General features: G+C 45.1%; 1 protein-coding gene across 3 annotated transcripts; it reads left to right on the forward strand.

The window, feature by feature from the left end:
* Nucleotides 1-31,645: 31,645 nt before the first annotated feature.
* Nucleotides 31,646-176,971, forward strand: MAMLD1 (mastermind like domain containing 1). Of its 3 annotated transcripts, XM_053580314.1 has the most exons (7): nucleotides 31,646-31,893; nucleotides 109,480-109,638; nucleotides 131,902-133,635; nucleotides 135,763-135,885; nucleotides 167,115-167,358; nucleotides 172,926-173,010; nucleotides 174,737-174,874. In XM_053580314.1, exons 2-6 carry the CDS (start codon nucleotides 109,543-109,545, stop codon nucleotides 172,964-172,966), a joined length of 2,238 nt encoding a protein of 745 aa, XP_053436289.1. In that variant the 5' UTR covers nucleotides 31,646-31,893; nucleotides 109,480-109,542; the 3' UTR covers nucleotides 172,967-173,010; nucleotides 174,737-174,874. The 3 variants fall into 3 exon arrangements, with proteins under 3 accessions (XP_053436289.1, XP_053436290.1, XP_053436288.1); XM_053580315.1 differs by lacking the exon at nucleotides 135,763-135,885; XM_053580313.1 differs by lacking the exons at nucleotides 135,763-135,885; nucleotides 167,115-167,358 and having other exon boundaries at nucleotides 174,737-176,971.
* The last annotated feature ends 48,713 nt before the right edge of the window (nucleotides 176,972-225,684 follow it).

Here is a 225,684-nt window from a genome sequence, read left to right on the forward strand (position 1 = left end):
TTGATAATATCCAGCATCCCTTCATGATCAGAGCACTTAAGAAAATTGGTATAGAAGGGACATTTCTTAAACTAATAGAGGCCATCTATAGCAAACCCACAGCCAATATCGTATTGAATGGAGTTAAATTGAAATCATTTCCACTTAGATCAGGAACCAGGCAAGGTCGCCCATTGTCTCCATTGCTCTTTAACATTGTAATGGAAGTTTTAGCCATTGCAATTAGGGAAGAAAAGGCAATCAAGGGTATCCACATAGGGTCAGAAGAGATCAAACTTTCACTCTTCACAGATGATATGATCGTATATCTGGAAAACACTAGGGATTCTACTACAAAACTTTTAGAAGTGATCAAGGAATATAGCAATGTCTCAGGCTACAAAATCAACACCCATAAATCTGAAGCCTTTATATATACCAACAATAACCAAGCCGAACAAACAGTCAAGGACTCTATTCCTTTCAAAGTAGTGCCAAAGAAGATGAAATATTTGGGAGTATACCTAACAAAGGATGTGAAAGATCTCTACAAAGAGAACTATGAAGCTCTAAGAAAAGAAATAGCTGAAAATGTTAACAGATGGAAAAACATACCATGCTCATGGCTGGGAAGAATCAACATTGTTAAAATGTCTATATTACCCAAAGCAATATATAACTTTAATGCAATTCCTATTAAAGCTCCATTGTCATACTTTAAAGATCTTGAAAAAATAATACTTCCTTTTATATGGAATCATAAAAAACCTCGAATAGCCAAAACATTACTGAGCAATAAAAACAAAGCAGGAGGAATCACACTACCAGACCTGAGACTATACTATAAATCCATAGTGATCAAAACAGCATGGTACTGGCACAAAAACTGGCACATCTACAGAAGTAGATGTCTGGAACAGAATAGAGAACCAAGAGATGGATCCAGCTACTTACCGTTATTTGATCTTTGACAAGCCAATTAAAAACATTCAGTGGGGAAAATATTCCCTATTTAACAAATGGTGCTGGGTAAACTGGCTGGCAACCTGTAGAAGATTGAAACTGGACCCACACCTTTCACCATTAACTAAGATAGACTCTCACTGGATAAAAGATTTAAACTTAAGACATGAAACTATAAAAATACTTGAAGAAAGTGCAGGGAAAACTCTTGAAGGAATCGGCCTGGGTGACTATTTTATGAGGAGGACTCCCCAGGCAATTGAAGCAGCTTCAAAAATACACTACTGGGACCTGATCAAACTAAAAAAGCTTCTGCACAGCCAAGAACATAGTGAGTAAAGCAAGCAGACAGCCCTCAGAATTGGAGAAAATATTTGCAGGTTATACCTCCGATAAAGGTCTAATAACCAGAATCCACAGAGAACGCAAACATATTAACAAGAAAAGAACACGTGACCCCATCTCAGGGTGGGCAAGGGACTTGAAGAGAAACTTCTCTAAAGAAGACTGACACAAGATCTACAAACACATGAAAAAAAGCTCATCATCCTTAATCATCAGAGAAATGCAAATCAAAACTACTCTGAGATATCACCTAACCCCAGTAAGAGTAGCCCACATAACAAAATCCCAAAACCAGAAATGTTGGCGTGGATGTGGAGGAAAGGGCACACTTCTACACTGCTGCTGGGAATGCCCACTAATACGCTGCTTCTGGAAGGATGTTTGGAGAATACTTAGAGACCTAAAAATAGACCTGCCATTCAATCCTATAATTCCTTTACTAGGTTTATACCCAGAAGACCAAAAGTCACAATATAGCAAAGACATCTGTACCAGAATGTTTATTGCAGCCCAATTCATAATCACTAAGTCATGGAAGAAGCCCAAGTGCCCATCGACCCACGAATGGACTAGCAAATTGTGGTACATGTAGGAATACTATGCAGCCTTAAAGAAAGATGGAGACTTTACCTCTTTCATGTTTACATGGATGGAGCTGGAACATATTCTTCTTAGCAAAGTATCTCAGGAATGGAAGAAAAAGCATCCAATGTACTCAGCCCTACTATGAAGCTAAATTATAGCTTTCACATGAAGACTATAACCCAACTGTAGCACGAGACTATGGGGAAAGGGCCAAGGAAGGGGAAGGGAGGGGGGAGGTTTTGGTGGAGGGAGGGTAATGGGTGGGGCCACATCTATGGTGCATCTTAGAATGGGCACAGGCGATTGCACTAATGTACACAGCTATGATTTAACAATTAAAAAAAATTAAAAAAAAGATTGAGCCATGGATGGCAAGACAGGTCAGCAAAGTTTTTGCTGTGGTTTATCTCTCACGTTCCCCATCCCCCGACCCCCAGCAAACACAAGCTGTGGAGACAATCTGAGCTGGGGCTAGGGGTGGGCACCCTCCACAGAAGAGGCACATGGCTCCGTGTCCTCCCAAGCAGGGCCCCTCCCCACCCTGGCCAGGAGGCCTTCATCTCTCAGCACTGGGGAGGCCCCACCAGGAAGGCCTCATAGACCCCAAAAGACTGCCTGTCAGTCCTTGGACTGATGGGGACACCAAATCCCAGAGGGACAGGACCTGACCAGAGTTTCCTAGCAGTGACAAAGCTAGGTTCACTCAGTCCTCTGTGGGGCATAAGAAAGGTCATGCCCCAAGCCCTGCCCTGCTGCCAAGGAAGCGGAAGATCCAGACTCTTCCTTTCGGAAGCCAGCCGCGAGACAGCTCAGAGCACTGAAGCCTGCTAAAAGAGGTGCGGCCAGGGCACGGGGCTGGCCACAGCCCCCGACTTCTCTGAATGGAATTGCAAAGAATGGGGCCACACTGTCACTGTGACCTCTTAGCAAGCTGCATGCCGTCCTGCCAGCACCAGGAAGTAACATCTCCACTCATTATTAGCCCTGTGCCCTACGTGAGGAGCCTTGAAAGGCCCACTTAAATGAACACAGGCATTTCCATAATCCCCACTGCTACAAAGGGGATAAATCCCAAAGGATCCCAGCTAAACTCAGGGACAAGAGACGGGATGAGGCAGGGCCCGACCCAAAACGGTGGGCCTCGGGAGTGGGCAGTCTTGAGGTCTCATTGCTTCTTGCTTCGTGATGACTGGCTCTGAATCTACACATTTGTTGAATACATAATAGGAAGGTGAGAGAAGCTGCAGAAATAAATTTTATTAGCACACAATCACTGCAGCCCCAGATAGCACCTGCTTACACCAGGTCGGGTCAATTAGCAGAATAATGCAGGGCAGGTTTACGTTTTAAAGGGTTTAATTAAAGTTTGGGTACAATGAACATGTAAGCCACCCATCTGTCTTTCAAGGCATGTATTATCTGAAATTGATTGTAACTTATGCTTATTTCTAGAAGTGTAATTCCATGGGAGACATTGAAGACACCCCACCCAACCTCGCTCCACACTTCCCTATCCCTGCCCACCCCTCCCACCTCTCTCCACCCCTGCCCACCCTTCCCTATCTCTGCCAGCTGCTCTTCACCCAACCAGACCTTCCCCACCCCTCCTGCCTTAACATAGCCAAGGTTTCACACGTGGTTCAGTGGGGACCAGGGCTCCTCTGGGGAGGGAGCCCAGCCTTCAGGGTCTACTGAATTTGTGCTGATGCTGGGAGCCCACTGAGCCTTTGCCCTGGCAGAGCTGGAGACCATCCAGTCAGCTTTCTTTGAACTGCGGGGTCAGAGGGTGATCCTCAAATAAGCCCCTTCTGCCTGGGGCGACAGGCTTGGTGGTTGGGGAGGTACCGAGATAGCAAAGAAAAACCCCTTTGCAGAACGGGCGTCCCTCAACACAGGCTCCATGGCTCAGGACAGACTGGGACAGGGTGCCATTCCCATCTAGGTGCACAGTTCTTTTGGGCAGATAATGATTCGAAAGATGCCAACTTGACATCACATTTTTGCCTGGCATAGCACTGGACATTAGGCGGCAGGGGGATCCTAAAGCATAGCCAGGAGGCAGCAGGAGGCAGTGTGGGGGCTCTGAGGTCAGTCAAGCCTGGGCCAGAACACCAGCTCCTGGAGCCACTCCTGCAGGGCACTGCATGGCCTTGGGCCACCGTCTTCTCATCCTACAATGAAGAGATAAAGAGAACCTGCCACACGGGGCTGTCGTGAGGATTCCCAGGGGTGATGACCCGACCTCAGCCTGAGCCTAGAAAGTCCTTTGGCTCTTGTCTCTGCACTTTATCCACACCCGCAGCTTACGCTCATCACCCCCATCACCATGCTGGTTGTCCTATGAGGAGCTGATGTAAGAAGAACTGGGTCCTGGAGGAGCCAGCAGCCCCGTCCACGATCATCAGAAGTCACCAGTTTAGTGTTAGGGGCAGAGTAGGAGATTTCCCCTCGGAGACCCTGTTGGCCTGGTCTGGGTGACTCTGAGTCTTCCCCCAAAGATCTCCTGGTGAAGGTGACCCCTGCCCAGCACACAGTCCCCAGGATGCATCTCAGAAGCAGGTGTCATGGCCCTGAGCTGGCCCTGATGGTGGCAGGCCAGCCTTCCCCAGCAGGTGCCCGGGGAAGCCCTGGGCCTCCTTCCCTCTGTTCTTCCCTTCTCCTCCCTCTCCCAGGCTGTGAGGGAGATGCAGGGACAGGGCCTTGGCTTTGGGTCCCCTTCAGCCTCCTGCCTGGACACCTGTGAGTCTCCCTTAGCCCTTCTCAGGAGTGAGCTCCACCCCACAAGCAGGAGGGCACTGTCATATGCAGGCTGGTGGCCTCTCAGCTGCCCCTGCTCTGGGTCACTCTGCAAACGAGAGCAGGGGAGAGAGCAGTCACTGGCCCACAGCCAGGCCCCCGGTCCGGCTGAAGTAAGCACAGGGCTGACGTGACACGTGGCTCTGGTGGCAGAACCCCGCCCTGCCATGACACAAATGTGGGTGGCTCTGTGTCCCCAACACAGTGAAGGACTCAATGTGGAGACTCAGCATGAGGTTCAGTCAGGCTCCTCTCACCGTCAAGATCTCAGTTGAAGGTCCATGCAGGGCCCACGTGGGGCAGGCGCCACAGGAGAGGTGGAGGTCGGCTGGGGCTGTGGGCAGGCCTTGGAGAGTGACAGCTCCTCACGAGCAAGACAGGGCCAGAGCAGGAAGGCACAAGGAAGACAGAGGCCAGCCTAGAGGGGACCCTAGTCCTCACTAGGGGCAGGCCTAAGGGTCCCCAGAGAAGCCCCTGGGAGAGTAGAGGTACCTAAAAGCCCTCACCATAGGGCTCCAGGGATGGATAGAGGTTTGGCTAAACAGGAAACTACTGCGGGGTCCTGGTGGCCCTGGTGCCAAAGGAGGGGCTGGGTGGGGAGGGGACCATCAGTCCCTTGGGTTCTGACTGCTGCCCCTTGGTCAGCTCCAGAGTTGAGACTGAGGATACAATTTCATAGATTCCGCCCCTTCTTCTCCTGACCCCAAAATAAAAATGTAGAATCTGAGTGCCTAAGGAATTCCTAGGATTCTTCCCCTGCCAAATTTAGCCCTGGAATTTTCTGGACAACTCATGCTGGAGCTGCTGAGATTTCCAGGGTTATGACAATGGGCTATCACTTCCTGGATGGGCTGGCCTCCTGGCCCTAAACCATTGGCCTGAGTTCCAGGGGTCTAGGGACTGCCTTCACCACACCCTGAGGGGGGAACAAGGCTGATGGGTCTAGTAGACTTCCTGTCCCTGGCAGAGGGTGGACAATAGGCCAAGCTCTTGGAGAATTGAGTTCTTGTACCAGCAAAGGGAACCAGTGTCTTCAGGCAAGAGAGCTGTCCAGAGTTGTAGATTCTGGGAACATGGCTCAGCAGCCATGAGCTAAACCCCTACTCCACAGAAAGGCACAGGCAGAGACAACTGAATACAGGACAGAGATTGATGAGAATGTGGCTGGGAGCTAGGTGGCCTCAGGCATGTCTCTCCCACTCTGGGCCTCCAGGTTTTCTATTGTGAAGTGGGACTGCCATCCAGATGCCCCCAGGGGGCTGGCATGGGGATTACCTGAGATGATCTGGCAAGTGCTTAGCACAGAGCTGGACAGGGTCAAGACTAGCTCTTGAAGAGCCTTGGCTGCCATCGCAAAAGGTCAAGAGGAATGTGCAGCAAGGGCAAAGCAAGAGAAGTGGGCATAGGTGTGGCATGCCGCCTTTGAGCCCTGCAGGCACCAGTAGCCTTGGCAGTCTCAGGAGCACCCTCCAGGGAAGCCCTCAGGGCACAGTCCCCTAAAGCAGGGCTGGAAGGCTGCCCAGGCAGTCTTTCCCTCCTTGCTCCTTTCTGACACTTTTCCATGCTCTCTGGACTCCCTCATGCTGGGAATAGTCAACACTACGTCCTCTCCCCTTCAAAAGATATTGGATAAGTCACATTCCTGCATGTTCTAAGCCTCAGTTTCCTTACCTATAAAATGCAGACTTATTGCACAGCAGAAGGGGCCCAAAGTTGGTTGATTGCTGTGGGTATGAACATATTCACACCCACAGCATTCCCCTTCAGGGCAGGTAACTCCCCCAAACCCTAACCTGACAGCACTCACCCCTTCAGGTCTCTCTAATCTGGTCTCCCTCCTGGGTATTGGGAGCCCTGGGGTGGAACTTTACCCTGCCAGCAAGAGCGGGAGTCCAAAAGAGGTCACTGAGCTGTCCTGCTTGCCCATGACTTGGCCTTCTCTCCAGACTGCCAAAGGCCTCGATTTTGTCATCTGATTTAGCTAGAGGAAGCCAGCACAGGGTCTTGTCACTGGCCAAACTCATTGGGTGATTGACAGTGAATGACAATGCAGTTGGCAGCAGCTGGGGGTTAGGTGGAAGAAGTAACAGGAGGGCATTGGGGGAGAGGCTGAGAAAGCCCTGAGGGAGGAGGTAGGACACCTGGGATCAGATGACCACACTCTCCTTTTCTACCACTTACCCTTGAGTATGTCACTCCTTGCCCCCATTTGCTGCAGTAAAGTCTCATAGGCTTTGAAACATGCACTCTTCTTGGAACTCTTTGTTCCTTGTCTATCTTCTGTGCAAGATGGCAAACATCAGGAGAGAACAATGAGCTTGATCTTGATCACCACTCCACCTGCAGTGCCAAGCACACAACAGGCACTTGATAGATACCTGGTGGACATAAGAGCCAGCAGATAAATAGGTAAACGGAATGAACAGAAGCACATTTGGTAATCTGTAGAGGAGCAGGCACATCCAAAGGAGCCCTCAGATGGAAGCTCAGTGGGTCAAAGACAGAACAAGAACTTAGGCTTCTAGGCTTTTCTTCCTGAGACAGTTAAGCAGAGGGAGTCTCCCCAGAGTGCCATGGCCAGGCCAGCCCTTCTCTGTAAACTTAATGTTTGTCAGGGATATCTTTCAGGGTGTTGCCCTATCTCCTGTGATCAGAGTTGAGGCTCAAGGGTCAGCCACCTTGAGACTCAGAAGAAGAGACTGAAGCCTGTGGTACATCCTTCTGTGGTCATCTGCTTTGAGGGCAAGCTGCCACTATGGGTCTAGGGCTTCAAGGTCATTGCACATTTTTATTGCTTCCTGGAATCTTGGCATTTTTCTTTCAGAATAATAGGGGAGCGTGTGTGACATGTGAGGGGGAGGCAGGGAATAATGCTGCCATTCAGCTCCCTCCCCGGATGGGCCAAGAGAGCATGCCTACTGTCCTCGTTCAGTGGTTTGAGCTGACCTGTGCATCGCATGAGATGACAGTCGGCAAGTAAGGAGGGGAGTCAAGGAGAGAGAGAGAGAGAAAAGTGGAAGAAGGAAGGAAGGAGAGAAAGAAGGAAAGAAAAAATCAGAAGGAATGAAGGGAGAGAGGAAGGAGGGGGAGAGAGAGAAAGTGGAAGAAAGAAAAGAAGGAAGGGAGGAAGGGAGGGAGGGAATCTCAGAGGCGGCCTCTTCTAAATTCCCTAGTTCCTCCCAAGATTTATCTCTTGCCCTTAGAATGCTGTGCTCTACTAGAGGCTTCTGCTGCTGGTTTGTTTTACACAAGCACGGAAACAATCAGTGCCTAGACATTAGGTGCCTCCACAGTCAGCTCCTGACACTCAGCTCCAGAAAGAGTCCTCAGCGGAGCCCTCTGAAATGTCTCTCTTGGTGCTCCAAGAAAGTGGGGGAAGTGGCTTCAAACTCCGCTGCTGAGGACCAGTTCTGAGATGGAGGGCGTCCTAGTCTATCTTTCTCATTATAAAGATGACACCGCTGAGGCCAGAGAGGGGTCCAGGCCTGTCCTGAGATTTCCATGTCAGTCTCCACCACGACAGCCACTTCATCAGCCCCTAGCTCCGCCTCATGTATGTTCAGACCCCCACAAGAGCATAAGGCCCACGTGGAAGGCACTTCTGAGCATCACCAAAGCATCCTCATGGGAAATTTGTAATCCCGGCTTAGGCATGCACTGGGACACTGCCTGGACTTCCAGACTTTGGGATGGCTCCTGGGCAGTGCTAGAAACTCCTTACCATAACCAGGCAATGAGTCTGCATCCCCCACAGGCCTGAGCACACATGCCAAGGAAACCTAACCCGGAGACACTTTCAAACATGCAGGCAAATAAAGCCCCACAGGCCTGGCCCAGACAGGTGCCAAGTTTCTGCTGCCTTTGAGGGAGCATCTCCTGTCAGTGGAAAACCTTGGGGTGGTGTTGTGTAACAGGCCCCGAAGCCAGACCTAGAAGCCACGGAGCAGCCACGCTGAGACTTGTAGCTTTCTGTGGACAGGCTGCCCTGAGGGGTAAAAGCTGGGCTCCCAGCGTGCAGACCCTGCCCCTGCCACCAGTGGACAAGCTGCCTTTGATGTGTTACTTATCTTCTCAGCACCTCAATTTCCTCAACAACAAAATGGAGGATTGTTGTAAAGCCAAAGTGATTGTGATGGGTGGGTTCCATTGACACCTGGGCCACCCCTAGTCTCCAGCAACTCCATTGAACCCGAGGTGTGGCTGTGGAGGTTTCTGGCAACTAGAGTGGCATCTACAGTCAGTGGACTTTAAGTAAAGATCACTCATCCTAGATAACGTGGCCGGGCCTCAGCCAATCAGTCTAGAACCCTTGAGAGCAAAGACCAAGGGTTCCCAGAGAAGAAGAAATTCTGCCTCAGGACAGTGGCATCAGAATATGCCTGAGTCTTCAGCCTGCTGGCCTACCTGTGGACCACAGACTTGTCAGCCCCATGATCACATGAGACAGTTCCTTTAAATAGATATGTACAGTTAACCTGTGAACAACACGGGTTTGAACTGCTTCTGTGTGGATTTTCTTCTGTATCTGCAATCCCCGAGACAGCAAGACCAGCCCCTCCTCTTCCTCCTCCTCAGCACACTCGATGGGCTGGCAGCAAGGATGCAGACCCTTATGAGACCCACTCCCACTTAATGAGTAGTCAATATATTTCCTCTTCCTTATGATTTTCTTAATAACATTTTCTTTTCTCTAGCTCACTTTAAGAATACAGTACATAATACATATACAAAAAATTGTTAATCAACTTTACCTTATTGGTAAGGCTACTAGTCAATAATAGGCTATTAATAGTAAGTTTTTGGGGGAGTCAAAGTTATTTGCATGTTTTTGACTGAATGGGGGTTGGTGCCCCAACCTTCATGTTATGCAATGGTCCACTATACATATTTTCTATTGGCTTAGTTTCCCTAGAGAACTCTGCCTGATACAGTGAACAAGTGTCAAGTGTACCAGGCATCTTAGTAAGCACTGCACAAGTGACAGTGGAATAAATGTCCAGAGGGCTGGAGAGAGTGACAGCATTGCCATCCTCCACCAGTCAGCAAGGATGCTCCTATATCCAGCCAAGTTCTCCACTTAGGTAGGAGAACAGAACTTCCTGAATCTCAGGAAGTATTTGCTAACCCAAACTTAGCCAACAGAGAAGACTAGAAATAAATGACACACAGGGCCCCCTTCTCTCACATGAATGTGCCACTGACTCCTCAGAGTCAAGTGCGGATTCTGAGTCGGTAGATTAGGACAAGAACCTGCCATTCTGAGTTTCTAACAAGCATCCGGGGAATGCCTATGAGGCTAGTCCCAGACGGCATCCTGCTGAGGCACACTTGGTCCTTGCGCAATCCTCCAGAGGCGGACAGGGAGCTCATTACCAACTAAAGCAGCCTGTTTGTGCCTTGGTCTGCACCTTATGGCTGCCTTTAATAACTGAATAATCTTTTAGATGACCTTGGACAAGATCGTTTACTTCTCTAGGCCTCCATTTCTTCCTTTGTAAAGTGAGGGGGTTGGATTAGACCTGTGGATTAGACAACTCGGCAAAGGGAATTTGTATTCCTTTAAATATAGTTGGGAAACACCTTTCATGTTTCTCTATCTCCTGCAAATTCAAAACTGTGTTAGTAATTAAAGCTCTGAGAAGTACTGCTAGAAAAAGAACTTTTTAATATTGTTTAGCCCCATATTGCCTAAATTATTATTATTATTGCCTCTGAATCCTTTTTTCTTGGAACAGCTATTCACATCTGGCAATACTCATGTTCCACACAACACATTGCTGGAAATGAACTTTAAAAGGTCTTCCAGATCCAACAAGTTATGATTTTATTAATTTGCACAAGACTCATATACCTGTATGGCTCTCTATTAATTCTCATCCATTCACTGAGATGTTGAACGATACTATGGCTCACAGACTGGATTCTGGCTGCATAAATAGTTGTAGCCACAATACCCTTGACAGTGGCCCAGGGTCTTGGGTGTAGCAACCATGCAACCACAGAGGAGCTGTGCAGTAATCTGTGATTCCCCACAGTTCTGCACATGGAATAGGGAGTGTAGGCCAACCGCAGGCTGGTGTCCCCCAAGAAAGGTTTCCAGTAATGGATCTGGGCTATTTGGGGATTATAGATATTTTGAGGAGCTAAGAAAAGTTATGGAACTTTCACCCAGAAAAAGCATACAGAAACATCCCACATGCATACATATTCACATACAACCTTCTGCACGCAAAGTCAAGGATCACATAGATAAACAGATGCTCTCCCTAGACTTCCTAGGAGTATCTGAACTTGACTTAAGAATCATACAGCTCCTTGATGGGTCTTACCTCTGACCACCTTGGATCCGCAAGGAAGTCTGGAGACTTCCTATTGTCTAGTGTGAGGTGGCAGGGGCAGGAATGCCCTTCAGAGCTGCCCTGAGACAGGCACTGGGTGTCTCCCAGCCCTGGCTAAATTCAGAAGCAGCAGGAATTATAGGAGCACATTGAACAAGAAGACCAGTGTGGGGCCTCTGCTGAGGGGCTGGAGAATGGTTGGCATTAATCACAAAGATAGCTTCCTCGAGGTGGGGCTTTGAGCTGCGATTTAAAGAATGTGGGTTGTGGCTTGGGGGGATCTGAGACCAGTTGTTGCTTTCAGAGAGAAGCAAAAGTTTGGGGGTGGGAAAGTGGGGTGTGTTTGACAGAACTGGGGAGGCAATAAGAAGGAAAGCCAAGTTTGTGTCCAGTGATGGGTAAGCATGAACTCACAGCAACTCAGGTGCAAATGGCAAAGCAGCTCTGCCTGGAGCAAACAGCCCCAGGCTCTCCTGCCAGCAAAGCCAGTCTGGCCAGCAGGCAAGCAGGGGAGCTCACCAGCCAACTCAGTCCCTCTGGAATTCCCCAGGCAGCTGTCCTGAGCCTTCCCCACCAGCCTGCAGCCTGAGGCTGCAGCCCCAGCTCCACCCTGACTCTGCCAGCAGCAGGCTCAGCTCAGGCTTTGCGGAGAAGACAGAACAACTTCAGGCTTTTGTCATCCTCCCCACCCAAAATCCTGCACACCTCCCTTCCTTATTTCCCTTCAGTCTCAGAGGAAGGACTACTCCTTACTCAGCGAAGGCTGACCTACTCCTCTAGGCCCAGACCTCATCTTGTCCCATCTCCTGAAGGACCTCACTTCTAGATAGAAAGAGTGCTCTGATCTGGCTCCCTCTACTTCTCTGCACCCCCAAACCACCCCAGCACCTGCTTCCAACACTGAAACATCCTGTGCTATTCCCCCACATCCCCTTCTATCACCCCTGCCAAAATAATTCCCCCACAAAATTGCTGGCCAGCGCCCCTTTCTCCTGACTAACCTTCTACCTATGTTTCATATTGCAGCTCAACCCTCACAATGTAAGGGCCTCTTGCAGTCCTGGGTGGTACATAAATGGTGGTACGTAAATGCCCTGTGTTTATCTCCCCAAGCAGACTGGGAACTCCATGAGGGAAGGCTTGGTGTCTGCTCTCTTAGCCTGCCATAAATGCTATCCACTGTCTCCCTCTGCCACCCTCTATTCTAAAAATGTCCTTCCTTGTGCCAGTACTTTGATACGTGTTTACTTGCCTGTTAAGGTGGCTCAGGCCTGTATCCCCAAGGAAATTAAGCTCTTGGTTGCCTTGGTTCCTCCAATTGCCATTCACCTTTATCAGTGGACACAGAAGCACCAAGACACTGCCCCACATTGAGTTTCCTGGGCTCTAAATATATCCCTCCCTGCCCCCATTGTAAGACAATAATCCTAGCCCCTCATCCTTTTCTTGTTGGTTTACTAGCATGAGAAACCCAAAGTAACCAATCACTGCAGCTTGAAGTTCAGTGGAATCCTGACTGTGATCCCTGGTGGGAGCATTCTCACCCATCAAACCAGAACCTCCAGTCTAGCAGAGACTAAGGCTTCAAGGACAGGAAGCACAAATTTCACAAGTGGGTCACTGAGAGTGATGGTGTGAAGTCCCACTCCTATATCCACACCCTGTCACTAGATCCATGGGTTCTAGTTATTGAGGATACAGCACCATATGTCAGCCATTGGAGCCATGTACACAACGCGTCTTAGAAGACAGCAATTCAACTTATCATAGATAAGCCTTCATTTATTTTTTTTTTATAGATAAACCTTTAATGGAGTATTCTACTAAGTCTGCTGCTACCAAGTGATTGGGTTCAAGGTGATATCAGCAACTCCTGTGCCCATTTTTGCATCTCTTTTGCAAAACAAAATGTGTGCCCTGGTCAGGAGCAATGCTGTGTGGGATGCAATGTTGCTAGATGAGACATTCTGTAAGCCCTCAGAGTATGGTGCTGGTGGAGACATTTGGGGACAGGGAAGGCAAACTCATAACCAGAGTAGGGATCAACTCCAGTAAAGATAGAGTCCTTCCCCTTCCTGAGTGAAAGGGGCCCAATGTAATCAACCTCCCACCAGGTGGCTAGCTGGTCTTCTTGAGCAATGCTGTCAGATTATGAAACTCAGCATCCTGCTCTGCTGCTGGCAGGTTGGACATTCAGTGTTGACTTCATTAGATCAGTCTTAGAAAGAAAAATGCAATATTTTTGACTCCACACTAGCCTCTGTCCCTGTCACATTGCCTCCATTTATGGGCCTATTGCACTAGCACTGGAAGAAGCTCATCAAGAAAAGGGGCTAATTGGGACCCACTGAATGGCTCATCCTGTCTGCTGGAATCGAATGTGCCCTCTGTGGTGGATGTTCTCTGGTAGACATTCATGTGAGGCACAAAGAGACACAGGCTTTATGCCCATTCCCATAGGTTCATCCACCTGCTCTTCTCCAGACCTCCCGATCTCTGATTTTCCAAGCATTTGCTCTGGCTGCCATAACAAAGTAACATGAACAGAGTGGCTTCAACAACATAAAGGTATTGTTTCACTGTTGTGGAAGCTAGAAGTCTGAAATCAAGGTGTCAGCAGGTTTTTCTGAAGGCTGTTCTAGACCTCTCTCTTTGATGTGTCAATGGCCATCTTCTCCTGTGTCTCTTCACATCGTCTTTCCTCTATGTGTGTCTCTGTGTACAAATGTCCCCTTTTCACAGGATGCTAGTCATACTGAATTAGGGCTGCCCTACTCCAATAGGACCTCATTGTAACTAAACTACATCTATGATGACCCTATTTCCGAGTAAGGTCACTTGTGAGGTACTTGGGTTTAGAACTTGGATATATGAATTCATTGCCAAGGAACATGTTCAACCCATGACCACTGACTAGGCCAGTTGTCACTTCCCAGTAGTTTATCCTTTTGCAGGCCACTTCTCCCTTCACACCAAATCGATCACCAACCCTACTGCTTGCAACTGCACCCCAGGAGTATTTCTCTTTATCACTGTCCTTTAGGCCATTATTGAGTGGAGTGGAATGTAGCAAGAGTCCAGTTAAAGTTTGATTTTTCTTTAACTTTCATCGATAAATTGTGCCAACCCATTTGAGAACTAGGCCCAAATTACGTTATTTCAGCCTCCATCAATTGATTACATTGAAACCCCATAAGGACATAGGTGTGAGCTGAGGAAAAGATATGGCCATGCCACAGATGTAGGTGATATGCATATCTGGGCCATCTGTCTGGGGACTTTTTTGGATCCAAAGCCAATTATCCTTTTCACCATACAATGGATTTCCAGTGTGCTTGCCTGACCTTATAACTTGATGGGTGTAATGAGACCTAGCTAATGATGGGCATCTGCAGTCTTATAGTTCATAGTAGTTTCATCATCAAGCACCAATCTTCTGCCAAGGCCTAGCACAGTGATTTTCAATGTGTGTGCTGCAAAAATTTTTAAATATCATTAATTAAATTATTTTCAAAAGAAGTTCAAAGCATAGTAAGTATCTTATTTTTTCTACTCTTTGTTTTTTATCAACGTAATTTAAGTGTACCACAGAAGTTTAAGTACAGGTTCAAATGTGCTGTGAGATAAAAAGAAAAGGTTGAAAAACACTGGCCTAGCAGCCCAGGAGCTGTTTTACAAAAGGAGAGCAATTCTCTACCATAGAAGACATGACTTTGCTCCAAAATTCTTGGAGTCTTCACTTTGACTCTCCTATTGGAGGGTGCCAAAGACTCCACACAGCCTTGGCTGGCACCACTGGGTCTGATGAGTCATTAGGTTCAAGTGATAGAATACCTTCTACTTCCGCTGAACCCACTGCAGAGCACTGTCTGTAACTCTCACTCAAAACTGGCAACTTTATGAATAACCCAGTAAGTATGTTGTAGTAAAATTCCCAACTGAAGTCTATGCTGCCTTCAAAATCCAAAAGACCCAGCAAGTGTTCTCATTTAGTGGGGTGATCAAGGTAAACATAATTTGTCCTTTTTCTTAGAGGGAATGTCATGCATGTTTTAGACCACTAGACCCCTAAAAATTCCACTGACATAATAGGCCCCTGCATCTTCCTGGGGGGGTCTATCTCCCATCCTTTGGTTTGTATATGTCTTACCAGAGCATCTAGGGCACTTGTCATCTGATGCTCACCAGGTCCCCTTAGTGTAATGTCCACAGTTTCATCACTACAATGGACTAGTGTGATGTTCTGTGAAATTTCAAGAAGACCGATGTCCCTACAGACTACATTGTGACAAAGAACAGAGAGCAGAGAGTCACCTAGCCCCAGGGTAAGATAGTGAATATGTACTGCTGCCCTTCTCATGAGAAGGCAAAGTGCTTTTAATCCCATTTGTTGATGGGGATTAAAATAATGCACCAGACCAAAAACCACATATTAAGTGTGAAAGGATATATTGGTCTGTTTTAGCGAAGACAGCACATCCAGCAGGAAAGTCACAACTAGGGCCACTGCCTGGCTAAGTTTACTGTAAGTAATTCACCATCATCTACCATGATTCGTCTGGTTTGTTCGGGGCTACCTACATAGGTAAATGGAACAAGGCTATGATAGGGGCCACTACCCTTGCATCCTATAATTCTTTGATAGTGGAAAAAAAATCTGCAATTCTTGTTACTATTGTATTTTATTGCTTCCTATATACTATCTTGACTGGGGGGACACACAGTTTCAGGATTTTCTACTTTTTATTCTTCTTATCAAAATCGTTTTTACTCCACAAGTCAGGATACCAGTGTTAGGGTTATATTAGCAGCAAAAACATATCTATATCAATTATACAGAGAGGAAGCACAGGATAATTTCACAGACCCATAACATTAGGCCAGAACTCCATTTATCACCAGACTTCATTAAGTTTCCAATTGAACAAGAAAACCATGATGTCATGAGGGTTTCCTGATATTAGTGTAAGTTCAGATCCTACATCCAACAGTTAGTGACAAGTAGGAGTAGTTCCCTTTCCCTAGCATGGTAACCTTCATGACTGATCTCAGGTCATTTTGTGGAAGGATTTAGAGAATATTTGTCATAGGTAACTGTGGTGACACTATAGAGTTCTTCCATAAGGAGATCAGTCTCCCCTTCAATCAATGGGTCCTGAGTTTGGGAAATGACTCAGATCTAGAAACTGGGTAAGGAGCTGAGTTCTTTCATTGTGAGGAGTTTTTTTGTTTGTTTGTTTTTTCATTTTTCATTAGCTTTGTGCATATGAACTTTAGATTTTTGTTTTGTATTATACTAATCAAGTAAGACACTAGTTAACTCTCTTATCCATCCTAAGGACACAATGGCCTGTGGGTCATTGCACAGATCTCTGCAGGTATGGCATCCCTGTTACTAATCTGACCTTGCTTCCTGTATAATAATGGTTAAGTATTGCCACTTGGCCTCTGCCATTCCAGAACCCCACCATTGCCACTGATACCAGGGAGGCCAGTCCCACAGTGATGTCTCCCACCGTCAAATTTAACCTAGAGAGAACACTTACCTAAACAGGCTTCGCCAATATGCTAGTGGCCCTCTCACCTATTGCTTTTGTAAAGAGAGTGTTCTCTGGCCCACCAGGGAGCACAATCAAGTGGTAGGCTTTCTCATAATAAATATATTCTAACATCTCTCTGATCATTACAATCCCTTCCTCAATACTATATCAAGAAAATTACAGCATCGCCATCTCATTTATTAAAGACTATTGTCATGTACAAGTTTTAATGAGCCATCCAAGCAGAGTATTAGACCCATTTCAGAGGTCTTTGTCTGAGTATTAAATCCCAATGTCAATAAATTTCCCCCTCACTACTCCCTGAGTCCAACACCATCAATATCCAGTCACATGAGAGTTCTGATTATTCCAGTTTCTGAAATTTTTTTGTTTTTATTTTTGACATACAAGCTTTTTTATTCCAGAATAGACAACCTATATCCAAGATTGAGCTATGCTGAAATATGACCTCGATTATCAACCTACAGGCAATAAGGGGGAGTGGTGGCCAGTTTTCAGGAGGAAAAGCATCATCTTATAGATATCTGCCTCAGATGAGATTACTGAGAGGTTTCCACATGAGCACAGGGTGCTTTTCTCTGTCCAAAAAAGAGGCTGCCAGCATGGAAGGTCCCAGAAAATACAGGTGTTCAACTTCTCAGGCTTATACACTCAAATAGCCCCATCACAGGTGTCAAGGTCTTACTGTTTTCCCAAGAGAATCTTCAAATAGAAAACCATCAAGGGTACCATTCAATCTTCTCTGTATCACTCTGGTCTTGCATTTTGGTGTTGAGTCCGATTTTCAGCATGGGGTGCCTGCCTGTGCACGAGCTAAAGATCCCTTTATATCCTGCCACAGAGGCCCTTCAGCTTTCACAGGGGGGTTTGAATTGATGGCTGACTAACCCAAGACTGTCATTTTCTTTATTGCAAGCTTCCCAAAGTAACAAAAGCCAACCAACTCCCAAATCCTTATGATTATGATTGCCCCCATGCTATTAAAGTGTCACAACTGCCACATAACCACATGCTTCACAGGTGACAGTGAATAACTATGATACCACTGCATGCCAGGGCCTATCACAGTACCTTCTTTTAACCAGAAATTTGGCTCTTATTTTCATCTGACTGGTAAGAGATTTGGCTGTGGCCAAAATTTCACTCCAAATTAAGGGAACTTAACTCCCCTGCACATACACAAACCAAACAAGTTCTGGTGACATTCCATGAGAACACGAAAAGGGAAGGTCAGGGATAGAGTCATGTGGTGTAAGGCTGAAGCAAGGTGCTGACGAGCGATACCTGCATGAAGCCTGTTGGAGCCCACACAGAAAGAACTGGTTGCCCCAGAGGTGACTGGAATAAGAGACAGATGAGACTCAGCATATGGGATAGCATATACTAGCAATTTCTGGTAGTCTTTCCTTTTTTTTTTTATAGATCTTTCTTCCATGACTAGAGTGGACCTGTAACAAAGTGCTTAGGAGATACTTAGGAAAGAATGTGTTAGTGCCTATTCTTTCCCAGACTGGAGGCTGGAGCTGGGAGTCATGGACAAGATTAAGGAACAAGTTAAACCACCTAGTATTAAGATTCCTAGGAACCTGGTGGCAGGAAGTCCCAAGGACACAAGGAACACAGACAACAGGGTGAGAGGCTCCTATTTCCTTCTGGGTAAGGAGGCGGTAGTTTTCCAAGCTGAGGTTCAATGCAACAAGGGAGTCCTAGCAGGTGGAAACAGGATCTAGTCAGGGCCATGGAAAAATAATCATGAAAGCAACCAAAGTTCTGTCTGCTCCCTCCTCTAGCTGGGGCTGTGTGGAAAATGAGTGGGCTCTTCAGGGGCCAGTGAGTGGACAACTAGCAGCAGGAAGTAGCCCTGCTCCCTCTCCCAGCACTTTCAGCAATGAATGAGCTACTTGTGTCTGAGCCCATGGCCTCAAGTAAATGGCTGGAGATCCACAAGCAGAATGCCTTCGATTTGCTCCATCCCACAGCCCCAGAAAACCACAATTGAAAATCAATAATTGCTAATAAATCACTAAGTAATGTTATACTGGCAGAATGGCCATTTCATTAGCAGGAACAAGCCCTGAGCAGAGAGCGAAAGGAGTTGGCATGGAGTTTGGCAAGGGACAGCTAATTCTGGCCTCCATCAAGGGTAGGAAATGTTCTGCTTGCTGTTTATCTGACCATAGAGAAACATGGCCCCTGGTGGCCACAGCTGCTGAGGGTTATAGAAGGTTCTCAAGGCTTCCGCTCTGATTCTCCCAATCCCACTGAGCCCATGAAGTAGCAGAGTGGTGCCTGTAAGGTGGCACACTGCCACATTTGCTCTTCAGGAACAAGAAACCAGTATAGGGCTGTGGCTTCACAAATAGGCCAGGGGCTGAAATGAGCAGCGAAGTGTTCTGGGAAGGAAGGATTCTTTGGGGCAAGGCTAGGAACAGGAACAGGACAGGGAAGAAACTCAGCTCTGCATGGCTACCTGTGGGCATCTTCAAGATTCCCACTGCAAGGGTCAGTGTTGTACCATGCCTAGCTTACTTGGAGCTCCATAGCTAGAAAGCTGTACATTATAGCCCTCCTAGCTAGCTAGGTATCTGCCATCAGGTCCAGGGAATTTGATTACTAAAGCCATTTATTTTGCTACTATTGCAACGTGACACTAGCCTATGTGATCCAGTTTGGGGATCACGTTTCCGGCACACAGCAATGAGATGGAAATTTGGCTGCTGCAAAAGCATCGATTTTGTCTTCTTCTCTGAATCTCCTTTCCCTGAACAGCAGGGACATTTCAGTCCCAAGTAAAGCACACACTCTCTTCCTCCTGGCAAGTGCCCAGTACCGTAATTCCCCATATAGCACCTCCTTGGAAGAGCCTTGGGCAGCACTTCAGGGGCAAGAAGGTCACTCGGCAGCCCAGATCCTGAGGCGCTGAGGAAGTAATGAGGTACCCAGAGAGGATGCACTTGGAAAGGAAAGCATCTTCTGGCCTCACTTGCCTCTGAGCTCAGGAGAAAGGGCGGTGGAGATAAACATCCCAGCTCACAGGGAAAAGCAGCAAGCCACTTCCTTGCCCTTTGGTTTTGTTACTCAAGTAGCAGAGTACCGTCTGCACTCGGTCCCCTGGGCAGCAGGCTTTCCCTGCTGGCAGACTTGCTATGCGGCTGTGAGGCAAGGTGGTAAAGGCATAGCCAGAGCTCCAGCACAACCGACAGCCACTCACAGCCCAAGATCAGTCTGTTGGCCTCCAGAGTAGATGGGAGAGGGTCCCTGAAAAATGCTAGAGACGAGCGGTCCAAGTCTGCGAGAGCCAAAAATTCAAACCTGGAAAGAAAGCAGTTTGCCTCACATCCCACAGTGGGCCACTTGCAGGATGGAGCCAAGAACCCAGGGTCTTGCTTTCCAGGCCAGAAATCTTAATATTTCACTAGGTTGCCACCACCAGATGCCTGATATCCATATCTCTTTAGGGTCATGCCCCCTACCCCCACACACACGTCACTACAAAACTTTTGAGACAGACTGTGTTATGTTCCATTATTTCACTTCCAAGAAACACAGTCGACAGTGTCCTTTCTGATTCACCTGTGCAAGTTTCAATTTGCTCGGCTTCTCAGTGTTGCTGGGAGGACTTCGTTTGTTTCTGCCCATGAGATTTTACATTTCTTGATTTTTGTGTATCTCAAAACTTTTGTAATGATCCACGTATTTAAAGATATGTTGCTTGCTGGCACACTGAAGTCATTGCATGTACAAAGGTACCTCACTTGAGAGCTAAGCTTTGCCCAGGTCCGTCACTGGGCAGATAGGAGAGTTCGGCCTTTAACAAGCATTTCTCATCAGCATCAGGTCTAGGAGACCTAGTTAGGCACTAGTCCTACCTGAACGACAGCTATTAACTCACTAAATTCTCACACCAATCCTGTGAAGTAGGTACTGCTATGAGTCCCATTTTATAGATGAGGAAACAGAAGCACAGAGAGGGTAGGTAAGTTACCCAAGGTCACACAGCCAGTAAGTGGCAAAGCCTGGCTTGAAACCAGGCTGGCTCCTGATTGCTTGCTTTTATGCTATACTACGTTGTCTCTCAGAGGGTCGGTGTGATGCTCCGATCAAGGAGTTAATAACTGTCAGGGATCAACACCTGATGCTAAGGGTCCCTCCAGTTCTCTAACGATGAATGTGAGATGGTTCGTCCTGGTTCTCCCCTCCACGACAGTGTCTGATCCTCAGCACATAGTAGGTATCCAGAAGAGGCTCCTTTGTGCATTTGATAACACAGGCAACAGGCATTTAGATACTGTGTGCTGCCTCTGAACCCAATCCTGTTCTGCGGAGACACGATAGATGAGAGCTGGTGCCTGAAATCAAGTGGAACATGCTCCACCCAGGAAGCAGGTCAGGCCACAGGGACAAGCTAGGGCGCCAAAGGCTGAGCTGGAGTCAGCTCAAGTGCCAGAGGCACTTTTTAAAAATGGGGCAGCTCCTTCTTCTGGCCCTTAAGAAAGAGGGGAGCCAAAGAAGTTCTCACAGCAAGGAGCCAAGGCTTTAGCTGAGGCTTAATGGCTGCAGAGGAATGCCCCAAGTGATCAGGGAAAGAAAGGCCTCCTGCTGCCTGGAGGGAACAATGTGTACACAGCATGGAGGTGTGAAAGAACAGGGTGTTTCAGAACAGTGACTTGTCTGCCATGTCCACCACATGAGATATCTGTGTGGGGGCTGGTGGGGCAAACCCAGAGGACAAAGTTATCAAGCCAAAGAGAATGATTCGTTTGTACTCTTTTTAATAAGTTTTTGTTTGTTCCTTTGCTTGCTTGTGGAGTTGAGCTCCTTGTAGATTATGGATATTAGTCTTTCATCGAATGCACAGTTTGTGAAGCTTTCTCCTATTCTGTAGCTTGTGTATTTATCCTGTTGATTCTTTTGCTATGCAGTTTTTTAGTTTAAACTAAGTCTCATTTATTTATTTTTGTTCATGTTACATTTGCTTTTGGGGTTTTAGTCATAAATTCCTTGCAGAGGCTAACGTCCAGAGTTTTCCTAAGTTTTCTTCTAGAACTTTTATGGTGTCAGCTCTTACATGTAAGTCTTTAATCCATCTTGAGTTAGTTTTTGTATATGGTGAGAGATAGGGATCCAGTTTCGTTCTTCTGCATGTGGCTCTCCTATTCTCCTAGCACCATTTATTGAATAGGGAGTCCTTTCCCCACTGTACATTTTTGTCTGCTTCATTGAAGATCAGTTGTAGGTTTATGGCTATATTTCTGGGTTCTCGATTCTGTTCCCTCCATCGATCTTTGTGTCTATTTTTATGCCAGTACAATGCTATTTTGGTTACTATAGCCTTGTAGTATAATTTGAGGTCATATAATATAATGCCTCCAGCTTTGTTCTTTTTGCTTAGGATTTCTTTGGCTCTTTGGGTTCATTTTTGGTTTCATATGAATTTTAGGATTGTCTTCTTCTAATTCCATGAAAGATGTTATACAAAAGAAGACATACAAATGGCAAACAAACAGGAAAAAAATCTTCAACATCACTACTCATTCGAGATGTGCACATTAAAACCACAATGAGATGCCATCTTACTCTAGTCAGAATGCCCGTTATTAAAAAGTCAACAATAGATATTGGTGAGGATGCACAAAAAAGGGGGAACGCTTATACACTGTTGGTGGGAATATAAAATTAGTTCAACCAAATAGATCTACCATTTCATATAGGGTAGCTACCCAAATGAAAATAATAATTGTATCAAAAGGTACCTGCATGCATATGTTTGTTGCAGCACTGTTCACAATAGCAAAGATATGGAATCAACCCACGTGTCTAACAACCAATGATTGCATAAATAAAGTGTGCGTGTGTGTATGTATACACACACATAAACACCATGAAGTACTATTCATCCATTAAAAAAAAAAGAATAAAATCATGTCTTTTTCAACAAAATGGATGGAACTGGAGGCCATTATCCTGAATGAAATAACTCAGAAACAGAAAAACCAAATCCTCTGAGCTATGGTTACACATGATCATACAGAATGGAACAGCAGACAGTGAAGAATCCAAAGGTGCGAGGGTGGGAGGAGAGATGAAGGATGAAAAATCACCTAATGGGTACAATAGACAAAATTTTGGTGATGGCTGCACTAAATGCCCAGACTTCACAACTACATAATATTTCCATGTAATAAAACTGCACTTGTACTCCCTAAATTTATTCAAAGCAAAAAGAATGATTTTTTTTTTCCAGTCCTCAAATCTAATGGAATTTGCTCTGCTGTTTCAGAGTTTCTCAGGATCCATAATCTTTTTTTGTCCTCCCAATTCCTCTCTTTTGGAATGGGAATGTCCATCTTACACCTGTCCTACCATGACATTCTGGGAGCAGATGACTTGTTGCCTGCTTTCACAGGTTCACAGATGGAGAGGTATGTTGCCCCAGGAGGAAATATAACCCCAATCTCACTCATACCTTATTTAGATGACATTTGAATAAGATTATGGACTGAGAGTCAGTACTGGAATGAATTAAGACTTTTGAAGATGTTAAGATAGAGTGACTGTACTTTGCACATCACTCTTAGGAAGACAGGAACTTTGTGGGGGCAGAAGGTGGACTGTTACAGGTTGAATTGTATACCCCCCACCAAATTCTTACTGTGAAGCTCTACCCCCTGCTACCTCAGAATGTGACTTTATTTGGAAATAGGGTAAAGTCACTATAGACATAATTAGCTAAGATGAGGTTATACTGGGGTAGGGTGGTGTCCTAATTCAACATGACTTGTGTCCTTTATAAAAGGGAGAAATTACTACTCTAACCTGGACAATAGTAGGTATGCCCTGAAGCTTTCAAGATCCTGTCTCGAAAAAAAAGGAGCAATTAGGACACAAAGACATATACAGATAATGTGAATAGACACAGGGAGAAATGGACATCTATAAGCCAAGAGAGAAGCCTAAAACATATCCTTCCCACAGAGCTCTCACAACCAAGCCTGCTGACACCTTGATCTCGGACACCCAGCCTCTACAACTGGGAGACAATACATTTCTGTTATTTAAGCTGTTCAGTTCGTGGTACTTTATTATGGCAGCCCTAACAAACTAGGACGGATTTTGGCATTTTAGAGGAGGGCCAGGTCAGGTGAATCGTATATGCTAGGCAAAGGAGATGGGACTTTAGCCCTGAGTGTAATCGGGAGCCATGGAAATGTTTTAAGCAAGGGAGGGTCTAGAAATGTATCCTAGTGGCTGGGAGAAGGATATACATTGGCGAAGAGAAGGTTGGAGGGAGGGAGACTAGTCAGGACATGGTCACCTAAATATATAAGAAGTAGTATTAATAGCTGATGGAGTATAGTTACTTTTCCAAGTAACACTAATTATTTATACTGTGCTAGATGATTTACATGGATTAATTAATTATTGAAACAACCTCAAGATGTGGGCACTATTATCTTCACTTTACAAACTAGGAAGCATGCTTCAAGCTGCATGATTCATAAGGGGTGGGGCTAGAATTTGAACAAGGCAGTCTGGCTCTAACACCTGCATACAATGGTATATTGGTAAATGTTTAACAAACCAGCCCTGATTTGTAGTGATTGCCCATTTCTGTGGTGTAACTACCCCCACCATGGCCAATGTCAAGCTACCAACCTGCCATCAAGAGGCTGATAAAATTTCTGAAAATGTAGCAGCTCTTTCTGGCAAGCTGATGCAAGCCAGCCAGCTGGACAGGCATCACTAGGTGCAGTGCTAGCCATTGTGCACTGTGCATAGTTCTTCTGTCCTCCCTGGTCAGCTTTATGGAAATGGAGTTAGAACTGACGGAGGCCAGTCAGTTCCAGACTGCCTAGGACACTAAAACCTTGGTTTCCACAGTGAGTAACTATGTGATCTCAGAGAAGTTGCTTAACCTCTCTAAGCCTCAGTATGCTTAGCTCTAAAATTAGTTTTTACAAGGCTTCGTTGAGCTCACAGCTGTGAAGCACAGCGCCTGGCACATAGTAGGTATGCCCTGAAGCTTTATGTGCTTTAATTGTTAATATGACCACCTAGAGGGCATTGTCTGTTTCTTGTCCAGACATCCTGGACAATGTGCCTGCCTGATGCTGGGCCCCTGCAGGTTTCCTGGTGTTAGGTCATATTAACCTTCTGAATGGTTGTGGTAATGGTGCAGCAGCAGCCTAGCTGGTTGCTAGGAAAGCCACTGGCCAGGGTTTTGTTGTTTTGTCTTTTTATTACAAAATTGCAAATGGTCTGAAGGGTCCTAGAATAGTGGATAGAGCCTCTTCCCACGTGGAGCCTGAATCATGTCTGTGATGTCAGAAAAAAATATCATTGCATGAATAGTAGTAATTAGCATGCCATCTGCATACTTTTTTCTATATAAGAGCTTTGACAATGTCTTTCAGTCCCATGTATGGGGCAAGAGGAAAGCTGGCAGTAGTCTGGATTTACATTAATTCCCTAAATTGTTTATCCATCTCTGTTTTAACGACCATTTCCCATCCTTATCTAGGCTTTGGTGGCATTACCTATTGCTTTCAGGAAGCTGTATTTGTGGTAAGAAATCTGTGGTGGGGGGAATTAACTTGAAGCCACAGTTTTCTGGTTTCATGGTGAAATCGATGCAAGCCATTCTACTACCCCTTAATTAACTGCTCGCTCTCTAATGAGGGCTTTTTTTTTTTTTTTTAAGGTTCCTGTTTTTTAAATCAGTTAAGTCGCCAGGAAATTACAATCAATATTTTAACAATTTCTCACTTGTTTCTATTGTGCTTCTTTAACATTTCCAAGAATATTAAAAATTTTTAAGACCACAGCAAAGAGAATTGAGTCAACTTGTTTTGCAGTGACTCTCTGCCCCACCATAGCACACTGTCATTTGTCCTCTGTAAGTGCCCAGATCTGGCTCCTCACCTGGCACCGACTCATATTCTTACAAGGTGTTTAAACCTACCTGCAGGACCCGAGCTCCCACCTGAGATCTTTATCTAGTCAAGTTGATTCAGCATTTGCCTCCTGTCTTTGGGAGAATTTGGGACAATTGTCAGAACAACATCCTCTTCTTTGAGGGCTGATGACCGATGGGGCAGGCAACTTGCTAGGGGTGGTCTTGTGCATGGAGGAACTTCAACACTCACTACACCCCAAGAAGGCAGGTGCTACCATGACTCCGTTTAGCAAATGAGAGCTGCGAGGCCCCAGAGGTCGCACAGCTGGGAGGGCCAGAACCTGCGTGTGCACCAGCACCTGCTGCCTCCCACATCAAGTTCCGTGTGCTTCTCCCACATGCGGCAATTTCTGTCCTCAGTCCCAGGTTCCTGTAAGGTCATGGCATCCAGTCTACTGTGGTCAGAGAACTTAGGTCCCCAGGGCCAGGGCTCCATGCAAATGAGGAGTCCACAGCCCTGGGCCGTTGCCCCAGAAGCCTGGAGCACCAGAGCCTGGGGGCTCAGTCTTTACTGATGGGCTCTGGGGAGGTGGCCTCTGCCTGTGTGAGGCGTGGCTGCAGGGGGCTGGAAGCCAAGGGAGCAGGTGGAGGTGGTGATGCCCCATGGGCACAAGAATGTCCTCTGAGCATGCATGGGGTGGGGTTGCCAGATCCCATGCTGGGCCCGGCCATATCCATCACCTCACTTCCTATCTCTGAGTCTAGATTCTGCCATCCAGAGGACACCAGAAGGCCCCCTCCCCACAGCCAAGAAATCCATCAATGGAGTCTTTTGGGAAAGACTGTGCACTAACAAACTGTGGTATATGTATACCATGGAATACTATTCAGCTATTTAAAAAAATGGAGACTTTACATCCTTCGTATTAACCTGGATGGAAGTGGAAGACATTATTCTTAGTAAAGCATCACAAGAATGGAGAAGCATGAATCCTATGTACTCAATTTTGATATGAGGACAATTAATGAAAATTAAGGTTATGGGGGGGAACAGAAAGAGGGAAGGAGGGAGGTGGGTGGGGCCTTGGTGTGTGTTACACTTTATGGGGGCAAGACATGATTGCAGGAGGGACTTTGCCTAACAATTGCAATCAATGTAACCTGGCTTATTGTACCCTCAATGAATCCCCAACAATAAAAAAAAAAAAAAAAAACAACTATGGAACAAGGAAAAGCTTAGGACAAAAGCCCGAGGAGTCTGAAAAAGCCAGCCTGGGCCAGGGATAACCAAGAGAGGGTGGGTACCCATGCTGTGATGGGACTCAGGACAGGCTTTATTGAGGAGGAGGACTTTGAGATGAGGCCCAAGGGCCAGGCAGGATTTTGACAGCAGAACCAACATGGGAAACACATGAGCAAAGGCACAGAAGCCCAGGGCTTGTGTGAAGCAACAAGAGAATAGTCTAGAAATAGAAGCTAGTGCCCACCTATGGAGGACCTTGAATTTGAGGAGTTAGGACTTAGCACCATCAGCAGCAGAAAGCCAGGCTTTAGAGCAAGGGGACAATGATGAAAATAGCAACTCTGTGTGTGGTTTCTTGTTTCCATTCTTCATGGGCCCTACCTGCACAGGTCCAGGCCAGCACAAAATTCAAGAGGCTGCCCCATTTAAGCCCCCAGCATATGTCATGTGAACTTGGAAAAACTTGGCATGTTTTCACAGGAAAATGACCATGAATAAAAGGTGGCTGGTGATTGTTTTCAAATCTATTGAGCTCTAGGTTTGGGTAAGACTAAAGGCAGAGTGCATATTGGCCTTGGCAAGGTGTCCCTGGACCCCAATAGCCCAAGCCTAGCCTTTTGTGTGGCAGCTACTTAACAGCAGGGCCAGGAGTTCCCCAAAGAGAAGGGCAGCTCCTTGAAACTCCTATGGGAGTCCTTACCTTACCTGGACCTGCACTAAATTTGGGTGGCCATGCAGCATATGAAAATGGTCCAAGCTTACTCTCTGACACTCTTGAACTGTGTTCCCCTGAACACGTGCCTCTACCTCTGTAAGCCTCCCATTTACACATCTAGAACACAAAGATGATGATTGCTTATACCTCACAGGGTATGTGGCCTCCTGATGGTAAAGCAAGTCTAGGCCTAGGTTAATGGAGAAAGATATGCTGCTAGGTCAAGACTTGGTCTTGCACTTTGAATGACAAAAGAGCCTTGGCTATCATAGGCAGTCTACTCAGTGAGGAGAAGCCTCACATGGCCTGTCTCCCATTTTTCCATTAACCTTGGGGTACCCAGGTGGCACCTGTGGCTCAGTGGGTAGGGTGCTGGCCCCATATACCGAGGGTGGTGGGTTCAAACTCGGCCTCAGCCAGCTAAAACAGCAGTGGCAACTGCAACAAAAAAATAGCCGTGGCAGGTGCCTGTAGTCCCAGCTACTCAGGAGGCTGAGGCAAGAGAATCACTTAAGCCCAAGAGTTTGAGGTTTCTGTGAGCTGTGATGCCACAGCACCCTACTGAGGGCAACAGAGTGAGACTCTGTCTCAAAACAAACAAACAAACAAAACCTTGGGGTACCCTAGATGATAACCAAAAAGGAACTTCTCTTTCCAACAGTAACCAAAGAAATTACTTTCCGTACCTCTGTGGCCACCAACATATCTGGGCCACAGTACCCCTTAGTGACATGACTTGAGGCTGGCTTCATGTTGCTAACACAAAGCTCTTTGCTGCTCTCCATCCTTCTTAACCTTCATTTACTTACACATGAACTTACTTTCACATATGATGATGATATCTATAGGCCCCTTTCTTAGTGTATATGTATAAGCCCTAGAGTTTTCCTGAAAAGTTCCAGGAAAACGGACTCTACTAACATTCATTGAACAGATGCTCCGTGCCAGGCACTGAGCACTGCCCTTTTGGGATCAGCCTGTGGAGGAGGCCAGCTAGTGGTGAGGGCTAAAGAGAAAACAAAGCAGGGAGGAGAGAGGAAGTGCCAGAGGTGGGTGTGGGGCTTTGAAATGTTACATAGGGTGGCCAGGTGACATTGGTGTCAAGACTAAAGGAAATGAGGAGCAGGGCCCCGTGGATATCTGGGGGAAGTGAATTCCAGCCCAAAGGAACAGCTAATGCAAAGGCCCTAGTAGGCAGGAATGTAGCCAGTGTGTTGGGAAGAGTCAGGAGTGCAAGAGGGGAGATGATGTCATGGAGATGGGGGAGGGGGCATTTCAGGCAGTGCACTTCAGTTGCATTCTGAGTGAACTGGGGAGCCACCACTGGGTTTGGCAAGATCAGGGAATAGACTTAGAAGGAAGGGGAGAGAGGAGGAAAGAATCAATCCAGCAGTCTGTGAGGCTGCTATGTAGGTAATGGGGGGGGGGGAACCTGCTGGCTGGCACCCCTAGGTGGCAATGGAGGAGCAGAGAAGGCTGAGCTTGTGGATTTATTTTGAAGATGAAGACAACAGAATTGTGGGGTGTGAGCAAAAGAGAATCAAGGAAGAGTCTGGGCATACAGCCTGGGCAGCTTGAAGGATGGAGCTGCCTCTGAGCCTCCTATTTCCTCATCTACAATATGAAGATGATGAAAAAAAAGGTGGGTTTGCGGAATGATCAGGAGCTCAGCGAGGTGGGGTCAGGAGGAATTTAAGTGTCATATGGTCATCCAGGTGATGGTGCCAAGCAGGCAGTTAGCCAACTCACAGACGTGTGGCTGTGATCTCACAGCCTTCTCAGGACATTCTGGGGGAAGAAGCACGACCTGTCCCAATGGGGAGGCAGAGAGCAGCTGATGTGAAGGTTGAGTGGAGGTACTGGGAACAGAGTCCCATCTTCCATCTCCTTGGCTAGGGAGTTTTGAGAGAGACAGTGGAGTTTTTTAAGTGTCCTGTCTGGGATCTGTGGTAGCCACCAACAATCCCCCAGTCAGCTTTGTTTAATGGGATTCCCTTCAAGAGACTCGAGCTCTCTCAGCTCTAGGTAGGCACTGGTAGCTCTGAGATGACTTTCCTTCCCAGAGGGGACTTGAAGGTAAGGAGTGGGATGGGTTCAGCCACCAGAGAGCAATGACCTCCTGTCTCTGGCCCTCTTCCAAAACAGACAGGGCTGGGCCCAGTCAAGGTGGATTCCTTCCCAACAGCCCTGCTGAGCTGTGCGTCCCCCCTCGCCCCATTGGACGGTGAGCCCTGGCGCCAGGGCTGAGGAGCCAGAGTCCTCAGCCACCTGAGCCTCGCGGTTGGGCCTTGGCTGCCGCTCCTCCATCAAGAAACTTCATGAAACGCCCAGCTCCGTTACGCAAACGCAGCCCACGGAGAGATTTCTCTTGGTTCTCAGAGGGGCCCCAGTGTGTGTTGAGGGCCGAGGGCGTGGGCGTAGAGGGAAGGAGGGGCTGAGTGGGCGGCGGGCCCACCCCTTTATTCGTGGCCTGCGGCTGGGCCGAGCGTGACCAGGAGTGTTGGTAACAGGTCGCTACTCTGAGGTGCAGGCAGGAGACAAGCGCTGCAGCTGTCGGAGCAGAAACGGCGTCCCCCGGGCTATGCTCAGCCCCTGAAGCCGCCGCCGCCCGGGGGAAGTCCAGGTTAGCAAACGCACCTCGGGCGGGGACCCTGGTGAAGGGCTGCAGCCAGCCGAGGGGAAGGAGAGTCGCCGGCCGAGCGCAAGGAGAGGGGAAGGAGAGTCGCCGGCCGTGGCGCCTGGGCAGAGGGCTGACAGGGCACGCTGGCCCGCCAGGCAGTTCGCAGAGAATCCATGTTCCTGCAGGAGCCGCAGGTGTCAGCTCGGGATAACTCTGCGGAGAGGGCCAGTCCAGCCCAGTTTGGGAAGGGGCTTTGCCTGGCTTGGGCCAGTGGGGTGGGAGGCTGTGGCCGGTGAGCCTGGACTCCGGGTTAAGCGCGCTGGTGGGCGACACAGACAGCGTCCGCGCTTGGTGGGTGGGGAGGAGTCGGAGGAGTGAGAAGAGAGGAGTAGGGAGGCGGGCGCTCGGCCAGAGAGGTGGCGGGGGGCAGTTCAGTAGCAGCCACCTGAGAGCCCAGGTCTAGGCTGCCGCGCCACAGCAGGTATGTTTGGCCTTCTGGGCGCCAACGGGCTGGCGGATGTGTGGGCGGGGGACCTGCGTTACCCACCCAGCAGCCACCCACTGCAGGTGAGTGCCCTCCCGGGGAGAAGAAGGAGGAGGGTTGCCCTAGCTCTGGAATCAGGCTCGGATGAAAATGGGAAGAGGGATGGAGGAATAGGGGTTGAACAGGCTACTTCATGATGAGCCTTTGGTCCCTATGAGGCTTCGGGGTTCTCTTTTCTCTGAAGCTCGCTCTCTCGCCCTCTCTCTCTCCTCCCTCCCATCCCTGCCTCTCTCTACCTCTCTATCTCTGACATATTTCTTTAGGTATCTATCTGTCAGTGTCTCTCTCGGTATTTCTCCCTCGCTCTCTGCTCTCTGCGTCTCTCCCGAGCTCCTTCCGACTCTCTTGGTCTCTGTCAGTCTTGAGCGCTCTCTCGCCCTGTCACTGGTGAGTACTGGCTTTCCCACTCTCGCTGCTTGCTCTCAGCCTGTCCCGGGGCCCATGGCTCACCAACTCGCTCTCCCCAGACGCGAGAAGTATACCTTCAGGGTGCAGGTTGCCCAAGCGTGCAGTGTCCGCCTGCGGCCCTTGGGCGAGCAGTGTCTGCTCGTGGCCGGAGGCACTCCGTAACCCTGCTGTCGCCTCTACCCGTCAGCGCACCGTCTAGGAGAGCCACCTGACGCCAAGCAAACAGGCCACCCTTCACTTGGTGCGGAGCCGCCGAGGTGAGTGCACCCAAGCCCGGTCTGCCCCTCTGATCCCGCCCCTGCTGCCCTGGTTCCAGTCGACTGGCGAATTCAGGCGGCCACAGCGAAGCCAGCCTGAGGCTGCTTTCCCCTCTGAAAAGCGGCAGGAGGGTCTGGGAGGCCCCTTGGGCTGCTGTTGTGCTTTGGATGGCCTCTGCCGCATCCTGGCCTGGAACCCCCGCGTTTCGATGCCTGGGGTCGACAGGGTCGTGGGCAGGGCAGCGTGGCTTCCCCTTTAAGGCCGGAGCCGCTCATCGGCGTGAGTGTGAGGGTGTGTGAGTGTGCGGCGTGCGTGTCTCCTCCTCCCCGAGTGACACAGCAGTGAGAAATGCCTATCAGTAACTTAAACCCCCGAAACTCCACCTTCCGGGCGCTCGGCGCGGAGCCGGGCGGTGGGAATGGAGCGAGCATATTGAGGCCGCCACTGCAGCGCCGCCAGCATGAACTTGGCCGCGAGCTGAAGCGGCCGGCGGCGGGCGGGCGCGGGGGCACCGGCCGCTAGCCAAGGAAGGATCTGCAGCCGGGCCGGGCCACTCGGCGGGCGCCTGAGGCCAGGCTGCCCGCGCCGGCGGCCGCCCGCCTTCGGACACTGTTCCCGCCGCCTCCGGAGCTCCGCAGCGCGGTAAGGCTGAGGGAGGGCGAGGGAGGTCCGACTGCTCTGAGGGCGCCGGGGTGCACTTGTAGCTCCCACTTATGGTCCCCATAGCTGAAAATCAGGGCCCCGGGGTGCTTCAAACCTGGAGACCCTAAAGTTTGTTCTGAACACACGGCCCACCTGGCGCGGCAAAAGGACGTCCCCCTCTCGGACCACTCTGGCCAGGCTGAGCGACGCTCACAACGCCAAGGGCCTTGGCCTGTGCTTGCTCCTTGGCGCCCATCGGGTATCTGAAATCCGGCGGGGACAGCCACGTACCGGAGAGGGAAGGTAGAGGGTCGCAAGCCGCGTTGGGCTACGAGAAGGCTCCCACTCGGTCCCAGAGCCCCTCGGCAGCTTGCAGTGGGGTGCCACCGGCGACATTGCCTTTGCAGGTCGGCAGTCGGCGCTGGGTGAAGGATTCCCCCCACCCCAACCTTGTTTGCCGCCTCCGAACCGGAGTGTGGAAGTGCGTGAGCCAAGCCCGCTCTCCTGCGCTCCCTCCTCCGCCAACTCCTCGGGAGAGCAGCCTTGAGCGGAGCTGGGGCTTGAGGTAGCCCGGACTGGGCTCCTACCCCGCGCTCCTAATGCTCCCGCGCCAGATTCTGCGCTCTGGGTTCCTGGGCATCGGTGTGGCAGCAGAGCCGGGAGCCCGGCGCCGGCGAGGGCGGGCGGGAAGCCCCCCGGAGCGCCGCCAAATACTTTTCTCGGCCAGTTGGCTTGGCCAGGTTCCGTCCCGATGCAGTGTGTCCGAAGCCTCCTGGAAAGCTGGCGATGCCGTCTGATTCTGATCTGTGATTAAATTCGGACTGAGCACACATTAATAGGATTAGACTGCCAGAAAACTCGGCCCTGAAGCCGTCGGAACCTGGGCAAACAGACGCGCCTCGGGCTGGAGCATTCACTCCCGCCACGCTCCTGCAGCTGGGTGCGGCTGAGCTGGACACCCCGAGTGTGCGTGTGTGTGAGCGGGCGGGAGCACAGGGTGGCTAGTGGACGTGGGGAGAAGGGATTCCCCTTGCTGGGTGGCTTGCCCTTGTTGTTTGGCCCAGAAGGAACCCCGGGGAGGAGGGGGGGCGGAACCTAACGCAAACGTGTTGTTTGCGGGTAGCAGACCCAGGCCGGCTCCCGGACTTTGTCTGCGAGCCGAGCTTACGAGAGGCGGCTGTGCTGGAACAAAGACGCAAAGTCTTTCCCAGCCTGAGCAATTTCGAAAGAGTTGGCTAGGGAAAGAGCCTGGGTCTCCTGGGGGAGACCCTCGCAGGAATCACGCCATCCCCATCAGCCCCAGCCTACTAGCTGGGGCATCATGTTCCCTGGCTATGGTGAACCCGCCCGCAGCATCACAGCCGCGCGGCCCAGCTCTTGGCAGGCGTGGGCCGCCTCCAGGGTGCCCACCGGCCGGGCGGGGTCTACAGCGTACCCGCCGGGGCTTCCCGGCCGCTACCGCAGCTCCGGGCCCCTGGAGGCCGCGCAGCTTCTTTCCTTTCCTCCCTCCCACCTCTTCTTGTCTTTATAGATTCCCCCTCCTTCCCACCCCCGCCGCCGCCGCCGCCAACAATCCGCTTTATAAAAAGCCCCTTTGTTTCCCAGGAGGCTGGAGAGAGGGAAGGGGAAAGGGACGCAGAGGCAGGGGGCGGGGGTGGCTGCCTCCAAGTGGCTTGGAGCCGCTTGGGACCGAAGGCAAGTGTAGGCGATGGGGGAAGGGGCCGTGCTTCGAGGACCCTTCACGGGAATCCTGCAAGGTGCGGGGTACCCTAGTCGCCGACCCCAGCTGTGCGCCCAGCGGGCCATGGTGGACTCCCTAAATCCCGGCGGCCCAGATGGCCGCACTCACTGCACCGAGAGCGAGCTGGCGGGTGCAGAGGCCGGAGGAGGCAAACGCTCAGCCGGATGAGCAGACGCGACTAAAACTGATGTGCCTGCAGGGCTCGGGCATAGGGGGCGCCCTTTCCTCGGTTTCGCTTTGCGGCGGGCGCCCGTCGCAGCCTGGGTTCAGTGTGGCTGTCGCACCCGCCGGTGGGTGAGACCACGCAGCTACTCTGAGGCTTTAGCCGCCCGGTGTCTGGCTGCACTGGTAAAGCCTTCCGGCACCCTCCTGTCACACCCCCTCACTACCCTCTACACACACTGAGGGCCTCAAACTCTCCGCTTGTGCACTTTGTTTGGAGGCGCAGAGATAGCCGCCACCTCCAGGATTCGTGCAGCTTGGGCGGGCAGTGAGGACAAGCGAGCTTCTCTGGCCGATGCGCCGGCCTGCTGCCGCTATACCCACCCAGACTCTGGCGCCTAGGGGTGTTCAACACGCTTAGGCTGCTGGCTTTGCTTGAAGACTTAGTGGGTCCCGGTCCCTTGCACCTGTCCCTCTCCAAAACTTATGGGAAGTGGGCTTGCACTGAGAAATGTTAAATATAATGTTAGAAGTAACTTTGGCCAGTCTGTTGACCTGCATCGTTCCTGTCCCCCAGAGTGGTCAGCCTCTCTCGTGAAGTTTATTCGGAGACGGAACACTGGTAATTAGAAAAAGTGACAAATGAGGAGAAGTGGGCGGGGCCCAAACTCAGGCTAGTTGGTCTCCGGAGCGAGTTGGATTCCACCCGATCTCTCGCCGCCTACACCCCTCCTATTGCAATTTAATCTGATGTGTACGTTTTATTTGTGCCTTTTTGCATCTTTTTACATCTTTCTCCTTCTGGACTCCCTTCCCATCTCTGGAGGTTGTTAATGAGTGCTGGTCAAACATTTTTTCTCTGGTCTTTGGAGAAGGTAAAGCATTAATACCTCCCCCCACCCACCCCCACACACCCAACTGCATCTAAAACCACAAGAAAGTAATCAAAGGGTAAACTACTGGTTCTACCTTATCCCCCCCCCCTTTGTGCTTCTCTTCTGGAGCAAGATCATTGGAAAATCAAGCTGCTGATGTGCGAGATGGAACATATGGTGCCTCCATAAGAGAGAAGCTGAAATGGCCTTGAACCTGCCGGACAGACCAGCTGTTTGCTGCCAGCCAGAGCAGCTAATCAGCTTCTTTCCCTTAAAGTAACAGCCCTCTTTTCTCTTGATGACCAGTTTGCATGTTAAATAGGATATTCTCCAGAGGGAAAGAGTGATGGCCCCTATATTGTTTTGTGCTTTGGTGGTTCTCCAATGCCTGTTCCCTGCTCTGGAGCCCCTCCTTGCCCTTTCTGGGTGCCTGCCTCCAGTGTTTGAGTGTTTCCTTCAATACTGATGCCAGAATGCTGCTCAAAGTGGAATTTGGGAAAAGGGAGGCAGGAAAATCAATCGAAAGAAAGAAATGGGGCTGAGAGATTTCCAGATGACTGGGAGGAAATCTCTCCGTTGTGTTCCTGCTGGCTTTGGAAAAACTAGCAGCCCTCCCCCTTTAAAAATATCACAAAGAGCTGAAGCTCTTCCTTACAAGATCTCCTTAAAAATCATCCTCTTCCGGCCATTTTCAGTTTTCCTTCAGTACAATGTGTTTAAGTGGGGAAGACAGTTTGGCGTTGGAAAAAGAAAGCCTTTAGGAGATACAAGGAAATTCCATGTTAGGAAATCATTAGCAAAGGGTGACTTTGTCTGTTTTCCTGCCACTGACGCTGACAGTGACACAGATGTGTGGGTTGAAACAGGAACGTCACTGAATTTTTTAACTCAACTAGGAAATAGCCTGTTGCTGGGGTGGGGGTGGGGCTACACATTCACTTCAGCTTAAGGTAGATTTACTGTTATCAACTCTTTTCACTAAGAAAAGGGATTTTTTAAACTTGACCAGCATGTTTAATACCTTTTTTTCCCTTTTAAATTGATCACCTAAAGTCTTAACATGCACCTGTTAATGGACCATCCCTAGGGAACTCAATTACTACTTGGAATTATGAAATGAGAAGAAACTGATCTTAGACAAGTGGTTCTTCTGAAAATACTCAGAATACTTGTCATAAAGGGACTTCACATAAGCAGCCAATGCTTTTTATAAAGATTCTGTTTTTTTCTGCAACAGTGCATTGCACAGATCATTAGCCTAGGAGCTGGGAAAGTTGTGTTCTAAAAGGCTCTCCCCATTAATTGGCACAGTGATCTTGGGCAAGTCCATCCTCCCTTCTTGCCTCCCACTATGACCTCTGAGTCTGAGTCCCTTCCAGCTCTAAAATACTATGATTTGTGAACCAAATAGTCATTTTCTGGGGAAGTGAAACACCAAATTTCACCTTGTCATTGGGAAAAACGGCTAGATAAATAATGAAATGGGGTCCGAAGGGCAGGGATAAGAGAGAGGAGTAAGAAATGGCAGAAGGCCAATCAAAACATTGTAAAAGGGGGAAGTGTTCCCTCTCTTGTGTCTTTTACAAGTGTGCACTTCTAACCCAGAATCATAGACAGTGGAGGTCGGGAGGTAGCCCAGAGAGGAACTCTTCTCCAGCCCTCCTACTGCACCAGTGATCTGAGGACCTATTGATGGCAGGCCTCTTAATCAGTGGTTTGGTGTACAAATAACAGGATCTAAACTCTTTGAAGTTAGACTGACGTATTTCACAAAAACTCATGTAATGTAGAGCATATTTGCTGCTTTCTAGTTATTTAGCAAAGGTTTCAAGGACAAAAAGGCCCTCCATCTACACACGTGTGCACCAGCGGGGTGTGGATTCTAAACTCACTCTTGAACCTCTTCTTTTCTTTCTAGTCCAGCTGGGTGTTTTTAAAAAATCAGATTTCTAACTTTGAGGCTGCAGCAGCCATGTAAGAATCTGCCACTGTCCTGCTTGATGTTAGTATTGATTTTTTAAACGGGTGGGGGTGAACGTTATGAAGAAGGACCTTTTATCCTCTGAGCTCTTTGGCAATTATCTTGCTGCCATAAGTGTTGATACACATATAATGGATGTAACTAAAAAATCTCCTTATCCAAGCAGAAAAGGCTGAGTGTTTGTTGGAGCAGATAGAATGCTGAGAGTGTGAATAGACCAACCCAGATGTCCCTGGGGAGGGAGATAAATGATGGAGGAACCAGAGCTGGTTACTATGGATCAGCACAATAAACCAATTCCCATCATACACCTCTCACAACGCCACGAGGAGTAACCTAGGCAGCACCAGTCAACTGTACGGCAGGAGAGAGGCATTGCAAAGCTTGGTTGCAACTGCTCTGATTTTTTAGGCATTAAGTTTTTAAACATCTTCAGGACTTTGAGGCGAGAAACTTTGGAAATCAGAAAGAATCTGATGGGATTTGTTGCAAATGCTTATTTCTTGTTATTTTTGTTGTGTCGTTGTTGTTTAGTCTATAACGGTATCAAAGGAAAATGAAAAGGCCTCATGGAGCTGTCCCAAGCTGTCCCAGCAGTTGGGGGAGGGGGTTCCCCATGGAGGTGAGATGTTTACATGCCAGATTGTAGAAAGTTGTCAGGGTGGGGTCCTGCTCCCAAATTACCAGCCCAGGGCTGCTGAAGCCCCAGGAAAGTTTTCTCCAAGGGGGGAGGGGCTGGACACAAATGACCTGGGTTCTCTCCTCCCCTCCTCCCCTCTGCCTCCCCACTCCAGTTGCTTTCTTTTTTTCTCCTCTTTCACAAAGCATTCCTGGTTTCCTCTGAGCCTCAAGTTTCCTCCTAAAATTTCATTTCACCATAATTTACAAAGCAATCAGATATGAAACAGTCTGATGAGATTCTCCCAGGGGAAGAGATAGCAAGGGGCATCCCTAGCTGTAGGCACTGAGCTCCACAGAGAAAGGCTGGCAGAGACAGGCCCTAAAGGAGGGCACACAAGAAGGAAAAGGCTCCTTGCAAAGTCTGTAAGAACTTTTCTTTGCCCAGATAGGCTCTCTTGGGCCTCTCTGGGACATCAGCTTCAAACTCCTCCATCCCTTCCTTGGTCTTTCCATCCCCAGAGAAGGCACCCACCCAGGGCAACCAAGTGCTGTCCTGGCTGCCCTCTGACCCCAGGACAGCCAATGCCCCTTTCTGCACAGCTCAGTTAGAGCCTCCTAGGCCCTCATTTTCTTGGCAGCTGCCTTGCCCTCTCCGTGTACCCTGCTGCTTGCTTTGCCCAGTAAATAACATTTAGTGGGGTTTGGGAAATGCCATTTTCTTAAGGCAGAGAGGCCCGGAGAAGGATGGGGTAGACTAGGGGATTTCATCTGGTTGGAAGGGGACCTGACTAGCTGGCCATGTGTTTTCCCCTTTCTTCCACCTATGGGAGTACTTGGATACTAGGCCACAGGGACACATTTCTGCTGATTCTTTAAGAGATGACTGGAGGCCACAGGGTCTGAGCTAATGAATGAGTGAATGACATCTGGGTCAAAAAGGCCTGGTGGCCCTGGCTCATGCCTTTCACCTTTGGAGGAGATATATGGGCCTTCAGGGACTAAAGGCAAGATAAAAACAAAGTCAAATCATCCTGAATGCTTTGGGGAATCCCAAATCTTCTGTCCAGTTGTCCTAGCCTCACCCCCATCCATGAGTCATATTTTGCCGGAGTTTGTACCTGAAACCCCATCCTCAGCCTCTTTAAGGCACATGCTGTCACAGAGGGGAGGGAGAGGAGGAAGTGGCTGCACTACCTGGTTGAGCTCCGCTCCTGTACACTTCACCTGTAAACTTGTATGCTGAGAGATGGAGAATTTTAGACTTGGAAGAATAAATCTCCATGATTGTACAGAAGAGGAAACTGAGGCCCAGATAAGTGCCTGACTTCCTTGAGTGCCCATAGTAAAGTGATCCCAGAGTAAACAGAACCCTGTCTCCAATTCTCAGTCAAGTGCAGAACACCCATTTTGCACCCACACGTGAGCACACAGGCTTTCCTTCGGAGGCAGCGCAAACATGGTGAGAGGCACCGCAGCCCATGAGGAGGAACATTTGTAACTGGTGTAATATAATCTGCCTGATGTCAATGTGTACTTGGCTCAGCACCATTTAGGAGAGCAGAGGGGCATATTGGAATCTGAACTCAAATTCTGAAAGTGGCTGGAGAATGGATTGGAAGGGAGTGTGTCTCCTCTTGTATTGAAGTTGTTGCTGGAGAGTGGGGCGGCCAGCCCCATGGATGGCTTGACTGGGGAGGGGGGGCTCCATTGGCAGTGGTGGCAGGTGGTTTGGGTTTTGTTCTTAATGAGATCTCAGTGTTAATATCTGCCTCTGGAAGTTCCAGTGCCGACCTTGGAATTTTAAGTGGGACAGTAGTTTTGGTGCAGTTGCCAACGTCACATGCTTGGCGTGTCTAATTCTGAAAGACTGGCATGCATTATGCTAGGCTTGGGGAGGAGGGCACAGCGTTTCTAAGCTGCTTGTCTGTCAAGGATTAATTTAACCTCTAATTACTACATTTTCTTCGCAGTTTGCTGCACGAACATGTTGTAACAAAGCTCAAAGAAGTATGCCATTTTATTTCCCTGCCACTCTAAAATTAATTTCCGGGATATAGAGTCAAATCTGACACACTTGGTTTTAAAATAATTGTGCTGACATTCGAATTAAAGTGAACAATCCAGTTGGTTCTAGTGATCCCCCGGCTATGGGGTAAAGACCATTCTCATGGTCTTTGCCATCACAGCCTACAAAATGAGCCCTGAAAGTATCAAGGAGCATCACTGCACTAATCCCACTGGGGCAAACCAGTGCAGCTGGACACTGCCCAGCACATGGCCTGGGTGTTACCTTTGGAGCAAAGCTGATGCCCTGCACAGCAGACCAGCCGGGGAGTCCTTCCCTGCCTGTTAAGACCTATAGCAAGCCGGGCGTTGTGGCGGGCGCCTGTAGTCCCAGCTACTCGGGAGGCTGAGGCAAGTGAATCGCTTAAGCCCAGGAGTTGGAGGTTGCTGTGAGCTGTGTGAGGCCACGGCACTCTACCGAGGGCCATAAAGTGAGACTCCGTCTCTACAAAAAAAAAAAAAAAAAGACCTATAGCAAAGGGTGAGGCCATTATCATACTGGGGCCTCCCAAGAGGCTGGTCCCGATTCCCAACCTGTTCTGAGTGGCTGCAACAGTGAAATCTCAAGATTCTCTCCTCCTCTTCATAGCCCCGAGAATAAGGGCTCCTTGATGGTCCTACAAATTCCTTTTACCCCCATTTTCCCAAATAGCAGCAGTGGACCCCCAGAGTAGCAGGCTGATTCACTACCCTGGGTGGTTGGGAAGTCTGCTTTCTCAGATCCAGGGTGGGGATCCTTAGCAATCACATTAATTTCCTATTTTGAGTCCATAAAACCTGATTTATGGGGTGTGAGAGGTGGCCAGGTGAGCCAGTCGTCACCTCCTTGCCCAGCAGTGATAAAGAGCAGCCTCAGGCCTCACACACTCCCCTATCTTGGGAGGAGAATTTTGCCTTTTCCAGAACATTTCATCTCAGGAGGTGAGAACTTAAAGCTGACATTGTCTCTAGTATCCTCACAACATCCTTTCTGGAAGGTGGTACCTACATAGGAAGGGCTGGGTCTAAAGCCCTGTTCCTCGTGTGGCTGGGGACAGGCTGTCTGGACTTTTCAGCCATGCCTGTGGTTTGGTCCTTGGCCAAATCCTGAGCAAACCAGTTTGGGTTCAGTCTCCTTACCTTCCCCTTGCTGGATCTTTGATGGCCTGTATCCTGCTCTTCTCCATCCCCTCCCCATTACCTGAAAAAGTACTGTCATCAGCCCTCTGTGCCTTAGCGGGACTCCCGTCCTTGGGAGAATTTGGAGCCTCTAACTTGAATTATGGGATGCAAGAGCTGCCATGCCTTGAAGAGAATCTGCCCTTTAAGGCACAGGTAGGGAGGTGTTCAGGGCTTAGGAAGGCCCTCTTACGGCCCGCCCCCCACCCCAAATGCTGCCATACTGGATATAAAGCTGCTCCTGTTCATAAGTTACAGAATGGCCAAGACTACAAGACTGCCAAGGCTCTTCTGAGATTGCCCCTGGGGATACCAACTCCAACTGGACTTTTGAACCTCAAATTATACAAAAATGATTCCTGACTCTCTGGAGGCTCTTCCCTTCTTTAAGAATCTGATGAAGGCTCTGGGTCTTCTTACACCACCACAAAGTAATATGCAATGTTGCATCTAATTTAAGGGGCCCTATAGATCCTTTGGTGTTGCAGGAAAATGGGAAATTAAAAAAGACAAACATTTACACCAACAATATAGAGGAAGAAACCTTTAATTGCTAGTGAAAACTCAACGTGCCTCAAGGTGTGAAATGCTGAGTTCCAGGGAACACTTTTTTTTTTCAAACTCTATACCTTTTTGTTTTTTCTTCAGTTCACTATTAATTACACAGTTATGGCTACAGATCTTAGAAACCAGGGTATTGTTATTCGTTACAGAGTTTCTTTTGTTTTTCAAGGTTATTTGAGCTCAGTGTAAAGTTTGTTCTTATCTTTGGAGGAGGAGTTCTGTAGATGCCTGCTGCATTCTCAGGATCACTAAGAAGTATAAGATTTATTACTCCTTCCTCATTGGAAGCCTATTCTTGGTTCCTTAAGGATCCTTTGACACAAGTTGAGAATGCCTCAATATAGCACCCTGGCCATGCCAGATTGGATGGTCATCTCTGCTCACACATGGGCACAGAAACATCATGATGTGGTGGGAAGAGCACAAGCTTGGTCTGGGCTGGGAGACTGACCAACTATGAAATTTTAAGCAAGTCTCTGCCCAAGCCACAGTGCTCTTAGTTGTCAGGGATATCAGAATGCCGTTACCACCCAGTTTACAGTATTGTGGGAGGTCCAGAAGAGATGATGTTGGTGAGATGGTCTTGTAAATACCAGGCTCAAGGATGCCACTGGTCACTTTTTATTTTGACTTCCCATTTGACCTGAGAAATTTAACAGAAGCAAGCCAGGTTTTTTATTTTTATTTTTTTGACATGGAAAGTCCTTTTGTCTCTTCCTTTGACATTGTATAAATGACACCCAGGCAAACTAGTATGAAAGTCTCTGACTTGGGAGGGACTTCAAAGACCATGCAGTGTGTCCCAGATCTAGGCAGTTCCAGGGTATCCTGATTGCCTGGCTTTCAGTGGCTCTGGAGTGGGGTCCTTATAAAAATTGGAAGGTGGACTTGCCCCAGGATCTGTATAGGGCACTGTCCTGAAGGAGGAGGGGTTGTCTGTTTTTGGAGAGAAGCCTCAGGAGAAGTCTGTAGAAACTCAGGAGTTCTTCTCAGGAGGGAAAGGCTGGCTGGACTGAATTCAAACAGCCCTCCGCCACCTCCCACTCCCAACCCTGAAGTGTAGAAGACTCCCCATGGTGAGGCCAGCAGGGCTCATATATCATAGATGGGGAAACTGAAGCACAGAGAGGAACTGGTACTGGCCCAAGGTCACATGACAGTCATGAAAAGGTGTCCTTGGCCCTTGTTGGTGTGTACACACTCCAACCTCTGTCTAGCTCTTCCCAATAATGTTTTTTCACTTCTCTTAAAAACACAAACCTGTTATCATATTAACCAGCCCCTAATGAACGCTGATGTCTTCAAAGACTGCCCTAGAAAGTAAATAGCAGGTTTAGAAAGCCCTTTGAACCCTCAGAGGAAGATCACGGCCTTGCTGAGCCTGTTGCTATGCAGTTCCAGAGACAAGGCAGCCACGCGTTTGTAGAGCTGTTTAGTCCCTTCCCCCTCCCCCACGTGAATTTTAGGAACCTTTTTGGAAAGGAATGTGTTGCTAGGAGCTTGGGCGTGCTCTCTCCTTTATGAAGAGAGGAGCACTGTTTTGCTTTGAATTGGCTTGGAGGCAGATTGAGGTGTCCCCCTAGCCATTCTTTCTTTTGTTAAACCAACCTGATTTGCCAGGGGTAGTTAAGTGGAGATCATGTTGAAAATGAGTGCTTAGGACAGGGTGGCTATGCAGAGTGGCTTCAATTCTCATCCTTGGCCTAAGCATCTAGCCCTGAATTTCATTATTAATCTGGAAGGGGCGGACTCTGCAAGTCACTTGAAAGCAGATGCCACTCAGCAATTTTAGGCACCATCACATAATCAAGCAAAATGATAGTAGTTTGTAAATGGGAGAGTTTGGTGTTTGGCATCTGTGCTTTGGAAGATTCACTGTTTGAGATCAGCTTTCTGAGCTTGGGGTACAGGGTGGTCCTTGGTGGGACAGTGGGAAGAATATCCACCTGGGGGCTGGCAGCGTGTGCGCTAGGTCCAACTCTGATACCAACTAGCACTCTGGGCAAGTCGCTTCCCTTTTCTGGGCCTCAGTTTCCCAATCTGTACAAGGAAGGAATGGATTTGGGGAATATGAAGGATCTGATATTCCACGATTCTCTAGTAGCAAGTTAAAGTCTAAGTTACCTAAAATATTTGAAAAGGATAAGTATATTTGAAAAGGACTGATTTGTCCTTTTTGAAATTATCAGACTTGAAAGCATGGAGGTTTTATTTTTGTTTGGGCAGGTGGGCAACTGTTGTTATATAAATGATAACAATTCTAGAACTTTTGGCCAAAGACTAAGGGTTATGTATTTATCTAGGACCAAAGGATAGAAAAAAAATGGAAATTCTCTTAGAATCTTTTCATTTTACACATGAGAATGCTGTGGCCTGAGGAAAAAAACTAGACTTACTCAGGCTTCCCTAGCAAGCTGCCAGGAGTTGGGCTGGTCCAGGCCCCAGGAGGCCCAGCTTGCAGCCTGCTCCTTGCACCACCCATACTTCCTAGGCCCTAGCAGAAGAAGCATCCAGGCCCCAGCATTGTACGGACCTGCAGTCAGCAGAACATACAACTGGGTGGTTTTGATTTCTAGCTATCAAATAGAGCTTATCAGAAAGGAATTTTTGTCCCCCAGCCCTGCTCTCAACATCCAAGGGTTGTTCTCTGCTAACAGTAAATATTTAATTTTGTTGGTCTTATACCAATACCCAATTTTAAAAAAAACAGATTTTTTTGAATAATGGGGGGGTGGTCCTTATGGGCCTGTTATTTGAAATTATTTTCTTTTAAACAGATGGGCTGTTTTAGGTTTAACTTCATATTTGTTCATTTTCATTATGGAAAAGAAAAAATAAACCCACCCCACCCTTATTTTTGTAATGAGTAACAATTTCTCTTGTCTAAAAGAAGCTTTTAGTTTCTCAGCTGGTTGCACTGAGAGCACTCAGCATTATTTTGGTTCTTTAATCACATAAATGTGTTAGTGACCTATAGTTCATGGGACGCTTACAAAATGCACCCAGCTCATCCTTGTGGTTCCAGCCCAGCTACCTCTTATCTCGTGCCCAGCCACCCTCTCCTCTGTCCTAAAACTGGACCATATGGGGAGACAGAGACAGGGAGACGATGGTCTGGAAGGGAGACAGCCTGGGTGCCAAGCTCAGCTCTATTGCCTCACTGTGAGATCTTGAGCAGACCCTGCCCGTCTTTGGGCCGCATGGTTCCCATTGCTACAAAGAGGGGGCTGGCCTTAAGGGGCTCTCTGGGGTTTTCTCTTATTTGTTGGATTGTTATATTTGCAAGATATGACTTGACCAGTGGGGTATGTGACCTTTAAATCCTTTCTAGAGGCAGTGTTCAGTGGTGTCTCTGACAAAGGTAGGTAGACATATAGACCAAGAAAAATGAAATAGACGAACACTTTTAGCACGTGTGCTTCTCTGCCCACATGTCCTGATGGCTGCCACCTTTTGCAAAAAATGTGTATTTCCTCCCCTCACTTATATTTGCTAAGAGCTTTGGCTTTGAAATCAAGGCAAGAAGGAAGGTGGACAAAGAGGGAGTTGCCCGTGACCCTTCTCTATGGGAAGGAACCCTCTAAAACAGGGAAGGGATGGACAATGGGAAAGGGGTCAGGATGAAACTGGAGCCAGACATAATCCAAAACCGGGACTTGGGTAATGGTCAGTTCAGGAGTTGGTCAAAAGTTATTTTGAAAAATAGATTCCACAAAGAATTTATGGGTGTCCACTATGTGCCAGTTGTTGGGGGGCCTAACACAACAACACAGGAACCCCCTCCCCTCTTCCTCCTCTCCTCCTAAAACAAAGACACAAAGGATCTGACTATCCCACCCCCTGAAAAATTTGGGCCAAAAGACCCTAACCTGACAGGCAAGCTGTGGAATTTTCCCCTCCCCTTCCCATGGCCCCACATAAAAGTGGTCTCTAACTGCCCCTGGGAGCAGACATCACCTTTGCACTATCCAGGCCAGGTGTCTCGTATCCCCTTTTAATAAACCTGGGCTGAACATCTCCTCCGTGGCCTTGTCTCTGGGTGCCATCATTTACGCTTTCACCAGGCCCTATTGGAGAATGGGTGGATGGTTGAGTGGATAAAAGGAAGGGCAAGTAGATGCCTGAGTTAGGGTGTGACTGCTAAATACTCAAAGTGGGAAAATCTTGTGCACATTGATGATGTGTCAGGCATATAAAAGTGAGCAAAACAGAGAAGAAACCCTCACAAAAGGTTGTCTAGTGAGGGACATCAATAATAGACAAGTGGAATAGGTAAAACATATAGTATGTCTGAGGTGACAAGTGTCTTGAAGCAAAATAAATCAAGGAAGGGACTTGGGGAGTGCCAGGGTGAAGGGAGTACTATTAAATAGGACGGACAGCAAAGACTTCGCCAACAAGGTAAGATTTGAGCAAAAACTTGGAAAGCCATTTATCAGCTAGGCTGTAGCCTCTTACAAACTCACCCATCAACTCTGAGCATTTTCTGTCCATTAAAAATAGAAAGTGAGCCACAAATATGAGGCACATGTGTCATTTTAATTTTATAGTGGCCACATTTAAAAAGAAGCAGATGAAACTGATTGAATAATATACTTTAACCCAACATACCTAAAATATTTCAATGTGTAATTAACAAAAATTAATGTTTGATACCTCATGTGTATTTTACTTTAGAGCACATCACAGTTTGGACAAGCCACATTTCAAGAGCTCAATAGCCACATGTAGCTAGTAGCTACCATATTGGACAGCATATTAAGTAGACTTCTCACGTTAAATGTTGTAATTTTAGTATGCTCCTGATAAACTCTACTTTATAGGGTGTTTTTGCTTGAGTGAGCTGATTTGTTAAAAATAAATAATGATGCATCATTCATTTGCATAATTTCTTTCCCCATGGGTATTTAGTAGCTCTTACATCTGAACTCTCATGTATATGCCCGTCTGTCCATACATTCAACCATACATCCACCTGCCAAAGTGTCCACCTGAAAGAAGTTGTCCAGTTCTCAGCTTTTCTTCTTTGTGGGCTGGGTTCTGAGCGTGGATCTAGAGGGAGTTCAATGGACCAGCTGCTGTCTGTCACTCTGAGCCGAGATTTGAGAAGCATTAGCATTGGGTCCTTTGTCAAACTTGAAGTTTATCAAAATAAAAGAAATCATTTCTTGAATGCCTGTATGTGCTTGGAGGTTCAGAAATCTACACATCCACTGTGAGCATTTCCTGAGGGTCGACCCCTCCGGCTTTTACTCTCTGTTGTCTATACTTTTCTCCCTAGAAAGTTAATCACTTCTATTATGTCACTTCACATAAATTTTGACTGTCAGAATAGTTGCAAAAATAATACTAATAATGTCTGAATACCTTTCACTTCAACTCCCCAAATGTTACCATTTTACTACATTCTCTACATCCCCCTACAACCACCACACACACACACAATATTTTTTTTTTTTATTGTTGGGGATTCATTGAGGGTACAATAAGCCAGGTTACACTGATTGCAATTGTTAGGTAAAGTCCCTCTTGCAATCATGTCTTGCCCCCATAAAATGTGACACACACCAAGGCCCCACCTTCCTCCCTCCATCCCTCTTTCTGCTTCCCCTCCATAACCTTAATTGTCATTAATTGTCCTCATATCAAAATTGAGTACATAGGATTCATGCTTCTCCATTCTTGTGAAGCTTTACTAAGAAAAATGTCTTCACTTCCATCCAGGTTAACACGAAAGATGTAAAGTCTCCATTTTTTTTAATGGCTGAATAGTATTCCATGGTATACATATACTACAGCTTGTTAATCCATTCCTGGGTTGGTGGGCATTTAGGCTGTTTCCACATTTTGGCGTTTGTAAATTGAGCTGCAATAAACAATCTAGTACAAGTGTCCCTATGATAAAAGGATTTTTTTCCTTCTGGGTAGATGCCCAGTAATGGGATTGCAGGATCAAATGGGAGGTCTAGCTTGAGTGCTTTGAGGTTTCTCTATACTTCCTTCCAGAAAGGTTGTACTAGTTTGCAGTCCCACCAGCAGTGTAAAAGTGTTCCCTTCACTCCACATCCACGCCAGCATCTGCAGTTTTGAGATTTTGTGATGTGGGCCATTCTCACTGGGGTTAGATGATATCTCAGGGTTGTTTTCATTTGCATTTCTCTAATATATAGAGATGATGAACATTTTTTTCATGTGTTTGTTAGCCATTCATCTGTCATCTTTAGAGAAGGTTCTATTCATATCTCTTGCCCATTGATATATGGAATTATTGGCTTTTTTCATGTGGATTAATTTGAGTTCGCTATAGATCCTAGTTATCAAGCTTTTGTCTGATCGAAAATATGCAAATATCCTTTCCCATTGTGTAGGTTGTCTCTTTGCTTTGGTTGTTGTCTCCTTAGCTGTACAGGAGCTTTTCAGTTTAATGAAGTCCCATTTGTTTATTTTTGTTGTTGTCGCAATTGCCATGGCAGTCTTCTTCATGAAGTCTTTCCCAAGGCCAATATCTTCCAGTGTTTTTCCTATGCTTTCTTTGAGGAATTTTATTGTTTCCTGCCTTAAATTTAAGTCCTTTATCCATCTTGAATCAATTTTTGTGAGTGGGGAAAGGTGTGGGTCCAGTTTCAGTCTTTTACATGTAGACATTCAGTTCTCCCAACACCATTTATTGAATAGGGAGTCTTTCCCCCAAGGTATGTTCTTGTTTGGTTTATCGAACCAAGATAAACTAAGATGTTAGTTTCATTTCTTGGTTTTCAATTCGATTCCAAGTGTCTATGTCTCTGTTTTTGTGCCAGTTTTTGTACCATGCTGTCTTGACCACTATGGCTTTGTAGTACAGACTAAAATCTGGTATGCTGATGCCCCCAGCTTTATTTTTGTTACTAAGAACTGCCTTAGCTATACGGGGTTTTTTCCAGTTCCATACAAAACGCAGAATCATTTTTTCCAAATCTTGAAAGTACGATGTTGATATTTTGATAGGAATGGCATTGAATAGGTAGATTGCTTTGGAAAGTATAGACATTTTAACAATGTTGATTCTTCCAAGCCATGAGCATGGTATGTTCTTCCATTTGTTAATATCCTCTGCTATTTCCTTTCTGAGGATTTCATAGTTTTCTTTATAGAGGTCCTTCACCTCCTTCGTTAGGTATATTCCTAGGTATTTCATTTTCTTTGAAACTATGGTGAAGGGAGTTGTGTCCTTAATTAGCTTCTCATCTTGACTGTTATTGGTGTACACAAAGGCTACTGACTTGTGGACATTGATCTTATATCCTGAAACATTACTGTATTTTTTGATGACTTCTAGGAGTCTTGTGGTTGAGTCTTTGGGGTTCTCTAAGTATAAGATCATGTCATCAGCAAAGAGGGAGAGTTTGACCTCCTCTGCTCCCATTTGGATTCCCTTGATTTCCTTGTCTTGCCTAATTGTATTGGCTAGAACTTCCAGCACTATGTTGAATAGTAAAGATGACAGAGGACAACCTTGTCTGGTTCCAGTTCTAAGAGGAAAAGCTTTCAGTTTTACTCCATTCAGTAAAATATTGGCTGTGGGTTTGTCATAGATAGCTTCAGTCAGTTTTAGAAATATGCCACCTATGCCTATACTCTTCAGTGTTCTAATTAGAAAAGGATGCTGGGTTTTATCAAATGCTTTTTCTGCATCTATTGAGAGGATCATGTGATCTTTATTTTTGCCTCTGCTAATATGGTGGATAACATTTATGGACTTGCGTATGTTAAAACAGCCTTGCATCCCTGGGATGAAGCCTACTTGATCATGATGAATGACTTTTCGGATGATAAGCTGTAATCTATTGGCTAGGATTTTGTTGAGAATTTTGGCATCTATATTCATGAGTGAGATTGGTCTGAAATTCTCCTTTTTGTTTGGGTCTTTTCCTGGTTTTGGTATTAGGTTGACATTTGCTTCATAGAATGTGTTGGGGAAGATTCCTTCTTCCTCAATTTTTTGGAATAATTTCTGCAGTACAGGAATAAGCTCTTCCTTGAAGGTTTGATAGAATTCTGGAGTGAAGCCATCTGGACCAGGGCATTTTTTGTTTGGAAGATTTTTTATTGTTTCTTTGATCTCAGTGCTTGCAATTGGTCTGTTCAGGAGCTCTATTTCTTCCTGGCTGAGTCTAGGGAGAGGGTGTGATTCCAAATATTGATCCATTTCCTTCACATTGTCTAATTTCTGGGCATAGAGTTTCTGGTAGTATTCAGAGATGTTCTCTTGTATCTCTGTGGGATCAGTTGTTATTTCCCTGTTATCATTTCTGATTGAGGTTACTAGAGATTTTACTTTTCTATTCCTCGTTAGTCTGGCCAATGGTTTATCTATTTTATTTATTTTTTCAAAAAACCAACTCCTTGTTTCGTTAATTTTCTGAATGATTCTTTTGTTTTCAATTTCATTGATCTCTGATTTGATTTTGGATATTTCTTGTCTTCTACTGAGTTTAGGCTTAGATTGTTCTTCTTTTTCCGATGCAATAAGATCTCTTGTGAGATTGTTGATGCGCTCTCTTTCTTTTTTTCAAATGTAGGCATCTAAAGCGATGAATTTTCCTCTCAAAACTGCTTTTGCAGTATCCCACAGGTTTTGGTAGCTTGTGTCTTCATTGTTGTTATGCTCAAGGAAGTTAATGATTTCCTGTTTTATTTCTTCCTGCACCCATCTGTTATTCAACAGAAGATTGTTTAATTTCCATGCCTTTGGGTGGGGTCAAGCATTTTTGTTAGAGTTGAGTTCCACCTTTAGTGCCTTATGCTCTGAGAAGATACAAGGTAAAATTTCAATTCTTTTGATTCTGTTGATATTTGTTTTGTGTCCCAGGATATGATCAATTTTGGAGAATGTTCCATGGGGTGATGAGAAGAATGTATATTCTTTATCTTTGGGATGGAGTGTTCTATATGCGTCTATCAAGCACAGTTTTTCTAGAGTCTCATTTAAATCTCTTATATCTTTGTTTAATTTCTGTTTAGAGCATCTGTCCAGCTCTGTAAGAGGAGTGTCAAAGTCCCCTGTTATTATGGTATTATCAGATATCATATTGCTCAGACTGAGTAAGGTCTGTTTCAAGAATCTGGGAGCATTTAAATTGGGTGCATAGATATTTAGAATTGAAATGTCTTCTTGTTGTATTTTTCCCTTGACCAATATAAAGTGACCATCTTTGTCTTTTTTGACTTTAGTTGCTTTAAATCCACATGTATCTGAAAATAAGATTGCAACGCCTCTTTTCTTCTGAATTCCACTTGCCAGAAAAATTGTCTTCCAACCCTTGACTCGGAGCTTTAATTTGTCTTTTGAAGCCAGGTGTGTTTCTTGCAGACAGCAAATGGATGGCTTGTGTTTTTTAATCCAGTCAGCCAATTTAAGTCTCTTCAGTGGGGAATTCAAGCCATTAACATTTATTGAGATAATTGGTAAGTGTGGTAGTATTCTATTCATCTTATTTTGTGAGAGTCCATTGGTTAGTTTTATCTTTTGCATCAGTGTGGAGGTTAGGTTCTGTCCTTTTAATTTCTGTGTTCTTACTTTGCTGCTGATCCATCGTGGTGGTCAGTGTGCAGAACAGGTTGAAGTATTTCCTGTAGAGCTGGTCTTGTTGTGGTGAATTTCCTCAATGTTTGTATATCCGTAAATGATTTGATTTCTCTGTCAATTTTGAAGCTTAGCTTAGCAGGGTACAGAATTCTGGGCTGGAAATTGTTCTGTTTAAGTAGATTAAATGTAGATGACCATTGCCTTCTTGCTTGGAAATTTTCATTAGAGAAGTCTGCGGTCACTCTGATGGATTTGCCCCTGTAGGTTAACTGGCGCTTACTCCTGGCAGCTTGCAGAATCTTTTCTTTTGTCTTGACTTTGGACAGGTTCATCACAATGTGTCTTGGAGAAGCTCGGTTAGAGTTGAGGCGACCTGGGGTCCGATAGCCCTCTGAAAGCAGTGTGTCAGAATCTTTGGTGATATTTGGGAAATTTTGTTTTATAATATTCTCTAGTATGGCTTCCATTCCTCTGGGGCATTCTTCTTCCCCTTCTGGGATTCCTATAATTCATATGTTGGAACGCTTCATAAAGTCCCATAATTCTGACAGTGAATGTTCTGCTTTCTCTCTCTTCTTTTCTGCCTCTTTTACTATCTGAGTTATCTCAAGAGCTTTGTCTTCTACCTCTGAAATTCTTTATTCTTATGTGTATTCTAAATTCCCTTTCTGTCATTCCTAACTTATCTTTGTAGGTGGAATCCTGTGCAGTAGCTACCTCATGGTCCCTTGGCGGGGTTGTTCTGGACTGGTTCTTCATGTTGACTGGAGTTTTCTGCTGATTCTTCCTCATGAGTGATTTCTTTTATCTGTTTCCTTGCCCTAATTTTCCTTTCACTTCCTCTTGCTCTTTAAGTTCTCATGCCTGTGGACTAAGAGTTACAGGACCAGAAGGGTGAGAAGGCTGAGGAGCAAAAAAGGGATGAAAGAAATGAGGACCGAGTGAAAAGAAAAAAAAAATAGAGAAAGGAGAGCGTGTGGGTAAAAGGAATATCGACAAAAAGAAGAGAGGCACAGAAACAGGGAGACAGAGCAATATAGGTGTACAGTAGGGTACTTTGACACACCTTAAAAAAAACCCACCTTCTGGGGGTGCCCAGTTGTGTGGTTCCCTTGAGGTGAGCAGCTCTTTGCTAACCTGATCAGACACAGTACCCCACCTCCACCAAGTAGAGAGGAAAGACAAAAATGCTATAAATCAAACCAAAACAAGCAAACAGAAAACTTTACGGGATAAAATTGGGTGAAAAACCAAATTATAGTGGTAGAAACACTAGCAAAAATGAAGTTCTAGTTATTGAAAAAGGCAGCAATGGAAAATTATAATTAAACTAGAAAAAATGAGAAAGAAAAAGGATCTGTATGTAAAAGGTTGAAATTAAAAAACAAAACAACATCAACAACATCAAAATAAACAAAAAAAAAAAAACAACTAAACCAAAAAAAAAAACCAAAAAACACACAACCAAAAACAAAGCATTATGTATATGTTATTGAATATTGTCTGGGCAACATGTGGTCTTCTGAGGTATGAGATGTTAATCACAGTTCTGATATGACTGGAGGCTGCTGATTTCTCAAACCCCAGCAGGTAGACACCCTAAATCTCTCTTCAGTCCACTTAAAAGGCACTTTGAACTTGTAAACTTGCTGAGCAGAAGCTTTCCCAGGAAATTGCTTGTCAGTGGAATCACTGCTGAAGTGGCTATCCACTTACCCAGTGTGCCAAAACTGGTCTCACTCTGCCCCTGAGGGTTAGGGCTGCAAGGCGGCTCAGACCCCACCCTTAGGCTACTTGGTGGCTGGGTTAACAGCTCATACCCGATTCTAGCTCTGCGACCCTGAGGGCGGAGCTTGCCGGGGCAGATCGCTCACAATGGCTCCCTGTGACCCACAGCCAAACACTATTAACTCCGTCTGGCTCAGCGGCTCAGACTGGGGCCCCAGACAATGGCCAAAGTTCTCCGCACTCCCGCTCAGGCTCTCCCCAAGGCAGTTCAACTGAGTGCCAAGTCCAAAGACACCAAAACAGTTCACAGGTAAGGCCTTTCTGGTTTGCAGTCTCGCTGCTACTGAACTTACAGTTGCGCGCCGGTTTAGACGGATTGAACACACGTGACCACTTGCCGTTTTTCCACTGTTTTAGTCCTCCTCTTGGGGTCCAGAAGTCTCTCGCTGACTCCCTGTATCCTCACAGGGGTGATGATAGGCAGATCCCACCAGCCAGAGATGCCTGGAGTCCTATCTCCCCAGACTCACGGTGCCCAGATGCAAGGAAGCTGTTACTCGGCCGCCATCTTGCTCCGCCTCCAGTTAAATGATGCGCGTCTTCGCAAAAGTTGCAGTTGGGGGGATTTTGATGTGGGAGGTTTGAGGATCACAATACAGCACGTGCCTAAACCGGAACCCCACACACAATATTTTTTTCCAAAAAATATTATGCTGTCCAATATGGTAGCTGCTAGCCAGATGTGGCTATTGAGCTCTTGAAATGTAGCTTGTCCAAATATTAATCCAAATGTTATTGTGTGAGAACAAATTGCAGAAATTATGCTCTTTTATCCCTAAATACTTCAGTGCATATTTCCAAACAAACACAAGCTTCCTAAAACATTCTCCTGCATAAACCCAGGATGTTGAGGAAAGCCAGGAAGCTAACATTGGTACAATCTATCTAAAGACCTTAATCTAAAGACATTCAGATTTTGCTGATTGTCCTAATAATGTCCATCATAGCAAAAGAAAGTCCAGGATCATGCAGTGCATTCAGTTGTTACGTCGCTTTATGCTCTGTCTATCTGCAAGGATCACTCAGTTGTGTTTTGTAGCAATGGCACTGCTGAGGTGTACATGCCAGTTATTGTGCATAACGTCCCTCATTTTGGATTTGTCTGATGTTTGCTCATGGTATATCTAAGGTATGTACTATTGGCAGAAATACCAAAGAGGTGGTATTGTGTTCCCCTTAGTGCATCGTACCAGGAGGCTCATTATGTCTCATTACTGCTGATGGTCACTTTGATCACTTGATCAAGGTGGCATCTTCCAGGTTTCTCCACTGTCAAGTTCCTGTATTTCTTCTTTTTGTAATGAATGAGTATCTTGGGGGAATAAATATATTTTAAAGCTATGTTAATATCCTGTTACTTCCCCAAGGGCGGGGAACCTGTGACTTTAAAGCCACATCCAAATGTTATAGGACAAGATTTGGGTTCTGTCACAAGGCCACACTTAAGGATCTAGAAGGCCTCAAGTTTCCTACCCTTGCCCCAAACTTTCACCCACTCATTTAGCATCTGTTGATGATCCTTGCCTGAGGCAAGTTTATTATTCTGATTGCCAAATAATGAATTTCTGATTCCATAATCTTTTCTGTATTTTTAATTGACTTGCTACAGTAAGAAAGAACTTCTCCCTCTATTTATTTACTTGTTTATTTATTATTGGTATTAGATGGGCTTGTGAATTCTTATTTTATTCAATGAATTATTGTCCTTGACTATAATTATTTATCTTGATGCTCAAATTGTTCGGCCAGTGGCTCCCATGTCTTTCCGATGTGCTCTTAATCATTTCCTTTCCTTTATTTCTTTTCTTTTATTATTATTTATTATTTATTGTTTTTGAGAGAGAGGGGACCTCGCTCTGTCACCCTGAGTAGAATTCCGTGGTCTCATCATATCTCACAGCAACCTCAGACTCTTGGGCTCAAGCCATCCTTCTGCCTTAGCTTCCTAAGTAGCTGGGACTACAGTCACCCACCATGATATCCGGTTAATTTTTCCTATTTTTAGTAGAGCTGGGGTCTCACTCTGGCTCAGGCTTATCTCAAACTCCTCAGCTCAAGAACTCCACCCACCTCGGCCTCCCAGAGGGAGAGGATTACAGGCATGAGCCACTGTGCCTGGCCTCCCTTAATCATTTTCTCAGCATGGCCTTATTTTCTGGAATGAGATGCTCTAGACTTATCTTGTACTTTCCCTCCCTCCACCCTAAAATCAGCAGTTTTTCTAAGGAACCCTGATTTCTTTTAGTAGACAATGGTATTTAGAAACAAGATCTGATCTCAGGTATATGCTTATTTCTCCAGGGTGTTGTTGCTGCTAGGCCCCCTCAGACCTCAAAGCTAGGAAACAAATTAATTAATTTACGTCTAGGTTTGTTTCTTTTTCTTTTTATTATTTTTATAATGTCTATTTCTCTATCATCTATATTTGTCTATAAACTGTGAGTTCTTACTGATACCTCCAAATTCCAGTCCAACATCAGAGCTCATTTTAATCTTTCTCCTTTCCGTATTTGCAAGGCAGTGAGAAGTGTCTCCGTGGCTATCCGCAATGCCTTTCCTCACTCCAATCCTGGAATGTACAGCAAGTAGTTTCAGAATTGCTAATTTATGAGTGGAGAAGAAGCCTAGTAACTGGAGTGCGGTGTTTATTTAGTAAGACTGTATCATCCAAACACTGTTAAAATGTTGACTGGGCTACTTCTCTGCTCCTGTCCCCAAGGTGAGCGTCACCTATGCGGTCTGATTTGGTTCACTTGTTTCTGTTTAGTTTCCTTTTGTTTTGTGAGCATCATTTACCCATGGTTTGGTTCACTTGTTTCTATTTGGTTTCCTTTTGTTTTCCTCCCTTCCTATCTTGGTTAATTTTCCTTCTTGTTTTAACATATGAAATAGTAACCAAGTTCCAAAAGTTAGAACTGGGCAGGAAGGAAAAGTGGCACAAGCTGTTACTCCGGTCCTTCCATCTCATTCCACTCACCTGTCATTAGCTTTTCTGTGTTTCTTTTTGCACAAATGAACAGGTATCTGTGTCTTGTCCTACACGCAATTCTTTCTTACATGCAGGGAAGCATGCCAGACATACTCTTTGGGCTTTGCTTGTTTACCTGGCAGATGTCCTAACAACTATTCCACTCCAGTTCATGGAAATCATTCTGGTTCTTCCATCATGGCTGCTTAGTACTGCGTTGTGTGGATGTATCGCAGATTATTCAGCCACCCTGCCAGGAATAGGCTGTTAGGTTGTTTCGGATATTTTGCAATTGCATACAATTCTTAAATGAACAGCCCACTATATATGTATTTTCATACTGTTAGAGATGTATCTTCAAGGTAAATTCCTGGAAGTGAGATTGGTGTGTCAACAAATGAACACAAATGTAAGGCTGGTTATAGTGGCTCATTCCTTAATAATCCCAATACTTTGGGAGGCTGAAGCAAAAGGATCACTGAGGCCAGGAGTTCAAGACCAGCCTGGGCAACATAGCAAGATCCTTTCTCTACAAAAAATAAAATTAAAAAAATTAGCCAGGCACAGTGGTATGTGCCTATAGTCCCAGCTACACAGGAGGCTGAGATAGAGGGCTTTCTTGAGCCCAGAACTTGGAAGTTGCAATGAGTTATGATGGTCCTGCTGCATTCTAGCTTGGGTGACAGAGTAAAACTCTGTCTCAAAAAAAAAAAAAGGTAAACACAAATGTAGTTTTGTTAGATATTGCCAAATTGCCCTTCAGAAAGCTTATACCAATTTGCATTCCCATCAGCAATGTATGAGAGTGTCTTTTCCCCCAAAGCCTCACCAACAAAGTGTTTACTTTACTTTTTAATTTTTGCAAATCTGATAGGTGAGAAATGGTATCTCAGTGTAGTTTAATTAGCATTTTTATAATTATGAATGACTTGGAACATCTTTTCATATGCTTAAGAGTCTTTTTGACTCTGTGTGTGTGTGTGTGTATGTCCATGTCCTTTCTCTCTTTTCCATTGGGTTTTGGGTCTTTTATCCTCAATTTAAATAGTTTTCCTTTTATATTAAGAATATTAGTTTTTATTTGTGATATATGTTGCCAGTAATTTCTCTTAATCGGTTTGTTGATTTTTTGACATTTTTCTTTGCCATGCAACAGGGTTTTTGTGCAATCAAATATCAATCTTTCCTTCTATCACAGATGGATTGTGAATCACAGAAAGCCTTTTCTCATACCCAGGTTAGAGAGAAATTTACCCAGTTTTCTTCCGGTATTTGTATAGTTTCATGTTTTACATTTAAATTCTTAATTCATTTGGAGTTTATTCTTATGTGTAGTATATGGTATGAGCCTTACTTTATCTCTTTACAAATAACTATCCAGTTATCACAACCTCATTTTTTTAAATGTTCGTTTATGCCTCAGTGATTTGAAAGGTTACTTTTATCATTTATTCAATTTTCACATATACTAAGGTCTATTATGGATGTATATTTTATTTCACTAGTCTATTTGTCTATTCTTTTATTCACTCTTTGAATTAAACAGGCTTTCTAGTCATATTTTAAAAACTTTTATTTTGAGCTAATTATAGATCCACATACAATTTTAGGATGTAATCAAAGAGAGATCCCATACCCCTTCACTCAGTTTCCCCCAATGGTAACAACTTGTATAACCATGTCACAATATCGCAACCAGGACGTTAACATTGGTATAATGCAGCCACCTATTCAGATTTTACCAATTTTGCAGACTTCACATTCAAAGCAGTTTTAGCAAATGTGTAGATTCATGTGGCGACAGTCAAGGTAAAAGATAGTGTGATCACCACCCAGATCCACAATCCTCTGTGTTGGTCTTTTATACTGAACCCACTTCCCTTTTGCTCTTCCCTAGCCCAAGTTCCAAACTCATGGCAACCGCTAATCTGTCCTCTATCCCTATAATTTTGTCATTTCAAAATGTTATATAAATTAAGTCCTACAGCACATGAGATCACTTTTTACTGTAGTAGCAATTTACTGCAGAGATGAACTGCTCACGGGGTGATCATTAGCATCACATGGCTTTTTAAGCAAATGCAACACTTGGACTCACCACAATAGCAACAGGAGGTGGCTATGAAATTATTACAGCAGTACAGTATGTACTACAGTGAATTTTATGTGGTTATGATTTAATACCGTGTTTTTACATCTGTTAACATTTCTCTCCACTGTGAATGGTGCCATATACAGTTTGTGTTGTGTGTACGTTTTGATAAATCTGAACTTTTTATACTAGATTTCTGTGTATTTTATGGTAGCAAATGATAAGCCAGGCTATTATCTACCTATGAAGTCAGACAATTAAGTTTACAAACTCACCCTAGAGAAAATGCTACTTACCTCATTGCTGAATATTACTATGGTCACCTTCAAGGTACTCCCCTTGGGAAGCTGTGCAATGACACCAGCACCGAGGTCACCCTTCAGAGCACTTTTGAAACTCTTTTTCTGGAATGGCCACCAGAGCTATCATTATCTGACAATTAAGTTTGCGAACTCACCCAAGAAAAAACACTCCATACCTCATTGCTGAATATCACTATGGTCACCAGATGGCCAAGGGGGTACTTTGAAGGTGAACATGGTGATATTTAGCAATGAGGTATGGAGCACTTTTTCTAGGATGAGTTCATAAACCTAATTGTCAGGCCTCAGGATGATGGCAGCTCTGATGGCTGTCAAAAGAGTTCCAAAATTGCTTTGAAGGGTAGACTAGGCACTGGCATCAGTGCAGAGCTTCTCAAGGGGAGTGCTTCAAAGGCGACTATAGTGCTATTCAGCACTGAGGCGTGTAGCACTTTCTCTAGGATGAGTTTGAGAATTTAATCCTCAGACCTTGTATATGTTTTATACATGACATGCCTTTTTCTCAATTTTTTGATCTTTCTAGGCTGCACGGGTCATCTGTGAGTTTTTTCAAATTGTTGCAAATCTCTGGAAAATTTTCTAACATAGTTATTGAAAAGAATTATGTATAAGTGGGCCCGTGTGGTTCAGACCCATATATTGTTCAAGGGTCAACATATTTCTCTCGCTCTCTTGCTCTCTCTGTCTCACACATTTTCTTTATCCATTCATCTGTCAGTGAACTGAGGTTGTTTCCCTCTTTTAGCAATTATGAATAATGAATGTGGGAGTACAGATATCTCTTCAAGATACTGATACCAATTTCTTTTGGCTAGATAACCTGAAGCGGGACTACTGGATGATATGGTGCTTCTACATTTAACTTTTTTAGGAACCTTCTTCATACTGTTTTCCATAGTGACTATCCCAATTAACACTTGTCCCTTTATAACAGCCACCCTAACTGATGTGAGGTGATATCTCATTGTGGTTTTGACTTGCATTTGCCTGAGCATTAGGGATGTTAAGCATCTTTTCACATATCTGTTGGACATGTGTGTGTATTCTTTAGAAAAATGTCCATTCAGATCATTTGCCCATTTTTGTGTATAGTGAAAAAATGGGATCCAACTTCGCTCTTTTGCAGGTGGATATTCACTTGTCCCAGCACCATTTGTTGAAAAGACTATTATTTCACATTGAATTGTCTAGGCACTCTTGCTGAAAATCAGTTGACCATAAATGTAAGATTTATTTCTTGGCTCTGAATTCTCTGCTTTTGATCTACACATTTATTTTCATGCCAGGATGGTATTGTGTTTTTAATTTCAGTTTCCCAATGTTCATTCATTGTTCGTGTGTAAAAATGTGATCAATTTTTATGTGTTGGTTTTATATCCTGCAGCTTTGCTGAACTCACTTAGTAGTTATAGGAGTTGTTTTGTTGACTATTTTGAATTGTCCGTGTAGACTATCATGTTATTTGTAAACAGGAATAGATGTATTGCATCCTTTTTGATCTGTATATCTTTTACTTCATTTTCTTGTCTTATTATGCCAGCTAAAAGTATAAGTACTTTATTGCATAGCATGGATGACAGCAGACCATCATTGCCTTGTTGCTTAGTTCTATGGTGAAAGCACTCAGTCTTACACCATTAAGTGCAGTTGACCTTTGAAAAACTTGGGTTTCAATTTTTTAGATCCGCTTCTATGCAGATTTTTCTCAACCAAAGGCAGATTAAAAATATTCATTGGATTTGAAACCAATGTATATGGAGAGCCAACTTTTCATGTACATGAGTTTTGCATGGCTTGAATATGCACAGATTTAGGCAGATGTGAGGGGTTCTGGAACTATTCTCCCCCCCCCATACCCACAGATGACTGTACAATGTTATCTGTAGGACTTTTGTAGATGCTATTTATCAACTTGAAGAAGTTCTTTTTTATTCCTAGTTTTCTGAGAGTTTTTTATTATGAATGGATGTTGAATTTGTCAAATGCTTTTTGTGCATCAATTGATATGATCATGTGATTTTTCTTTTGTAACCTGTTAATCTTGGGGATAATATAGACTAACATCCAAATGGTGAACAAGCCTTGCTATCCTGGGATAAACTGCACTTGGTTATGGTGTATTTTAAAATACATTCCAAGATTGGATTTACTAATATTTTGTAGATTTTTAAAAATTTAAGTTAATGAAATATACTTATTTTAATTTTCTTTTTCTGTACTATCTTTGCATGATTTTGGTATCAGAGTCATAAAACGAGTTGAAAAATCTTCCTGTCTCTTCTTCTTTCTGGAAGTAATTGTGTGTAAAAGTAGTACTAATTCCTCTTAACATCTGGTAAAATTTTCCCCTGAAACCACCTAGGTCTAGGTATTTTTTTTTTTAAGTGTTTAACTACAAGTTCATTTCCTTAAGAGTTGTAGGGGCAATTTGGGTTATATATTCCATACTGTGTAAGTTGTAGTAGTTTGCAAATGATTTCTAAAGAATTTTAACATGTATATTCATGAGGATGTTTCATCTATAGTTTTCTTTTTTTTGTACTGCGTTTGTCTGATTTTCAAATAGGGTAATATTATTTTCATAAAATGGATTGAGGAGTGTTCACTCTTCTTCTATGTTCTGGAAGAGAATGTGTAGAATTGGTATCAATTTTTCTATAATGTTTGGTAGGATTCCCCAATGAAACCATCTAGGTCTATGGATTGGGGGAAGAATTTTTAAATTATGAATTCAACTTCCTTATATATTCAAAAGATTGGTAGTTTGTGCTGTGCAAGTAACTGGTCCATTTTATCTAAGTGGCCCAATTCTCTCAGATCAAATTTACATGTGTAAAGTTTGGGGTAATATTCTCTGATTATTATTTTGATGTCTATCTGATCTGTAAATGATATTCCCTGCGTCATTCCTGATATTGGTAAATTGTGTCTTTTCTATTTTCAGTCTTACTAGAGGTCATTTTTATTGATCTTTTCAAATAATTAGTTTTTGTTTTATTGATTTTCTCTATTTTCAGTTTTCAACTCCATTATTAATTTTACTGGTCTATCTTGGTACATGTTCTATGGACACTTGAAACAAAAGTGTAATGTGCTATTGGGTGGAGCGTTCTGTAAATGTCATCTAGATCCTGTTTGTCTGTGGAGTTCTTAATCTTTGCTCATTCTATCTAGTAGTTGTATCTATATTTGAAAGTGGGGTGCCGACACTTCCAACTGTAATTGTGGATTTGTCTATTTCTCCTTTTAGCTTAACTCTCAGTTTTTGCTTCATGTGTTTTGAGACTCTATCGATTGGTGCCTACACATTTAGGATTATTATGTCTTCCTAGTGGATTGCTTATTTTCTCATTATTTAATGTCTAATAGATTTTTTGTGTGTGCTAAGTCTTTTTCTGATACTAATAATATAGCCACTATGGCTTTCTTGAAATTAATATTTGCATGGTATATCCTTTCACATCTTTTTACTTTCAACTTATGTATACTGCTGCATTTGGAGTATTTTATAAATGATATGTTTAGACTATATAAATATAAGGTAATTGTGGATATATTGTGGCTTAAGTCTCTCTTTTATTATTTGTTTACTCTTTGCTTCCTCTGGCTCTATTCCTCTATTTCCTCTGTTCCTCTATTTCTTTTTTCTTGCATTCTCAGCTTTATTTAACGATATTTTAGGATTCCATCTGTGTTTATATTTTATGTCTTTTAGTATATCACTTATATAGTCTTCTTAGTCGTTACTCAAGGTATTACAGTATACATAAGTAATTTATCACAGTCTACATTTTATCAGTTTGATTTAAGTGTAGAAATTTTATTACCACTTACGTCCCTTTACCCAACCTACTTTTAAAATGTAATTATCACAAGTATTTCCTCTATACACCTTGGATATCAGATGAGATGCCGTTATAATTTTTGCTTCATATGAAACTCATGAAAAGAATAGAAGTTTATCATACTTGTCACTATTTTTTTACTTATTTTGAATTTCTTCTTTATAAAGTTTCAGTCTTTTTCTGTTGTCATTTCCTTTCTCTTTAGCTAACTTACATCAGGCATTCTTTAAGGGTAGGATTATTAGCAATAACATCTTGTAGTTTTCCTTCATCTGAGAATATCTTGATTTCTCCTTCATTACTGAAGGATATTTTTGCCAGATATAATTTGGACTTGACAGTTCTTTTCTTTTAGTACTTGAAAAATATAGTGCCACTTCCTTCTGTACTCCATGATTCCTGAAGACGAATCTCTTGTCATTTGAATTGGTGTTCTTCTTTAAGTATTGTTTCATTATTGTGTGATTGCTCTCAAGATTTTTTTCTATGTCTTTAATTTATGGAAGTTTAATTATAATGTATCTTGGTATAGATTTCTTTGGATTCGTCCTGTTTGGATCTCTCAAATTCTTCAATCTGTAGGTTTATGATTTTCACAATTTTTTGGACTAATTTTTCTTACATCCCTTGGATCTTTTGTTATTGGCTCATAGGCCTCAGAGCCTACTGTTCTTCCTTTTTTAAAAAAATTACTTTCTTTCTGTTGTTCACATTGGATAAATTCTATTGATGTGTCCTTAAAGTTCCTTAATTCTATATTCTCTCATCTCCACTCAACTAATAATTAGCCCATTCAATGAGATAATTTTTGTGATTTTTTTTATTAAATCATAACTGTATACATTGATATGATCATGGGGCATCATGCACTCGCTTCATAGACCATTTCTATACTTGATCATAGCCAAAAGGCCAAGCATCAATATTTTTCAGTGCTATAATTTCCATTTGGTTCTCTTTTAAATAACATATTTCTCTGCTGAAATTTTATATTTTGTTAATTTAAGTATATTTGTAATTGCATATATATGATGAGTGTTTAAAATTTTCACCAAACAATTCCAATATCTGAAAGATCTTGGTGTTGGAGTCTGTTGATCATCTTTACTCACTCATGTGAGTGGTTTTCTTAGTTTTTGATATGATGAGTGATTTTTTTTATCATACTCTAGACATTTTGCATTATATTGCAGGACTTTGGGTGGTATTTAGCCTTACTTTTTAGCAGGCAGGCTCTGTGTTAACAAATAATGTGAAGGCCGTGTGGGTAGATATGGTTCATTTTCTTTTTTCTTTTCTTTTCTTTTTTTTTTTTTGCAGTTTTTGGCTGGGGCTGGGTTTGAACCCCCCACCTCCAGTATATGGGGTCAACGCCCTACGCCTTTGAGCCACATGTGCCGCCCGATAGGTTTCATTTTCTTACTCAGCCCTACTAGCACTACTCTGGCAGAAAGAGAGAACAGTTGTAGTGCTGCTAAATGGAGTGGGGGTTTGGCTTTCCCCTTGGCTTTGCTGAGACCCTCTCAGGGAAATGGGGGATTAACTTGCCCTGCCTTGTTGCCCTATGAGGCATATAAGCTCAACTCCCCAGTAGACTGCTGGGGAAGAGTGAAACAGAAGGCTAATCCACATTGCCATTTGCTGTTGCTACAAGATGAAGGGGAAATCTTGTATCCCTGCTGGGTCCAACTGAGGGCAGGTAGCAAGGAAGGAACAAGAGTACAGTCTAGCCCTACCTTACTCTTCCTTATTCAGTCTTATTGCTACTAGGTGAGAGTATGAAGATGCAGCCCCCCACTTGTCTTGGCTGATGCCAGTGGTTGAGTGGAAAGTAGAGTGCTGACCATCTCCAACTTGTATAACTGGGCAGCTGGGAAGTAAAGCTTTCCAATCAATGTGATTAATACTTGGGGAGAGGGGTACTTGGTGAGATCTAGTGCTAATTAGCCCCATCTTGCACTACCTCATAAAGTCTGCCAGACATAGGTGAATGCTCAGCTCCCCGCCTGACCTTGCTGACACTACTCTGATGGTGAGCATGGTGACAATGGGAGCATACTTAGCCCCTGCAACCTGTGGGCGGGGAAATCAGAGTGCTGCCATCTGCTTATGTGAGGCTGGGAGATGAGGTGAGGTGGACTGTCAGCTTCCCACTTTGTAAGGCTGAAACCTCAGGAAGGGGATGGTTTTTCTCTTGGTATTGACTAAAGTAGGGTGGGTATTTTCAGAAAAGTTTTCTGTTATTTAGGCCACCTTTTTCACAGTCCTTTGACTAAGGGGAAAGTCTTTCCCTGGAGGGTTTTTTATTTTTTTTTAATGCTTTATTTTTTAGAGCAGTTTTAACTTCACAGCAAAATTGAAAGAAAGATACAAAGTTCCTGTATACCCCTACCCGCACATGTGCACAGCCTCCTTAAGTACCCACATCCTCCACTAGAATGATACATTTGTTACCACCGACGAACCTACACTGATACATCATTATCACCCGAAGTCCATATTTACATTAGGGTTCACTCTTGGTGTCCTACATTCTATAGGTTTGGCCAAAGGTATAATGGTGTGTATCCACCACTATAGTATCACACAGAGTAGTTTCACTGCCCTAAAAATCCTCTGTGCTCTGTCTATTCATCCTTCTAGGCCCCAACCACTGGAAACCACTGATCTTTTAACTGTCTCCAAAGTTTTGCCTTTTCCAGAATGTCATATAGTGAGAGTCACATAGTGTGTAGCCTTTTCAGATTGGCTTCTTTCGTTTACTTATATGCATTTAAGGTTCCTCTTTGTCTTGTAATGGTTTGATAGTTCATTTCTTTTTAGTACCGGTTAATATCCCATTGTCTGGATGCATTGCAGTTTATTTATTCATTCACCTACTGAAGGATATCTTGGTTGCTTCCAAGTTTTGGCAATTATGAATAAAACGGCTATAAACATCCATGTGTAGGTTTTTGCGTGCATGTAAGTTTTCAGCTCCTTTGGGTAAATACTAAAGAGCACAATTGCTGCATCCTATGGAAAGAGTATGTTAAGTTTTGTAAGAACCTGTCAACATGTCTTCTAAGTGGTACCATTTTGCGTTCTCACCAGCAATGAATTAGAATTCCTGTTGCTGCACATCCTCACCAGTATCGGTGTTGTGAGTGTTCCCGATTTTGGTTATTCTAATAAGGTTCATAGTGGTACGTCATTGTTTCAATCTGTATTTACCCCAGGACATATCATGTGGAGCATCTTCTCATATGCTTATTTTCTTCCATGAGTTGTCTGTTCAGGCCTTGGCCCATTTCTTTAATAGGATTGATTATTTTCTTATTGTTGCATTTTAAGAGTTTTTTGTCTGTTTTGGATAGCAGTCCCTTATCTGATGTGTCTTTTGTAAACATTTTCTCCAACTCTGGGGCTGGTCTTTTCATTCTTTTGATGTTGCCTTTTGTAGAGTTGAAATTTTTAATTTTTATGAAGTTCAGCTTATCAATTCTTTGTTTCATGGTTTATGACTTTAATGTTGTACCTAAAAAGTCATTGCCATACTCAAGGTTGTCTAGGTTTTTTTCTGTGTTATCTTCCAGGGGTTTTATAATTTTGTGTTTTACATTTATGTCTGTAGTTCTTTTTGAGTTAATTTATGTGAAGGGTATAAGATATGCCTCTAGTTTTATTTTTTACATGTGGAAATCTGGTTGTTTCAGCACTAATTGTATTGGCTTTGCTCCTTTGCCAAAGAATAGTTAACTGTGTTCCTGTGGGTGTATTTCTGGGCTATCTATTCTGTTCCACTGATCTATTTGTCTATTCTTTCAGCAATGGCACATTGTCTTAATTACTGTATCTTTATACTTAAGTCTTGAGGTCAGATAGTGGCAGCCTTCCAACTCTGCTCTTCTCTTTCAATATTATGTTGACTATTCTGGGTCCTTTACCTTCTCCACATGAACTTTAGAATCAGTTTTTGATATCCAAAGAACTTGCTGGGATTTTGATTGGGATTGCTTTGAATCTTTAGATCAAGCTGGAAAGAACTGACATCTTGACAATATTGAGCCTTCCTTTTAAGGCATGTGGAATACTATGTATCTCTCCATTTATTTAGTTCTTCTTTGTTTTTCATCAGAGTTTTATGGTTTCATATAGATTGTGTACATATTTTCTTAGATTTATGCCTAAGTATTTCATTTTGGGGTGCTAATACATTAGCACATAATATTGTGGTTTTTTTCTTTTTTTAACCTCAAACTCCACTGGTTGATTACCAGTATATAAGAAAGTGATTGGCTTTTATATATTAACCATGTATCCTGCAATCTTGCTGTAATCAATCATTTATTAGTTCTGAGAGTTTATTGTTTAAACTGCCATCAATAAACTTCCAGGCTAATGGAGGGGACAGACCAATAAATATAATGTAATATGATGCTAATGACTATAAAAACAAAGCACACTATAGATCACCACCTCCTTAGTGAACTCCCATAAGATATTTCTGTTTTCTGAAGATACAGATTGCTTGTAGCGTTGTAATATCATTATTTACAGAAGGCTAGTTCCTTCAGGGTAATTCCTTTTCATCTACATCTCCCATTCTGGCTTCTTCCCTTATCAGAATCCCATTCAGTCTTTAGCGTCCCACTCAGATGTTACTTTTCCTGGGATGTGTTCTTGGGTTTCCTTAGTCAGAATTCATTCCACAAGCATTTCCTGAGCACCTGCTCTATTCCAGGTACTGTGCTAAGCCCTGAGTATAAAATGCTAGTGAGTCTTTGGAACTTTTCCTGGAGGGAGTAGGGAGCCACCATATTTTTGAGCAGGGAAAATGATCAGATCAATGTTTTGGAAGGATTGCTCTGAATGCAGTATGGAGGACTAATAGGAAAGCAGAGACTGGAGGCAAGCGAGGGTCCCCTGGGAGGAGGCTGTGGCAGGAGTCCAGGGAAAATATGATGAGCATAAACCAGGGAAGTGGAAAGAGACAGACCTGACAGACGGTTGAGAGCCAGAATCAACAGATGGCTATTACTCCAAAGGCAGACTTGACTGATGTTTCAGTTGTACAGAGATGTGGGCTAGAATCCATGATAGAAATACAGTTATCAACAACTGTGGATGGTGTTCAACTCAGAGCCTTGAGTGGTGTGATGGGTCGAATTGTGTACCCCCCAAAAATATGTTGGAAGTCCTTACCCCCAGAACCTATAAATGTGACTTTACTGGGAAGCAGGGTCTTTGCAGAAGTGATCCAGTTGCGATGAGGTCATTAGGTTGAGTTCTTCCAGTATGACTAGTGTCTTTATAAGAAATTAGACACGAGACACACTAAGAGAAGAAGGCCATGTATAGACAGAGGCAGGTTTGGAGTGATATATTGACAAGACACAGAATGCCAAGAATTCCTAGAAGCCACCAGAAGCTACAAAAGAGCTGTAAAACCATGGAGGCCTCAGATCCTTTAGAAGGAACCAGCCCTGCTAACACATGAACTTCAAACTTCTGGCTTCCAGGACTATGAGAGAATGAATTGCTATTGTTTTGAGCCCCTAGTTTGTGGTCATTTGTTATGGCATCCCCAGCAAATGCTTACTAATGGTATGGAAGAATAATTGAATGGGTTTTCAGGGGCTACTGAGGGGTGTTGCTGAGGGGATATTCACCACGTTAAATTCTAACAACAGCTAGTTTTGACCATCTTATATTAGGACCAGCTTGCCCCATTTCTCTCTCAAAAGAGGCTCATTAGAAAAAAAAAAAAATAGTTGTCACATGCTGTTGTTGGAGAAACAAAAAGGTGGCCAAAGAGAGCTACAAATTGACTCTGCCCTGTGGCTGAAGTGGTTCCCTCCTGGTCACAGACAGGGAGGACCCAGCCCTGTCTTGGCAATTCCCTTGGGAGGTGAGAAGCATAACTCCCAGGGAATTGTTCTTACTGCTCCACCTCGGTGCCCTCATCTCACCCTTTACTTGTGACAGTTAATAATACATGGACTTCTAATAGGATGGGTTCTAGCCAGAAGGATTTCATTTAGAAAGTGGAGAAAAGGCAAAGATGTTAAAAGTCATAAAGTCCCTACACCAAAATATGATGTAGCCACAAAAAGAAATTAAGACCTGCCCCGTGCTATAATGTGGAGGAATCTCAGAAACATGATGCTGAGTGAAATGTGTGGTTCCATTTACATGAAATGTCCCAAGCTGATAAATCCATAGGACTAGAGAACAAGGTAGCAATTGTCAGCGGCTGGGATAAGGAGTTGGGGATGGACAGTAACTGTTAGTGGGTATGATCTTTCCTTTTGGGGTGAGGGAAATGTTTTGAACAGCACTGTGATTTTACTAAACACCACTTGTGTACATTAAAATGGTTAATTCTATGTTATGTGAATTATATCTCAATTTCAAAAAGTTATTGCAGGCTTGAAACCATTTTTTTTACTCAATTTATGAAAATTTGAAGGTCAAATTTTATCTAGCCCTGAACAGGGCAGGGCCATCTCCTCACTGTCAGCTAAGCAGCGGATCGTGCAAAGAGCCCAAGTGAGCAGACATTAGTCCTCATTTGCCACCACGGCACACTGCTTAAGGCCAGCTGGCCCTCCCAACAGTAGCACCAGGCTGCCCATGTCGTGAGACATTTCCAACTCCCACCTTACTTCTGAATGGATCAACCGCACCCTATCATGGAAAAAAGGCAAAAATTAAAGTGTAAGGAGGCAAGGTCCACTGTTAATTTCTGCTAAACATTTCATAAATAATTGTTACCTTAAAGAGCATTTTCCTTCACAAACAACTTCTGTCTGAGAGATGGCTTCCTGGGAGCCCTCCAGGAAGTACAAGTGAAAATATATTGGAGACTCTCATTCAGAAAGCTAAGAAAACACAGGAGCTTGAGAATAGTGAACCAAGCATTTATAGGGGGTCGAAAATTGCACATATCTCTGTAGTTTGAAGCTCAAGGACATGACCCAAAACTGGAAATATGAGCTTCCGGTGTGATTATTCTACACTTTGTTGAGGTATAATTAACGTACAATGACCTGCAGGTATTTGAAGTATAATTTAATCAGCTTTGTACATGTGTATACCATCACTGTGGTCAAGATCATGAATACATCCATTGGCCCCAGAAGTTTCTTTGCTGCCCTTTGTATCCCTCCTTCTTGCCCCTCTCCATGATCCACAGGAAACCAAAGATCTGGAATGTGCATTTTTTAGAGTTTTGTATAAATGGAATCATAGAATAGGGCCATTTGTCATGCCTGGCATTTTTAATTCAGTATAATGACTGAGACCCACTCCTGTCATTACATGCAGGTCAATTGTTCACTACATTCCAGTGGCAAGTGATATTCTATTGTATGGATTATACTATGATTTATTTATGTACTCACCTGTTGATGGGCATTTGGGATGTTTTTAGGTTTTTGCCGACTATAAATACAGCTTCTATCAACACAGATGTACAAGTGTCCATGTGGACAATACACTTCCATTTCTCTTAGGTAAATACCCAGCAGTGGATGCTTGGGTTATAGGCGTATGTTTAACTTTGCAAGAAATTCCCAAACTGTTTTTTCAAAGTATTTGTACAATATTACATTCCAACACTGGTGCAATTTTTTTAAGTTCCCTGGCTCTCTATGGGGTTGGCAGAGGCTCGTGGTTTTTCACACATATTCTACAGCAAATTAGACATTGGGCTGGATCCAGAAACGACCTATAACCCGGCTCTGGAGGCTATGTGATTGAACACGATTGAGAGGGGGGAGTGATGAAGAGAAAACTGGATGTGGGGAATGGAGATGCAGTGAGGACAGGGTGCGGAAGGCTTAGAGCTGCTGGCGGCTGAGGGAAGGGAGGGGACAGCCACATGTCCAGAGTCCCTGGCTCCCTGCCAGAGGAGTTAGAACTCCCTGAAGACTGAATGGACAGTTTTTCTGGGCACTCACTTCTAGGTCCTGCAGCTCCCCTGGGCGGCCATGTTACTGCCTGGTCTGGAAACCCACCACGATGGGACATGATACACCTTGTCTATAACTTGGAATAAACCAGAAAGAGAAGGTGGTTGTGCTGTTACCTGTTTTCCACCCTTTGAGCCCTTACTGTTTTTACGGGCTTTCTTCTCTTCCTTATCTCCTTAAAGGCTGACTGGAGAGAAACAAGGTGGGGAGGACAGTTTGCTGCTATCTGTCATGCCTGGTCAGAGACTCCCTCACCTCACAGAGACCTTTGTGCTGGGCACCCTCTGAGGGTGTCAACAGGTGTATTCAAAAGATGCCCGGTGACTGTCAGCAACGGGGACCAGAAGAATGCCAGCTGCTCACGCCTGGAGTTGGGGGAGCTCTGTTGTGGGTTCAGCAACCCAGCCCTGCCCAGCCATTCCGTCCCCTCATCTCCTGAGCATACATGGCCATGTTCTCCTCTGACCATCCTTGGCTTTAAAACAATAGTATGAGAGGGTGGGAGAAAAGGAGGAAAAAGATCTTGAACATTTATTGAGCCTTCCCTCTTCACCAAGCATATGTGCCAGGCGCCTTTCATGTCATACTAAGATGAGCTATGACAACAGCTGACCCTTATCGAGTTCTCCCTCTGGCTCGGACAGGGTGCCCAGGACTTAACACAGTGTCTCTTTTTAACCCTCACAGCCACTGATTGGTAGATTCTATTTTTATTGCCTCCATTTTACAAAGGAGGACATGTAGGAGGTGTGGAAAGGGGAAAGTCCTCGCTCCTATCACACAGCCAGGGAACGGCAGAGCTGGGAGGAAGAAAAGGAATTCTTCCCTAGCAAAATGTGATCTCAAAGCACAAGTCAGAAAGGAAAGGCACATGCCCTCAGACCCCGCCACCTCCAAGAGCCTTCAGTCTGAGGTAGAAGTGACCACCTGCAGATTCAGAGCCCTTGGTGCCAGTGGGCTCAGGACCCCTTCATGCTCCAGCCAAGAGGAGATGGGGCCTGTCATCCTTGGAAGACCTACAGTTAGTATTCTCCCATCAAGATTGCAAGACCCCTGTTATACAGTTTCTCTGTGATGGCCACTGGCAGGATCTTAGGCCCTTCATTTTGGCCTAAAGTGAAGGCCTGGAGCCCCACCAAGGGAGACACAGGCAGAGGCAGAGAAGCAGACCCACCCTGGCATGGTTCAGCCCCAGGAGGTTGAAACGGTGCCCCTCTTCCATAGGCTCGGCCTCCAGGATGTCCTAGAAGGTGGTCAGGGGTCTGACTCGGCCTCTCCCCCATCCCTCCTTCATTCACCCTTTCTGCTTCATTTTCGTCTCTAAAAGCTTCTTCTCAGCCATTTCCCAGGAAGGACTGACTCATGAATCCCAAGCTGTCTCACTGAAAAAATGTCAGAGTGCCCGTCAGCAATTACAGACAATTACATTCTCTGCCCAAATGGGCCCAGGCATCCTATGTAAACAATCATGCCTGCTTTCTGGAAACCAGATAGAAAGCTTTCAGAAGAACCTCTTTAACTGGCTATCAAAAGTTTCATTATATCTGGAGAGGGAGCAAGGAGGCTGTGGATACATGGATGTCCTTGGCTTTCTAGTAAAACTTATGGACCCCTTTTCAGGAAAAAGAAAAGGTTTTTAAATACATAAAATAAAACAATGGGAGCGCAAAGAACATCAGTTAGAGTGAAATAGTTATCAACAAATTAACAAAAGAAATTTGTGATGTATTCGTTTATATGCTTCCAAACACATTAAGTAAGATCTAGCAGTAGGTCTCATAATTACTGTAATTTCCAGGTAGTGATATTCAGAGAATCCTGCTCAGATGGTAATGGGAAATACGAATATCTATAATTTCTCTTTGCAACGAAGTCACAAGTTCAATACTACTGCGATGTGTTGCCCACATTCATAACTGAGAAAAAAGCAAATTTCAGTTAGAGGTTGGTGAAAATAAAAATGTAGGTTTTTTCCCACCTAAATTCACATCCTCCTTCAATTCTATCCGTGAATTCTAGGATAAGAGCACCTGCTAAGGCTAATTAGTTGATTGATCAGAATTTTACAACTTTTTCTTATAGAAGGTGCCCATAAAGTTGCACTATACTTTTTTCTCGCTGCTGGAGCACAACCAGAGGATGTGCTAGTTCTAATCTTAGCTTATCCACGTAAAAGCTGTGACTTTATTTGAACATCAGTTTTCCCCTCTGGGAAATGGGGATAATAATAAAACCTACCTCCTAGTGTGATTTGAGGAGTAAATGAGATGATGCTTGTAAAACATCTTGGCACTGTGTCAGCACTTAATAAAGGTTAGCTATAATGATTGTTATTAGAGAAAGAGTGTATAAACCAAAAGGCAGCTTGCATGTGCTGACCATTATGGCAATCTGCCTAACCGTGTGGTGATTCGTCTCTTTGCCACCTCTAATCCCAGAGTGGAAGGCAAAGGAAATGCACAGACAGGGGAGAGGGCAGTGGTGAGCCAGAGCTGGCTCATAACAAAAGCTGACTGATACATTTTCAGGAGTTTTACAATCTGTTTGACATGTTGGTAGCTTGAAATTAACAGTACTTACAACACAGAAATAAAAAGCTAAAACAGCACCATAGTCAGAGCTTTTCCCACAGATAAAGCTTGTTACACCATCCACCAGCACACCACTATGAGAGAGCAGCTAGAGGCGCTGCTCTTCTCAAAATGACAGTGCGACAACCTGCTCTGTATCTGGGGAAAATGAAGAAACAGATGGGTTTTGGGGGGGGAAGTAAATGTTCTTGGCTAGTGCGGTGCCTCACACATGTAATCCTAGCACTCTGGGAGGCCAAGGTGGGAGGATTGCTTGTGCTCAGGAGCTTGAGACCAGCCTTAGCAAGAGTGAGACCCCCCCCTCCCACCATGTCTACTAAAAACAGAAAAATGAGCCAGGCCTTGTGGCGGGTGCTAGGAGTCCCAGCTACCTGGGAGACTGACACAGGAGGACCGCTTAAACCCAGGAGTTTGAGGTTGCTGTGAGCTAAACTGATACCACTGCGCTCTAGTCTGGGCAACAGAGTGAAACTCTGTCTCAAAACATAAAAAGAAACAAAATCAAAAACTAAATGTTCCTTGTGGTCCAAGTTAATCTCATCTGCTTTATATTGTTTTTTTCATCTACAAAGTTTCAGATCAAGGGAAAAACAGGTTTTTCTTGATTAATGCTTTCAGTTCTTGTTAATTACTTCTATTTCAGCAATTCTGCAAAAGGATCTGTTTTCAGATAAGGGAAAAATATCTCTGTTCTCTTTATCTGCAGAGTATAAAATATGTTTTACTTAAACCCCACTATTTCTGTGTACTAGTAACTTACTTCCACGTCAACTTTTATCTGTAAGACTCTAGTGCATTCTTCACAGAGAGCATTGCAAAGATGTGGAGCAGAAAAGTGAGCTTACTGATTATGCAGCCCTGTTAGCGTTCCTTGAGTTCAAATGTTGGCTTAGATGGTGTTTTCAGAACTCATAAGTGGTTGTTTATGTCTGCAAATGGAAGTGCTGAGTAGCTAGATTTGCAGGGCCAAATGTGGAGGAGTCAGTCCTGGGTGGCAGTTTGCTCCATCACCGGCATTTGGTTGCATGAGCTGTTTGCAAACGCATGTCTGCCAATCTATAAGCCACTGGTACATGCTGCTGTCCCTGTGAAGTATACTACCATGGGATGGGAAAAAGAATATGACGCGGAGTGGAAGGTGAGAGAACACACACCCATGGGAAAGTAGCACTGGGCAGAGGCCATGGTTGTAGAGTTGCGAGCTCCCATCATTCATTAAAGGGACAGGACAACCTCTTTTGCGAGGCTGCTGTAGGGGTGACCCAACAGGGAAGACATGCTGTAAAACCCACATTGGCCTTGAGGTGTCATGGAGACTTTGAGTGAGCTCCTGGGCTATTGGTTCAATGATTTCCCCACCGAGATTAAGTTTCTTGTGGATTGTGTTGGTTTTTTTGAAATGGGGGTACAATGGGTGTGGTACTTCAAAGTGTCTCAAGTCATCCCTTGCCAGGTAGTCAGCATTATTGTACTCCATGCACCAGTTCCTGTCTCTCACTTTTCCTCTTGTAAAGACCCCATTCAGTTGGATAAGCCTCTGGAAAACTGCCTGGCCTCACCATCCCACACTGTTGGAGCTGAACTGGGGAGAAGTGAAGGCTGGAAGCGTAAAGCCCAGCTGGAGGTGTCAGACCTGCCTATCTGGTCAGTTCTGGTACTTCACATCTGCAGAAGGTTCCAAACAAGGATGCCTAGTCTGGGCAACAGAGTAAAACTCTGTCTCAAAACAGTTTTGGGACACTGGGACATAAATATCATGATCACAATGAAACAGTAAGGAGCCAGGGATGTGGACCACTGCTGCCAAGATAGGATCTGGGTTCTGGAAGCAATGGTGGTAAAATCAGCATCCAGCCATGTGACTGGGCCAGGCTCATCCTTTTACCCAATACAGCATGGCTGGTGCACTTAGATAAGGTAGCTGGCTCAGCCACCTCTCTGCAAGATGAATGCATGGCTCTCAGAGGCAAACCAAACAGTATCCATTCGTGTATGTTTATGCCTGTGGCAATTTCAGATTGTTCCCATCAGAATGTACCTGTTTTCTAAAGTGTCTTTGTAAATGCTAGTTGCACATTTAGGAGTGGGCAGAGTAACAAACATTTTATAAAGTAGGCTGCTAGAGAAGTCGGCTCCTATAAGACATAGAAATAACATGTGGATATTGCTGTCAGAAATTAGGCCTGACCTTCAACTTAATAGTAGTGAGCCCAAGCATTGGAACTGGGTGTTTCCCTTTTCTCCCTTGTTTGTTCTGGACCCTGATGGGAAAGGAACACCCTGGAGAGAGTAGAGCACAGTCCCATATTATATGGCATATCTTCCAAAGAGGACACCGAAGTCCAGAAGAGAGCAGAGATAGGTCCAAGGCCAGCAAAGAGCCTCTCAAAAGCCAGCCTGTTGACTTTTAGGCCAGCTCTTTTATTTATTTATTTATTTTTTAATTTTTATTGTTAAATCATAGCTGTATACATTAGTGCAATCAAGGGGTACAATGTGGTGGTTTCATATACAATCTGAAATATTCTCATCAAACTGTTCAACGTAGCCTTCTTGGCATTTTCTTAGTTATTGTATGTACACATTTGTATTCTAGGCCAGCTCTTAACTCCACCCCAGCAGAATGTCTGATATCGGTTCAGGTCTCTTTTGCTCTCTGTCACCTGCCTGTGTTTGCACTGAGGTTAGTAATTTTTGAATGTTGGCACTCTTTCCAGAGCCATCTACCACAAGCAAGCTCTTCCTGAACCCACTCATTCATTTGTCACTCTGCACCTGCCACATGTCAGGCTCTCTTCCAGGGCCTTAGTATCAGTGCAGGGCTCTTATTCTAGAGGAAAGAGACTGGGCAGAAAGACAACCTTGTGCACCACAAGTATGCACAACCTTGTGCATACTTCACTCCATCCAACAGCTATTGTCATGGCGGCCCGGTTTCCCCTGCTAGGACTGGGATAAAGGTCTGGAAGATGGCAATGCCACTAGCTAACATTTGATAGAGCTTACCACATGTCAACAACCACTCTAAGCACATAGCAGATGTACTTTTTATTTCAAAGCATTAAGGGGGTACAAATGTTTCGGTTACAAGGATAGCTTTTATAATGCTTAGACTGATTTCTAATGACTTTTACTTCTCTCTGTGCCCACATGTACCTTTGATTCGCACCCCAGCCTTACTGGGTAGATGCTGTTATTATCATCTCTCAATCACTGATGAGGAAACAGAGACATAGACCAGTTAAGTAACTCCCCCAAGGCCACACAGCTAACCCGTGGTAGTGGTAAGATTTAAACCCAGAACACTGGCTTCCCAAGTCCATGCTTTACCTGCTAAGCTGAAGTGGCTTTCAGGACAGCACTGAGTCTAAAGCCCCTTCTGCCTACCCAGACTCCACCAAGTTCAAGAAAAGCCCACCAGACAGGCCGGGGTCCTCACTACCAAAGGGTGAGTAACTTCATCCCGGAAGGGAATCAGAGGCAGCCACAGCTGTGTGCTGGATGTCACCAGGCCTGGCCAGTGCCCCTTCTCCTTCTTTAGACCCATGTGCTTCAGCCCCGTATGAGGCTGCCAGGAGCCAGCTCTGATCATACCAGCCTCTGCCCCACAAGGTTGTCAGTGCTGACAACTTTGTGTTCTGAGTGGGGACACTGGGTTTTGCAGAGAATGACAGATCATTTCCTTGCTGAGTGAGTTCTTTGCCTTCACTGCCTGTGCCTTGGCATGGCCTTGCCATCTGCAAGGCCAGTTCAGCCTTTGGCATGCCTGGTGCCTCTTGGATTTGGCCTGCAAACCAGCTCCAGCACTTTAATGAGCAGAAGAGACACATACTACTTCACCAGAGGCTGCTTAGAGTCTGTCTGTCATGTCTGGGATGCCATCACCATATGTGACACTGTCCACATCTCAAGGTTGCCCTACAAATCTGCCCTTTACTGCCAAGGCTATTTTCTCTGGCCCATTTCCTTCCTTCCCGGGTCCCAGCAAGCCAGCTGTTGGATGCTGTGAGAGACCCAGGAGCAGAAACTGAACTTATTGACCAGAAGAGCAAGGCAGGCTGCAGTGCATTGAATTCACTTTATTGAACTGTCCTGTTTGCTTTGCAGATGACATGACTTTTAGCTGAATTTAGGGAGTAAAAATTTAGTAATTAAAACCATATGATCTGGAACCAAATTTAAAAAGTCAAAGATTTAAAAGCTCCCCACAAAATGTTCTGAACTAAAGTGGTGTTAGTGTGTGATACAGATTTTCATAAAATGAAACTTTTCATCAGGAAAAGTTCACGTGGCAGCATATTGACAATATAGGGGTTCTGAAGCTCTGAGACCCCTCACCCAACATCAGAACACATGCAAACAACCGTGGGTGTGAGACGGGAAGGTTTTGGTTCTCCCCACAGCCATGTTATTAATTGGGGAATAGCATGTGAAGCGTTCTCCAATCCTCCTGGAACTGTACCGTCACCCAGCAGCACCCCTAGCCTCCCAGGCTTCCCCAACCCCCAACCATGAACACAGATGGAGGAGCCACCTGCCACTCACTACAAATCCACCTTCAGGCTCTTCCCCTATTGCATCCCTCAAGAAGGACCCCCCTTCTCTGCAGACTGCAACTTCTCGGCCCACCTGCAGCCTTGTGTGTTCTTCAGGCCAGTTCTTCAACTTGGCCTCTCAAGCGCAACACAATGGACTCCACATGGACTGATGGACCTTGTGTCAAGCCTGTGTGGAGTTATGACAACTTTCCTCACTAATTTGATTTTCTCTCACTCCTTTCCAATAGATAGCTTTATGAGTATTTTTGTTTTTGTTTTTTTTTTTTTTACCTTCAAGTGAGTGCACACTATGAATTTTCTTTCAGTGGCAACACTCCTGAAGCTATCTGAGACATCACAAACTGGCCTTTGAAATTTTTGAGGTGTTCATTTGATGGTACCTATATTTGTAGTTACTGTTGGTGGTCAGATGGCCTCTCCTACCTGCTCAGGGATCTTCAGAGATCTGAGATGTCTTTCTGCTCACTGACCACCCACTTGACTTCCCTTCCCTAGGATTTCTTGAATTCCTCCTTTCTGTGTAGGCATCATATGGTTGCTATTCCAGAAACACAGGGATGGAAGCTCAGCCACTGGAAGACTGTAAGCCCAGGGAAATTTATAATATGCCTGGACATTTCCAGGTTAATTCTAGACATGCAGCTCCCCCTCCCCATGTTAGCCAGGAACACTGAGGGGAGAGCACTGAGTCGGGAATGTGAAGAGAAGCAGGAGACAGGGAAGAAGAGAATAATCCTGCTCCACTAGCAAGAAACAATCACTTTAAGGCTCATCACACCGAGAGGAGGAACGGGGAGTTTCAGGAGAGGCAGCAGCATCTGAGGGGAGCAGCTGAGAGGTATCACAGCCAGAATCACAGGTAGAGAGCTAGAAGATGTGCCCCTGAAACAGATAAGAGGACAAACAGATGCCACACCCCCAGCGTCCCCAGATAGTGAAGAGACCCATGCCACAAAAGAAACAGGACTCTTGGAGAAAAATTTCAGGGTTCTTCATAGAAGAGAATGATCTTTAACCTTCAAGTGATAAAGTGATAGAGGATGCTGCTTGGCTGGACTCAGAGACTGTGATGAATGAAAGAATCGTGAAAGGGCTGCCTGGTCAGTGACTGCCAGGAGGAATGACTGACAGGCCATTCAGGGAGTACTTGCCAACAAGACTGTGAACATTTATCATGGAATGTTAAGGAATTATGCAGAACTGCCAGAAAGAACCCCAGACCACTAGATGTACATGCATTTCCAAATTTCCTGAGAAGAAACTCCTTAAACTGGATATATTAGGTTGGTATCCTTTGCTTAATGTGGTTCCCTGGAAAAAAATATAGAACATGCTACTACAGAAATGGTGAGTGAATGGTTAGAAAAGGAAACTAGTAAAAAAATGGGTCTAAAACAAAACCAGAATGGTTCATTAGAAGTATCCTGTTGTGCTAGAATAGGCTTCTTTTTTGTTAGAGGGGTTCACTAGACAGGTAGATAAAAGAAAGCAAGCAAGCGTTTTTTGACACTCCTCAGCAAAGCTTTGGGCAGCCTCTGTTGTAAAGTCCTCATTTACATCCCAGTTATGTGATTGTGTAACCGATCAAAGGATTGAATCTAAAGGCCATGGGCAATGGATTAATGTCTTCCCTTAGAGACAGAGGCCTTGAGGCAAGGCCCAGGGCTTCTTCCTGTCTGACTTCTCTTTTTCTCAATGATCTGAGTGAAAACTGAGAAATCACTCTTATCAGAATTTCCCCTGATTTAGGGCCACAAGGTGATGAATTCTCTCTAGCATGAAATCAAGATCCAAAGAGATCTTGATGAGCTTGAGAAATTTAACAGGCATAAATGGCAAGGCCTATGTTTGGGTCCTGAATGTGGTTGCCCAAGTGTAGTGTGGAGAAAATTCAGCTTAAGGGAATAAACCCTAGGGCCTGTTAATTGACATTCATCTCAGTGTGATTAGGCAGTGAACTGGGCCTGCTGGCAACATTACCATCATCTCAAGCTGCAAGCTGTGCCCTGTTGGGCTTGAGGGTGAAGGTGCTACTCTTGCTGCCCCTGAAGCATTAGTTATTTAGACCAGTGGGGGTTTCCAGGAGAGCAAGCAACCAGGGTGATAAGTCTCATAATTACACACATGTAGCCAGTGTCCTCCCTGAGCTCGAACTTGAACTTGAGACTCCTAATTCCAACTTTAGAGCTTTTTGGTAAGTGCCTACACAAAACCCTGTAGGTGGTAGCATTTCTGATGCATTCTGAATCCCAGCCTTGGAGTCACTTCATTCTGATTCTTCTGGGAATATTAACAAATGCTATGGAGTTGGAAAACATTTTAATACAAAGCAGAGACCCTATTGGCCTTTATGCATGACCCGGCTACCCTCCCTAACTTCTAATTTCTCTCATAAAAAGCAAATTCTTAAATAAATATGAAATGAATTTCAGAAACCACCAGAGGCTACTTAACCATTTTAAAAGTTGAGCATTATTAAAACAATACCTTTTAGATGCATCAAGGTTACACAACTAACAGGACCTTACTATACCTTAACTTTGAAAACAGATTCCAATATAACACAGAATGAGAAGTTTGCCTCTGGGCAGCACCTGTGGCTCAGTGGGTAGGGTGCAAGCCCCGTATACTGAGGGTGGCAGGTTCAAATCCGGCCCCAGCCAAACTGCAACAAAAGAATAGCTGGGCATTGTGGTGGGCGCCTGTAGTCCCAGGTACTCAGGAGGCCGAGGCAAGAGAATCGCCTAAGCCCAGGAGTTAGAGGTTGCTGTGAGCTGTGTGATGCCACGGCACTCTACCGAGGGCGATAAAGTGAGACAGTAAATAAATAAATAAATAAAAGAGAAGCTTGCCCCTATTCTTATACCCTTTCTACAGCTCTTTCATACTCCATGCCAGAATCAGGGTGGCACAGGCAGCTTGATTGAATGAATAATAAGCAAATGGCTGGTTGGATGAATGAACTGCAAAGTCTTGGCACAGAAGTGTTTATTTGGATCCTGTCCAAATAAATGCTACAGTCGAGGGTTGAAAATGGATGATACTCCACGGGAGACCTGTAGCTCTGGGGTCATAAAGCTGTTGGGGTTAATACGCCTTTCAAGCTCTCTCTGTCTGAATCTTCAGAAATGTACGTTTGTTTTGACCCCTATTGAAGTTGTGGAGGTAAAACTGATTTGGATTTTGAAGAAATCAGTCAAGAAGAAATAAGGATGTCTCTCTCCTCAGGTGAATGGAGCTAACTGAGGTTCCCTGACCAGGATAGAACAAGCCGGAAATGGGATTTTGGTCATTTTTCTTAGAACTTCGTCCTTTTAATTAACCAGCACACTAACCACATTATAAACTCTAGCCAACGGCATGCTTATCTGCTGACTCAGAAAAGAGAATTTTGATCAAGGAAAGATGTCTTGTTCACTGGGGCATTAACATTTGGGCCTATGGGAAGTAGTAGTTTTGAGTTGTGGTCAAATGACTTGAATCTAAGATCTGCTGGCACTCAATGTGTTCTTTGCTCATGGTAGATCACAGCAATGGAATTTTGTGTGTGATAAATAGATGAACTTGGCATAGTGCAGGCGATAGTTTTAATGCAGCAGTCATCTCTTGCTGTCAACCAAGGTAACCTATTGAAAGTGTTCGTGTCAGTTTTCCCTTCCAGCTCCTTTAGGAGCCCAAAGCTGGCTTGCTGCAAAACATTGGTCTTGCCTATTTATCTTGCCCTGCAGCCGATGGGCTGCCTATGCAATTGCATTTGTCTTTAATGCCCGCTTGTATGTGTTTTGTTGATTGTGTTCTTGAAGGGAAGTGTCTGGGAACCATTTCCGAAGTACACAGTAATTTTCCCGCTTTCTTTGGAAACCAGAGCCATTGTTGCCAACTCACAATAGATAAATATCTTGAAAATTAGATTGTTTCCTCCAAAGCTGATGGTAGCAGCCTTGACTGTTTTCTTTCATTCGTGAAATAAAATCTAAAATATTTGCTAAGAAGTATTTCCAAGAATGGAGAGAATTTATTTCATCCTAAGTACTGAAAGCATATTTTCCTCCCATCAGATGGGATTTCACGAGAAGTGTCTAAGTGCAATGCTAGAGATTTTTCCTGTTATTCCAAATCCATCTAAAGAGTGGAATGGATTAAGGAAGACAACTTAAATGTGAAGTCTTCACAAATCTTTTCTTGCCCAGTAATAGAGTTTTTATTTTATTTTATTTTTAAATGGGTATTCTGGTTCTTCTTTTAACTCACTGCTACTTTTGGCCACTAGTTAAGTACACCCTCCCACGCACACCGACCTTCTTTGGCCCCAAAGGCACGCACATGCAAACAAAATAGTTTTCTCTGTTGGACCTGACCCAGTTTAACTGGAGAGAGAAGGCTAGTCATAGGTGCAAACCTATGGGGATGCTTCTTACGATGCCCAGTGACAATTGCCCACATCTCTCTCTCTTAGCTTTGGCCTTGTTTCTTCCCTCTCTTTTTTTTGAGGATGTGGGAGGTTGCTGAATAATTTTTGAGTATTGTCCTAGTTAATGATCCAGGGCCCTATTCTCCCAATTGCTTTGCTTAGAATGGGAAGGGGCAGTTCTCATTAATCTTTGGTTTAATGTGGAAAGCAGGTACCTCAAATCTCACCAGCCTTACTGTGAATCTTGACCCAGTCCAGGTTCTTTCCAGCAGCTACTGGAAGGACGTCTGTTTGTGCACTTTGGCTGGGGAATCCTAATAGGTGGGTAACCATAGAGGAAAGCTTGTCACTAACATAGAAATGGCGCCAGCTGGCAAGCCTTGTAGGTTCCTCTAGGCCAAGCTCCTTAGTATATTGAGAGAAAGTGAAACTCAGAGAGGTGAAGCAACACACTCGTCAGCCTTGGCAGGAAGATGTTGAAACCTCAGTGATGCCGGCACTTCTTTAAGGAGAGCTGGTCACTGCACAGCCCAGGAACTGCCTTGCAGATTTATGAGGCTTCTTCTGTCCAGTACCCCTCAGAATGTGGACCCATGGAAATGCTGCATCGAGTTTCTGTTTTCAAGTCCAGCCAGCTGTGCTAATGCCCTGGCCTGGGATTCAGTGAACCTGACTTCTAGAGTCAGCTCTCCATTACTAGGATGTGCTCCTGGACCAGCTTCTGCCTTGGTTTCTCTATCTGTACAGGAAGCAGGTTGGACCTTATAACCTCTAGTTTTCCATCCTGATACTAAAGTTCTAGGATTCTAACAAAGCTTTACTGTAAAAATAGGAGATGGACAAAAAGGGATTGCTTCCATTTGGCTCAGCTACAGGCCGCCCTCACCCTGCACCTCCCATGCACATGGCACTACTCTGTCCAAGGACTTCCAGGTTCAAGTTCTCGTTTGATCCTTACATGCACTGTGTGACAGGAGAAGAGTAAAGAAGATCAACCCCATTTTGCAGATGAGAAACCCGAAGCTCAAAGAGGTCAAGTGACTTGCAGATGGAAGTAGAAGCCAGGTCTCCTGGTCCCCAGCCTCGTGTTCAGTGTACTACTTCTCCTAGACCACCAGCTAAACACTCTTTGCAGACCTTTATTGACCTGCTTCAGCCAGCTCTTCTGACTGACACCTGGGCCTAAGGGTAACACGTTTACAGACTGTTTCTACATTCTGATGTGATTGCCTGCTGAAATTGGTACAAAACCCAACAATTTACAACATTTTCCTCCTTCCTAGTGGAGCATTGCCGGTTGTTCCTGTATAGTGAGTCTGGAGACACATTGTTTTAACATCATTTCTGGGAAAAGAATATATCATTGGTATATTCTTACATATGTGTATGCCTTTGTAGCCAAAGTTGAGTAATAAGTGAGGGAAGAAAAGAAGAAGACAGCTGCTGTTCCCATGTCCTTGGCTGGGCAACTATGGAATCATCAGAGAGGTGATTTGATGGTGAAGTTGTGGGACTAGATGCCCACTGGTACTGATGGGAATAATCCCAAGCTTAAAGGCTTAAAGAAGAGACCCTTTCTCCCAGGGCTTCTAAGGGCTGTAGTGTTTGCAGAAGATGGAAGGAGGGATGGAGGTAAAAAGGGATAGACAGAAAGAGAGAGAGAAATTGGGTCTGTTCATATGTGTGTGTGTGTTTCTATGTATGTCTCTGTGTGTGTGTATCCATGTATGGGTGTGTGTGTGTATGCCAACTTACGAGTGGCACGGCCTCGCCCTGCAGAGGATGCTGGAACAGTCTCCCAGCACCCTCCCACACAACCCCAACTTTGATAATCAACTGTGGAAAAGCTCAGGGGATCTGAGGTTGCAGGCATTTAGCTCATGGGAAAGGTAGCATGTAGATGACTTGTCCTTCCAGTTTGGACTCCACTTCAAATCCAAGGCCTTTTCTCATTCTCAAAATGCATGATGTTCACGGAACAGAAAAAGATGATGCTTAAGAAGTCCAATGATTTTTTTGTTTCAAGAAATGAGGTCTTGAAAAATCTTGGTCTCATGTTACATTGAAGGCTAGTTCTGTTGTTGATCATGTGATAATATCAGCATTGTCACCAATGCTGTAAGATAGTCCTGGTTTGCCCTCATTTCTTGGTGGCCCCAAGTTCCAGAAAACTCTGTTCTCTGTTTGCCATAATGGGTGGTCACTGTGTACTGTTCGATTTTAGAGTCAAATAAGTTTTCAGGGCATGGCCAGCTTGAGAAACAGTTTGCTCTCAATTGACTTGTTGGTTTGTGCAATTCTTGGCTCTTTGAAGCAGGATTCTGCTGTCTAAGCCCAGTGTGTGGGACCAAGGGACACTTGTACTTGCCAGGAAGTCCTGGCCCCAAGCTGATTCATCACTGAGTGGCACATGACACCCAGATGAGGAGGGTAGGCATTTTTAATCTCAATGGTATGAAAATATCCTGAAACCAAAAAGAGGGGACCTTGAGAGTCCCTGGGGAGCAGCAGCAGCAGTGTCAAAAGTTGGATCAGGCAGAGCTTTCTTTATAAGTTGTTCATTGATTATGTGGGTCACTGGGGAAAGGTTTCCAGCACCGCTGTGTCAGCAGATAAAGAGAGAGAAAAGGTGTGTTGATGTCCCATTTCAAAAGGATCCAGTCTTGCTGAGAGTAGAGGATATAAGCATTTTTCCCTCCAAAAATTGCAAAGATTTTGCTTTATCCTTTCTCTAAAAGAAACATCTTTCTAAAATCCCAAATTAGAGTAAGGTGTGATAACAATCTGGGCTTGATAAGAAAACTTTATTAAGATATAATTCACGTGCCATACAATTTACTCATTCAAAGCAGACAATTCAATGTGTTTTTTGACAAAGATGTGCCTATCACCACAATTGATTCTCAAGCATTTTCATCACCCTCAAAAGAAACCCTGTCGCCATTAGCAGTCAGTCCACATTCTCCATTCCTCCCCCCAGCCCTGGCAGCCACCAGGCTACTTTCAGTCTCTGTGGGTTTGCTTTTTGTGGAAATTTTGTATAAAAGGAGTCACACAATATGTGGTCCTTTGTGGCTGGCTTCTTTCACTTAGCATCATGTTTTCAAGTTCATTCCTTTTATGGCTGATAATATTGTGCTAGACCATATTTTGTTTATCCACTGATGGACATTTGAGTTGTTCCTACCTTGGGCCATTATGAGCAGTGTTGCTATGAACATTCATGTACAAGTTTTTGTGTGAAGGCATTTTCAGTCCCCTCGGATAGATACCCAGGAGTGGAATGGTTGGATCGTGTGGCTACTCTCCGTTTAACTGTTTTTCATAATGGCTGCACTGTTTTACATTCCCACCAGCAATGTATGAGAGTTCTAATTCCTCCACATCGCTGTGAGCTTTTTAAAGTCAACTTTTCAAAACTAAAAGTGATGTTTTAGAATATTGAGATATTTATTAGCACAAGACTATAATTATATGCCTTACAGCTCTTGAAAAATGTCAAAACAGTCTTTTCAAATGCACAGAAGTATTAAACAACGTGTTATGCATTGCTAAGCTCACTTGAGCTTTAACACACCATGTCATCCTGATTCTAACTTGGGTGACTCCTTCAGAGGGTTCTAGTCTAGCCCTCCCCCCACGCTGGAATCCACCTTGCAGGTCTATTCAGCAGATAGTTCCTGAGACCCTACTGTGCTCTGAATACTCTGGGTCCATAGTCACGTAAAAGACATGCTTCCTTCCCTCACAAGGATTTACAGTCTAAAGAAGGAGCCAAATACTAGATCAATACTTCCTGCCAAGGTCAAGGGGACAGACGGAAGGAGCGTCTGTACAGCAGGCTCATCACATATGCCTTGGAGTGTTGTTGGAGACAGCCAGTAAAATGCTGTGTGTAAATTGCCAAGCCCAGTGCCTGGCTCATAGCAGGCACCCAAAGGTAGCTGTTATATTTCTGTATAGAACTTTGTATTTTACACATAAAGAAATTGAGTCTTAAAGTTTAAGCAGGTTTCCCAGAGTCCCATAACCCATGACTGAGAAACCAACCTTCCTGCTTCAGGCCCTGCTCACTGGACTCAGAAGCTTTGGCTATACTGACATATAGAAGCCTGTCCTTAACATGTGACCTGTGTGTTTTCAACCTGGGCTCTTCCTTCCTTTCATACATCTAATTCCCTGGGCCAAGGCATCCAATTCAGCTCATGCTCCTAGCATAACACCAAGATCGTTAGTGGTAGGTAGTAACTAGTAACAGTTACCCAGTACAGTTGTACAGCAGGGTGATCCGTTGCAATTAGACCTGAAATGGCCATGATTGATGACAGTGGGCTGGTGGGTCTATTGCTTGTGCAATGTTGTCTGCCTGTCAGCAGCCCCATGCTTCTTCCCACCATCCAGGTTGAAAATTTGCAGTGTAAGAGTAGCCTTAGCCTCCTGGTCTGTACACAGCCAGCCATCAAGCCATGCAAATCTTCCTTGGAGGTGCCTCCTTCCCACTGCTTCCTCTCCATTCCCACATGGCCCCCCTACCACAATTTTGTCTACACAAGTTCGTAAGCATTTGCAATGAACAAAGCATGTGTTCCATGCTCAGATTCAGTGCTGCCTGAGATAGATGATTTCTGGTTTCTTCTGGCTTGTGGCAATGGCAGCATAGTAAGTACCAAGAACCAAGGACTGCCCTGGGCTCAGGTTGTTCCAGCTCTTAGTCATTTCACCAAGAGATGGTCAGTCCTTCCTTCACCACAAAACAGTGAGCAAGCCCGGAAGCTGAATATGTTCTGCTGAGGACCTGGGCCACTCTTCACTATCACCTGCACCTTGCCTATGGAAATATTTGTATCCCCAATGTATTATTTTTGCTAAGGCTCTGTAACAAAGTATGACAAATGGGATGGCTTAAGCAACGGAATTTATTTTCTTACAGTTCTGGAGGCAGGAAATCCAAAACCAAAGTCTGTCTGTAGGGCCATCTTCCCTCTGAGCATTCGAGGGAAAGATCTGCCCTGGGCCTCTCTCCTAGCTTCTGATAGTTCCTTGGATTGTGACAGCTCAACTCCAATGTCTACATGGAGTTTTTGTGTCCAAATTTCCCCTTTTTATCAGAACACCAGTCGTGCTGGCTTGGGGCTTAGCCTTCTACTGGGTGACCTCATCTTAACTCATTATATCTGCAACAACTCTATCTCCAAATACAGTAACACTCTGAGGTTCTGGGATTTAGGAACTTTGGGGCACACAATTCAGCCCATAGCACCAATACATATGTTTGAAGACAGATTTGAATTGTTTTGCCATCAACATTATCTCCACTCTCCAACCCCATCTGAAACTGGCATGTATTTTGGCTTTCGGGGGATAAATTACACCCTTGAATAATTAGGGTTCTAACACTGAATGTCTTCTGCCCTAACCAAGAATCTGCCTAATAATCTGGAGATGCCAAGTGGGACATCATGGCCTCAGCACTTTCCTTGGGAATGCCTGAGCCACCACTGTTTCCTCATCCTCACCCAGTCCAGGGAACACAGAGGAAGAAGCTGTTAGGATGAGGGACAGACTCAGGCATGTTGGGCAAGTCCTTTGGAATGGCTGAGGGCGCAGCTCAGAAGCATGCACAGAGCTTGGCTTCACCATGCAGCTCACCTTTGAATCTTCCGGTCTGAAGTCCACGGTTGTTTCTGTTCCTGGGTTCATTTTTTCTCTGACTAATTTAGTGTGGGTGGGCGACTTGAGCAACTTTGAGTTTTTAAAGAAGATCACTGCCTTTTAGGGTTGCTGCACCAATACCCTCACACTCCCCTTCCTTTCTCGCCAAGTGACTTAGATTTAACTCCTTGCTTCCTTCTTCAGTCATGCCCAGAGCCAGGTGGTGGCAAGGTACAGCTGGCTCTAGCTGGCACTTTGAGAATGGCTTCAGGGATCCAGTAGAGTCCACTGGCTTGGGAAGCAAGATGTCAGGTGCCAAAAACCGTGGCTGACAACTGGCAACATATGGGGCACTGGGATGCCTTCAGAGCACAGGGCAGAGTGTCTTTGCTCTATTTGATTTTTATTCAGGATATGGGTGGCTAAGGGTTCTCAGATGTATATTTAGAGCCTAAGGGGGTAAAAGTGCCCACAGGCCTCTGATTCTGTGCCTGAGGTGTGAATAATCTCCTCACCCCACCCCTCTCCCCGGGTGCACAAGTGACAAAGCCACAGAGCAATACTACATACATCCCCCTGAAACATCCCTGTACTTGAGAATGCAGGCATTCTCTTTTAAAGCAAATATGAATATACTATTAAACAGACCACTGATATCTCAGGAAATTATTAGGGTGAACTCTGAATTGCATGTGGAAGATGGCTTTGGGGTTCATCTTCAGCCCTGCATTGTGCTCAGGTGAGAAGCATTGCTGGGAGGTTTGTTTCTTGATATTGGAGACGCAGACTTCCTAGACAGGTGCTTGTAAATATTTGGGGGGCAGGTGGAATCCAGCCAGAACTTTTGGGTCAAAAGATGGCTTGCCTTTGCTTCTGACATAAAGGTCTGTCCAAGAGCTATTCATCTAGATCAATGGTGTCCAACCTGTGGCCTACAGGCCACATGCTGGCTTTGTGAGGATTTCGTTTGCTTATCTGTGGTGTCAGATGTCATTAGAAGTATGCATGGGCCTTTTTCTGTTGTTTTTTTGCTCATCAGCTTTCATTAGTGTTTGTGTATTTAACGGGTGACCCAAGGCAAGTCTCATTCTTCCAGTTTGAGGCAGAAAAAGAAGATTGGACACCCCCGATCTAGATTCATCTGGAGGGAAAGAAGAAACAAGACCATGTCCAGAGGCCAGTGTGCTGAGGTTGTGAGATCCTTTTTGACTTGGACTAATGTCCATTTCCAGGAGGTGATCCCTCTCCAGTGTCACCTCTGTTGGCTCTGCTCCCCAGCCCTGGGCCCAGGCAATACCCAAGCATGATGATCACTACAATCCATTAGACAATTGGGCCTTTGTTCGGGAAGTTCTGGCCACTACCCCCCACCTGTCCCGTTCACGTTGGCTCTGGGGGCCACAAAGCGGCAAGGCATGAAATCAATAGAGTGGAGTCTTTAAAAGCCAAAGCGGCATTTTTTTTCCTGCCTTTTTTCTTTAGGGCTGAATAGGCAGTCTGTTTGATGTCCATAGGTTTTGTGTTGCCAGCCCTGAAATGAGATCTGGGCCTCCATCCCCCATCCAGACTGGAAATGCTGGGCCTGTGGGCCAGGGAGTGAGTGATGGCCTAAAAGTATCTGAGGTCTCTTTTTCCCTTCTTCACATCGGTGCACTGTATGTCATATGCCATTTTCTCCTCATTGGGGTGTCTCTAAACCTCAGTATTTGCTTGAAGTCACAGCTGAGGTTTCAGGGTTGGACCCTGAAACACCCAGAAAATATTTGGGTGGGAATTGTTTTTTAAAAAAATTAAAGGTTCTGTACAAACATCTGTAAATTGATTGGAGAAAGGAATCCTACATGCGAAATATCCCAGAAGCAATAAGAAGAATTGATGTCCCCGTGGATCTGGGATCCTGAAATCTTTTTTGAATAACAGTTACCTTCTTTCTTTGGAAATAATTAGATTCACGAGAACTTGTCAATATGGTACAGATACATCCCCTGTGCCCTTCACTCAATTTCCCCTAATGGTTACATCTTACATAACAGTAGCACAATATCAAAACCAAGAAATTATTGACCTAGGTTTCTGTATATGAATTTTAAAATTTATATTAAACATTTTATATTTAAAAATGTAAATTTTTGTTTTAAATTTTAGATATCAGTGTTCATATCTCTGGGATAAATGCCTAGAAGTGTAATTTCTAGGTCATATGAGTGTTGCATGTTTAATTTTATAAGAAATTACCAAACCGATTTCCACGCTGGCTGTACCATTTACATTCCCACCAGCAATGGATGAGTGTTCCAGTTTCTCCACATCCTCACCAGCATTTGGTGTTGTTACTATTTGTTGTTTAGTCATTCTGATAGGTAGGTAACAATACCTCTTTGTGGTTTGAAATTGCATTTTCAGTGCCATGCTGTTTTAATCACTATAGATTTATAGTATAACCTAAAGTCTGGTAACATGATGCCTCCATATTTTTTTCCTAAGAATTGTATTGGCTATACTTATATATATATATATGTGTGTATGTATATATATAATTCCATAGAAAACAAAGTACTGTTTTCTTTTTTTTGAGTTCTTTAAAGTATGACATTGGTGATTTCATGGGGATTGCATGAAATCTGTAGGTTGCTTTGGGTAGTATGGACATTTTAACAATCTTGATTCTTCCCATCCATGAGCATGGTATGTTCTTCCATTTATTAACATCGTCTGCTATTTCTTTTATCGGGGTTTCATAGTTCTCTGTATAGAGATCTTTCACATCCTTTATTTTTTACATCCTGTATTTCCATTCCCAGATATTTTACCTTCTTTAGCACTACTGTAAAAGGAGTAGAGTTTAGAGACATAGATCTATGGAATAGAATAGACTCTAGAGAAAAATCCAGCCATATATTGTCATTTGATCTTTTATAAGCCTAACAAAAACATGCATTGGGGACAAGAATCTCTACTTAACAAATGGTGCTGGGGGAACTGGTTAGCCACTTGTAGAAGACTGAAACTTGACCCATACCTCTCACCACTAACAAAAATTGATTCTCACTGGATAAAAGATTTAAATTTAAGACATGAAATTATAAAAATACCTGAAGAGAGTGTAGGGAAAACACTTAAAGATATTGGCCTGGGAAAATATTTTATGAGGAAGACTCCTCCCTCCCCAGCAATTGCAACGACACCAAAAATAAATAACTAGAATTTGATCAAGCTAAACAACTTCTGCACAGCTAGGAGTACTACAACCAAAGCAAACATCTTTCAGAATGAGAGAATATTTTTGCACATTATGATTCCAACAAAGGTCTGATAACTAGAATCTACAGAGAACTCAAATTAATCAATAATAAAAGACCAAAAAGAAACACTTCTTTGTGGGCAAAAGACTTGAACAGAAAGTTCTCCGAAGATGACCGATGAATGGCCAACAAACACATGAAAAAATTGTCATCATCTTTAATCATCAGGAAAATGCAAATCAAAACCACTTTGAGATACCACCTGACTCCAGTAAGATTAGCCCACATCACAAAGTCCCAAAAAGACAGATGCTGGGGTGGATGTGGAGAGAAGGGAGCACTTCTACACTGCTGGTGTGATTGCAAACTAATACCACCTTTATGGAAAGAAGTATGGAGAATTCTCAAAGAACTAAAAGTTGACCTTCTATTTGATCCTGTAATCCCATTACTAAGTATCTACCCAGAAGAACAAAAATCATATTACCACAAAGGCATTTGCACCAGAATGTTTACTGCAGCTCAGTTCATAATTACCAAGTCATGGAAGCACCCCAAATGCCCATCAATCCATGAATGGATTAACAAATTGTGGTATATGCATACCATAGAATACTATTCAGCCATAAAATATAGAGACTTTACATCTTTCATGTTTACCTGGATGGAGTTGGAACACATTCTTCATAGTAAAATATCTCAAAAATGGGGGGGAAGTATCCAATGTGATCAATACTATTATGAAACCAATATATAAATACTTACACACTCATATGAATAATAAAACACAAATATAGTCTACCCCGTTGCCCCAAAAATAAGACAGTGTCTTATTTTAAGGTGTGCTTCCAAAGATGCGCTAGGTCTTATTTTCAGGGGATGTCTTATCTTTCCTGTAAGTAGGTCTTATTTTCGGAGGATGTCTTATTTTGGGGGAAACAGGGTAGCAAGGGGGAAAGGTGAGGAGAGGGAGGGGAGAAGGAGGGAGGTAATTGGTGGGAAGAGGGAAGGCATTTGGTGGGATCTCACCTAAAGTGCACAATGCAAGGGTATATTTCAAAATAACTAAGAGTAAATTTTAAATGTCTTACCACAAAAAAGTAAATGAGGTGATGTTAATGAGTTTGATTTAAGCATTCCACATTATATATCAAGTCATCACATTGTACCCCATAAATGTATACAGTATGAAGGCTTTGTTAACCAGTTCGATGAAAATGTATCAAATTGTATATAAAACCAGCACATTGTACCCCATGATTGCATCGATGTACACAGCTATGATTAAAAAAAAAAAAAAGAAAATTTGTGCCAGAATATTATACAGATTAAAACATTACCAGCTATTAAAAAAAAATTTGAAGGACCTAAAAAAATTAATTGCATTTCATAGTAGCTCATGGTGTTGAACATCTTCACACGCCTTTATATGCTATCTTAAGATCTTCAGTGAAATGCCTTTCTTTGTCTTCATTCCACTTTCTAATTGGATGGTTTGTTTTCTTATTGTTGAGTTTTGAGATTCTTTATGCATTCTAGATACATGTCTTTTGTTGAACATAAGGTTGCAAATATTTTCTCCCAGTGAGTAGCTTGTCTTTTCATCCTATTCACAAGGTCTTTCACAAAGCAAAAAAAAAAAACTGCTTTTAATGAAGTCTAGTTTATCCATTTTTCCTTATATAGGTCGTGCTTTTGGTCTCAAGTCTCAGAAAACTCTGCTCAGATACACATCCAGAAGTTCTTCTATTTTTGCTAAAACTTTTACAGTTTCATGTTTTACATTTAGCTCTATGATTTTTTTAGTAATGTTTTTCTTTCAGATTCATCTATGATCATTTTGAGTTAAATTTTGTGTAAGGTATGAGGTTAAGGTTGGGGTTCATTTTTTGCCTATAGATATTCACTTGCTCCAGAACCATGTATTGAAAAGGGTATCATTCCTCCACTGAATTGCTCTTGCACTTTTGTCCAAAAGCCAGTTGGGCATATCAATGTAGGCCTATTTCTGGATTCTCAGTTCTGGTCCAGTTTATCTATTTGTCTGTCCCTCTGCCTATACCACACAGCCTTGATTAAAGTAGCCACATACTAACTCTTAAAACCAGGTAGACTGACTCCTTGTAGTATATTCTTCTTTTTCAAAATTGTTTCAGCTCTTCTATTTCCTTTGTTTTTCCATATACATTTTGGGAAAATCTTGTCTATATCTAGAAAAAATCTTGCTGGGATTTTGATAGGAATTGGTTAAACCTATGTATCAACTAGGAAAAATCAACATCTTTGCTATGTTGATACTTCCAGTCTATGGACATAGCATACCCTCTTTTTATATTTATTTATTTATATATTTATTTAGAGACAGAGTCTCGCTTTGTTGCCCTTGGTAGAGTGGTGTGGCATTGTAGCTCATAGCAACCTCAAACTCCTAGGTTCAAGCGATCCTCTGGCCTCAGCCTCCTAAGTAGCTAAGACTACAAGTGCCCGCCACAACTCCTGGCTATTTTTAGAGACAAGGTCTTGCTGTTAATCAGACTGGTTTTGAACTCCTGAGCTCAAGCAATCCACCCACCTCAGACTCCCAGAATGCTAGGATTATAGGCATGAGCCCCCACACCAGGCTCCCTCTATTTATTTAGATCTTTTGATTTCTTTAATTCAGTGTTGTCTAGTTTTCAGTATACAAGGCCTATATACATTTTGCTTAATTTATACCTAAGTGTTTTGTGAGCAATAGTAAATGGTATTTTACTTTTCCTTCTGGTGCATATGTGTTCATTGCTAGTATATAGAAACACAATTGATTTTTATATGCTGTTCTTATATCCTGAGACCTTGCTGAACTCACTTATTACTTCTAGGAGTTTCTTTGTAGACCTTGAGATTTTCCACATAGACAATAATGTCAGGTTTAAATAGAGATAATTTTACTTCTTTCTTCCCAATATGTGTGTGTTTTATTTCATTTTCTTGCCTTAATGGACTTCTTCCAGTATTGTGCTGAATAGCAATAGTGAGAGCAAACATCCTTGCCTTGCTGCTAATCTTAGAGGGAAAACACTCAGTTAGCTGGTAGTTTATTGTAAATATTCTTTATCAAGTTGAGGACATTCCCCTCTAATCCTAGTTTTCTGAGAGTTTTTTTTTTTTTAATCACAAATGGGTGTTGAATTTTGTCAAATGCTTTTTCTGAATCAAATTATGTGACCATATGATTTAAAATATTTTTGAGATGATTGTATATAAGTAATATAGAAAGATGCTATGTGCCCTTCAACTACATTCCCCTAAATGATAACACCATGCAAAATTATAGTACAGTATCACAACTGGGATGTTGACATCAATACAGTCAAGACACAGAATATTTCCATCACCACGTGTATCCTTCGTGTTGCCCATTTATGGGCACATTCATTTCCTTCCCATATCCAACTCCTCCAAATCCCTGGTAGCCCCTAAACAATCCTGTTTCTAAAGCTTGTCATTTCAAGAATGTTATATATAAAGGAGATCATATAGTATCTGAGTTTGGGGGACTGTCTTTTTTTATTCAGCATAACTATGCAAATTAATTAGCTCCTTGTGTGTATCAGTAGTACATTTCTTTGTATTGGTGAATTTTCCATGGTAGAAATGTATCACAGTTTGTTTAACCATTCACCCATTGAGACATTTCTAGGTTGTTTTCAGTTTTAGACTATTACAAATAAACCCTACTATAAACACTTATGTGTAAGTTTTCATATAAACACAAGTCTTCATTTCTCTGGGATAAATGCCCAGGAGTGTAATTGCTGGGTCACATAGTAACTGCATGTTTACTTTTTTAAGGATCTGCCAAACTGCTTTCCAGAGTGGCTGTACCATTTTACATTCCAATCAGCAATATAAGAGTGATCCAGTTCCTATACATCTTCACCAACATTTGGTGTTGTCATTGTTTTTTTACAAACACAAAATTTACATAATAACTCAGCAGCATTTAGTATGTTCACAGTGTTATGCAATCATCACCTCTATCTCATGTCTAATCATTTGCATCACCCCCAAATAAGACCCCATACTCCTTAGGCAGTTACTCCTCATTCTCTCCCTCCCCTCCTGTCCTGGCAACCACTAATCTACTTTCTGTCTCTATGGATTCACTTACTCCAAACATTTTACATAAATGGAATCATACAATATGTGACCTTTTGTAACTCACTTCTTTCGCTTAGCACAATGCTTCCTTTTTTTTTTTGGAAGAAAAAAACTTTAATTTGGTAAAAATTTTGAGCCTTTCTCCTTTTCCTTTTCTTTTTTATTAAATCATAGCTGTGTACATTAATGCAATTATGGGGTACAATGTGCTGGTTTTATATACAATTTGAAATACTTTCATCAAATTGGTTAACATAGCCTTCATCACATTTTCTTAGTTATTGTGTTAAAATATTTATATTCTACCCTTAGTAGATTTAACATGTACCCTTGTAAAATGCACTGTAGGTGTGGTCCCATCAATTAGCCTCTCTCCACCCAACCTCCCCCAAATCCTCTCCCCTCCCCCTCCTCTTTCCCCTTCATCTTGGGCTATAGTTGGGTTATAGCTTTCATATGGAAGTGTGGGTACGTATAAATTAGTTTCATAGTAGGGCTGAGTACGTTGGATACTTTTTCTTCCATTATTGAGATACTTTGCTAAGAAGAATATGTTCCAGCTCCATCCATGTAAACATAAAAGAGGTAAAGTCTCCATCTTTTTAGGGTGCATAATATTCCATGGTGTACATATACCACAATTTATTAATTGATTCCTGGGTTGATAGGCACTTGGGCCTCTTCCATGACTTAGCAATTATGAATTGGGCTGCAGTAAACATTCTGGTACAAATATCTTTGTTATGATGTGATTTTTGGTCTTCTGGGTATATGCCCAGTAGAGGAATTACAGGATTGAATGGCAGATCTATTTTTAGATCTCTAAGTGTTCTCCATATCTCTTTCCAAAAGGAATGTATTAATTTGCATTCCCACCGCAGTGCAAAAGTGTTCCCTTTTCTCCACATCCACACCGACATCTATGGTTTTGGGATTTTGTGATGTGGGCTAATCTTAATGGAGTTAGATGATATCTCAAAGTGGTTTTGATTTGCATTTCTCTGATGATTAAGGATGATGAGCATTTTTTCATGCATCTGTAGGTTGTGAACCTGTCTTTCCCAGAGAAGTTTCTGTTCAAGTCCCTTGCCCAGCCTGAGATGGGATCACTTGTTCTTTTCTTGGTAATACATTTGAGTTCTCTGTGGATTCTGGTTATTAAACCTTTGTCAGAGACATAATCTGCAAATATCTTCTCCCATTCTGAAGGCTGTCTGCATGCTTTACTTACTGTGTTCTTGGCTGTGCAGAAGCTTTTTAGTTTGATCAAGTCCCAGTAGTGTATTTTTGGCATTGTTTCAATTGCTCGGGGGTTCCTACTCATAAAATATTCACCCAGGCCTCCCATCACCATAGCGTCAATGAAAATGAAATACCTAGGAATATACCTAACAAAGGAGGTGAAGAACCTCTATAAAGAAAATTATGAAATCCTAAGAAAGGAAATAGCAGAGGATATTAACAAATGGAAGAACATACCATGCTCATGGATGGGAAGAATCAACATTGTTAAAATGTCTATACTTCCCAAAGCAATCTACCTATACAATGTTATTCCGATTAAAATACCAACATCATACTTTCAAGATTTGGAAAAAATGATTCTGTGTTGTATGGAACCAGAAAAAGCCCCGTATAGCTAAGGCAGTTCTTGGTAATAAAAATAAAGCTGGGGGCATCATCATACCCATACAGATTTTAGGCTGTACTACAAAGCCATAGTGGTCAAGACAGCATGGTACTGGCACAAACAGAGACATAGACATTTGGAATCAAATAGAAAACCAGGAAATGCAACTAACATCTTACAACTACCTAATCTTCAATAAACCTAACAAGATCATATGTTGGGGGAAAGACTCCTTATTCAATAAATGGTGCTGGGAGAACTGGATATCCACATGTAAAAGACTGAAACTGGACCCACACCTTTCTCCATTTACAAAAATTGATTCGAGATGGATAAAGGACTTAAATTTAAGGCATGAAACAATAAAAATCCTCAAAGAAAGCATAGGAAAATCACTGGAAGATATTGGCCTGGGGAAAGATTTCATGAAGAAGACTGCCATGGCAATTGCAACAACAACAAAAATAAACAAATGGGACTTCATTAAACTGAAAAGTTTCTACACAGCTAAGGAGACAACAACCAAAGCAAAGAGACAACCTACACAATGGGAAAGGATATTTGCATATTTTGAATCTGACAAAAGCTTGATAACTAAAATCTATAGAGAAATTAAATTAATTTACATGAAAAAATCCAACAATCCCTTATATCAATGGGCAAGAGACATGAATAGAACCTTCTCTAAAGAAGACAGATGAATGGCTAACAAACATATGAAAAAATGTTCATCATCCCTATCTATTAGAGAAATGCAAATCAAAACCACCCTGAGATAACATCTAACCCCAGCAAGAATGGTCCATATCACAGATGCTGGCGGGGATGTGGAGAGAAGGGAACACTTTTACACTGCTGGTGGGACTGCAAACTAGTGTAACATTTCTGGAAGGAAGTATGGAGAAACCTCAAAGCACTCAAGCTAGACCTTCCATTTGATCCTGCAATCCCATTACTGGGCATCTACCCAGAAGGAAAAAAATCCTTTTATCATAAGGACACTTGTACTAGACTGTTTATTGCAGCTCAATTTACAATCGCCAAAATGTGGAAATAGCCTAGATGCCCACCAACCCAGGAATGAATTAACAAGCTGTGCTATATGTACACCATGGAATACTATTCAGCCATTTAAAAAAATGGAGACTTTACATCCTTCGTATTAACCTGGATGGAAGTGGAAGACATCACAAGAATGGAGCATCACAAGATGCTTAGTAAAGCATCTTAGTAAAGCATCACAAGAATGGAGAAGTATGAATCCTATGTACTCAATTTTGTTATGAAGACAATTAATGACAATTAAGGTCATGGTGGAGGTGAGGGAAGGAGAGAGCAGAGAGAGAAAGAAGGAGGGAGGGGTGGGGAAAGGAAAAGTAGAGGGAGGGAAGGAGGAGGGGTGGGACCTTAGTGTGTGCCACACCTTTTGGGGGCAAAACACAATTGTAAGAGGGACTTTACCTAACAAATGCAATCAGCATAACCAGGTTTCTTGTACCCTCAATGAATCCCCAAGAATAAAAATATATGTATATTCTCTCAGGCCAATTTCTTCAAGTGTTTTCCCTGCACTTTCTTCTCATATTTTTATAGTTTCATGTCTAAAGTTTAAATCTTTATTCCAGTGAGAGTCTATCTTAGTTAATGGTGAAAGGTATAGGGCCAGTTTCAGTCTTCTACAGCCAGTTCATCCAGCACCATTTGTTAAATAAGGAGTCTTTTCCCCCACTGAATGTTTTTAATTAGCTTATTAAATATCAAATGACTGTAAGTACCTAGGTTCATCTCTTGCTTCTCTATTTTGTTCCATATATCTACCCCTCTGTTTTTGTGTCAGTACCATGCTGTTTTGATCACTAATGATTTATGGTATAATCAATATAGTGTGATTCCTCCTCATTTGTTTTTATTTTTGAGTAATGTCTTGGCTATTTGATATTTTTTTTCTGATTCCATATAAAATGAAGTATTATTTTGTTGATGTCTTTAAAGTATGACAGTGGTGCTTTAATAGGGATTGCATTAAAATTGTATATTGATTTGGGATAGTATGGACATTTTAACAATGTTGATTCTTCCCAGCCATGAGCATGGTATGTTTTTCCATTTGTTAACATCTTCGGTTATTTCTTTTCTTAGAGTTTCATAGTTCTCTTTATAGATATCTTTCATGTCCTTTGTTAGGTAAACTCCAAAATATTTCATCTTCTTTGGCACTACTGTGAATGGAATAGAGTCCTTGACTGTTTTTTCAGTTTGACTATTGTTGGTATATATAAAAACTACAGATTTGTGAGTATTCATTTTATAACCTGAGACATTGTTATATTCCTTGATCACTTCTAAGAGTTTTGTAGTTGAATCCCCGGGATTGTCCAGATATACAATCATTTCATCTGCAAAGAGTGAAAGTTTGATCTCTTCTGACTCTACATGGATAGCCTTGATCACCTTTTCTTGCCTGATTGCGATGGCTAAGACTTCCATTTCAATGTTAAAAAGCAGTGGAGACAATGGGCAACCTTGCCTGGTTCCTGATCTGTGTGGAAATGATTTCAATTTAATTCCATTTAATATGATATTGGCTGTGGGTTTGCTGTCGATGGCTTCTATCAGTTTAAGAAATGTCCCTTCCATACCCATTTTCTTAAGTGTTCTGATCATGAAAGGATGCTGGATATTATCAAAAGTTTTTTCTGCATCAATTGAGAGAATCATATGGTCTTTGTTTTTAATTTGTTTATGTGATGAATTATATTTATAGATTTAGGTATATTGAACCAGCCTTCAGACCCTGGGATAAAACCAACTTGGTCATGGTGTATAATTTGTTTGATGTATTGCTGGATTCTGTTTGCTAGGATCTTACTGAACATTTTTACATCAGTATTCATTAGAGATATTGGTCAATAATTTTCTTTTCTTGTTGAGTCTTTTCCTGGTTTGGGGATCAAGGTGATGTTTGCTTCCTAGAATGTGTTTGTTAGTATTCCTTCCTTTTCCATATTTTGGAAAAGGTTAAGTAATATAGGTACTAATTCCTCTTTAAAGGTTTTGTAGCATTCTGATGTGAAGCCACCTGCTCCCGGACTTTTCTTCTTGGGGAGATTTTGGATAGTTGATGTTATTTCAGAGCTTGATATAGGTCTGTTCAACATTTCCACTTCATTCTGGCTAAGTCTAGGAAGGTGGCATGCTTCCAAGTATTGGTCTATTTCCTTCATATTTTCGTATTTCTGATAGAGTTTCATATAATATTCATCTAGGATATTTTGAATTACTGAGGAGTCTGTTGTTATTTCATCTTTGTCATTTCTGATTGATAAATTAGAGATTTTACTCTTTTATTCCTGGTTAGGTTAGCCCAAGGTTTATATATTTTATTGACCTTTTCAAAAAAACAACTTTTTGATTTATTGATCTGTTGTATGATCCTTTTGTTTTCAGTTTCACTTAATTATGCTCTAATTTTGATTATTTCTTTTCTTCTGCTGGGTTTGGGATTGGAATGTTCTTCCTTTTCCAGTTGCTTGAGGTGTTCCATTAAGTTGTTAACTTCCTCTCTTTCCGTTCTCCTGAGGAAGGCTTGCAGTGCTATAAATTTCCCTCTTAGGACTGCCTTTGCACTATTCTAGAGGTTTTGGTAATTCATGTCTTTATTATCATTTTGTTCCAAAATTTGGTAATTTATTTCTTAATCTCATCTATGACCCAGCTATCATTCAGCGTAAGGTTATTTAGCTTCCATGTTTTTGTATGAGTATGCAGATTCCTATTATTACTGAGTTCAATTATATTCCATGATGGTCTGAGAAGTTGCAAGGAATAATTTCTATTCTTTTAAATTTGCTGAGGTTAGACTTGTGACCTAAGATGTGATCAATTTTGGAGGATTTTCCATGGGCTGATGAGAAGAATGTGTATTCAGTTTTGTTAGGATGGAATGTTCTGTAGTTGTCTATTAAATCCAATTGTTGAATGCTTAAGTCTAAAGTTTCTTTTCTTTCTTTCTTTCTTTTCTTGAGACATAGCCTCAAGCTGTTGCCCTGGGTAGAGTGCTGTAGCATCACAGCTCACAGCAACCTTCAACTCCTCAAGCGATTCTCCTGCCTCTACCTCCCAAGTAGCTGAGACTACAGGCACCCGCCACAGCGCCTGGCTATTTTTTGTTTGCAGCCATCATTGTTGTTCGGCGGGCCCAGGCTTGATTCGAACCTGCCAGCTCAGGTGTATGTGGCTGGTGCCTTAGCCACTTGAGCCAGAGGTGCTGAGCCAAGTCTAAAAGTCTTTGTTCAGCTTCGTTTTGTAGGATCTATCCAACATTGTCTAAGGGATGTTAAAATCTCTGACTATTATGGTGCTGGAGGAAATCAAGTTGCTCATGTCTGTTAGAGTTTCAATAAATTGAGGCACATTCTGGTTGGGTGCATAAATGTTAACAATTGAAATCTCCTCATGTTGAGTGTTACCCTCAACAAATATGAAGTGACCATCCTTATCTTTCCTCACTTTTGTTGTTTTAAAGCATATTGTATCTATGAATAAAATTGCAACACCTGCTTTTTTCCTGATTTCCATTTGCCTGAATTATAGATGATTATCCCTTTACCCTCAGTCTTTATTTATCTTATAAGGTAAGATGAGATTCTCGTATACAGCAGATCTCTGGCCTGAGTTTTTGTAACCAGTCAGCCAACATGTGCCTCTTTAGAGGACAATTTAAGCCATTTACATTAATTGAGAATATTGATAAGGCTGGTAGTATTTTAGGTATCAAGTTTTTGAAAGTCAAGTGGACATTTTTAATCCTTTCACCACTGTAGAAGTTGGAATTTGATCAAAAGTTTCTGAGTGAGTTTACTTTGGTGGTAGAGGGTTGTGCTGGCCATTATGGAGGATAGGTCTGAGAATATCCTGGATAGCTGGTTTAGTTATGGCAAATTTCTTCAACATATGAATGTCATTAAAGTATTTAATTTCTCCATAATAAATGAAACTCAGTTTAGCTGAATACAGGAACCTGGGTTGAAAGTTCTTTTGTTTTAGGACATTAAAGGTCAATGAACACCCTCTTCTAGCTTGAAAATTTTCAGCAGAGAGATCTGCAGTCATTCTAATATTCTTCTCTTTGTAGGTTATGGTTTTCTTACGTCTGGCTGCTTGCTGAACTTTTTCCTTCATATTAACTTTGGTGAAGTGAATTATAATGTGTCTAGTAGATGCTTTATTTGGGTTGAGTCTTGCTGGGGTTCTGAAACTGTCTGCTGTCTTAATTTCAGAATCTCTTGCCATGTTTTGGAAGTTCTCCATGATTATCTCTTGGAGTAGGGCGTCTGGGCCTTTCAAAGCAACCTCGTTGCCTTCAGGATTCCTATAAGGCGAATATAAGTTTTCTTTGAATTATCCCATAGCTCTGAGAGAATGATCCGTTTTTGTTCTCCACTTCTCTTCCTCCTTGAGCATTTTGGAGTGTTAAAAAGCTTTTTCTTCAATGTCAGAGATCCTTTCTTCTGCCTGGTCCATTCTGTTACTGAGGGATTCTACTGTATTTCTCAGATCGTTGAGGGCTGCAAGTTCTTGCCTCAATGTGTCAAAGTCTTTGGTAATTTTGTCTTTGAATTCATTGAATTCTTGAGACAACTTTTGAAATACTCCTTGAATTTCTAATCCAGCTTTACCTCCTTTCTGTTGACCTTATTTGCCATCCAAATTCTGAATTCGATTTCTGACATCTCAGCCATTTTTTTATGAATCAGATCATCTGGTGTTCCTGCCTTCTCATTCCTTGCGGGAATTGATCTACTCTGATTATTCATGTTGCCACAGTTTTTCCACTGATTCCACCCCATGATTATTTTTCACCATTTGGGTAGATGAGCAGATAAGTTGAAATTGGACTGGGGGCTCCTGGAGTAGTGATTAACCAGCCCTTTGCCCAAGAGCTGGGACTAGTGTCTATTTCTTTTCCCCTAGAGCTTTGCAAAGGACCTGTACAATAGTACGGCCTGAGACACTGAGGACCTACTTGGTGTGGTGGGCCTAAGTGGCTCTGTCTTGTTTTCAGCTGGTCTCTGTCCAATTCTAGTGAATTGGTAACTCTGGGTTGAAGTCTCAGCTGTGGAGAAATACAAGCAACTAAGACACTCCACCCACCACAGGCAACAACTGGAAAAGGAAAATCAAACCTTGCCACAACAACACAACCAGGGTAACATCTTGGATGGTCCTCAGGTGTTGGCCTAGGTCAAGTGTTCCAAATCTATTGTCCCAGTTAGCACCCAGTCTCAAGTGGGAGAGTTCAAAAGTTCTCCAGCAACTAGATAGTAGGGGTCTGCTGGCAGCTTAAGTATGACTCACTCTGGTGCTCCATGGAGTCAGAAGAGCCCACCCAGCAAATGAATGTCTGGGAATGTTGATGTCTCCTTCCCCAACTTACACCTATGTCACACCCAGTCACTGGTAACCCTGCAAAGCTGTGACCCAGTTCCCTCCAATGAGCAGATGCTCCAGGGTTTTGCACCTGCCTGAGTCACTAGGAGATCTATGTCTCCTCAGCCAGGCTGTTGCACTCTGCCACCAGCCAGCAGGGGGACCTGAAGGCTGACTACCTCGGGTGCTTAATGGAGACTGGGGAGTTTCAATCAGTTTCAGCCTCACCCCCGATTGATGTTGCTGCCACTTATATTCTTGCAGAATTTGCGTTTCTGTCCCAGCTATATTCCCCTGTGGACCAGGTGCTATTTGAGGTCACAGAAATTGTGACTCAGCCCTGCCCTGTGCTGCTGCCGCTGCACCAATTCTCATGGAGCTGGCATCTCTGTCTCTGCTGCACTCTGTGTTGGGGCGGGCGTGGTTAGCTCACAAATGGCTCTCAGTTCCTGCACTTCCCTGGGCTGATGCTTCTGCCACACCTTTTTTAGTCCCAGCTATGCTTCCTTGGGGGCTGGTTGCATCTTGGGCTCACAAAAGCAGCAATTCTGACTCAGCCCCGCCCTGGGAGTATGCCACCTCTGCACACATGTGGATTCTATTCTCTGTCTCTGCTGTGCCCGGCCCAGGCAGGTACCTCAGGCATACCATTGCTCACGGGGCCTGCGTTTCCATCCCAGATCTGTTCCCCCAGTGGGCCACCAGAGCAGAGGTCCAGCTCCCTCTGCTTGCTAAGAAAGACAGTAAGTGTTTCTCAAAACATCACCAGGGGTGTGAGCCCTATTGTTCCCACTGCTGCCATTGCTGCACTGTGCTGCAGGGCACTGTCTCTCCCTCTCCCATATGGCTCCCTTGCTCCACAGTCCCCGCTTTATACCCATGTTGCCAATTCAGCACAGAATTGTAACAGCCCATGCCCTGTCCATACCTCTCAAGAAAATGCTCAGGAATCTGCACTCCTTGGAGGACAGGCTTACATACCACAGGGAGAGTGGAGGGGAGTGCTGGAAGTTCAGATTTGCAGATAGAGTATATGTTCAGTTTTATGCCTGGCAGGAGAGTGCCATGGCCTTCTAGTGGGTCCCCTCTGGGGAAGGAGTTCCATTTTTTAGATGGTCTCTCCTGTGGGAGGAGATCTGAACTCTGCTCACTTGTTTGTAGGAATTATACTGCTAGCAATTCTCATGGGGGAGGGGACTCCTGTCCGCTTGGCGATGAGTTTTCTACCTATTGTTTGTTTCCTTGGGGTTGCAGCTCGCCTCAGCAGGGGTGATGTGCACTCTTCAATCTTCTCTCTTGGCTCAGCTCTAAACAATCAGCTTACTTGCTAAACTTCCGTCCTTTAACTCTCCTTCTAGATGGGAGTCTCTGTGTAAAGCTGGCTCCAGTCAACCATCTTGCCTCCTCCCCCCAGCATAATGTTTTCAAGGTTCACCATGTTTAACATGTTACCAGTGCTTCATTCCTTTGGATGACAAATAACATTCCACTGTATGAGTATGCTAAAATTTTGTTTATCCATTTATTCACTGATAGACATTTGGGTTGTTTTCACTTTTGGTCATTGTGCATATTACTATTAAGAACATCTGTGTAGAAGTATTTTTTAGAGTACCTATTTTCAGTTCTTTGGGGTATAGACCTAGAAGTGGGATTGTGAGGTCAAATAGTAACTCTATGCTTAACTCTTTGAGAAATAATCAAACTGTTTTCCACAGTGTTTGCTACCTTTTACATACCCACCAGCAATGTGTGAGGGTTTCAATTTTGCCACCTCCTCACCAGCATTCTTATTTTTATTTTTATTTTTTATTATAGCCATCCTAGTGGATGGGAAGTAATGTGTTGTGATTTTGATTGGTACTTTTCTAATGACTAATAACGTTAAACACTTTTACTTATGCTTATTGGCCATTCATATATATTCTTTGGGGGCTATGTCTATTCAAGTCTTTGCCCATTTTTTTATTGTGTTGTTTGTCTTTTATCATTGCATTATAAAAGTTATTTGTACATATTGGATAGTAAGTTGTGATAAAACAGGTTTTGGAAATGTTCTCTCCCATTCAGTATGTTATCTTTTCACTTCCTTGATAATGTCCTTTGAAGTAAAAAAGCTTCTAATTTGATGAAGTCCAACTTATCTACTTTTTTCTTTTGTTGCTCATGTTTTGGATGTCATAGCTAAAGATCCATTGCCAAATCCAAGGCTTAAATATTTAACTTTATGTTTTCTTCTGAGAGTTTTATAGTTTTAATACCTATATTTAGGTTGATTAATTATTTTAGCTGAGTTTTGTATATGATGTGAGGTAGGGAGCCAACTTCATTTTACTGCCTGTGTATATCCAGTTGTGAGATTATTTTTTGAACAGACTATTCTTTCCCTCATTGAGTGATCTTGGCACCCTTGTTGAAAATCGATTTATGAGTTTATTTCTGATTTCTCAAGTCTATTTTATTGATATATGTCTATTCCTATATCAGTACTACATTGTTTTCATTACTTTTGCTTTGTAGTAAATTTTGAAATTAGGAAGGAAGTCCTCCAACTTATTTTTTCTCTTTTCATTGTTGTTTTGAGATGATCATATGATTTTTATTCTTTGCCTATTAATATGGTGGATAACATTAATTGACTTTTTAGTATTGAACCAGCCTTACATTCCTAAAATATACTCACCTTGATCCTGGTGTATAATTCTTTTCATAAATTGCTAAAATTTTCTTAAGGATTTTTGTGTTCATCTTCATAAGAAATATTGGTCTGTTGTTTTTGATTTTTGTACAGTGTTTGTCTTTGCTGTCATGGTAATACAATGAGTTGAGAAGCGTTCCCTCATTTCCTTTCTGGAAGAATTTATGTACAATTGGTGCTAATTCTTTAAATGATCAGCATAATTCTCTAATAAGACCATCTATGCCTGCAGTTTTTATTTTGGGAGAGTTTTTAAATTATGAATTTGATGTATTTTATAATTATAAGGTGCCTCAGATTATTTCACGTTGAATAAATTTTGGTAGTTTATGCTTTTAGGATGATTGGTCCATTTCATCTAAGTTTCCAAATTTATATATGTAAAGCTGTTCGTAGTACTCCCTTATCTTTTTCATGTCTGCAAGGTCTGTAGTAATATCCTCTTCTTTAATCAGGATATTAGTAATTTGCATCTTCTATTTTTCTTTGTCAGTCTTACTGGAGACTTGTTAATGTCATTAATTTTATCAAAGAAAAATTGTGTTTCTTTGTTTTTTTGTTCAACGTTATTGATTTATTGAGTTTTGTATATGATGTGAGGTAGGGAGCCAACTTTATTATTTTCCTCCTTATGCTTTCATTGGGTTTATTTTACTCTTCTTTTTCTAGGTTCTCTAAGTGAGAGCTTAGATTATTGATTTTAGACTTTCCCTCATTTCTAATGTAAGCATTTATTTCTATATATTTGCCTCTCAGCACAGCTTTACCAATGTTCCACAAAGTTCAGCATATATTTTCATTTTCATTCAGAATAATATTTTTTTATTTCTCTAAAGACCCCTCCTTTGACCCAACCGACTTATTTAAAGTGTGTTGTTTAACTTGTAAATTTTTGGAGATTTTCATGTTGTCTTTCTGTTATTGTATCACTAATTTGATTCCTTTATAGTCAAAGAATGTATCATATATTATTTTAATTCTTTTAAATTTTTCTGGCATTTTTATGGTTCAGAATATATCTATTTTGGTGTATATATTCTTTGGGTTCTTGAAAAATATATAAATTTTATTGCTTTTCAGTGGAGCATTCTATAATGTCAATTAGATTGAAACCTTTTGTTGGGTTCATAGCTTGCTAATTTTCTGTCTAGTTCTATCAATTGTTGAAAAGGGTGTTGAAATCTTCATCTGTAAATGTGTGTGTGGAGTTATTTCTCCTAACAACATATGCTTCTTATACTTTAAATCTCCATTATCTAGAACATACATATTTAGGATTACTGTGTCTTCTTGGTTTAGTGAACTTTTATCATTATGTAATGTCTCTATCCATCCTGGTAGTTTTCTTTGCTCTAAAGTCTACTTTATTACTAGAGCCACTTCTGCTATTTTTTAAATTAACATTTGCATGATAAATCTTTTCCCATCATTTTACTTTCAACCTTCCTAAATCATTCTATTAGAGATGAATATTATGCTAACAACATGTCACTGGGTCATGTTTTCTATCTTCTTTGCTACTCTCTTTTAGTAATATTTTGTATATTAAACAATTTTCATTTAATGTATTGATAAGTTAGTGCTTAATTCTGCCTATTTATTTTTGTTTTCTCTTTATTCTCTGGCTTTTGTTTTTCAATTTTCTTTTTTTCTTATTTTCTATGGGTTACTTGAACAATTATTAGAATTTCATATGATTTGTGTAAATAGTTTTTGAGTTTATATTTTTGTAAAGCATTTTTAATGATTGCTCTGGGTAATGCATTATTACATGTGTATATACGCACATATAATTTATAATGGTCTACTGGTGTTAGCATTTTGCTAGTCCTAGTGAAGTATAAAATCTTACCTACTATTTTCATCCCTTTATCTCTCCCTTCATTTATAATGTAATGATGTCAAGTATTTTTCCTACATACATTTAGAACCACATCAGATAATGTTATATTTGATATAACATTGATAGCTTAAGCTATCAAACATAATTTAGAAAATTCAAGAGGAGAAAGAAAGTCTATTACATTATTCATATTTTTTCTCTCTCCCCATTGTTCTTCCTTTCTGATGGCCAATATTTTTTCTTTTATCATTTCCTTTCTCCCTAAAGAATTTCTTTTAGACATTCTCTTGGTAGAGGTCTGTTGTTGACAAATGCTCTTACTTTCCTTTCCTTTGAGAATGTCTTGATTCCACTTCCACAGCTATAACATATTTTCACTGAGTACAGAATTCTAAGTTGACAGATCTTTTTTTATAGCACTGGAAAAACACTGTGCCCCATCCTTCTGCCTTCCATGGTTTCTGATCAGAAGTCTACTGTCATTCAAATTGTTTTTCCCTACAGATAATATGTCATTTCCTTCTCTCTGTATTCATGACTTTGTCTTCACATTTCTAAAGTTTTGTTATGATGGATCTTGAAGTGGATTTCTTTGAATTTATACTGTTTGGGGTTCACTCAGCTTTTTGAACTTTCTGATTTATGTCTTTTACCAAATTTGGGGAATTTTTAGCCATTGTTTCTTTGAATACATTTTTTTAGTCCCATCATCTCCTCTTCTTTTGGAATTCCAATGACATAAAAGTTACACCTTTTATTTAATAATCTCATATGTCCCCGATTCTCTGTTCATTTTTCTCCAGTGTATTTTCTTTCGTTCATATTGGGTAATTTCTTTTGTTCTGTCTTAAATATTTCCTCTGTCCTTGCTATTCTTCTCTCGATTCTATCCATTGAGTTTATATCAGTTATTGTATTTTTTTAGTTCTAAATTTCTCTTGGGTTCTTCTTCGTATTTTCTGTTTCTTTGTTGAGAATTCCTATTTCTTTGTTGAGACTTTCAATATTTTTTTACTTGTTTCAAGAATGACTGTAAGTGTTGGTTGAACTATTTTAAATTATTTGTCAGATAATTCTAACATCTGTGTCATCTTGCTATTGATATCTTTGATAATATTTTTCAATTGGTTTGAGATCATCTTGGTTCATGGTATGTCAAGTGCTTTTCTATTGAAATTTGGATGTTTGGGGTATTATATTAAAAGAATGGATCTTATTTAAATCTTCTGTTTTAACTAACTTCTTCTGATGCTGCTCTGGCACCATATTATTTCTGCCAAGTGAGAAGAAAGTCCAAGTTTTAGCCTTCATTGACAATAGGGAAATTAGCCTCATTATTGTTGGAAAAGGATGAGAGTTCCAGCTCCCCACTTGGTATCTACTGATACCATCCTAGCAGAGATGGGGAAGAACACTTCATTACTGCCAGGGAAAGGTGAAGTCTAGGCTTCCCACTTAGCCTTTGTTGATGTTATGGAATTATTAAGCTGGATTAGAACACAAGTTACTGTCTAAAGGTTTTCTATCTTGATAGGCTACCCCTTTCCTGGTCCTTTGGATAGAAAGAGCAGGATTTTGTTGGGACCTTTTTATCAGTGCCCACTGGTATTCTGGCTTACTGGCTTCTTCAGCTCCAATTCTGGCATATATAAGGCAAAAAGAAAATCTAGAGAACTCAACACTACATCCTTCCACAGGTCCCAAGGTCCCTAGCCAGTCTACCTTTTCATGTCCACATTTTGGTATCTTCTTATGTTTATTTTATAAATAGTGCCCAGAGATTTTAGTTGTATTCAGTGGGAGAATAAGCAAAAGTACTTCTCAATCTTTCCAGAGTTAGATGTTTGGACATTGAGATTTTAGAGCCTGATGCTATGTTGCCAAGGAGATTTATAGGAAGTATAGCTGCCTTTATATATGAATGCCTTAACAGAGCCCTTATTTCATATCTACTCATGAAGTAAAAGGAAATGACAGCTTTATCTGGGTCTGCATATGTCTGCTTATGCATCATGGAGAGCATAGATTGGAGTAGACTTGGTCATGGCCTGCTCAGTAAATTTCTTTTAAACCAGTGCACCAGGCTTTCATAAGCCTGTTACAACATTCACTGCTTCTTCCTGGTGTCTGTCAGGCTTTACACTGTTGATCAGCTGACTTGGCTGGGTCTTAACAGGACCAGGTTTGGTGGTCGTTCCTTCTGTGGACCATACGGCTTACTCTAGTAGAGCTAAAGAGTCCCTACGTCATCACATGATTCACGTCATCACCGTGTTTTACATATAAGGAAACTGCATCTCAGAAATCAAACGTGCCTTTCCCTGGGTCCCACTATATATCAAACAAAAGCAAAGCCAGACCTGGGACCCACATTCCCTGCCTATAAGCCCAGTGGTATTTTACTTATATCAGGCTGTGTTCCTCCACCCACTCCTCTGTTGTCCACTGAACTTTGTTGTGCCCCTGGTCAAGGACTGTCATTTCATCCCAGCCAACTACTCACAGAAGTGGCCCTCATCCTTGGGGGTGGGAGTGTTCAATGAGGGAGATGGGGTGGGGAGAGAGACAGGAAAAGGAATGTGGCTGACTCCACACAAACTGGTCCTCAAAGTGAAAGTCTGTGATTCGTGGGGTCATTGGTCTCATCTTCATATCTGAAAGACAGTGTACTTTTTGTCTCCCTAAGCCCTGTGTCTAGGTCGTTTGGGAAGCGCCTTGGAGAATCAAGAATAAAATTGCAGGTCAAACAATGGATGACTGGAAAAGTCGGCTTGTAATCAAGAGCATGCTTCCCCATTTCACCATGGTGGGAAATCGTCAGGAGCCCAGAAAGCTCCAGGAATCGGTCAGACAATGGGCTATGGGGGGGAGGGGGGGTGTTAAATGCTTCTAATCTTAAACATGAATATAAGATGTGTTATTGAAATTCTATGTATAAATTTGATGACAGGGAACCAACTCAATATATAAGGAACTCAAATGTGATTTGGAAAAGATCTAGGAGATGAGCTACCCCTGCCCCTTGTAGGTTTTGGAAAGAGTTGGAAATACAGTCCAAGGCTCCACCTGGATTCCCAGTCAAGTGACCTCTGCACTGCCTCCCCCCCCCTTGCAAGAAACAAGAGGAAAGATGATAGGAAAGAAGATTCTGCTTTTTTTTTGGTAAATCAAAACCAGTCAGAATGGCAAGTACTAGATACAGCGCATGGACTTGCTCGGTATGACTGAGAACAAGAAGCCAGTGAGTAGAATGTAGATAGGGATCCCCATTCAACCATATGGCCCTGTTGTCCTTTTAAAAACTCATTTGACACACTTTTACTTCTATTCCCTGGGCACCCAGACATTATCCAAGTATCTGGAACACAGTGTTGGGGATTGTGCTGGTAGTTATGGGGGCCAGGATGATGATTGAAGGGGGCATGAGAGCCACTGGCTGGTTGAATTTGACAATAAAATCCTGAGACACTGCCAATCTACCAAGATCAGCTCAGTTAGCAGGAGTTGCAGCAAACACAATGGCTGTTATCTCAGGTCATTAGGCTTGCAGAGGAGTGGCTTGCTTAATCTCGGAAATTAATAGAGCAAAGAGGAAATGGTTCTTATAGAGCCATGGGTCTGCTTCCTTCCTCTTCACAGAACTGGGATCCCTAGGCTCTGAGGTAATGCCATTTCACATAACTGTCTTCTCCAATTCTCAGGGCAATCCACTTTCAGCAATTCAGCTTTCTATTTAATTTAAGATTCTGATATGTGCACAGGTGTGGAAGAAGGTGATCAAAATCTTGCTTCTTTTTTTCCTTATTATCAACCACCAACAATGTATTGAGAATGTGATATTGATTTGATTGCATGGATATTTACAAAACTTGATTTATTGACATCCCAGCTCTCAAAGAGATGGCAGTTAGGTGGAATGGCAAAGATGGAGCTATTACTTGGCCAACAGCCTGTCCTTCAAATTGCTAGTCCTTAGGCATTTTCTAGAAGGACATCCCTAACCTCCATCTTAATTACCCTTTATATTTCTTGCTTCTTTTCTGTGGCCAACAACTGAGTCAGGAATGGAAAACTTCCTGGTAATATACCCGTAGTTCATGATCAGTGTCACCATAACTTTAAATTTCTTCTGTTTTTCCCGCTTGTTTCCATTTACTTGGCCAAATCCTAGGATAAAATGGTAGGTGGGTTGTAGTTTCAGTGGTCCTCTTCCCCTTCTCCTCAACCACTCCACCTACACTCTCTTAAAAAGTGGGGACTAGTAAATAAGTGCTTTGGTTTTGATTACGGCAGAACTCAATACAGTTTTGTGGAGAGGATTATCCTTAGAATAGGTCCTTGGAGTAGTCATCCATGCCCTTACTTTGGAGAAATTGTCATTGCTTACATTCTCCCAGGCTTGACTTCTCTTTGCAGGTAGATTTAGAGTCCTTTGTAAACCATGCCAAAAATTCAGATTTATTGCTTTAAAGTCACACCTTGAACTAGATCAAAATCTGCCTTTCTGACTCCTCTGTGACACACCTTGTTCTCTGCCTTTGGCTCTGACTGGCCTTATTTCTGGAACTCCAAGATGTCCTTGAAGTCCAAGGATTCTCCCCAGTTGAAGGGATATAAAAACTATGCTTTCAGCTTGGAAAGCAACTCCCTTGGATGAATCTTCTTCACAGTTGAAACCACATTTATCTTCTTAGAAAACACATATGGCCTTCGAAGGGGACAGCACTTTGAGATCCCATTCCTTTGACTGGCCCTGATGAATGCTGCTGCTGCCATCAGCAGGCAGCGAAGGCAGCTCTTGGCCTGAGAACAGCTAGATTTTCATGGCTGAGCAATCCCTGTAGTCTCCAGAAGATGCCTAGCACTAACGAACTCTGCTGCACACACTGAGAATCTCAGCATTTGGGTGCTTGTGAACTGAGGGAAGGGACAGAGACTGACAGTCTGAAAGCAGAATAAGCCCAGGAGTCTACCAGGAAACCTGCTGGGCAAACAAGTTATTTTTTTTTATTATTTATTTTGGATTAACATTAGAGTGAATATAATTAGGCTACATTGTTTGCATTTGTAAAGTCCAAGTTATAGTTGAGTCCTTCACCCAGGAGGTGTGCCCTGTACCCCTACCTTGTACCCAATAGGTGGGAGTTTACTGAACACTCTTCCTCTCTTCCCGTCTCCCCCCTTCTTGAATTTAACTGTGTTTTTCCCTCATGTGAGCCTGTAGCTGTTCACCTACTAGTTTCAAATTAGTTCTGAGTACATGGGATGCTTGCTTTTCCATTCCTGAGATAGTTTGCTAAGAAGGATATTCTTTGGCTCCATCAAGGTAAGTATAAAAGATGCAAAGTCTCCATGTTTTTGATGGCTGAGAGTATTCCATGGTGCACATATGCCATGGTTTATTAATCCATTCATAGGTTTATGAACACTTGGTGTTTCCACATCTTGGTGATTATAAATTGAGCTGTGATAAACATTCATGTGCAAAGGTCCTTATTGGTAATTTTTTTTTTTTCATCTGGGTAGCTACCTAGCAATGGGATTACAGGATCAAATGGAAGGTTTACTTTTAGCTCTTTGAGGATTCTCCATACTTCTTTCCATAGAGGATGTATTAGTTTGCAATCCCACCAGCTGTGTAAAAGTGTTCACATCCCAAAGTCCCAAAGCTGCAGATGCTGGCATGGGTGTGGAAAGAAGCAAACAAGTTATTTCAGGGCCTGGCCTAGAAGGCGAGTAGCAGAAGGGGGTCCTTTGCTAGGCTTACATTTCCAGGGTGTGCCTTAGCTGGATCTTAGATGTTTTCATTGTTTTCTCTCCCTCTAAGACTTTTTAACATCCTGGGATGACACCCTGAACGCCAGTCCCAGGAAAACAGGTTCAACGAGAAGCACTCTTTTCCACCACTCTCCCTCATCTTGAAAGCATCCCTAACGATAGAGCTGCATTAAGCATTCATGGTAACGGGTTCCCCTGTCCTTTACTGAAAAACACGCTAGCAAAGAAAAAAATCTAAAATCACTCTTGAAATGTATCAGAACTCAAAAGGAGAGTTCTTTTTAAACAGTCCTTAGATTTACATGTAAATAATTTCCCTTGCAGGAAAATGTGCATCTGGTCTGCTGTTGTTCTTAGAGTCAGACTAAGGCTCAGGGACGCCTAGGTTCTACTGCTGCATCTACTGCTATCTAGCCATGGGGTTTTGTACATCTTTTGCCCTCCCTGAGAACAAAGTTCAAATGATCCGAGAGTTAAGAATAACTACTTTTAATTGAGCATAGACTGGGTGCTAGGCATGTTGCTAAGCATTTGGGGGACATTATCTCCTGTAATCCTCATGATAACCTTGAGAAGAAGAGGTTGATATTACCTCTAGGAAACTGAGGCTCAGAGATGTTAAGCAACTTGACCAAAGTCACAGACCTAAGAAGTGGCAGATCTAAGAAATCAGTATCATCTGCACCATATTTTGCTGCCTCTTAGATCTAAAACACATTGGAAACCACAAAATTTGGAATACATATAATGCAGGAATAATCTTCATAAGAAATCTCAGTGATCCAATTACCTTTTCAGCATTTGTTCATGCCTTCAGTAGCATGATTGCTTGATGACTCTTACGATCTGGGGAAAAGAGGAGTTTTATCTTTTGAATGTTTGGGCATCTATTCAAGGTTAACAAAGTATCCAGGCTCAGCAGATAGTGTATGGAATTTTACTCTTTTTGTTGTTGTTGTTTTTGTTGTTGCAGTTTTTGGCAGGGGCCAGGTTTGAACTTGCCACCTCTGGTATATGGGGCCGGTGCCCTACTCCTTGAGCCAAAGGCACCACCCTAGTGTATGGAATTTTAACAGGAAGCAGAACATTTGGTCCTTCCCTTTGAAGTTAAGGTCTTGACTCTTCCCCCAGATCAGTAGGTCAATTGATTGCTAGTGGGAGAATCTCAAAAGCATTAGCACTCCGAAATGCGAGTGCTGAGGAACCTCTGTGGAATTGGGATTCAGCGTGCATGCCACATGTCTCTCTGTCTCAGTCTGCACCTCACTGCAAGTTTGCCCAACTCTGAGCAGCCACCTCCTCCATTCATGAGGCCGCCCCTAAGCAAAATGGGGGTGTTAAGGGCATGAAATATACCACTGGAGAAGGAAGGGAGTGCTGTGTTCTTTGCCTGTCTTCTATGTTCAGCCATTTAATGTTAATAAATGACTCACTCTCTAAGATTACAATGTGTTGCCATGCCCGGTTATCACTTCTGGGCTTCCTACCCACTCTGTGGTTAGGGAAAGAGGTATTATTGTCATTGTCTTTCTTTATGGATAAAGGCAAAAAAGTCTGAGAAATATAGTGACTTTCAAAAGCACAGCCATGCAGAAGATGGTGAGCTACACCAAGGGCTTCCATTTGGTTTACCCCAAGTGCAGTGTGCTTTCCACCTACAGTGTGATCAAAACCAACCCCTCAGCCCATCTTCTTACTTCTAAATGTAAGTGGCACTGAGGAAGGGGACCCAAGTGAGAGGGTAAGTAAGGGATTTGAATAGCTGCAAAAATACTGGCCCCATTCAATCTGTCCTTCATTAGACTGGTGACCTTAAAAACAGCCAATGAGTGGAGCTCTAGTCACCTCTTCCCTGGGTGTGTGATAGGACTCAAGATTCGTGCCCATCAGCCTACAAGGCACATGGTTTTCCTAGCAAAGAGAGTGCTGGACTCAGGAAGTAGACCTCAGACTTGATTACAGGGCTAGAGTGAGCACCTTGTGAAACCTTTAGCAAGTCTTTTTCCTCTTGAGTTCAGAGGGTCTGGGTGTGGTCTCCAAGGGCCTGTCTACCTCTGGCCTCCTGCTCCACTACCAGAATGCTTTCCGTGTGCCCATCCCTGTGCTACACCCTAGGTTCCAGGAGTTCACCATCTAGGAGCAAATTGTTCCCAGGCTTCCTCCACTGGGAATAAATCCATCCTACTCTGTTGTTCTTGGTGAAACCGGGAGAAGACTTGAGTGAATGGCTGGCTCCCTCTGGTGAAGGGTGCTTTGTGTGGATTATCTCATTTGCTCCTGTGACACCAGGATTGGTATTTTCGCTTTCCCAAAGTGGAGAGTGAGGCTCAAAGAGGATGGGGATTTTCCCAGGACCACCCAGGTAGAAGGCTGCAAATTCACCTCTCAAACTAAAGTGCCAGCCTCCAAATTGCCTCCTACCTACTACTTCCCCCTTTCAGATTAGGAGCTTAAATATCTATGGGGCCTTCTCAGGCAAGAGCCATGAACAATAGAGTCCCAGATATCTTGGAGCTTTGGTTCCAGTGACAGAGGCAGCCCATATGTAAGTAGAATTAAAGCATCTTTATTTTGCCCTATTGGCTCCCTGGAGCCTTCTGACCAGCAAGGTCCACTGTCCAGCCTGGCAGAAAGACAGCCTACTTAAAAACCTCATGAAGAGGCAGGGACAACCAGCAGAATTGGACTGAGTTGTCTGGACAGCACAATTAGAAGCCTTGAGAGGGAGCCCAGGTTCTGGGGTTTGAGTCTTTGCCAGCATCCCCTACTTCATGCAGGCTGGGGGCATGCCACAGCTCCAAAGCTGGCCCCAACAGAAGGGATCCCGTGTCCATGGGTCCCACTTCTAAGACCCAGGTGGTCCCAGGGACCAGCTCATGAGGAAGGCAGCTTCCCTGCCCCCGTTGGAGACATTGCATGAGCCTCTAAGCTCAGTCTCCGCGTCGGTGAGACAGGGTTAATAACACTGCTCTCTGCCTACATCGGGGTTTCTAGGATGAGGATGAACAAGGTATACACGTGCATGCCTACACCACACAGGGCAGGGAGTGATAGCTATTAGCACTTTTTTTAATAATCAGAGGTTGGAATTGTCTTGGAGTTTTTTGCCATCAGAAGGGTGTTGGCAAAGGTGCGTCCTGACCCCTGAGGATCCCACAGTCTCATCAGCAGCCTCACTGCAGTGAGCAGAGCTGGATTTATGGTGTCACTGTGAGCATTTTGGGTCAAGGGCTGCAGCGCGTCTGCGCCTTTCTATTTTGGGGCTCCTCCCCGTGGAGCGCGCAGCTGTCCGCTCCCTTTGCTCCCCCCTCCTTCTCCTGCAGTAAGGACCCTTTCCTGTTCCAGACAGCCAACTTGCCTTCACATGGGTGTCTTCCACAGGGATTGCCACCACTTGGATTGCAGGGTACCACTGGACTTGGCATCTGGGTCCTGCTTGAGCAGCCTTGCTCAGCAAATGGGTGACCTGCAAATTGCAGTCTATTCAAAGAGGAGGATGCTGGGGAGGAGAGGGCATGCTGCTGGACTCCAGGCCAGAGCTGGAACTCAGGCTGCAAGGCCTCCTTGGGAGTATGCTAACTCAGGGGCTGTGCCCTGGGGTGTGGGCCAGGGGTGTCCAAACTGGGCTGGCCTATGTAGGCTAGGGCCTCTGGCTTATACCAAAAATCCCCTGCTGGAGGGCTCGATGTTTCTGTTTTCACACACATATTTGGGTGATGAGCTGCCTGTGAGGTGCCACAGTCCAGACTTTTGAGGAAAAGGGAGCTCATGGTTCTCAGGTTTGGGCTACAGATTTTGATCTCTGCAATTGATACAGAATAATTAGTCCAAACCTCCCCTCCCCTTTGGCTTTCCCTTCCTCTCCCCTCCCTTCCAGCCTTTCCTTTCTCCTCCTCGCCCTCTTCTCTTCTTACCAGATCTCTAGTCCCCAAATTCCCAAGTTACAAAGGGAAACATGAGCAACAGGCCTATGGATTTGACCATTGGGGCCCCAGACCCAAGGCCCAGGCATGGCTCTGCTGTCACTGCCTCTCGCCTGTCCCCACTTGTCACCACAGAGACTTCCTTTGTCCACTCCCTCCAGTGCTGCAGGTTCCATCAGCATCCCAAGCCGCACCCAGTGCTCACTCCCCCACCCTGCCAGCCGCTGCTCCCTTGCCCTGTAGTCAGGGCCCGGGGCCTGACATACAGGAAGTTCTCAATGAGCAGTGGCTATTGTTCCTCTTAGCCAGAAGTTCCCTTACAAATTGTCCAGGATACCCCCTTCATGGAACACAAGAGAAGGCCAAGGGCACACACAGAGGAAGGAGCATGTCCCATGTCATTGGGCCAGTTAGTAAATTCACTGCAGTTTCTGAAAAGTGGTCAGTTCTTGGCCTTGAGAAGAGAACAGGGTCATTTGTAGAGTATCACCTTCTTCAATGGTACATTCAAGCCTGCAGATGCCAGATGAGCCCGTCACGGGTGAGGCACTTTGTGGGTACAGAGATGAGCAGGAAACCACCCTGGCCTTCAGAGAGTTGCATGGTGGAGTTAGGCAACGCGTGGGTAGAACATGGCAGCTTCTAGAGTGGCCAGAGTGCCTGTGATGGGAGGAAGGGGTAGGAGAATGAGGGGCATTATCATAGAGACCCCAAGGACCCAACGAGCAAGGGTGTGTTTTTAATCTGCTAGACAATGCAAATTGTTCAACAGCCTACAAAGGCTGTAAGGCAAGGTCTAAGGGACCAGTGGCTGTGTAACAAGAAGCATCATTGGTGAGGTGACACATAGTATATGGACCATGCATGGCTCGCACAGTTCAGAAAGGGTCACCTGACTTGCACTATGGTGGAGACCTTTAAGCTTTTCTCTCCAACATGGCTACCTACCTGCTTTCCTATGAACAGGGGCCTACCTGGCCCCCTATAGTGTGAGGAGGGCAGTTTGGAAAGAATATATTTCCCTACAAGAAGATTCTCAGGTCACACTCTAGGTCAGGGGTTGGGAAATTACAGCTTGTGAACTAATCCAGCTCACAGGCTGTTTTGTAAATAAAGTTTTATTAGCACACAGCTATTCCCCATCATTAATGTATTGTCTACTGCATTGAGTTTCAACAGAGACCATATGGCCTGCAAGTCCTTCATGTTTATTATTTCTTAAGAGTTCTTGCCTTTGTCCCTGTCCCTTTTCCTTCCTATAACATTCATTTCTCTTCCCATCAGCATCCAGAAAGATCTTTTCCAAATGGACTGAGCTGATCCTTCCTCTGTTCAACCTCCTGCTCATGGCTTCCCACTACAAACAACATAGAATCAAGCCCATTTCTGTAATCAGTGAGGCCCTTGGTGAGCCTGTAACTACTGCCCTGGTGCACTGTGCCCCAGGCGCACTAGCCACCTTCCTGGGTCTGAAACAGGCCCACGGCCTTCCTCCAGGGCCTTTCCATTTGCTGCCCTACTGTCTGGAGCTCCCAGACCCAGTCCTTCTGCCTGGTCCTTCCTACATTCAGACCTACACTTAAATGTCCCCTCCTCAGAGACATTCGATCACATCACCTTTTTTTTTAGTTTTTTGACAGATTACGGTTCACACTCTGATCTTGTTCTTGCTGTTCACTTATTGTTTGCTCCACTAGAATTCCAACTCCTCTCTGGTTCACCACTTCTTTCCTTGGTGTGTGCTTGTTCTGGTGGGGATGTCTGCTCTGGGCCCACTAGACAACCCTGCCCTGTGCTGTTAGAAGCCTTCACCTCTGTAGTAGGGGGGTAGCCCAGTGCCACTTTCTCTAGCTGCCTCTTTTTCTAGAATCAGCTTCTGGTGCTAAAGCTGTCCAGTGTTAGGGCTGCCTGTGTGATGCTGTCAGAAAAGCTAAACATTTTCTTGCCTCTTTTCCTCCTTCAAGTCCAGCCTTTAGGGTTTAGAACAATGAACTTGGCCTATATAGAATACCTTCAGGAAGCCAATCCCCAAACATCAATGTTCAACATCTGCTTGCTGAACGTATGGCTTCAAACAGCTCAGTGTGCTGTAGCTTACTGCTCTTCATCCTTTTGTTTTTTTAATCCACACGAAGGAACTTAGAAATGCCTTGCCCTTTCCTGTAGTTAAATATGACATAAAATTACTTTATTGGCAGCATATTAACAAACAAAAATCTCCTGTGTTTTCCTTAGTAATTCAGCTTCAATTTCCCAGATAAGAAAGAGCTGATTGTGAATGACTGGAAGGGGACAGACTGTTTAGAGATTTCTGTTAATAGCACAGTCAGAGTAAGCTTTCATCCTCTGGTTGTCAGTGAAGCTTCTTACCAAAGAGGAAATATACTATGGGAATGTCCTTGTGCTCTCCAGTATGGCCAGCACTGCCACCCCCCATCAGCAACACCACCACCATCAGCATTCACAATTACCACCATTGCCTCCACCACCATCTTCATCACCACTGTCACTGTCACCACCACTACCAACACCCTCATTACCTCCATTGTCACCATCATCGCCATTTCTACCATTGCCATCATACTATCACCATCACCTCTACCACCACCACCCCATCACCACTTTCTCTCTCTCTCTTATATGTACTTTCCATGATGCAATCAGACAGTGTCCACATATTGTGAAATAAATATGCGATTTCCAGCTCTCCTTATTTTCACTATACAACCTACTTCTGTTGCTGTGTGTTTTGGGGCTGTGGAATGTCAGCATGTATTTGGGGCCAAAATTAAATTAGGATTCATTATAAAAAAGGATGATATTCACAAAGGCACACTTTTAAAAAAGGATAAGTTTGGATGAGGGATCTTTCTCCCAGAAAAAGGGTATACTGAGTATTTCCTTTCAATGACAAATTCCTGCTGCATTTTATTGTGATTTGGTTTATAAAAGTTAGCCTTGCACACAGCTGTTCAGGAGAATAGCCAATGACGAAAGGCAGATCTGCCTTGAATGGCAAATGCTGCTGAGTAAACCATGTTAAAGGCTATTTTAGGACCACCAAGAATGTGTTTGCATTTTCCAGAGTAGGAAGAGAGATAATATTTGTTTGGTATCTACACCATGCCAGGCCCTGTGCTAACTTTACCTTTCTAAGCTCATGTAATCCTTGTAACAAATTTGTGAAATAGGCCTCACTCTCCCTATTTTGTAAGAAAACAGGATCAGAAAAAAACATAACTTGCCTGAGGCAACCACCAAGTAGAAACAAAGTTTAGACTGACTGTGAGAATTCAAGACCTACCTCCAGCCCTCTCACCACCCGACCCTGCTAAGTTCTGCTGTTGGAATTTGGGGTCCAGAAGTTTCTTTGTATGATCAGATTATGCATTTGCCTGCAAAGCCCTTAATGTGCAAGGAGTGTCTGGCTGTCCAGACACAGCAGTGCACCCTCACACTTGAGGGCATGAGAAAGTGTTCATATGCACAGGTTAGGCCTGGGAGGATCAGCAAGTTCCCAGCAGTCAAGCTAAGCTAATGTACATAGTAAAAGCTGTCATAAGGGCTTTCTTCTCTGAGGTCTATGCTATCTGCCATTATCTTGAAACACGTAGTTTGGAAAGCCTTGGAGCAAGTACAACAATCCCTATAGGCAAATTGAAATGCCACAACTGAGACTAAACAGCAGTCTAAGTATACAGAGCTGAAATGACCTGCCTTTCCCTTGGTGCCCTAGAATAACCTCCGGGTTCCTTTGGGGGAAGGCTGGCTTGCTGCTGAGGTGTCCACCCACCCACCACCATACATCCCTGAGGTTCTTGGGGACTTTGCTACCTGGTCTGCATTCTACATGCCTGAGTTCCAGCCTCTGCTCTGCCGCCAACCAAGTAGGTGGCTTTAGTAAGTTACCTGGACACTCTGTGCCTCAGTTTACCCATGTATAAAACATAGATCTTAAGCAAAACCCTGCTTACCTCCTAGGATTGTTTTTAGAATTAAAAGGCAGTGAATGAGATAGTGTGTTGTGCACTGACAGGGGCTGGGATCTTACAAAGGCCTGTGGTTGGAAACATCAGGACTTAGCCTGAGGCCTGGAAAGGTCCAGCATCCTGAGAGTCTATATAGTTCCCTTTAGCCTGCCATTAGAGTGCACATGTCATTTTCATGAACAGGATAAATTTACCCACATCCCTAAAAAGGCTTTGCTATTAGGGGGCCTCTGCCTGTATTTGTATGTGCACACACATGCAGAGCCAGCCTCCCAGGCACACACCTCCTGCAAAAGCAGATTCTGCCCCATCTTGGAGCAGACACATCTCTTGCTGCTTCTGGCCGTGTTGTTCCCAGAGATGGCCCAAAAGGGGTTTCCCATGTGGCTGAATAGATAAGGAGTATAAGATGAACTCACCTTTTGGGGGTTCTAGATGTAGAACTAGGCTCCTTGGAGTAGCTGGGAGGGGTAGGAATGGGTGCAGCAGAATCAGCTTACGGTGGACAAGGCGTTCAGAAAATTTCATACTCAAGGTCAATGTAGTCCATGCTAAACGGCTCATTCCCAGCAAAGAAGGGACTATAGTGTCCTTTCCAACTCAAATGGCAATAACCTGCCAATAGGATGCTAGAGCTTTGCCAAATCCTCCCCATGTGGCAGTTTTAGATCAGAAAGGACTCTTGGCCTTGAGAAGCTGAAGCAGACAAACCTCTGGTTGCCACGTGCATTCATGCTTTTCTCCTTAGCCCTCAGCCTTTGCTAGGTACTAGCATAAGCTTTCAGTTATAGGAGGAACAGTGCAGAGAGCAGATCTTAAATGTTCTCACAGAAACTGGTTTTCTGTTTGCCCCATTTAAACTATTCTAGTTGGTTTCCTGGCAATGGGGTGGACTGTCACCTTGACTCTGCCATGCAGTTCAAATGGTATTACTTCTTTATCATGCCAGGAAAGGGGAGGGGCTGCATTGGTCCAGTAGATACCCTCTTGGCTGTGCCTTCTAAGAAGTCTGCCACTTATGGTCTTCAGAAGGCCCTGGGCATTCAAATTTCTAACCTCATAAGGTTATGGTGAAGGTGAAAGGAATTGATATAGTTAAAGAGCTTAAAGAGAAGCTCTGTAATTGGTTACTCTTAATATTTCCTCTGCTTTTGGAGGAATCTGATTCTCTCTCATTCTCTCTCTCTCTCTCTCTCTCACACACACACACACACACACAAAACCATTCCCCATCATCTGAATTCCTTGGCCCATTTACTCTAAGCCCCACTTCGGCTTGAGGATGGGGCTCTGGAGACTGACAGACCCAAGTTCACTCCCTGATTCCACACTTATTAGCCAGCCAGGTGCCCTTAAGCAAGTGACTTCCCCTCTCTTGAACTTAGCATCCTTGTCTGTACCAGGAGGGTGGAGTACATGTGACCCCACTGAGTCACCATGAGCATTGAGTAAGGTAAAGCATAAAATGCATTTGGCACTGTGCCTGTCACTTAGTAAGTATTCCAAAACTATTAGCTGTTATTAAGGTTTAGCTATAGATCATCTCTCCCTTACCAAAATAAAAAGAAAAGGGAAAGAAGCGAGGAAGGAGAGGGAGAAGACAGGCAAGCAGGTTCTTTAGTCTTTGCTCCTTGTTCTCTCTAGCCACTCACTACTTGAATTCCAGGTCCCTCCAATTTGGGGGGAACTCCCTGCCTGGCAAACCTTCTGAAATCCAGGCACCTGCTCTTCATTGCTAAGATGGGCATGATACTGGGAATATCTGTCTCAGAGTTGTAAAGATAACTGTGTGATGGCTTCTCGGCCTTTTGGCTAAGAGCAATAGTCATTTGTGCCATGTGACTCTAATAGTCTTCTGGTGGGAGGAGTTGTGTGCTTTGGACAGGATGCCCACAGTGAAAATGCCACTCATATGATGAGGCCAACTCAGCAGTCATTGAGCCCAGAAACAAGCTTCCATGTCCAGCCTCATGCCTTGATCTTGGGAGAGTACCCCCAGCCCCAACCACACAACCACTGGATTTATCTGGGCCACCCCTGTGGGAGTGTCCCTCCATTGAAGAAAGACCCTCATAGTGAGGTCACCTGGATCATCCTGAGCTATGGGCACAGAAAAAGTGAGGCAGAAAATGGAGCAACTGCTTCCGGAAACAAAGTTAGCTCAAGTCATAAATCCTCTGGGGAAGAGCCCCTTGGGTTTGGATAGTCCCTCGAGGTGTCAGGGGACAATGGAGGGTCAGGTCCCAACAGGCGCTAGTGCAGAAGTAATATAATATGGTTGCCCGGCATGGGTTTGGATCACCAAGGGAGCAAGGAGGCAGCACTGCCAGGGCCTTGCTGTATGAAGAGGTGATGCCACTGTGTTCACCTAGTCACAGGCATGGAGATTGCATGAATGGAGAACTATGGCGACCCCATGTGGTATGTGATTTCCACACAGCCCAAACTACCCTAACTAAAAAATGACCTATGACTTCCTTGTTTGCATCTCTCAGATTAGCAGTAGCTCCTTATTCCCAGCTTAGTTAGCTCTGACAGGTGTTCTGTCCCGAAAATACACCAGTATCCACTCGAAAAACCCACTCATCCCACCAGGACCCAGTCCAAAGCTTTCCCCATCTATCCCACTCCTGATCCCATCAGCGCTAGCAGGAAGCCTGCCACTACCTAAGGGACCGCACATCTGAAAACCCAGCCAAGATGGTGGCACTTGTCAGAGGTAGGCCTGGTTACCCAGGAGCCAGACGCATAGGGTAAGGGGAAAGGCGCTCCCATTCGACATGTACTTAGCTGCCAAATCTAGCGTCTCAGTCTGGGCTATGTGGTGCAAAGGCAGGGTACCCCTAATGGGTCTGGAGCCACCACAGTAGCTGCCGTCCATCTCCCAGGGTGGTCCTGGTGCCAGTCGGCACTTGCAGCCTGTCAGTCTATGCTCGGGCTCTGGGCAAAGGTGTGGAAAACTGGGGACAGGGTCAGTCACAGCCCAGGGCAGCCAAGGGACATTTACAACATGCCAGTGGGATTCAAAAGCCCACCAGCCTATGGAATATCTGGACCCTGCTGCCTTGCAGGATGTCTGGGGGTTACTGTGTAAGGGTGTTTTCCTCAGGTCCTGTCATCGTTCAGGTCAAGGAAAGTCAGGCTTTTGTAGGTATTGCCCTGGTGCCTGGAGGAGCCCTTCTTTTGTCACCTCTGAATTCTTCTGACATTTTAGAGCATTCTAGAAGAGGTATATTTTCTTGGTTTACTGGCTGCATCTCATTTAGATTTTCCCATATCAGGTGACTGGGAACTGCAGTCAGGAGGCTGCACACATGCCAGAGACTTCAGCTGGGCCCTCGCAGAGGTGCTCCATGAGACAGAGGAGCCCAAGGTGGTTGCATAGAAACTCATTGGCAGCCACACACAGAGTCTATGTGCTGTCCAGGGCTCGCTGTGGTTGCCCTGCTGCCATTGGCCTGGGCCACGCTCACACCATCCACCTATCACCTGCCCTTCGTCTCTATTAATGAAAGCATCCTGTACTTGGAGTTGGTGCTAAGTCAGTGCATTCAACACAGATTTCTTTAAGTACAAAGTAGCATGCTATGTGAACCGGACTGAGTGAAACGCCAGCTCCACAGCGGTCATTTCATGATGCAGCCACAACTGAGAGCCTAGGGCAAGCCAGACCTAGTGGGGGACAGAGGTAGACCACAGCTAGGGAGCTAAGAGTGGGCACCCAGCCTCAGTTACAGAGGCATCTTCTGTCAGCCAGGCAGTGTTCCTGCCCATGGGCTTTGCCAGCAAAAAACAGGAGCCCGCCACCTCTGGGAAGTTGGAAGCACGGTGGCAAGACGGGACATGGATTGAAGAGTTGAATTGGGTTTAGCATTCTGTCTTAATTCAAGCCCCCCCCCTTCATTTTTTTTTTTTCATTTAATAGGTGCTGAATTTTTTTTTTTTTTAATGTGCTGGATTTTGACCATAGAAAGCCAAACTTGAAATGGGGGAAACGGGGAAATACTTTCAATGACTGGTGGAGCATTTAAGAGGCAGGAATCAGGAGTGGAGTATAGGTGCATAGGACTGACATACAGCAATGCAAAGGACCCATTCTAGAGAAGTTTCCAGAAAGAAGCTTTCAAAAGATGTTACTCATTTTCACAGTCCCCCTGGAAGTGTTTGGAAAAACAGTGGCCTGCCTGGTGACTGGTGACTTGGTAAGACTCTCTGATAGTATATGACAATAAGCACAGCTTACTGGACCACAATCAGAGGCCACCTTTTTTGATCCAAGTAGTACAGACTTGCCAGGCTCGGATTCACTCTGCCGGTCTCCCCACCACCACCACCACATTGTGTTCAAGTAATTCTCTGTTAAAATGCCATGGAAGTACTATGCATTTGAGGAGGATCATAATTTCCCTCAAGGGCCAGCTTGCTTTGTGCCCCTCATGGGGCTGGGGGATGTAACGTTTCTTTAAGAGTGTGCCTGCAGTTGGGGACAGAGCCTTTGTAGGTGTCACAGAAGAGGCTTCACCTTGCCCTGTGGGAGCAGCCCAGGAAGAAAGCAGCTGGTAGACATTGGCTCAGCCAAGCTGGGGACCCATTCACTTTCCAAGTGGTGAAAGTGAAGCCCGGAGTGTGGAAGGGACCTACAAGAAGGCACACCACAAGGTCCTCAGATGTAGAGCCCAGGGACAATGAGGTGGTGGGGTTTAATGACCCTGTGCAGTGGCCCTGGTGGCCTCCCGCTTCAGTAGCTTAACTCAGGTGAAATTAAGATTAAGTTTCTTAACCTGAGTCCTGCAGAGACAGAATCTGTGGACTGGGACAGTGCCCTCACCTTTGGCCTTCTGCTCCTTTTCCAGACTACCAGAAGCCCCTGCCTCATCTATATGTCAGCCTCACCAAACCCATGCAGGTATTTCTCTTCTCCCCAGAGTGATCATTTCTATGCTAGTAATAACGGTCCATGGAAATGCATGTGGAGGAGACCCAGTCAGGGGTCCTTCCTAGGAAAAGAGGCCCACAGACCTCACCAGCCTAAATATGAGCTGGCAGGAGCAGCCTGCCTCAAAGGGCCCAGCAGATTTGGCTGTCTAGGAGTACAAGGCCACCCCTCAGGAAATGCTTGTTTAGAGATGATGGGGTACTTCGATTCTTCTCAGGGGATTGTACAAGACAAATTCTGAGTTCACACACATCTCTAAGCATTCTCAGAGCTATTGATTCTTCCAACTGGTACATCTATGCTCTAGAAAAGGAGAAAGCAATTCTAGAAAATTGTCCACCCAGTTGTACTCGTCTCTGCATCTGTCAGGGCTCTTCAGGCCATTTGCAGCTGCTCCCCAGATAGCTCAGGTAGGAGCCTGTGGAGTCACAAGACTTCAGCTCAGGGTAGCTGAGGGCTGAACACTGTGTGGTGGGCCCCAGAGCAGCAGAAGGCAGGAGGTGAAAGGTCAGTGCTACCAGGCCTAGGCTCCTCTCCTCCACTCCCACCCCATCCTCAATCCTAATGAGAGCAACCAAGGCCCAATGCAAGGACAATGAGATGGCCTGGAGTATAACCTCCACGCTTGGAGTATAACATCAGTAGTGAGCACTGCTCCCCTCGTGCTCCCCTGCACACTGGGGAGCCTCCGGTGATACTGGGAGACACACACTAGGCCAAGTACTCATTTTACAAAAGAAGAAATTGGGGCTCAGAGAGGGGAGTGACTTGGCCATAGTCACCCAACAAATGGAAGAGCTGCCACTTACTTAAATTCCAGGGCTCTTTCCTCCCCACTTCCCTCTCCCCAGCCTGCCTCTGCCTGCGAGTGCTGAGCATGGAGACTCTGCAGACTCAGGGTGAGTTGGTGGCACCAATAAGTCCCCTATTTGTGGGTCAAGATTCTTGCTCCACACCATGCATTAGCAGAGATTGGTTCTTGAAACATAACACACTCCTCATGAAGCCAATCAGCATTCAGGGTTCCCTGCCATTCCTCACTACCCTGGTATTCTCCAGAGCCCTACATCTTGTGATTCTGGAGATGCTGAAAATCCTTTTCATTCTACAAAAGGGTCGGTTACAGATTGTTGGGATATTTTGCTGAAAAACAAATATGCAAATGACACATGCCTAAATCTAGGCATTCCCACTGTACCTGTGGACAGTTATCTAAGCTCACGTGTATGTCCAGGCATATTCACATTCGCCCTCTCTCTGCCTCTCACCTGAAAACCCCGTCACAATGCCTCATTGTCTTACCTATCCTGGGGCTACCTCCATCATGCTCCCGGATGTCTTCATTACTTTATTCGCAGAAAAGCCTCTGGGGACCATCCTTGTCCTCAGGGGGCCTGAAATTCCATCTAACTAGCGAACATCAGGTGCTTGCAAACTCACAGGGGCAGTATCATAACACTGAATGAAGTCACGGTTGGAACATGGATGTACTTGTAAGAGACACACTAGGGGACCAGCAAGCGAATGAGCCTGAGCTAAACTAGCGAGGGACAGAGCAGATTAAAAAAAGCCACAGGTGAGTCTGACCTTGTTGACAATTTTGCCCAGTGCCCACATGCCCAGTGCCCTTGGAGGAAAAATGAGGCTCTCTGGTTAGATCTTTCCCTGGTTACCTTTGACCTCTGACTTTTATATTCATACCTTTTGCTGGCCTTTTCTTGGTGTCCACATTAAACCTCAGCTAGGCCGTCCGAAATTAAGCATTTATATATCTCTTGTGTTTACCTGGATAGAGTTGAATATTAGTCTCCTTAGTAAAGTATCACAAGAATGGAAAAGCAAATGCCCAATGTCCTCAATACTAATATGAAAGCAATAGATAAAGAACTACATGCCCACACAGAGAAAAACACAATAAATTCAAGCGGGAGTGGGGGAGAAGGGCGAGGGGAGGAGGAAGGAGATTGGTGTGCTTTCACCTAACGGGCACGATGTAGGGGTGAGGGGCTCAACTACAACTTGGAACTTTACTTAATAAATGCAAACATTGTAACCCAATCACTTGGACCCTCATCTTAATCCGAAATAAAAAAATAATATTTAAAAAAAATAAGTATTTATAACAGCCTACCATACCTCTCTGGAAAGAGTAATAGATATAAGCCATACTCTTCATTCTCCTTATGCCAGTTTTATGAGCCTGGATAGTATACTTATAGTCTATACCTTTTCTAAGAAATCTTTGCCCTTTTTGTCATTCTGGACTAAAAAAGTAGAAAGAGAAGAGTTACCCTATGCCACTGTTCAGACAGAACCAGCAATAATGTTGACTTCAGAGCTGGACTGGCCTCTATCAGAAGGGTTGCCTTTGTTTCCTCTAGTTTCAGGGGTGGGAAGGCATCACATGCTTTGAAATGCATTTTAATGAATGTTTATAAGGTCATGGGCATCACATTCATGGCTTTGTCTGCTGGATTATGAAATGGGTCTCTACAGGCACTTATGTATAGAGAGAAAGTAATTCATTTCTGAAAGACACCAGGGCACTGTCCCTTTTCCCTCCCCCTCCCACGACCAAAGGCAGGACCTGTGGGGGCTCTGGCTGGGATTTGGGGCACCTAAGTCAAATGTCCCTATTCCTTAACTAACTGTGTGCCTGACAGCAAATCACATCCCATTCTATTTTCTGTAAAAAGAGAAGGTTGAAGTATGCTTTCTAGGAATCCTGTCAGCACCTACTAATTGTCACAGAGAGAGAAGGTCACGTGCAAGGCATGACCTGAGGGAGATGGGGGCTGGTTGGTGGCTGGGACCAATAGCTTGCTGTCACCAAGGCCACAGAGACTAGAAGGCATGTGTGTGGGGCAGGAGGATTTGTTTAGAAAAGTCTAGAAACTTGGTTGGAGGGGGCCCTGCTGCCCCAACCAGTATGTTGAGAGGAGGAAGTCATCCCAGAGCTGCGCTTGCTCTAATATGGTGGCCTCAGGACTCAGTCAGAAATGCCCAGCCTGGGCAGACAGAACCAAGGGAGCAGCAACACAGGTGACCCAGGGAAGGCACCAATGTGGCACTGGGCATGGGGGAAAGCCCAGCCAGCTCTTCACAATAGACGTGAGCAGCAAATCATGGGACTGCAAAAGAGGAGACACGGAAGCTAGTCTTTGTCTAGGGACAAAATTAACTGGATAATAGATTTCCACGCCTCACGCTGCCTGGTGAAAGCAGATGCTCTTACAGTGAGCTGAGCACGGCCTGTAAACACAGCCGCCTTTCCTTGGCTTTGTGTCCGGCTGGCTGGTGTTCTTGCTATTCAGCCAGGGCGCTTCAGGCTAACTGTTGAAAGCTCCTACCATAAAATCCCAAACAGGAAGCTGCATGACCTGCAACAAAGTGGAGACTCATTTCAGTCCATTGAAAAAGGCAGCTCAGAAGAGGCTCGCGGCCTGGCACTTGGGTCAGCAGCCCCCACGCCACCCGTGGGGACAGCAAAGTGAGCCTGCCCCCTCATTGGGTATCCTCCTGAAATATGCAGTGAGGTGAGCGCCAGCAGCTGGCCAGTGGCGGACTAGACATAGCAAGAGGAGCAGTCACCTCGAAAGTTGGACCCACCACTGATGGGAGCACCCTGGGGTCTGCTCTGTTATTGAGGCATCAGTTGCGTTCTAGAATTGGAATTGAGTGAGGACCATTTGCTGAGATGCAGTTTATGGGTGTCTGAGAAATTGTGCGCACACAGGTTCTCATTCCGGAGAGATGCAACCGCCTTTCCTTTGCCAGCAGATTTCAGAGGCTCGTCATAGCCCCTGTCCTCCCGTCCTTCCCTCACTTCATTCTACCCTTGGCCTGCCTGGTCATGCCCTGACCTCCCTATCACTGTCTTTGTCTTTCAACTCATGAACAGCACATTGAGCCCAATCACTACTAGCTCATACTCACTACAGGGGATCCTTGTGTAAAATGCACACCCAGTCATCCCGGATTGTTCTACTTCATAGATTTCTATTTTTAACATATTGGATCTCTTTGGCTTCTCTGGGAGAATGTAGAGGAGACCAAATTTCCTTTTGGGACCCAGTGGCCTGTTTATTAGCCTGCTCCATAATTGACTGAATGAATGGCTGAGCACCCTACGTCCGTTAATTCATTTAGCTGCTATTTACTGACCACCTCCTATGGGCCAGACACAGCTTGGGGACACTGTGGATGCTGTGCTCAGCTCACTTCTGATGGGAAAGGGAGAGCAGATGACAGGATGCTCTTCTTCTTGTGCCTGCTCCATCCTCCTCAGATGAAAGTGGTGGCTGAGCTACTCCTCAAAGATGCCCTCGTGGGCATTTCAAAAGAGAAGTCAAAGGAGTATGAAAGTCCTCTAAAGCAAAGTGGAGGGCCCCTTCTGTGGGGCTGATGCAGTGCTCTGCCACCAGCATGCAGGAGGCAGTCAGGAGGCAGTCAAGTGGCCTTGTTGCCCCCTGGCTGAACAGTCTGGGCAAGCCTCCTCCCTGGGTCAGAGGGCCCCTGTCTTTACTAGGAGAAGATGGGCCTTCCAGGCCTTCCAGATGTGCCTTTTGTAATTCCAAGTACCACTTAGTGAGGATCGATTGGGTACCACACAATGTTCCCCATTATAATTATACTCATCTTACAGATGAACAAACTGGGATTCAGAGAGGTTCAGTGGCAAGACCAAGACCTAGTTGCGTCTGCCTCGATACCAGGGCTCTATGCCACATTGCCTCCACCCACGTGCCTACCCAGGGGTTTTCAGCCTGGCTATCCACATTCAGAATCAGCAAGGAAGCTGTTTAAACATGCCCAATGCCTGAGCCTCAGCCTGGCTGAGACAAAAGTGATCGGTTTGTGGTGGGAAGGCCCAGGAATAGGAGTGTTTCTAAGGGATTCTGATGTGCAGGAAGCCCTGAGACATGTGGCCTTGGGGACCTACTCTGATGTTCACTTGGCCATGACAGTCATGACCCCCTGTCATGCTGGCAAGTGGCCCCATGCACACCTTGAGCTCTCACTGCTCCCACAAGCTCATCAAATCAGCAGAGCCAAAGGTGAGGCAATAGCAGAGAATAAGCATTGTGTGTCCTAGTGAGACTTCCAAAGCCAAGCACTTTAAAAGAGTGGTAACTGTTCACCTGCTAGCAGTGATTCCCAGGTCCCTCTCTCCCTTTCCTTTTTTTGATCATCCCCACACATACTATTTCACCCCAACTCCCTTTCCTCTTTACCTGCTGACATACAGGTCATGGTCATTAACATGACAGCCACAGTCAACTGAATGAAGCCATGAAATAGTAGGAAATGTTACTAGGTGTTACAAGGCACTTTGCTTTTATAAATGGTGGGCAATTCCCCCAAGGTGCAGATCCCCAATTGGAACCTTTTCCTGTTATTTGAGATTTCCCTAACCTAAGGATGCATCTACAGAGAGGAATGTCTTATTTAGATAACTTTATACTTTTTTTTTGGGGGGGGGGGATTTACAAGTCCTTCTTGTTAAAAATAAATAAGCAGGTCAGGCATGGTGACTCATGCCTATAATCCCAGCACTCTGGGAGGCTGAAGAAGGTGGATCACTTGAGCTCAGGACTTTGAGATTGCTGTGAGCTATGACACCACAGCACCCTACAGAAGGCAAAGAATGAGGCTCTGTCTCAATAAGTAAATAAACAAATAATAAATAAGCAATGCACTACTTCAAATGGTTGGATATAAAAGTTCTTCCAAGTTATTTTTCTGTGCACATAAACAATGTGTGTGTGTGTGTGTCTGAGACAGAGAGAATGAATGAATGAATGAAACTAAATGGAGCAATGACTATGATGCTTAGAATGAAACAGTGACTGTTCTGGAACCTGAGTTTCCCCTAAACAATTATGTCCTAGACAGCTGCCTAAAAGAATCCTCCCAGATCCCAGATCCACTTCATCACTGGAAGGGCCCTGTTGTCTTCTAGTTTATTACTGCAGCTTGATACATTTAACCAAGACAGGGAAGCAGCCTAAAAGTTCAATGTCTAACTTATAGTTTTCTTTTGTTAAAACTAGTGTGTGTGTAAAAAGGCAGGAATTAAAAATATTTAGCTGCTTGTAGTTTGCTCTCAAATGCCTGCTTTTGGCAGGATAGTTCATTTGGTGACTTCTGCATAGTTTTGTTGAACTCTCCTTGAAGTGGGCAAAGAATACCCTTTGCATGACTTTCTATCCTGTTTTGTATGCAGACAGCATAATGACTTATTTGAAATGCAACAAGACAGTTTAAATGAAACATAGCAACAAAGAAACAAGCACTATGTTTCCAAAAATAGGCTGTATTTTATAGTTTTGACAAGTGTTTAAGTCTTTAAACTGAGAGGTCTGTTTTATCCTGCAGATTTTCTGTTCATTAGTTCTAATGTGACAAGACTTTATAAAAATTCCTCTCTCTCTCTCTCTCTGTCTCTCTCTCTCACCCCCTCTCTCCCCTTTCAACCACAGAGAACCATTAAGAGGAGACAGGAAGGAGACAACTTCCAGTTTCCAGGCATGGCTGATGGGGGTTACCCTAATAAAATTAAGAGGCCCTGCCTTGAAGATGTCACCCTTGCTATGGGCCCAGGTGCCCATCCCAGTACCCCCTGTGCAGAGCTGCAGGTTCCTCCATTAACAATGAATCCTAGCCCTGCAGCTGGAGGAGTAAGTAACCAGTCATTAATGCTGGAGAATAATCCCATGAATGGCAGCATTATGGACTCACCATTTGTGGTGCCATCAACTACAGAAATGGTGCTGAAAGAGCCCACTGTTCCTTACTATGAGAAAATCAACAGCATGCCGGCTGTAGATCAAGAACTTCAAGATCTGCTGGAGGAGCTAACCAAAATTCAAGAACCTTCTTCAAATGACCTAGATCTGGAGAAGATACTGGGAACCAAGCCCGAAGAGCCACTGGTCCTAGATCATCCCCAGGCAACTCTAAGCACAGCTCCCAAGCCTTCGGTTCAGATGCCTCACTTGGAGAGTCATGGTTCCAGCAAGGAGTTTGCCTCTAGCTGCAGCCAAGTCACTGGTGTGTCACTTCAAATCCTGCCCTCCTCTGCAGGGATCAGCTATTCGATCCCCTCCACTAGTAAGCAGATGGTCTCACCCAGTTCTTCGACAGCACAGGCCAAGAACCAGGTCCAGGCCATACTCCCTGGCACTTTGTCCCCACTTCCAGTGCCTCAGTGGCACCATGCCCACCAGCTGAAGGCACTGGCAGCCAGCAAGCAGGGATCTGCTACAAAGCAGCAAGGGCCCAGCCCGAGTTGGTCTGGTCTGCCTCCTCCAGGCCTCTCTCCACCTTACCGCCCAGTGCCATCGCCACACCCACCGCCACCCCCACTGCCACCGCCACAGCCGCAGCCATTCAGCACTCAGAGTCTCATGGTGTCCTGCATGTCATCCAGCAGCTTGCCGGCCAGCACTCTGCGAGGCTCTCCCAATGCCCTGCTCTCGAGCATGGCGCCCAGCAGCAGTGCGGCCCTGGGCCCCACCATGGCTTACGCTCCTGAGAAGCTCCCCAGCCCCACTCTCACGCGGCAGCCACAGTTCAGCCCGCAGAGCTCCATTCTTGCCAACCTTGTGTCCTCTACCATCAAAAACCCCCAAGGACACCTGATGTCTGCTCTGCCCGCCAGCAACCCCGGGCCATCCCCACCCTATTGCCCGGAGAAGCTGTCGAGCCCGGGCTTGCCACAGCAATCGTTCACCCCACAGTGCTCGCTGGTGCGGAGCCTCACCCCTACCAGAACCCTGCTCAGCCAGCAGCAGCAGCAGCAGCAGCAGCAGCAGCAGCAGCAGCACTCAAACGTCATCTTTAAGCCCATGACTGCCACCTCATCCAAAACCCTGAGCATGATCATGCAGCAGGGGCTAATGGGCTCCAGCCCAGGGGCCCCGGAGACATTTACTTTTAGCAACACCAAGCCCTTGTCCCATTTTGTTTCTGAGCCGGGCCCCCAGAAGATACCCTCCCTGCCTGCCACCTCAAGGCAGCCTTCCCTGCTCCACTACCTGCAACAGCCCACATACACACAGGCCTCTTCTGCCACTGTCTCCTCCACTGCCACCGCCACCGTGCAGCCGCCGCAGCAGCCTGACCATTCTTCATTCCTCCTGCAGCAGATGATGCAGCCCCCGCGCTTTCAGCGGTCAGGGGCCTCCGATGCCGTGAGCACCCTGCCCAGACAGGTAAGACCATCTCAGAGCTGGCTGTGTTCCTTTGTTTTGGAAATAACAGCTGCGTGTAATGCTATTGATACCTGGCTTTGAAGAGCAAATCCAGGCTATGGTCCTCTCTGAGAGTGGAACTGACTCTGGAAAAGTCTATGGACGTCAGCTAATCCTGTGTAAAAGCACAGTGGTAATGAGGCCAAGTTTATGGTTTCAGTGTCTGGTCAGGTCACCTAACTTCCCTGGGAGGAAAGCTGCACCCATGAGGTGCTCCCAGGGTAGATTAGTCGGAGCCGAGCAGAACTGCCTTCCCCTGCGCTGGGCCATGAACCAGACTAGCAAAGCTTCTCAGGATGCAAGGAAATTGCACTAAAGTGTTTATATCTTGTCCCTGCGAACATAAAGATGAACACTGAGCCTTCTAGAAATGCCAAAGCAAACTTTTGCTCACAACTTCAGTGTGCCATTAGTCACCGTGCTGGGCAGTAGGGCAGGCCTTGGAAGGAATGAGACAGTACCTGTGAGGTAGTTACTCTCATCATCTCCATCTTACAGATGAAGAAACGGAGGCTCAGAGAGTTAGACTGACTTGCCCACAGTCACACAGCAAGGGACAGAGCAGGAATTTGAAGTCAGGCAGTCTCACTCCATAGCCTGTGCGCTTCTGGAAATTACTTTTGACTTCTCCTACTCATTCATCAGCTGCAGGCTTTTCAGTCACTAAGTGCAGCTGATTCTGCCCTGGTGGTGTCTACGCCATTCCCACTCCTCATTGCTCGGCACCCCACCCCACATTAGTTATTTACTGCTGTATAACAAATGCCCTCAAAGCACCAGCTTAAGAGCCACACATGTATGTCACCTCACAGTTTCTGGGGCTCAGGAATCCTGGCACATCTTTGGTTGGATCTTCTGTCCCAGAGTCTCTCATAAGGCCACAGTCATCTCAAGGCTCAATGGGCAAGGATCTGCTTCCAAGCTCACTCATGTGGTTGTTGGTAGGAAGCTGTTCCTTGCAGGTAGTTGGACTGAGGCCTCACTTCCTCATGAGCTATTGGCCAGAGGCCTCCCTCAGTTCCTTGCTACATTGCCTCTTCACAGAACATCTCACAACATGGCAGCTGGCTTCATCTGAGCAAACAAGAGAGAGCGTGCCAGGGAGGTGGGGTGATGGGCATGGTAGTGCCAGCAAGTCAGAAGTCTTAGCCTTTATAACACAGGCTTGGAAGTAAGGAGCCACCACTTTGCTGTACTCTATTCATTAAGCCAGAGGACTATGAGAAGGTGCAAACAGCAAGGGGCAGGGCTCAGTGGGACCATGTCACATGTCTGCCTACACAGGACATTGTCAGTACCCTCCCTTCTTCCCATTGCTCTCAAACTGCCCAAATTCAGCTTCTCTTGATTTTTTGTCTGAACTCATCCAGTTGCTTCTTAACTGGTTTCCCCCAGTAAACTATCCATTGCTTTAAGACTTGCCTTGCCAAAACAGTGACCCGATCCTATCTCGCACTGGCTCAGAGGTCCCCAGGGGCCCATACCTGGCCCCACCAGCCTCCTTAGGTTCTGTGTCCATCAGGCCCAGCCTTGTACTTCATTCCTGTAACCTTGAAGAACTTGCTGTCCTTGGGCCACTCCATGCAGTCTTGGCCCTTCCTCCTGCTGACCCATGCACCTGGCCTTCCCTTGTCACCTTTTCTCTCCTGTCCAGCTCCATCAACTCCTCAGGGTCAGGCCCTGTCCCCACCAGGAAGCTTTCCCCCAGTGTCTTCAGTGCTTCTGCTTCCCTGTGCCTCTCTCTCCTCTGCAGGGCAGTGAAGGAGGAGATGCCCATAAAGTGCCGGCCGGGGAGCTGGCCTAAGGGAAGCACCTATCAGTGAACGGCCTCTTATTTAAGAGCCCTGTGTGAGGGTGACTGTTGTGGCCCCAGAGAGATAGAGACTGTGTCTTTTTCCTCCAAGTCTACTGGAGCATAAGAAAGCAGAGTGCTTGGCACCTGGGAGTTGGTCATTTGACGGAGCTCCCATGGGGGTGGCCAGGGTGAGTGGTGGGGAGACTGACAAAGCAGGAGGACAGAGCAAGCCACCCAGGGGCTCAGGACCCTTGTGCGCAGTTCAGGAGCACTTTGGTTTGATTTTATTGTAGGGCTGTTGCCATCTGTTTGCATGGACTTCTGCAGCTAGCTCGGTGGAGCGTCGGCATCCGCACTGGAACTCTTTCACTAGCAGGCAAGATCCTCACCCTGGAGACATGGCGCCAGCTACCATTGTGAGCCTTTTTGTTTTGTTTTGTCTTTAATCGGGTACATTTGTAGCCACACTGAGTTGCCCCACAGCCGAATCAGCTACCTCAGAAGGAGAATTCTTAATGATACAGGTTGTACCAATCACACCTAACCAGTACTCTCAGTGGGCTTGGTACAAGTGTCCAGGAGAAAGACCAAGCAGGCCAGCTCCCTGAGGGTGGGAGAGGGCTCAGATGCCTCTGCCAGCAGAGGTGAGAGCCTGGGCTCCGCAAATGGGATGCTACTGCTGCCAAGATCTGCCTTCCCAGCTAGTGCTGCCTGTGCCTGTGGCCAGGCATGTGACTCAGTGCTCCACCTGACTGTCACTATTCCTTTTAAAGTTGAGAAGAAAGGCACAGAGAAGTCATCAGAGTTGCCCACAGTCACACAGCAAGTCAGGGCCAGAGCAGGACCTCGGCTACAGAGTCCTCTTCAGCCTTCCCTTCTAACCTTAACTTCTTAACTGCTGTGTCCTCTACAGGATGGGGGATGACAAGTTGCCTGAGGATGAAATGTGTTCATCCATCTAAAGCACTTTGAACAGGGTTCAGCACAAAGGAGGCTCCAACAAAGGGCTTGCTATCACTATAACGCTAACTCCCGACCCCGAACCCCCACATCTGGTTCTTGGTCCTCCAAACCAAAAGCTGTGCTCTCTCTAGACCACACGCCTCCATGAGGCTGCGTGTGGCCCATGAGCCTCACAGGTGCTTTCTGCTCTAGGCCCTGCCCTTCCTGGACAGCTCCCAGCCCAGTGGGGAAGGCAGACAGACATCTTTGCCTTGTAGGCTGCGGCACATCCCTTTGCTCCTTCTGGAGCTCTGTCCCACTCTCCCTTCGGCCCTCCTCCAGCACGCTGTTCTCTGCCTGGCCTTCTACTGGCCAAAGCACACTGCACAGCCTTTCAAGTGACACCTCCACAGCCCCCCATTCCTTGTATGGTCTCTTCCTATTAACTCTAAAGTCTAAGGCCTTGGCTGTGGTCATTCTTCCATGGGAGAGAAAGAAAGAAAGAAAAAGGTGAGTGTTTCAGGCAAGGACTGTTACCCCTCTGGAAGGACAGAGAGTAGCCCTGGTGGTGGGCAAGTGCATGCTTGTCAAGTCCAGCAGGCTAAAGAAACTTCTCAAGTTTTCTTGATGGCCAAGTTGAGTGGCAGAGACACTGATGACCCATGGCATGCATGTACTAGCTTGCTGTACTTCTCATGAGTGAGAGTGGTTACTGTGGAAAAACTAGACATTCATTTGAAATCAGATCGCAGGGTTTTAAAGGAGTGGTTTCTAAGGGTGAGATGAGACACAAACTCCAGAGTGAACAAAAGTGTCCCACCCAGCTTTCCATAGTAGCTAATTCTTATTTGCAGACTAATATTTCTCAATTCAGGGGATTTTACTTTACTAGTTGAGTGAATGATACAATTTCAATGGCTCATTTGCCTTCACTTAAGGTAAAAGTCAAATGCCATCTGGCTTCAGGGCAGCAGTTCAGTGTGGCACTGGACACAGAACCAAGGCTGGAATCCCCTCGGAGATGCTGACTGAGCTGGGTGCTGTGAGTAATGTCACTTAACCCCTCTGAGCCTCAACTGAACATGCAGAAAGGAACAGCCCCCGTCTCACAGGGCGTCGGGAAGACAAAGGAGAGGCTAACCTATAACTTCTCGGGTCAGTGCTTGGCCCACACTGCGTGCTCAGCCAGGGCAGTACAGATTTGTGGGCTTGGATCTGAACCCCCTGGGGCAAGATGCAATTCCAAATTTAGAACATTTGGGACCTTAGGAAAGTGATATGGTACAAATACCAAATATCACACAACGCTAGTGGAATCTAGGACAACATTTTGGTTTTGGTTTGTTTGTTTTGTTTTCGCAAGGAAATAAATATGAATATTTAACCAAGGTCAGGTCAAATTCTGCCCCAAATAAAATTTGGTACCAAATTTATACAAATTGTCTTTCAGAGCATCTTAGACTTGAAACTGCAGGTAAGGAATGTGGGCCTGGAATTACTAAGGGAGGGATCTTTAACTCATTTGGGAGTTGTGACATCTAGCCCTGGTTTGTTAGACTTTAATGTCCCCAGGTCACCTCCCCATATTTCCCACCCTGTTCCCAAGGTGGGTGATATATTTTGAGTTTTAAGTAGAATCAGGCAAAGTGATTTTTGTTTCCATAATTTTGTGTCTCTTCTTCCGGAAGACTATGGGAGATACCATAGTGTGCTGCAAAAATCAGGACTAGGATTTGTTTCGATTTTACCAGCAGTTGCTGGGGAGTAGAACTTACACTTACTCAAAGACTCAAAGACAAATCTGTCAAGGATATGGGGATCCTGTGGAAAGGTTGGAAGGGGATCGAAAGGTGGCCTCCGCCACTGTGCCTTGGGCGTACATGCGTTTCAGCCCTGCTCAGATCTGCAGAGCTGGGAGTGCAGCTTCATGGGGAGGAGGGATGTGGACGGTGGCCAATTGGAATAAGAACAGAAAGCCTGGAATCTGATCCTTGAGGCAGCCTGCGCTGCACAGGGGTAGGGGGAAGCTGCAGAGAAATAGACTCAGGAGGCACATGATATTGTTTTGACAACTCAGAGAGGGTAGAGAAAGGGGAGTCATGCCTGCCTTGGACAAGGCTGGATTAAGCTCTTCCTGGGCCTGATATGCTTCCTACCTTGCCATATGCCTTGAGAGTCTCCTTAGAGGAGGCAGCAGTGAACACCCAGCAATTACAGAGACAGTAAGCAAGGAGCTGGGCAGTTCCATCTGAGGCGGGGTCTTGGGGAGACCTCTCGCCAACCCCACCTGTGGGCCTCTTTTCCCCGGCAGATGGAGCCCCCACCCCCTACTACAGCACCTCCAGCACCCAGGGCCTGAAGAGAAACAGCACTGTGCAGGGTACCAGGGCTATGCTGTGCCCAAGGCCAAATTCCAAAGAGTCCAGGCTTCGGATCACGTGGGTCCAAATCTAGCTCTGCCACTTTTTCCCTAGGCAAGCTACTTACCCTCTCCAGGCCTCATTCTCCCCATCTGTGAAGTGGTGATACTGGTGATACCCAAACTGCGGGGCTGCTGTGAGGATGAAATGAGATGAGGTCCACGTGCTTGTCATAGGGGCTACCACACAACTGTGCTCCACCGCTGCAGCTGCCGCTCTGAGACTGCATGCTGGGCAAAGCTTCTGAGTGGAGCACTCCCTGGGTGGGCATGTCAGGAAGGACATTTGCCAGGTGTCTGAGGAGAAACCAAGGTGGCCAACAAAGGTTGGTGTCCCCAGAAGGGAGCAAAGTAGCTGAGCCCGGCTGTGGCTTCTCAAGTGACCCCAGGGCAACTTTAAGTGGGCAGAGAGGAGAGCATACGGGGAAACCCAGTCCTATCTGCAGCGGGCTTGGATCTGGGCCGGCTGCCTGCCTTTCCAAGACCCAGTGGGCCTGCTGCTGATAGAGAAGGACAGTGAATGGGATGGGGTTGTGTGTACAGAAGAGGCAAAGAGAGGGCCACACTTGTAGTTTTTGGCCAGGGCTGGATTTGAACCCGCCACCTCCAGCATATGGGGCCAGCACCCTACTCCTTTGAGCCACAGGTACTGCCCTAGCCGGCCACACTTGTTGTCATGCCGCCACCAGGAATGCCGGCCCTGCTTGGTCGTCATAGCCTTGAGGGCTTGCCTGCCTTGGTTTTTGGAATCTTGCTCAAACGGAGTCACCAATGAATACACAGTGCAGAGCGCCCGTCTCCAAGGTGCCTCTTCGTCTCCTCCCCTTCCCTCCTCTCCGCCACTCTCCCCACCCCTAAAGCCTCCAAAAATCATCTTTGAAGCAACCCAAGATTTCTTTTGGTTGGAACTTCTGAGGCTAGACTAGCCTGCTTAGTAGAGCATAGCCTTTAATTACTTCTGTCACAACCAACACTGCGAGTTAAATTCTTTACATTCAAACCAAGATTTGCCATTGAAAACAAGAATGATCAAAGCAGGTTAGCAAGGCCAAGAGAATTCCCTACTCTGATCAAAGTTACAGCTTCTCTATTTTCAAGTAGAGAAAGTCAGGAGAGATGGCAGGTGAGCTTTTTCCTACTCTCCTGATCACTCATTAACATTTTTAAAAAATGATTATTATCTTCCCGAAACATGTAATCCCCCACCACCAACGCAGATGCATCACATAATGTCAAGGAAGGGCCTATCACCGTGGACTTCTACGTCCTTGCACCCACTCTCCTGCACTCTTCTCTCATTTTGAGGGTAAGGGCTGCAGGAGAACAGTGATGGTCTCAGAGAAGTTTCTTTATATTTCGTCTTTTACTAATTCTGTGAAAACATCACAGATTTCATTTCTACTGAAATGTAATACAGAAGCTTTTGGGGGAAGCTCTGTGCTGTCCACCAGTCGAACAATAACTAAGGAGGGGCCTCAGTATGTCTGATAAAGGATTGGGTGCCAGAGAGCCAGGTTGCAAAAACCCAATGGGTCAGAGCCCAGGGCTTGCCCTGCATGAATCTTCTCCAGCAGACATGCAAATGATTTCCTGCCTGAGCATTCTTATTTTTTATTTAAATATGATTGTACATTACAAGCTCAGTTTTCCCATTCTTCCTAAATTAAGCTGCAAAAAGCTATTTAGTTTTGGGACACTTTTTCTTAGCTGCCTTAGGAGGAACTATGATTAGGCACAGTGTAACATGCAATTTGAAAATTGGGAGACTTATATCTCAGTATTGAAAATGTTTTGTTTTAATCACTCTCCACTGCCAGGAAATGAAATGGCATAGGATGTTGAATTTGGGAAATGCAGGCTTAGAAATTGGCACTAATGTACCAAGAATCGAAATTTTTTTTTTCAGTTTCTGAGAGCCATTAGCGATCCTCCATCTCAAAGCTATGTTCCTTTTTCAAAAAGCAGAAGTTTAAAATGGGCTACTTGTCCAATGCTAACCTTGTAAATGTCAACCTTTTTGTTCTATCAAAAGTTGAAGACTATGTGACAAGACATGTTCTCACGAAGGCAACATTATGTTGTGTCCCCTGGAGTAACTAACGAGCCAATGACTTAGCGTAGTTAACACCAAACCCTGTGGGGGTGCAGAAAGGCCCCATTGCAGATGCGCAGTAAGAATAGAGAGCCGTACGTAGAATCTTTCCATTGCTTAGTAACTAGCTTATGAAAGCTAAAGCGATAACCATTTTCAGAAACCTCCTGCCAGATTTTTTTGTTTTGTTTCTTTGGCTTGTTTTAACTTAGCCTACCCAAAGAGAAACAAGAAAACTTGCAGAAACTGGGGTGCCAAAAATGAGATCTTTTAAAAATGAAGTGTACAAATTATACTGAGTGAATTAAAACAACTTATTTGCCACCGTAAGGCTAGGAAAGGAATCTCATTGCAGTTTTCAGAGAGTGTAACAGGACAAAAAGTAACCATCATATAGTGCTGCTTTAAACGGTGTCTCTGAGCTTGAAGGGGGCAGTAGATAAAACACCCTACCCCAGCACCCGAAAGAAAGGGTTGCTGCTATTTCCTAAGGGGTTCTAAAACCCTGGGATTTTATTTGGTTTTGTTATTTTGCCCACACCGACAATGTGTTTTATTGTGTTGTTTATTGTGTTTGGCTTGATGACAGCTTATCGTGTTAGGTCCCCCAATCCAAAGCAATGAGGTCGCTGAAAGCTAAACGCAACAGAAAGGCCTGAAGAGCTGCCCCTGCCCTGCCAGCCCCACCCGCAGGCTCACCTTTGTGACTGTCCTGAGACTTTGCTGACTCCTGACTCCCATTTGAATAATAGCTCCTAAGATCAAGAGTGGACTGAATGGTCAGCATTCATTCATTTCTTCAACGCTTTGTTCCTCACGTTACCCAAGGCTCATGTTACATGAAAAGAGGTGCCGCTAGGCCCCATACAGATGAAAAGCACAGAGCCCACAGACCTAGCCCGGGGCTACTGGAGCTGGGTGCACAGAAAAAAGTGGGCACTTCAGACATTATACACATAGTCCTGGGCTAAATATGGCCTTCGGGCCCTGAAAGATACAGAGCTCCACTTCATCAGAAATGATCCCCACTCTTGCTATGCTTTGGGGAGCATTGGATTTGCAGCTAAAGGCGTGGGTTCTGGCAGTCTTTTTCCCCTACAGTGTCCCACCAAATCCTTCTACCCTCCACTTTTGAGCAGAGGAGGTAAGCACGGCTGTGGGGACCCATGTCTAGAGGAAGACAGTTTGCCAAAGCCAACTGGCTCAGCAGGCCAGTCCAGTGAAGGTGGACCCCTCATTTGCAATTGTGATTGATGATCATTTCTTTCCCTAAGCAGGAATAGGTGGGAATGCTTCCATGACCCTTTTCTTTTATCAAGCAACCCTTTCAAAGATGAGCTCTGGAAAATGTGAATGGGCAAAACACTCAACTCTAGCTTCCTAACTTCACATCTTCAAACGCCAAAATTTTGACCATTAGGATGGTCATTATACACAGAGAGAGAGAGAAAGAGAGAAAATAACAAGTGACAGTGAGGATATGAAGAAATTGGAACCGTGTGCATTACTGGTGGGAATTGCTGCTGCTGTGGAAAACCTGGCAGTTTCTCAAAAACTTAGACATAGAATTCCCATATCTAGCAACTCCAGTTGTGGGTATATATCCAAAAGGACTGAGAGCAGAATCTTGAACAGATATCTGTACATCGGCGTTCACAACAGTGTTACAATAGCCAAAGGGGGGAAGCAAGGCAGGATTCTGTCCACCGGTGAATGGAGAAACAAAACACAGGATATTACTCAGCCTTAAAAAAGAAGGCAATGCTGACATGTACTGCAACGTGGATGAGCCTGAAGATGTTCTGCTCAGTGAAATAAGCTAACCACAAGGGGACAAATATTAGATCATTTCACATCCCTGAGGTCCCTAGAGAAATCCAATCCATAGAGACAGACTGTGGAAGGGTGGGTGCCAGAGGCTGGGGGAAGGGAAAAGGAGGAGTTCATGTTTAATGAGGACTGAGTTTCGATTTGGGAAGAGTTCTGGAGATAAATGCTAGTAATGGTTGCATAACAGTGTGAGTGTACTTAATTCCACTGAACCGTACACTTACAATTGGTTAAAATAGTAAATTTGATGCTATAGTTATTATATTTTACCACAGTAAAGAAGACTGCAGTGTTAAAATACTTTCTAATCCTCCCCTAATCAAAAGCAGTCTTCTCTTTTCTAATAATATTAGTGTGCAAAAGAAAAGCAGCAACAAGCTGAGCCGCCTGTTTTCTGTGTTGGGGAGGAGCATTTCTGATGGCGTGGCCACTCAGCATGTCGTGTGGGCCATCTGGGCTTGCTGCATGTCTTAGTGAAGTGCACGTGTGCTAAACACACGGGCACAGCCAGGGCTTTAAAATAACTTTCCTGGTAAAGTGAGCAAAATGGCTGTCCCTCTCTGGGCATTTTGGAGAAATGACAAAATGTGGGTGGGGGAGCATGGAGGTTACTATAAATAGAAATGGACATTATTCCTGCTTCTGAATGGGATGAGAGATCCCACTTGCTTCCCTGGCTCTCTGGTGCATCCGAGAGTCTGGAAACACCAGGATGACTCACAGTTTGCTGAGTAATATAGGAGCCAACACAACCATACTAGTGACTCACCATCTCCGACTGGCCTTCCATGTGAACTGTTCCTACAGAGCAAGTGCTAGGCCTTGGGATTGAGTTCTGAAAAAGGGTAAGAAGGTCTCAACTACAGACAGAACCAGCTCCTGAGGCCTTGATACTAATATGGGAAAGTAGGAAGCTTCTGACCGATGCTCAAATGACTTTTGGAAAAGTAGCACACCTGGTAGTTGCGTCCACACCCATGCCCCAGCTTGCAAGACTTCTGGTTTGTGCCTCTCAGGGCTTGGTGATGTCCACTTCTTCATCAGAGTTCTTTGTGTCTCGTCTCTTGTCTGTTCCCCTCCTTGGCAGTGAACTTGGCAGGCACAGGAAGTTGTCTTAGCAAACTCTGTAAATGTGAGCTGAACCTTTGAAGCAATGAGTGGAGGAGTGCAGCAGGGTGAACCAATGAAGGAATTGCATCTGCTAGCCTTTGCATAGTAAGTTCCAGAGACTATTTTGAGTGTTTCAGAGTAATTATTGATAGAAGCTCTGAGTCTTCGTGGTTAGGAGCCTGACGGACTCCTGCATTCTTCCATTGGGCAGGAAGGAGAGTTTGGCGTCTGCGTGCAGGGCCAGACCCCCAAGCATAATGCATTTCTCCAGCCTGCTTGAGCTTCTCCTTCTACAGTGCTTGTGCAACGTCTTAATGTATGATCCTTCAACTTCCAACAATACACAATCTAATGCACTGCTAGTAGTAATGTGCACTGTGCAGTTCTGTGGCTGTTGCTGTTGTCATCACCGCTTAATGCAATTTACAAGGACAAAACAAGACTTCTGGCGGCCATTTCACATACCAGGGCGACAGTGGTGCCTGATAAGAGGAGGCAAAAAAAAAAACTAGCTTAGAAATTCAGGCCACTGATTTTGTTGCTTTTCTCCAGCACTAATACTCCTAACATAAACCAATCCATCTCAGTCAGCTCTCAGAGCAGCGAGTGGCCTTCACTTACACAGTGTGTTTATGACTAGCGCAGTATCAAGTGAGCATGTTCCAAAGGCTGTTCAGCATATGTTCTTCTGGTACGCTTAAAATGAAACTTATAGGAACACTTGATTGTGTTTGAATAAACTCCCAACATTGGTTTTCTTAAAAAAATAAAAAAACAGTTTCTTTTTTTTTTTTGGATACAGAGTCTCGCTCTGTTGCCCTGACTAGAGTGCCATGATGTCATAGCTCACAACAAACTCAAACTCCTGGGTGTGAGATCTCCTCCTGCCTCAGCCTCCCGATTAGCTAGAACTATGGGTGTTCACCACAATGCCCAGCTAATTTTTCTGTTTTTACTAAAAACAGAATCTTGCACTTGCTCAGGCTGGTCTTGAACTCCTCAGCTCAAGGGATCCTCCTGCCTGGGCCACCCAGAGTGCTGGGATTATAGGCCTGAGCCACAGCACCCAGCTTAAGAGGTTTCTTTTACTAGTTCATGAATACAGATTCTGTATTCTTTGCAGAAATTATCTTTTGAGGGTTTTGTTTTTATTTGATTTTTTCATTTTGACAGCCATGTTGTTCTTTTATTTGCTTTATTAACTTTTAATTTGCGAGTATCTTTGCTGCCAGAATGATTACATCCTAAGGAGGCTCCTTCACCCCCCCCCTACCCAGAAAAGAGCTGAATGGAATTGAAAGATCACCCTCTGGCAATGACCTTGACCATATCAGTTCCATCTGAATTCATATAGTTCTGTCCTTCCTGGCCCTTTCCTCCACAGCTAGTAGGGAATACCAGTCTTCCAAGCTCTTTCGTTACCCTGAACCGTAAAAGGCAAGATTATATCCAAGGACTCCACCATAGATAAAACTGTGTTTGTCAGCTTTCATAATGACGGCATAGCCTCAGAGGCTCAGATCTCTCCAAGTCCCTGCTGCCAATGAGAAATCTGTCTGTGACTTGGCAAATGTATATTGACATCCAGTTTAGAGAAAGAATCTTTCTCTGTGCCCCATTTTGAGACAAATTACAAAATCTTGAGCTGCATCAATATTCTAATTCAATATGCCCCCCAAAGCTTTAAAAGCCCTTCAGAGAGTTGAAGACAACTGTGCTGTTCCCACTGAGTCTCCTTCCTTCCTCCCCCTGACTCTTTGCCCCTGTCTTGGCTGTGTGCTTCTGAACTGAGCACAGAGCACTGGAGTCATGTCCTCTGGGTGAGTAAGGTCAGGTGCATGTGGCCTGGTAGAAAGGAAAGCAGGAGGTTCACGCATCTTGTTTCTAACAATGCACTTAGTTCCTGCCACCCCCCTCATTCCACTTGCCAGGTGGTAGCCACATCCCCCACCTGCCCTGCCCAAGTTCATTGCCCACCCCAACTCCAACTTATATCTTTGCCCTCAGAAAAGAGGCTCCTGAAGGCTAATTTGTGTCTGTTTTCCACTCTCCCAGTACATAAAGCTTTTGATGTAATATTGGACTAGGGACAGAGAAAGGCAATGAACTCTCACAATTGCTTCTAGAGCCATAACCTCAGCAACATCTTTTACAGGCTTTTAATTTTTTTCTACTTTTGTTTACAGTTATACCTCTGAATTCAAATCTTGACTTTCTGGTATGTTCTTGGACTTTTTAAGGGATTTAAAAATTCAGGAGCTCGGTGCCAATAATTGCTTTTAGAAGCTTGTACTGCCTGTTTTCTATAGATGAATTCCAGTTTGGACCATCAATTATTTTCTTCACAGAAACCCACAAAGTACATATTCAAATTTGCATCAGTATTGAATATGATCCAAAAATTCTTAATGTGGTTAAGCTATACTATTGCTTCTAAAATGTGTATCACATTCAACTAATGCATATTTAAGAGCTTGAGTACTGCACTCGAGATCTGAATGAAGAGCCCAGGATTTTGATATTTGATCTGCACTAGATGTATTTGCCGGAGTGTATTATGCAGACCATTCAGGTGTGTTAGATTTCTCTCTTCAAATGAACTGGTCTGGGGGTAAAAGAACATGACTCAAGGCTAAGCAGGATTCAGCAGGCTCCAAGCTTCATGATTAGAAATGAGGTGTTTTCTAATGTGAGTTTGAAAGTCTAAAGCAGAACTCATAGCCAGGCACGGTGGCTAACACCTGTAATCCTAGCACTCTGGGAGGCTGAGGCAGGAGGATCACTTGAGCCCAGGAGTGTGAGGTTGCAGTGGGCTATGATCATGCCACTCACCCCACTACCCTCCATTCTAGGCAATAGGGTGAGACAGATTCAAAAAAGAAAAATAAATTAATAAAGCAGAACTCATGAACTCAGGGGTCTGAGGGGCTAGCCTAGATTCTTTATCAGGTAGAATGTTTTCAGTACTAAGCAGCAGACAGCCTACTTTGCACTGGCTTAAACAGTAAAAAGGACTTACTAACTCCTGTAAGTGAAAGCTCAGGGACTGGGCAGACTTCAGGATTGTTTTGAGTCAACAGTGTCGCCTATGATGCTGTTTCTTTCTGCCTGTCTACTCAGCCTTCCTCAGCGCAGGCCTCATCCTGAGGCTGGCTCCCCCTTGTGGGCACATAAGAACTGTCAGCTACTCCAGGGCTACAAGTTTGCTCCTGGCCACATTCACAGAGCAGGAGAGTGACTTTTTAGAGTTTATCAGAACAACAAGGAAGCTTCTTTCCCAAAAGCCCTCAAGACCTTTGAGCCTGCTAGTATGAATTGATCATATACCTACCAGCATCAGGCAAGCTAAGTGCCCCCCTCCCAGAACCTTGGTTGGAGTCACGTTCTCCCAAAGTATATTGGCGGCATGGGGCAAGTGGGGCTGCCTGAATGAAAATGAGGAAAGGTATTAGGAAAAGGAAGACATAATGTTGACAACCAACAGTATTTGCTGCAATCAATCTCTTTGGCCATTCTCAGCCATACACTCCCTCCTTCCTATGCATATACCTCCCAAATCCCCACCCCATGGGAAACAGATTTATTTCCTCCCCCAAAGGGATCTAGCTCCAATCCAGAAAGCCCAGATGATGTGCCATCCTCAGAATTTGGTCAGAAGGTAGCTCTTCATGTTTCAGGGACCCCTGGCCACCATGTTCACCTTGGCAGAGAAAAAGTGGGAGCACAGGAAAAAGAAAGGAAAAAAAACACTGGGAAAATGTAAGTTGGAAAGCAGCACATTGTGGTCACTGACCCATCATTGAAATCCTGCTGGACAGGGCTAGCAAAGCTTGGCCGGGGGGTGCGGGGGGGCTTGGTGCTCCATGCTCCTCGGAGGCTCAGTTTCCTATTCTGTGTAATGAGAGGGTTGGGTTAAACCGGTGGTTTCACATTGGAATGTGCCCTGGAGAACTTGTAAAAATGTAGAGTGGTAGATTTCACCCCCAGAGTTTCTGATTCAGTAGATATGGATAGGGCCTAGACATTTCTAACAGGTTGTCAGGGGATGCCGTGGGTGGTGGTCCAAGGATCCTCACCTCTAGAACCTCTAGTGGAGATGGTCCCTATGAACCCTTGTGCTTCTGACATTAAGGACTTGGATTTTTGTAATCCGTCTCTTCTACACTGACTTATGACAGATTCCTTTATAAATAGGACACACACAAATCTATCATTTGAACAACATTTTGGAGCTCCTGCTTTGGTTTGTAATGTGATTTTCAACAAGTAGGGCTGAAAGTGAAAGCTGTCTTAGGACTAAAGGAAAGTGAATTTACTGGAGGTGAAGAATTTAGGGACAAAAATGTGATGGCATCCCCTGCCCTCCTCTGTGTGCTATAGCACAATGCTCTCTGGATAACACCCATGTGACTGTCACCCTGGAGACATAGGCCTCATTTTGCAAGCATTCTGCCTGCAAGTCCCGGGTATTCATCAGGTCTTAGTGGCACTAGGTGAAGGTACAATATAGATAAAGTTGATTTGGGGATTTTGCTAATTTTCTGTCCCAGGGCCTCTCACCTAGCCAACATCTATTTGTCTTTTAGGTCGCAGCTTAAACCTTCCTTCCTCTAAGAATCCTCCTCTAACCACCCTCCACCCCCTAGCCTAGGTCAGGTTCTCCTATTATTTGGTCTCCAGCACCCTGTGCCGTTCCTTTGTACCACTTAGCAGCCCTTGATAAGAACCCATGTTTAATTGCTCCTCCTTTAAATGCATGCACCCACTCTAAAAGGGCAAGGACCGCATCTGCCTCATCCATCAGTGCTTTCACAGCACAGGGCTTGGATCACAACCAGGGCTCAGTAGATATGTATTGCATGCATACTATGAAAGGCAGGCCATGAGCAGATTCCAGCCAGGGCATTTTATTACAGTGGAGAGCGATGAAGCAATCTATACGGCGCCTTCCACAGTATGTGATTATGGGTGCTCCAAAGGAAATGGACGAGCCCTCAGAAGAAATAAGCATACTGATGGAATCCCCACAGTCCCTGGCATCTGCAGCCAACTTTGCCCTAGCCCCTTCCCCTTCTCTCTGTGAATCTGGCGCCCTGCAGGGCCCAGGGTACCTTCCAACCAGGCACCTGGGCCTCCTCTCTTCCAGCATCAGCCTCTTAGCACCCAGCTCTGTCCTCCCCCTTCCGTATATTTGTGGATGGGCACTTGAGTGACAATAGTAGAGAACCCTCCAGTTCACAGAATGCCCAACTCAGCAGGGCCTGGAGAGCTAACCTGGGTGAATCTGCATTTTCCCCTGTGGAAGTAGGAATCCCGTGAGGCTATGAAATGACTAGCTCCAGGTAGTATCCTGAGTCTCCCAACTTCTTGCTCTAGGCTAACATACTCTGCATTTTTCAACGCATCTGCAGGCAGCTTCAAGTGTGAGAATGGGCTATGAACTAACTTATTACACTCTACAGTTCATCACGAGTGCTGCAATTCTCTGCCACTAAGTACTTTATAATTAAGCCAAACCAAATGCTTAAAATAAATTATTTAGAGAAGGCAGGTTATTTTTTACAGATAAAGTTCATAAACCAACTAAAAATATATCCCACATATGTTGAACTTATTAAAGACTGCCCAAGTTTAATGTAACTTATGGATCCCATTCTCATTGGCTATTCACACATGAAAAATTTTTTCTGATTTCTCAGGCACAGTGGTAGCTTATACTTACAATTGCCTTTTTTGGTTCCTAGAACTGGTCCTTCTTCCTTCAAAACAGACCTATAAAGCACCCTTTGCTAGGTTGAAAGGCCCTCAGGAGGGAGAGAGAACAGTCTGGTGTGACACCAGAACCTTCTCTGCGGGGCACAGGCTGCATGTTTGTGGAGGGCTGCTGGACTTCAGCAGGTGAGGAATGGCAGAGGGCTCAGCTGAATCCCCTCTTGTCAGGAGCCCTGGGACAGTAGACTTGGCGGGGGGAAAGTCTTCCCATGACTTGCATTGTTTTTTTTTTTTTTTTTTTTTAAAAAAAAAACAAGCAATTTATGACTGAGGAAGGAAAATAACAGAAAAATACATCTAGCCCCAGAAATCTGCAGAAGCTACAACAAAGCACTGACAGAATTTAAGTTATGGAGCTGTGAGCCAAGTGCTTAAGGGAGGAGACGGGGGAGAGGGGGGTGCTTCCTGTGTGGCTCACTGTCTCAGTTAGTTTGAGCTGCTCTAACAAAATACTTTACCCTGTGTGGTTTATAAATAACAGATATTTACTGCTACCAGTTCTGGAGGCTGGAAGGCACCAGCAGATTTGGCATGTAGTGAAGACTCACTTTCTGGTTCATAGATGGTGGAGAAGAAAAGGTGCCACATAGTGGTCACTGACCCATCATTGAAATCCTGCTGTACAGGGCTAGCAAAGCTCGACCTTTTAGAGTTTATCAGAACAACAAGGGCTTGGGACATTTATGAGGGCACTAATCCCATTCATGATGGCTCTACCCTCATGACCTAATCACCTCCCAAAGGCCTCACCTCCTAATGCCATTGCATTGAGGGTTACATTTCAATGTATGAATCAGGGGGAGGGAACACAAATATTAGACCATAGCACTCACCATGGTGATTCATGGGGGCAATGTGGGGAGAGACAGAAGGTAATGGAAAAAGACCAACAGAGTCCTCTGCTTCACAGGAGTAGGCCTGTATTTCTTCACTTACCATGTTCAGCCATTGGTTGGGAGTGCAACCCTGGCTGAATATGGGTAACGGTGACAGACCAAAGCGGGAGGCTGCTGGCTGCTATCAGTCAATTATGCTCCCTACGCAGGAGATCTGAGCATCCATTGGCATTGCCACCACATCTTTCCTTTGGTGGTTGTGGCTTGGAAAGCCATTCCCAAAGTAGGCAGTAACAGCTGTGGGAACAGAGGCAGGGCATAGAGTTAGACCATGTTGGAGAGCAAAGCCAACACTGGCTTGATTGGTTGGTAGCTAGCCTGTGCTTCTTTGTTGCTTTTTTATTCAATATTTGGATTGTTGGTTTTTTTCCCCTTTCATTTGTTTGTTTGATTCATCCATCTGCCCCCAGGTCTAGGAAAATAAAGCCCTATGAATTTGGAAGAAGTTTAAAAATATTAGTTTCTGTCCTAAGCATCTATTAAGATTATCAGGCTTTGGAGATGGGATAGACTAGAGCAGGGGTCTTCAAACTTTTTAAACAGGGGGCCAGTTCACTGTCCTTCAGACCATTGGAGGGCCGGACTATAGTTTAAAAAAAAAAAACTATGAACAAATTCCTATGTACACTGCACATATCTTATTTTGAAATTAAAAAAAAAAAAAACAGGAACGAATACAATCACACTGCCTCATGTGGCCCGTGGGCCGCAGTTTGAGGACCGCTGGACTAGAGAGACTAAATTTATTAAAGGAATAAGCAAATTAAATATTTGGCCTTTTAATTATGGGCTCTAATTTTTGTTTTTCTGGTGCCTAAGAATCACTATTTGTTAATTTTCTTAGTATCCTGCCCCCAAGAGGTGTGCCATACATAGAACATGAATACTTAAAGAGACATTATCAGTTTCAAAGGTGAACTACATCATATTACAAATGGGAAACTGTGACCCTGAAAGGTGAGTGTAGACCAATATCCCCTAAGAACAGACATGCAAAAATCCTCAACAAAAATGCTGGAAAACTGAATCCAGCAACATACAAAAAGGATTATAGGCCATGACCAAGCAGGATTTATCCCAGGAATTCAAGGCTAGTTCAACCTATAAAAATCAATCTATGTAAGACACTATATTAGCAAAATAAAGGCCAAAAAAAAAAAAAAAAACATGGTCATCTCAATAAATGTAAAGAGGAAAGGGACTTTCTCAAGTTCAAACAATTAATGGCAAAGCCAAAATTAAAACTCAGGTCACCCTACTTCCAGGCGAGAGCTTTTTATAGTAGTGATGGTAAGGGCAGAGGGTGGAATCAGCCCTTGTGTGTCAGTTTATCTGCTGCACTGATCCCTATACTGAAGTCTTTCCTTTTGTCCCTTCATCCTGTCCTCACAATAGCCCCAAGAAGGGGGTTCTGTTGTTCCTACTTTCTACATGAAGGAGATGAGACTTAAAGAGGTTATAACACTTGCTTGACATCACACACCTGCCAACTACATGGAGAAGCTAAGTGGAGACCTCAGGTTCCTGCCTCTTCCTCTGGCATTTTCCAGTGCCTTCATTGCTCCCCTCATTGACTGGTGCCACAGTCAATTAGCCTAGAATTAGCCTAGTTCCATTAGTTCTCAGATCACCAGCTGTCAAGGCCAGTTGATGGAGTTTTGTTTTTTTTTTCTCTCTTTGTTTCTTTTTATTCATTCACTACTTTTTTATTGTTTGGGATTCATTGAGGATACAAAGAATTAGGTTACACTGATTAGGTCAAGTCCCTCTTATAATTGTGTCCTGCCCCCAAGAGGTGTGCCATACATTGTGACCCCATCCTCCTCCCTCCTCCCTCCTTCCCCCTCCTCCCCTCTCCTGCTTATTCCCCTACTCCCCTCCCCTTGTATGAGCTCATCTATGGCCGTCATATTAAATAGAGTTCATTGGATTCTTGTTTCTCAATTCTTGTGATGCTTTACTAAGAAGAATGTGTTACACCTCTATCCAGGTTAATACAAAGGATAGAAAGTCTCCCTCTCTTTTTTTTTATTGAAGAGGGAATTTTACTTTATTTTTATCATTTCATTTTCTTAAATTCTTGTTATGTGTTTTCTTTTTTTATAAGTCATATATTATAGTCATATATAGTCTATATTTATCTTTTAAGGTAAGATGAGATTCTTGTATACAGCAGATATCTGGCCTGAGTTTTTGTATCCAGTCAGCCAACCTGTGCCTCTTTAGAGGATAATTTAAGCCATGCACATTAATTGAGAGTATTGATAAGCCTGGTAGTATTTTGGGTATCGAGTTTTCCAAAAGTCCAGGGGACATTTTTAATCCTTTCGCCACTGTGGAAGTTGGAGTTTGATCAAGTTTCTGTGTGAGTTTACATTGGTGGTAGAGCATTGTGCTTGTCATTGTGGAGGATGGGTCTGAGAATATCCTGGAGAGCTTGTTTTGTTGTGGCAAATTTCTTCAACATGTGAATGTCATTAAAGTATTTAATTTCTCCATCATAAATGAAACTTAGTTTAGCTGGATATGGGATCCTGGGTTGAAAGTTATTTTGTTTTAGGTGGTTAAAGGTTGATGACCATCCTCTTCTTGCTTGAAAAGTTTCAGCAGAGAGATCTGTGGTCATTCTAATATTCTTCGCCTTGTAGGTTACGGTTTTCTTATGTCTGGCTGCTTTCAGAATTTTCTCCTTCATATTAACTTTGGCATAATTAATTATAATGTGTCTAGGAGATATTTTATTTGGATTGAGTCATGCTGGGGTTCTGAAACTGTCTGCTATCTGGATTTCAGAATCTCTTGCCATGTTTGGGAAGTTCTCCACGATTATCTCTTGGAGCAGAGCATCTGGGCCTTTCAAAGTAATCTCTTCTCCTTTAGGGATTCCTATAAGGCAAATGTTTCCTCTTTTGGAGTGGTCCCACAATTCTTTCAGGGAATGGTCCATTTTTGCTCCCCACTTCTCTTCCTCTTTGAGCATTTGGGAGCGTTCAAGAGCTTTATCTTCAATGTCAGAGATCCTTTCTTCTGCCTGCTCCATTCTGTTACTGAAAGATTCTACGGTATTTCTCAGATCTTTGAGGGCTGCAAGTTCTTGTCTCATATGTCAAAACCTTTGGTGATGTTGTCTTTGAATTCGTTGAATTCTTGAGACAACTTTTGAATTACTCCTTAAAATTCTAATTCCATCTTTACCTCCATTCTGTTGATCTTATTTGCCATCCAAATTCTGAACTCGATTTCTGACATCTCAGCCATTTGTTTATGAATGGGATCATTTGGTGTGTCTGTTTTGTCATTTCTTGGGGGAGTTGATCTACTGTGACTATTCATGTTGCCAGAGTTTTTCCACTGATTCGCCCCATGATTATTTTTCACTGTTTGACTAGATGAGCAAGTAAGGTGAAATTGGATTGAGGGCTCCTGGAGTTGTGGTTAATCGCCCTTTGCCAAGGATCTGGGACTGGTGACTGTAGCTTTTTCCCCTAAAGCTTTGTAAAGGACCCATACAGTATTACAGTCTGAGGTTCTGGGGACCTGCTTGGTGTGGTGGGGTTAGGTGGCTCTGTCTTGTATTCAGCTTGTCTTTGTCCGATCCTAGCAGATCAGTGACTCTGGGTTGAAGTCTCAGCCGAAATTTGCTTTCTTGGAGTTGCAGCTTGCCTCAGCAGAAGTGACATGCAGTTATCACTCTTCTCTCTCAGCTTGGCTCTCAGTCTTCAGCTTTATTGGTTACTTTCTGGTCATTATCCTTCCCTCTGGATGGGAGTGTCTATTGGAAGCTGGCTCCAGTTGGCCATCTTGCCCCTCCTCTCGTCTCCATATTTTTTAATGGCTTAATAGTATTCCATGGTATACGTATACCACAACTTGTTAAGCCATTCCTGGGTTGGTGGGCATTGAGGCTGTTTCCACATTTGGCAATTGTAAATTGAGCTGTCATAAACATTCTAACATAAATGTCCTTATGATAAAAGGATTTTTTTCTTCTGGGTAGATGCACTAATCAAGGACACAATTCCCTTTACAGTAGCTTCAAAAATGGAAATACCTAGGAATATACAAACAAAAGAGGTAAAGGACCTCTACAAAGAAAATTAGGAAACCCTAAGAAAATAAATAGCAAAAGATATTAACAAATGGAAGAACATACCATGCTCATGCCTGGGAAGAATCAACATTGTGAAAATGTCTATACTACCCAAAGCAATCTACAGATTCAATGCAATCCTCTTTAAAATACCATCATCATACTTTCAAGAACTGGAAAAAATAATTCTTAATTTTGTATAGAGCCAGAAGAAACCCCATATAGCCAAGGCAATTCTTAGTAATAAAACAAAGCCCAGGGTTATCGCCCTACCAGACTTCTGGCTATACTACAAGGCCGTAGTGATCAAAACAGCATAGTATTGGCACAAAAATAGAGACATTGACATTTGGCTTTTTGTTTTAAGTGGATGAGAATGTCCTCCAAATTCTCTGAGGGAAGATCCTCCTCTCCTGTGCTACTTTGTGCAACTCTCAGAGCCCCTGGTGTTGACGTTGGTGTAAACTGGCCTAAGAAGCCATTTATAGATGGTAATGACTAAAATACCTGTGCAAGAAACAGAAGACCATAAAGAAAGAAGCAGCTCTGGATAAACTAGAAGCATAATGACTGAGAGGTGGGGGACAGTGGGGAGAAGCTGGGTACCAAGCTGGCTTGGCCTCTGGCAGAGCCTGGTCCAATGAGAGCTCTTGCTTCCTGATGGGAGAAAAAAATGGACACAGACATTTCAGAGAGAGAGAGATGTAGCTGAGCCAGGACTCAGAAAAGGGAGTTCCCTTCTTGGTCACTGACCTGGGCATCTCAGGTGGAACTGTGCTGAGGTTCTGATTAAGCTAGCTTCGTCCAGGTGTGCATCATTGGTGGGAGGGGCTTACTGGGTCCCTGGAGAGTATTCCCAATTGAGATTAGAGAGGTTGCATTCCAAATGCCCAGCTACCTGAAATTGCACCCTGTCACTGTTGAGGCTAGTGGGTGTGGGGGGGAGGGAAGCATGCCTGATGCTTTGCCCTGGAAGGGATCCCAGAGCCCTTAGACTAGCGCTATAAAGGAGGCCTGGCATTTGGCTACCATCCCTCCATCTGGTTCACCATCAAGGATCTCCTACCTCACCCATTCTGTCCCCCTGTTTTAATGTGGGCCTCCAATAGCCTCTGTCCCCTCTTCCAAAATGCAGTTTGAAGAGGCCAGGAAAAGGCACTGAGGCTATGGGCCATTTGCAGTGGTACAGCCCTGGGGGATAAGATAGGGGTGCAGTGGCTTCCCAACACTGCTGAACTTGGAAATACAGGGTGCCCAGTTTTACTTACTCTCAGTAAGAATCAAAGTGTGGTTGAAAGAGGCCAGCTCTGTATGGGGCACATCCTCCTCTTCTCCTTTGTGGCATTTGCTTCTTGTATAGCTCTGTTTTTACCAGGCTGTGCGCCAAAGCCATGTACCCTAGCTTCCACCCTTCTTTTCTTCCTTCCTGACTGCCTGTAGGATAAAGGGGTCACAACAAGGCACCCTGTACTGAAAATTGGGCATGATGAGTTCTAGTATGCTCTGACTTGAGGCAAGGCCATGTCCTGCCATGAGTCTCAGTGTCCTTACCTACCAAATGGGGAGTTGGTTTCAGGCAGTGTTTCTCAAAGGGTAGGACTCCAGACCTCCATATAGAGATGGCGTCTGCACAAAACAGTGAGAGAGATACTTTCTGTGGGTCTTGCTGACTCTGGGACTCTCTGTCTTTACTTTGTGTGACCATCTTGAACAAGCTATTGGATCTCTCCTTCATTGGCAGAGAATGATGACTTCCTTAAGTAATGAAAAATGTTAGGATGGTAAGGAAAGGAGTCAGCCCCAAGGAGATGAAATGGGCCAGTAAGAGAAGACAGAAGGTGAGCCCCCCAGTGACAGCAGATGATGTCTCCTTCCCATAAAGGTAGGGAAGGAAGGAGACCAGATATGTTTCCCTGAAAAAGAGAAGTAGCAAGAAAGCACAGAATCATTTGTGGTTGAGATACCTACTTGAGTGTCTATGGGACACAAGCTGAGGGAGTAAGGAAGACCCCAAATCCTGAGCCCAGGAAGGATTGGTATTCCTTTTTTTTTTTTTTTTTGTTAAATCTTCCCAGTTATGATGAAATACATTTATCTTCTGGTATAAATTCTGTTTCCAAAATTTACTCCCTTCCCCTCCCCTGATATGAAGTAAACTTCAGAAAATTCAGTATAGGGATAGAAAGGTAATGAATATGGCAAGTAGTTATGGAATTTGAAGAGTGTAGATGTAATCTCCTGCCTCCAAATACCTACTCTCACCCCAGGTCTGGGATCCCATTATCAAAGACTTATGACTTTCATATGCTTCGGTTTTCAAGAGTTCCTCCCTATTACAAGCACTTATACCCCCAGGGAGGGAACTGCTATAAGCCCTTCTAAGAGAATTTGATTACTTTACCACTGCCTGTGGGACACATACAAGATAGATTCTAAGGTGAAGGGAGGTGCAGCCTTACTGTCATCATGATTTTTTCTTTTTTTTCTTTTTAAAAGTTTGTGCTATTTTTTTATTAAATCATAACTGTATACATTAATGTATTTATGTGGTACAATGTGCTGATTTTATATATAATTTGGAATGCTTACATCAAACTAGCTAACAGCCTTCATCTCACTTACTTAAGTAAGTGTGTTAAGACATTTATACTCTACTCTTAATAAATTTGACATGTACCCTTGCAATATACACCCTAGGAGAGGTCCTACCAATTACCCTCCCTCCACCCACCTTCTCCCTTCCCCTCCCCCTCCTTTTCCCTCCTTCATCCTGAACTATAGTTGTGTTTTATCTTTCATATGAAAGTGTGGGTGATTATATATTGGTTTCATAATAGTACTGAGTACATTGGATATTGTTTCTTCCATTCTTGAGATACTTTATTGGTCTTCATAACTGACGTGTGTGTGATGTTAGAAAAGCATCTAAGGCCCTTAAGTTTATGGGGGTTTTAATATTTAATAAATATTATTTATTCCAATATAATCAACACATGGTACAATATATACTTGAAGCAAATAGGACACAAAAACATTGTTTTATAATACACAAAAATAGCCAAAACATTAACACCATATTAACAGCAGACAGTGGCCATATTTGATGATAAGCTGGTGTGGTATTGTTCAACATGTTCAGAATTTTTTTGTTGTTGTTGTTTTTTGAACCAGGTTACATTGATTGCATTTGTTAGGTAAAGTCCCTCTTATAATTGTGTCCCACCCCCAAAAGGTGTGTCACACACTGTGACCCCCTCAACCCCATCCCTCCTTCCCTCTCTCTGCTCTCCCCTTCCCCCAGCCCCCACTGTGTACTAGGTCATTGTCTACATAGGATTCTTGTTCCTCCATTCTTGTGATGCTTTACTAAGAAGAATGTGTTTCACCTCCATCAAAATATGTAAAGTCTCCATCTTTTTTAGTGGCTGAATAGTATTCCATGGTATACATATATCACAGCTTGTTAATCCATTCCTGGGTTGGTAGGCATTTGGGCTATTTCCACATTTTGGCTATTGTAAATTGATCTGTGATAAACAGTCTAGTGCAGTGTCCTTGTGGTAGAAGGATTTTTTTTTTTTTCTGGGTAGATGCCCCATAATGGGATCACAGGATCAAATAGGAGGTCTAGCTTGAGTTCTTTGAGAGTTCTCTATACTTCCTTCCAAAAAAGTTGTATTAGTTTGCATTCCCACCAGCAGTGTAAAAGTGTTCCCTTCTCTCCACATCCACGCCAGCATCTGCAGTTTTGAGATTTCGTCATGTGGGTCATTCTCACTGGGGTTAGATGATATCTCAGGGTGGTTTTGATTTGCATTTCTCTAATAATTAGGGACAATGAGCATTTTTTCATATGTTTGTTAGCCATTCATCTGTCTTCTTTATAGAAGGTTCTATTCATCTCTCTTGCCCATTGATATAAGGGATTGTTGGCTTTTTTCATGTTGATTAATTTGTGTTCTCTGTAGATCCTAGATATCAAGCTTTTGTCCTATTGAAAATATGCAAATATCCTTTCTCATTGTGTGGGTTGTCTATAGGACTAGTATTCCTACCAAGAGCTCAGAGAGCCAATACCAGGCAAACCCTAGTCCCATGAAGAGTGTGCTGAGCTAGGTCCCTGCAGCCTTGACCCCACCCTAATCCCTCAACCCCAACAGCTCCAGGAAGAGCTATGATTTCTTCAGAAAAGACAAGAAGACCAAAATTCCAAAGTGACCTTTTTAACCTCTAAATGATGATAATTTTATATAAACGTGAGTGTTCCCTTTGACATAGTACCGTATTTTCTACTTATATGATTTCTGGCTTTATCTAAAGGAAATATTCTTTGGAGGCCATACTATACATACGAAGGACTGTATAAAACATATAATAAAAAAACCAACACCCACATACCCACCAACAAGAAATGTTCTGAAATAGAACATTCAAAATATCTTTAAAGCTCCCCACCCCCGTGTACCCATCCACCTCCCAGAGATAACAACAATCTGGATTCCCATGGGCCAACATGAGAAATAGACCCCAGACTCTGACGAGCTTGAGCTTATTCTGGTTAGATTACACATGTTGCCAGTGTCTTTGCATAGTTATCTTCTGCATAGATTTCAACAGATGGCTCATCTCATCTATTTTGTGTTGATCCTTATTAGCTTTAATTTTAGATGGGGACTTTGTCTTTTTTTAAATACATTTTATGACTTTCTGATTACCAGAGTAATGTGTGGTTTTTGTAGTAAACGTGGAAAAGGAGAAAAGTGGAGAGAAAACACAAACCTTGTGGGATAATAAAATATACAAACATTTAATATACAAATAATCCAGAAATAACCATCATTAGCATGTCAGAATGCAGCATTTCCACGAGCTTCATCACTTACTAATAGGCTCAAACATGCAATCACTGTTTTCAAAATCCGAGTGTGAACATAACTTAGATGTGTAAGGAAAGAGTCCCAAGCCACTATTAGAGGAAGGCTTCCAGAAGTAGAGAGGCTAAACAGTCCCTGGTCATCATCTGCCTGCAGCTTCCCTCTTAGGGAAGTCAGTGGCTACACGCACAATGACCCTGGAACGTGTAGTGCCCAACACCATCAGGGTGCTGGCAGAGTCATGGACATGGTACTGGACGTGCAGAAATATGGTTAGAGGGATTGGGCTGCTCTCTGGGTTTTGCTTTCAAGCTGCCTGCAGGAACTGGAAGGTAAAGCCAGATCTCTGCCAGAATAGGGGAGAAGCAGATGCCCAGAAACATGGAGTCAGAGAGGGGATCCAGAGATCCACCTACTTCTTTAGCAGCTTTAGCCCAATCCCTTTGTGTTGACCATGCCCCCATCCCACTTCTCCCAGTTGGAGGATGCTGGGGCTGCTATTCCTGAGCCTGAGGATGATTCAGCCCCACAGGGCCAGTGGCTTTTCTCTTCTGCTATCTTGAGATTCAGACTCCTTGGGGATGTGTAGTCAGTTAGCCCTAAGAGTCAGTTATCTACTCTTTAGCTTCCTAAATTATGGTGCTGTCATCTCCTCTCCTATTCTCTCTGGGTAGAATTTTTTCTTTAAAAATAAAACAAAACATAAACCCTTACTGTAGTTCTCCTGGGACTCTAGGAGGGAGTGAATTTAGATGCATATATTAAATCTCCCATCTAAATCCAGAAGTCTCCAAAGGAAATCCTGCCACTCCCTTCCTCAGTTGCCTGAACATGGTGGTTAGTCAGATGGCTCCCTTGGAACCCCAGAGCCTATCAGCAGTGCTTACTGTACCCAGCAAGGACACACCAAGGAAACTGGGGTCTGGAGGGTGCGGTGAGCTGGGTGTGCATGAGCATGAAGGTTGTGCTTTGAACGTCTGTTCATATTGAAGCATTTTTAGTATGTCTGATTAAAAGCCTCAATTTCTGAGTAAATGATACCCAGGTTCAGCTTCTAGCTCTGCCACTTGCTGCCAACTTACCATATGACTTTGAGCAAGTTACTTTACTTTTCTGAATCTTATTTTCTCTTTCTGTCAAATGGGGATAATAACGGTACCCATCTTTCAGGTTTGCCATAGGGGATTAAATGAGATAAAATTTATAATGTTTCTCTTAGTGCCTGGCATGTTATATATGTTCAATACATGGTAGCTATTATCATCATCATATCATGAGACAGTAAGAACTTTCTGCAAACTATCAGAGCAACAGTTTACCCCCAGGGAATTAACTGTCCAATAGATATTCGTTCTTTTGTGTCTTCATTGATTTATACATTACCTTTTGGTGTTATTGGGTTATTTCCCCTCCTAAGCAAAGTAGCAACTTACCAGTTGAAATTAATCCTGTGATTAAATTCCAACTCTGAGAATTTAAGTGACAAAGTGAACTTGATTCTGGAACTGGTCAATTTTAGTAAGCCCAAAACAATTAAACTTTGAAATGTTAAAGTTAAATTATATACATTTATAGAGAAAAAAAAATTCCAACTCTTCCAGGCCTTGCATAGGAGATAGATACCCTGCTCCAAGGAAACTTCTACAAAATGCAAATTTACAGAACAGATCCATGAAATGGGTGGGATTTGTACTACCCTAGAGTTTTTTGCATAACTTCTTTAGTGAACTCTATCTGCCCCCCACCCCATGTACTGCACATGGCATAATACAAATCCAGCACCTTGGAGTTCTCCTCATTTCATGATACAGTCATTGTAAAATGGAAAGAACATCTGGGTCGCACAGTAGCCAGTCCTGCAGCCATAGTACCCCTCTGGAACCCTATGTAGCCCTCCAAAATCTTCCTGCTGCTAACTAGCCTGCTTATTACAATAACAAAAGTTTCAGTTTAGGTGATTTGATCATGCAAAACTCAGAAGACAGGCTTTGAAATCAGACAATACCTAGTTCTAGTCCCAGCTCTAGCACTTACTACAAGTGATCTTGGGAAGGTTGGTTAACTTCTCTGTGCCTCAGTTTTCTCATCTTTACAATGGGATCATAATAGTATCTTCCTTGGGATTTATTTGAAGATTGTTCATTGAAATTACTTCTAGAAAGAGGTCAGTGCCTTACACTGAGTAAATTCTCAGTAAGAATTTATAATATCATCATCATCATTTATCATTAAATGCTGAGTATGTTGGCCAGCCCACACCTAAAACATGTCCCATTTTAAACTAATCTGTGTAAAATTCATAGAACTGAGCCTGGAACACTGTAGAAGTGCTCAATACACGATGAGGGCATTACTGCTATTTAATACTAGTATTAATTAGCCTTCTTGGCATACACACAACATGCCAGCTGCTGCACATGTGTTAATCCAGTTAATCCTATAACCCTCACCACCCTGTGAATAATGTATAATTATTAATGCCCTTTTACAGATGAGGAAATTAAAGCACAGAAAGGTTAAGTAACTTCCCCACAATTACACAGCAAATCCATGATTCAAGTCCAGACCCTTGTATCCAGAGCCTGCCAGGGGTGGAGAACCTGTGCCTTTGGGACTACGTGTGGCCTTCCAGGTCTCTGAAGACAGCCTTTTGACTGAATCCTAATTTTACAGAACAAATTATTTTAATAAAGGGATTTATTCTGTGATGTTTGGATTCAGTTGAGGATCCCCACACTTGGGGATCTGGGGGCCATGTGTGGCCTTAAGGCCACAGGTTCCTATGAAAAAGTGCTGTGTTCTTCAGTACTGTAGCCAGAAGCCACATGTGACTATTTAAATTTAAATACATTTAAGAATATAGTTCTCCAGTTACACTAGCCACATCTCAGATGTTCAGTTGCCACACGTGGCCAGTGACTCCCAGCTCTAGAGCACTCTCTTCTTTCTGGGATGATGATTCAGCATCATTCCAAAAAGTTTTGTTGGACAATGCTGCTTACAGCACATCCGGGGTTCTATTTGTTACAAAATCTCAGGCTTGAGTTGTATACCTTTCTTGTATTATCAGTAATAGATGCATGCTGGTGACATATTGAAATTCCATTTGTACTTAGCCAAGAAGGGTAATGGCAAGCAAAAGGCCAAGAAGCCTGACTCACATTACATTTTCTTGTTTCCCCTGTGCATTACTTCCAATTCATAAAGTTGTCTTCTGTTACCTCTGTTTGGAACTTGCCCCCAATCCAGGTTCTCCCACAGCTCTCCCTTTACCTTTGTGGGCTATCTGGATCCCCTAGCATGATCTCTTCACTAGTGACTTGAATAACTGGGATTGGCTTCTGAAGTCAGCCCAGCCACAGAGGACCGTGGAATTTGAGAGTCTCCAGCACGCTCACCACGTCTCTCCAGTTCCCTTTCTAGGGTTCTTTCTGCTCACTTCTGTTATGTGGTTAGTAAACACCAGACAAAGAAAAGAAGGAGTTGGGGATCCACAGCCTGAACTCCCCAAAGGATTAAGTCAAGAAATCTAAAGCTAGGTTCGGTGGCACACACCTGTAATCCTAGCATCCTGCGAGGATGAGGCAGGTGGATCACTTGAACTCAGGAGTTCAAGACCAGCCTGAGCTAGAGTGAGACCCAGGTCTCTAAAAATAGCCCAGGCCTTGTGGAAGGTGCCTGTAGTTTCAGCTACTCAGGAGGCTGAGGCAAGAGGATCACTGGAGCCCCAGAGTTTGAGGTTGCTGTCAGCTGTGATGCCACAGCTCTCTACCAAGGGTGGCAAAGTGAGACTCTGTCTCAAAAAAAAAAAAAAAAGTTGAGAAATCTACAAGCTTCTGGAAGCCAGTGAGATTACAGCATACTGCTCTAACCTTGCAAATGAATGTATGCCCCTTTCTGACTCACTGCAGAGGAGGCTGCCTCAATATCCTATCCAGTCAATAATTAAAAAAGTCACAGCAGTCATCCACTTCTTGCAAAGCAGCTAAATGTCTACAGGGGTTAGTCATACCTGAGCTCATTGCACCAGAGCCCATCTGAGCTACAGGTAGCACAAAATGTCACAAGATAGCAAGAGCACAGAGTTATTTCAGTGTGAAGGAAGGAAGAGCCCCGACTGCTCCTCTCCATGCACAGAGAAGGAGCCCATGCACTTCCAAACCCAGGGGTTTCTGTAGCCCGCCTTGCCATTGTGTGGGCTGAGCAACCCCACCTCCACTTCCTTGTCTTGTAAAGTAGGGAAACGTCTGCGCAGAGTCCAGTGCCCAGCACACATGTGTTAGCTGATGCTATTTTCACCATATGATCAGGATCACTGGCTTTTCCTCCAAGGGTTTTATAAACCCACCAGTGTTCAAAAGGGATAAGTAGTTGTGCTAAAGAGAGAGCAAAGACTCAGTTTATCATTGATGTTCATCCCAAAATGTGACCAGCACAATGCTCACAGGATTATAATCTCCCAAGTGCCTGGGACGTTGTGCCAAACTAATAACAGAGTAAAGAGTAAAATTGTTTGAATTTTCCAAGTACTTTCTGAGCCCTTTGCCTGTGTTAGATACTGTCTGGGCACCGGAGAGATTTAGAGATGATTAAGATTTGGCCTAGCAAAAATGTTCAGTCAGCCAAGGGTATTCAGCCACAGAAGCTGGACTTTGAAGGAGAGACAGAATTTCCAGGGTGGAAGAGCTAGATCTCAAAGGAGACACAGGATACCCAGAGTGGGATCATGAAGAAAGGGCATTTCAGGCTGGGCAAACCAAGGGGCACAAGCACAGAGGGCTGAGCACACCGGAGAGATGGGTGTGGCTGGAGGTTAGAGTAGATGACCCTGTGGAATTCAAAGCCTGGCTGCAAAAGAGCAAGGGAGGCAGAAGGATGGAGCGCCCTGATGGCAGAACTTACCAGGCTGTATTTTCTGTCTGTAGTCTGGTGCAAACCCAGGAGCATTTTCAGGGGGGAGGGCACCTGGGCCGACCTGGAGAGCATGGCAGGCATGGGCATCCCAGAGTCCAGGGGGATGAGGGAATGTGAGGTGCAGACTCTGTCTGTCCCATGACTTGATTCTGTGAGATTCAGAATAGTGTGGAACCAGCAAGTCCAAGAGCTAGTGATCATGCCCAGCAATCAGCGATTTGCTCACTTTTCTGAGATGTTCCATAATTCCAGAGATAGAGATGGATTTAACTTACTTTTAGAAATCCCAAGAAGTTGAACTGTCCCTAACAACCCTTTGTTTGGAGGTTGGGCCTCCTGTTGTAGAGTGGTGTGATAAACAAGTTTTTTCCTAATTAAATACAATGAAGGAAACAATGAGCATCAGCTATAAAGCTCCCAGTCAGAGTCAAGACTGCACCTCATCTCTCTGAAGTGTTCATTTTTGAACTGCAGACTGCATTGGTCTGTGAAGCGCCTCTTCCTGTCCTGCTTCGCTTACATGAGTGCTCAAATCGAGCTGCCCACACCGTTGGGGCATCTCCTGCCACTGGTCATGTCCATGTGCCATCTGTACTTCTTTCTGCCTGATAGACTACTGAGGCGCTGCAAGTGTGTGTTTATGCTGATGGGGGCCCTGTTTCTTGACCCATCACTAATATCCTACAAGTCACACAAAGCTACCAGGGATTCCTGAGCACAGGCTTAAAACGCCTCAGTTCTCTACAAATAAGCCCCATTCATTGCTTTTAGAATGTGTCATCATGGAGCAAGCGCGTAATCAGAAGCCAAGTAATATTTGCATGTTGGGATCTTAAAAACTCCAACGTGGCTGTAAAATAATGTTTCAAGTTATCAAGGAGCTAGGTATGCAGGCGCAGAGTCAGAAATAGTGGAAGTGATGTTTCTGCCCATGTCCCACATGACCTTGCTTCAAGGACAGTTGCAGCTGGATGAAATGACACTGCAGATGGCCACTGAGCTCCACTCTGTGCTAATGAGCCACCCCAAGGGGAGGGCCCCTGAGCCCTCTGAAGACTTTTTTACTGAGTTCACTTGCTGAGATGATTTCATGTTGTTTTTTTTGTTTCTGTTGTTGTTTGGGTTTGGGTGGGGGTGAGTGTCATCTCTGAAACTGTCCTGGTTGTTAGGTTGTCTTCCTATTCCCATTTTTTAAATATTTTAATTTGTTCTAAAAAATATGTCTGGCACCCATGTATGCCATGTAAAACCTTGCTGTAGTTTTCTTAATGGTACATTTTATCAGTTGCTATGTTTCAAAACTTGTTTTTTGTATTAGGAGTTAAAGACCTAACACATACACGTGTAAACTACATGTGGGCTCAGGAACAAGGCAAACCCAGGTTTGCATCCTGCTCTGGTAGTAACTAGCTGTGTGACTTTGGGCAACTTAGTCAATCTCTCTGGGTCTCAGTCCTTATCCGTAAAATGAGGACAGTAATTGTCCCTGCTTCCTGGAGGGTTGTTTATAAAAATGGAACAAAATTAAAAATTTAAAGCACCTGGATCAATACCTGAAGCTTGGCAAATGCTCAATAAATTTAGTGGTGGCAATTTTTATTATTTCTAAAAACAGTTCCAAATATCTACTGGACTTTTATCCATTAGAGAGACTGTTGCTTAATAAGTATTATTGCAATGAATTGAAGTGATTCCAAGAGTTGCTCCTGCAACTCTTTAGCTTAGACTGGGGGAGCGAGTGTCTCCCTTTCCACTGAAACGCCTGATAGTGGACACTTGAACGGTCACATTTCAGTTATCGAAAGCATGACAGTAAAGATGCTGCTTCATGTAGAAAGAACAACCACCTCCTGTCAAGGCAGACTCCCCCTGTTCCTCCTAGACACCACTGTTGCTAAGTGCTTGATGTGCTCGCAGGGTGCCAGGGCTGTCTCGGCTGCCCGTTTGAGTTTTGAAGCTTTCTCTGACACGGATATCAAGTATGAGGTCATTTTAATTGCCTTTGCTTGATAGAATTGGGTCCTACGTTCAATTCTGGTGAAATCCTTGTCTTATAAAACATGATGGAAAGGGGAGATCCCATTCTCATATGAATCCGCAAACCGTGGGGCCCTTGTGGGGTGACATGCAGTGAGGGCTGCGGTTCAGGACTTGGCGGTTGTGAGATGTACACCTGGTTGTTTGGTTTTGCACTGACCATTTGGTTTTGCAGATTCCTCAGCATGTCTACACACACACACCTTCAAACCAGTTGAAAGTCATGTGCTATGTTGTGGAGGGTGGTCGGTGGGGCAGGGAGGGCTGGGATTGGTCAAAGTCATTGCCAGTGGACCAGCTGACTTAGCTTTATTCCCATTTTCAACAAGACAATGATTGTTCAAAGTGGGGATTCTTCATGTGAGATCCACGTATGGGTATTAAATGTTCAGAGGAAAAAAAACTAAAATTAAATGTAAAGTGTCGGTGGGCTGGGAAGAGGGAGACACTGTAAGTGCTTCTTCTGTGGAGAGAGACCATAGCTTTTAACTGATTCTCAAAGGAGTCTGTGACCCTTGCAAGACAAGCAAGACCACAAAGTGTTTGGTTTTGTTTCACCAAACCAGTTGGTGTGTCTACACCCAAACGATCCAGCTAGGCAGGCGGTCAGGGCAGTGGCCAGGTCAGTCAGAAGCATTTTGTGATGGATTGTTCAATCGGTTGTTGTAGACTCATGTAGACAAAGCCTGCAAGCTTGGGGAAGCCAGGCCCCCCCAGGTCAGCCTCGGGCGACAGCCCTCATCCTGCCAGGCCCTGGGGAGTGAGTCCTTCCTGCCCAGCAGCTCCTTTGCTCATGAGCTGGCCCGAGTCACCTCCTCGTACAGCACCTCAGAGGCAGCGCCCTGGGGCAGCTGGGATCCGAAGGCCTGGAGGCAGGTGCCTGCTCCACTACTGCCTAGCTGCGACGCTGCAGGTAAGTCACCTCCCCCTGAGCCTCGCTTTCCTCATCTGTCAATGGGGCTCAGTCCCTGCTCAGCCTGCCCGCCTGCCTCACAGGGTTGTTGGGAGGAACACAGGAGGTGACAGCTCCGAAGGTAAAGCTCTACCCACCTAGAAGGGAGTTCTAGTGCTTTCTAGCCCTGCTTATTCTCTACTTTCTCCCTGGCATTCTTTGGCAAAGGGCCAACCCCAGCGAGCGAGCAGAGTGCTCCAGGCACCTCGGCGTCACCTCCAGGGACATGAGTAGGGGATGCCCGGGGTGAGCTGCTCCATCCCTCTGCTGCACGCCTTCCAGCACCCCTTTTCTCACCTGCCTGTCTGTTCCTATGGTCAGACCGGAGCCCAAGGGGGCCAGGAGCTGTGCTTTAGCACCTCTATATGCCCCACCCAAGGCCTGCTTGCTTGACACCCAGTGAGTGCTGTGGAACTGCCTCTCTTGCCAGTGATCTGCCTTGGATTCTGTACCCCAGCCAGGAGTTCCGCACCCTAAACATGTGAAGGTGGATTGCCCCATTGGAGGACTGGCAGTGGGGGGAAAGCCAGCAACAGGAGTCTAAGCCAAGCCTGTCCAAGAGAGCTGTGAGTTTGGATTGTCCTCTAGCTTCTAGAGTCTACAAGGAGTGGCTTGACTTGTCTCAGAGTCTTGTGAGTGGGCCAGAGTGGGCCTTCGCAGAGAATTGCATTTGAATCGTGGAGCCGTCGCTCTGGTGCATGGATGTACACAGGATGTCTGCCCGATCTGCACAGAAAACTGGAGACAGGAGCATTTGCTTAGTGATAGTGATCAGAAGATGGTCATCGAGCTGAAAGGGCCTCCCAGGATTCTGGCCTTTAATGGAAATTCTGCCTCGGTGTGTACAGCCTTGCTTTCTTTATCCTGCCCGCCCTGGCCAGGAGAATGAGCAGTGCTTTCCGTTCAAGGGCTATCGATTTTTCTCTCTCCCCCTCAGCCACGGTGCTCCTCAGATGCTCATTCTTCAGCTGAAACCAAAGCAAGCTTGTCCAGCATAAAACTGCCAGGGAAACAGAATTAGCAACATGGACAGAGACATCGTCCACTCGGCATGTCGCTTCCACCCTGGTCCTCCCTGCCTTTCCCTATCCTCGGAAGCCACAAAAGAGATGAGCCCAGCTAGCTGGTCTCAAGAATTCCTCTCTCACTCCTTATTGTAGGTCTTCCCAAGCCAAAGCCTTCCAGCCAGCGGTGGGGGACAGGGCAGGTTTGTGGCCCAAACATCTTCTCTAAGAACCTTGGGAGTTGGTGCCACCTGGGAGGCTTTCAGGGACAGACCTTGCATTGACTAAATGCCTTGTCAGTCCAGCCTATGAGTCAGTTCGAGACAGAGGACACCAGCACCGCCGGGGAAGAAGAAAGGCGGACTGGAAAGACCTTTGTTTTCTTTTGCCCAGGGATCATTCCCAGCAGTTAAACAGAGCCCTTCCCAGACTCACTAGCCCTAAAACCACCAAGATTGAGGAGGAGGAGTTAGAATAGAGTTTACACAGTCCTCATTCAAGTGGAAAGAGAAAATGGAGGTATAAAGGATGACCTACACAGATCTCTGCCATTTATATTGGGAGGCTCCCAATGATTCCTTTAGACCGGTTCACACTTGATGGCAGCACCATTACCATGGGTGAGGTCCCAAGCTCCTGCACCAGGGATCCAGAGGGCCAAAGAAAGACCCCAGCAGGCCAATATCTGTCCAGGTTTTGTAGACAATGGTGTAACAGGTTCCAGTCCTCCCTCAGGGTCCCATGCCTTGACCTGAGGTTTCTGCCAGTGCCCTCTGGCAGCAGTGTCTGTGTTGCCTCCATCTGTGGGTCATGGCCAGTCAGAGCCCATGGGTTTCAGGGGTGCCCACCCATCTAGGTATGGGAGCCTTCAGAATTCAGATATTGATTCTAAAATGGCTCCTGTGTAGTATACCATCAAAGGAAAAGTCAGAGGGTGGGTGAGTTATTTCCAATTCTCTTCTTCTAAAACCTATAAAAGAAGGTGCTTTTCCTTGAGGAGTAATAAACAAATCTACAGAGCTCATGAACCTTCTTCTGCAGGCTGTCTCTGTATGGGGGCACTCCTGTGGCAGTGTCTGCTAGGGAAGGAGATAGCAGTTCCCTAGTGGTGGAGATTAATCTCTCCCTCTCTTCCCTCTCTGTCCTCTCTCTCCTCCCCTCTCCATCCTGCTCTCTCTCCCCTCCCTTTCCTCTTCTTCCTCCTTCTCTCTCCCCCCTCTTGCTCTCTGATTCTTCCTCTAACTCTCTTTCCCTCAACATGCTTTACAAAATAAGGCCTCATTCCCTGCCATCTCTCAGAAGCAATTTCGTTTGAACCTCCCTCCAAGTCAGAATGATGTCCTGCAGGGGACCATGGGGCCAGGAACTTACGTCTGAATAAGGCTAGAATTTTGGAGCCTTTTGTGGGCCTTTGCTGCTGATCAGCTACCTTCTGCCTTGCCCCAATTAGATAGTCCATTAGCCTGATTCCATGGTTGAATCAGTGATGAGACGGCTCTTCCCCTGCAGGGGTGACAGAGGAGCATTCAGGTGATTGCATTGCAGTGGACAGGAGACATTAGCATGTGGTGGCTGATGAAGGTGGTTCAGTGCCCAGCTTAGTTTGCTGTTGTTCTGGCAGGTGAGGTTTGTACTGGCCTGGCCTTTTACCTCTCTCCAGCCCATCAGATGAGAGGAGGTCCCAGCTTTCCATGTGTGCCTGGAGAAAGGAGGGGTTTACAGCTTCCAGAAAGGCAGTCCCAAGACTTTCCAGGTTGTCTTCTTGGCTAAGACCTCTCTATGAAGGTGGCCCTTTGTCTGAAATGGGGCTAGGAAGGGATATGATGGAGGAAGAGCAGGGCCTTAGTTCTCTGAGAGACGTCTGGCTGGCTGTAGCCCTGGGCTCACCACGGTGGCCACCACGAGAGAAGCACACCTGGGCTCACACAGGGCCCACCTGGCAAGTACTGCTTGTCAGTGTCACCTGGCACAAGAGGACTGAGTGCAATGATAACTGTGGCCCTAAAAAACAGAATCCATAACTCTGCTTATAAAAACCCATATGGCCTGAGCCATCCTTCACAAGAGGGCAGAAAGCGAGTGTCCCAGCCACTGAGCAGCAACTTTCAGCCATCATTTCCTCCTGGTCACTGAAACCATTTGTCATTTCCTGTTTTCTCCATTTTCCAACGATTCTAATTGTCAGTGTCAAAAGGCAACAACTGTTTTCTTGGGGCTTATCTTTGGAGCACATTGATTCAGAACAAAGGATGGGAGCCTCCTCTGCAAAACAAAGGAAGCAGCCTCCTGGGGAGGCCTGGAGAGAATGCCCTGGCTCTTTTTGCCAGGGACAACATGACCAGATGGAAGCAGAGGACTGGCAGTGCCCCTGGACACCCCAATGGGGGTGAAGAGCCCATGGAAGGCCCCCACTTGCTGGTGGTACCCCAGATGCAGGGGTCCTGCAGACTTGGCCACCAGCACCAGGCTAAATGTCAATAGCGCCATTTGCCATGACAGTTTCTGAGTGATGCCGCTGACCAGCCTTTCCCTTAAATGTGGGGTGCTCTGGAGTGTGTGCCTCCTGAGATGAAGACTTGCAGTGCCCTCTGAAGCCCACCCAGCCCAGCCTCCCCTTTGGTCTCTGATGCCTCAGGCCTGGCCCCTTCCCTCCATCCCCGTGCACTTGTCTGCCTTTCTCCTGCCTTTCCCTAGGTCGCACTCCCTGGCTTCCAGCCACGTCACTTTGGACAAGTCATTTAACTTCTCTAAGCCTCAGACGTCACATCAGTAAGCTGGGGACTGTACATCTTTTGCTATGATGTCCTAGGCTGGTGTAAGGCTCAAGGGGCAGAGCAGAAGAGCTGCCTTCAGTAATGGTTACCCACCCCGAGCACATCGGGCAGGTCCAGGTGGTTTGGCCTTGGGCACTCACTTTGGCTCTGGGTGCCCATGTGGGCTGGTGCTACATGACATGAAACACAGGCACAAAGTGCTCAGTATGCTGAGTGCTCATGAAGATGGCCCCCACCCCCACTATGGCCAGATAGCTCCACGGGTGGCTGAGACTTGCCCCCCGCCACCCATACAGCAGCCCTGTGGAGAGGAGAGGAGGGGAGGGAAGCGGAGGGCCGGGCAGGAAGCAGCTAAGGGCGGGATGGAAAAGCAAAGCCCAGTCCGGCAAAATCACGTCTGGTGTAGTCTTCCCGGTGCCACATGTTTGTCCTCTCTGCCTTGGCAGGAACTGAGGCCAAGAACTGCAGCCAGGCCTGAGAGCTGGGCACACTCCCAAGCCCAGCCCTCTCCCCCACCCCTCCCACGCCAGCCCCAGAAGCCAGAGAAGGGTTGCCCAGAAGCCCTTTGCTGGAAAAGCAGGCGCTGCGCGGGCAGCCCATATTGCAGGATCAAGTCTTTCTGGGACCTAGGGGGCCCCAGCCCCAAAGTGGACTCAGGGCATGTGCTCCCTGACCCGTGGCCTTGGTCACTGACAAGGGGAGAGAGAGGGCACCGGTGAGCAGAACACTGGGCTACCCCTACTATGGAGGGTGAGGCTTCAAACGCTTGACTGGGAGCCTGCCCCAGGCCCCAGTCACAACCTGGCACTGACTGGCTGAGGCTCTCAGAGCAAGCCATGTCTTCCCTGGGCCCTGGGGATTTCATTTGATTCCCTCCTCACTATGTTCTTCCCTGGTGACCCTTGGGCTGATCCCAGACTGAAGCCTTGAAGCCTGGCTCCTCCCCGGCCCACCCCGCCAGCTTTGAGGTGGAGACAGGAAGCTGCTCCCAGTGGCCAAAGTTGCAGCCCGTCAGGAGAAGGGAGGGGGACACTGGCACTGAGTGTTTGGTTACTCTTGGTGTCCGACAGTGTGTCCACCTGACCATATGATTATCCAGCTGTTCATGCCAGGACCACCCGGAATGAGGCTCAGTCCTTTCCCCACAACAGCCCAGCAGAGCCACATAGCCAAGAGTCAGCTCTGCCCCTGCTCGCTCAGCCACTGTTCCTTAGTTAGAAGTCCAGGCTCAACTCTCATTGCTTACCCTGCTCTGAACACAGTCTGCCTGGGTCTCCCAGAGACGGGCATAGCCAGGCTCCTGTCAGCACTGTGGGCATAGTCTGGCCAAGGCAGAGTAGCATAGGACTGTCGCCTCTTCCTTCTACATACTCTGCTTCTATTAATGCAGCCTAATGTTACATTTGCTCTTTTGGTGACTACATCTCACTGCTGACCCATCCTGAGCAGACAGACTTCCCAAATGCCTGAATCTTTCTTCTGTGTGTTCTTGCTATTAAGCTCTATCTTTCCTGCCCCATCCTATGCTGTTGCAATTTTTTTTTTTTTTTAACCCAGGTCAGAATCCTACTTTTATTTATACCTGTGGAATTTTGCTCAGGAGGGTGGGCATGCATGTGAATGTGTGTTGGTGTGTTCACTCATGCTTTCTGCTACACCAAAGCCAAGTCCTAGGTCCCCACACAGTGATCCTAAGGCTAATATTTTTCGGTAGCTGTAACCTAATGTGTCTTTTTCATCTTCTGTTTAGCAAGAGAAGCAGAGATCAGGTCTTATGGCAATGACCCCTGAACAGCAGAGTGCATATATCGCCCAACAGATGAGTCAATTTCAAGGTAAGTAGTTAGATCAGTGTTCCCACAGGGGGCATGTACATGGAGGTAGGTGAGAATTGATGTCAGAGCAAGCAGTTACCGTCTGTGCTCCTGGAAGCTTTGAGGGAGAGAGGGAAATCTGAAAGTCAGTTAAATAGAACACAGGTTGGATCTCTCACAGTGAAAGCAGTTCATCCAACTCTAAGAGGAGAATCCCAATTGAAGACCCAGTCTTAAATGACTCCAGAATCACTGTTTAATTGAAAAAATTGCTTTAACTGAGTCAGGGCCCTTAAAGCAGCTATTCTCAATGAGAGAGGACAGCCCCTGGGGTGCGCATCAGCATCACCTGGGGGTTGCCTTTCCCCCTCCCCACACACATTCTCACACACTGCATCTGGAATGGATGCCCAGGCCATCCATCAGGTGTCAGAATGGAAAAGGGCTGGGGAGGCTCTGCTCCAGAAAGCCTGTGTTGGGGGCTTCCAGAGCCTCCACAGATAGCAGGGGTCCCCACCCTTCTGTGATAATTATGAATGTAACCAACAACAAAAAAAATGCCAGGCCCACATTCTGCTTCATGGAACTTCCAGCCTGACCAAGGAGTACTGAGGTAAGCAATGCTTACAAGCCAGGGGGGTGAGATTGGACAAGGCCAGGGAGCACTTAGCACTGGCCTGGAGGTCAGGGGAGGGGGTCACTGGAGCCCCCGCTACTGCTTCCCCTTTCTTATGCAAAAACCCTGGCTTTTTGGGCCTGATACTAATTGAGTATGTGTCCCACCTCCCCAGGCTAGAGTGGCATATTAGGCACGCTTGACTGCAGGAGCAGCACGGGAAAGTTTCAGGACAACAGGAAGCCTCTTGGGTTTAACCTTCTGAGGCTACATTGCAAACTATTTGAAAAACATGCTACGATAGTAAAAGAACCTAGGCACAGTTATAAGAGGAAAAACAGGTATTCATAGTTAAGAGCATACTCGGTAGGGTGGGTCCAATAGACCCAGGCTTGTATCCACGCTGTACTGTCCCCTACCTGACCTTGGGTAAACCACATGACTGCTACATGCCTCAGTTTCCACACCACAAGTACCAGTAATGATAGTCCACAGGAGCTCTTGGCCACAGTAGGCTGCCGTGATGACTTGAGGAAATCCATTCCCTACCATAGGCACCTGGGGTCTGCCCTTCTGTCCTCTGCCCTGTGTCTCTCCACCCCCAAGCTCTCTGGAATGTGAACTCCTAGAATCCCACTGAAGTTTAACTGGACAACTATCCGAGCCTCAGATCTGGGCTCAGAGGCCGTCTAGGCCGTCTCGGCCATGGAGGTGCAGAGGGGAATGAAACACCATCCACACTTGCTCTCGCCACATTTGCCCTTGTGTGCAGAAGCTGAGAGGCCAAGTTAGCGTTCTCCCAAGCCACCCCACCCCTGCCCCTTCCTTCCTTCTGCAAAATATGCACCATGTGTCCAGGGTTGGACAGGGTACCACATGCAGAAGCACACACAGGCCCGCTCTACCTGCAGAGGCAGACAAATCAGCTGGCGCCTCAGGCCAGCACAGGCTGCTCTTGATAGGGGGTTGGTGAGCACAGACGTGGGGGGTTTGTGCAGAAGCCCACAGGGCAGTCCAGGCCAAGGGCAGAGAAATGAGGGGGGGGTTGAGAGGAACTGGGGAGCAGGGGAGGCTCAGTAAGGACCCCAAGTAAAAGATGCCTTTAAAACTGATCTCTATTTCTCTCTGCAGCCGTCCAAGAACAAGTCACCTCCAAGTGTAGCCGGACCAAGGCAGCCCCCCCATCCAGCCAGCACATGATGCCACCAAAAACTGGACACCTTCAGAACAATCTAAGTCCAGGAATGATGCCACCAGGCAGGCACCAGAGCCATCAGGATGTGGGTGTGTTCTCACCCACTCCGGGGAAGCAACACAGAACTTTCAGCCCCAGCGCCCAGTCTCCTGGGCCCTCCCATTTTGGTCAGAACCCCCTGGGAAGACTCAGCTCTGTTTGCCGGCATATGCAGAGTCCCAAGACCAACCCCCCAGGAGTGCCCCTGCCTGGGTCCTGTCCCAGCTTCCCAGGCAGCCAGGCCTTGAGTCCCCACCAGCTCAGACAGTCCAGTATGCCAAGAATGCCCACTGTGTTCAACAATGCCACATGGGCCGCTGTAGCAGCAGCTGCAACCACAGCGGTTTCAAGGGAACCACACCCAAGCCAAGTAGATAATAGCGCTCAGCAACATTTTGATAGTAGCTCCATCTTTGCCAAGGCTTCTATGAGAGTGTCATCAATAGCCCCAGCATTCCTGTCACAGCAGGTGGTTGTGCCCCCCAATCAGATGGCTCCAGGAGGCAGGCCTGGCCAGAAGGACAGTCCTGTCCTGGCCAACTCCAGCTTCAGACTGCAGGGCAACCGGAGTCCCAGGCAGAGCCCCGTACGGGGCCCTGTCCCTGTATTGAGCACCACCAGGTCCCTCCAGCAGGGCACGGCCAGCTTCCATTCCATGAGTCCCATCCAAGGCATTGAGCCACCGAGCTATGTGGCTGCTACTGCTGCTGCTGCTTCTGCCATCTCTGCCAGCCAGTTCCCAAGCAGGTTCAATACTCCCACTGAGCTCCCTGCAGGCAACTTTTTGCCCCAGCCCCAGCCCCAGTCCCCACTAAAGGATCTGATTTCACCACCTGCCTGTAGTGAGGGGGATTTCACTGAAGCCCTCCTCAAGGGCTGGAGCATGAGCCTAGGTGAAGACTGGGTATGCAACTTGAGGCTGATCGATGACATTTTGGAACAGCATGCTGCTGCCCAAAATGCCACAGCACAAAATGCTGGCCACCTTACCCAGATTTCTGGGGAGCTTGAAATCTGAACAGGCTGCCCATAGAAGCCCCAACATTGCCATCAGTCTAGGGAGTGGCAGGAGCCATAGCAAATCATACCTGGCTCCAGACAGTTGCAGTTGTCTCCTAATTACCATTTGAGTGACGTAAGTCCATGCCCATCCCCCTCTCTACCTGTAACAAAATGGAAAGCTGGTGATTTTTCAAGCTACTTGTACATATTTGAAAATTTTGTAAATGGTTTTCCTAAACATTAATAACAGAAGTATTTATACTTCATTTTGTGACTTTGTAAATAAAGTGACGGCTTTTGTTTCAGTAGAGTTGTGTTTATTATGCATTGTTTTGTGTTTATTATACATTGTTACAAATATGCAGACTGTGTTGTTCGCTCCAGTGATACTTGTTAAGCTAGGTGGCTGAGTCGCTTACAATTTTGATGCAATGAGCGATGTGGATGTGACCAAGAGGTGTTGTGCAAACTGACAAATGCCAAATAGAAAACCACTTGGCCATTTATTTCCATTTTCACTAAAAATTCTATCGCCTTGTGTGGTTCTTAATCTCTTTTGCAAACCTTTCAGTCTCTGCTAGCTCTTTCTTAATGAGCATTTATGGAAGAAGCTGCTTTGTCCTTAAGCCGCAGAGACACTTTACTAAGAGGCTGAGCGAGTCCTTTACATTTGGGAAAGGTGCAGAGACAGCCCTGAGCTGAGCCCTATCCATCCGAGCAGCCCACCTGGAGGGCCTGGAGTGCCCTCCTACCTTTTATGGTCCAGGCAGAGAGAAGGCGCTGGCTTTGCATGCACCCTGGCAGGAGGAAGGTGAGCCGGTGCTGGGGGAAGAGCCTCTCAGTATTTATTCTGACGTAAGACTCTGGTTTGGGGAGAAAATCTGTAAACATTAATAGTTGATTTGGGGCTTGTCTTTGATGGTTTCTCTCTGCAATTATTGTCATGTATATTTAAACGTCTGTTATAGAAAACCCACACCCACTGTCCTGTAAACTTTGCTCAGTGTTCAGACTTTCTGTAATCACATTTTAATTGCCACCTCGTATTTTGCCTCTACTTTTGAAATCTGGCATCTGTTTCCAGCCAGTGCGTTTTTTCCTTTGTTCTGTAATAAACAGCCAGGAGAAAAGTGCCTCTATGTTTTCATTTTTCCAAGGAGTACTCAGTACCTTACAAACCACATTCACATAGGTTGCTCCACACCTTGTGTGTCAGGAAGATGCCCCACCCAGGGGGCAGAGTAGCAAGTTTGTATAGAGTGATCTGCAGGACCTTAGCGTCACGGCATAGAAGCACATTAACTTTGGCCCCAGCCCCTCATTTTACAGAGGATGCAGCAGAGGGAATAGGAGGTCACTAAGGCAGCTCTGCCCCGGGAGAAGGGTGGGGGAAACTTGTGCTCAGAAGCCAGGCTCCCTGCACCACATTCCTGTTTAACGCCACACTGCCCTTCTTCAGCCAGACCCTGCCACCTTTGAACATGGAGGAGAGGTGATCGGAATAGAACTGAGCTCATTACTTTGTCACCTTGCTATCTGTATGTGGCCCCGGAAATCCAGGGAGACCATGAAACATAGAAGAGCAGAAAGCCTAAACTCCAGGGCTCCTTCAGTTCTGTGGATAGCCTGACACACCCAATTAAAGATGCAACTCTCCCCACGTAAGAGACACCCATGTTGACTGGCTCTATGGCAGGGTGGAAAGACCCTGGTGCAGGTAGCAGGTCTGCTGCACGGGGAAATGAAATACTCTCCCTTGGCAAAGACAGCCACCCCTGCAGTGTGGGAGCCCAGGAAAGGAGGGTCCGCCGGCCTCCCCTACCCCTGCTGCTGGCCCAACGCCTGAGCTAAGCCCAGGCCTATTCACTGTGAGGGGTGGAACCAGGAGGGCTTAGTGAGCCTGAGGTGTGAGGGTGACAGGTACATAGGGGAAGGTCCAGGAAATCAGTGGAAGGAAAGTTATTGTTTGGGTTCACACAGCTGTCTACCCTGTGGAGTCCTGCCACCTCCCATGGAGCCCCACCCTGGAAGTCCCAGCCTGACCCCTTTAAATCCTGACCAGCTCCTGATCCTCACTGACTAGGAGGCCTTGGCCTAACAAGTGGCTTTTAAACTGTGCAAAAACAATGGGGACTTCTGGGCACCTCACCCTCGGGCCACATCCATGAAGGCAAGAAGGTGGCTCCCATGGAGTTTTGAATTGGGCTGTGGTCAGACCTCCCTTGATGGGGGACCCTAATAAGAAAGCTGATATCTGTCCCTTTCCCATGAGGTGGCCAGGACCTAGAAGGCAGGAAGCAGGGCTTCACAGAAGAAGCCACATGTCCCCAAAAGTGGGATACACATACACCCTTTGTGTACTGTCAAGCTGCGGCTAAAGCAACATTTGAGATCAGATACGGTCAAAATTGAACACCCATAACTGGCAGAGTCACTATCCTCGTGCTGAAGGCACAGAATGTTCCAGCTGAGGAAGGGATGTGCTCTAAGGCACAGAATGTTCCAGGGGCTGAGGAAGGCATGTGCTCTAAGGCAGATCTGTCATGTCCAGCAGAGCCTGAAAATGCTCTAAGCAGATGCCCACCCAGCACCCTCAATGGCTATGCCTAAGAGCGAAGGGGGATGGGATGGAAGCGAAAAGTGCCATTACCCACAAGCTCTGGCTCCCAAGCACTCTACTCACACAGGCCCTCCTGCTTCCTGCTGAGTGTTTCTTGTAGGATGTATATCCCACAGGTGTCCCTCAGCCAGGCGTCATCCCCTGGTCCCCCCTGTGCCTCTATGCCACCTGCCCCTTGCAGGCAGCAGCCGCTCAGGAGGCCTCTACAGGAGCCAGCCCGGCAGCAGCTCCCGGTGCTTCCCCTGCCCTCAGGGTCCACAGCCATGGCAGGCCCCAGGCAGGCCCAACATCTGCTCAAGATCACACCAGATGTCTGTCCCCCTCTGTCAGCAAGCCCAGAGAAAGCAGGGCTTGGGCACGAGGAGGCCCATTGCCCTTCCCTGGCTCTGTGCTGGACCCCCCTGTTCAGCAATAGTTGCTCAGAACCTGCCCATCAGGGTGCAGAAGCCTGTGCTCTGTTGACACCCCAGCTCAGCCCTCCTAGTGGGGCTACCGCGCCTGCCTGAAAGCATCATGAGTCACAGCTGTCCCCACTCAACTCTGCCAGCCCTCAGAGACCCAAGACGAAAGTGGAGCTTGACCCACTGAGCTGGTTCCACCTTCCATTCCCAGAGGGTTCAACTTCCCATCCTGACCGTATTCAGGGCAGAGCCAGTGTAGACTGCCCTGTAGGCCAGCTCCCTGAATGCTTCCTGCCACCTGGCGCCACCCAGCCTCACCAGCCCCATCAGTCCCCCCCAGCCCAAGCCCGTTCCTCCTGGTGGCGGTGGCCCCACCATTCTGCCCTCACTTAGCCCTCCTCTTGCCTGCACCGTCAGCCTGTGCTCTGCTGAGGGCCTCCCACTGCTGCTCAGCCCAGCTCTAGCTCTCTGCTGCCTTCAACCCTGAGCAGTCTGTCTCCCATCTCGGCTCCTTCCCCAAGTACTCTGGTCAAAGTGCGAACTTCCTCCTGGCCATAAAGCCAAGGAAGCTTTTCCACTCTCAGCAGACTTCCCCCTTCAGCAGCACTAGGCTCTTCCTTCTTCCCAGAAACCCACTGCCCTTGGCTCCCTGGCCCACACTCTGCTGAGACCCTTCTTGCCCTCTGGCCTCTGCCCTGCCCTGAGGCCCATTCCCTCTTGCCTCTCTAGGAGATGTTACTCTTTCCATTACTTCCTCTCACTCAGCTGGGACTCCCTCATCCTCTCCATGTCTTCTGGTTTATTCCCCTGGCAGGCATATAAATAGTTCACAGCCTGCATCCCAGCATCTCAACATCTTGACATTCCAGCTAAGAAGAGCATGGTGTGTCTGGTCAAGGCCTTAACCTTCAACACCCCCCCCCACCTCACCCTGGGGAGAGCTTCTGGGCTTTAGACCCCTTAAAGAAAGGGCAAAGAGCTTGGAGCCTTCTCCCCATGGTAGAGTTCACCTTCATCCTATCTTGATGGCAGCCTTGTCTAGGGTCCCTCATGGGCCCCTCTTTCTGACTGCAAGTTCTTCCCTGAGAGGACTTTGGGCAGAAGGCACCCAGCTCCTGAAGGTCTCTTTGTGTGGGGTACAGAAAACCCTCACACGAGGGGGAAGTGCTCCCTCCACAACTTATGCCACCACTCCCTCCAGCAGATAGTGCCAGAAGTTTCTAGGGAGGTATATAAGACTCCAGGGTCTCTGTCCTCCCTCACAGCAGCCTCAGGGACTTGGGGACCCATGAGCCATGGTCTGTGTGTAAACTGCTGTCTCTCACTTTTCCTGCAGTGGGGACAGCCAGGGTCTGGCAGCAGACACGAGGCTCCAAAGAAACACACACAATTGACTTTTCCTAGTGTGTGGCCATTTAGCTATTCAACTAGCATGCATGTGCCAAGTGCAGGAAGGTACCCAGACGTAGTCTCCAAGCTCCTGCAGTCAGCGGGGAGAGTGGTGTGCATCTGCCAGGGTTCCAGCAGAGGAGCAGAACCAGTAGTAGGAGATGTATGTGGGGATGCAGGACCTGGCCAGGCAAGTCCAAAATCCACAGCACAGGTGGTCAGGAAGGGCAAGAGCCGACGCTGCAATGCACAGACAGAACTCCTTCTTCCTCAGGGAAATCTCAGCTTCCTTTGTAAGGCCTTTCAACTGATTGGCTGAGGTCCACCCAGATCTCCAGGATTATCTCCCTTACTTAAAGTCAATTGATCGTAGATGCTAAACACAGCTACAAAAGACCCTCATAGCAACAGATTAGAGTTTAATTGATGTACTGACCACCATAGCGTGGCCAACTTGACATATAAAAGTGTCACAAGGGATAGATACTATAAATACATTAACAAAAAAGTAACAGGTTGCATTAAGTTCTATGAAGAAAACACAAAACAGGCAGAAAGACAGAAAACGAGAGGGTGAGACCATGGTTTGGTGGGGCTGTGAGGAAGTGGAAAGCAGTCCACTTTAGCTACAGGGCTCAGGAGAGGCATCTCTGAGAGGGTGACCTTTGGACTGAGATCAAAAGATGGGAAAGACCAAGCCATGCAAAGAGCTGAGATGCTCCAGGCAGTGGGAACAGCAAATACGGATGCCAGGAGGAATGGGAAGGAGGCTGGTGGGCGGGGTCCAGGGTGCAAAGAGAGGAAACGAGAGGGGGATGGAAAGGTGGGGAGGCCTGGAACACCCAGAGCCCTGGAGGCTATCCTGACCATAGGGAAGCTTTGGGTCACTTCTGTGTCTATGTGGACAGTGGACCTCAGAATGGATGCAGTAGCCTCCACCTCCTGGGCTTCCCCCTATGGGCTTCCCAGGGACATCTCCAGCCCAGGAGATCCAAGCAAACTTTTCATGCTTCCCCCAAGCCTGGTTATCCTTATACTCAACAAAAAGCAGTCATTACACTCCCCTGCCCTGCTCCTGGATGCCCCTAACCTACCACCATTCTCCTCTACCAGAAGAGTTATTCCGACAGCAGGACTAGATAAGACTGAACAAAAAGGCAGAAGAAATTGAACTCGGTGTTTCTCCAGGAAAGGGAAACTCTGAGGGGCCTGAGATTTGAGGTTGAATATTTGTTTTATTCATAAGGTGGAGATCAGATTGAACACAGGTGTCCGTATGTCCATATTGCTCTGCAAAGATACTTCCTAGGAGCTGAAAACAACGTGGAGTTGGTGAGTAGTAACAAAATTTGAAATTATGCAAAAAGGATATTTGTGGTAGCAGATTGGATTCAATGTCACTGACAGCACCAAAACTATCCATTAGTGATCTTAGGATCACTGTGGGGCAAGCTGGTAGGTTTCTCAGATGTCTTTTTCTCTCCTGAGATCTCTCTCTCTTCCAATTACTGGGTAGCAGGGACTACAGGTACATGCACCAGGCCCAGCTATACAACTTAAAGTTACCTACAGGGTATAGATGCCTACTGGATTTTAACTTGTTTTGTTCCATTTACCAGACTGACCATTCTTTGACACATCACACATATGTCTTTAGACTGTAAAGTCAATAATAAGATGAGACTCTGTATTAAGGATGTGAAGCAGAAATCACTGCGGAAAAGGGATGTGGAAATGGATATTGGTATTTTATGTTGCATTGTTTGGGTAAAACACAATTGCAATAATGGGAATATTTTTCTGCTCCATACCAATAATACATGTGTTTAAAGGAATCTGCCATTAAAATTCATTTTTGCTTAAAAAGAAAGAATGCAGCAGGTACCCTCACATGCACCTGAGGAGCAGCAAAGTGCAAGCCCTCTCCTCCTTGTGGCTTCTCCCTGCCTAGGGTCCCTGCCCACCCAACCAGCACCCTCTGTCACTGTTTCAAGCTGCTGTTGCAATGATAGGAAGGAAAGCGAAGTACAAGGCACTGTCGCTAGTCCTCAAACATCCCTGAGGCAGGGTGCCTACAGAAGCCAGGCCAGGCCAGGCTCCCTGCTTGAAAAAATTGGAGGTAAGGATAACATAGCAAGGAACACACACACAGTGACATCTTCATGAGGATTCTTGCCACCTGTCATAACACAGTCTGCCCATCAGGAAGAAGGTACCCAAAGCTGTTCCCAGAGGTTGTCCCTGGGTGGGGTCACGAGAGGATCTCATGTCACTGTTGTGCATTCCTGAAATAGGGGAGCTCTGCCCTGTAGCAGGTTTCATCTGTCCCAGGGTTGCTTGAGCTGGCCCATGCCTGAAAGGGGCTCAGGTTGGGCCTTCATGGGGCTGTTGATCTAGGCACAAGTCTTTCCAAGTCCCCAGCTGCTGCAGGTTCTTGCCCGGGCCCCAGGCGCCAAGCTTCAGCTCCAACCCCCAGGGTCAGTTCCATTTCTTTCCTTCTAAAGGGGATTTTTCTCCCTCTCTTTCCAATCCGTATGGCCACAAGGAGAGGCTTCCCCGTCAGATAATCCAGGAGCTCACCATGGCCACTGGCTTCCTGCCAATGAAGACACAAAGCACGTGGCACAGGGCCTTCATGAAAATGCAGCACTGTCATTTCTGTTCTCTGGGTCACTTTGCCTTTAGATTTGATAAATCAATCTCCTCACACTCACGTGGCCCATGATCAGCAACAAATGAGGAAATGTGTGGGCCTTTCAAAGCATCATGCAGAGCCCTGGCCCGCCCAGCATGCTGCCTTCCCAGAGCCCTGCCTCCTGAGTGGCTGCGGCTGCAAAGCTCCTCTGGGGACAAAGAGAACAGACTTGGCATGCTGACTACCCTGGCCTGCAAGCAGCAATGGGAAGACTCAGCAAGTGTGGACTCAGGCCAAAGGCAGAGACCCAGCCACCCCAGAGCCTCATGGGACTTGGACACACTGTGAAAGCCAAGGGCAGCACAGGGCAGCACAGGGCAGCCGTTAAGCACTGGAGCTCTGGCGCCAGAGTCCCCAGGCTCACATCATGGCGCCACCACTTGTTAGCTATGGGACCTCGGGCAGGTCAGCAAACCACTTAGCGTCCCTGTGCCTCAGTTTCCCCATCTGCCAAATGGAGATAATAACAGTGTTATCTCATAAGGCTATTATGAGGAGTACAAGAACAAATACAGCCCTTAAAGAATAACATAGAATTACCACAGTATATTCCTATTCCCAAGGGAAACTAAAACATGCCCACGCAAAATCTTGTATGGGGATGTTCATAGCATCAGTGTTCCTAAGAGCCAAAATGCACAAACAATCCAGTGTCCATCAGTAGATGGACATATAAACAAAATGTGGTCCATCATACGATGGAATATTATTCAGCCATAAGAAAGAAGTTCTGACTCATGCTACAACTTTGACGGATCTTAAAAACATTGTGTTAAGTGACAGAAGCCAGACACAAGAGTGTGCATATCGTATAATTCATTCAAAAGACTAGAATAGGCCAATCCGTAGAGACAGAAAGTAGATCAGTTGCTTGCCAGGGCTGGGGGCATGGAGGCTTAAGGAGTTACAGCTGAAGAGTACAGAGTACTCTGTATATGCACAGAGTACAGAGTTTCTTTTTATGGTGATGAAAATGTTCTAAAATTTACCATGGTGATGGATGCACAACTCCACATACATTAAAAGCCACTGCATTGTCCACTTTAAAAGCGCTAATTGATGTGTACATACAACACGTATGTATCTGTGTACATATGTATATAGGGATATATATAGGGCATCCATAAAGTTGGCATGCAACTCAAAATAGACAATGATTTTAAATTGCACATGAACTTTATGGAGACTCTGTATTATATGTGCACATATATATGTGTACATATGACATATGTGTGTGCACATATAACATACAGTAGAATCTCCATCTTTCTACACTGACTACCTCCTCAAGTTGACCTAATTTTCATAGATCTGACACGCGCCACGTGTATCTATCCTTTTGGTGACCACCTCCATATGTTGACCAATTTGGCTTGGTCCTCTGGGTGGTCAACTTACAGAAGTGTTACTATATATGCATACATGTGTGTACAAGTAAGGTGTATGCATGCAATGTGGGTGTATATGCACACATATCTCCTACTGGTTCTGATTCTTTGGTAGAACCCTGACTCATACAGTTCCCATGATCACATAAGAGCCAAGGCCACTTTATTACATGCCAAGGGTAGAGGAAACTCGGGCGATGACGGAAAAGACCCAGAAAGTTCTTCTTTCACCTCCCCTTCCCACTCTACTTCAGCCAAAGGGATGGAAAGAAAAAGGGAGAAGGGAGACATGTGGGTCTCACTTCCTCCCTTGGGACTGGAGAGCCGTATGTGGAGGAGGCACAAGTCAGGACAGTGGCTGGGAGGAGCTCTGCCGTCAGCTTGGCACCATGTCCAGGGTGGTGGGCCCATGAAAGCCCAGCAGCGTCTGAGGATGGAGCTGGAGATCCAGGCCTGCTGGGGCACCATCTGTGTGAGCAGTGCTGAGAAGGGGCACATTTATCTCCAGGAGTGACTTTTAAAAGGATACCATGGCCCCTCAGCGCAGTGGAGACTCAGGAGCAAGAATAGAGTCATCATAGGACACAATAAGCAAAGTTTCTCTTTGCACATGTGAAGAGTTTTGTGGATATAAATTTACATTCCCACTTACACACTTGATATATCCCAGATACACACTCAGAGCCTTTGGGACACCAGCTAACACTCAAGGGGCAATACCATGACATCCTTTCTATACAGGAGGAAGTTTGTGCTCAGCCATGTAGAGACCAAGATCACACAGTTGATAAAAGTGGTGTCGACTCCTATCCTCCCACTCTTAGTGACTGTGAAGTCCAGCTGTGGAATAGCAAAGATGCCATCTGGGCCTCCTGCTCCCCCAGGGACAGACACCTTTGGCTGTTCCTCTAGAGCCAGAAGATATACAATCACAATGGTCACTGCCATACCCTCATTTAATAAATAAGCTGCGAAATGAAATGCAGGGTCTCAGTGGAATGCAGGGAATTCACTCTCTCCTTTCCATGGTCCTCCACCCCGATCCACAACAGGTGGACAAGCAACCCCCAGGAGTGCAACCTCTGGGCCAGGATACACTAGGCCCTGCATGGTGGGATGGGTAGAGGCACTGCCAAGTTGTCCACCAAACACATCATGGTGCTTCCAGTCCCCCTCTGAGATGAATGAGTGGCATTGCTGGGCCTCCTGTTGGGATGGCATTTCTGGCATCATCAGCATGGGGCCACCAGCTCAGCTGGAGGACAGCTGTACAGAAGGCCTCCTCTCAGTAACTTCCACCTGCCATTGGGATAGTTCCAAGTTGTCTGCATTCTGAAGGAGGCTCTGCCGAAGGAACACAAATGTCAAAACACCCACCGGGGGCCTCACCCGGCCCAGCAGGCCTCCTAACTCCTTGTCGTTCCATGTCCTTGTTCATTGGCTTCCCAGTGGGATAGAAACTAAGCCTATTTGCATGGCCACTTTGACTCCTGTTGTGACATTAACAGGTGATTCTTGGAGCCTGGCATGCGCCCCCACAATCCTGCTGAGGCCTGAGGAATGTGCTCATAGGTAGCAGCAGAGCAGAATTTTGTTGAGATTGAAAGGGTCTGCAGTGCAAAGACAACCCTAGAACACCCATGAAGTGGACTGGACCCCTCTGTGCTTCTGCCAGGTGCTGTGAATGCCTTGGAGACATGATGGCCGTGTTCTCCAAGCCACCACAGAGACTCGTGTTCCTCTGGAGCTAATACAAGGAAGAGGGCCGTGAACACTTGGTGCTGTGTTTCTCATTTGAATGCACTGCCAACATTTTAGAAATGGAAATTTTCACCTAAAGACTCGGTGATTTTGTTTTTAGACTAAAGCATTTTTTCCCCTGAAGTTGCACTGAATACCGGGCCCGGCGCTTGCTCTGCTTTCTGTGTGCACAGCAGGCATCAGGCCAGGCATTTTTAATGGGTACCTGGTAAGATGGAACTGAGAACGCCTTGCTCCTCTTCTAGCCTCTTCAACATCCTCAGAGCAGTATTTTTCACCCTGGGAGAGTCCCAGGCCTGGCCCTTCTTAGTTCTGGGAAAGTGAGGGGAGAATCCCACAGAGTCTGACAAAGGCTGCCTCTCTTCAAAACTCTTGATGCACAGAGCCGAGCTGGACTGGGCTGGGCTCCAGGCCCCAAGAGAGGGGCTCGTAGGTGCCAGGGACAAGCTGCTCAAGGGCCGGGGAGAGGACAGCAGCGGAGCCTGGGAACCTGGCAGGGGCAGCCCAGGGAGCATTCCAGTCACTCCAACCCCAGCCGGAATGACCAGAAATGAATAGGCAGCAAACTGCAGGGCCCCCAAAGTCACATTTTTCCTATCTTCATGGCAGAAGTCTTTGGGCTACTTCTTGATATTTTCATTTTCTCTGGTGGACAGAAGCCACATGGTACAGTAGAAAGGCTGGAGGCTCTGAATTTGGTCACAGCTCAGTCCCTTTCTGACTATTGTCCCAGCCAAGTAAGCTGATCGAGGCTCCCCACTATGAAGGGCCAATCTGAGAAGCAAAAGTTCAAAGCCAGTGCTTTTAACCATGATCCCAGGCTGCTGCACATGTCCAGTCTCTGACTATGGGGAAGGAACTGCTTCTTCCACTGTATGCTGGTGATAATGGGATGTGGTTATCTTCCTGATCGCAAGTCCTCAAGAATAAGCTGATAGTAGTGACAGCAGAGCTGTCTCCCGAATCCCCTTGGGGAAAAGGAACCCAATATCCCTCAAATATCTGCTCTTAAGTCATTCAAGAGACAATATTTGTGACATTGGGATGAGGCTCCAGGATTTGTATAGAAGGCAGCCTTTTTTGCTGGCCTCATTATCCAGAAAGCTGATTTGGGTCAAAAGTAACAAGAGAAAAGAAGGAAAAGCAGGTAGATTTTTCCCAAGTGAGAAGTATAGCCCATATCTTTAGGCCAAGTTGCCCAGTCCAAGACACTCTTCCTCATGTTTCTTTCAATTCGGTGGAAGTTGACTCAGAAGTTTAAAGCACATAGGCATGGGCAGTGTGTGCACAAATACACATCTGTGTCTGCACTTGGGTCAGAGTAAATGTGTAAATATACTTGCGTGTGTGTCTGGGTAGTGTGTGTGTACATATAAACTTCCAGAACTTTGTAAAAAACCACACTTAATGAATAGCCAGTCCCTATTCTGGGGTGGGCAAATATGGCCTTGGTCCTCATGGAGTTGACAGTCTGCTGGAGGGATAGGCATGAAAAAGAACAAGCCCAGAACGAGCTCAATAGTTCAAGTTTCAGCAGTGCTGCAAAGGTATAGCACAGGGTATCGTGATGGCGCACAACAGAGTACCTGATCAGTGGGCAGGTGGAGGTCCAAGAAGACTTCCCTGAGGAGGTGGCCACCTGAGTTATGATCTGAATGATAGAAGACATTACCTAGGAGATGAGAGGGACAAGCTTTGCAGAACTCTTTCTGGAATAGCACGTGCAAAGATCCTGTGGTGGAAAGGTCATGAAGAGCACAGGAAAATGAAAGAAGGCCAGCATGGCATGAGCAGGTAAAATGAGTCCTGGATGGAGACACTGGTGCCTTGGATTAAGAGGGGTGGAGAAGAAGAGAAGGGATAGATTTGAGGAGATCAATGAGGAAAATGAACAGTCTACAGCTATGAGATGTGTAAGCAGGCAAGGAAGAAAAATATATAATGGCTCTATGAAAGTGGGTGCTGTTGGCACCTGTTCACCCAGATAGGCAATGTTGGAAGTGAACCGCGTTTAAGGGAAAAGATCCTGAGTTTGGTTTTGGCCATAGTGCACTTGAAATACCTGCGTAAAATTGTACATGAGATATCAGGTAAGTAGTTAGATTCATGGGCCTTGTCCTCAAAGGCGAAGTCCAGACTAGAGAGAAGAATTTGGGAGTCATTAGCATACAAGTGGGGGCTAAAGCCAGGTGAGAATGAGATCACCCAGAGAGACAGTGAGAAGAGAATGGATCTAGGAGGGAGTCCTGAACTCCCAGCATCTAATGGCCCCATAGAGAAAAAACCAGTAGACCATAGGGAAACAGTGGCTGGCCAGAGAGGAAGGGAGAAAACTAGGAGAGTGCTATATTGCAGAAACAAAGGGAAGGAGTTTTGATTTTATTTTTTATTTTATATTTTTTAGGTTTGTGGGTTTTTTTTAATTTTAGATTAGTATAAGGGTACAAATATTTAGGCTACATTTTTTTTCAATTCTAAGGTAAAGTTCAAGTTGTATTTGAGCATTTCGCCCAGAGGGTGTTTTTTTGTATTAAATTATAACTGTGTACATTAATGCATTTATGGGGTACAATGTGCTGCTTTGATACACAACGTGGAAAGCTCACATCAAACTGATTAACATAACCATCTCCTCACTTACTTATTTGTTGTGGTAAGACATTTATACTCTACTCTTAATAGTTTTCAAATGTACCATTGCATTGTGCACATTAGGTGAGATCCTAACAAATACCCTCCTGGCCTTGCCCCTCGCCTCCCCTCCCCTCCCCTCTCCCTCCTCTTCCCTCCTTCTTTGTGGACTATAGTTGTGAATGTGGATGTGATTATATATTGGTTTCATAATAGTATTGAGTACATTGGATACTTTTTCTTCCATTCTTGAGATACTTTACTAAGAGGAATATGGTCTAGCTCCATCCAGATAAACATAAATGATGTAAAGTTGTCCCTCTTTTGTGGCTGCATTCTATTCCATGGTACACGTATACCACAATTTGTTAATCCATTCATGGGTTGATGAGCACTCAGGCTGATTCCATGACTTGATTTTAAATGCTTTCCAGAGGTTAAGTAAGATGGGGACTAGAAATGCCCATTAGATTTAAAAACATAAATGTAACCCGAGTTATTCGGGTACAGGATTAGAGAGGAAAACGTGACTCAGGCGAGATGTGGATGAGTGAGAAGTCCCAGAGTGGAGACAGCTAATGTAGGCCACTCTTTCTAGAAGTTTATGCGTGGGAAGAGATGGGATGATAGCTGGAGAAGGATATAAAGTTCAAGGAACAGACTTGAGCCACTGGGAAAGAGCCAGTGAAGAAGGAGAAGCTGAAATCTCTAGAGAACAAAGGGAAAGTTAATTTTGTTCAGTTCTGGAGTGGGACTGAAGGAACAGGATTCCACTCTGGTGACCAGTCTCCCTCACAGTCTCCATCATAAATGTCAAAGGAATAGTCAACACTGTCCAGTATCCTACTGTACTCCCTGAGTGCAAGTTTTTCTGCTCCTATAAATAATTATTTCACATCTTCTCCTCTCTCCTCAAACCTCCCTCCCCACTCTACTGCCAAGTGGTGACACTGTCCTCACCCCTCTGCAAGAAAGTAGAAACAATCAAACCAGAACTGCCTTGTCCTCTGACATGAAACCTACTAAAGACTCACACATCTGCTCACTTACCTTGCTTTCCTTCTGTTAGCACATGACACATGTTCCTGTGCTTCTGGAAGGCCAGCCCCTCCTCGTGCACCCTGGGTCCCCATCACCACCCTATAAGGGCCCAGCATCTACAGTCATCTCCTTTCACTTCAGCATCATCAATTTCCACCTTCCGTGGACCAATCCCTTCGTATCCTTCCTTCTCCCCATTTCTTACTTCCCTCAAGCTAAGTGCCTCACTGCTTCACTTCCCTTCAGGCAAAGTTCCTGAAGGTGCTGTCTACACAGGCTGTCTCCATTCCTTCATTCCCATCACGTCAGCTCATTCCAGATGGGCTTCCATCCCAGCATGCCCTACGGCAGTTTCTGTAATAGCCAGCAATAACGTACATCTTGCTAAACCACTGCTTAGTTTCTAGTCTTCAATTTACTTGATCTATCAATAGCATTGGACCCAGTGGCTCCCTCTCTCCTTTCAACATTTTCTTTCCTTGGCTTCTTGCAGCCCAAATTCTCCTGGTTTCCCTTCTGCCTCACTAACTGCTCCTTCTCAGTATCCTTTAATGCCTGCTCCTCATCGCTCGATCTCTAAACGTTGGAACGCACCAAGCTTAATGTCTTTTCTATTGACACTCACCCTCTAATCCCAACCAGTCTTGTGACTATCAAAATATATCACCTCAACACTTACAACTCCCCAAATATGTGTGCCCCCATCAAGGTCCTCTCCTGAAATCCATACTCATCCATCCAGCTGTCTCACCAACCACGCCTGCACATCTAATCAGCATCTCAGACATAATCTGGCCATAGGCACTGTGGATTCACTACGCCCAAGCTGTTCCCTCTCAGCGCTCTCCATTTCACTACATGGCACTGCTATTCTTCCAAGTACCAAAGGGGAGATCTGGCAAGTCTACTAGGAGGGCCATGGAATTTGTAGCTAGGAATTCTCTTGATTTCCCTCACCTCCTGGCATGTCCAATCCATCAGTGAGTTCCATCAGGTCTCCCTTAAAAATATATCCCAAGTGTCCTGACCTCCCATCTCCATGACTACCAGCCTGGGCAAAATCACCATCACTTCTATCTGAATTTTTGCAATAGCATCTATTATGTATTAGTTCCCGAGGGCTGCCATCAAAATTATCACAAACTGAGTGGCTTAAAACAACAAGAATGTATTCTCACCATGGTTTGGAAGTCAGAAGTCTGAAATCAAGGTGTTGGGAGGCCTGTGCTGCCCCTGAAGAGTCTAAGGCAGTGTCCTTCCTGCTTCCTCCAGCTTCTGGTGGCTCCAGGCAATCCTTGGCTTGTGGCCACATCACTCCATACTCTGCCTGCCTCCACCTTCACATGGATATCTCCTTGTCTCTTTGTTTATAAAGACACTTGCCATGGAATTCAGGCCCACCCAAGTAATCCTGGTTGATCTTATTTTGAGATCTTTGACTCGATTACATCTGCAAAGATCCTTTTTCTAAAGAAGGTCCTGTTCACAGGTTCTGGGTAGAGCAGGGCCACCATTCAAAGAACTTCAGCATCCAAACTGGTCTTCCTGCTTCTACTTCCCACCAGTGCCCTCTCCACAGCAAGCAGCGTAGCCGTCCCCTTGATGATGCCCCAGCCACACTGGCTTGTTTTCTGTTTCTCAACATACCAAACTTATTTTCACATGGCATCTTCAAACCTGTTGGTTTCTCTACCTGGAATGTTCTTCTATACCCTCACATGGAGGACTTCTCTGACTCTCCAATTTACTGGTCCTCTACCACATTGCACCATGTTTATTCTTCATTTGGGACCTTTTCCTGCAGCTTATCATTTGTCTTTTCATTGGCATATAATGTTTTGTGTCTGTCTTGTTCTTTGATTCTTCCCTGGCATGTTAGAATAGTTCCTAGAACATATTAGATTAAAATAATAATTTCAGGGTTGAACAAATGCACAGGTGTTAAGACCGGACATGACCTTCTTTCCTGAGTAAGCACAGGATTAATTTTCTGTGGTTTCCACCTTGACCAAAAAAAAAAAAAAACAGAGTGTTTGAGGAATGATTTAAAAGATTTGGGAATGTTTAGAGTGAGAGCCAGTGGTCTCACCTTCAGCTCTCTGGGGGACTCTCATGGGGCAGAAAGTACAGACTTTGTGTGGCTTTGACATCCAGAGGTACGGCCAGTGGGGACTTCCTAACAATGAAAACTTCCTGAAAGGGGCAATCCCTGCTTTTTTGCCCAGAAGGAGCTCAAAAGAGAAGGGAGAACAGCACAACAGAAAACCAAACAACCCAATTATCAAATGGACAAAGGACTTGATTAGACTTTGCTCCAAAGGGGATGACCAGTACTATTACTCATCAGGGAAATGCAAATGAAAACCACAGTGAGATGTCATCACATACCCATTAGGATGATTATTATTTTTAAAAGAAAAAGAAAATAACAAGTGATAGCAAGAATGTAGAGAAATGAGAACACCCGTACATTGCTGTTGGGAATGCAAAATGATGCGGCCACTCTGGAAAATGATAAGTTTGTTGATTCCTTGACAAGTTAAACACAGAGTTGCCAGAATTCCACTCCTGCATATATACCCAAAAGAAATGCATACAGATATCTAAACAAAAACTTGTACGTGAATATTCATAGCAGAATTATTCACAATACCCAAACAGTGAACACAACCCAAATATACATGCTATGCGAGGATGGATGAATGAATGCACAAAATGCACTGCAGCCTTCCAACAGAACATTATTCGGCTGTAGGAGGAAATGCAGTTCTGGTATGTGCTACCATGTGCATGAACCTTGAAAATACTGTCACTTGGGAGTGTTGAGGGTTGCGCAATGCTGTGAATGTCCTAAATGTCACTGAGTTGTGTACCTTAAAATGGTTAAAATGGTAGATCTTAATTATGTGCATTTTACTGCAATAACAAAACAGAGATTAAGGAAAGATAGCCGCTTGGCAGAGAAACTGAAGAGGGTTTATAAGAGGCAGAGGCAGCATGAATCCTCCATGAAGTCTTTTCCAAGGCCAACGCTCCACAGAGCACAGGATCACCGTGTGGACTTTCTCTGATGGCTCTTGGTGTGAAGACGTCAGGAGGCTCCCTCTAACACCCAATCCAGCCTTCCCAGGGTCTAAGGAGAAAGCCCAGTGTCTTGTCACTCAGTCAGAGCCTCAAGATGGTTGAGAATTCCTGCTGGGGACATTAGGAACTCAGGCTTCAGCAGCAAATGACACCTGGAGGGCTTAGGAAAGATGATAGTTTGACCATGGCAGGATGCGGACAGCTGGCCCTGGGTGGATGGTGGGAATAAAGGCACCACCAGCTGGGACTGGACAGAAGCTGACCTCTGCTATAGGCCACATTCTTGCTTTCCTGTTCCACTCCACTGACACTGTGGCCCATCATTTCTGACAGTGGTGACACTGACAGTGTCCTTGAAGGGGCAGTAACAAGGGCCTCCCTCACTGCCACAGACCAGAGGAGCCCATTGGCAGCATGGACCTCCACCAAACGTTCACCTGACCAAACCAGGCACAAGGGCCCTTCACTGACCACCGTTCCCAGGCCCTGGCTGTGAAATTGTGCTGGCCTGTGTGTGCAACTTGCTTTATGAACTTGGGCAGGTTCCTTTCCTTCCCTGTGCATCAGTTTCCCCACCTAGACATTAAGGGGTTTGATTAAATTCTCAAGTTTCCTCCCTCCCAGGCTCAACACTTAGCTCAGGAGAGTGGTTCTGTTCTGAAGTTCTGGAACCAGACTGCATGGGTTCGAATGTGACTACTGACACTAAGTGCATGATCTCAAAGCTACTTACTTCCTCTAAGCCCCAATCTACTCATTGGTAAACTGGGTGCAATAGTAGGATCTGCCCCAGAGGGTGGCTGCAAGGATCAAGCAAGATACCTCACTGAGGGGAAAGCAGCTGGCCCAGTGGCCTGACACAGGGTCAGGGCTCCAGCAGCCTTACCTATTAGCATCTTATTAGCACACACTCTTGCTTGTCCTGAAATGTGCCTATCACCCACAGAGTCACAACAAATGCTGACAAACTTATGCCCTGCTTCCACTGTGCAGAAGGGACAACTCACTTTCATAAACCCTTTGAGAAGAATTCGATCAAAGTTATTTCATTCTCCACAATGGCAGGACCTGGGGACCTGAGAAGCCACCACACACAGCCCTCCCAAGGTCTAGGAGGATGCAGTTGGAAGGAGAGGACTGTTTTCTTGGCTTCTGGTCACTTAGCTTAGTTCTGTGCTCCTGGGGTGGGAGGAGTGACATGGGAGCAGGCTTTCCTGCCAGGGATCTGAAGGATGTGCACCATTGGCATGCAGAAATGGCAGCAATAGAAACCCAGGCTCTGACCAATGCTGCAAACGAGGTTGCACATGGTCCCCAGCACAATCACTTGTTGGCAATCCAGAGGCTGCCAACAAACCCAGGCACTTGGGACAGAAGGCAGTCTTTCCTAGTCTAGGGGATGTCACAAATGGGTGGGACAATGCAATGCAGAAAGGGTGCCCAATTCTGGGTGCCACTAAGGGCACTCTGGGGATCTCAGTAGTAGACCAGTGGGGACCCTCTCTGCATGGGGCTGCCAGGCTTTCTTCTATGGGTAAGCCTTGAAATCCAGGAGCAGGACTCTAGGGCGAATTGGAAGCTTAAAAATACCTTGGACTTGTCCAGGGGTGGCAGATGGGAGGAAGCTTATAGGAACCAAGGGATCAAGGCACGTGAAACAGCAGGAGGTGGCCCTGAGAAAAGAGGTCCTGGGAGGGAGGTAGCGGAGACAATCGCTCCAGAGCCCTTTCCCCACGGCCTGTAGTAGACACAAATGGCAGGCTGCATCTCATTTGCTCCAGTTGTTAGGCAGACACCCTGGCAAAATATGAGAAGCACCAGCATGGTGGAGTAAAAGGTGGCCTCTGGCATCAGATGAACTTGGGTTTATACCACCTCTGTTATGAGTTGAACTGTGTACCCCATAAAACTTTATATGGTGAAGTCCTAACCCCTGGCACCTTAGAATGTGACCATTTTGGAAATAGGGCTGTTGCTGATGTAATTAGTTAAGTTAGAATAAGGTCACTCTGTGGCAAGGATGGCCCTACTCCAATATGACTGGTGTCCTTGTAAGAAGGGGAGATTTGGACACACAGAGACAAAGGGAGAATGCCATGTGAAGACTGAAGTGGTAACTGCCACAGGTCAAGGGCTAGCACAGAGTGCCAGCAGAGTAGCAGAAGCCAGGACAGAGGCCTGGAATGGATTCTCCCTCATAGCCCTCAGGAGGAACTAGTATTTCAGACCCCAAGGTCAGGCTTTCAGCCTCCAGAACTGGGAGGCCATCCATTCTGTTGTTTAAGTCCCCCAGTTTGTGGTACTTTATCAGGGCAGCCCAAGCCCACTGAGGCCAGCTTCCTCTGTAGCTTGGCCCACTGAGTGGGGCAGGCTGCCAGGCCAACTCAGTCTGTCCCTTGAGGTCGTGGACAGGCCAGACCAGGAAGGCTGACCCAGAAGCTGAGATAGCAATGGAGAGGAGAGCGACGGGGCCTCCTCAAGGCTGGGAACAGTGAATCAGCACTTATTATCCAAGCCAGAGCCTTCCTGGCACCTCAAACCCTCACCTTCTATCCTCTCCAATGTCCTAGGTGCTCTCAGATGTCCCCTGCAGCTGGCAGGAAGACATGGGTAAAGCACTCAGCCTGGCTTCTGGCAGAGCAGACAGAGTATGGGAGTTGGTCTCCCTCTCCTGATTGCTGGGAGAGGCTGAGGAGTTCAGTCCTGGGCCCATGAGGCTCAACAATGCCCACACCCCCACCAGACAACCAGAGAAGCCAGAATGCCCCACTTCCACTGCCAGGGTCACACCACCTCCCCATCTCCATATGGGGTGGTTTGGGGGTTTGTGGCAGACCACCCCAGGAAGGGACCTATGCAGGACCTATTTTCCTTCCTTTGTCTCCAGCCCTCACACCAGTCTCTAAGGCTCACTCCTCAATATCCAAGAGCAAACTCACCTGCTCAAGATCCCAGCAACTAGGTCAACAGTGAGCTCAAGCTATGGAGGGAGGTGGGAGGGGAATTCAAGTCCATCTGATGCCCAACGCCATCATCCCCTCCAGAATACTGGTGCTCCTCAGGTGTTTGGTGGGGTCTCCATAACAACTGTCAGGGGTGAGATCCAGACCAAGGGCAGTCTCAGAGCACAGCCCAAAGTTGCCCTTTTGACACTTTATGCTATAGATCAAAAATCCAACGAAGTTTACATTCTGACATAATACATAACACATTCGTGTTTGTTTAAATACGGTAAAACAATATTTCTGGTACAAGTTAATGTAATCCTTTCTCCCAAATTTTAGAGCTAAATTGAGCCCCCCAGGAGGACAGGTCATAGGCTGTGGGGGTCTGAGCTAGAGCAGGCTGGCCATTGTCAACACTAACCCCTCCCCCGGGGAGCCAGAAGCTCCTCCTGCTCACTGACCTCACTGCTCAGATCAAGAGGGTCAGCATCACTCCCCTCTCCCCTAGGCTGAGACCTGGCACTTGTTCCTTCAGCAGGCTCTATGCCACCCCAGCAGGTCCTATGTGAGCTGTGTGCCCCCTACCCCTGTGAAGGCTCAGAGCCTCGCATCTCTCTGCGAGGCAGTGGTCCCGCCCCCATATGTGCCCTCAGTGCCTGCAGTGAGCCCTCCGAACAGCCCCTTGGGATTCCGGGGCCAAGCCTGAAGGACTAGAGGCATGCAGCAGGATTAGCATGGCTCATCTCTCCTGCCCTTGAGGATCTTAGCATACAGGATTGCTAACTCACTCATTCTCTGGAACATTTACTGTATGCCGGGTACTTGTAAGTGACAGCAGGAAGTAGTCGCAGGGTCATGGGAAAAAGAAATGTGATAATATTGGATGGTAAGTGCCATGGCCAAGGTGAACTCAGAAAACTGTTAAACTTCAGGAAAGAGGCCAAGCCTGGCAGAGAGAAGCGCCACTCCTTGAGGAAGTGGTATCTATGCTGAGACCTGAAAGACCCCTGACAGCCTGGGGAGTGAAGAGCATTCCAGGTAACACTGGCAGCAAGTGACGGTGCTGGTGCACTGACCCTTTGACAGTCCAAGAAGCCACTGTCCTTTTCAGCTGAGGACCTACAAGCACCCCCACAAGACTGGCAGGCCTTGTACCCTAGGGTTGGCACCTATGAGCACATCACCCTTCTTGGCAAGGCAAGAACCCACAGGCCCAGGTTGAGGGATCCGTGGGAAGAAGAGGCAGTGTGGCTATCTCATTGGGGGCATTCCCTGCACTCCCCATGCCCATTCCTATGGCAGAGGAGAGTGGCAAACCACAGAGCGCCCAGAATATCACTCAGGAATACAGGCCATGTCCCTAGAAAGTACCTCGTGTATACACACACTAGGGCTTCTGCAAATGAAATACTTCTTCCCCTCAGCTCTCAAGGTTTGTGATTTCCAAAGGATTTTAGGTTCATGACAGAGGGAAGGGCTCTCCAGCTGGCTGTGTGAAGCCCCAAAGAGTTTACCGACAGCGGCTCCAAGAGGGCCTCCTGGGCCTTCACCCATTTTAGGAGCTAATGGCTGAGGGCTGAAGCATGTAGCAGAACACTGGGAAAAGTCTGGCAAAGGGTGGGGTCAGGAGGCTGGCCTCACAGCATTTACCTTCTTCCACTAGCATCAGGAAACACCCCAGAGCCTCCCCCAAGAAAGTGTAGGGGCTGTGAGGGCTGGGTTCCAGTCCTCTTTAATGGGCCCCTAGGGAGATATGGATGGATTTCTCCTGTGGTTACTGGGCAGGGGGCCTGCTTCCTAGTTCAGCTCTCCTAACACTGAATCATCACAACTGCATCATGAGGACAGATACTTTGGCCTCTTCTTAGTGCCTCACACATAATAGGTGTCCAACAGATATTTGTCATACAAATAGATGGATGGGTAGGTGGATGGAGGAGAAGGAAGGAAGGATGGAAAGAAGGAAGGAAGGAGAGGAGGGAACTTGGGCAATAAAGGACAGGTTAGGAGGTCGTAAAAAGAGAGAAAGAGTGGGCTGGCATTCTGATGGAGCCCTTGGGAGGTAGGGAGGAGTACCTGGGCAGCCTATTCACCCCTGAGCATCTCACATAATGCATGCCAGAATCCTTCAGGGGGAGGGCTCTCGCTCCTCCTCCCATTACAGAAGAGGTGGTTGAGGCTAAGTGAGCCAAGGTAACCTCCCCAGGGCCCTGCGCTACTCAGTGGCAGAGCTGGAATTCAGGCCCAGGCTGAGCATCAAGGCCTACTGAGCAGGAGTTGGGGAGGTAGGGAGCCAGGTCGCCTGCTCCAACTCCCAGCCAGAGCAGTCAGTTGTGACCCATTTTTCTACAGAAACTTCATGTAAGGTTTCCCTTCAAACAGGAAACTGCTGCTTTTGCACGTCACTGCATCCTGACCTGGGGCTCACCTAAGAACCTGCCTACCCTGGCATGACAAGGGTGCTGCAAGCCCTCAGAAGGGATCTCCCTGCCTGTACTCCCCTATGTCACCTCGTGGTTGGGAGGAGATCCAGAGCCTGGGGCAGCCCCTAGCTCAGCCTGGACACTGAGAAAGTGCTCTGGCAACAGGCACTATTAGCATGAGCCTGAGTATTATTAATAACCACACAGAGGGCACCAGTGAGGGTCGGATCCAGAAGGTGAGGCAAGGACAGACAGGCAAAGGAGTGGTGAAGTCAGCCTCCAGGAAAGGGAGGGAGGGAGAATGGGTCAGACCTGGTGTGGGCCCAGCTGCTTAAAGGAGCCACCCACGCTGCCTGGGGCTGCCAGCCAGGGCTTCCCGCTGGAAGGAGAGGGCTCACACACAGACACACCCCACCCCCACTCAGCCCCTACACACAGGAACCTGTGTGTAGCAATGGCCTCCTCACCTCACCCATCTCATCCTTCTCCCCACACCCACCCACTCATTCACTCATTGTCCCTTTCGTTCAACACAGACTGCAAAGCAGCTCCTCCAGGCCAGGCCCTGGGGTCACAGAGAACCCAAGACAGCCCTGTGCTCCCAGAGTGGACAGTAAAGAACCTCAAGGACCACACAGTGGCAGCAGTACTGTGACAGAGCACAGAGCTTGGGGGAACCCTGAGAAGGGACTTCCTGGCTTGACTTGGAGGTGTGGAGCAGGGAGGGAGCCTGGCATCACATGGTCACGGGTGAAATTTCGGAACCTAGGTTTCAGCCAAACAGCACTTGGCATTTCCTTCCATGACAGTCACTGATCCAGGGGAGAGCAGGTAAACTAAGACCTTCATTTGCTCTCTTGTTCAACAAATTTGAACAAGGAATTGTATGGCCAGAGTTGCTATCAATGGCTATGTTAGGGACTCTTCACTGTCATCCAGGAATCAGCCCAATGACAGTGAAGAGAGGCAGAAAAAATCTGGGTGCTTTGTAGTGTATCTTTGGGCTTCCTGTTAGATGAGCTATTAACTTTGCTTATTGTTCAAACTGTTAATGGCAGGCATAAGGGCACTGCGAGCTGAAATGGCAAAGGTCAGGAAAGGCTCCATGGGGCTGGGTCATCAGCTGTGTGACAAGACCTGGGTGGTGACTTTAAGATACTGCAAAGGAAAAAGCAGGGGGCCTCTACTCAGCCCACTGAGGGAAGCCCAGGGAAGGCCTGGAGCACACCTGCTCTGGTGTCAGGAATCTGCTCTCCTATCCTGGGGCCTGGGCCATGTGTCTTAGTGGCTGGTAGCATTCTAGAATCTTCTTGTCTCCCTGGCTCCTCTGGACCCCAGAGCCTAGCTCCCCAAAGCCCACTCCCTTATCCTCCACTCCAGAATTCAGGTCCTGGCTGGACACCAGCAGACTAGTTTGGTGAGGTGGTGGAAGGGAGGCATGCGGGTTGGCAGGGATCAAGCAAATGGTGAGAGATAAGGCTAGAGCTGGGAGGAAGGATCTGGGATCTATGAATGCTCTGGAATGCAGGCTAGAGAGCTGAGATCTGATCCCAGAGGCAATGTGGGGGCCTAGGAGAGTTTTAAGCAGATCTCTGCTCTGGAAAGATCTCTCTGGCATCAAGAGGTATGACTGAAGGCTATATTAACTAATGTGTGAATTAGTTCCTACGCACTTCCAAAGTGGATTGGGGTCAGAATTCCAAATATAGAGCAAACCTAGGAGAATCCAGCTTGGGGCTGACCTGAGGGCTTGGCTGGGCTCTGGATTCTAATAAAGGTGGCCTTGTGAGTCCAGCAGAAGCCGGAATGCCTTGGCACCTTCCCTAGGAAGGGAGGATGGCCTCCTGAAAGCCTCATTGCACCAGTCATCTGAATGCTTGCCCACTAAACAAGACCAGGTTTCTGAACAATCCCCCATGTTCTGGGCTTCAAGCAGAGATTACTCTCTGAAGTGACTATGTCCACCTCCCAGCAGAAGCTGCTTTTGTTATTTCCATTGCCAAACTGACTATGAGCCCTTCTGTGCTTTGGCTTTGTGCCAGCCCCAGAGGTCTCTTGGGGATTACCTGACTGGGAAAATCCATAGGAGTCTCTAATGACATGTTTTCTGAACACTGGCTCACAACGGGTATGAGCAGCAGGTGTTGATTTGGTTCCTTCTCTCAAGAGGGAAATGGAAAAGGACATTATCAGAGCAGGACAGTGGGGCAACACATGAACAAAGTGGGCACTTATGCCAAAGCTCAGTGATTCCTGGCGTGAAGCTACCTACCGTTTTCTTGCCTGAAAGTAAACTGTGATGAGAGCTTGCGATCCTGATGTCCAAAGGGGTATTCAGTAGGGAAGGTTACTTGAAATGTACATAACAAAATTTACCATTTAAAATGAACATCTGAGGGCCAATTACCAGAAGCTGCATCTGAAGAGGTTCAGTCCTCAAGCCATTAGCCCAGAGTCTGGTCTCCTAATCACAAAGGAGCAACATGAGTCAGGAGAACCAGGTTGGATGGAACTTCCAAGGTGCAAATACTGGAAGACTTACAGAGGGGGAGCTAATTCTCACGTGGGGGCCTTAGCCTTGTTTGCTCGCCTCCCTCCAAACCCCGACTTGGAACAGATGTCCTTGCTAAGCCCTTATTCTATGTCCTATGGAGGAAAGATTACTGCTTTAAGTCTCAACCCACATGGCTGGGGACCTACACTTTGGGTGGTCCTGATAGGCTATTCCCATGGGGTGCAGCTTGCATCTCAGCATCACTGGGTCAGGACATACAACTCACAGCCACTGCAGGCCTTCTCTGCACCAGGCCCTTGGTTGGGAGCCAAGGATTCAGGGAGAACACATTCACTCATGCATTGGCTCAATTGACATGTGCTAAAAACCCACCCCTTCTAGGGGTAGGTGCTGAAGATATACCTCAGAACAGGCTACATGTAACCCTTGGCCTCATGGAGCCCACGTTCAGGAGGGAGATACAAGAAAAAATAAGATCAAATTCCATAATGAGATACCACTTCTCACGCACTAAAATGTTTATAATCAAAATGATGAATAATATAACAACTGTTGGCGAGGATGTGGAGAAACTGAAAACCTTGTGCATTTCTGGTGAGAACAGAAAAGGGTGCAGCCACCTTGGAAGACAATTTGGTGTTATTCAGAAAGTTAAACATTGAGTCCTCACTTGACCCAGTGATTTCACTCCTAGGTATACACCCAAAATAATCAAAAACATATGTTCACGCCAGAACTGGTGCGTGAATGCTCACAGCTGCAGCATTTGCAATAGCCAAAAGGTAGAAACAATCCAAAGAACCATTAGCAGGTGACTGAACAAACAGAATGTGGTCTATCCATACAATGGAATATTATTCAGCTATAAAAAGGAATAAAGTGACGATCCATGCTTCAACTGTGATGAACCTTGAAAGCATTATGCTAAGTCAAAGGAAACAGAGTGACAGAGTATGATCCCATTTACGTGTAAGGGCCAGAATAGGCAAATCCATAGACACAGAAAGCAGATTAGTGGTTGCCCAGTTCTGAGGCAGACAGAAATGGGGAGTGACTGATTAATGAGTGTGGGGTCACCCTTTGGGATAATGAAAATGTTTTGGAACTAGACAGAGGTGATGTTGCACAGCACTGTGAAACTGCTAAATGTCACTGAGTCAGACGCTTCGAAATGGTTAATTTTATGTTATGTGACTTTCACCTCAATAAAAACAATAGATCACTTGATTTTGATAGTGCTATGTAGGCATTGGAAAAGAATAATCAGAGAGGTAGGGGTCAGTTTTACCTAGAAGTCAATGAATTCCCTTACAAGGAAGTGACATAGAAGCTGAGACTTGGAAGTAAGTAATGAGCTGGTCATAAAAAGCTGGGAGTAGAGCACTCCAGGTCAACAAGAAGAGAAAGACTTGAGGCAGTCTTCACAGACCAGCGGGGGAGACAGAGTTGCTGAGAAGGCACAGGACATCATAGGAACCCACAGGAGAGCACTGCATTCCATGTGGGTGATCAGTGGAGAGCAGGCAAGCACTTTGTAGGAGATGATCCCTTACCTGGATCTTGAAGAATGGATGAGAATCAACCAGGGGAAAAAAGGTAACATCACAAGTGCTTGAAATCATGATGGTGGCCACCACCTGAGAAACAGCATTACCTCTTAGTCCCTGACCCTACCCCAAGGCAGCCTCAGTCATGCCACTGCTGAGTTGTTGATGGGCAGGCTCTTGGTGCCCATGGGGAGTCTTGGTCCCCTTACTGGGTTGGAACATGTCAGGGAGAACAGAAGAGAGAACAATCCTCTTCAGAGCAGCTTTCTCCTCTGTTCTCATGACAGCTGGCAGTGTGGCATCCAGGTGAAGAGGCTGGGCCCATAAGTCATAAGTTACAAGTGTGCTACATGTATTTTTGGTGTGCAGCTAATCCTGCAGTCCCATCCCTGTGCACGGGGTGCTGGGAGGCCTTGCCTTTGGTGCATATATACAGCCATACAGCCATGAGGCCCATGCTACAGGGGACAGGCAGCCCCTGCCAAGTTGCTGGTCAACCTTTGCAAGATAAATGTTAGTCCATCATTTTGCTCTGAGGCAAAGAAAAATATCCTTAGAAGTCTCTTCACCTTCAACAAGCACATGCGAGTGGTGAGTGAACTCGTCTTTTTGGTGATCTCTATCAAAAAGAGAATCATTGGCAAGATCTCAGGGATCACCTCATCTTTCTCCTTCACCTAACAAATGGGAAAACTGGTGCCTGGAGCAGCAATTGAGCAAACTAGACAGCATAAAAGCCACAGAGCAGGATAATGGGGCAGAATTTAGGCACAAGATTCAGAGAGAGCAGCATTTAAACCATGATTGTACTACTCACTTGCAGTATACCCATGTCTGGTCCTCAGTTTCCCCATCTCTAAAATGGAAATAATTATATGACCTGTGAGGATTAGAGGCTATGTAATGAGAAAATTTGAACTCAGAAAATTGGACCATACTTTTTGGTTTTCAACATAATGTGTGTTCCCTAGTCCATTTGGGCAGTTGTTTAAGTGGCCTTTGTACTTGGAGCAAATGAAGAGCCTAGTAGAACACCACCCTCTGGAGAAGCAAAGGGCCACTGAGCATCTCATCCCAAGTGTATCCAAATGGGATACAGGGCACTAGGCACTAACCACTAGAAGGAGAGCTCAGAGAAAAATGAAAGAGCTACTTGTCTGACAGTCAATCTCCCTTTCAGAATCAAGGCATGTTCCGGGTCAACATCAACGGAGCAAGGCAGAGAACTGAAATTCACCATTCTGTTTTCTTTTGTGTGACATGGAATGCTCTTTTTGTATGCAAAGAAAAACAAAACAACCTATGTCATTGTTCTGACCTCAATTCAAAGCACTTTCGGTGGGAGCAGCTCCCTCCCACTCCAGTCCCAAGGTTGATTCCCTCACAATCCCCAGCTGCTGGCCAGGCTCCAAGAGGCTCACCAGAGAAAATGCAGGGAGACCAGTTACATTTGTTTTTCAGATAAACAGCAAATAATTTTGTAGTATAAGTATGTTCCAAAGCTTGCATGGAACATACTTATACTACAAAACTATTCATTGTTTATGTGACATTCAAATTTAACTGGGCAGCCTGTATCTTTATGTGTTAAAACTGGAATTCTTACCTCCAGCCAAACCAGGCAGGAGTTAGACTGGCTCCTGACAACAAATCTGGGTTACTAGGCAAATTGCAGGGGCATAAAGCCTGCCTAAGCTCGAAAAGCAGCCATCTTGTGGAGGACACTGAACAGGGAGGCAGCCAATGCCCTGGAATCCTGCCTGTGCTGGACTATGGAGGCCAGTGAAGGGATTTGATTCTACTCCACTTCGAATTCTGAAAGTAGTTGGCCTTGGAAGTGAATACTTTCCAAACCACTACTCCAGACTGTCACCTGTGCCTTCCTCCCACATGGAGGCCTACAAGTTCAGCCATGCCTGGTTTGGGAATCACCCCTGGCCAAGCAAGGCAGTGTAGCAAGAGCTCACTCAACACACTCTCTGCACGAAGACTGCACATGAGGCTGTCTGCTAAGTGTCACAGAGAGAGATGGTGAGCAAATAAGATACAGCCCCTACCCTCCAAAAGCTTGGAAACTGCCATTTGCCAAGGACTGCTTCTGTGCCAGACACTTTATAGGAGTCATTGGGTTCAGGCCTTATAATAATCCTGGGGCTATTGTGATCATCTCGTTTTATAGATGCAGATAAAGAGGTTCAAAAACATAAGCTGGCGGGGGGTGGTGGATTTCAACTCAGGTTTCTCAGACTCCAGGAGACAGCAGGTGCCCCGAGGGTGGAACCACAGCACAGGGAATGTGCTGGAGATGCCCCACGGAGGGAAAGGCCCATTTATTGCCTTTGGTGGAAGGAGGTGGCTGGCTCTGCACACTGGAGGACCTCTGCCTCTAGGAGGTGTGGTGACATCAGGTACCCCAGGTGCACTCCTGGGAAGAGCACAGATCTGCCAGAGGACAGCAACACTGGAAAAAGTGGATGTTGGGACAAGAAGGAGGCTTATGCTATTACATTGTTCAGACTTACATTGCCTTCCCCACAAAGTGGGCACTTTTGTCATTTGGCAGCCCCAGCCAGCCCTTCGCTGGAGAACTGTCACAGCTCTTCCAATGGAGACATCACAGGAAGTGTCACCCAAGAGGCCAGTCCTCACCCTCAGCAACAATTGCCAGACTTCATTCATTCATACATTGGTTCCTTCAGCAGCAAATACTTCCTAAGCACCTGCTAGCTGCTAGGTCTTACCTAGATGGAGGTGATGGAACCACGCTGTATTGCTAGTGAATGGCACTAGGAACCGCTCACTAACCCTTCTCCAGGGCTTGGGTACTTCTCATGCCACTCTTTCAGACTTTGCCCATGCGGGACAAGGCAGGAGGGTGCTCAGAGACTGCAGGAGGGTGGGCTTTGGAGCTTATGGCTGGTCAACAGACCTTCCAGAAAGGACTATGGGGCCTTGGTCTGTGACAGAATACAGGTCTCCACCCCAGAATTCCCCTGCGCAGGCCAGATTCTGAGGGACTGTCCTGTTCCCTCCAGACTTGGCTAGAGGGGGGACTCCCAGCTGGGTTCCTGGCAGTAGCCACCCCGCCTCCCACCCACGCAGCGGCTAAGGGAAAGCGCCGGCCCTCCCAGGCAGGGGTTTTGGCCAGGCGGGCTCGGCGGCGGGCTCGGCGGCCAGCCCGGGCGCTTAGCTTCGCAGCCCCACGCCTCTTCTTCTGCTCCCGAAGGTTGGCAGGGGCCCCCAAGCCCATGGCCAGTTCAGCAGCTCAAGAGGCTCCCCACCACCCTGTGTCCTTGACCGTGGATTTCCCCGCCTCCCCATTGGACCAGCAGGTCACGTGCTTGGCTGCCTGCCCTAGCAGGCGGCTGAGCTGCCTCCTCGCCTGGGGTTTCTGCAAATCTCCACGGTCCAGCCGCCGGTCCGTGCGAGTCCCTCCAACACTTGGGGAAAGCTGGACTTGGGCAGGCCGAACTTCTGCCGCTCCCGGCACCGGGGCCTGTCCACCGACCTTTCCACTTACCCTCTCCTTGCTCGGCACGACCTGGCCTTGCTCGCTGTCTGCCTCCCTTCTAAGAGAAGCCCTCTTTCTCTTTTCCCCCAGACAGCGGTGGGACTCCCACTAGCTGTTCTCCCTGCCCTCTGGAGTTCTTGCCTCTCACAGCATAGTCACTGTCCATTCAATTCACTTGCCTCTGTGGGAGATGACGAGCAGGCACCTCTGAAATGTTAATAGAGGTTGAAAAGGATCCAAGGTAGGAAACACTGTCAATCACCCGTGAGCTGTGAATATAACTGCTGACTCAAGCCAAGTGTGTTCACTGCCCCCTGCCCCTCACTGTTAGGGATAGAGCAGGGAGCAAAGCAGGATCTTTGCAGTTAGGGACCCACCAGGCCCTTAGGAACTTACCATTCTAGTGAGAACGCCAGGTCTTTGCTTTCCCAAGACGGCCGCTTTGCATGTAGATGCAATCAGGGACATTCACTTATTTATTCATGCAAGCGTTCCTCACCAAACCATTTGTCCACCCTGGGTCCTAAACTCTGTGGGGCAATGTAAGGAAGGGAGAGAGAGATTAATCAATTCCTGTCCCAGCCCTCAAGAAGCTCAAGGCCCAGTGGAGAATAAGACATGAAACATTATCATGATACCAGAAGCCAGTAAGGGATGTACTCAGGCATGACTAGAGTCTGGTAGGGTGAAAGGTGGCCTCTAGCTGGTGACTGACGTCAGCCTATTGTTCCAAGGTCCCACTGCAGGGGTGGGCCTGCAGGACAAAGGAGGGGAGCCTCCAGCAGAGACAGAGAGGAAGAGAGGAAGTAGGACGAGTCCCACCCAAGGAATAAAGGTCTGAGGGCCAGAGGCCTCCTGGAGACATTTCTCAAAGGGGCTTGGGACCTACCCATCTGAGCAGTGCCCTGAGAACTCGGGTGAGGTTGTGGAGTTTGTCATTTTCTAGGCTGGGGAAGGTAATGCCCACCTGTCTGCTTCCCCCTGAGGGTGAGCAGTGAAGTCCTTGAGTGCATAGTGGACAGAGCCAGGAGGAGTAGAGGTAGAGCCTGGCTTGGAGTGGAGTAGGGGAGCCTCAGCTGGTACAGTCCCCACAGCAAGGGATGTCCCAAGGATCATGTGCAGCCCCAGGAACTGCTGTTGCAGGCTCAGTGAGTTCCCTCTGGGTGCTACTCTTGGTCTTCTGAGGGTACCTGGGAAACCTCCTTTCCCTGTAAGCCCTACCCTTGTCAGATTTCAGTGCCAACAGGGAAGCCAAGTTTAGAAGACAGTTGCCTATGCTTTTCCCGAACTGGAGCTTCTCAACTGAAGGCCTGGCACACCACCCACACCATGTCCCACTGCTATCTTAACCCCCAGAATCACCACAAATGGAACCAAGGAGGTATCAGGGCTTGTCAATGAGCACCAATGTACTATGGACATGTTTTATACATAAAACCGAAATGTAATTTGGCTTAAAATAAATATGCTAAACCGTGTAAATAGGAAGTAAATCTCAAGTAGCAGTAATCTTGTTTTCTTTTTTGTAAGTTAGAAGTATTCGGGGAAATTTATTTTCAAGGTTCAGATCTCTCCTGAAACAGGCACCCCTCCAAAGATGTTGAGTCAATGCCTTCCTTTCAGTTCCCATAAATTTATTATAGGAAGTAGAGGTCCTGGGAGGCAGCCCCTTGGTCCTAGAACTGAGTGCAGAAAAAAAGAAGCAGTTGCTGAATGCAGTTGGAAAGAGACGTGACTGCCTACCTTCTGCATGGCACATCTGCAAACAAGGGGCACATCAGGGCAAGGAGTCCATCAGCCCTGGGTTCAAATCACCAGGCCACTTAAGAGCCGTGTGACTTTAGAGAGATTCCCCAAACATTTCAGTTCTGTTTCCTCCTCTCTGAAATGGGTATAATAATCATCCTTCCCTTACAGGGAACTTGTGAGACTTGAATATGATAATATATAGTAAGATAAGATATGTTCTGTGCTCAAGAAATGGGCACTATTGGTAGGATGAGAGTAAATAAGTGGCCCTGAGGCTACCATGTGTGGAAGTCAAGCTGAGGGCACTTTGCTCACATAATTGCCACTCTTCACACTTCACTGAGATGGATTTTCTAAAAGAAGTTTCCCAAGGGCTGGCATGGACTTGACTACACTTCACTTCCTGTCAGCCAGTTGGAGGCTGCGAGATGGGGGGTACAGAATGGATGGTTTGGGGGGACAGGGGCTGCTTTGGATAATACTTGTCCATAAAGGCCACAGTATGCAGAAGTGGCAGAGCTGCTACTGTGACCACTGTATGTGACATGTTGGCCTTGAGAAAGGAGGCAGGAGGAACAGACAGGATCCAGACCTAGACTCCCTTCACCTGCAGTTCTGAGCTCTGGCAGCAGGAGAGGAAGAGGAGGAGGAAGCAAGAAAGTAGCAAGTGTCTCCACCCCAAGGGGGCTGGTGCTAGAGCCTGTCAGGAAGTGTGTGGAGACTGATGTGGTCTGACACTTTGCTTCTGAGAGAGGGCTGGAAGCCTTTCTAGGGGCGCCAGACATTTATACACAAACCCAAGGGCTTAAAACAACAGAAAGTTTTTGTCACACAGTTCTGGAGGCTACAAGTCCAAGCTCATGGTGCTGGCAGTGTCGCTCTCTCTGGGGGATCTGGGGGTGGATCTGTCCTTGCTGCTTCTGGTGCTCCCAGGTGTTGCTAGGCTGTGGCCACATCACTTCAACCTCTGCCTCTGTTTTCCCCTGGCCTTCGCTCCCTTGTGTGCCTCTGTGCTCTCTCCTCTTCTTATAAGAAGGCCAGGATGGTTTCATCTAACAATCCTTAACTAATTACATTTGCAAAGGATTCTATTTTTAAATAAGGTGACATTCTGAGGCTCTGAGTAGACAAGAATTTCGTGGATTGGGACACTATTCAACACATTACATGCTCTTAACTGAAGTCTGTGCAAATGTTGGCATTTCAGAAATGACCTTTATATACATATTAGATATTATTCATGAGGCTATTTGTTGATTGAGAAAAATATGCTTCAAAGTGGCTTCCATTGTCAACAAATTCCCTTCCAAAAGGCTAACCACAAAAAACACAGTCCTGCCTACCACTTGAATGGTAGGTATATAATAGGTGCTCAATAAATACTTGCTGAATGAGGGAATACAGAGAACTCTATTTAATGGCCAAGTAGCTTTGTTCTTAGGCTGAGAAAAGCTGGTTGTCATCACAAAGTCCTGTTTCCCTAACTTTTAACAAAAAGAGTGCAAGGTGTTTTTCAGAAACATCTGACAAATAGAAAACTGGTCTGAGCTGAACTTCTCTGGCTGTGCTGCTCAACTTTCAGGGGACTTCCTAGGGCACTATTGTACCCTAGAGCTCTGGGGAGCCCATGGAAACCCCTGTTGGAGGTCAGCAATAAACCAATAAGTACGTAGCACTGAAGCATTGACAATTGAAGTGAATTCCATAAGATTAGCAGCTTTCTATTCTACCCAGAAGCATTTCCTGAAAGTCAGCCTATGCTGCATACTATAATAGAGAGAGCAATTATTATCTTGCAAGTCAGGGTAATGGGGAAATAACCTTTCCATTAAAGGGATCCCATTGTTTTCAGGGTGAATATTTTGCTTTCTTTGATTTCCAAAAGGGAAGCACAATACTAAAAAAGGTATTTTTGCAATTAGGAGGAGAAGAAAAGCCAAAAAACCATAATCTATCTGCAACTGGATCAAACCAAAAGGCTGTCCTACCAGGGTAACTGTTGTGAAACAGATCACGCTGCACTCTGGCTCACCAACTGGTGGCAGTTCCCCATGACCTTCGTGAGAGTCTAGGCCATCTTATGCTTCACCATAAGAGCTGAATTGTGTCCTCCCCCAGAACTGTTGAAGTCCTAACCCCAGTACCTGTGAATGTGACCTTATTTGGAAGTGAGCTCTTTTCAGATGATCAAGTTAAGATGAGGTCATTAAGGTAAACCCTAATCCAATATGACTGGTGTCTTCATAGAAAGAAGAGATGTGAACACAGAAACAGATGCCTGCCTAGGGAGACACCATGCGAAGGTAGGAGTTATGCTACCACAAGCCAAGGGACTGCCAGAAGCGAGGGGGGAAACCTGGAACAGATCTCATCCCTAGTACCTTCGGAGAGACCACAGATGGCCCTGCCAGAATCCTGATCTCAAACTTCTGCCCTTAGAACTGTGAACAGACTCATTTCTGTTTCTTAAGCCACTTGGTTTGTGGTACTTTGTTAAAGCCACTTTAGCAAACTAAAGCACTCACCTTCCATCCCAGTCCTACACTCTCTGGGGTCTAGGTGCTTCCTGTACACCTGCCATTGCTTTTGCTAGGGAGATCACAGGTCTGGGTTCACCAGGACAGCCCCAGCTTATGCCTGTTGTCCCAGCATAATAATGAATAGTGCCCTCTTGCAAAGGTGCTCTGGTTTGGACCATATATTCTGTGATCACCTTAGCTTTCTGTCTGTGCTAGAGTGATCCTTTTCTAGTAAACATCTTCTAATTGGTCAAAAGCCCATCCCAAACATCACTGCTGCCATGAAATGTACCCTACCTCACCCAAGATTCCATAAGTTCTGCTTCTGAGTTCCCAGTGCAATTTATGCAACATCTGCAGCCTATGGCACTTCTCACTATATATCATGCCAATTCATTTTTTTATTTTTTATTTTTTATTAAATCACAGCTGTGTACATTAATGCAGTCATGGGGTACAATGTGCTGGTTTTATATACAATTTGAAATATTTTTATCACACTGGTTAACATAGCCTTCACGGCATTTTCTTAGTTATTCTGTTAAGACATTTATATTCTACATTTAGTAAGTTTCACATGTACCCTTGTAATGTACCTTCCTCAGGTACATCCCCTTCATGGCCTATAGCCCAGGATGTAATGAGTTATTTGTTGGGGTTGGTTTCCATTACAGTAATCCATTACTTGCTCCTAACCAGTGGCAGTGGGGGCCATGTTTGTGTCTCAGCACACAAAACAAACTTGCCAAATTTGAATGAAGAAACATCATAGGCATTTGCTTAGGTGTTTGTCCTCCCTGTAACGCTGTCATCTCTTGCCTGTCTGGCTTTGACTTAATTGTTTCTGTGTCCCCTTTACCACATAATAATGTGTCTAGAACATTGGAAGTACTGAATAGTATTCCACTGTGTATGTACAAAGAGAGAAGTGTGCTGTCCAGGAAAGAGCTCACATTTATAGATGAAAACAGGCTCTGGTCCCACTTACATTGAACAATTACCTTGAGTTACTCACACCCTCCCTGAGACTCTGTTTCCTAATTTGCAAAAGAGGGAGGATCACCCCATTTATCTTCTAAGGTTACTGTGTGTACCAGATGAGAAAAGGAATTGAGAGTTCTTGGGAAACTTGAAAGCACAGGATGTGTCATGGGCTTCCCAGTGAATCTGGAGAGAAAAGAGTGTGGTACTGGAATTAGAATAGACATGTTAATCAAGGGAATAGAACTGAGAGTCCAGAAATAAACCCTCACATGTACTACATATGGTCAACCCAAGACATGGATTACACATTGCTCTGAAGATGATATACAAGTAAATGACTAGTAAGCCAAAGAAAATATGCTCAACTTCATTAGTCATCATAATAGGCAAATCAAAACCACAATGAGATATCGTTTCACACCCACTAGAATGTATGTAATCAAAGAGATGGACAATAACAATAAACATTGTTCCAGGCATTGTGGCACACACTTGTAGTCCCAGCTACTTGGGAGGCTGAGGTAAAAGGATCACTTGAGCCCAGGAGTTTGAGGTTGCTGTGAGCTATGACACCATGGCACTCTACCAAGGGCGTCAAAGTGAGACCCCAATTATATTTATTAATTAATTAATATAATACTATATATTAAAACCATTTAACTGTATGCTTTCCATAGGTGAATTTTATAGTGTGTAAATTCTATCTTAATGTTAAAACAGAACACACTCAATGTTCTGTGTAAGGGGAGTAGAAGGAAGAGGGTTGGAGGTTTGGGAGGAACTCAGCCTAAATAGGTAGGTTTCTATTTGAAGCACTGAGAGTCCAAGCTGCCTTGGTGCTCTATGGGCAGTCTGGGAAGTCACTGATGCTCTCACTCCCCAGCACATCAGCTTGATTCCCATAACCCGCACCTCAGGCGTTTTTTTCCCTAGGGACCAGAGAGGAGGGACTCAGGTAGGAGGCCCAGAAGGTGGCTGAGACTCCATTCTGTTAACAAATAGCTTAACAAATAGCTATCCCTGAAGGACTCCACATGAAGACTCATAGAGTTAACAGCCTTCTTTGTGGGTGTACAGTCTTTCCCCCTTGATCAATGACCTCTTTGAATTGATGGCTGGAGGCTCTAACTCTGTCAGGCTCTAGCTGGGCACTCTCTCAAAGAGCTCCACTGAGGCCCCGCACCACCTGTTGGGTGGGATCCCTAGGAGGTGATTCTATTGCATCCTGCCCCCTACACACTCTGGCCAGCCTTCTCCTGGTGTTAATTCTCCTGAGTGGAGAGGAGGGATCTGGGAAGACATTCTGGGAAAAGGGCCCCCCTACCCCTACTTCATAACTCTCAGGAGTTTGGGGTGGTGAGACAAAGAAAAGAGGGTAGTATTTGTTTTGGAAAGAACATGTGTTCTTACTTCTTCATCCTTAAGGACATGAGCCCTTCTATCCTGGGTGGAAGCTGACCCTGAAAGGCACAATCACCTCTGAGATAACCACAGAGAACATTACTAATGCGTTTGGGGTCCCTTTAGTTCAAGCTACTTTTGGGAGGCTATTTAAGTTTTTTCCAATTGCAGAAAAATATGCATAACATAAAATTAACCAATTGTAAGGGTGCAGTTCAATAGTATGAAGGTATTAAGGGCATTCACATTGTTGGACAGCCAATTTCCAGAACTCTTCTTATCTTGCAGAACTGAAATTCTGTGCCCATTAAACAACTTTCCTTTTCCCTCTCCTGGCAACCACCATTGTACTTTCCACCTCTAAGAATTTGACTGTTCTAGGTACCTCTATAAGTGGAAACATACAGTATTTTATTTGTCTTTTTGTGACCGGTTTATTTCATCTAGTATAATGTCTTTGAGGTTCATCTATATTGTAGCAAGTGTCTGAATTTCTTTACTTTTTAAGACTGAATAATATTTCACTGTGTGTATAGACCACATTTTGTGTATCCATTCCTCTTTGATGGTCAATGAACATTTTGGTTGCTTCTATTTATTCACATCTTGGCTATTGTGAATAATGCTGTTATGATATGAGTATATTATTTTATCTTTAGGACCCTGATTTCTATTCTGTTGGGTGTATACCCCAAGTGGAACTGCTGGATCATATGGTAATGCCGCGTTTCATTTTTCAAGGAGCCACCATACTGTTTTGTAGCAGCAATGTACGAAGGTTCTAATTTCTCTACATCCTCATTGATACTTGTTATTTTCTCTTTTTTATTTATTTATTTATTTTTTATTTTTTTTTTTTGTAGAGACAGAGTCTCACTGTACCGCCCTTGGGTAGAGTGCCGTGGCGTCACACGGCTCACAGCAACCTCTAACTCTTGGGCTTACACGATACTTTTGCCTCAGCCTCCTGAGTAGCTGGGACTACAGGCGCCCGCCACAATGCCTGGCTATTTTTTTGTTGTTGCAGTTTGGCCGGGGCTGGGTTTGAACCCACCACCCTCGGCATATGGGGCCGGCGCCCTACTATTTTCTCTTTTTTAAATACTAGCCATCCTAATGGGTGTGAGGAAGTAAATCACTATGGTTTTGATTTGCATTTCCCTAATGAATAGTGATGTTCAGCATCTTTTTATATGTTTATTGGCCATTTGTACATCTTCTTTGAAGAAGTGTTTATTCAAGTCCTTTGCTCATCTTTAATCAAGTTTTTTTTTTTTGTTATTGTTGAGTTATAGGAGTTCTTTATATAGTCTGGATATTAATCCAGCATCCCATTGTTTTAATTACTGTACCTTTGTAATAAGTTTTGAAATTAGGAAGTGTGAGACCTCCAATGTTACTCTCATTTTTGAAGATTGCCTTGGCTATTTGGAACTCCTTGATTTCGATGTGAATTTTATGATGTATTTTTCTAGTTCTATGAGAGAGGGGGAGAGAAAGAAAAAAACAAAAGACAAGGAAAAAATTCTAACCACCATTGTGAATTTGATGGGGATTGCATTGAATCTAAAAATTGCTTTGGGTAGTAATGGCATCTTAACAATAGTGAGTCTTTCAGTCCACAAACATAGATGTAATTCCATTTATTTGTGCTTTCTTAACTTATTTCAGCAATATTTTGTAGTTTTCAGTGTACACATCTTTTGCCTCCTGGGTTAAGTTTGTTCCTAAGTATTTTATTTTTTTTTGATTAATTAATATTAACACAATTTCATTCAGGTTCAACAAATATTAGTTTACATTCAGGTTTTTCATCTTTTAGTTTTCCTTTTTTCATGTATTCTGTTTTCATCTTTCAATCTTGAGTCACCAAATCTTTCTGTATTTAAGAAGTAGCATATTATGCATCTCAACATAAATCAGGTCAGCCTCTTCAAATAAAAGATAAATCTCTTTTTAAAAAAATCTGTTTTGAGGAGGAGAGCAAGATGGCGGCCGAGTAACAGCTTTCTTGCGTCTGGGCACCATGAGTCTGGGGAGATAGGACTCCAGGCATCTCTGGCTGGTGGGATCTGCCTATCATCACCCCTGTGAGGGTACAGGGAGTCAGCGAGAGACTTCTGGACCCCAAGAGGAGGACTAAAACAGTGTAAAACCGGCAAGTGGTTGCGTGCATTCAATCGGTCTAAACCCGCCCACAACTGTAAGTTCAGTAGCCGCGAGACTGCAAACCGGAAAGGCCTTAACTGTGAACTGTTTTGGTGTCTTTGGACTTGGCACTCAGTTGAACTGCCTTGGGGAGACCCTCAGCGGGAGTGCAGAGAACATTGGCCCTTGTCTAGGGCCCCAGTCTGAGCCGCTGAGCCAGACAGAGCTAATAGTGTTTGGCTGTGGGCCACAGGGAGCCATTGTGAGTGATCTGCCCTGGCAAGCTCCGCCCTCAGGGTCGCAGAGCTAGAATCGGGTGGGAGCTGGTAACCCTAGTGACTGAGCAGCCTAAGGGTGGGGTCTGAGCAGACTTGTAGCCGTAACCCTCAGGGGCAGAGTGAGACCAGTTTTGGCACGCTGGGTAAGTGGATAGCCACTTCAGCAGTGATTCCAGCGACAAGCACTTTCCTGGGAAAGCCTCTGCTCAGCAAGTTTACAAGTTCAAAGTGCCTTTTAAGCGGGCTGAAGAGAGATTTAGGGTGTTTACCGGCTGAGGTTTGAGAAATCAGCAGCCTCCAGTCATATCAGAACTGTGATTAACATCTCATACCCCAGAAGACCATGTGTTGCCCAGACAATATTCAACAACATATACATACGGCTTTGTTTTTTTTTTTTTTTTTTTTTTGGTTTCGTTGTTTTTTTGTTTATTTTGATGTTGTGGACATTGTTTTGTTTTTTAACTTCAACCTTTTCCGTACAGATCTTTTTTCTTTTCCAATTTTTCTAGTTTAATTATAATTTCCCATTGCTGCCTTTTTCAATAACTAGAACTTCATTTTTGCTAGTGTTTCTACCACTATTATTTGGTTTATCACCCAATTTTATCCAGTAAAGTTTTCTGTTTGCTTGTTCTGGTTTGATTTACACCATTTTTGTCTTCCCTCTCTACTTGGTGAAGGTGGGGTACTGTGTCTGATCAGGTTAGCAAAGAGCTGCTGACCTCAAGGGAACCACCCAATGGGGCACCCCCAGAAGGTGGGTTTTTTTTAAGGTTGTGTCAAAGTACCCTACTGTACACCTATATTTCTCTGTCTCCCTCTTTCTGTGCCTCTCTTGTTTTTGTCAATATTCCTTTTACCCACCCCCTCTCCTTTCTCTATTTTTTTTTTCTTTTCACTCGGTCATCCTTTCTTTCATCCCTTTCTTGCTCTTCAACCTTCTCACCCTTTTGGTCCTGTACCAAAAGGACTCATCGAACCCTCAGTCCACAGGCACAAGAACTTAAAGAGCAAGAGGAAGTGAAAGGAAAATTAGGGCAAGGAAACAGATAAAAGAAATCACTCATGAGGAAGAATTAGCAGAAAACTCCAGGCAACATGAAGAACCAGTCCAGAACAACCCTGCCAAGGGACCATGAGGTAGCTACTGCAGAGGATTCCACCTATAAAGAAATGTTAGGAATGACAGAAAGGGAATTTAGAATACACATGATGAAAACCATGAAAGAAATGATGGAAACAATAAAGGAAACTGCTGATAAAGTGGAAAATAACCAAAAGGAAATCCAAAAACAGAATCAAATAAGAGATTAACGATATGAAGAATATAAAAAAGATATAGAAGAGCTGAAGGAACTGAAACAGTCAATTAGGTAACTTAAAGATGCAATGAAAAGTATCAGCAACAGGTTAGACCATGCAGAAGAAAGAATTTCAGAGGTAGAAGACAAAGCTCTTCAGATAACTCAGATAGTAAAAGAGGCAGAAAAGAACAGAGAGAAAGCAGAACGTTCACTGTCAGAATTATGGGACTTTATGAAGTGTTCCAACATACGAGTTATAGGAATCCCAGAAGGGGAAGAAGAATGCCCCAGAGGAATGGAAGCCATACTAGAGAATATCATAAAAGAAAATTTCCCAAATATAACCAAAGATTCTGACACACTGCTTTCAGAGGGATATCGGACCCCAGGTCGCCTCAACTCTAACCGAGCTTCTCCAAGACACATTGTGATGAACCTGTCCAAAGTCAAGAAAAAAGAAAAGATTCTGCAAGCTGCCAGGAGTAACCACCAGTTGACCTACAGGGGCAAATCCATCAGAGTGACTGCAGACTTCTCTAATGAAACTTTCCAAGCAAGAAGACAATGGTCATCTACCTTTAATCTACTTAAACAGAACAATTTCCTGCCCAGAATTCTGTACCCTGCTAAGCTAAGCTTTAAAATTGATGGAGAAATCAAATCATTTAAGGATATACAAACATTGAGGAAATTTGCCACAACAAGACCAGCTCTACAGGAAATACTTCAACCTGTTCTGCACACTGACCACCACAATGGATCAGCAGCAAAGTAAGAACTCAGAAATTAAAGGACAGAACCAAACCTCCACACTGATGCAGAAGATAAAACTAAGCAATGGACTCTCACAAAACAAGAGGAATAGAATACTACCACACTTATCAATTATCTCAATAAATGTTAATGGCTTGAATTCCACACTGAAGAGACATAGATTGGCTGACTGGATTAAAAAACACAAGCCATCCATTTGCTGTCTACAAGAAACACACCTGGCTTCAAAAGACAAATTAAAGCTCTGAGTCAAGGGTTGGAAGACACTTTTTCAGGCAAATGGAATTCAGAAGAAAAGAGGAGTTGCAATCTTATTTTCAGATTCATGTGGATTTAAAACAACTAAAGTCAAAAAAGACAAAGATGGTCACTTCATATTGGTCGAGGGAAAAATACATCAAGAAGATGTTTCAATTCTAAATATTTATGCACCCAATATAAATGCTCCCAGATTCTTGAAACAGACCTTACTCAGTCTGAGCAATATGATATCTGATAATACCATAATAACAGGGGACTTTGACACTCCTCTTACAGAGCTGGACAGATCCTCTAAACAGAACTTAAACAAAGATATAAGAGATTTAAATGAGACCCTAGAACAACTGTGCTTGATGGATGCATATAGAATACTCCATCTCAAAGATAAAGAATATACATTCTTCTCATCACCCCATGGAACATTCTCCAAAATTGATCATATCCTGGGACACAAAACAAGTATCAACAGAATCAAAAGAATTTAAATTTTACCTTGTATCTTCTCAGACCATAAGGCACTAAAGGTGGAACTCAACTCTAACAAAAATGCTTGACCCCACCCAAAGGCATGGAAACTAAACAATCTTCTGTTGAATAACAGATGGGTGCAGGAAGAAATAAATCAGGAAATCATTAACTTCTTTGAGCATAACAACAATGAAGACACAAGCTACCAAAACCTGTGGGATACTGCAAAAGCAGTTTTGAGAGGAGAATTCATCGCTTTAGATGGCTACATTCGAAAAACAGGAAGACAGTGCATAAACAATCTCACAAGAGATTTTATGGAATTGGAAAAAGAAGAACAATATAACCCTAAGGTCAGTAGAAGAAAAGAAATATCCAAAATCAAATTAGAGATCAAAGAAATTGAACACAAAAGAGTCATTCAGAAAATTAATAAAACAAGGATTTGGTTTTTTGAAAAAAATGAACAAAATAGATAAACCATTGGCCAGACTAACAAGAAATAGAAAAGTAAAATCTTTAGTAACCTCAATCAGAAATGATAAAGGGAAAATAACAACTGATCCCACAGAGATGCAAGAGATCATCTCTGAATACTACCAGAAACTCTATGCCCAGAAATTAGACAATGTGATGGAAATGGATCAATATTTGGAATCACACCCTCTCCCTAGACTTAGCCAGGAAGAAATAGAGCTCCTGAACAGACCAATTTCAAGCACTGAGATCAAAGAAACAATAAAAAATCTTCCAACCAAAAAAATACCCTGGTCCAGATGGCTTCACACCAGAATTCTATCAAACCTTCAAGGAAGAGCTTATTCTTGTACTGCAGAAATTATTCCAAAGAATTGAGGAAGAAGGAATCTTCCCCAACACATTCTATGAAGCAAACATCACCCTGATACCAAAACCAGGAAAAGACCCAAACAAAAAGGAGAATTTCAGACCAATCTCACTCATGAATATAGATGCAAAAATTCTCAACAAAATCCTAGCCAATAGATTACAGCTTATCATCAAAAAAGTCATTCCTCATGATCAAGTAGGCTTCATCCCAGGGATGCAAGGCTGGTTTAACATACGCAAGTCCATAAACGTTATCCACCATATTAACAGAGGCAAAAATAAAGATCATATGATCCTCTGAATAGATGCAGAAAAAGCATTTGATAAAATCCAGCATCCTTTTCTAATTAGAACACTGAAGAGTATAGGCATAGGTGGCACATTTCTAAAACTGACTGAAGCTCTCTATGACAAACTCACAGCTAATATTTTACTGAATGGAGTAAAACTGAAAGCTTTTCCTCTTAGAACTGGAACAAGACAAGGTTGTCCTCTGTCACCTTTACTATTCAACATAGTGCTGGAAGTTCTAGCCAATACAATTAGGCAAGACAAGGAAATAAAGGGCATCCAAATGGGAGCAGAGGAGGTCAAACTCTCCCTCTTTGCTGACAACATGATCTTATACTTAGAGAACCCCAAAGACTCAACCACAAGACTCCTAGAAGTCATCAAAAAATACAGTAATGTTTCACAATATAAAATCAATGTCCACAAGTCAATAGCCTTTGTATACACCAATAACAGTCAAGATGAGAAGCTAATTAAGGACACAACTCCCTTCACCATAGTTTCAAAGAAAATGAAATACCTAGGAATACACCTAACGAAGGAGGTGAAGGACCCCTATAAAGGAAATTATGAAATCCTCAGAAAGGAAATAGCAAAGGATATTAACAAATGGAAGAACATATCATGCTCATGGATGGGAAGAATCAACATTGTTAAAATGTCTATACTTCCCAAAGCAATCTACCTATTCAATGCCATTCCTATGAAAATACCAACATCGTACTTTTAAGATTTGGAGAAAATGATTCTGCGTTTTGTATGGAACCGGAAAAAAACCCGTATAGCTAAGGCAGTTCTCTGTAACAAAAATAAAGCTGGGGGCATCAGCATACCAGATTGTAGTCTGTACTACAAAGCCATAGTGCTCAAGACAGCATGTTACTGGCACAAAAAGAGACATAGACACTTGGAATCAAATTGAAAACCAAGAAATGAAACTAAGATCTTATAACCACCTAATCTTCGATAAACCAATCAAGAACATACCTTGGGGGAAAGATTCCCTATTCAATAAATAGTGTTGGGAGAACTGGATGTCTACATGTAAAAGACTGAAACTGGACCCACACCTTTCCCCACTCACAAAAATTGATTCAAGATGGATAAAGGACTTAAATTTAAGGCATGAAACAATAAAAATCCTCAAAGAAAGCATAGGAAAAACACTGGAAGATATTGGCCTGGGGGAAGACTTCATGAAGAAGACTGCCATGGCAATTGCAACAACAACAAAAATAAACAAATGGGACTTCATTAAACTGAAAAGCTTCTGTACAGCTAAGGAGACAATAACCAAAGCAAAGAGACAACATACACAATGGGAAAGGATATTTGCATATTTTCAATCAGACAAAAGCTTGATAACTAGGATCTATAGAGAACTCAAATTAATCCACATGAAAAAAGCCAACAATCCCATATATCAATGGGCAAGAGACATGAATAGAACCTTCTCTAAAGATGACAGATGAATGGCTAACAAACACATGAGAAAATGTTCATCATCTCTGTATATTAGAGAAATGCAAATCAAAACCACCCTGAGATATCATCTAACCCCAGTGAGAATGGCCCACATCACAAAATCTCAAAACTGCAGATGCTGGCGTGGATGTGGAGAGAAGGGAACACTTTTACACTGCTGGTGGGACTGCAAACTAGTACAACCTTTCTGGAAGGAAGTATGGAGAAACCTCAAAGCACTCAAGCTAGACCTCCCATTTGATCCTGCAATCCCACTACTGGGCATCTACCCAGAAGGAAAGAAATCCTTTTATCATAAGGACACTTGTACTAGACTGTTTCTTGCAGCTCAATTTACAATCGCCAAAATGTGGAAACGACCTAAATGCCCACCAACCCAGGAATGGATTAACAAGCTGTGGTATATGTATACCATGGAATACTATTCAGCTATTAAAAAAAATGGAGACTTCACATCCTTCGTATTAACCTGGATGGACATGGAAGACATTATTCTTAGTAAAGCATCACAAGAATGGAGAAGCATGAATCTTATGTACTCAATTTTGATATGAGGACAATTAATGACAATTAAGGTCATGGGGGGGAAGGAAAAGCAGAGAGAGGGAAGGAGGGAGGCGGTGGGGCCTTGGTGTGTGCCACACCTTCTGGGGGCAAGACATGATTGCAAGAGAGACTTTACCTAACAATTGCAATCAGTGTAACCTGGCTTATTGTACCCTCAATGAATCCCCAACAATAAAAAAAAAAAATCTGTTTTGAGTCAAATACACATAACTGCATCATTAAAATTTTCCTCACAAGGCTTACTAAAAAAAAAAAAAGAAGAAAGAATTTACCCAAGTGAGGGACACAATTACAACAGAGACTTTACTTAACAAATGCAATATTGTAACCTAATTGTTTGTACCCCCCTATTAATCTGAAATAAAAACAATTAATTAGGGGTGTCACCTGTGGTTCAAAGGAGTAGGGCGCTGGCCCCATATGCTGGAGGTGGTGGGTTCAAACCCAGCCCCAGCCAAAAAAAAACTAAAAAAAATAATTAGTGTGGGCACAGATTTTTTTTAAAAAACCTCATAATTGGGTGGTGCCTGTGGCTCAGTGAGTAAGGCGCCAGCCCCATATACCGAGGGTGGCGGGTTCAAACCCAGCCCCGGCTGAACTGCAACCAAAAAATAGCCGGGCGTTGTGGCGGGCGCCTGTAATCCCAGCTGCTTGGGAGGCTGAGGCAGGAGAATCGCGGAAGCCCAAGAGCTAGAGGTTGCTGTGAGTTCTGTGTACATCATGGCACTCTACTGAAGGCGGTAAGGTGAGACTCTGTCTCTACAAAAAAAAAAAAAAAAACCTCATAATTGAGGACAGCAGGAGGGAATCTTATGAATTTGCCTTTCTGGCTTTGGTTTGGTTTGTGATCTGAGGCCTGGGACAATGTTTTCACTATGTGGCTTGTGGATTAGACCTCAAATTCCTCCATTATCACCCTATATTTGCCTAGTGATGAGAGCATTGTGATGTCATAATAATAAACCCTGTATATCTGGTCCCTACGTCCAAGAAGCCCTGGGACAGGGAACCTGGGCTTCTCTTTGTGTGTGTTTTCCCATGTCCCATTACTTTGTTCAAACTTAGATCTAGCACCTGGCAAAATAGAACTTGCTGACCGGCTGGGCTTCCCCTAGAAGGCTCCAAATCAACATTGAGTCCTATGAGAAAGTGGAAACGAAACACCAGTGAGAAGAGTAAGAAGCAGTAAAGCTCTCAACTGCCTGTGAGCACAGATTCCAGGGTGCCCCCTAGAGAGTTCTCGAATCCCACAGCACTTGTGCCAGCAGGTCATTGGCAGTTCCCAGACAGAAGATGAGGGAAACTTCTGGTCCCTGGGGCCAACAAGGGTAGCACTCTCTCTGTCGGGTCACAGCTCCTCGGTCCTGTCAACATGGGGCTGAGCTCCATCTTCTCCAGGTGAGTGCTTTTCCCTAGCCCCACACAGGCTCCTGCTATGTAGTGCATCTTTGATATTTGTAGGGCAAGCTTCCTACCCTCTCCCCTTCAAGGTCCTGGGCCTCTTAGAAAATAACCAAGCAAAAGAAACAAACAAAAAAGAGATCGACAATTTTGGGCAGCCTCAGGGACCTTAAGTGAGGCTACTTTCCCACTTCCTTGCCCTTTCCAGAGGTCTCCAACCCTTTTTCTTCTCTGCCAGATATTGGAAGAATAAGAGTTGTGTTGGGCCATACATTAAATACACAAGAACTAATGAAAGCTGATGAGCAAAAAAAGGTCTGTGCATACTTTTCATGCTATCCAATGCCACACATAAGCAAAAACAGTCCTCAAAAAACCAGCATGCAGGCCTCAGGTTGGACACTTTCCTTGTGAGCAAAGAAATAAAGCCATAGCTTTATTTATCTACAAGGAAATTCACCCATCTTGGGTTTACGATATAATGCATTTGGGCAATTGTATACAGTTTTATAATCACCATTACAATCAAGATAGAGAACATTTCCATCATTCCCAAAACATCCCTCTTGCTCCTTTGGAGTCAATATCCTCCCACACCTGTAGGCCTGACCTCTGACCCCAGTAAACCATAAATCTGCTTTCTTTCATTATAGTCTTCCCTTTTCCAAAGTATAATATATAAAAGGAATCATATGGTACATAATGTTTTGTGTAGAGTTTATTTCACTTAGCATATTTTGAGATTCATTCATATTTAGCATACATCAATATTTCTTTCTGTTTTATTGCTGAGTAATATTCCACTGAATACATATATCACTATTTGTTTAGCTATTTGCTAGTTGTTGGGAATTTGAGTTGCTTTGCAACTATTTGACTATTATTTTTGAAAGTTTGCACAAATTTTTGAATATAATTTTTTTGTGAAGACTTTTTGTAAGTTTCCACATCTCCTGGATAAATACCTTAGAATGGGATTGCTGAATCATGTGTCCATTTAACTTTATAATTCACTGCCACATGGTTTTCCAAAGTGGGTATACCATCCTGCTGAGGTTGCTTTTAAAATGCAGGGTGGAATATTCTGTTTTCTCTTCATTGACTAAATCTTTCACCTTTTAAAATACAGAGTGAGGTTTGAAGAAGGAGGTAGGCACAGCTGCTCTGCAATTCTCCTAGAAGCATAAGTTAGCCCTACACATTCTTATGTTTATTCTCTAGACAAGCTTATGAAGGAGATACTTATAAACCCATTTTACACATGAGTGCATTGAGGCTTGGAGCAATGTACTTGCCCAAAGTCACATACCCAAAAAATGGAAGAGCTAAAATTCAAACCCTGGGACCTTCGTGTCAGTGCCCAGGGGCTTACCTCTAGCCACTCTCCCCAGTGAACAGTGTGGCAACTTGGGAATTTTGCTGCCTTGATATGCCATATATCACACTTACATCTGTCCTCAAGAGGACACATCAACCCTGGGAAACAGCATTTAATCCCCCTTTTCAGAGGAAGCAGCTAATGATCAGAGAGATGAAGTGATTTTCCCAAGGCTGACAACTTGCCTGTAGCATTTCTGGAACCTGAATCAAGTTTCCTGATTCGAAGTGCTTTCTACTAGAGCCTAGTGTCCCTCAGAAACATGTTAAAGTTTTCATTTCTGATCACCTTTCTTCAGCCTTCTCCTTCCTCCATAAGGATGCCTGTCCCTTTCCTCCACCTTTCCCCATCCCTGGCAGGACTGAGCAGAAGCATGAGTAAGGACTGGGAGATCAGAGCCCAGGAGCTCAGGTGGGGAGTGTGCTAAGGGAGAGGAGCAGGTAACTGGCCATTTTCTCTTTCATCCAAGAGGTGGGAGCTGAGGGTAGGGGTAAGGGGCACACCAGGCCAGACCAAGAACACAGGCTCCTTCTGGTCCTGCTGCTCCACTTCTGCCATCTTCAGAGAGCAGAATAAAGCCCCTGAGCATAGGACCTGCCTCCATCCTGTGTCTTAGCAAAAGCAGGAAGACTTTGGGAGGATGAGTGTAGGATGTATAAACTGGGAAGGTTGTTGAAACAGCATCTTCAGGTCACATCTATTACCACCCATGCCAAAATGTCCAGGAGCCCCAGAGTTGGAGACAAGCCCCCTTCATCTGGGGTGTGTGCTTGTGTGTGTGTGTGTATGTGTATGAAACACAGATAAGCCTGAAGAACCCCTCAAAACACACACACACACTTGAAACTATGAGTGCAGCCCTAGCTTGGAGAAGGGCAAGACTTGGTCAGCCAAGAATACAGTGACCTTACCAAGGACAGGGTGGTACTCTTCTGTAGTGTTCAACCTTTACAGTTTTCAAAGTGCTTCCACATCTCACTACACTGTGAAGCAGATATGGCAGGGGTCACTGTCTCCATCCCCCAGGCCAAAGGCTGGTCTTGCCTACTAAAGACTTTCTGGCAGAGCAGTATTTTTCTAGAGATAGTGCTGGGCTGGGTCAGGACTAAAGCTTCACTCTGGAGAAATCTTCTCCAGGAACTTTCTGAGGATGAGGACTTTCCCTGCTCATATCCTTCTCACCCCCAACCCCTAGCTAGAGCAAAGTGCTTCAGCCTCATCCTTGGACACTTAATTGTGCCTTCTGCATGGTCTCCCACCCAGGGGTTGCCTTCCCTGTATACATCCCCCTTACCCCTACCCTCTTCCCCAAGATTCACTGATATTGGGAATCCAGAGTTTTTCATCAGTGCACCAGGGAGCCTCTCTGGCATGCAAATTTACTGACAATGCTTTAAAATCCAGCACAAAAGTGAATGAGATTCAGAGAAGTTCACAGTTTGGGGAGGGGAGTTGGCAAGGCAGACAGTAAGCAAATGATGATGTCAGTAGATTGAGAAGGATTGGGAAGGGGGAGGGCTGGCCCAGGAACAAGTGCCATTCTGCTGCCTCTCCAGGAGTTTGGCTAATTCAGGAGAAAGGAACAAGTGGAAAGGGTTGGAGGAAGGAAAGAACCTGAAGCATCCAGAGAATAGAAAGACGTTCCATATACCTAGTCCAGAGCTTAAGTGAAAAGAGAAAAGCACATGAGAGAAGTGGCTAAAAAGTGGGTTGGATTGGATTCTGAAGGGCCTTATTACCTATCTAAGAAGTCTAGACCCTTCAATAGACTATATACATGTATATGTAGTGATATATGAATATGTATGCTATATGGGTGTGTATACATCTGGAGACACATATACACATGTATACTGGTATTGGTACAACATGCCGTAGGACTAACAAATTAATATATAGATAAAAGGATATAAGAGAAAAAACAGGTCATGATTAATCTGTTTACTCTAACTGCTCATGTATAATTATGCAGCACAAACACCAGATTAAGTTTGTTTTATTTGATTACACACTGAATTCACTTCTTGAAGTT

The sequence above is a fragment of the Nycticebus coucang genome, chromosome X (genome assembly GCF_027406575.1).
Source record: "Nycticebus coucang isolate mNycCou1 chromosome X, mNycCou1.pri, whole genome shotgun sequence".
In the NCBI taxonomy this organism is placed as follows: Eukaryota; Metazoa; Chordata; class Mammalia; order Primates; family Lorisidae; genus Nycticebus; species Nycticebus coucang.

Excerpts from the sequence above, each read along its gene's own strand:
- MAMLD1 (XM_053580313.1), top strand. The coding sequence starts at position 109,543 with ATGGATGACTGGAAAAGTCGGCTTGTAATCAAGAGCATGCTTCCCCAT. Across the intron at positions 133,636-172,925 it reads TGAGCACCCTGCCCAGACAG|CAAGAGAAGCAGAGATCAGG; the intron begins GTAAGACCATCT and ends TCTTCTGTTTAG. Across the intron at positions 173,011-174,736 it reads ACAGATGAGTCAATTTCAAG|CCGTCCAAGAACAAGTCACC; the intron begins GTAAGTAGTTAG and ends TTCTCTCTGCAG.